Source organism: Xylocopa sonorina, chromosome 5 (assembly GCF_050948175.1).
Source record: "Xylocopa sonorina isolate GNS202 chromosome 5, iyXylSono1_principal, whole genome shotgun sequence".
NCBI classification, from domain to species: Eukaryota; Metazoa; Arthropoda; class Insecta; order Hymenoptera; family Apidae; genus Xylocopa; species Xylocopa sonorina.
In genome coordinates, this window is record NC_135197.1 from 11,651,270 (window position 1) to 11,933,145 (window position 281,876).

At 47.2% G+C, this 281,876-nt stretch overlaps 23 protein-coding genes, 1 long non-coding RNA gene and 1 other non-coding gene across 34 annotated transcripts in view; 9 read left to right on the top strand and 16 right to left on the bottom strand.

Moving 5' to 3' along the window:
- Positions 1–4,987: 4,987 nt before the first annotated feature.
- On the bottom strand, positions 4,988–8,605 carry Nup107 (nuclear pore complex protein Nup107). The gene is made up of 7 exons (XM_076894891.1): positions 8,016–8,605; positions 7,425–7,915; positions 7,137–7,344; positions 6,199–7,052; positions 5,800–6,117; positions 5,401–5,652; positions 4,988–5,314 (listed from the first exon to the last, which is right to left on the bottom strand). Exons 1-7 carry the CDS (start codon positions 8,536–8,538, stop codon positions 5,213–5,215), a joined length of 2,748 nt encoding a protein of 915 aa, XP_076751006.1. The 5' UTR covers positions 8,539–8,605; the 3' UTR covers positions 4,988–5,212.
- Positions 8,606–9,031: 426 nt separating this feature from the next.
- On the top strand, positions 9,032–11,611 carry Uqcr-c1 (Ubiquinol-cytochrome c reductase core protein 1). The gene is made up of 6 exons (XM_076896030.1): positions 9,032–9,182; positions 9,651–9,869; positions 9,942–10,327; positions 10,401–10,764; positions 10,839–11,093; positions 11,169–11,611. Exons 1-6 carry the CDS (start codon positions 9,114–9,116, stop codon positions 11,307–11,309), a joined length of 1,434 nt encoding a protein of 477 aa, XP_076752145.1. The 5' UTR covers positions 9,032–9,113; the 3' UTR covers positions 11,310–11,611.
- Positions 11,612–12,030: 419 nt separating this feature from the next.
- Positions 12,031–13,895, bottom strand: Mob3 (MOB kinase activator 3). Its single transcript, XM_076896031.1, has 6 exons — positions 13,668–13,895; positions 13,355–13,505; positions 13,052–13,279; positions 12,862–12,977; positions 12,314–12,545; positions 12,031–12,242 (listed from the first exon to the last, which is right to left on the bottom strand). Exons 1-5 carry the CDS (start codon positions 13,710–13,712, stop codon positions 12,381–12,383), a joined length of 705 nt encoding a protein of 234 aa, XP_076752146.1. The 5' UTR covers positions 13,713–13,895; the 3' UTR covers positions 12,031–12,242; positions 12,314–12,380.
- LOC143424133 (uncharacterized) lies at positions 12,607–13,360 on the top strand. The gene is made up of 2 exons (XR_013101888.1): positions 12,607–13,001; positions 13,110–13,360. It is a non-coding gene; the product is annotated as an uncharacterized LOC143424133 (long non-coding RNA).
- Positions 13,896–17,174: 3,279 nt separating the features above from the next.
- Positions 17,175–21,442, bottom strand: Letm1 (Leucine zipper and EF-hand containing transmembrane protein 1). The gene is made up of 7 exons (XM_076894816.1): positions 21,269–21,442; positions 20,339–20,790; positions 20,084–20,254; positions 19,693–20,007; positions 19,154–19,618; positions 18,633–19,067; positions 17,175–18,556 (listed from the first exon to the last, which is right to left on the bottom strand). Exons 1-7 carry the CDS (start codon positions 21,324–21,326, stop codon positions 18,140–18,142), a joined length of 2,313 nt encoding a protein of 770 aa, XP_076750931.1. The 5' UTR covers positions 21,327–21,442; the 3' UTR covers positions 17,175–18,139.
- A 600-nt stretch (positions 21,443–22,042) lies between these two features.
- LOC143423870 (uncharacterized) lies at positions 22,043–29,177 on the top strand. Of its 3 annotated transcripts, XR_013101858.1 has the most exons (8): positions 22,043–22,181; positions 23,684–24,022; positions 24,119–24,521; positions 24,729–25,106; positions 25,182–25,587; positions 25,971–26,616; positions 27,566–28,072; positions 28,122–29,177. XR_013101858.1 is itself a non-coding variant. In XM_076895490.1 (7 exons), the coding sequence occupies exons 3-7, from the start codon at positions 24,195–24,197 to the stop codon at positions 27,624–27,626; spliced, it is 1,818 nt and encodes a 605-aa protein (XP_076751605.1). In that variant the 5' UTR covers positions 22,043–22,181; positions 23,684–24,022; positions 24,119–24,194; the 3' UTR covers positions 27,627–28,074. The 3 variants fall into 3 exon arrangements, 1 of the variants encoding a protein (XP_076751605.1); XM_076895490.1 differs by lacking the exon at positions 28,122–29,177 and having other exon boundaries at positions 27,566–28,074; XR_013101859.1 differs by lacking the exon at positions 23,684–24,022 and having other exon boundaries at positions 22,047–22,181.
- An 86-nt stretch (positions 29,178–29,263) lies between these two features.
- On the bottom strand, positions 29,264–33,047 carry Ir25a (ionotropic receptor 25a). The gene is made up of 5 exons (XM_076895489.1): positions 32,978–33,047; positions 31,749–32,884; positions 30,128–30,966; positions 29,735–30,064; positions 29,264–29,645 (listed from the first exon to the last, which is right to left on the bottom strand). The coding sequence occupies exons 1-5, from the start codon at positions 33,045–33,047 to the stop codon at positions 29,303–29,305; spliced, it is 2,718 nt and encodes a 905-aa protein (XP_076751604.1). The 3' UTR covers positions 29,264–29,302.
- Positions 33,048–51,894: 18,847 nt separating this feature from the next.
- Positions 51,895–96,435, bottom strand: Oct-tyrr (Octopamine-Tyramine receptor). 3 transcript variants are annotated; one of them, XM_076895597.1, is made up of 3 exons: positions 96,371–96,435; positions 73,779–73,965; positions 51,895–53,507 (listed from the first exon to the last, which is right to left on the bottom strand). In XM_076895597.1, the coding sequence occupies exon 3, from the start codon at positions 53,488–53,490 to the stop codon at positions 52,282–52,284; it is 1,209 nt and encodes a 402-aa protein (XP_076751712.1). In that variant the 5' UTR covers positions 53,491–53,507; positions 73,779–73,965; positions 96,371–96,435; the 3' UTR covers positions 51,895–52,281. The 3 variants fall into 3 exon arrangements, with proteins under 3 accessions (XP_076751712.1, XP_076751714.1, XP_076751715.1); XM_076895599.1 differs by lacking the exons at positions 73,779–73,965; positions 96,371–96,435 and adding an exon at positions 55,103–55,271; XM_076895600.1 differs by lacking the exons at positions 73,779–73,965; positions 96,371–96,435 and adding an exon at positions 53,617–53,672.
- Positions 96,436–102,838: 6,403 nt separating this feature from the next.
- Positions 102,839–111,752, top strand: P5cs (Delta[1]-pyrroline-5-carboxylate synthase). Of its 2 annotated transcripts, none has more exons than XM_076895579.1 (6): positions 102,839–103,061; positions 105,635–105,968; positions 107,484–108,119; positions 109,172–109,989; positions 110,070–110,360; positions 110,444–111,752. In XM_076895579.1, the coding sequence occupies exons 1-6, from the start codon at positions 102,963–102,965 to the stop codon at positions 110,609–110,611; spliced, it is 2,346 nt and encodes a 781-aa protein (XP_076751694.1). In that variant the 5' UTR covers positions 102,839–102,962; the 3' UTR covers positions 110,612–111,752. The 2 variants fall into 2 exon arrangements, with proteins under 2 accessions (XP_076751694.1, XP_076751696.1); XM_076895581.1 differs by having other exon boundaries at positions 105,668–105,968.
- Positions 111,753–112,166: 414 nt separating this feature from the next.
- U4-u6-60k (U4-U6 small nuclear riboprotein factor 60K) lies at positions 112,167–114,165 on the bottom strand. The gene is made up of 4 exons (XM_076895589.1): positions 113,640–114,165; positions 113,195–113,572; positions 112,904–113,117; positions 112,167–112,762 (listed from the first exon to the last, which is right to left on the bottom strand). The coding sequence occupies exons 1-4, from the start codon at positions 114,163–114,165 to the stop codon at positions 112,303–112,305; spliced, it is 1,578 nt and encodes a 525-aa protein (XP_076751704.1). The 3' UTR covers positions 112,167–112,302.
- A 623-nt stretch (positions 114,166–114,788) lies between these two features.
- LOC143423503 (histone H2B) lies at positions 114,789–115,347 on the bottom strand. The gene has a single exon (XM_076894880.1). The coding sequence runs from the start codon at positions 115,273–115,275 to the stop codon at positions 114,904–114,906; it is 372 nt and encodes a 123-aa protein (XP_076750995.1). The 5' UTR covers positions 115,276–115,347; the 3' UTR covers positions 114,789–114,903.
- A 1,031-nt stretch (positions 115,348–116,378) lies between these two features.
- LOC143423469 (uncharacterized) lies at positions 116,379–117,817 on the bottom strand. 2 transcript variants are annotated; one of them, XM_076894830.1, is made up of 2 exons: positions 117,735–117,817; positions 116,379–117,344 (listed from the first exon to the last, which is right to left on the bottom strand). In XM_076894830.1, exon 2 carries the CDS (start codon positions 117,157–117,159, stop codon positions 116,485–116,487), a length of 675 nt encoding a protein of 224 aa, XP_076750945.1. In that variant the 5' UTR covers positions 117,160–117,344; positions 117,735–117,817; the 3' UTR covers positions 116,379–116,484. The 2 variants fall into 2 exon arrangements, with proteins under 2 accessions (XP_076750945.1, XP_076750946.1); XM_076894831.1 differs by lacking the exon at positions 117,735–117,817 and adding an exon at positions 117,591–117,646.
- Positions 117,818–118,358: 541 nt separating this feature from the next.
- On the bottom strand, positions 118,359–118,868 carry LOC143423462 (histone H3). The gene has a single exon (XM_076894819.1). It carries the CDS (start codon positions 118,838–118,840, stop codon positions 118,430–118,432), a length of 411 nt encoding a protein of 136 aa, XP_076750934.1. The 5' UTR covers positions 118,841–118,868; the 3' UTR covers positions 118,359–118,429.
- Positions 118,869–119,094: 226 nt separating this feature from the next.
- Positions 119,095–119,450, top strand: LOC143423587 (histone H4). The gene has a single exon (XM_076895023.1). The coding sequence runs from the start codon at positions 119,119–119,121 to the stop codon at positions 119,428–119,430; it is 312 nt and encodes a 103-aa protein (XP_076751138.1). The 5' UTR covers positions 119,095–119,118; the 3' UTR covers positions 119,431–119,450.
- A 1,138-nt stretch (positions 119,451–120,588) lies between these two features.
- Positions 120,589–121,087, top strand: LOC143423523 (histone H2A-like). The gene has a single exon (XM_076894905.1). It carries the CDS (start codon positions 120,641–120,643, stop codon positions 121,013–121,015), a length of 375 nt encoding a protein of 124 aa, XP_076751020.1. The 5' UTR covers positions 120,589–120,640; the 3' UTR covers positions 121,016–121,087.
- A 6,241-nt stretch (positions 121,088–127,328) lies between these two features.
- LOC143423940 (uncharacterized) lies at positions 127,329–129,158 on the top strand. Its single transcript, XM_076895609.1, has 2 exons — positions 127,329–127,696; positions 128,371–129,158. Exon 2 carries the CDS (start codon positions 128,371–128,373, stop codon positions 129,061–129,063), a length of 693 nt encoding a protein of 230 aa, XP_076751724.1. The 5' UTR covers positions 127,329–127,696; the 3' UTR covers positions 129,064–129,158.
- A 106-nt stretch (positions 129,159–129,264) lies between these two features.
- On the bottom strand, positions 129,265–131,297 carry LOC143424061 (uncharacterized). The gene is made up of 2 exons (XM_076895868.1): positions 130,076–131,297; positions 129,265–129,640 (listed from the first exon to the last, which is right to left on the bottom strand). The coding sequence occupies exons 1-2, from the start codon at positions 131,189–131,191 to the stop codon at positions 129,314–129,316; spliced, it is 1,443 nt and encodes a 480-aa protein (XP_076751983.1). The 5' UTR covers positions 131,192–131,297; the 3' UTR covers positions 129,265–129,313.
- A 233-nt stretch (positions 131,298–131,530) lies between these two features.
- Positions 131,531–133,069, bottom strand: LOC143424062 (uncharacterized). The gene is made up of 4 exons (XM_076895869.1): positions 132,853–133,069; positions 132,204–132,368; positions 131,993–132,115; positions 131,531–131,909 (listed from the first exon to the last, which is right to left on the bottom strand). Exons 1-4 carry the CDS (start codon positions 132,856–132,858, stop codon positions 131,637–131,639), a joined length of 567 nt encoding a protein of 188 aa, XP_076751984.1. The 5' UTR covers positions 132,859–133,069; the 3' UTR covers positions 131,531–131,636.
- Positions 133,070–133,839: 770 nt separating this feature from the next.
- On the top strand, positions 133,840–164,727 carry LOC143423924 (cytosolic carboxypeptidase 1). Of its 2 annotated transcripts, XM_076895577.1 has the most exons (19): positions 136,582–136,716; positions 138,437–138,582; positions 140,785–140,867; positions 141,368–141,479; positions 141,560–141,702; positions 141,772–141,916; positions 141,985–142,116; positions 142,223–142,366; positions 142,774–142,945; positions 143,324–143,390; positions 143,556–143,731; positions 143,818–144,433; positions 144,797–145,306; positions 145,499–145,677; positions 163,074–163,326; positions 163,742–163,866; positions 163,948–164,100; positions 164,162–164,298; positions 164,495–164,595. In XM_076895577.1, exons 1-18 carry the CDS (start codon positions 136,619–136,621, stop codon positions 164,271–164,273), a joined length of 3,366 nt encoding a protein of 1,121 aa, XP_076751692.1. In that variant the 5' UTR covers positions 136,582–136,618; the 3' UTR covers positions 164,274–164,298; positions 164,495–164,595. The 2 variants fall into 2 exon arrangements, with proteins under 2 accessions (XP_076751691.1, XP_076751692.1); XM_076895576.1 differs by lacking the exons at positions 136,582–136,716; positions 164,162–164,298 and adding an exon at positions 133,840–134,131 and having other exon boundaries at positions 164,495–164,727.
- Nw (narrow) lies at positions 146,635–151,937 on the bottom strand. 2 transcript variants are annotated; one of them, XM_076895611.1, is made up of 4 exons: positions 151,777–151,822; positions 149,404–149,761; positions 148,696–148,851; positions 146,635–147,630 (listed from the first exon to the last, which is right to left on the bottom strand). In XM_076895611.1, exons 1-4 carry the CDS (start codon positions 151,820–151,822, stop codon positions 146,913–146,915), a joined length of 1,278 nt encoding a protein of 425 aa, XP_076751726.1. In that variant the 3' UTR covers positions 146,635–146,912. The 2 variants fall into 2 exon arrangements, with proteins under 2 accessions (XP_076751726.1, XP_076751725.1); XM_076895610.1 differs by having other exon boundaries at positions 147,527–147,630; positions 148,689–148,851; positions 151,777–151,937.
- Positions 164,728–164,745: 18 nt separating the features above from the next.
- On the bottom strand, positions 164,746–176,275 carry LOC143423938 (dicarboxylate carrier UCP2). Its single transcript, XM_076895606.1, has 6 exons — positions 176,123–176,275; positions 172,452–173,025; positions 172,174–172,295; positions 170,545–170,654; positions 169,110–169,310; positions 164,746–168,567 (listed from the first exon to the last, which is right to left on the bottom strand). The coding sequence occupies exons 2-6, from the start codon at positions 172,569–172,571 to the stop codon at positions 168,182–168,184; spliced, it is 939 nt and encodes a 312-aa protein (XP_076751721.1). The 5' UTR covers positions 172,572–173,025; positions 176,123–176,275; the 3' UTR covers positions 164,746–168,181.
- A 760-nt stretch (positions 176,276–177,035) lies between these two features.
- Trnai-aau (transfer RNA isoleucine (anticodon AAU)) lies at positions 177,036–177,109 on the bottom strand. The gene has a single exon. It is a non-coding gene; the product is annotated as a tRNA-Ile (tRNA).
- Positions 177,110–178,482: 1,373 nt separating this feature from the next.
- Positions 178,483–185,806, bottom strand: LOC143423920 (NBAS subunit of NRZ tethering complex). The gene is made up of 14 exons (XM_076895568.1): positions 185,514–185,806; positions 185,199–185,433; positions 184,710–185,128; positions 184,265–184,648; positions 183,975–184,185; positions 183,674–183,894; positions 182,025–183,607; positions 181,640–181,939; positions 181,144–181,432; positions 180,759–181,070; positions 180,267–180,678; positions 179,268–180,187; positions 179,064–179,186; positions 178,483–178,986 (listed from the first exon to the last, which is right to left on the bottom strand). Exons 1-14 carry the CDS (start codon positions 185,598–185,600, stop codon positions 178,711–178,713), a joined length of 5,772 nt encoding a protein of 1,923 aa, XP_076751683.1. The 5' UTR covers positions 185,601–185,806; the 3' UTR covers positions 178,483–178,710.
- Positions 185,807–185,948: 142 nt separating this feature from the next.
- On the top strand, positions 185,949–188,425 carry Alien (COP9 signalosome complex subunit 2 alien). The gene is made up of 9 exons (XM_076895329.1): positions 185,949–186,123; positions 186,460–186,654; positions 186,717–186,842; positions 186,924–187,091; positions 187,167–187,341; positions 187,427–187,565; positions 187,660–187,876; positions 187,956–188,096; positions 188,167–188,425. Exons 1-9 carry the CDS (start codon positions 186,070–186,072, stop codon positions 188,284–188,286), a joined length of 1,335 nt encoding a protein of 444 aa, XP_076751444.1. The 5' UTR covers positions 185,949–186,069; the 3' UTR covers positions 188,287–188,425.
- A 40,867-nt stretch (positions 188,426–229,292) lies between these two features.
- LOC143423932 (lachesin) overlaps positions 229,293–281,876 on the bottom strand; it is a 198,372-nt gene continuing 145,788 nt past the window's right edge. For both annotated transcript variants that reach the window (XM_076895594.1, XM_076895595.1), the window contains 7 exons: positions 278,168–278,375; positions 277,789–277,950; positions 264,777–264,905; positions 260,269–260,553; positions 259,739–259,801; positions 252,641–252,796; positions 229,293–229,549 (listed from right to left, as the gene is read on the bottom strand). In XM_076895594.1, the coding sequence (XP_076751709.1) occupies positions 229,440–229,549; positions 252,641–252,796; positions 259,739–259,801; positions 260,269–260,553; positions 264,777–264,905; positions 277,789–277,950; positions 278,168–278,375 (1,113 nt within the window). In that variant the 3' untranslated portion in view covers positions 229,293–229,439. The remainder of the gene's footprint in view (positions 229,550–252,640; positions 252,797–259,738; positions 259,802–260,268; positions 260,554–264,776; positions 264,906–277,788; positions 277,951–278,167; positions 278,376–281,876) is intronic.

Below are 281,876 nucleotides of genomic sequence, written 5' to 3' on the forward strand. Positions count from 1 at the left end.
TTTCTCCTTCTCGTCCACCAGTGTTGCCCCTCCCACCATTTTTTTTTTTCCTAAGCGAGTCCTTCGAGAGAAAACGAGGCGGATTCTAGCATGTAAGCGGATATGAAACTCCTACTTCTGTGAACGACAATAAAAATGTGACACCGACTTGTCGGATCGAAATGTTCAGAGGGCTGCTCCGTGGAATCGAGCGATTGCCTGCTGTCCCACGTTCGTAGTGGCCTCGCTGAAAGAGTGGTCAGTCTATCGGTAGGTCGATCGTCTGTTCGTTGAACTTAATCTGACAATAAATGCGATCGGATCGCAGTCGAAGAGTTCTATATTTTATGGTGGCGATGGTAAAGCGTGTCCAAACGACGTACAATTGATGAGTTCGAGACGTTTCGGACTCTTGACAATAACCACGGACGCTTGCCTTTTTACCGTCGCCAATTTTGAAACAAATCCGGACAATAACCGTGCTCGATCCGTTCAGGTACAAACGTTGACGATCGGCCGTGTCTCTTCGGATCGGACGGATAAAATCGAACATTGCTCGCGTTGGTACTTTACCGCTGGGCAGCAGGTGCCATTGGTTATCGTTAGGAAAGAAATATCGTTCGGCCGATATGTAAAAAACTATCTGTACGGATCAATTATTCGAGATGTAAGTGTACAAAGAAGAAATTTAAACGGCGCCCAGTCTCGCCGGCGTTTAAGCTATTAATTATTAAAAAATGAGTGTACAGGACTAAACGGAAGTTGTTAGATAGAGATGTAAAGATCTGCACTTGTTAAAAATGTCGTCTCCCTTCTCTCTTTCTTCTCTCCGTCTCTTTCGTATCGTGCGTGCATTCTCTACGTAACACACTGCGTATATCTCTCCCTCTCTCTCCCTCTCTCTCTCTCTCTCTCTCTCTCTCTCTCTCTCTCTATTTGTCTCTCGTTTTTCACTTTACTCCCTTTAGGATTAGACGATAAGCTGTTTACGAACGTTCGAGCTTTCACGGAGCAGCCAGGCGATGTCCCTCAAGTTGTTAGCGGTTAAGGAGCAAAATAATAGCTTAGACGCTAAGTGAAAACCTTCCTTTTTCGCTGTATCGACGTGTGTGAGTTTCGAAAGGGAAGGATCGCGCCACCGATCGTACCAGTCGATTAGATCGAAACGATGGCCTCGTTTCGGTATCGCGAACAGCCCAAGCGTGGACTTCGAATCGTTAGCGATTACCTCGTAGCAGGTAAACGAGTTTGCGTTCTGCGTCGCTGGCATAGTAGTCCAGATAGCGTTTTACTCGTGTGAATTTTCTTCGGCACGCGTCGATCCTCCGCGCGAAGATCGACGGGCCCAAGGATAGATCACCTCGAGGAACACAGGCGAAGAGGAAAGACACAGGGAAGATCGATAGAACGCGATTCTATCTCATCAGCGCTCAATTCGGTCCAGCTGTCCAAATATTTCTAAGAACATTCGTTTTCGCGTAGTTTCCCATCAAACTCATAGTTTCGACGTGCTTTCGCATTCGTTACACCTGTGTTTCTTGTACCAACCATATCGGTTCACATATCCCTACGAACATATCCTTAACGTGTAAGGTTCGCAAGCTTTGAAAAGGGTCTATTAATGTTTTGTTTGGAAACGAAAACAGCGGACTCCCTTTTAGGTATTAATATAAGAAAATTACGATATTGGAAATACTTAGAGCGTCACTAGAACTTTAAATACTTTAACACTCGTGTCTCTTGTATCGTTAACGTTAGTCATTTTTAGCGATTTACTTTCTGTGGAGAATTCGATCACTCGGTCAGAATATGTTCATCACTAAACCGATCAACTACGTATGAAATTGCCATGGAAACTGTGTCCACAATGGAAATTGAGAAACGACGCGACAAATATTTCCTGTATCGTAGACAGATAGTCGAGCATCCTCGAGATCGGCGTCTGTGTCTCTGATTTTCCCCAAAAGCCGTCTGAGGAATATTTCGGAAAGTCTGATGAATAAAAAAAGACAGAAGAAAATAGAGATGTCGGGAACTGTTCGCAGCGAACGATATTTGCGCGAAGAATCGAGGTCGATCGAGAGATGAAAAGGGAAGAAACATTCGGCGAACGATGATTAATCGTATAGATATGTAACGAGGAAACATTCGAACTAACGATTTTAATGGTGTCGATTAACCGAACGGATGTATAACACTGTCAATATGTATGTAACGACAAAGGTCTTCTTGTCTCAACGATATATCGTAGACGTAACTCGAAGGCTTTTTAAAATTGGATATCTTCCTGAATCTTATTCTCATGGTAGAATATATTTTCACACTTTAAGAACACGGTCGTAGAGAGCGAGAGAAAACACAGGGAGAAACGGTGGTATCAGTGCTTCAGCTCTTTGCACTCTTCGAGCAAGGTTCTGGTTTCTTCCTCTGATTAACGGAACGCGTATACGCGAACGTACGCCTGTCGCTCGTAAGTACTTGATCCGTGATTATCGAAAAGAAGAGTAGCCACTTCCCCTTGGATTTTCGCGTGTTTGATTCAAATTTTGAAGGAGACGAAACGAAGTCGTGTAGACAACTACTTATGAGCAGTAGGGTACGCGTAACGAAGAAATGAAAGTATGTATCATATCGAGTTTAAGAAGCGGAACTCCGTGAAAGAGAATTGATTCGCGAGTGCAATACACGAAGAACGTACAAAGCGATACGATAAGCATTGATTTGTTACGATAGACCGTCCTGAGTTGTGTTTAACAAATTTTAAGGATCTATTTTTGAACGTACGAGCACCGTTGGGCGAGTGTTGTAATATTTTATCTCGTTAAGAGGGAGAGCGGACGTCTCGAGGAGCTGGGGGTTGCGAGTTCGATCGAGGGCAGTGGAATTTCGCGAGTGCGAAGAGTTGAAGGAGAGAAGTTGGTGAGAAATCCACAAGTGTATCCAAGTAGATAAGTCGTTTTCGAACATGCTGGCACGCACCCATTAGCAATTTAGAACGTCCCGTAGAAAATAATCTAGTGTTCGTGAACTTTAAACGAGGATATGATAAAAAAGAAAAAAAAGAATAAAAAGAGAAGAGGACGAAGTAAAATTGATCCAACCACTCTGTCGAGAGAAGGGAAGAAACTGCAGAACGAGACTAATTCTGGAAAGTATGCGAAACGTTTCGGCGACTTTATCGAAAGTAAAAGCTCTCGCGTAAAGAAAAGAAGAAAAAGTAAAAAAAAAAAAAAAATAAACGTAGCATTATCGAGAATGGTAAAACAATTGTCAACCGTTTTTTTCAACGTTTACGTGTTAGACTAGATTAACCAAACAAACTAACTATTAATCGTGTACTCGTATTACTGTAAAGTCGATTCAATTTGTTAAGATCCTCGTGTTTTTACGAGACACGTGCGAACACGATTTATCAAGACATATCGATCTTTCAATGATTTCACTGTTTATTCACCATGTATTATCCGTTGTGTTATTAAAAGAGGAAAGGGAAGAAAAAAAAAAACACATGAAAGTATTTAAATGGTTCAAATGCTAACAAACGAAACGTGGCAGACTAATTTTAAAGCAATTAAACGCTATCTAATTGCCGATATCCTATTTATCGAGCACCGAAATACTCGCACGTGTCTGAAGTTTATAGTCGTCGCGAATGCGAGGCTGAATCGCTCTGATCCCAAGGTATGTAAGCCTACTAACTGCATACAAAGATGTATACGAGATTTGAATTTCGATGTCGTTGCAGCATAGCGCCGTTTTCAAGCCATGTATATGTGTATAATTGTTGCACGTGTCACGACTTTCTTTTCCTCGCGCTTTTCGTTCTCTGTCAAATTGATTGCGCTCTAAAAAGATTTGCGTGCACCTGAACAAAAAGGCAAGCTCGTTTAAAATGCTCAGAAGACTTGTTTCACGAAGCTACAACTCGTTTATTTGACGCCGTTGCACGATTATTTCCCGTACGATTATTAATTCCATTCTGAACTCGAACGATCCAGTTTTTTAACTGCACATTGTAGCTTTCTGAAATAAGTTGGAATATCTGCGAAACATGGTATCTACCATCGAATTTATATCTTGTAGGGTTCTTAGATTTCATTTCAACGCAGCAAGCGTTTTCAAGAGCTGTCCGAATAAAACTGACTTCGACTAAGAGCCCTAAGACACGAAGCGAAAGTAGTTCAAACGAACATCGAGGAAACATCTAACAGAAGTATATTTTGGTCAATTATTCCGTGATACAGCCTTCTAGTTTCGATTCGTTAACGGATAGTCACACGGTATTCCTGTTTCATACAATGACGATTTGCTAACGTGTAATCGATTCAGTGATCGAGGGAGTATGCGAACGTCGTACGAGTTTTGTTGTTCGTTTTCGATAAGACGAGAGAATTTCCGCGCAGTAATTAGTTTTCCTTATACGTACGTCGTTGCGTTCCAACGCACAGTTGTATCAATCCGTTTTTCGTGTTTAAAACAAAGAGAAAAAAAAGAAAGCGAATAATATACGCAACAAGCCACGCATAGAGAGAAGAAACGCTCTCGAGAGAATAAAAGAGGATATGAAAAGACTGCTCTTGCCGGCATAAATACCTTATGGAAATAGATTTAGAAACTCTAATGTACGCCACGCATCAGAAACACGTTCGTTCTCTGTCGTGTTTCTTGTTTCTTCCGTTCGATGGGTAGATCCTTTTTGAGAGAACATTTCTTTCTTTTCCATCCGCGTACGAATAAATATATTTGTAACGTATTTGTCCCATTGTATGCAGATCCACGTCCGAAGGAAATGAACAATGCGTCTCGCGAGATCTTAAGAGCGGCTAAACTAATTGAGAAAGAATCGTGGAGTTTACGATGATTATTATTCGAATGGAAAATATATCTCAGGATAATGTATATCTCCTTCATTGTCCCTGAGTTTCTCCGCAATGTTTCACGCGTTAAATCTACAGCTTTGACAGCGCTACATTTATTAACGATTTGGGTAAAAGGAGCATCCAAGTAATCATGAGGTATATAATATATTATGATTATGAATTATTGAACATTGTATCAAATTTTATATTCACTTCTTGTGGTTGACAATAAACTGGTTTTATAAAAAAGATAAACGTTTTTGTACAGATTTGTACGAATCGCAATACCACAAGAGTATCGCGTTACATACAATAATATTAAATGTACACGTGTGTTCGTCGGCTTTTCATCTAATTCTGTTGTAGGTGGTTCTTCATTTTGGATAGCCCCAGGGATCTTTCTTTTGATCCATCAGGATAAGAGAAGACTCGCAGATTTTCTTAAATACTTCGCGCAGTCTTCCTTTCTGAAACACCTGGAATAGATAAAAATATGAATTTCTTTTTCCTTTAATTAAACAACAATTGTAATATGCGAACGAAATATGTAAAGAACACGTACCTTGTAAAGTTGATATTGTTCAGAGGCGAGAGTGTCCGCAAGTTGGATACATCCGGCGTGTTCGTTCATCTCGGACATCACAGAATGCAAAAGCAGCGTGATTTTCGGAATACAGAGCTGCCGTAACTTTTCCATTTGATGTTCACGCGACAACTCTTCCGGTGTGCTCGGTTCGTCATTATGATTATTCGAATCAACCAGCCAACCACCGTCCGGAAATAGTAACACGTTGAACAACAACTGTTTCACTGCCTACAAGAACATGAAAAAAATAATTGAATCAAATATAAAACTACTACCAACTAATCGTAATCAAGCCGATTACCAACGGTAGGCAATGTTTGCTCACCCTTGATAATTTCAAAGTTAACCATACGTATCAGATTTTATTCGACGGACCTTCGTGTGATGTTGCATGATGGACTTCCACCTTTCCATTTCTACATTGTACTGAGCCTGTTTATGCTCGTGTGCAACTTTTTCAGTGAACGTTGCGTACGTCGGTAATTCTTCCAAAGGCGTTGGTTTTCCGTGATGATAGTGGGAGAACCATTCAGTGAAACCTTCCTGGGCATCCAGGTAAGTTTTGTAACAAAGGTATTCCCGAATAGCAGACGACGCTCTTCTCGACAAGTTACTTGTTACCGACAGATTTGCCAGTGTACTTTCCAATGTTGGATATTCGGCCATAACGGACTCAATGGAATCTGGTGGGATCTAAAGAGGTAAAGAAACGCACTAAGGATTAAACACCATTAAAATGTATCGATACACCTTATTAATTATTTTCATGTATACCTTGTTAAAAGCCTTTTTAGCGACATCAATCTTTTCGTACGTCAAGAAATATCTTATGAGAGCATTAGTTTGCCACAGCGCTTCTTCCCGTTGACTCTGATAAAATATTAGCCAATCAAGCGCGTTAATCTTTTCCATATCCATATCAGTCGTCGTTCCTTTCAAATCTGTTAGATCGACATCCACGTTTTTGTTTCGTATACGTTCCACAACCAATTTCGTGATGGCCTCTACGTTTAAGTTGGCGTTTTCTGCAGCGGTCAAACATTTCTTACGCTGCTCGTACTCTTTCACACCCTCCAAGTAGCTCGCGTAGTTCGTCACTTGAAGCTCTTGAGGTAACATAGCCGTGTAAAAGGCGATCAACGTCGGGTCATCCATTTCGATTAGAACGCGAACGTACGCCAGCAAAACTTTATCACCGATTTTGTCTTTCGCATTCTTCCCGATTTGCCGGAAGAAGAATATTAAGTGAGCTAAAAATCTTAAGAAATGAGGATCGCAAGTCTTCGTCTCTATCATACTTTCTATCTCTTCCATCAATTTCGGTATTTGGTCTAATATTAAATACTTTTGAATCAGATGATCGGGTTCGTTCGATTGTGCTCGTATAATGGGATTTTTCGACGCGTGGAGTTCTTTGAACACATCCTTCAACGATATCTCATTCTTCCAATAATCATCAGGCATGTTTGTGAAATTCTTTATCACCAAATCTCTGACTTCCCTTTCCACCTTGATGTCTAACAATGTTTTCACATAGGCCCAGAGCGCGTCTTGCCAGGATGATGCTACTTGTAACATTTGTTGAACATTTCCGCAAAGACTAGCATAAATGGCGCGATAAAACTGACCTGAATAGAAAGGAAGATCAATTACAAAATAGATCTTGTTGTCGAGTTTTAATTAGTATTGCGCGAAACGAGAAACATTATTACCTACGCGTTTGTCTTGAGATAGATCCCAGGCACATAATTTCCATAGGCTTCTGTTAGGATTCCCTTCAATAGGTAATTTACAATCAGATGGTGGAGTTTCATAATTAGGATCATGATAAGGTATCCATCCTAATAAACAAGCGGCTCTCCAAGGCTGACCGCAATGTTCAGCTAATGCTTGAGCTTTTTGAAGACGGCCGCAACGAACCTGAATTGAACCCATCGTAAGATATATATCGCGAAATCTCATATACATAGCTAAAGAATTAAAACCAAACAATTTTTTACTTCTATGAACATTCTCTTCTCGAGTCTTGCATCATCTTCCCTATCCAGATCGTGTAAAGGTTTCCCTTCTCTGATTGGAGCATCTGGATCTAATGATGTCACTAATGGTCTGGATGAACGAAATGGAATTTGATCTTTTTCTTTATACATGAGTAACTGTCTGACAGTGTTTTCCCATGCAAGTGTCTTATCTGTGAATTGTTCAGTGGTTGGGCATTTGTCAGCTTGATCCAATGCATTCTTCTCCAACCAATCGATTATCAACTGGTATTCCCTGATGTAGCTTTCAGTTTTGAATAAATTATCTATTACAACTTTCTCCGATATGTAAGTATAACTATCTTCTGTGTCATCTTCCATCAAAGTAGGGAAATTAACGCTATTTATTCTATTTTGATACAAACAGTAAATAAGCCTCCACGTGTTCCTTTCATTCTCTAATGAAATTTCTTCTTCCGTTACCTCTGTAGTTTCTATTTTTGACTGCATACCTGAAAGATAAGAATTTTATGAGTATGTAGGATATTTGGCACAAAACTATCAAGTTAAAGGAAGATTGCTTTTGTCAGCAGACTTTAGCTCTCTGTGTACCTCTGATTATATCTAACGTATCTGTACAGTTTTGTATAAAATCTGCAATGGTATCGAATACTTGTGTTTGTGAAAGGTTTATTTGCATAGTATGTAAGAAGTCATAGTAGAGCTTAGAAGTAATCTCTTTCCAAGGATCGGTTGCTTTTAATATCATGCCAGTCGCGCTACTATCTTCCATCATTTCCCTCAAAGTAAGTTCACTTTTTTCCGAAGTAGCCATTATATCTCGAATCTCGTGAGGAGCAAGTGTCAACGAATTATCCATGTCCAATAGATCATGATTTTTGATCGGTCTCGAACTCGAATAAAGCTTGCCAAACATTCTGGAACCATTACTGTCATTCATCTGATGTGAGTCATCCAAGTCTTTTCGTAAATGATTTGTATTTTGCAATGATATCCTCCTGGGTGTCGTGCTTTTCGCACTTAACCTCAAAAATGATTTCCGTTTAGCATTTTCTTGATTGAACATCTGAACGGATCGCTCTAAATTTTCACTGCTATCGTTTATAGTCTCCATTCTTAAATAAAACCTTGGAGGCGCGACTACGTTTGGCCGAAACTAATTATTTAAAACGCGAATATTTACAAATGTGCGATACTTGGTAATCATACCGGTTTTCGAATTTCACAGTAGATACCAACAATAAAATTGAATATTCGTTGAACAAAAAAATTCTCTATATAAGCATCGAGTAAGTTCGTGATCGAATAAAAACCGTGTACTGCTAAATATTTATGCTATATTGCTTATTATTTATTATTCAATATCTATTACTGTTTAACAATAAATAAGCTTCTCGCTTTGATCTTTAAAATACAAGTTAAAAAGTAACCATATACACGTGCGAATAAAAATTTGTCTCGTCTTAATACATCATTTGTTAATTTCGTATTATTTCATGTTAAACTAGGAAAAATAGTATTCGATTTACATGCTTTTATTTTCATTACGTTTCTCTTATTAATGTTTACTTATAATGTACCTATACTTGGTAATATCAAAATGTATATCTACAGTATCTCGAACAACTAGTTCGAACTACACCATATTCTTGTCATAAGGTCGACCAGTTGTGAAGACGACTCGAAGCAATGGCGACTCGTCTCCTTAAAGTTAGTTCCGCTTTGCGGACTTATTCTAACAAAACCAGCCTCGTAAAGGTAACAAGATCAACGTTTTACGTTACGAATATCTTTACTAAATTAAAGCAAAATGATTTTTCAAGATTTGCTTTCAAATCGGTTGCAATTTTCCCAAGATGAATAGCTATTGACTCCATCTACTCCTTACGTAATATGTAAGAATAGATTTTCTGAAACTTTATGAAAACAAAAGAAACGAGATGGATTACTGTTAACCAACAATAAATAGAATTCAATAAATTAAGTTCTACGATATATACTTGAATGTACTTGCGTCAAGCTATCATAACCTCAATACGTGCAGATCATCTTGTACAGTTGTAATAATAGCCAGTGAATTAGAAATTTGACAGCTGTAGTGTTGTTTCTTAAATTATTAGAAAAATGATATTAATTAACTTAAAACTAGGCACAAGGTTAAAGTAATATGGTATAATTTCATTGTTTCATTTCTTTTTGTCACTCATTTGTTACATTTACTTTTAGGTACAAAAGAGATGGCGATCTACATCGGCACCGTTGAAACAATTATTAATGAATCAACCAGCGACCCATGTAACCACTTTAGATTGCGGCATGAAAGTTGCCACCGAAGACAGTGGAGCTCCGACAGCCACGGTGGGATTATGGATCGATGCTGGGAGTCGCTTTGAAGATGAAGGTGAAAATGGTGTTGCTCATTTCATGGAACACATGGCTTTTAAAGTAAATAATGCTGTTTAAACCCTCTGAAGGAAAATGGTACAAAATAATCATTAATCAAATATAAATTAACAGGGTACAACTAAACGTTCGCAAACCGATTTAGAGTTAGAAATTGAGAACATGGGTGCTCATTTAAATGCTTATACAAGTAGAGAGCAAACAGTATTTTATGCCAAGTGTTTGTCGGAAGACGTCCCTAAAGCTGTCGAAATTCTGAGTGATATCATTCAAAATTCAAAGCTCGGCGAAAGCGAAATCGAGAGGGAACGTGGTGTTATTTTAAGGGAAATGCAGGAGGTTGAAACAAATTTGCAGGAGGTAGTTTTCGATCATTTACATGCTAGTGCATATCAGGGTACACCATTGGGAAGAACAATTCTTGGCCCTACGGAAAATATAAAAAGGATCACAAGAAAGGATCTGCTTCAGTATGTTAGAACACACTATGGTCCACCTAGGTATGCAGTTATATTATTGCACAAAATGATAGTTGCATTCATGCATCTAAAAGTGAGTATACTGTCCTTTCAGATTCATTTTAGCTGGTGCAGGTGGTGTAAATCACAAGGCATTAGTAGATCTAGCAGAAACACATTTTGGTCAAATGAAAGGACCATTCTATGATGAAATTCCACCTGTGTTGCCACAGTGCCGTTACACCGGGTGCGAAATAAGAGTTCGCGACGATACTATTCCTCTTGCACATGTCGCTATTGCTATTGAAGGTGCTGGTTGGGTTGATCCAGATAACATTCCTCTTATGGTTGCAAATACCTTTATGGGAGCATGGGATCGTAGCCAAGGAGGAGGCACCAACAATATAAGTTACTTGGCTGAAGCCTCTGCTAGTGATGGATTATGCCACAGTTACCAAAGCTTCAATACTTGTTACAAAGTACTTGCTGTCGTACTTATTTACTCTGATCGCCACGTTTATTAATACGTTAGTAAGTTGTTTTTTTTTTGTAGGACACAGGTCTGTGGGGTGTATACTTTGTATGCGACCCAATGATGATTGAGGATTTCGTATACAATATACAGCGCGAATGGATGAGATGTTGTACGTCAATAACCGAGAAAGAGGTAGCGCGCGCGAAGAATATTCTTAAAACAAATATGCTCCTCCAGTTGGATGGAACAACTGCAATTTGCGAAGACATCGGTCGTCAAATACTTTGCTATAATCGACGTATACCACTTCACGAACTCGAGGCCAGGATAGATGTACGTATTCCTGTTTTGAATATATTTTATTATTTTAAATATTACAATTTCGAAGTATCGATACAATTTTTTCAGAGCGTAACTGCCAAAAATATTCACGATGTCGGAATGAAATATATTTACGATCAGTGTCCCGTAGTCGCAGCTGTTGGGCCAATCGAAAACTTGCCCGATTACAATGTTATTCGTTCTAGCATGTACCGTTTACGAGTGTAAACGACGCACTTTCATCGAAGAATTTAGGATGAGATGCAAGTAACATCATTTTTAGCAAACAAATATTAATTAAAATGAGACTATAAAAGAAAAACCAAACTATTCTTAATTATAAACCGTAATAGAAATCAACCGCAGTACCATTTACATTTTGTAGTCTTATTTTAATTCCGGTTAACAGATAGCTCGTTTAAAAACCATGTATTATCTGGCTTAAGTGCAACAATAAATTAAACCTGAAAAATTTATTTTTCGACTTGTAATTTATAGCAAGAAGAAAATTGTACAAGAAATCAACTAATTACCATTAGCTAGTTTTTTTTCAATTATTTATTTAATTATAAATATAACGAAGTCATTTTTATGATGGAAATATATGGTTTATTTCACTGTTTCGTAAATTTGTACTCTATTTTTTTATAATGTATGTTCTATTTCTTTTATTATTACAATATTATTAAATTTCATACAAAATGTTTTCAGCTTTGAATATAATATATATGTAAGAATATTACACACGCACAAGCATTCTTAACGGCGCAAAATTATATGTACAATTATATACTTTTGGAACATAATTTTATAAGTAATATTTTAAATTTTTGAGATAGAATTGCTCTAATGTAACTATAAATTCGTAAATTCAAACAAGGATTATAAAAACTAATTCAGATGCGAATATAATTTATTGTTTTAACTAATTGTTCATAAATTCGTAGATTTTAAAAATCTAATTGAATAATTTATTATCTACTTAATATGATTAACTAGAAAGAGATATACTTACATTAATAACTCATCTCAAAGTAGAGAAGTTATTTCTTGGTAAAAAGTAATGAAAGTATATATATGCACTATACATAATAAAGCTTTCAATGAAATTCTTCAGCTTTGTATGTAGCAATGAAAATGATACTAATACTCTGTGGTATCCTAGTAACATATACTTTTCAATACGATTTCGAAAAGACGAAGCGGAAGTTTTCTTAGTTTTTCTTACTTACGCTAAGTAAAAATTTTGGCTCATTCTAATTTGGTTATGAGAGAGATTTTACGTTATTAAGATAACGACTATCTAGTATTACTCGGTGGCGCTGTGGTTTGCGTTGGTGATACGGTATCTTTACAAACCTTAGAAGTCATTTCAGCCAATGGCTCTAACTCTTTCGTATTTATTAATTCAAATTCTGTTACAAAATAGTAAAAATGCTTGTAACATGTATTTACATGTGCTTCCTGGAATAAAAAAATTATAATATTATTTTAATTTACATTAAAGTAAATTGCATTACAGTACTTTAAAATTATTGTTTGCTCTAAACATCCTATTTTTTAGTCTCATAGTTTCATACAGGAAAATGTAATATATGATTTTTGTTCTAATTCTAGGGAAATTCACTATCATAGCCAAAACAAGTTGGGTTCCAATCAATGTATCAATCAAATTACTATGAAGATTGTGCATGCTATGTAAATTGGACATTGATGTAATAAATATTTCCAGTACTGTGTATACATATTATCAGGCATGAGCGGAGGTGATGATACTTACTGCTCCTATTGCTACAATACGATCGAAATGATGAATGTAAACATGTACAAAAACTCTGAACAAACGTGTCAGAATCTTTCTGCATAATGGCACAAATGTTTTTGGAAACGGCACGTCTGTGAACATATTTCTTTATTTAAGTAAGTAATTAACGAATGTAGTTGGGATTTAAATTTTCAAAGCTTCGCACCTGTAGACACAGGAAAAATGGTTTCATTATTAATTTGTGCCTCGATCCAATCCATAAGTAGACTGACATATTGAGGTGCTGGCAATGCAGTGGGTTTCTTATACTTTTCACCATCTGCCCATAAGTATTCGAAGCGGGCACCGCCACTCATTGTTGGACAAGAAGCAGAGTCGCAATATTCAGAGATAGTACCATATATCAGATTTATTCTATTAAAAAAGTCTACCACTGAAATTGTGTAATTATCATACGTATGGAATCATGTTGCACAATAGAAAATGATGTAATTAAAAGTTTAAATACCGTGAACTGCGATCCAATCATTCAGATCTTCACCAGGAGGTAATTTTACGACTGACCTTAAATTAATTCCAGAATTTAACGACGCCTGGGCTTGTTTGTGCAACGAATATCGCAATGTACCGTGAGCAAATTTCTTTTTCGGCCTAAACGTCTAAATTTGAATAATTTAAGATACATTATTAAACAATTTTTCAGATAAATACTTGAGGTACAAAATAGAAATAAATGTAAGACTAAATCGATAGTATTTTACATCAGGTTAGGATCTTTAGCACGATTCAAAGGAATTACATGACTGGTAATTTGTATTTACCTTCCCCTTTTGAAAAAATTCCATAAAACCGCCTAATGCAGTCATAATGATTAAATGTACAGATAAATTGAACTTGTACAAATAGTGGGGTAACCGGTAGTATAAGGTATTTCAGTTTATACCCGAGCATGTGCTACGAGCTGTGTTTGGGTATTATGCGTAAATCGTTACTACATATTTCTATGTTCCATTTACTCGCAAACTTTCGAATTCGAGTTAAACTGAATGAAATATATTACATGTACAATACTACTTATTTATCAAAAAACAAAATCCTCAAACTTAGTACACTCGGCTTGAATATACACACTATAACTTTGAACACCAGAAATTTAGGATATCTTTAGATGGTGTTAGTTATCGTGCTAATAAGGCAATTCCAATATCGCAGTTTACTTCACCGTCAATAACTGTGTGCGACCAGTTTCAGCACATTTTAAACAGATGGCGCCACGAGTCGCACAGTAGTTGACTTCGCTGTCGATAACGATGTGCGACCAGTTTGAGCACTTTTTAGAGAGATGACGCCACTGGTACAAATTAAAGAATTTGTACACCTAATGGCGCACAATTTAAATCTATCGTGCTATCACTCTAAAATTATAAAAGATAATCTACTGATCGTTTCTTTCTTCTGTTACAGGTAACAACAGTGGAGGGAGGGATTAATTTAACAGCGCTGATATCTCCCACATATTTAAAAGACAAGGAAGACGAGAAATGAAGAAAGAAATTGCAAGAGAAACGAAGACGAAAGAAAATCCTTTAATGTATCAATTATATTATATTACCATGAAGTATACAAGAAATACAAACATTGTAACCATGTAATATGATGTTTAATTGTAATTTGTTGTATATAACGTTACTTTAATTGAATAAACAAAATAATTTAAGTGAAATATAACAAGTCTTTTCATTTACCTAAAGTTCAGCCACATCCCCTCCATTCTCCTAACCATTTTAGTATATAAGACAAATTCCTGGAAAATGACGTCACTTCCAGGAATCGCCGAAATTCCAGGAATTCTCGATGACGTCATTTCCAAGAAGTGGCACTATTCGGATACCTCCTATGACGTCATGTTCTCCTGATACATTTCCGATTTTTCGACCAAAATCTTGAAAATCCGACTTTGTATCAGGAGAACATGACGTCATAGGAGGTATGCCTGCCACTTCTAGGAAAATGACGTCACTTCCAGGAATCGCTGAAATTCCTGGAATTTTCGATGACGTCATTTCCAAGAAGTGGCACTATTCGGATACCTCCTATGACGTTATGTTCTCCTGATACATTGCCGATTTTTCGACCAAAATCTTGAAAATCCGACTTTGTATCAGGAGAACATGACGTCATAGGAGGTATGCTTGCCACTTCTAGGAAAATGACGTCACTTCCAGGAATTGCCGAAATTCCAGGAATTCTCGATGACGTCATTTCCAAGAAATGGCAAAACTCGGATACCTCCTATGACGTCATGTTCTCCTGATACATTGCCGATTTTTCGAATAAAATCTTGAAAATCCGACTTTGTATCAGGAGAACATAACATATGAGGAGGTATCCGAATAGTGCCACTTCCAGGAAATGACGTCATCGAGAATTCCTGGAATTTCGGAGATTCTTGGAAGTGACGTCATTTTCCTAGAAGTGGCGCGCATACCTCCTCACTACTTATGTTCTCCTGATACAAAGTCGAATTTTCAAGATTTTGGTCGAAAAATCGGAAATGTATCAGGAGAACATAACATATGAGGAGGTATCCGAAAAGTGCCACTTCCAGGAAATGACGTCATCGAGAATTCCTGGAATTTTGGCGATTCCTGGAAGTGACGTCATTTTCCTAGAAGTGGCAGGCATACCTCCTATGACGTCATGTTCTCCTGATACAAAGTCAGATTTTCAAGATTTTGGTCGAAAAATCGCAAATGTATCAGGAGAATATAAGTAGTGAGGAGGTATGCGCGCCACTTCTAGGAAAATGACGTCATTTCCAGGAATCGCCAAAATTCCAGGAATTCTCGATGACGTCATTTCCTGGAAGTGGCACTATTCGGATACCTCCTCATATGTTATGTTCTCCTGATACAAAGTCGGATTTTCAAGATTTTATTCGAAAAATCGGCAATGTATCAGGAGAACATGACGTCATAGGAGGTATCCGAGTTTTGCCACTTCTTGGAAATGACGTCATCGAGAATTCCAGGAATTTCAGCGATTCCTGGAAGTGACGTCATTTTCCTAGAAGTGGCAGGCATACCTCCTATGACGTCATGTTCTCCTGATACAAAATCGGATTTTCAAGATTTTGGTCGAAAAATCGGAAATGTATCAGGAGAACATGACGTCATAGGAGGTATCCGAATAGTGCCACTTCTTGGAAATGACGTCATCGAGAATTCCTGGAATTTCGGCGATTCCCGGAAGTGACGTCATTTTCCAGGAATTTGTCTTATATACTAAAATGGTTAGGAGAATGGAGGGGATGTGGCTGAACTTTAGGTAAATGAGAAGACTTGTTATATGTCACTTAAATTATTTTGTTTATTCAATTAAAGTAACGTTATATACAACAAATTACTATTAAACATCATATTACATGGTTACAATGTTTGTATTTCTTATATACTTCATGGTAATATAAAATAATTGATACATTAAAGGATTTTCTTCCGTCTTCGTTTCTCTTGCAATTTCTTTCTTCATTTCTCGTCTTCCTTGTCTTTTAAATATGTGGGAGATATCAGCGCTGTTAAATTGATCCCTCCCTCCACTCTTGTTACCTGTAACAGAAGAAAGAAACGATCAGTAGATTATCTTTTATAATTTTAGTGATAGCACGATGGATTTAAATTGGGCGTCATTAGGTATACAAAATCTTTAATTCGTATCAGTGGCGCCATCTATCTAAGGAGTGCTCAAACTGGTCGCACATCGTTATCGGCAGCGAAGTAAACTACTGTGCGACTCGTGGCTCCATCTCTTTAAATGGTACTTTACCTGCTACGTCTCTATCGGTAGTGAAAGTATCTTTTTAATGCTAAAATCATTAAATCATATAAGATATATCGTGATCTATGCGAAATGTTCTAAATAGTTGTGAAATGCAGGTTTTAGAGCTCTTCAGCTGTAAAATAATATATACTTGTGTAACTGGTTGTTCCTTATGTAAAATTGCATCCTAACTTGTAGTGAAAAATATGTATAATAAAATAATGTGTAACAATGTAATTATTCCCTAAAACTGGGAAAAAATACTGTTAAATTTTGTACAGAAACATTTTATTGCATAAATGGGCAGTTTATTGCACAAAAATAAAAAGGGATAAGTGTTACCCTATATATCTTCACTATTGGCATTTTTGCTGAAATCAAATAATTTTTATTTGATAATATATACTGATTATATTGTTATTTTGTGCAAATGTACTTGTACTACCAAATAAACATATTATTAAAATTAGTCTTGTTATTCTGATTCAATAATTATTGCAACAGATATGTACCTTAACAATTTTTTGTATCAATTTTATTCCCAATAATGATAATTTCATTTACTTTCAATTATGATTAACATCCAGTGAACATTTAATTTAAGAATTTATATGTTTCTTTCAATGCAATGTATAGTACTTATCACTAAAAAATCGTACACATTATTACATAGTCATGGTCTTATGTAATCAGTGCATACGTGTAATCGCTAGCTCTCTGTTGTGTACACTTTGCTATTATTTTATTTATAAATATACATCTTGTTTCTTTAATTCTCAGTTGCACATTTTTTTCTGTTTGTAAATCAAAGCGGAAGTGTCAAATCTATAGTTTATGTATTACAGTTCTGTAATAACAATACATGAACAGATGGAATGATCCCTTGTGGTATTAAAATATTTTGGAATTAAGTTTCATTGTAACAAAAACTATGTACTCCTGCCATATTTCACTACTAACCATCAATATCAGCGGCGACGATATTGTCACGTAAAATTTAAAAGAGACATTTTTTTTATACTAATTAAAAATTTACAAGCAGAATATTACTTCTTTTTTGTGTCCAGCACATGTAATCTTGTAATTCATAGAACAAATAGTATATCGATGCCATTAAATGCATCACAGTCTTAAAAATTCAGAACCTGTTTTAATTATAAATACAAAAATTATATTAATGTTTCCTTTATCTGCAATCAAATGTTGATAAATGGTTAAAGTTATGTATATGCAACAGCAATATTTATCGTAGAGCGTCTTATTACGTACATGAAACTATTGTAATCGGTTCTCTTATATACCGCTTTCTACGTGAATTCAGTTACAAAAAAAAAAGAAGAAATTCACAATAATATCATAATATAGAGATAGAAATATAATCTATAGATGAAAACATAATATTTTTGTCTAAATCAGTACCCAGTAGAAAGATCGTATTTGTAATTACATATATTAATAACTTATTGTGCGGTAATTATAGTTGCTTAGAACCTTCCGCTTTTTTCGCCGGTGGTGGAACGCCAGGTGTTAACGGAGGGTTTCTAACTGGTTCAGAAGCAGAATTACTTTTCAGAACCGCGGCTGATTTTTCTCTTTCCTGTTCAGACGGGTGCGAAACAAAACTTTTTTTCGGCTTCCCGATATCCTCCTCCAATTCCTCTTTACCAAAACCCTTTTCACTTGTCACTGGCGTAGCAGGAATTGGTGACTTCGGCGATACGTATTTCGTTTCCGTGCAATTTCCATCTTTCAAGTCACTTGAATTTCTCTGTAACTTTTTCTGATTCTGTTCTTTCTCCTCCAAGACCTCTTCTTTGTCGAGCAAATCAAGTATTTCGTCTACTTGCTTTTTACTCAATTTGATGTCTTCCTTGCCGATTAGTTCCAAAACCTGCAAATTCGCCATGTAAAATTATTATATTATAGTCCGTTTATATTGTTTAATACCGTCGTACATTACACATTACCTTGAGAACATCCTCAATTTTTATAGAACCATCTCTATCATCGTCAATTTTTGCAAGAATTTCTTCTATGCGATGTAATCGATGTTGATCAGGTACACTTTGAAGTTTCTTAATCGCCAATATTAACTCGTCTATCTTAACTAGTTCTTCGACAGCTTTCGAGCTAGTGGTCTTCTCTTTATCATCCGTTTTCTGGGATTCTTTCTTTTGTTTCTCTGACTCAAGTTGCTCTAAGACTGCGTCCATTTTACTTATCATCTTGTTCACTTTGTTAAACAAATGTTTAGCACCTTTGGACACTTCAATACTTTCTATGTCCTTTTGACCTTTAGCTGCTGCTTTAATTTCGTCGAGTTCTTTAAGATCCTCTTGATAGTCAGCCATTTCTTCCTTAAGTTCTTTCAATTCTTCTTTCTCAACGGACATTTTGTTATCCTTTATAAAATTAGATACACGATTTATCTTCGAAATAACAACAAAAATTACTAGTTTCTCGCAAAAAGAAAAATAATTTTACAAACCTTCCCAAGAGAGTCTAAAGCCTGTTCTAACACTTTTACATCTGAATTCGTAATTTCGTCGGTTTTGTGACTCTGGAAGGAAACGGCGGGTTGCGGTTCCTTTTCTTGTCGTTCCTCTTCGATTTTACGTTCTTCCATCTTGATGATTTCAATATTCGTTTTATGATCCATTTTGCCTTCCTTTTCTCCTATTGCACCTTGAGTACGCGCAACGACAGTGTCAGGAAGCGCAGAGATGGTAGCCTTCAATTTGTCTGACATAGGTATCGTTTCAGGAACCATAAGTGCTCGCGAAAGGAGTAACAACGAGGGTGAAACTTTTTTATTCAAACTTAAATCTAGCCATTGGGACAGTTGTTCCTTCAATTTACTATCTGGTAATCCATACGCTCGCATTCCACGTGCTCTACAAGCTTGTTGTAGTTCACTTCTGGTAAGTGAATCTATACCTTCTTTTTCAATTAACTGTAAACATTAATTACATTAATTTACATGCAATTTATCGCTATCTATTCAAAGAATATGTTTATAGAAATTACTTTATCGTCTGCATTGAGACTTCTTAGTCTCATTCTAAGTAGAAATCGTAAAAAGTTGGATGTCCCAAGGGTTTGTACATCTAATACTCTGCACAACGCAACTAATTGTGGTCGAGTGAGAGAGTCTAGTGTGATTTCGTCTTCGAAAAGTTTACTAAATTGCATGACCTCTTCATTGGATGCTACTTCACCGGAAGATCGTATTTTATAGAAAAATTCGGAAAATTCTTTGGCTTTCTTCGATTTATAATCACCAGACTGTAGTGCCATGTCATCTAGCGTCTTTTGCAGGAATTTTGCCATTTCAATTTTAATCTGAAATCCAAAAATTTGGTGCAAACATACCACTTTAAAGTGACCACTTACAAAAGAAAATTATATGTATGTATACCTTTAATGCATGCTTTAATTTGTCCTCCTTCTCTGTTGCTGTTTGAAAGGTAGATGGTAGCAAGCCAGGGAAAATCTTAATAGCAATAGGAAGCAAGAACTCCATAAAGGGTACAATGATGAAAACAGAAAAGGGAATGAGTCTGAATAAATCTCCTGTTGTTTTAATAAGCTGAAAATGTCAGTTAAAGGAGTAATTAAAATAATTCGATAAGTTTATGCTTTTAATTGAACAGTATGAATATTCACAACTTACAAGTCTATGTTCTCTTCTACTGAGCTCTTTACCCTTCAAAATTCTCCACACCAACTTTGCCGAGATTTTAATATCGAGACCTAACAACCTAAATCCATGATAGTAATGTAGAACTTCCCCTTTGACTTTTTGCCATATCGACGTTTTTTCAACTAAAGCTTTCTGAGTACTTTGTGCAACCGATGCTGGTGTTTTAGCTTTGAGTTCTTTTTCTTCTTTTATATTTTTCACTGTGTCTTCCACTTTGGAAGATGAGTCTTGACCCTTCCATGTCGGTGTTACATAGAATGTACGAAACGGTACGTAAGATAAATTACTATTGCTATAGTTTTCTGTCACTGTAGATTGCAATAATAATCCGTTGCTCCTGGAGTATCTTTTATCCATACAGATAAATGCCAGGCTGCCATTTGTCTGATTCGTATTATGCCAAAATTTAAAGCAACAATACTCTGTAAGAAATGCGTTTCATTTAGATGGATAGATTTGTCTTCTTAATCGATACACAGTTAGAAATATTTTTATTTCATATTATGGAGCAATTTTTGATACAATATTGTATCAAAAAAATTAATTGGCAAGTGATAAGATAAAATGATTATGCACGAGAGATTAATGCTGTTTAAAATGTTACCAATATTTATAACTGACATGTCATACAAAAAAGAATATTTTATCGATGTAATACCGATGCAATACTTATTTCATAACATAACCTACGAACGACGTCTTTATACATGTAGATCATTGAAAATATAACAATACAAAGTGAAAAATTGATGTTAATTTGTCAGCGGTATTAATAGCGCTATTTCCGAAATTATATGTTATATAAATCTAACATGTCCAATACCTACAATCTATGTACTGAAAAAATAATGTTAAGATTATTATTCTTGTCTGTTATTGAATATAATTAATTATACGTACGGCGAATTACTGTCCTATGGCCAGATACCATCGTTTTAGTCTGAATTAAAAAGTTCATTTTATATTATAATATTTTTTTTCTAGTTTTAGTAATTTTCCGGAGCCGTTTTTATCTGCAATGTGGTAAAATACTTCACCATTACACATTTTCCGACTTGAACATGGTGGTGATAGAACAAAGATTAGCTAGTCGCTAAACCAAAATCATTATTATTCGTATGATTTAAGAATGATTTCTATGTTTCTTTCTTTCTTTTTTTCTTCTTTGGTAATTCGATTTTTCAGCGTACTTAGAATTAAAATTGTACTATAATTTTATCAGAAATTTTAACTTCAATTTTATAATCTATAACGCATACTTTAAGTGCAAAAATTTGTTAATACCATTTCCTACATTAAGGGTGTGGAATGTTCACCCTTACTGGGTTACAATTTTCTTCCTATCGTCCGTTATAAGTTCACTAGCTTCTCGCTAACACAGATTTATTCTTTAAAAGTGTCGGAAAGATTCAAATAAACAATTACAAGGATATAAAAATTGATCAATTCGTTGATTCGTGCGAGTTTGTTCGCCACGATGTCCCTAGCTTATACGTATCACTGATAAAAACGAACGCAATGTTCGCGTACATCGCGGAAATAATGTTTATAGTATTTATCAAATAAAATTAGTCGAACCACTAAAGATATGACTTTCCATGTTCCGCGTTCCACCAGCAACTGGTATTTATTTAATCCCCGTGTTCGTTGTACGACAAATTTTCGAACACGCCAGAGATCTTGTGCAAGAGCTGACTGGGTGCCAACGGTTCGAAGGGGGAGGGGCAGCGAAGCTTTTAGTAGCCGCCATGTTTTTCACCGAGTGGGGTGTGTAGAAGAGGCCGGGGTGAAAATCATCTCTCGGGGCATGCAGGTACGTGGAAATTTCAATAATTCCGTTAATCGTAATCGAAGCGAGTGCCATGCTTGTCACCATTTGATAGTGGGCCGTGTACGAAGATAGGCTCGTTGTTATTTCATAACGTCACGCACTCGTTCCCTCTTTCAACGAGAGAACTATGACTCAGGCGTAACGCATAGCGCAATTGGCAAGGTTATTCGCATTGCCCTAGCAGTGGGTTTGCCAACAATTCATATAGACAGCCGAGCTGCAACGTTATACGCTCGTATTTCGAGTTTGTTTTCGTACACCAGTACGAGAGACATCTATCAAGTGGACGGAGGCTGGTTGATAGTGCGTGAAAAACTCGGAAAACTCCCCGTAGTATTTATGTCCACGATTGGTTGTGCCCGCGTGTCCCAGCGATACGGACTTTTGACAATGTCGAGAACGATGCCAGTTCGCTGCGACGATCCCTGTAGCCCCGTTTTTATTTCCGTTCGCACGGTAGCAACTCGCGTTTCCTAGCCACGACGTGGAACATGTACCTTGGCTCCACGGCTCGTGCAACGTGACTTAATAGCCTCCAACACGAACGTACGCCTCTAATTGCGCCTTACGTTTCTAACTGCATTTCGCGTGAATACTGTCGCAACGCGCGCTTTCAAAAACCCAAAAGAATGCCTGTCAACTGTGACGTTTATAAATCCAGATTAGCCAGCAATCGTCTTGTTTCGTTCGTTACCGATACGAACGAAATTTCACGCATATTTCCGATACCCTTGTTTCCGTACATGGACTATACATTGTTTTCATTTGGACTCAGCACATTTGTTTCCTTTTTTTCTCAAAGTCTTTTTAGAGAGATCCAATGCGTGTGTAGTTGCAAGATTATTTTGTGTACGGTGGTTTTTCTGTGTGAAGTAATAATTAACAGCTGAGAGACGTTTGATACATTATCTGAAATTGACATTAGTCATTGGTCGATTTCTAAGTACTGTGTTTTAAATATCTATGATTCATTTGCTTCTCTGTTCCTCGTAATGTGCGATACGTGTATTGAATAGTAATCCTTGTTAACATAGGAGAGTAATATTAAGGTCAATTACAAATGTGATGCTCTAGGTTGATGTTACTTTAGTTCAATGTAAATGATGTTTTATATATTATTTTGTATATACATGGCATGCTGTTTTAAGCTACCGATGTGTGTATTTACTAACTCACATTTAGAACTTATGAAAGTGAAAGTTTTATACACTTACTAGTTACTTAGTGTTGCTTACATAAGAAGTGTGATAACAATTTTTTATAACCCAATTTAAAATCCTTTTATAAGCTTAAGTTTGCAACATATGATGCAATGTTGTATTGCAATATATGAATAATGTAAAATTTATTTATTTAATCCCTGTCGTACGAATAAACCAGAATAGTGGAAAGGAACACTGCCTACTTTTTTATTTATACGAAACATTTCTTTCATTACATTTAGAATGTCCAGGAGAAATAATTTGAAAATTATAAAATTTCAGTGTCAAAATGGGAAGGAGACTATATTTGTTATCCTTCGCTAAGACCTGCCAGCCTCATTTCCACAAGATATCCACCACCTGTGCACAAGAACTAAATAATTTTTAAATATATATATATATATATACATATATATATCACAACGTAACTGAAATCGGAAGAAGCACCACCATTGTGGGCGACGAAACTAAAAAATACAGAAAGAGAAAATTTAACAAGTAACAAAGAGAAAAAAAAACGAAAGAACATTTATCAAGCTAGTAAATGTCAAGGTGGTGGATTCGGTAAAATTGAAACATTAAAGGACAATAATATAATACCCGTAACTCTATTGTAAATAGGTAACTCGATTTGTCATTCGCCTTATTTTTCCATTAATCTTCAACCATTATAAATCTTGTACATACCAATGATGTGAAATGCATTTACTTTTAAAGGAGAGAAGATGATCACCCTGGAGGTAGTGGAATCCGTGAAAGTTCCTGGGTCTAGGAGGAGCTTAATTAAAAGGAAATGAGGAATCCAGCATTGCATCTGGTCGGGATAGCGACGTCCCCTGGAGGAGGTGAAGCATTTGGCACAAGGGCCGAGGAGGAGTTGCGCCAGTGGCTCGAAGCACGCTTGGACGCACTGGGAATCGACCCTGTTGCGTACTCGCGATTCGTGCTCAGCCTGCTGCGCTGCCCCGACTCGGCCCTAAGCCCTCCAGAAGAAGCAGTAGGTACTGGTCGAAACGGAGGACGTCGTATACGGGCCCGACCTAAAGCAAAACTGCCCACGCAAGGTGACAGAGAACAGAGACGTGCTGTTATGCAATGTTTGACGAGTGCTGCCGATAATGTTAGTATCGAAACCAACTACCGTTTGATCAACAACGGATAACCATTCGGAGTACTCTGGTTTCACCATGAGATCCTAATCAAATATTTCAGAAGTTGCTACGTATAATAACTCAAACCTCACGGTGAAGCCACTATGCGCTTCGCAGGGTTACCGTTTGTTCTTGACGAACGTCAATCGTTAAGCGTATATTGCTTTGTTATACAGAAATGTGGGGTGGAAACTTTGGTCGACGAATTATGCATGAAACTTCGGGACCTAGAAGGTGGCTGCTCGGATGAAAAAAAAGAGGAGTTTAAGAATTCCGATGGTGAGAGCAAAACGAATTTAGAGTCGCTCACACCACGCGACAGGGCTCTCAGATATTACGCGGCATTCCCTGCTTTGCAACCTACGACCCTCAAGAAGTTTTCTCAGAAAAAAGATAAGAACTTTGGATATAACAACAACAATAACAACAACAACAATAATAATAACAACAACAATAGCAACAATAATAATAATTACAATAAAGTCAATGGAGTGAATTACAACAACAATAAGAACACCAGTAAATCACGCAATAAGAAAACTAAAATGTCCATTGTAAGTATTTGAGAATTGAATAATACACTGTTTTATAGAGATAAATTTTTCACGAATCGCTCTCGTTTTTCTTAGAGTATCGACTCAAGGAGATCGGAGGATAAACAAAGCTACGGATTTGCCAAGTCGATGGAACGCGAAAGGGAAAAGGAACTGGAATTGGAATTGGATAAACTCCGGTTAGCACAGTTGCAAGCAAAGTTTGACGAGAGCTTAGAAGCGCTTTGGGATTCAGGGCCAGGCAATGCACAGGACACAGCTTCGATTTGGGCAGCACCTACACTTTCTATCCCCTCAGGACCCCTTTGGCCGACAGACACTACCGAGACAATCTTTACTTTATCCACCTCAGACAATGGCTATGCTACTGACACGCCGTACCAGGAATCTATCGTTGACGACTCACCGCCAATTCCATGGAACATCGATATAATCAGCATTGAAGACTATGCGGATGAATGTAGTAACAAGAATAAATCAGGTCAGTATCTCAGTTATAATACAATTTGCAAGTATGACGATATATAGTAATATTGACTTAAGTATATCTAACGGATAGGAGATCATTCTGACATGTAAGTAATTATACCAGAGTACACCAAGTTAGATGTAGATCGCCATTGTATTTGTGTCGTGCCGCGATATACGCTACCGCTGATAAATATCCGGTCAGAGGGATTAAGCGGAAAAAACTCTCTGCTGGAATCAGATCTCCGAAAAGTAGACGTCCGGATATCTTTCAGCGGCGGTGTATACATTTTATTCTAATTTTCTGTCTCATATATACATGTGCGAGAGTTAGTTTGCTAACTTGGTTACAGCAAAATCGAAAACGAGTAAATATTCCGATTTATACTATTTCAGAAAACAATGTTAACTGGTCTGACTCAGCTATGGACGGGTCATGGTGCTGGAAAGGACTTGGCAGTAACTTAGCTGCCTTGGGCCACAGTCCTCAGACAGGTAGCTGCTTCTTTCCAGTCGCACCGCGTAAGACTCCCATTGGGACACGCAAAGAATCTCGTTCAAATCTGAAGGTAAACAGCCTTCCAGAACCAGACGAGGATTTGCTTACTTCCGCTCGCACACACTTTCGTCCGATAAAGGATGACGGTCAGTGGGCCGACGGGACCACGTTTCCTGTAAACAATACTTTAGAGCGGGTCGCGTATCGAAGATCCGAGTCGGGAAACTTGTTGTATCTTCCTGGTGGTGAGAGCCCTTACATGGAGTATCGGGAGAACGACTCACCGCTACTACCGCCAGTATCTTCGAATTTAACGTTGAAATTCAGGGTGCGTCAATGTGACAAGTGCGTTCAAACTGAGCCCATTAGATCGTCTCCGGTCAAACGCAGAATTCTCTCCGAACAGGATTATTTTCATTATACTCCGGTCGGAGTGGAAGATACTGTTATACGCGGGGAGGAGAGAATCGAGAAAGATTGCTATGCATTGGGTCAACTGGGCTGGGTACGATCAAACGTACCTCTGCACAATGATAGGAAAAGGTAATGAAATGTCTCTCTAGAAAGAATCCAATACATTACGTGTCGACGCAGCTTTGTTCTTCTTTTTCTTTTTTTCTTTTCTTTTATTTTTCTTTTCTGTTTTGTTTCGCAACGCTGTGCGCCATCCTTTCCGTCAATTCCGTCATCCGTGTTGGAATATACGAAGGAAAAAGGAAATTGCGTACCCGTTATTTTATGTTAGTATAGCGAGGTAGATGTGCGCGTTGATAGAGTTTGCGATTTCGTGGAAAGTCTTTCTCGGTTGTTCGAAGATACACAATTGTACATACAATGAAACCAAAGATCATTGGCTGAACAATCGGGCTGAAATTTTTGTTATTCGTTACTCTGTTAGGTTACTCTACGTGCTACGAGCATCGAAGTGGTACTCTCTTTTTTCTCTTTTTTTTCTGTTACGTTTGTTGTTATGTAACTCGAAATTGATAGATGTGTATGTAAGATGGTATTATATGTACGTAATACGTACACCTCTGTTCAGAAATATTTGAACACTTTCGCGATATTTTTAATCAGCTACATAACAGTTATTCAGTTAACGCTCTCGGTGAGATACTAGCTGAATTATTCGAAACAATGTAACAATTAACGAAATTCATGATTGCACACTATAATTGATCCAAAACATTCATTACGATTGAGCAAGTGTCCTAATACTTTCGGACGAGGTTGTATATGCATACGCGTAATCGATCACATGATATGTAATAATACGTCACGAAATTAAAGAATTATCTTGAAGAAAAATTGAATCGAGCAAACACCTCTTGAGAGAGTTTGGTCACGATACATGCTATTACATCGATCGTCGCTTTTGATTCGAAGCGCGAGATTCGGCATATAGCAATAGGATGTATGTGGTCTGAGTGCTTGTAGTCGAATTGTTGCAGTTACAATTAACGTTACATATTTAATATGTTTTTTCCGATAGAAGGCACAGTAGCAGCTTCGGATGCCAGCCTCTGACGACTTTGCGTCCGTTGACCTTATGAACTGGATAAATAATGAGCTGCTAAAAAAAAAAAAAAAATGCGATATGACTGGAGAGTTTGTGGTTTAGCTATACTTTTTTTCAACACGCGAAGGCGCAAACTGTTAACGATGATAAAAAAAAATGATAAATAAGAAATATGACACTGGGGGGCCTCTTGGCATGTGGAATTTGTTATGCATGTATCCAAGATGGTGCCGTTAAATGAACATAAAATGTATCCCCCGTTGTCGTTAAACGAAGAGTAAAAAAGGAAAATAATAAATAACGGTTGCAACGCGAGCAAAGCGAGACAAGAAGGAATATTAAACGTTCATTTAGATAATTATTATTAATCCTTTGACAAATAAAAAGAAAAAAAGAAACGGAGCGAACTAGAGAGGAAGAAAGATGTATATGTTAACGCAGCGTTTAACAATGGGAGCGCGCGCGAGAGAGGGGGAGAGAGTGGGAGAGAGAGAGAGAGAGAGAGAGAAAGAGAGAGAGAGAAAGAGAGAGCGAGAGAGGAAAAAAAAAGTATCGAGAACGTAGTCCACGATATTTCGTTTGTAGCTTGTTGATAATTTTATGTGAAACTTTTTCGAGAGAAAGAGAAAGAAACGAAAATGAAAAAAATATATATATACAATTAGTGCGCTGATTTTTTCTAGAAATTGTAGCGTGCAGTTTTCCTTTTTTGTTTCTCATCCAATGTGCAGGCGTTCCATTGTATGTGTTTGCATTGGATGCATTGCTGGAACGAGAGAAAGAAGTGAAAATAAAATGTAATTAAGAAAAAAAATGCCAAAAAAAAGAATGACGTTAATTTAAAAGAAAAAGATAAAAAAAAGGAAAGAGTAAGTCGAAAGAGTAAAATTTGAGGACGGAGTACTTATATAAGTATAAATAAAAAAAAAGGATGAAAAAAGTGCCGCACGACATTAAATCGAGATCCATCGAAGTACTACTCTATTTTCTTGTTGTTTTTTCGTAATTATTAATGGATTATCTTAATTATATCCCTGTAATTATAATTTAACATCCTAGAAGATTAATACCTTGTCCCCAATCCCGTGAGCCATCAGATCCCATGTTTTAAACGAAACCCAGAGTATCCAATGCTTTTCCTATGCTCCCTCAGAGGAAATATCGAAAAATATTATTGAGAACGTACATGTGAGAAAAAATAAGCGAAACAAAAAAAAAAAAAAATAAAAAAAAAGTTTAAAAGAGATGTATAACTTGAGAAAACGCTACCTTTACCTAGGCGAAGGTAAACGGAGAGAAACGCGAGAAAAGAAGTTATTAGAGGAAGAATGAAAATGCCTTTTAAATCGAAAGAAAGAGAGCGAGTAAAATGTTGTTAAAAAACGTGGTGATAATGTTAACCCAAGGCGAGGAAGGTTATTCGAAACGACGAACGATGTTGTACGTGAATTTGCGATGCGATGAAAACGAACAGAACGAAGGAAGAGAAGATAAATACGAACATCCGAATATGTATTCTCTGCGCGAAATAATGTACGCAAAGGGAGTAACCAAATAAAGGCATTGCAAACGCTGAAAGAGCAAATCATTTACCGTCTCTGTCCAGGTCTTTTATTTTTCTTTTCATCGAACAAGAACAGACATCAGCGTCGCGGCAAGGTTTGCCGCGTGTCATCCTTTTATCCTTTTTCTGTTCTCCAGATCAGGTATTCAGAACCTCGATCTGAAGTGGCTACTTTGAAAGGCGTGCGTGGGAGCCGGTTGTAATTCGAATCTGAGTGGCTTTACTTTTGTCAATTTACCCTTAATCGGATTGCTTGGACTGATCTTTGTTCCTCTCACATGGTGCCGATAATACCAATACTCGAAGGCCAAGGTGAGACAAGCGAATATAATACCTAGAAATATAACCACGAATACACCACCGATATTGTGGATGCTTATACCATCGCTTTGATTATTTTCCGCGTCGCAATTCTTTCTATCCGGGTTTTTCTTCCACCATTTGTCCTTCAATTTCTCCAGTTCCCTCTTATTTAGTAATATCAAAATGCTACGATAAAATGAAATAAAAGAAGGAAGTGTAGCAGAGAATTGGTAATTAATTATGTTAGTTAAAGCAGGTAAGAGACTGGTACCCACGCATTGTTAAACTGATCCTTCAAAGACGATCCCTGTTGAACGGCGATCGCGTACGGCTTCCTCGAGAAGTCTTCCCCTACTTGAACAAGGTCGCAGTTCGTCAGGGTAAGATACTTGATGGTCGTCGAGTCTTCTATATAAGCGAACTCATTGTTCGAGTCGAGGCGACGAACTCTTCGTAACGCTTCTTCCGTCGAGTTTGGGAAGCCTGCTTCTTCCATGGCTTGCAGCATTTTCGTGTACTTGTCGCTGACGGGGTAGTCCCATACCGCCAGCTCGGCCCTCTCCACTTCCGTCAGACTATCATTAAGGCTCATCTCTTTCCAAATGCTAAAATATTCAATGACCGTGCAAATTTAGCCAATCGCGAAATACGAGATGTCGAACACTCACTTGTAAAACTTCCACTCGATAGCGGCCATTCTCTTGAAGTAAGTGTACGCTGGAGAATTGTACACCGGGGCGTACTGAATTTTATACTGTTTGCTAAGGTCTTCCAGCGTTTCGATCGGAATCTCCAGCCTGGACACCGTCAGGAACGCAGCCAGATTCGCGGTGTACGAGGCGATGATGATAAATCCGAACAGCCACCAGGTAGCAGCGACGAGCCGCCCGGAAAGATTCTTCGGTGCTTCTCCGCCACCCTGCGGCGTCAACGAGGTCATGCAGAACCAGAAGCATTCCCTTAAATTGAATTCTCGTTTCTCTTCATCATCCTTGTACTTCTCCCTGTTGTTCTGATAGCTGTACGGTGACCAACGATCGAAGATCCAGAGGAGGACGCTGGTGAAGAAATAGGCGGCCAGGATGCAGAACCAGACTTCGTTCTCCAGTACTGTCAGGAATTTAAATAACGATGTAAAGGTCTTAGTCTTCAGCATCATAATGGACAGACCGACCAAGTCGTAGTAGGGCACCGTGAAGTCTACCAGCCTCTCCCTCTCAGCTGTCACCCAGAGCGAGCCCAAGGCGATATCGGCACGTTTCTCGATTAATTCCTTGATCATCCCATTCCAGGTACCGTTCGGGTTCAGATTTCCGTACTGCTTGTCCTCGACTTCTCGTATCTCGTATTGGAAGCCAATCGTGTTCTTGATTTCGTTCAGCAAATCGATGCAGAAACCGTAGTATTCATTCTTCTCCGCGTTGTACATGACGAACGGCGGATGGATCACGGTTACCACCCTGTAGCTCTTCAACGCTGTGTTGTTCATCACGTTGTTGTTCGTTACCTTCGCACAGAACGCAGTTAAACGGTTTGATTTGATCAGACAGATTGATATCGAGAGATGGATCGATCGCTTGGTTAATACTTCAGGGTAAAAGCAATTCGTCTGGTGATAAGATTCTACTGTGTTAATAAATCTTCGTTGGGGCGCGCGTTGCTTCGTTGGAGTGACTTGCGATGATATCCGCACGAGGTGCTCGACGCGGAACTCGTGAATGCCAGGATATCATTACGTAGTTGAAGGGTTTCGCGGAAACAAATATAGTTGCATGCGATATCTTCATCAGAGGTTTTTGTTATCAGCGATAAACGCAAATAAACGTAACGATCGTCTGTCAAGAATACAGGATAGATGAACATTCTTCAGGACTATAGACGCTCATGGTGGAAATTTTCTTTGGACCGATGATCATTTTTCCCCTTAGTCCTTTAATTGAGGAAAGAAGATAGGAAGTTTGTGTTCTTTGAGAAAGAAACTTAAGGAGATTAAATTTTCATTTAAGCGCAACGATACCGTAATTTATACCGATTATCTAAGAGGAATATTACACCACGGCCGTGACATTCGACTATCGAACAGTCTCATCCTTGCGTGACTCAAAAGCGCTATCATTTTTTCACTGATCAATAGACCGACCTAATTTCGTTCGGTAATGTGACGTGCACGATCTTATCAATTTGCACGGTTTATTTCGCGTGTAATCAATTTTAAATTAGGATCGTTTCTGTTATAAATAACGGATCTCAAAAATAAACCTGATGGATAATATTACCACTGATAATTACCTGCAAGGGCTCGGATAAACTCGCGTTCCAAGATCCACTGTCGATCGTGTTCGAAATCATCCCGTTCTGTATGCTCACCAAGTGAATAGACATTTGAAATTGAGCCTGGTGCTCTCCATTCTTCGAGCCCCACTTAATCCCAGCGTAGGTTGGCGTCATGTTATTATAAGCTTCCTTTAACTTGCCAAGGAAATCCAATTTCCTTTCCGGAGTATTCGTATTGTTATACTCGTCGCAGGTGATTTGCCTCGGCTCCATTGGCCACTCTCCGCTATCCAGGGCCGATTTCATCGCCAGAACGCCTAACTGAAGTATATCGTAATAAAAGGCAGATGAAATAATCGGTTTTGCTAAACTGTTATCCACCGACGGTTTCCTTGGTTCGAGTTTTGGTTTCACAAAGAGAACGCTCATGTTTCTACATTCGCATTTCGGCCAAATGCTGGCCTCCGGTGTCAGTAAAAACCAACCGTACTTCCTCCCGGTGAAATGTAAAGCCTCAGCCGCCTCCAGGGCTATGTTGATGGTGCTCTCGTCGCCGAGGACGAAGTAGTTGACTATGTCCAGGTCCCGTAGTTTCAACAATTGTCTTCTCATTTCCATCACCTGCTGGGACGCCTCGTTGATCACGTGTCTGGTCGGCACGTTCAGTAAAAGGCTTTTGTACTTGTGGTCCATGATGAAATTGCGGTCGTAGAGGATCGCCGCGTTCGTAATGTTCAATTGGATGGATAATTGTCTGATCGCTTCCGGTATTAAATCCCCTGGGGGCATCACCTGGATTAGGTAGCTTTGTTGGTCCTCGTTTAGGTTCCTCCAGTAGAGAAGATCTCCTGCTTGACCGTATTGCGCGGATAACGTGGGGATGCCCAGCGCGGCGGTGAACGAATTGGATATTTTCGACCCTAATCCAACGGTTGTTACGTCCACCACTAAATCGGGGACTCTGATGCCGCCTCCTTTTACGGCGGAGTTCCACGTGTTGCAGATGTGATCCAGCGTGTCGTTTAAATCGGAATCTTTTATCCGAACGTTCCACACTTTGCCTAAATAATGCGGGTAGTGCTCCTTGATTCTCTTAAGGCCGGCTGTTATGCTGCTGTTCGCCACTTTGTTCGCCTCGTTGCTGATGACGACTGACGAGGAGAGAAGCGAAATGGGAGATTGAAAATTGACAAAATTGAAAACCTGTTATTTTCAATCGCAATCCGAACGATATAATTACTCACAGAGATTGACAGGCCTCGTGTTCGCCGTGATTTCTCGATCCTCCGCAACGTTCCCCCGCCCGTGAACCATAGATCCATCGTAAAATCGAAGGAGCGCGCACAGGGTAACCATAAATCTCGCGAATCTCATTCCGAGCACGCAAAAAGGAATTCCAACGACCAGAGCAATTTTTCACTTCGATTCCCAGAAAATCCGCGTGCCTCGTGCTTAGCGAACCTGCCCGTTCCTGTGTTCGTTCGACAGGAAAGCACGTTCGACTCGTACAGATTACAGCTAATTTCCCAACAGTAAATAATTGGTCGGCAGTGATGCGTTTGAATCGCGCAGGAGTAGGCGTCGCGCCCTCGAGGCTGGATTATCGCGTACGGAGATCGTCCGAGCAACTGAGGGCGGTTTCGAAGCGCTGAAACGGTCCCCTTTCATTCGTGTTTGTCCATCGGTTGCCGCGGGGATGACCCAATCAATTTCCCGTATCAACGCGGCATGCTCGCTTCTTTCGTTGTCGTTTTGCTTTTTCGTGAAACGTTCCCACTCGTCGAGCCACTCCTTATTGAAATCGAAAGTGCGATTGCCGCCGCGTACGACGGCCAACGCCGCGGTGAACCGCGACGGTTCGTCGCGAATTTACATGTCGCTCGTCGCGTGTCGCGAGATCAGGTTATCTCGTAATTGGACTGGTAGTCGATCGTTACCTTTTCCGTGTCACACGCGTACGTTTAGGTGTTACTTAAAAGTTCGACGCGACATCGATATTTTCGTGACTGGCGATCGTGAACGTCCGCGACGTACGCATCCTTTCGGCGAAAATGATTATCCTTCCTTCTGGAAGTCGAGCGAACGATTCACGGCAATTACTTTGATCTTTGGTTTGCGGTTCTCGCACGTCTGGGGCGTGTTTGGGGGTTGCTTTCCTGTTCCTGAGAAAAAGCACTCCGCCAGCAGGATTGATTTATCCAATGGGGAAGCACCTTTCTCTTAATGGAATTGTGTTTCCCGAAACGCTGGGTCAGAAAAAGGGGTAACACTGTGGACCGGCTAATTGTCGGCGATGCCAATCGGAAAGCCCGGGGATTTATGGTTCGCCCTCGGGCTCTGTAACGGTGTGATACACGTAGTCGATGAATAAACCGAAACGCCGAAGGAAAACAACGGTGTGCTTTGATTAATGTTTGCTTTCCGCCGTTGGCTTTTTCCGTGGTTTACATACTTCCGGCAAACATTTACAAATACATACCGAGTTAAAAACGTGAAAATGTTTAGCATTATCCAAGCAGGAATTGCTGTTCAACCATTTTTTTTTAGGTTTTTTAATTTATATTCTCCTATTTTTGATCAAGAGAGAGAGAGCCAATTCTGTTTTTATAAAAAGACCTGTTTGTTTAGTTTTCTGCTTTAGCTGATAAAACAGCATCGATAATACCGGGAGCAGAGTATTTGAATGGCGAACAATACGTCAACAAGGATCAGCAGGAATATGACTACCGAATTGTCGAGGTCAAAGCCCGCGTTGAGGCAATTTGCTCTTATAGGATTTTCATCCCACCGTTTCTTCTGCGGGCCATTTAATCTTCGCTCAACCGCCAGATGCGTAATCCTTTAATTAAACATTAATCGTGACACGTTGAATCGTGCTATAACACGTTTTTCGACTATTACGAGATTAATGGAGGCCAATTTATTGGAGGCCAAAAGTAAGAAGATTAAGAAACCGGTACCGAATCTGTCCGGCAGCATTAAATCTGGATCGATTTCTGTACTCGAGCTTTCGCAAAAGATCGATAAACACCGATTCAAGGAAGATAAGCAACTTCTTTATTGGATTTATGTGACGTCCAGTTCCCCCTTTAACGAGGATCTTCTCTTTACAGTGCGAAACCGAATGGTTGCTGCGAATGGTCCGTTGGACTGCTCTACGATCTGTCTAATGTCGCAGTTCGTCAGCGGCGGGCATTTTATGGTCACGGCTTCCGCTATAAAGGAGAGCTCGTAAGTGCGGTTCACTTCCCGGGCCATCTTCACCACTTGCTCCAGGCCCGGGACAAATCCCGCGTCCTCCATAGCCAAATACACCTTTGCAAACTCGTCTTCCAGCGGATAATCTCGCGCGACGTACTCCGATCTGTTCCTCTCCGACGCGTTCCTCATCCGACCACATTCCGTTGCATGTTCCCGTACGAAAAATTTCCTATTCACGTCACCCCCGCGCGAGGACGTATCGATCGATCGATCGAGTCGACGTTCGGAACTTTCTATCGCTGACTACTTTAATCCAGAAGCTTTTCTTTCAATGTTTCAAGAAAGTAAATCCTGCGATCGAAGGGTTACTCTTATGGAAAGGGTAAATAATGGAGCTTGCAAAGGGTTAAAAGAAAAAAGATCCACTTAGCCTCTGAATAACTTATTCAAATTCCTCACAGGTAAAAAGGTACTCCTCTGTCCTCTTCGCTCCTGAAAAGTATCCAAGGAATTGGCCAGAGCGGAATATTGAACGCGATGCCGCTTCCTAACGTCGTTAATGGTCTCGATTTTTCTCCTTAATCGCCTCAGCGCCCTCCCGTAGGCTTCGAGGCCGGCCGAATAAACGACGGCCATGGCGGACGGAAGTCGTGGAAATGGTCACCAAATCGCAGCCACTATCGTCCCTGACAAACTCTTAAGGGCACCACCCTCGCCTATCTACAAGGAATGATCGTAGACGCGGGTCAGAAGCACGTCTTCAGCGTGCTGAATCGATCGGTTGCCTCGTCCCGATACTTTGACCAATTGTTCCGGTAGCTAAAGGGCGAGTACCTCTCGAGAATATATAATAGAAATATCGTCGAGAGGGTAGCGGACGCGAAACCAATCCAGACGTCGAAGATCATTAGGAGACCGAGGGATAGGGACTGGCTCTTTTCCTTCGGCATCATTATCGTGAAATCGCTTGGTCCCCGCTGCGGGATCGCCAAGTCCATCGCCTCGAGATGTTGTGCAATTATTCGTAGAATAATAAGATAATTAGAATTTAGAAATTTGCTGTACAGCAGAAACGGCAATAGATAAAGTTTTAGTGGTGCTGGTAGTGTTGCGTGAAAATGATCAGACAAGATTACTGAATGTGGTTTCTTGTCTCGGATAAGGAAGGGTTAAGATATGTTATTGTTCGCAAATCGAATCGTGGCTGAATCATTCGTCCTTTTACCTCAAGAGAAAATAAAAAGAAACGGGCCATACTTTCTCTTTGCGACACAGTTAAGTTGGATACCTGGACTCCGTTGGACATGATCCACATTGGCGCACAGCCATGTCTGACACGATCTTCGTTAATTCGTAGGTGATACCGTTCTAGCGGCTGGTTCCATCGTCCAGTGGTCGCAACGCCCATCGAACGGTCCTCCGGTGTGTAATCGAAACCCGGCAACGGTCCAATATCGTTTCGAAGATCGACGCAATATCCGTAAAAAGTGCCACCGCCGCTGTTGTACCATGACGTACGACAACGCGATCCCCGTTACCAGCCGATATACGGGTCTGCTTCCGTGGCTCATTTCTTACTTTTATCTTGGCTCAGCCGACGCTTTATGACCGCGAGATATAGAGAGCTATCCAATTTTGGAGAAAGACCAAAAACCGTTCACGGTACCCGCCCTGTAACGTCCCGCGAAAAAACCTTCCGCGCGGTTACTGCCATACTTTGTCATTTATTGGCGGAACGCTGTTTTCGATCATTAATGAAACGGCGGGGAAACTTTACTCGGTGCTAAACGATTCATCGATTTACGATATTCGGGGGAACGAAGTAGAAATGGTGAAATACCGTTTTGTCAATAATGCTTTCCATGCGATTTCATTTTCTCTCTCTTTCTCTCTCTCTCTTTCTATCTCTATCAAAATAAACTCGATGTCCTCTATTGGAAACGTAGAAAATATCAGGTGCGTGAAAAAAAAAACAGGATGGGAACGAGAGGAGGAGCGAAAGTACGCGCACCCGAAGCGGTATAAACTCCGGACGCCTGACCACAGACGGAGTTATACTACTGCCAGGCGACGCCTTCGCGAACTTCCTAGTACGAAGTGATTAACCCACTCTGTGAGGAACACTCGATTCCACGGTATGAGAGCCTAGTCAGCAGAATCGTCAGACACGGTTCGAATTGTTACATTCAATTTGCAAAGTGCACCGTGGTATTTACGACGGAAACATAAATAACAATATCCCGAGAAGTGGCTTCGAGTGTCTGTTTCCGGGTCTGAAACGGGAAGCCGCGCGAACCTCTCCGTCCTGTTAAGGAGGACGCCTTTGAACGTCAAATTCTGCAGCCAAAGTGTTATTAATCTTCGGAACCGCAGGCTCTGAATTATATTATACTACGATCGCACTCGCGAACGACAGGCGACGCTATAAATTTCGCGGGTAAAGCCGCTGTGCCACGGTTTTCGGGAATTAATGCGTGCAACGATGGACACCGACAGAAATCTGTCGCTGGAAGAAATTTTATCTGCGCGTGTAGAATATCGCTGAATGTTTCTACATGTTTATGCGTACCCAAATTGACATTAACGATCATACTTTACGCGTTTCGAATGTCCTTAAACTAAATGTAGAAAAAGAAATTCAATTTAAACTCGAACGAAATAGTCGGTCAGGGGTTGCGTAATAGCCGGTAGAATTAAAGTCGATTTATTCATAAAAATAATTGAAAAGAGAGTGTATCTCGAGTGGCAAAATCGCGATAAATCGAATAGTGAATCTCGATTGGAATAAGGGAGCAAAAGTCGCGTAACATCCAATATAATTACGAGTCTCATCGAGCCGCAAGCCAAGCCAGATATCTACGGGCCGATCGGTTATTAATTCGTCGGTAACCTTTTAGCAGGACCGATATCGGAATCGTGAATTTATTGCCGGTGGCAGCGTGCCGCAACAAAGGCAGACCAATTCGACTTTGCCCGGAGAATTAACGACGTAAATTTATCGTCGCTGCCGACCGCGACTAGTCTCGCCTCTTGCTGCCTTTTTTTTTCCCCTCTCGTTCCGAAATATCGTCGCGTTTTGCTCGTGGACCGCGTGTTCGCGATTAATAACCTGAAAAACCATCGCGATCCTCGAAAATTGGATTATGAATTCTATCCCAGAGCAGAGAACAAGGACGACGGAAACGCGGCAACAAAAATGGGAACAGAAATGAAAAAAACAAAAAAGGGGAAATGCAGAAAACCTGGCTGCGTTCTCGCGTCGAAGCAGATTGTAATTGCCGCGAGCCAGTGAATTCTGATAGAATAAAAGGGAGACCGCGGCAGGATCTAAAGGATTCGGTTGTTCGGAGTAATTCGCCGGAAATTAACGCCTATATTGCGGTAGAATTAAATCGGAAACACTGGTGAACCGTATTTCTTCAGTCGCTTGCGGAAAACTGTAAAATTGCAATTCTTTCCTATCCCTGAATTTCCTTTCTCTTACCTTTTAAGAAAATGGAACGTAGCTCTCGGATTGTGTACCAAAGACGCGGTCGTTTAGTTTCGAAAACGGAGTACATTACCAGAGGACCTAATACCCTAAAATGACGCGAGTATATCGTATCGCAAATTTTGTGGAGCCTCGGTGAAATGCAGCTGCGTCGACCGGAAACTTTGACCGACCCGGGGAAGTCGTCCGTTTCGAGGGTAGGTGAACTGACTGTAAATCTTCGACAGGGCTGATCCTGAGGCTCGTTTATGTTCCTATACCGGTTGTCGCGAGGATGACGTAGTGAAAGCTTACCCGTTACTTTTCCAACGCCTCTTTCCTACCACTACTCCACTTTTTCCGTCTCTTGCTCGCCCTGGCCCCTCTTCTTGTCTCTCAGTCCCGCTCGCTCTTTTTATTTTCTACACAAAGTATTTCCTCCCCAACAATGCCGGGCACTATAGTTAGGCGCCGTATTGTAAATCACCGGCGAGCTTTTTCCACGTATTCGCACGCAAATTGGGGCACCTTGACATGTACGTGCACACGTACATAGATACGTTTGTTGTTTCCCACTCTTCCATTTTCCCCCGACATATGATATTGTCTCCGTGGCTGTGCGTCTATTCGGAGCTGGTTCCGCCAGGAGGAAACGAGGAGAAGAGATGTCGCTGACGAAAATGAAGGGAGAAAGAGTCCCTGGCGGAATCATCCCAACCTCGTCGAATGGATCTTAATTATCAAATGATATTACTTTGGCGAAAGCAAGGAGGGATGCAATTAGTAATTAAGAATATTCTATCGCGTTTTGCGTCGAGGAGCCTCCCTTTAAATGAACCACCTCCGTTGATTAAATTCATTTTTATCTTTTAAAATATTATGCAAAAGCTTGCAGATGATATCAGAAGTGTTATGCGTTCTTTTTCCACGTTGATAAGTACTATCGTTTTAATGGTACGAGGTTCGTGCGTGAATCAAACGCTAGTCCATCTGCACTGCCGTTAAGGGTGTAAATAAGCCTGAAAATTCTAGAAATGAACGGTACTACAAATTTAATCTATTACCAAGCGTTATGTAATGCATTTTCATCTCACAGTACGGAAGAGTTTCTATCTCTTCGCTCGAGTACTCTTATCTGAATGATTTGTGAAAATTACATAATTCCAGCGGAAACCACGGCTGAACGGTGAATCTGATTTCCATGCGAATATCAAGCACCCCCGTGGCATGCGTATTCCCAGTAACAATTATGGAAATAAAGACTATCATTATCGCCAATTTATTTCTGAATATCTATACGTACGTGGACAGGTTGCCACTCTGGTCAAGATGGTTGATTCCACGCGCACGCAACGAGCTAGCGAGTAGCCTGCCGGACAAATTAAACGGGAAATCACACTTTGAGGTTTGACGGAGGAGTTTTGAGTCTCGCGTAATCAGCAGGTCCATTGGAATTGATTAATCGGCTGGTCGGTGAGAATCCCTCGAACGAGCCATTTGGTGCCAGCGCAGACAATAAGCGATTGAAACGCAAACTACCGTTTGATTAGGTGTGCGCCCTGCCCGTTACTTAAACGGGGCGGCAGCATAATTTTCGATCGAACATTCTTGGTTCACCGCTGTACCCGTACGCTCAAAGTATTTAGCAATAGCTAGGCGACAGCAATTCAATTCGAACCGCGTGTTCGGTAGTTTCCAGCAATCAATTTCTACCGCGTATGCAGCGCACGGTCTGCTCGTTGTTCCGCTTGCACCTCAAGGAACAATCCGTGGCAAGTTTCCGCCGCTATGAACCGATCTCTATGTAAATCGGAAATCAAACATTCGAACTCGACACGCTCGCTCGTGGAAATATCGCGTTGATTGTCCACGTACACGTGTGTCACTAAAACGATATTACTCAATAATCGCAGTTTTTATAAGAATTATCGTTGTTATCAATATCGAGGAAGGTACGATCGACGATAACCGACCACCAACTGCGTGTGCACGTGCATCGAAGAATTTAATAAACTGGTATCGTTGGTCGATCGAGTTTTTCTCACATTAGGCGAGACAGCTCTCTTAGAGGGCCATCGAAATCGTGGCCATCGTCGCAGCGCCTTTGACGGGGGTGCTAAAGCAACGGTGTGGGCGAAAATGAACGAGCAGCCACGCACCTATCTAGATCTCGGGGTAAAGTTTCATTACGGAAACCGTAGCGCGAGTAAGCGGTGGCAGAAAAGTGCGCGGCCGTTTCCCTATCGCGATTTGCACGTTCACCCTCCGGTGGGGGTTGCGTGGCGTCCAACAGCCGATGTCTAATGCCTGCATTCACGATCCGGCCGATCGCGCGAGCCGTGATTGCACGTGCACTCCCACGGAACGATGACTCGGCGCCTCCAAAATTTCCAGATACGGACCCTCTTATGCAGCGGCCATAAATATGCAAATCAACTTTTTAGATAACCGCGCGCACTGAATAAATAGATCTTTTTTCTCCACCGTCTGAATTTAAGTTCAAAATGAGCGCTGGTATCTTGGCGGATTTTTTTGTACCCGAGAGAATTAGATATGCGATCGCATTTCCCATTCAATTGCGAATTTCCATAATTTATCGAATCGTATAATCGTGGTTTGTTATAGAGAGAGAGAGTGAGGCGAGCATCAAGATCAAAGTCCCGCGTCGGGGAACTCTTACCTGCACGGGAGTTGCGTCGATTTCAAGCCACTTCGTGAAAGTGGCTTTTAAGCGAGCCGTTACGTTCTTTCTTGTTTTCTTTTTTTTGCATGACTTCTTCGTTTGTGCACGTGCTACTTCAACCGACGCAGAGGCACGTAAGGTGCTGCATGCCCGACGTTCTCGCAAGAACTATTAGGGAAGGAGGCTACAAATAACAGCACTGTAAGGTCTTTGTGGCCCCTTTGTGAGAAACAGGATCGCCTTGGCGAGGAGCAGACTGGCTTCTACAATTATCTTCCGGAATAGCAAGGGTCCGCGTGCTCTTCAGAGCCTCGACTACGATCCATCGCGTACATGCTTCGTATGACATTATGCGCCAACGAGTGTGCCTGGATATTTCGATTATGAGAATCAAGTGGCACTCGATTTCATTGATTTATGAAAACCAATTTAACGTCCTCCTGATTAACGAATTGTCACGGAATATTATAATGATTTATGGAGGGACCGTAAATCGAGCCGTTTCTCGATCGCCCAACGGTCGAGAGTAGTTCTCGACCGAGGAGCTTAGCAGAAAAAGCGACAATGCGATGCATAAAACATAAATCACAGGTATTAGTGGACACTCGACTCGCGTGGACTTTACAACTTACCTCGATAACGAAGTTCACCCGGAGGGTACTCATGTATTTTTCATCGAACCCAGCTGTGGTCATCTCTATGCATATTTCCGACTGCCTTTTTTCCTCTTTCCTCCACTCTCCCCTTCTTCTCCTCCTGCCATCGCCCCGTTTCAACTTCCATTTCCTATAAGCGTTTTCGACGCCGTATTTCGGACGCGAGCGCACTTCGACGTTGCACGTAAAAAATAGATTTTAAGAAACGAACCCGCAGAGGGCAAGGAGCGGCGGAGTTCGTCCGGGGAGTAATGCGAAGAATAAACAGAACGTACCAACTCGGAGCCACTCGACCGGACTTGTTTGAACTGGCCGCAAATATTGGCGTTGGCGTTAAAAAATTCCCCTGCCACGTTAATCTTGTCCCCTCGTTGACCGTTTTCAAACGAAAAGTAGACGAAGTGAAGTCCCAACGAGCTTAACGGCCTACGAGCCAAGCGAGCCAAGCGAAACCTGGCGACCGATGGAATCGATAAACTTTGCCTGCGCGAATGCGATACTGATTGGAGAGGTTCGATTATTCGGATGTTCTTTAACCGAGCTGTTCAATTGCCAGCAAACAGAGTCATTTGCCAAAGGGAAATAAACGGTGGCCTGGGGGTTTGTCGGCTTTGGGCTACTCAACAAGTTGGGTGGATCGAGGGGGTTGATTTATGGGTGTACGTGGGCGAACACTTTTTTCAGCCATGGAACCGTAAACGATTTAATAAGCAAAAGTATTTAACCTTTCGATTGCGATCTTCCTTTTCACAGCCCACGGATTTATAACCGATCACGACTCGCACCGATTAATCGAACGCGTATATAAATTATTCCAAAGTTTTCCATATGAATATTGGTTAATCGAAGGCGATTTGGTTTAACTGTTGGTCGTTAAATTATTGTAAAATTCAACACCGCGAGAAAATTCTATTTAACGGCAATTAGCGTCGAGGGAGGTGGGCAAGAGTTACTGAACTGCAGAGCGCATCATTTCGAGGAATATTATCCTTTAATTAAAATTCCACCGGCAAGTACGGATTTTCCACGGATTTATAAGCTACCGCCGACCGCGAGTTCGACACGCGGAACAATCTCGGGCGCCTTTTATTTCCGGTACAAAAGAAAATTCCGTCCGCCCAACCCGTTCGACACGCGAACGATTGTGAACCACCCCCGCGCGCGCGCGTGCACGCCGTAGTAACCGAAGGGCCCTGTAATTCCGACGGACGATTTGTCGCCGATTCAGAGAGCGTTGCGTGCGATCTGCTAAAGCGCGGCACTCGAGCACGAATAAAATTGCCGGCGAAAAGTGTCGGTTGCGCTTGTAAAATCTCTCCACCGACGGATTAGACACGTCAAGTGAGTAATGGGTATATCGATCATCCTCTGTCACGTATGTGCGAACGAACGAACGAACGCTCGAGGACGTGAATTCCTCCGCTCAAAAGACTTACGACCGTGGCAATTCAATGGAGAAATGATGAGCGATCGCGTCGATGAAAAACAGAAATACGCGGATAAATACATAAATAATTCCATTTATCCGAGCTCGATTCTTTCTCCAGCGATATTTTCGCGAAAGAGCGGTTGTTCGAGCTATTGTCGACCTCTACTACTTGCTGTGCTGCGAGCCATCGTCTCTGCAAAAGCGATCGCAACTGTGGCACAGAGAAATGATCGATTCTCAACGAGATGATGTTACTTTACACGTTTTAATTACTGGTCCAGTTTTCGAGAACTACGAATTATAACTCCTCGCAATCGCATGTGTAGGGTGGGAGCCTGTATCGAACACCATTTTGGCCAGGCTCTCAAATATTGTTTTTTCCGCGATGGAATGCCATTGTTGGAATCAGATCATTGTTAATGGCCCAGTCGAATAACCGTGTTGTGTTCGTATCGGCGGGGATTGCAGCCTATTGTTTCGTTCCACGATTATTACGTGCGCGCGGATTTTCAAACGGCACGGGCGTTGCATTAAAACGCGGCCGGACGAGCAATTCGCACTCCTCGATGTTCGATGAAATCGTCGTTAATACGCCGAGCGTACACAGAAATAAACCCACGCATGGTTGGTAGAAAATATAATTTCCCCGTAATCCCTAATGGGTATTAGAGTGAAAAGTTGCAACGGATTCGTCGGTCGTGCGTTTTAGCCGGTGGTATCCCCGTATATCGTGCATCACCGCTGTGAAAATCGGCAACTTTTAAGCGGGCCAGCCGCGTGCTGATGCGCGATCGAAAGCTTCGACGCAACTGGAAAAATAGCCGGGTTCAGGCCTCATTTTTCGAATGGCTATTCACCTGTTTACGTAGGCGAGCTCGCGCTCGAAAGAATAGGGTGCTTTCAGGAGATTAATCACATTCCAAAAGGGTTTCCACATTTTACTGGTACATACTGTTATGTGTGTCTGTGCATATATATACATATAGTTTTCTCTGTTGTTTTCACGTTTTTTATTTCTTCTTTTGTTTTCACTTTTGCGCGGCGGAGACACGAAATTTCGAAAAGGAGCCGCACCGGCGGACGATGATAACGAACGCGTCTCTCTACTCCCGTCTCCCTTTAATCGTTTGGTTTTTCAAAGAAATTCCTGCGCGCCCCACTATAATTAAACTCGCCGCGGAACGAAGTAATTAAAAGTATCGTTACCTCGCATGGAAGTGTATCACGTTTATTCTCGGAATAATCGTGACACGAGTCTCTCGAATCCGGCTAAAATCTCGTAATACCGAGAGGAAAGTTCGTCGGACTCGCGAGCCAAGAAATCTTTAATTAGAACTATTCTCTTCTTCGAAGATGAAAAATTACGTACGTGTACACGTGATACACCTTTAATTTTCGTATTCTTTAATTTCCACTGTCAGATAAGAACGGAATTGCGCGGAGGAGAAGAATAGTGAAAGAACGAACTACCAGTCGCAATCACGTGAAGTGAACAGGAAAGGAAAGAAAAATCGAACTATCTGATCGGAAAGGAGCGCAACATTCCCACAAATACTTGATGGGTACGTCGAGTACTCTTCGGACTAGTGCTTTGAGAGGACGATATTTCAGACGCTACCTGTTTCTACAAATACATATAACTAAAAGAAAATTCCAGCTAGAATCATTTTTCACCGATTCGTAAATTTTCTTGCTAAACGTGGTATAATGGGACGTAATTTCTGTTACTGACAACCATTCCTTCTGGCCAGAGATACAAAGTTCCACGCGTATAAATAAGACAGCGTTATTGTGCCATGGAATAGAGGCTGGTAGAGCGTAATTAAGTTAGTCATTAATCGTCGAACCAAGGCGCAGAAGAAAGGGGTGGCGGATTAAGCTTCTACCTAACCCGGCCGGATTCGTCGCGCTTCTCTCGTGTTTGTTTAAGGATTGTGCGCCCAAACGAAGCTTAAAGGTCGTGAAATTGGACGAGGACCGTACAGGTGGTTCACCTGCTGGTGGTTAATCCACGTGAAACGTGAAATACGAAATATGGAGATCAGAGAAGCGTGATTTTCGGCTCGAAAATAATTAAAGCGGTTCACCGCGGAGGGCACTTGGCGATATTGGAGCTGCGTGAACACGTGGGAGACAGAGATTTTTCGATCGAAATGAAACGAATTCTGCGAGAACATGGAAATCCACTGCGGCTGTTTCCTCTTCCTCTTCAATTTATTTTTCCACGGTGGTTTTTTTTTTCAATTAAAAACAAACACATAACGACAATCGAGAGGATGTTTAAACGGTTCCGCGTGGAAACTTCGTGCATCCTCCGACGGATCGACAGAGTTGTTTTCTCGCTTCCGGTTTAACAAGGTTCCCCGCGCGACGGAGAAGACAATCGCTTCGACAGATTTACCATTCACACTATACTCCACCACACGCGAACTCGTACATACACGTACACGGATGCATTTTTGGTTTCCGGTTCATTAATTTTATTTTAATATTTACACACTCAAGCGGCAGGCTCACATGAACACTCGATGCGCCGTGCTCCCGTCACGCGACCGGAGCGTCTCCTCTCCAGTTTTCAGATAAAATTACGTTATGTCCGTCGAGTGCAGTCGGAATTCGTTTACCTTCGTAAATAAATCGTTGAATTCGCGAGTAGCTCGCGAAAGCTTCATTAACACATTTTCTACTGCTGGCAATTCTTCACGGTAGCCTATGCTGTTTCCGGTACACGGTACGTCGCGCGTTCTCACAGTTGCGCATCAGAAATGTACGAAATAGGCATGTAGACCATGCTGCAGTCAACTATGGGAATTAATAAATTACGCATTCGCAGTCACGCCTCGTACACGTGTGTAATACTCAGCTTCAAGAGTCACCCATACGTGACAATGGTAGGAAACGCGTTGAACAAAGACGGTTCTTTGATCGATTAAATATATTCGAGCTCGTACGCCAACGAAAGGAAATACGTTTTCTTCTCTCCATTTTATTCGACCATTAACGAACAACATCGTAATGAACGAACCCGCGAGGATCAACTGAAATTTTCGGACGAACTACCGCGGAAGGGTCATCGAGAGGCACGCGGTGCGCTCGTCCCGTGGCAATTTCCAAAAATTTTTATATCATACCTAAACCACGTTTCAAACACACGGGTAACGTCGTTAACGATTTATTTTAGCGGCGTGTCCTCGCGTGAATTTAATTAACATCGCGAAAAGCCGAACGAAAGTATATTCCCGTCGATTTATAGAACGCGTCGCGATGTTTTCGAGCTGTAATTTTGTCACGGAATAACGAACGCCGCGCACTTTATCACGAATATTTTTTTAACGAATTTACGGCCATAACGAACGCATAGAATAAACACCGGTAGAAATGGCCACGGTTGAACAACGGGGGTGGTGTCGTTAGATGACTTTCAGTGGTTTATTGCCGACTTTTAACCGGTACCGCGGGGATAAATTAGAAGATTGATCTTTCAAATTAACCCGGACGTTAAATGTGAACCGAAAAATTCGGCGCTGCGTGGATATGTGCTTAATCTGGTAATTCGTTCGAGAGGGAACTGCTCCGTGACGCGATTTAGGTCGCGGGACTCGAGCTCCTGTATTGCTATACTTGTAAATCACAACCAATGGAGTATTAGTTTAATAACTAGATGTGTATATGTATATATATATATAATATATTTGTGTATATCGTTCGTGTTCGATCAAAGTTTTCCAATTAACATTTGCGCTAGTCTGAGAAATTGATCACCAAACAGAACTGTTCAGTGCACGACTTTTAATTACCATTAACGATGACGCTAAAATTTTGACTCGCGTTACTTCAGAGAAAACTGCAGTCAGCTGGCTTTGGTTGAACGCGAACGATGCGTTAGACGTTATCTAACGTAGTGTTTCTCTCGATCGGGCGACCAGGCCCAATTACATAATTATTCTCATACGTATATGTAAGATCGTCGCAGCGTCTCGCGGATCGATCCGCGACGGTGGTTCGATGGCGAACGTATGTACAAAAAACGGCGGCGGAAAGCCTGCGACCCGAGCAGGATTTTTGAAAAATATACCCCGATGAAAAGACAGTTGATTTAGCGTGGGAAAAATTCGAACCGAAAGGAAAAATGGATGAAGCGACAGCCCCGCCGCGCATCGATCCGCGGCACGTTCCTCGTAAATCAACCAGCTGATACGGATGTGTAAGTAAATGTGATGCTTTAATGTAAGTATATCATGTAGTACAATAATATATCTACGCACTGTCGAACTTCCCATCCAAGAAACGATCGAGAGACTTTCGACGTTCAAGCGCGACCTCGATACGACGTGCGTCCACGATACGAAACGCCACCCTCCATCTCGTAAGATACACATCGTCTACCGACTCCTACAAAATAATCGAAACTTGCTAAAAGCGGTAGTCGTAGAAAAATAATCTACGGAGTGGAGGGAGAATTTTAATTTGTACTGCTCGACGAAAGAAACACACCGTTTCTGGTCGAATTGGTCGAGGACAAGTGAAACAGGGCTAGAATGAATTCTGTTTTCTTTCAGTCGCGAGTTCGCGATCAGAAAATATGCGAAGAAAAACAACGGGTGAAGAGAATTACGCGAGCGAACAACTCGAGGTCCCAATTTATACTGGCGCGGCTCGATTGCTCGTCGGCAGTAGTGCGAGCGTACGAATTGTCGGGCATATCCGGCAATCGGTGAAACAAGGTAACCGAAATAAGCGAAGGAAAGGTGAGCCGTCAGAAATTGTTAGGTCAGCTGGTAACCAATGGAAATTGGCGAAACGAGTCGACTGATACGAACGGATAACTTTCTAAGGACTTTCTAATTGCTTGGCGAGCGGTGGTTACATTAAATTCGACTGTTCGTAGGTTTTCTGACACGCACATCCCGCGGACGAATGTACGAGCCACCGGGGAAACAGCTGTGAAAAGCGTTCTCACGTGAAAAACAAAACGCGATTTGTTCGCATCGGTTAACCAGAGAGCGTGGTTTCCCTGGACGAACGTTGTCCGAATTATTCTGTGTTTTATTCCTTTTTTCTTCATTCTTCCTCTCCTGTCTCTCGTTTGGCACATTTCTTCCGTCCTTCTTCGACGGAAAAACGACCGACACGAAAATCGTACGGTTTTTTTCGATGCGGGTGTCGAGCATTGATTGACGATCTTTATTTACACGTGGATACTACGAAACACGCGTTGCTGAGCTTTCAAATGTGTGTCAGAAAAAAACAGGAAGACAGAGGGATTAAAAGCGAAAAATTTCGTTCGAGAAAGAGGGTGGATAAATAAAACCGTGCGCTGGACTCATAGGAAAGGGTAAAATATTCGAAACGATGAAGTGGGATGAAATTGGCTCGAAAGAGTTGATTAGGCGGATCGCAATAATAACGCTCCAATCAGCGATTATTGGTTACGGGTGTGGGCGTGCGCTTCGCTCTTTGGTTAGCCGGATCTAAATGCAATCGACGCGGAAAGTGTAATGGAGAAAATTTGCGATAACCAACCCTCCGTTGACCTCTCGTCTGCAAGCTTAACAGAGTCGAAGGACGAGGGTGATGCAGTTCGCGTTTTACGAGCACTTCAGAAGAATGTAAAGTCCAGGTTGAAATCCAGCCAGCCCTCGCGTAATACTCCCTGCCGCGTTAACTGAGTTTGCAATCGTAAAAAATTAGGGATATGTATGAAAAGAGTATGTACATGCAAATAGAGGGGGGGGGGGGGGGCGAAATACGAGGAAAAGTTAGTCGTTTTTAAAGTGGACGCGAACAGGTCTGGCGGTGACAGAAACCTTGACGACGGAGTGATAACTGGTAGCGGGGGTAGATAGGGGAAACGAGCTGCTGAATTCTCGCAAAGGATTAAAGAAACGCAGGCTCGAGGTCGGCTTTAACGTTCAATTAAAACTATTCAAGCGTCGCGTTTAATTCACTCTTGGACAGGAACTGGTGCCGCGGTTTGGACAGTGCCACGAATAAAGTAACGTTCATTTCTCTATCCTAATAATTAAAAATCTTGTGGTGTCCGTAGCACGGCTACGAACGTGTTCTCACAACCTTATCACAACCTTATTATAGAGTGCCCTGGTGACGAGGTCGAGTTTTTGAATTAACCAGCCTTTCGCGCGATCCCCTTTCACACGATACACCCCCGATTAATGTATCTCGCGCACGTCTTCCTTCCTTCCATCTTCCCTCGTACTTTCTCATCCTCTTCCTTCGTTTTTCACCGCATCCTCTTTTTTACACATTCCCGTGCTCCTTTATTTGATTTGGCGCGGCACTCGAGGGGACGGCAAACGTGTCACCTATTCCCTCGTTAATCGGTAAACGTGGACTCGTTCGTTTTAATTTAACTCCTCGCGCTTCAATCATTCGTCGATACGATACGACACAAAAAGGGAGGCGGGTCCCGATCATCGACGGATGCGTCATATTGTATATACGCGTTCAGCGATACGCATTGTCCTCGATTTCCCATTAACCAACTGATTCGCAAGCCGTTCTATTATTACCATTACACAACGTTATATTAAACTATACGGCGTTTCGTGCACGATCGCGCATTGTTATTAACGATTTCAATCTGCTCTATGTACATACCGTGAGTACCTTTTAACGAGTATCGAACAGGAGGGTTTATCGGGGCTTGTACGTCGACGAACATCGAGGCACGAAGAGTCAGTCACTCGTTCTCCAGTTCCATTCTATGCGCTATTTGCGCGCGCGTGCGCTGCCATGGCCGCGTGTCGATGGGGAACAAGACCGGAGGCGACTTCTCCTTTCGTGTCCCTTGTTCTTCCGCCCTGCCTGGGCGTCATCGGAACGTCGACGTCTTTGCCACTGGCGAACGATGCTACACGTCTCTCACTTTTTTCTTCTTTCTCTCAATTTTCTATATATTGACGGTGCTCTCTTTTTTTTTGCGCTTCGACTACTTTGTTATCGATATCCACAACCATAATACTTGCGATTGATAATGAACGGGGTAGGTTACGTCCTACCCACACTTAAGGATACGCGAGACATTTCGCTCGTAATCGTTGCTAAGAAAAGACTGGACCGTTCTCGTCTCTTGTTTCGCTTTGACCAACCCCCTGCGGAACCAGCGTTCCCTCGAAGAGAATTTTTCCTTGAAACCGACTGCGTTCACCCGGAGAAATTGACGACGATCGATCACGACGATCTCGTTACCCTTGCTTCGCTCTTCTTTCGTCCGCGATCGTTAATAAACGATTATAATATTGTTTTCGATTCGATGTGCATGGAATTAAGTAGAAAATTGGCCAGACAATCGCGGCAAATTAGAAACTTGAAAAGGACTGGCTCGACAAAGGGCGTTCCGCCTAAAAGAAGCTGCCTTTACTCGGTTACAGCTAACGAATCTCGAAGGATTTCCAATCGGCTGTCTCTGTGGCCATGAATTCAGACGTTTCAGCGACACTTTGGCTACAGAAGATTCTTTGAAGAAAGGAAGGCAGGTTGAACATCGGAGAAGCAAGCAGTCGACTTCAAACAAAACGTTCTTTTCACGAGGGCTACTCGAGAGAACGATCATCGGCCATCAGGAGGAGGGTAATCGTTTCTATTGTTCCACGAATAAATCCCCGTTCGTTTCGTGCCATTAAAGGACCGGTGGTCGTACGATGTTGAACGGGTTCACGGTGTATCCGCCTTGACGCGTCGCGATCCTCCTCGTTAGACGCGATACGTTGCGCGTACCGTTCTAGGGTACGTAAATTCTATTCTCTAAACGTCTTAACTGGAGTCTTTGGTCGATTTCGTAGAAAATTTCCTATCCGTAGACGTTGAATCGCTCCGCTTTGTGTTTCGTGATTGGCGCCGGTGAAGCGATCCAGGATCGTTTCGTCTTGCGACACGTCGTTCGAGCCGATCGTTCCAACCCTCTGTGTTCCTCGAATCGTAAAAAGGATCCAAACGCATTTACGATTCCACCCTCATTCAAGGTGGGTGCGAGCGGAACAACTTGGACGCTTCACGGGGGAAAATTTGAAAGAGTCGCTCTATTCAGTGTTTCCGTCGGATTCATCAGGAATGCTCGGATCCTCCTATCCCCGTGGGGCCAATATTTTACGAGCCTCCTTCGAAAATGGAACGATCGCGTCGACTTCGCCGGAATCGAATCTTTTCGCAAGCTTTCGGAACGCCCCGCCACAATTCAATGCACAGGGTGCATCCGGATCGAGGGTGTCTGTCGCGTTATCCGATCGAACGAGCCGATCTGGTGTCTGGTCGATCGAAATTTACCAGCGGCGAAGCGCGTGCGAGTCGCCGCGAGCTGAATCCGGAACCAACCCGAACGTCCATCGCGGACGAAACGAACGAGTGCTCGCGTGGCGGTCCACAGCCGGCGATTTCATTTCCTCGAGATCTGTTATCGGTGCGCGAGCGCATGGCCTGCTTGTTTTCTCGCCCACTTTGCAGGATTAATGGAACAACTTTAATGGAACGACCTTTCGCGGGAGCACCACTGCGAAATTAGACTATCAAACTCGTCGTTTCCGCCGCTTAATCTTTCCAGTCGCGATTCCGTCTCGCAGCTGCTACCCTCGTTATCTCGCCCCGTAGCAGGATCGACGACTCAGCCATCGGGATTCCTCTAAAGTCCGTTAATTATGCACGATCGTCGCGATTCCACTGGCAGCTGTACACACGTGTCTACGTGTACACACAATTTCCCCGCGAGAAGTAAACGCGAATCTCGTCTGCTTCGTATTCTCTCGATGATTCCGTTTCCGCCTCGACGAGCCATAAAAGCTCGAGACTTCCCGATCGTTTCGCGGCGCGGTACACGGAGACTGGAGCCATGACCAACCAGCAGCACCCGCCTCGACCAATTTCGTCGAGTCTCGTTCCCCGAAAACCCGTCGAATTATAATCTTCCGCCTCCTCTGCTCCTTCTTCTTCGTCTTCCTCGTCTTCTTCGAGACGTCCTCGTTTCCTTCGACGACCAATCCCAAATGGATCGAAGCACCGCGGCCGTTTCCGTTGTCTTGGCTGGTGGAACGGCAACGAGAACGGGGACCATTGTATTCCACGACTATCGAAAGAGAGCTAATGAGTCGGCTCGCGTTTCAGCGAATACGTAGCAGCCTTCTGAACGCTCTCCTGTAGTCCAGATTGAAGATCGTGTAGATGAGCGGGTTCAAGGCGCTGTTCACGTAGCCGAGCCACGTGATGAAGTAGACCATACGATCCGAGGGGCAACAAGCAGGGCAGAACGGCACGATCACGTACATAAGGAAAAATGGTAGCCAGCAGACGACGAACACGCCCATGATCACGCCTAACGTTCTCGCGGCCCGTCTCTCCTTCGACAACGAGATCCTCTGTCGCTCCTCGATGAACTGGTAGACCGTGGTGGTCGTCGCGGCGGTACCACCACCCCCTGCTAATCGTCTCGAGGACGTGGTCACGGTGCCACCGCCGCCTATCGTCACCTCCGTCGGCTCGTCGTCGATCAACGAGGGCTTCGCGTGCAATCGAGGCGTCGATCTCTCGTTATGGTTCGTCTCGGAGCTAACAGACTCCTCCGCGTCGTCCGTCTCTCGATGTCTGGTCGACTGGACAGCGTCTAATCTACTTTGCCTGGCGCGTTCCCTGAGTCTTCTCCTGGTCGCCAGGAAGATCTCCAAATAAACCAGGCTCATCAGCAACAGAGGGATGAAGAACGAGCCCAGCGAGGAGTAAATCACGTATCCCTGCCTTCTGGTCAGCTGGCAAGGTGTTCCTGGCTCCAATTCCTCCGGCCAGTCGTTCCAGCCGGCTAACGGCGGCGAGCTGATCGCGCCTGACAGGATCCAGACGCCGGCTATGGTCGCCAGGACCCTCTTCAGGGTCCGTTTCTGCGCGTAGTTTATCGGGTCCGTGATCGCCCAGTAACGATCCAACGCGATAGCGCAGAGATTGAGAATGCTCGCGGTGCAGCAGAGCACGTCGCAGGTGAGCCACAGTTTGCAGAGGTGTATGCCGAAGATCCACTTGCCCAGCAGGAGGTAGGCGACGTTGAACGGCATCACCAGTATGGCCACAGCCAAATCCGCAACTGCCAGCGAGACGATGAAGAAGTTCTGTACGATCCGCAGCGGTCGGTAGGTGAACACGCTGAGTATCACCAGGGCGTTCCCCAACACCGTCGCCAGGACGAGGAAGCCCAGTGTCAGAGAAGCGGCTGCGGCTTCCCAAACCGGCAAGTTTGAACCTGTTTCCTCCTCCTGCGGACCGCAGCCAGTTACCTCGTAGTCCTCGGTCATGGTGCCGCCAGACTCCCCGCTCGAGTTCATGTTGTCGTGCCCGCTACCTGGAACAATGGGTGCTCGTTAGCGCACGAGTAACGGATCGATTAACCGATCTGATTAAAACGGGGACGAGCTCTGATTTCTTCCGATTACGGGGCAAATCCGTGGTACCTGTTTGTACATTGTTTGACGGCTCGACGTAAGAGGATACCTCAAAGGGTTGAGATAACATCTCGTTCCCCCCTTTGCGACGAAGCCACGAACGCGCAGGTTCTTTCACAGTTCGATTAACCTCCGCGATATTCCGCTCGACGCGCAGATAAAGCAGCAACCCCCCACGTAATTCTCGTTTTATAATTTATCCTTTCGAGGAGCGCAAACATTTGTAGTTCCTGCGCGTGGAATGCGTCTCGAGAAGCGATCTTTCAAGATCGCCGAGGAGGATCGTTAAAACTCACCCCTGCGCCTTTTGTCGATCACGGTGCACGCGCTGAGCGCGGCACTCGGTGTAGCGTTTCAAAGTAATCGCTCAGTTTGAAAGGCCATATAGAAAATACATAATGGGGGAGAGAGAGCCGCGGCTGGGGTTTTAAGTGCCACGGTAAATCCTGACGGCATCGGCTGCTGCGGCGATAACACCGTATTTTGCCTTTCAGGGAGTCACCTCGCCCACATCCGTCTGTTTTCTCTCGCCCACCCCTCGCACGGTGCGGGATTTTACACACGATCGGTCAAAAGGAGCCCCTGGCACGAGACGAAGATAATCGTTGATCGGTGACATCAGAATCTCGCTGTTAATCCCGCTAATACTCGAGCCGATTTTGCGTCACGAACGCCCCGGTTGGTACATTTTTGCCACGGAAGAAGATCGTTCGAGCAACGCACCGAAACCCCAGTTCTTCTCCATTGGGCGAAGAGATGAAGTTTCGAGAAAGTTTCCGCGTAAAGGTAACGAGATTTAACGCGCGCACCGCTGGCTGGCGATGTTTCTTCTTTAAACGAGGCAGCGTACGTTAACGGGAGGAAATAATCCGGGGGAAAACAATTAACCGGAAAAACCGAACCGTTGATTCCGCGAAACAACGCCGATGCGGCGAACGAAGGAGGAGGAAGAAGGGGTCGATGGACGGGAGGACGAGGGCGGGATGAAAAAAAGCTCGCGTCGAGGTGCTCGATGGTATTTTCTCCGGGAATTGTTCGCCAGAGATGCGCGTAGCTCGGAATAATCTGGTTGAAAAACGGAAGATTCGAAAGCCGGTAGCGCGCGGGGCTGTTTAAGAGGCGGATTAAACGAATCCGGGGCTGGTTTTAACGCGCCGCCATTCTCCGCGGTTTGCGCGGGTGAACACGTGCAAGCAGCCAGTGGACATTACAAACTGCGGTTGCTATGAAATTCGCAACTGCCTTATCTGGTGACTCGCTTTCCGTTTATAGCGGCCGGGCAAATTCCGCGGACGTTCAACGGCGAGCGTCGAGCGCGGAGCTCGGCAAACTATTTCCATCGTACACCCTCTTTCGGCTTAGTATGCAATCTCTCGTAGTACAGCACGATATTCGACCAGCGGTCATTAGAAATTTAAATTAACAACGGTGTATAGGAACGATAGGAATTTTTAAATAAAATCTAGGATACAAGCGGGCAGCTTGTTCTACTAACCCCGCGTGGTTGTATCTTCACGCGAACGAGTGCAGAACGGTTCTCAAAGCATCCTGGTTTCTCGCGTTGGACGTCGCTCGTGCACTTTAAATCATCCCGCATCTGGCTTCGAATCTCTTAAAGCTGCCGACGTTCTCCTCGACGGTAGATGCATGTCCAGATTTCACGTAGAACCGGCTGTATCGCCGTTCGTTCGGCGGTAGCTGGCGTTTTGAAAAAAATTACAACTTCTCGAAATCGTTCTTGCCAGAGCCACTAATTCCGTGTAACACATCCATTAAAAAAACGAAGCTTTCCGTGTTGCGGGTAATCTACCTGCTCAAGGGGACCTAGTTCCTCGAAGGAACTGCCTCTGCATATTCCGCGCTGTTAATCGATAAAACCGCCAAAGCTTAACGGTGCTCGGTGATTTTTTATTTCCGCGCTAGCTCGTATCCAATTTTCTCTTTCGAGCCATCTGTCCCCCGTGTATTCGAACGGAAGTGTTTACGCTGGCGAACGCAGTTTTTCGTGCCGCAATTTTCCAGCCGCTTCGATCCCGCCCCGTATCACGCTCGACCTGTTCTTATCTGTTCCAACGAACACCCGCGTACAATATCGAAAGTGGAATCAACGAAATGCGCCACGGACTCGGTAACATTTGTCGCGTCCGCGATTTCTCGACGTCTGAACGCGCGGCGACCGCGACTACTGACGAGGAGGCCACTCGACTTGCCAAATTATTTCCTCCGCTCCCTAAAATAACGCGTCCGACCTCCGCAATGTCGCGACAGAAATCTCTCGCATGCCGTTGCGTAAAATCCGCTGTTGATCGCAAAAAAAGTCGAGCGCGAGTCGTTCCACTGTATCGCCATCGAGAATTCTGCTTACTATGCAAATTGGGGGATGGCGCGATAAATTTCACTCCACATTACCGTGGATTCCCTTCGATCTCGCGTTCCAATCCTCTCTTGTTTCGCCCCGCGAAAGCCACGGGGATAATTATTGGCAATGATTCGCGGGAAAGCGCGGATATATGGCCCACTTGTTCAGACGCGCAGAATTCAATCTGCGCTTCTAAGATCGAGAATACGATACTGGGGCAGGGATGGGAGGAGTGGCGCGAGGGGTTGTTAATGGATCTGGGGCCGTGTTACATTTCGATCGATATTTCGAACGGTCAGATACCACCGGATATTCATTCCAGCGCGCGTCTTGTCCCTCTCGTTCGAACGCACCCGCTGACAGAGCCCCGGTGTAATGAATAAAAATAGCAGCATCCCGGAAGGGAGGCGCGTGTGCGTGCGTTTACGCGCACTTATCAACTCTGCCCATTGGCCGTTCGATATCTGTCGACGCCAGGCCGGATATCTGGAATTTTCGATATTTATACGTCGCCCCAGTAAATTTCGCGCGGTGTTCGTTACGCGTTCGCCACCTGTGCGCGCGATCGCTCGTACAGCCTGGAAATGAAACACGTAACTCGTTATCGATCACGTTTTCGACCGGCTCCACGTCCAGCGAACGGAAGCGTCCCCTCGTCGAGGGATTCCGGGCGAGAAAACGACAGACGGCTCGAGGCGGGAACGGAAATTCGCGAACAGTGTCCGTTATCAACGTTTCTCCTACGAGTATCTTCGAGAAGCGGTACGATTCCTTGCATATCCTCTTACTCTCTTGAAAAGTTCTCCGTTAAGTTCTTTCCCCCGTGTATTTAAGCTACTAACACCGTCCGTTACAGCGCGAACGTTTCAGCCTCGATAAAGGCAGACAACGGGGGAAGAGGGCGAGAAGCAATTCAGACGTGGCGCAAGGATCGAACCGGTGTGTTAGCTGGGTAGGGAAGCGCGAACCAGCAACCGGGGATAAAGAAATTCGTTCTTCCCGCTTTCGAGGATCGTTGGGATCCTCGTCGCGAGTCGAGCGGATAATACAAAACGGATAGAACGAAACAGCAGTTCCTACTTCCCCGGAATCAATGATGCCACCCTTCGCTCTCGCGAGGGTACGCGCACACAGAACCGGAAAGAACGGAACAGACGTACGAGACATTGGAAATTCAACGAGCTCTTTATCCGGGACGTTTGCCACCGGAGTGGAAGGGTTGCGCGAAACGATGCCATTATCAGGGCGAAGTCGTGCCCGATCGGTAAAATACAAGCTCGCGTTTGAGGACCTTCGAGCCGCGGGACACCATTAGCAGGTGTGCTCCACCCCTGTTCTCGCACGGAAATGTCAATCGATTCAAGACGCTCCATTGACCTTCCATTTTCGTAACGATGGAATTGAGAGACACAGGGGATGATCGCGCTACAGGTGAATCGAAATCAAAAGGGTGATTCTAGAGGCTGAAACAAGGGGAAAAATATCCTTCGAAATCTACCAAGTACACGTGCACCAATGGCGAAAGCATCCGGATCTCTGCAAAGGGGTATGATACCGTGGCCTGTTGCCTCATCATCCATTACAAGCACCGCCATCTTTCAAAACAGTTTCAGGATTCATATGCATATTGGACTTTTAACTCGCCTCTTCTAAAGATCAATGTACCGTGTAGGCACATACGTACGATGCTCACAGCTAGAGCTTTAAGGAATGTTCGCGAGAGCTAACTCGTATCCTCTAAAATGTAGTGGGTACTCGTCGTTGCCCATTCGGATGACGTAACCGATTTATTCTCAAAGATGACGATGTACAGGGATCAGTACTAAAAGGCTGCAAGTTGCTTCTCTTTCTTCGAAAACGAAGCTTCGCGGCACAATTTTCTCGCCCGTGATTTCCGTTAATCCTTCTTAGTGGAACCCTTTTGGAAGCACCCCTTCCAGGTTTATTGTAGGCGAGACATCCGCTGCACGACACCAAAGGCGAAGCAATCGAAAATGTTCAGCCGAGTATATTGCATCAGGCACCGTTTTTCGTCATTAAACGCCTCTGTTTCTCCGCTCGAAGGGGAAGGGAGAGATGTCTGGTGCCGTATCCGTCGGCGAGAAATGAACTTCGCGGAGAGATCCAAGTGCCGTGCAAACAAGACGGCCGCGCCGCTTCGTTGTCTTCGCAATTTTTAATACCCTCCGCCGTCTCTTCTGTCTTACCCTCGTTTTCAAAGAGCAAAGATCGATCCCCCGGCCTCGACTCCCCGCCAGCCGAGGAATGGGACTCGATTCCAGCGCGGAGAGACGAATCGAATCGTCTTACTATTTGATTAAATTCGGTCGGACGTCTGACGAGGATTAATTCGATTAGACATTTCGGTGGATCCGGGCTGATTTAATCGATGGATAAGTAACGTCGAGTTTCTATATTAAATTGTTGACTGCTCGTTTTATTTTCATCGCGATTCGGCTCGCTTTCGATAACCATTAAGATCATCAAAGAGAGCCATTAAGATATCAGAAACGAAGGGGGACTCGAAGATAAAAGATCAAACCGTGTAACGCTGGTTTTTTATCCCGCGACAGTTCTCGCGTGGTATGCACAGTCAAACAACGTCGAACGCTTTAAAGGGATGCACTCGAGGAAGCACTTAAAACTGTAATGAGCGGAAGAACGAGCGCGTCGTATCGACCGAACGAAAATGTGTGTCAGAGGGATGTGATGTGACAGCTGAAATGACTGATAGGCTGGCTGATCCGCGAAGTACGTGTGTACGTATTCGCTTCGAGTGCCAGGGGGTGTACGACAGAGAGGTAGAAACGAATTTAACCAGAGTGAGAGAGCGAGAGGAAGGAGGTATTACAATAATTGAAATACGAATGCGAAAGATGAAGATATAAAGAGAGGACGAGATAAGGAAAAAGTAATGAAGGAGGGTGAATTACGCGGAGCGAGAGACGCGCAGGAATTCGAGTTAAGGAGGACTCTGAGTCGCGGCGAATAATAAGCGTCTCTAAGTGCATTTCGTACGCGTTACAATTCGCGAGTGATAAATCGCGCGAATTATCGACGACCAAAGCAATCTCCATTACGGAGAACGACAGTTATTATTTTAGAGTTAACCCACTTGTACGTGTATGAAAAATGGGTCCGCAGGACCGCGGGTGCTTTTGTGATTTCCACGGTAATTGTCGGACTGTCTGTCAGTGATGCTAATTAGCATTACGAGCGACTATGCTCTGATGAATTGCTACTCCGTATTTCTAAGAAAGGCGAGCTCGAGCAAAGAAAATATTCTTTGACTCGGCCCCGGTACAATCCGTGGCTGCTTAAGAAATTACTTCTCCGCTCTTCTTTTCCCGGGGGTTCTAAAACATCCCTCCACGTACATTTTTCAAAATTATTATTGCACATTCACGGACAAGTTTTCATCCTCCTTAACAGCTTTAAATCCTCCGACTGATATTACCCGCTAAAGTTTATTAATATTTCACCGGCGTCGTAACCCTCTTACCACAATCTTAGTCCACGTTAAGTGCTCGTAAAAGTGTTAGCCTGCCGCTATCTACCCTCTGGAACCACCGCCGAAATCCTTACGTGGCGGTTCCTGTTCTACCCCGTGGCAGCAGCGACGGCGACCCGTCGACGATAAAATCGACTAAGGGCCCGCGAATCTAGATGGACGATCTATGGAACGGCCCCGGTTATCCGAACACGCGGGATTGCGAACCACGCGAGCGTTCGGGAACGAATCAGCTTTGCGGGACCCGAGCCGTAATTCACCTTGAGCAGGGCGCCTGCGAAGTTTCGATGGGGCGGGTTGGATTAACAGTGCCCTCACGTTTCCCCGTGTAATCCGCTCGTCAGCCAATACCGCGCGATTTCGGATTTGCCGCTAATTTACCGTCTAGCCTGCTACACTTCCGTCGCAAATGGCACCGATGGCGGCATAACCGCCGCGACAACGGGCTGGATGGGACATCGACGCGAAACATTCACCGTGTTACAGTTGATTTGGATCGTCGCGTAACGATCGTCGCGATTAGGACGCAAACTCATTACCCTCGGGTGGAAGCTCCGGCGTACGTGAAAAGCGTCGATCCGGCTGATCGATTTGGCGACCAGGAAATTGGTTTCCCCTCTAATTTACTCGGTCGCCAAGATTCAAAGGAAATAAGATTTTTGATAAACAGGGATAATTAGCCAGATTGCGGGTACGGGTGTATAGATCGTCGTAATTTAATCTGCGAAGGATTACGATTAGGTAGAGGGTATGCGAAGGATGATATCGCGATTTAGTTGTTCCTCGCATGTTCAACGTTGATCACCAAAATCGAGAGAGAAAGAGAATAACAAAGTGATTGGTTGCAAATTAATGAGAACTCCCATTTCGAGCAGTGATTGCGAATCAACATTAATTATTAGGCCGCGATATATATGAAACGTTTGTTTCGCAGAGTTTCATGCACTTTCGTTTCTAATTAATATATATTAATTGAGAGACGTAACGTTCGTATCGAGGTGTATTTATGAACGAATGACGATATTTCCACCCCCGTTTAAATAAAATACTCGTCCCCTGAATTTCATATGAACGTTACGATCCAAGGCATAAGAACAGCGGATAGATATTCCATCGAACTTCCATCGAACGATATTCTCTCCCTTTGTCACGCAGTAAAGCATAAAACGTAATTTTGCGCCAGGAAATAAAACAGCTGATAAAGTTCACCCCGCCGTCTCGCGCGTTATACCAGCTGCGAGCTGAGATTCAGAGAGGATTCGCTTGGAACCATGCATAATCATTTGCACGGTAGAAATGATTACCTTTTATAACGGTAATAAGGTTAAATTATTTAGAAGCCCGGAAACATTGAATAAAGATGTAACGGAAAGTACTTCCCCTCTATCTGCCTTTTCACCTCCTCGTTTCCACCCTTTCTCCACTTGGCGAGAGAGAGAGAGAGAGAGAATAATTCTCGCGAGCGCATTTTCGTAAAGGCACTCGCCTTTTTTTTCCTTCCATTACCCGGAATAGTTGAAGTTTCCTGGGAGAAAGCCGCGCAAGAAAGGAACAAGCATCCGCGGCTTTTAATAATTTCCTTCTTGACCGCGGTGAAAGGTGCCACTGTGTGTGCCGCGCTTTTGAAACTGGGTGAAAATGGCCCCCTCGGTGCGATACCCCCGTTTCCTCGCGGATATTACCTTGAATCAACGCTCGAGCGAAGCCACAAACGAGACGAGGCACAGACGCGGTGTCCTCTATGCAGATTCTGAATTTCGCGTAGCTATGATACTCGGTGGCATTCGAGGCACGTGTGTCAGTCTAAAAACCGAAACTCGCTAGTCCAAGAGCGGCGTGGTTCGCCATATGCGCGGCTCGTTTGTACTTTACAATTAGATGTTATCTTATCGATTGTTTCGCGGTTCGAACGCTCGATCAGACATGAACGTGGCGGATGTAAAGGGCGCTCGGGTCCCCCCCTCGAGTTACTTGTTTGCCAATCTGGTAAACGCGATCCCGAGTATGGTAATCGAAGCGTTAATAGATATCAGATTATCAAGCACGATACCGTTGCAAACTTTCCATGCGTGTGATTGCGTTTAATTCCTGATTTCCCGTGAGTAATTAAGCCAGCCGTACTCCAAGCTCTGTCCAAAGTTATTTAATCGAGAGCTGTTTGATCCTACTTGCTGGCCACGCTCATGGTCGTTGGGCAGCGTCCTGGGATCGTGTCGCGCGATCTGCAGAAGACGATACGTCAAGTCCATTAGTACGGGGAGAATTAACAGCGTGCAATAGGGGTAAGATTGCTTCGTCCCGATAATCGTGCTGGCCATTGTTTCCCAACGGATGATGCGGAGGTGAACCCCGTGCGCAGGACGCTCGCGAAAGATGTCATCGTTCTCTGTCCATTTCGGTCCAGTCGACTTAGTCATAATAAAATAATCGTCGCTCCCTCTGCTCTTTAATCAGCTTAATTGTCTCCAGCAAAGTTGAACGGTCCCGAATCCCTAAATTAACCCTTCCTTTGATCCACTTTAGGAGCGTCCCGCTATCGTAATACAGGATAATTGCGCGACGAACGACGCGTCGCAGCGGCTCTATTATTATATTTCAATATTTGACGAGCCGTCAGACTGTTCGTGCCGCAAGCAATTTCACTCGAATTAAACAGCGACAATATGACGATTCACCGTCGATCGTCCCGCGATAAATTGATTCCGTTTATGCATCTTCTCCCTCTCGATCGCATTAAAAATATTAAGAACGATCGAGTTAAGCAGACGACGATATCGTTTCGTTTTAACAGGTAGACTGACTGTTTCGAGACCGCGTAGCTAAAAGCACCGATTTAAAAACAATTTGAAGACGCACTCATCCGACTCCTACCACGGCGTTCCGCTCCACGCGAGTTTCCATGCGGAAACAAGCTTAGAATTTAAAGTAGGATCCGAGGTAGTTTAAGAGTACTCGTTTTCCATCCGATCAAAAGGATCAGAGAAAAAATCCTAGGGTATCGAGGAACCGTTTATGCCGCCAAAAATCCGGCGGATATCGACAGACTGCGGACCTACTTCAGATCGGATCTCCACGTTCACCTCCGATGGGGATGTTAATTAAGTCGATGAGGAGGGACGCGTTTTTTGGCCAAGCGATTTCGCGGGAACGCGGAACGATTAGTGGGCCAGATAAGCTGGCTTGAGATAGTGAAAACGACTCTGGGAGTAGGTGAAAGGATCGATCGCTTCGTACACGCAAGACACGCGTCGCGTCCCGAGCAATTACACGGCTCCTCGTCTGGGGAGCGTCGCCGCGAGCGATACGCGCGTCCTACGCGATTCCACAGTCGCACCCTCCGGAGAATTCGGATTATGGTTGGGTGGTAAGATCTGGCGGATTAAAATCGCATCGTTCATAGGGAGGAAATCTCGGGGTCCCGAGGGAGCTCGCGCGCGGAGAAGACGCCAGCCTCCGTTATTCTTTCCACGCCACGTCGTGGGCTGCTTTTTAAGGGGCGAAGATGGAATTACCTAATTGAAAGGTGATCTCGCCCGCGACGATCGTTGAATGGCAATGTGCTCGCGTCGATTTTAGGGTATGGTATCTGGAGAGCTGACGCTATTGGTATGAAAGTAACTGTGAAATCGGATTTTTTTTTTCTACAATACCCTGTACGTATAAGCATCGATGCTTTTGAAACACAAATATTGAGCATCCGTTTTCAATGAAATTTATAGCTTTTATATTCTGAAAACAGGATGCTCTTGACTGTTTCATTATCCTGCAGAGATCCATATATTTGTTCCGTGCATTTGTTGCAACGATTGCATTTGTTTATCGCGCGTACCCGGATGCATTGTACGTTTCCATTATTTCTCAAGTGCAATTGAACCGTTCAATTTGCATCTTGCACCGTAAATCGTTCGTTGTAAAACCATTGGGAGAGCGTTGCGAAGGAATTACGTAAATAGAAAAATCCTACGATCCCTTTCATGCAATCTCTCCGCAAGAACGAGGAAGAGAAAGAAAATTTTTCAAACTCCTGAAAGAATTTCATTCCATTGTAAATTCCTCCATTTAATATCCAGGACCCGTTTCACCTGTCTCTTGGATTCCGTGGGATTAGTACGGAGATAACCCTGAGCAATGCAATTTCAATACAGCTGGTCGCGCTAAGAACTGCTCCAGGAAGTGCTCCACGCATCCGTCGTCGACGAGGCGTCGGGGAAAGCGCGCCGGAAAGCGTAATTATCTCAGCATTATGAGGGGGCGCTTTGTCAACTGAAAGTTTCACGCGATTCGTTCTCCGTCCGCTGGGCGCTGTGGATCCGTCTCATTTCCGGCCCCACGAATCGCGGCCAATTTTTCTCGTTTCTTCAACGACGTCGTTCAGCTCCCGAGTATCTTTCCCTCGCTCTCGCCTAATGAATTTTCACCCCTCGTCCGATAACAGAGTCATTTCACAGAAAAACGTTTGGCGGTTGATAGAATGCACAGCGAACGTTTATGCCAGCCACGATGGCGCATTCTACTTGAACCATTCCACTCTCGAACAACCTCCAAAACCGCTTTCCATCCAGGATTCAGCCCCTTCGACGACGATTCCTCGAGGATCGATCGTTGTACCGAACGAGAAATCCGTTGAGTCAATTCAACTCGTCTAGATTCCTGTTCCCCTCGCAAATTTCCTGGTGCTCGGGCAACTGGAGAACCGGGTCAATAGCATTCTGTGGAACGTGGCGATCGTTCGGATAAAAATGCGAGCCGATTTGTCGCAGAATTTCGCGACGTCGACGATAAATAGCTCGCAGGAAGGAGCGTAAATAATGAGAACACGGGGTGGAACAGGTAGACGGTACCGACTCGTTTCGCCTGGCGAAACCTGGCGTCGTGATTCATGACCGCCAGAGATCATGATCAAGGATAATCGCGAGCAGCAGAAAATAGGCTCTGGCGTCGGTACCGTATAGACGCGGCGGAATATATTGACGCTATTTTCCACGGGGGCGGTGCACGGTAAACAGGGTGAATAATATAACGCGAAATTGATGAAATTAGCATAGAAATGCGCCGGGTGAAATAGAAGCTTGAAACATTTTAAGCCTCTAAGGCAGCTGAATTTTTGATGCATGGCGCAAACATAGGCCCGTGTAATGGGCGAATCGATTCGCGGGCACCTATTGAATTTGACGCCCGTTAACGATCGCTGTCCGGGGACTTTTTAAGGATAAGGCGGAATAATAAAGAACGCGATGAATAATGCAGTCGGTTATCTGAATGTCTTCCAAACTCCAAGTATCCGAGCTTCAGATGAATCTCCTTACGGTACAACGAATCATCCATTCCCCTGCTACGAATACGAAACCCAGAGCTTATACTTGCGATCACATTCTTCCAATTACTCTTAATATTCTCTTAATAATCGCTACGTGGAATCGCATCGTTCAGAGCGAGGAGTGCGTCAATAATTCCAGGTCACGCGGACCTGGTGGAGCGTTATAACTTTTTACGGGACCGTTCTCCAATTAGCCAAGCTAAATGGCCAAAAAATCACCTCATAACTAAAAACAGGCCAGTTGCGTCCATTACTGGTTCCATTCCAACCGCTATCATCGTCGCGAAATATAAACCGGTGCAAGGATGACCGAGCACGATCCCAATATGGATAACAATAACAAACTCGCGAGCAGCGCGGGCCATCCGAAAAATCACTATCGCGAAAATAGGGGTGAAACGCGCGTAAAAAAAGAGCGGGTGGATCGCGCGCGAGCTTTCAGGGCGCGGCTATGAATACGCGATATCGTTGGAAACGGAATGTTTGCCGTGCACACACACATACACACACACACTCATCGCGTTCCTCGTAATACGTAATTGTAAAGGCAAATGAAACGTTATGGTGGCGAAGTTCGCGCCCCCGGCACCGGTTTTTGGTTAAATCGAACGTGAAACGCGGAGACGAAGGCGGGACCCTCCGTGTCCCTGCAGCTGTTTACAAATTACGATGGGGCCGTAGTCAATTAAACACTGCGGCCGTTGCGATGCGTTGGCTGCGTTGATTTATCGTCCTGGCGCACGTTATGAATCAATCGTTGCGCTTGCCACGGGGTTTGAGAGGCAGTGAATGGAAATCGTGAAAGCGCGAGAGAGCAACAGAGAAGAAAGAGAGAGAGAGAAGGAGAAATCCAGCCAGCCGTTTGCAACCGCGTATTCTAACAGGATAAACGTTGTTCCTAACAAGTTGCTTTGACGTAACGGGTTCAAATCACGAACTCTGGGACCGCCTTTATGCTCGCGTCGGTTATCGACTCGATAATGGGTATTCGCTCGAATAAATAACGAGGAAACTGCGGGGGAGGAAACGAATTTCAAGTAGTCGCGTCTAAGCTCGTCTCCTCGTTTGTCTGATTCCTTTGAAACGCGCCGCGGTTGTCTTTGAAACGTTTGCTATTCATTTCTCGGAAATTCTCCGCGAAGAGGGAACTGCGCTCGAGATGTTCCTCTCTGCAGCCGATTTTTCCGCGCATCGGTCGGGGGATGAAAGATGCGTGAACTGCGTGACAGGAAATACGATCGAGGAAATGCAGATTCGCTGGTGGACCGCATCGCGTTACCATTCCGGATGTGTTACCCACCGAAAATAATAATAATTCGTCTTTATTGCGACGCTGGTACGAGCACAGCATCCGAACGTATAAACAGCTCTCGCCACGAGATACGTGCGAGCGCGTAGAAAAGATTTATTCAACGAAATACCGTTTCGCGTGCTTCTTTAACTCTTTTCCAGCATTTCGGAACTTCCAAAAACGAACTAACCGCAGTTTCAGTGTCGCTGTATTTTCAACATAATCCTCTCTCTCTCTTTAAAAGGTTTCCCCCATTTAAACGGAACGTCCGAAAACAAAACTAGATATCGCGACTGATATTTGCGCACTATATTTGGGCGCGGATTTGACATACAACTCAGTCCACGCCACGTGGCTATTGTCGTGTATTTTAAATATATTTGCACCAGCAAATAAAGTGTTTTTATTTGTCAAATAATCACGATCCGCGTATATCTGTACCGATCTGTGGACATTATTTTCTGTCGCGAATTTCTCTCCGCCCAGAGGAGGAACAGGAAAAGGGGTGGTCCCCGGAATAGAAGCGGAAAAATGTTCGCGTTCGGGATTACACGCTGAATGCAGGTTAAAAGTACGATAAATCAGATGACCAACAGCTGCGTGCAAGAATTTCCGTAACTCCCGACGATTCCCAGTCGCGAGACACAGATGTTCGAACGTCCCAGGGAAACCCGTGCTGGTCCGCGGCCCGAAAATGCAGTCTCTCGCCGCGCCAGTGCACACACGATCTGCACTCCGCTCTGGACCCTTCAGCGAGCGGAAATCCAGCGAATCAATCTCTCCGCGCGTCGCGAGGAACAGGATGATAAACGAGGGAGGAGAAGACGAAGCGTCGAAGACGTGATTCGAGGTGCGGAGATCAATCGTTCGCGCGTAAACGGACAAGATCTTTCGGCTGGCGACGACGATCGAACGTGTTCGCGTTAATTGTGGAACGATAATACAAAGTTGCGTAGCCTTTAGCGGCGGGGAAGGCCCGCGGAGCGTGAGATAAGTCCGCTTAATCAATGCAGCTCCGTTTCACGTGGGCTGGCGTGATATGGCATGGCATGGCGTGACGCGGCCAAGTATGTTTCTGCATTCGTGCACTTTCGAACGTGCGCTCCACCCCGTTCGTTCGAGGGTCACCACTGCCGGCGCAAGCTTCGGGGGCTGCGAATTTTCAAGGACTGCTCGAAACTTTCTGAATCCCGGACGGTTTCTCGCTGGCAATAAACGTCCCATTAAAGAGTTAACCCGGCGAACCACCACCACCACCACCACCCGTGGACTCCCTTTAATCATAACACCACCCACCGTTTATACCGGAAACGGTTGAATAAAAGAGAAATTCGTTTGACTATTGATCTGGTTAACGCGGCGTTTTATATGGCTTCGTTTATATCGAGCTCGTTTGCTCGGTGGGAATATTATTAATGGCCGAGATCGACGATGAAAAGGGAGTGGTTGATCTTAAGAAATATTTTCTTTCGTTCCGTTCTTCTTCTTGCTTCTTTACTCTTTCGAGCCCCGGGAAGATTTCACTTTGCGCGAGTTCGCGAAATCTTTAGATTGAGAAATAACATTACGTGAATTAATTAAGCCCTCGGGGTGTCCGAGAACGTTTCCAAGTCGAGCAAGAGGTACTTCGTGAAAGTAGTCGATTATTAGGATAAGCTTGATATTATCGTCGAGTTGTACACGGTGATTTAAAATAGAAAAATCTTTTTCAACGCTGTTAACGAATTTTCAGAGAAATAAGAGCATTTCATCTCGCGAAATGGTTGCCACGAATAATCGTCCGCGATTGACGAGACTATTTAGCGTAATTTCAGATAGGCAGCGTTTACATGATCTATCGCCGTGGCTTGCACGCTCGCATGAAATAAACCGTGCCTAACTCGGCTGGTTCGTTAATTATCGCGTAATCTCGTCCGGGTGACTCGCGTGCAGAAAAACTGGCTTAATGGGCCCCCTAAGAAGGTAGAAAAGAATCAAGGACGATCGTTTCGATTCGACTGGCGACGTCGCTCTGACATTTTGGTCGCTCGCAAGGAAAATCCCTGTCTTAACTTCGTCGATTTTTCCTTCGTCCCGTTCCTGCTTAATCTTTCGTAAAAACCGCAAGATCGATTAAACGAAAAAGCACGATCCGATGCGAGCCGTGGAGGGGGCCAGTCGAAGGAAACGAAGAAGAAGAAGTTCGGAAATAACGCTGAGAAAGTCAATTTTACGTTATTGCGATTTGATTTCGTCCTCGGTTGCTCGAGTCGCAAGCTCCGAGCTTCCGACAGACACCGATTCCCAGCTCGAGTGGTCCATTTGTTCCGCGGTGGTAAAGTTTTCGCAAATCTCCCGAGGAATCACCAGGTCAGACTCGCTTTCCTCGACTCTCGACCACCACGCACCTGGGATAAATTTCGTTATCAGAAATGTACAGAAACTTCACCAGAAATTATCATTGTTACTTCTAGCAATCGATGATCCGCTGGAAACGACTCGATTCTTCGACGAACGATCGAATAATCAGGACAAAGGGCGTGGTTCGCTGCTTGCAGATGAACCGCGAGGCTAACAGCTACAAACGATATTCATCGAAATGGTTACAGGTCTCGAACATCATTTCCCAGAGTTACATCCGTCGAGACAGAGCTCCGCGACTTCCGTTCCCGAGGGGAAGCCCTACGAAACAGTTGCATAATGGCGAATCGTCCACAGCTCTCGCGAACGAGAGGTGCAGCACGCGCTTTTTGAACGTCTCCGCGACACGAGTTTTATGAAAATTTCACCTTTCGAAGGATACGCGGCGAAGCGTTAAGACACCGCGACGCTGGCTATAATCCCTCCTTTTCTTCTCCTTCGCGAGCCTAGTTTCCACTTTTGAAATAACGTGGACGCTGGAATAGACGACCCCACCGGTACTCCTCGTATTCCTTCGCCCGTAAAAAAAACACTCGTAGGCGTTGCTCGCGAATTACGTACCCAGCTGGACGCAGCCAAGTCAACGGTTTTTATGGCGCCTCGAGAGGAACAGGAACGTGGGACCGCGTATTTCGAGAAGAACGCGACCACTCTGTGGTCCCCTGTTTTTTTTATTATCGCAGTCGCGTTACACTCGCCAGCGTTTTTACTTTCGTATTTCAGGGGACAAGGATTCAACCCCTTGGATGACCCGAGTCGAGACGTTCGAAGTCAGATGGCTACATTAAGCGATAAAACGCGTACCGATCCTCGACGCGGCGAAGGAATGGAGAATTATTTCTAAAAGGGGATGGAAGTAAGAGAATTCAGCGCGTTTCATTGATCACCGTAGATGCGATTGTGGAAGTAATCACGTCGGATGGAAGAGTCCGCGGGAATAGTGGAGCTCACCGAGTTGCGCTACATCGATTTAGCGTTGCGATTTTTCAATGAGCGGCTTTTCCGCCGCGCTGTTTCAACTACGGGGATCTTACTTTCTTGCCCCGTGAAATCGTGATAAAAAGAGGTAAGGAGAAAAGTAGCAGCAACGGCCAAGACCCCCCCCCGACTCGGTTAAGATCGTTGAATAGCGGTGGCATGGAAAAATGATACCGCCCGGTTCCCTCCGTGAACGGGAACGAACTTTCTTATCGACGATTCAATTTCTAAGAGAATTGATACGATACATCGATTTTATTGAAAAATAATACCACTCGAACGGAGCGTATTGCGGGAGAACCTTAGGCGGAAGTGATTCCTCGTCACTTCCTTCGGCCGACCGACCCGCGGACCTACCCTCCCGACCCTAAATACACATTTTCTTGAAAAACTCAATTTATCTCCCCCCACCGTGGCAGCTTTTCGTCTTTCCCGGCTCTACGATCCGCCGCCCTCTCCCCCGCTCTCTCGACTCCTCTTTTCAAGCTACGGCCCCGCGAATGGAATATTAAATCAGATAAGCAGCGCTCGCGACGAAAATGAAAAATCGACGAATCAAAAATGCAAGTACGTATATCGCGGGGATTAGAATGGCATCCGCCGGGAGAACTGGGGCAAGGCTTCCGGGTGTGCGTGCAGCTTCCCTCGACCTCTCGAATTACGGGGTGGCTCGAGCCAGAGGCGGAAAGAAGAAGGGTGGCGGCGAATACGCGTTGACCCGTTCGCGGTCTCCCTGTTGCTTTCAGTGATGGAGCTCGCGCTAAGGGCCGACCTTAAAGCGATTCGTCGTCGCGCGGCCGGACAAATTACGAGCGGACACGGCCGCATTTGTCACCGGCGATGGGATCAATTTCGATGCTACGTATCTCGAGCCCTGGCAAATGTTTCACTTCGTACGGTTCTATTAGCCACTCGCCAACTTCTCCAATTGTACCACGTAATTCCCTGCTACTTCTTAAACGCACCGCCAACTATTCTAACCGCAGTGTGTACCTCATAGAAGCTTCGAGTTTACTTGGTCGATCGATCGATTACATTTGGAAATACCTATCAAAGTATTTACGGAGAATTCGAGGCTATCTCGTCGAGTGTACTCGAAAACAACGGATTCCTTCTGCAAAGTGCTCATTAACGATTTGAAACTATCCAATCGAATCGCGTCCCCACTCGTCACTATCGAACAGAAAGGAGACATTTTTTTTTTTCCAAGTTTTCTGGAATTGCAACGCCTCAATGCAACGATCGCGAGATCTACCTCAGCGATACGTTAATTTCGCGTTCGTTCGACGCCACTGTAACTCAAGACGCAAATCCTTCCGGTGCTCTCAGCTCCTCTGACCCCATTTCCCTATTCTGACGGCTAATTAATACGGTTCCCATTTGTCACGGTCGCGATAAACCATTTTGCGAATCGCCATTGTTTCGACGTAGTCGCATCCTGGCGATCATTAAAGCAGACGTCCGTTATTCGGTACGATCCAATCAAATCTCCCATAAACTATACGAGCGTTTTACGAACGTCGATGTCTTTAGGGGAGAATCGAGCACGGAAGGGTGCGCTATCCGCGTGGCGATATCGTAATTCGACGTCGATCGGGCCATTAATAAAGTAACAATATACGTCGAGCTTGGACCACGGAAACACCAGCGGCGTTCGAGCAGTCCAGGGTTTGTCTTTGTCGCCGAGGCAATCGATAGAGCTTAATTGACTCGAACATGAGAGAGCATTCGTACGTTCGCCGTTACATCGACTTCGTCGGTGAACCAGGTCACGGTTTCGAGCTGTTCCGAAATTTTCGAGGGCCGTTAGTCGAGCCGCGTTAAGAGAAACTCGATCGCGCGGGTTTCCGCTACCGTTTCCTACGAGCCTTTTGTGCCGCGGTCGAAGAAGAGAGAGAGAGAAAAAAAAACAGAAAAAAGGAAAATAATACAAAGTTTCACGCGAAATTCATCAGTTACAGTTCAAGAAAACTGAAAGCTGTCGAGAAACTTTCGAACAGCCGCGCTGCTCACCGATTACCTTATTGTTCCCCTGTAAATAATTCCTATAAATTTAATTAGCCAATCGAAATTTTATTAGGTCGTCTCGCACAGAGCGCCCGTTTCAATGTTTATCGTCCACTTGAAAAAGGTATACATTGTCGTTTCCTGCGTAGTGTGCTTTGCGAAAAATGAGATATCGATTAGACTCTACTTTTATTTCGTGCCTCTTCAGTTTGAAATGATATTGGAAATTCCTCAGAATTTTCCCTATAATGATATTGGAAATTTGTCGATATTTCCCCCTGTGATGAACGCATGTTTCACAAATAACATCGAAGATATTGCGCCGACTAAAATATGAGGTATTACCTCATCTAAAGTAAAATACTTCTCAGGCAAAGGGTAACAGAGGATGCACCCCTTATTTTTGCGAAACGCAACAATTAGTAGTAATTATAAAATCTGTGCGATAAGAACGTTCGAAAATCCACCACGTTAGAGATGAAACTGCGCGATGCCAAAAAACAGAACAGAAACGAAGAGAACAGCGCTAAAGACGAAGCGTTACGCGAAGCTGCGGGTGGTTCACGTGCAGAGGGTTGAATAAAAGGGTTGCCGTGACGAGTGCCTCGCGTTTTAAATCGTCGAATATGTTCTGCTCCCATTACACGCGTCCCAAATGACGGATAATGTCCCCAATTACGGCTTCGATTAATGACCACAGCCACGACAGGACAACAGGCGGATTTTTCACACGGGACACCGCGCGACAAACGATTCCTCTGTTTTAAACTCTCCACGCTGGGTTACCATGCAGTCGCGTTACCGCTGTAACGAGACGAAACAACTCGCGGCGATTGATCATCTCGTTAAAAAACTTTGAACGCGACCCGACGTTGAACAGGCGCCAGGGACAAATATGGAGCATCCCTCTACATCCATCGCGGCGCATTGAAAATTATTCGGTTGGAACGTACGGAATATTCGTTTGGACGCTCTCCATTTTATAAGTGCATTATTCTGACGTCTTTTTGATTAATAACCGCACGGAGACTGTGATTTTAGTGAGTCCAGTATTCTACGAAGAAAGGATTAGAATCGAGGTTGGCGAAGTTAGAAAGGAAAATTGCCGCAGCTCGAGTCGAGAACGCCTCGATCTGGATAATGCATATTTCGATTAATAAATCGTCCCTGTTAGAGAAGTAGAAGTTTGCTTATTTAAACCGCGCGGTAAATGGCGGCGATGTAACGTCTCGAGCTACTGTCGCGTGTCAGGAACTTTGTACGAGCCATCTTGCGTAGTATAATTGTTTTAAGCGATCCGTTGGAATAATTTAACAATTAGATGAGATTACAGTTTGGAAACTGCTCGAGGGCCGACGAAAATTTTCCCCGTCTCGTGTTTCCCTTCTTCGGATAGAAGAACCTTTTCCGAACCGTGATCACGCAATTTCTGACATACCCCGCCAGCTTGATGGAGAGTTACGAAGACGTTCACGATGTTTTATGAGCTCAGAGACACCGTGACCGATAAATAAATTATGCAGTCTATCAGGCCGTTATTCGCAGTGAAAGCCAGACGCTAGTAAACCATACTTCCTGCTCCGGAAGTCGCCTCAAAGACGAAACGCGAACGCGTCGGGATATCGCGGAATTGCTCGACCATTGTGGAACTTAAAATCGAACAACGCGCATCCAATTGTCATAGTTTACGCAAATCTAACGTGACACCGTTGCTAATCTTTCTCTAAGCGAGTTTTCCTATTCTAAAGACAGAAAGAAATAAACAAGTCGAGGAACGTTCGCTGAAATTATGCAGAACCAACCAGTAGGAGTTAATGTAATTAAATAAACTGGTTAAAAGGCAAAAAGAGCGACTCGCTCACTGGTTTGCCCACTCGAAGCGGCAGTTTCATACGCGGCATCCTGGAATATTCATTTGCGGTGTATAAATACGCTCTTTGGCTCGGATGTATACCGCGGCAAGCTCGAATAAAGATTCAAACGAAAGTCGATGGAACCGCCCAAAAATATCCGCCGCGAGCCGGTTACCGTGTACCCGTTAATTTCAGAAAATTCCGCTCGATCGCGATACCAGAGCGATACCGATGCGAGGAATATAAAATAAATATCGACGTGTCGATAAAAAGGGAGAAAAAATTGTACACGGCCCATGAAATATCGGCTGATACGTTTTTACGTTCACGAAGGTACACGTGAAAAATGAAGACGGGACGGTGGCCAGTGGTTTTGGGAAGGACCGATCGACGATTTAACGAAACGTCTCTCGCCCTTTCTCGGACGAACGATAACTGCTGACGATAATGCTCACCGTCAATCCAGCGTCACGCTCTCCAGCAGTCGTCCAGTCTTCTCTGTTCGAGCCCTCGAACCGTCGAGTATCCGCTGCGCGTCACATTTTTGGCCGTCTGTTTCCGGTAATCGACCGTTCGATCGGTCAATTTCGTCAGCCACTCGAGCCGTAGCGGGTCATCAATTCCTATCGTGGATTATAGTACCTGGGCAGATGAAGAATAACGAGAGGTTAGACAGAATCTTTCGCCGTGTCGATTGATAGTGACGATCGAAATTCTGACCGTGGGGGCGATGGGGATACGGCGGCACGTGACAGCCAGTTGAATTTATACGCCACTGTCGGAGTGGCGGAACAACGGGGGTGGAAAAACTGGACCCGATAAAACCGTAAATGAGTCGGTGCGATTTATCCCCGCGTCAATCCAGCGACGGCTGCTAATTCGAAAGGCCAGGCTTCGATTCTATTTTGTCCGAGCCGGCATCGATCCCTACGCGACCGTTCGGGTCACCATCTCGAAATTGAAATGCGCGGGTAGGATAATGGAAGTAATTTATCCCATTATAACCGAGATTTGATTTCCCCGGTAGGAGAAAAAGTTATAATTGATTCCAGTTTCTGAAAACTGAGAACTTTGATCTGAAAACTGGGAGCCAACGGCTGTCACAAACAGGCTGCTCGCGCCACCAGGTCAATGGTATGTATATAAGTGTGTACAGGGACATGGAATTGAATAGGAGCGTGGTGAGTGAACGAGGAATAGGATCGAAAAAAAGTGTACGAGGGATGTACGGGTGAGTGACTCGTAAGTATTTACAGAGGATTAAATAGATCGTTAGGTTGTTTAGGGGCTTAACGAACCCTCCTTAGATCGATTAATCTCGCTTGATCATCAACCGACTAACACCACTCTCTGAATAGCACCTGATTACCAAGTACAGGCTAACTGATTGCTCCTAACTCTGATTACTAACCGAATCCCGAATGCTGATTTCAACCCTTAACATCGATCCTCGTTGCTAGATCGTGATATTTAACGCGCGTTTCCATTCGAATCGCAAAAAATATGCTTCTCATGGTCAATAATAACGGTGAGCCGATGAATAGACAGTACTTGTGTACACATGCGTGTATAGAATTTGAGAATGGCTGAAAATCAATTTTTCTAAGTGCGCGCTCCACTCGATTCTATCGAGTGCGCACGCGATTGGTTAAGATGGAACTATCGCGACGCAAGGAAGCATTCTCTGTCGTTACTTTCCACGGGAGAACATCGATTACAATGTCGTATCCCGTCGCGTTCAGGACGGGGTCAAGTTTGGCAGTGGTGGCCGAATTAACAACGCCATTTTCGCCCGCAGGAAGCCGTTCCTCCGCTTCGTAGCCGAAAGAGGGATGGGACCAGGGCGTTGTTTCTACGCCAGCGGCTCGGAAATTTCGTTTCACCTTCGGCCTCGATGAAAACGAACAGGATTTCGCGGCGGCCAAGCTGGCCCGCTGCAGGCAAATTTAATTCGAGTCTTAACCCAATTCCGGAAGAATGCGCACCCGGCAGGATCGACGAAACGAGCCCCGATACGCTTTCGCAACGGCCTCGAGGACGTGTCGAAGTGGCCTGTATCAACAAATCGAACGCACACCGTTCAGGACCCAGAGGAGATCGTTCGATCCCCAGTGAGACGAGTGACCATCGTGTTCTTTCCGTGGAAACGAATAGGGAATGGAGTCGAGCTCGGGAAAATTCTCGAGCAACGTCCAAGGAATTAACATCGTCCCCTTGGGTGACCCTCCGCGTTGCTGCGGAAGATGTTACCGTACAATTAACCCTCCAAGACCACGCTCTGCCATCCGCTCGGTGATTTCATCACCATACACGAACCAGTTTAACCCAGGATTTTCGTTTCGTTGCACTATGGAATCCACTCGTTGTAAATATTCGTTCAAATCGATGTAGCGGATAATAAGAAAGAAAAATAGTTAAATATCCGTAGTATGACTTATAGAGAGAAGTGGAGATAGGAATATAATATCTCGAGTGATGAGCGAGAACAAATTTTACGGATAGACGCGCGTTGTTGGAACAAACTGATTAGCGTAACCCAGGATGTACCTTGTTTGAGGGTTAATATCATTGTGTCAACCTTTTGTTTGGCTTGAGGAATCCGTAATTATTTTCAGGGTTGCAGAAGCCATGCAAACTGAGACCGTGGTCGAAACTCTGCGCTCGCTTGTCTCGAGAACAGTGACGCGCACGGAAATGGAGATCCCAGCGTTAAGTTTGTAGTAGGACGGTGGAGGATAGATCGAGCGGCTGTTTGAGATAGGAGATTGATTCCTAGCGCACCGTGTGTCTAACCGAAAGCCGCATATGCATATGGTACGGTGGTATGCGCGCGTTTCGATGCCACGCGAGCCACGGATTTTTCCAAATAAACTTTGTCAGAGCTTTCTTTGGAACTTCGAAGTGTCTATACCCGCGCAACAATCCCCGCCTTATTTGTATTCATAGAACGTACCGACAGCGTTACGAAGAAATTGGGACACCCTGCATATTGGAGCTAAAGGTTCTGCTTCAGTGGCGAAGCCAATGGAGTGGGAATTTAAGAGACACGCGAGGTCCCTTCGTACCTTCGGTAACGCTGTCCTCGCAATCCTGAGGTATCCCACGATCGTAAATTTAAATCTTCCCAATTGTTTTCCCGAGTGCGCCTGTGCGGGTCTTCGGTTTTGAACTATCGAACGTCCGTTCGAATCGTCGTAAAGCGTTTCCCGTTCGAACGGACATAGAATCGCGTGAATTCGCGGGGTCAGTACGGTGTGCCTGGATGTTACATCGTCGTTACATTAAAGTCGATCGAGGAGGACTCTTTTCCCCTTTAAAACGACGGATATCTGCGACCACCCGCTACAATCGCATCGCTCGAAATTCGCTAATTAATACCGATCGTCCATTATACAGGCAATATGGACGAGATGAACGGTAATACAATCATCGTTCTATCGAGCGAGCCTGGCATATCCGATTTACATGTCCACTTATTAATGCAGAAATTGGAAAACGAAACGCGCATTATTCAGAGTGGAAAAATGAATGCTGTAACGACAGGTCGGCTCGACAAATTGCCGGGCATCGGTTCGTGCGCTTACGATTTATTGGCTCTGTTCGGAAACACCGGTCGTTCATTAACGCAATTTATCCGTTACTTTAATTGAATCGATTAAATCGAAGTTCATCGACGGCGGCGTAGCTAAAAGGGCGAAACGGCGGGCATAAATAAAATTTGTCGGCCGTGTCGAACAACAGCCGGCAGTCGTTTGTCTCTGTTTGGGTATCGACCGATCGGCGAGCGTTGCACCGACGTTTTTTGAATAACGGTAAACACTTTGTTGGTTTCGAATTCGTCGCGCGTGCAGAATACGCGGGATTGCAACATTTTCAGGATCGGCGCCCGTCACGGTGTCGATAGCCGCGAATCGAGCGCCCGATACGAACGCGCTCGCCCCTTGTAAATTTCAATCGCCCCCGTTTTATACCCGCGCTCGTTCGTTTCTTTCACCCGCGTAGCGAGTTTCGCGTTAACGAACGACGTTCCCCCGCTCACGCGTCATAAACGCAACAATTCCGCGGTGCCTCGACGTCGGGAACAATTTCCCGGCGCCGAGTTCTCCTCAACCGCGTTAGAGCTTTATTAACTCGCGAAATGAAAATCAAAAGCTACTTCCGCCGCCGACGGATATTAAACTGGACCCCTGTTCCTTTTATTCGAGTGGTATAAAACAATATTCCACTCTTATTATTTCCGGCTAGCTGGCTCGTGGAAACGTTCACCGCGGCGATCCACGCTGGCAAAGCGAGCCGACTGTTGAAGATCAAAAGCGTCCACGCTAGTTTTCCAAATCCTCCCTGAGCGCCGCTGTCATCCCTGCTCGGGAACGCATCGTGGCTCCTTCCGTAAGACGCTCTGCTTACTTCGAAATTCCCTTTGGTATTTCGAAATGTCAGCGCATCGTGAACATAATGGACCGTAGCGGCCGCAGCGCTGATCAAAACCGCGGCGCACCCTTACCAGAGGGTGGCCCGGCTCTGTCCTTGGGGCTTGGCTCGAGCCTCGTCAACGGTGCAACTCGAATTACCTGTCGAGCGTCGCTACTGAAAAAAGAGCCGAACAGACACGTTCGAATTCAGTAGAACGAGCAAACGACCAGGCAAACTCGGGAATTAAATTAACTTTCTGTCCGGGGGTGGAAACTCCGTTAAACGTCCCCCTCGCTCTGTCTGTCTGTCTGTCTGCTTCTCTCTCTCTCTCTCTCTCTCTCTCTCTCTCTTTTTCCCCCCATACTCTCTCGCGGATTAACGTGTACGGTGTAAACGTTTTCATTGGCACCGGAAAGGTTGACTGCAGAGAAACGCTGGCAGCGACACGATAAAGCTATTAGGCGACGCGATGTCACTCTTACAAACCGTCTCTGATCCATTTAAACCGGCCCATATTTGTCGCGAGATGCAAAACGCAGCAGCCGCACCGCTTCCTTCCGGAATTCAATGGAGCATCGCGACGAGTGCCCCGCGATAACGCCGGGTTAATACGCTGGAAGCGACGACGAGCTGAGCGGGGACGAACCAGGACAAATTCGAGTGTAGACTGGGGCCGAGCATTCACGGGGGCGAAACACGGATCGCAATCGCGCCTGCGAGGCACTCCGGAGCCTCCTCAAGGCGCGGATATTGGAGCCAGCCGAGCGAACCACGGTCGAGAAATCCATTTGACGATTTTAAAGCCGGAGGGGTTCGCGTGCGAGCATCTAACTCGCGCCGATACCCTGTGTAATTCCCCGTGAACGGGTTACAATAACGATTACAATAGCGACTCTTGGAACGACACGTCTCAACGCCTCTAAAAACGGTCCTTCTCTCTCTCTTTCTCTCTGTCGAACGTGTATCTCTCTATATTCTCGAATCTTTTCACGCGGACCAATTTCGCGTCGACAAGTACGGTAATTAACGATTCCCCGCTATTCCTGTATCAGTGATAGTTCCCAAGGTATTCGATTAGCACGCGCTCAACTAGAAGTGCAGTGAACTCTGGTCTCCCGTATAATTACCTCGAATAATCACAATTTTCGCGTCGGGTACGTACGGGTTGGTAACAATGCGATTGTAGTTCCGTTTTCAGCGCTGGGTACGATAACTCTCGACTCGAGCTATGCCAGGGGAAATCGCAAACAACAGCAACGATAAATTCGCCTGGAAAAGCAGCAAATTGACGCCTGGTTTATGTTCGCACTGGTCAAGAACTGGTGAAAGGGATCGTAATGCAGAATTTAATTGATGGTTCGAGCTATGCGGTAATTTCTGGCTGGATAATCGAGGGTTCAACGTTTTCTGACTCTTTGGAATCGACCATCGAAGCATCAGAGCCACGATTTCAGGCATGTTGATCACGATTCGCGAAGAAGAGGGTGGACAGAGGGTAGCCAAAGGAGACCATGTGCAGGATGTATTTAAGCCATACCGGCCATTGGTTGCTGGTGTGTTACTGGCAAACTTCCACCGGAAAATGAAATTCTCGTCTCAGGAGCCGTCGATATTGGGCGCGAACTGGCTTTAATGGGAAGCAGTGGACGCTGAAAACGAGTGTTGCAGCTGCCACTTGTTCGACCCGTCTCCAGGCAATTCGATCAAACATGCCTTGACTTTCGCGTGGCAACTGGCTGACTTCCACGTTAATGATTCTATTCATTTCCGATTCGATGCACACGTACGTGCGATCCACATTCGACGCGTTTAAATAACTCGAAAGGCTGAATCGATCACTTCCGTCGGGCACGTAGATACTCTACCCCCGTGTAGGTTAAAATTCGCGGAGCGGGGCGTGTTCGGTTCAGTGGAAGAGGATCGAACAGAAATCTGAAATTCTATAACGTTCGAGAGGAGAGGGAAGAAACGCGTCGCCGTGGTAAATGAAAACGCGACGAAGGCGACGTCGGAGGAAGGCAGACGGAGCGTCGCCTCGGAAATAAGAGCGGGGTAACGGCGGGGGCGAACACCGCATTTATTATTTACACGGTAAAACGGGTGAACGCAGAAACTAGCTAAGACGTCCATTTACGATTCCACCAGGCACGACCCCTCCCTTTTTTTCTGCTCCCCTTCTAACGGGACGAGTTTCCATCGTGCAGAGCGAAAGCTCGAAGTCACCATCGACAGACCGGGTCGCGGGGAGATAGAAAGCAGTGCTGGGAGAAAAGATTGTCGAGGGATAGGAGAATGAAACTTCCAACTACGAAGGGAATTCCGTCGCGGGATTTCGTTAAAGGAGTTTACACGTGGAAACCACTGCAAACAAGGAGACCACTTGCTCTGTTCCTCACTCTACATGAACGTCCTCGCACGTGTGCCCCTCGACACGTATGACGTACAATTTGGTATTACAATTTAATTTCATTTAATTCAACCGTTCACCCCTTCGTCGAAGGAGCGACGTAACACGCGAGGAGGGGATACACGATGTTCGCGTGACTTTTAAGAGGGTACCGTGTATCGTTGGAAAGATGGGAACGGAAAATGATTGATCAGACAGTGTAAAGAAGATACTGTCATTGTACAAGATAGATATTGCCATCGAAGAGCTCTGCCGCTACCTTAGCCGGGCTAAGTACAGCCGGTGTTTGCCATTCAAAGTCCCAGAAGCGCGCAATCGTCCCTCGCGGGGGCGCAGCCCGCGACTCTCTCGGGTCTCGTTCCTCGAGCATATATTTACTCGCGACTGTATAGACGCGCGTCAGATATCGGCGGATACCGATGCACTTTTACCGAGAGCACCGCCAAAATCCGGCTCGACACGAGCAGGCGAGCGTGTCCTCAAATATTTTCATTGAAAAATAACGTCGAAAGTACAGCGAGCTCGGTCTGTGTACAGGAACCCGAAACGCGACCATTTCTTCCCCGGTCGATCAATTTATTTGCCTCGATGATACGGGGAATCAATCTTGCTGCATACGATATTTCATAGAGATTTATTTCGTTGTTTTTCCCCCAACGAAACGGCCAGCAGGTCCCGATCGTTGGAAATGTAAATAAGGAACGTGATTTATGGAAGACTGTAGACAGCGAGTAACGCGCATCCGTTCGAATGGGTGTATCGAACGGATTAACGTGATTGTTCAGAACTCCTGATCGTTTAGACAATGAAATATTAACTCAGAAAGAGAGAGAGAGAGGAAGAAACGTTCTCCCCTACGAACGCTTCGAAACGCTCTCGTCAGAATTGCTATTCGTTGCCATTTTATATCAATGAACCGTCAAGATCTAATGCGGTCATATTTTCACCTCGCAACCCTTTCTATTCTTCCCCACGCGTATGATGAATAAACGAAGGGACGAACGAACGAGGGGAAAGCAGAGTGGATCGTCGTTGACTCCACGGCAGATTCTTTTCCATTCTGCTCCTCGGCTGTCGAAGCTCGCGGAGGGAGCCCCGGATACGCCGCGAAGCTGTCGATACAATTTCTCAGTCTAACAGCGCAATTTTTCGTACGATCGAGCATACACCTAAAGAAAACAGACGGCACCCGGGCGACTATACTCGTATTCCTTCGATGGGGCCCGGACAAACGGTCTCGAGACTGAATATTGCAAGTATATGAATTTCCCCATCGTGTTTCCGTATGACGTAGACTCGTTTAAAGTGGCAAGTGATCCTAATGCTCCTGGACGAAGATACATGTGGTTGTGTATACTTTGCGCGTGGCTCGTATTCATGAAATGAGGCAGCAGTGTATGTTTCTCGCAAAGAGGCATCATTATCGTCGTTACGAAACGCCGTTTACGAGCCACCGGGGAGAATGAAAAATTACTTTTTAAAAGGCAACGAGGAAGTGCATGTATCCGCGGGAAGGAAACAAAAATTAATACTTTTATCAGACGCACGGCTTAATTAATTATACACACGTACGATCCGACCACTTACGGTGTGTACATTTGAAAAATACTCCCGCGTAATACGTATCTTTCACCAGCAGTAGCGTGCTTCGGAAAAAAGGTATCGTGTTGTCTGGTAAAATTTCGAGGATCGAATAAATTGTTGATAAACGAACCGCTGAGGGGAGTAATACTGCCAAGTCGGACCTGAAAATAGGTCGAAAGGTAGAGGATGAATATTCTCCGACGAGATGGAAAGCTTTGTGTTTAAAAAATTGCGAGAACTCGCAAAAGCGAGCCACATCAAAGTAGCCTTTTAATGGAATTAAGGTTCGCTTAGTCTCATCGGATGATAATTTGAACAACCGAACGCGAGGTTGCGATGTACTTGCCTGTTGACCATTAACCTTTGGCTAAACGCTTGCTGCTACTTACGACGACGAGCTACCGTCAGTGGCGTGCAACCCAATGGGAATTTTCGATAGGCTATCATAGAAGTATCCATTTGCAGTATAAACGAACGGTAACTCGAAACGACAGACTCGAAATACGGTACTATTCGTCATCCGACAGACCGCGGCGCTGCGCCTTCGGTACGGCTGACATTGACGATCCATTACTACTTGCGGCTGACAAATCCTCCGCGCCGCAGCGTGACTACTTAACGTCCGATACGCGTCCCGTTCCTCCGTAATTGACTGTAATTACTCAATTTCAACTGCTAAACCAATCGATCAACGATGCTGTCGGAGCGCCGCGCACCATTTCCAGTGATTATACGCACGATGGAAAATAAAACGAGGCGTCCGACTGTGTTTCCACGGCTAAACGATATCTAACGCAAATAGAAATTGAAAAGGAACGTTTACCAAAACACTTAGCGGTGCTGTTCCCGCTGGAATGCTCGTAATACACGTATTATCGGTCGCCACTTATCGCGCGAACCGCCATGTCACGACAGCGCCATTGATAGGAGCCACTTGGTTATCTGATAATGGATCCAGATAAAACCAGCGCTCTATTGTCTTAAAAATGTATGCTCGTCGCCTGGTTTACATGTTGCTACGCGATTTCTTCTCGATCGAGCGACTATAGATCGCGAAACGAGAGGGTGGAGTCGATCGAGGTGAACGGGGAACGTAGTCGATCAATCTCTTCCACATAGAAAACACGTGTCGCGTGTACGATTGTAGGTAATTCATCGGTTTCCTGACGGAAGAAAGAACTCCTCGATGGTGTGTATTCCGGCATATGCGAATTAATCGTCGATCGAGTGAGATCAATTCGCACCCCTCACGATTTCGAACGTTCGATTCGTCGAACAACTTTTCCCATTCACTCGCACACCAGGTGTAAATTGGATATTTAATCGCGCTCGACTGAAGTGCATTTAACGTAAGAAACTACCAACTCTGTTCCTGCGAGCGAAACGTGGTAACCCGCGTTTCCGCCATTCCACCGTGGATTATATATTACCGCTGCCATTTAACATCCGGCCCAACAGTACCATTGAAAAATGGCTCGCGAATGAACCGCCAAAGACTCCAAGCAAATCCGCAACGCACCCCTCCGACTCCGCCGGAAGTTAATCTTTCGCGAGGCGCTGCGCACTTTCCATTCGCGAACTTCCAAAGCCATTTCGTACCATCTTCGTCGATCGACTCGATTCAACTGTGATTTAAACAATAACCTCGTTTCGTGACGAAGGTAACTCTCGTAAATTAATATATTTCCAAGAGGCATGGGAAGAACGAACGCGAGACCGGAAACGCAATCACGCGGCGCTTTGAAACGTATCCGTTCCGACGCGATGCATTTCAGTAATTGAAATAATAATTTCAGTAATGAGCCGCATTCTTGAGAGGCGTCCCATCGGTTACGCCGTTCGTTATCCGTGAATTTTTCCGATGCCCTCGTTAGCGCGTAATTTGCAGGAATAAAATTCCGTTTTTACATCCTCGAACCTCTTTTGTCCGGCAGGATTCGTCTTAAAATTCCTCGAACCTCTTCTCCTTGTGAATTTCTCGGTCTCGAAGCTCGATTCCGTAAACGGTCGCTAATTCGACGAACGGAGAGGAAGAAAGTTAGGCAAAACGACGATAGAACGGGCACGGAAACAAAGGGGGTGGCCGTTTCGAAAAACGAGGACGCAATCGACGAAACGGTCGCGGATCCTCGTTTCGATACAAGTCGCGCAGTTACACGGCGTTTCGACTTTATCGCTTTTATGGAGAGCGCTGGTACCAGGCGAAGCCAGCGTCGACTGAAACCGCACTCTTCTCTACCTCTGTCCGCGCGTATCATCCATTTTTACAGCCGCTGGAAAATGGACACGGTCGTTCTACTCTCTCTCCCTTGCATGGCCATAAAGCGGGACGCACTTCGACGAATGAGCAACGCACCGCGCAAAGATAAAAGTTCATAATTTCGCAGATAAAACGAAGCTGTTTTATCTTGTAAACAAACTTCTCGGTCCCCCGGCTAATTGACCACGTTCAGCGCCACGGCGGAGTAGAAAAGTTCCGTCGGGCAAATGGACACGTTCTTTGTATAAATGATAAAGTAAAGCGGGCAAAAGGCGGAAGTGAAGGGAATTCGAGAGACTGGTTGGCAACTTTATACTTTCCCAACGGAGAGGATACGTTCCAGTGTTACTGGAATAATTTTCCTGAATCTTCCAGAATCCGATTTAAAATATCAAATTGTTACGTTAAAAGTCTGTGTCGCGAAAGAAGGTCAATGCATGCAGTGACTTCAATATCGAACATTTTTGAAAAATTCTCTCGACGGACTTGAGGAATCGCTACTGGCAGAGGGAACGAAAAAAATGCAATTTTGTACGTCCAATTCGGACGAGTGTCCTCTTGGCGCGTATCGAAATCATTCCGACTCGATATCGTTTTAGTCACGGAGGGCTTCGTCCAAATAATTGAACCTTTTTACGAGCACGAGCCCCGCTCTTGCTGGCGCGCAATAAGCCCGCGCGGTGGTACCACGAAGAAAAAGTAAAAGTTTCCGGCCCTTTGTAGGGCAAACAATGTTGCGCGAAGACAATTTAATTTACAGCCAAGGAACAGAAGCCGACGAATTCCCGGCCATTCCCATTTCAACGAGAACTCGACTCGCCGGTCCCGTCGTAGAGCGCAACTGGCGAGCAGGATGATATTTAGGGAAAGAAAACGTGCAAAAGAAAGAAAGGCCAGGGGCAGTGTTCGGGGGTTCTCGTTTAAAACGACGCCTACTCGACGGAACTCGGCGTTTATCACCGTTTCACCGAGACGAGCGGAATAATTAATTTCTGCACCATTAATTTTACAAAGTATCCGCGTAATCTCACGCGCACGCGAGCTATTTCGTATTCCATAATTCTACGCGGCGGAAAGTATTTCATAATAGCTGGCGTGGAAGTGCGCCGTGAAAATCAGCTGTTCAACGGCGCGCCAACGCGCGTTTAATATTATCCATGATTACTCAACAGGATTGCAACAACCAATCAGAGCTGTCGATAAAGGAATAAACGATAGAAACGATGCCAGTAGAGATTCGAATAGATGCTTGGTGACGATTGTCTGTTAACGCATTCTATATGGAGTCGAAGGTGGATCGCTCGGTACCATTCAACCCTGGCAAGATTTATGATTGATCTTATTGCTCGAACGATAGAGACAGCGAGCAATAACGCACACTGTATTACTCTAAAGGCAAGAATACTGACGCTACAGAATTTTGTCCATCGTCTCAGAATAATTGATTGCAAATGAAAATATCTGATTAAGTTTTCTACGTTCGTTTCTGAGGCGCGAACGGCAAAGAAAGCCACTTCGAAATAAGGTTAAACTGATAACCGTGGAAACGTGGCGGGGTTGTCTGCGAGAACGTCTTCGAACGGGAGGAGGCGATCTCAAAAGGACTCGTGTCACGGATACGCGAGCAAGCGTTCCTCGTTCCCCGACGCTCTCTAATTACATAAAAGGCCTTTGGACATCGTCGAGCTACCGACGTCTCCAGGCTCAAGTTCAAAGCGACGATTTACAAACAACCGTTGCTGGAGGGGTTGTGCAGGCGTGATTTAACTTTGACTCGCCAGGTGTAAGGAAAGGGTGGTGCCGGCTCGCGTGTTCCGGGTGTTTCGAAAATAAGAACGCCCGCGGTGCTCGAACGGCTCGAGTGTATTTCAAAGTTGAAACGAGTCGCGGATGCTCCTTCCTCGTCTCCGTAATGAAACGGCGAGATTCCCCGCGACACGGTTACGAAACGAGCTATTCAAATTCGAGGCGCGCGCTCACGCTACGTTCCGTGGCTTTTCTGAACGAAGATCATTCGCTCGAACGCTGACTAAATACTCGCGCAAGTGTTTCAAATATTTTACGTTCAGAGATGGCTCCCACCCTGACTCGGCGATTCACGTCTACAAGCGTCCACCTTTGCACGCGATTCAATTATACCTGAACAGCGAACAATCGTGCATCCGTTCTCCACTGTTCGAGGCACGAAAGTAGCTGGCGAACACGGAATCGCGGTTAATTCGAACTCGATAAGTACGCGTGGGAACGCGTTGCGTGAACCTCGAAGGCGAAACGTGGGAGAAAATGAAGGTGAAAGGGCTGGTCCCAGGGCTAGCAAGTGTTTGGCCGTCGTGAACTCAGCTCCGACTTCGCGTCTAATGAATGAAATTCACGTAGGCGCACAAACGAACCGGTAAAGCGAAAGTTAAACAACGAGGACACGCGGACACATGGCCGCGTGCACGTGCGCTGATCGGATTAGAGCGGCGAGTTATTATAGGGAAAGTTCGATATTTAAGTTAACGGCGAGTTCGCCCGTCTAATGGTATCGAGGAATTTCTCGGAGAATTCAGCGAGCGATGTCGTTCTAATCTCGCGAACGGATCCCCGCTTAATCTCGAACCGTCGCGGCGTTGAGGTTCGAGGGTGCGTTGCCAAGAAAGTAAGGGGATGCCGCGCGATTTCCTCGCGAGGTAACCCGCGCGAACGACAGGCGGATCAAGCCGGGACAGCCGCGATGCGCGTGACAGTTAACCGTGCTCGACAACTCGGATACAATGCGGAAAACCGTTGCGACGCGAACTTTCCCGGGCAAATTAATGTTTCCTTAACACACGCCAAGTAAACTCCGCCTGGCCGCTGTTAGACAAACATCGCGAACGCTGCCAGCTACCACGACGGGACCAACTTTTTCTGGGACTCTCGCTTCAACGGGTACATTGTCGAAGGTTGTCGCGTCGACGTATCAACTCGCGGATTAAACTTTCGAATCTCCAAATTCGAGTCTGAAACGTTTCGAGGTACGGATTGAGATTCGTTCCATTCTGTTCCGTTTCGCGAGCTAATTGGTTGGACTGATCGACAGAATACGTGGAAGAGGTCTATGAAATTACTAATAATCGATAGGCGGTCGTTCGTCTTCGAATCGTCGTGGAAATCTGAGGTGCACGAGGCGCTCGTGAGGATCAGTTTCAGCGTCTTTCCATTATCGCGGGCATCGGCAAAGTATACTTTGGGCATATTTGGGGGATTCGATATCTCGATACAGATTGAATATCGCGATTCATTTCCGACCGATTAAGCACTTACGGAAATGGAACGCGATTGGTATTCGGCTCCCGGCCTCCCCTACAGGCTAAATTCGCGATTAAGAACGGCTTTCGCGTCAATAACGAGAGCACCGAGCGTGACATTTTCTCCCACCGTGTCCCGAGATAATGCCAAATCGAGTGTGTGTCCGCAACATTTTCGGTCCAGCCTCTGCAGCCTTTTCTTCGCCTGGTACCATCGATTTTTCACCGGATTTTACGCGATACCCGCGCGACCAATTTTCCCTGGTATTAGCATAACCCCGTGCGTAAACTGCGTGGCTTCCTCTTATGAAACGCGGCTGCCTCGCAAAAGGAGCATGTCCGAGAATAGCTAATTCTAGACTTTACTAGTTGGCGTAAAATTTTCGCAAATCCGGGAATTTAAAAAAAGCTGTAAAACGTACCCGTAAAATGTAATTCAATTAACGCGTTTCGTCGCTTCCTCGTTCTTCGGATTACGATCCGTTTTCGCGTAGTAATTATTCAAAATACCAGCGGAAATTCATTACCAATTTCATGTAAAGCAAAATCAGAGAATTATACATGTTTCGCTACATAATTCAGGTCGAAATCCCCGTTGGGAATCGACGATGGTAAATACAGATTGCATAATGCAGGACGATATAAGAAAACGCAAGAAAAGATGATAGTAAACTCGCGAGTACAGTGTGCAGTTAAACGCAGCCCGGTAAGCTTCGGAAAATCCTTCTAACCCAGATATTTACGGTGCACAAAAATTGTATTCCGCTGCGTCCGAAACTGGTTGTTCTCCGGCATGCACATTTCACCGGAAACGTCTCGCGGGACCGCGAATCCCACGACTTTAAAACGCGTCTCACGAGCACAAAGAACGCTGTCACGTTTTCGTGAAAGTTATCAAATGATACCGTGCTCGAACCTGTCCCTGTTTGGTACACGCGATACGTGTGTCCCGGTTGTAATACCGATGTCACCAACAATTTATGGGGCGGTGCCACGAAAATTTCTACCTCCCAGAAGAGTTCGCGTTACGTGGATACACACGCGTCCGTATTCCTCGAGGTTGCGGGACGTGCGCGACCGTACTCGCTGAACATCTGGTCGTGTGAGAGAGGGTCGAAGGGTTCGCGTGATCGCGGGGGTGGTAGGCCAGGGTGCGGCTGAGGCGAAGCTTCTTCTTGGCTTGGATCGAAAGGGTAAAAAATGTTTCGAGGCTAGCGGTCACGGTGAGACAGCTGTCGCGACGCAAGCGATTTTTCACGCGTCGTGTGATTACAATGGGCGACATGCTTCCAGCCAATCGACCGACATCGGTGCGCGCCGGAAGCCTGGTGCCTGGCAAGGCCGAGAAGCGCGTTCGGTGCAGCTGAGCACATGTTCCGCTCCCGTTTGCATAAATTCCACGGGAAATATCCCTTGCTCGCTGGCTGAGTGGAAAAAGTGTTTAATGAAAATTCGACCGGCACTCCGCACGATCTCGTCCAAGGAAAAATGAAGGAGAACGTGCACGAGCGGGAAGTATGACGCTGCACGATCGTCGATCGTGCCCAGATCTCTGCCACCCACATCGAGGACCAACTCGGTCAACTCCATGAAAGTTAATCGTTTAGTCTCTTTAAAGTTAAACGCTGATCTCGCGCTGAGCTTCAGCGGGAGATTTACAGCGGGTGGAGTTGAAAGAAGAGAACGTTGCCACGTGAAATTGGGAGGACCGTCTGCGGGTACGATTATAAAAAATGCGCACGGAGAAACTGAGACAGAAGGGAACCGAGCAACCGCAGCAGAGCGCGCGTACGCGTTTAAATTAAAAGAAACCAACCTCGAAACGAGACACGAGCGGCTTTCCCTGCGCCTCGTCCACAATGCGCTCGCACTCTAATTAATCATTTCACGTGCGCTTTCGTCACGCTCGATTGAAACTGCAAAGCGTCTGGATTATCGTCGCAGAACGAGTGGTGGAATCTCGCGTGCGGGGGCGGCGTTTCATTTACGATCGTTTTATCGAGAGAGAGAAAAAGCGCACGGGAGCTAAGAAGGAGGAAAATCAAGAGAGGAAAACGAAGGGAACATCCGGTGAACGGCCGCTTTCGATCGAGCTTCAACATCATGGAGATTCATCAATGTCGAAATCCACTCGGTGAAAATTAAGATCAATCTGAAAGCGTGAAACCCTCTCTGAGACGGTTTCCAACACTTTCCTCAGCCACGGCCTTTCATAAGAAAGTTTCAAGAATGAACTCGCTCCTCGTCGGATAGCGGAACGAATTCAAATATCATTGTCATTAATTAGGAATGCGAATAGACACAAAATGGTACTTTAATAATTGCGTCCGAGTTTCATTTCGCACAAATGATTTTTCTGCAGCTATGGTTGCTTGACTCTAATGAAAAGCATTCATTCGGAAGCTTCGCTTCACCGGGATCATAAACAATCGGCCAACAAACTGGCTGCGAACCACGCTCAAACAATGCATAATCATCATAACAGAAAATGCACAAAAGCTCAGCTTATGAATACCTAAAAACCATATTCATAACGAACCGCGTGGACCCAGCGGACAATATGTTCACCTAATTATCTTGTTAAATTCGTAAATATTGAGACAACAACACGGGTGACATTTATTAACCATTGACATTTTACGCGTTCGTGCTCGTCCACTGTGCGCAGCAAGTAAAACTTTTCAATGAATGAATCGTTTAGTCGACTAGCGAATAATAGCGGCTGTGTACAGTGCTGTTAATTAGCTAGCCAAGCATTTACTTAGTTGCAGATTTGTCCGAGTCAAAAGCTCGGAGGGAGTTTAAAAATTCGTCTGACGAACGTTTATTTCGCGGGTTAAAAACAAACGAGAGGAGCCAAAACGCCGGTCGCAGCGCTTTTTTCTCCGCCAAAGGAAGGGCTGTAAATCGTCGGAGCGCGCGCGAAAAAAAAAAGAAATTAATGCACCGTTTCGTTTTCGGGAGTAAATTTTTCCCCTTAACCGTGTAATCACGCGTTTCACTTTTATGGCTTGTCCACCGCGGAGAGCATTAGGCGTGAACGCACTATTAACTCTGTAATTGCCTGCCATTACGTGAAATTTATGCGACCGCTTGTTGAATTAGGGGGTGGGCAACGGGGGTACGGTTGGACAGGTTGCGTCGACCGCCATTTGCATATCCGACACGACCAATCGGAAAGAATACCGCGGCTACCTTCCACGGCTTCGACGTTACAAAGACGAGACAGGAACGAAACCTCGACCATTAATCTGTCTTTACAAACAGCGGTATCGGAAATGCTGTCGTTGTTGAAAAGGAACTCGCGAGGGTGGTTTCATCAGGGCGCTTGGAAGTACAAATTGTCGGCTAGTCCTTTTCATTTATAAACCGGGAAAATGTCAGCCGAATTTATATACATGTACACGCTGCCATCGATAGTTTGGTAAATCATTGCCATTCTGCTTATACCTTTGACTTTTCGGTACGGATCCGCAACGAATTCAAGAGGCTATTAAAAGTCAAGACTCGCCAATCACTGGCGAGACGGAACGAAGATCGTTACTAAATCGACGGTAGGCACGTGCAAACGCAAACCGCGCGTAAATCGAGAATTCCGATTTTATTCGAATAAACACCAGCAATTAATCGCCGAGTTTGTTCACGTTTCACGCTGCATTAACCGCAGATCTTGGTGCCCTATCGTATACTATAAATACGATAATCATTTTCTTGTTAATTCCCTCGAGTCTCCCTTTGAGCCATTTTATATGCTTCATTAAGTGAACTTTGCGACAATTCAAATAATACAAAGCGGCTTTAAAAGTAAGTCGGGACAAGAGGGAAAATCGCGTTGCCTGCTCTTGGACAAGCGATACAATTTAACTGCGCTGACGGATAAAAGCAGAGCAAGTGATGGGCGAATGGATGAACATACCGACTCCATTCATCGGCAAATATTTACGTTAGCTTTGCCTCAATAAACTAGACGATTGCTGCGTAACGAGGGAAAGATGTTAATTCCGATTCGTCCGTTGAAACTTCTCCACCCTCTAACGACGTTCGTACCCCGTGATGCGCTTTTGTCCGCGGAACAACGCGGTAATTTCGCGATGCTTACAGCTTCTGTAATTCGTGTTTATTTGACACTATTTGCATGGTATGCAGGGGAGGGGGGTCGGCTGAATGAAAATCAATGATACGGAAGTGGTTGACGCTCAAGTACAATCGACGATCTAACAACGGCCGATGAGACACTCGAGTTGCCACTTACCTTATTAAAGCTATTTTAACTGGCGCAAAACACGACACTATTTACGTCGTTATTTCTCGGCAAGTTTAACAGAGCGCGACTCGTTACGTAAATAAGGGCGGATACCCGTGCGACAAACGCTCGCGACTCTCACGACCCCGTTAATTGATAAAAATTTTATATTCACTCGCGATTAAGTTAGAGTTTAACCGCTCGCTTTGCTGCGCCTACAGGGGAGGGGAAGAAACGAGCTTCGCATTTAACTAAATCTCTCGACACCGTTTATGCACTTACGGTGAATACGACCTCGCGATGAAGGGAGAAACGACAAACGAAAAAAAAAAGAAAAAAAAGGAAAAGAAAAGAATCATCGCCGTAGAAAAATTTAATATCGCGGCCAGGCCAGTCGAGGGTGCGTCTTCGCTTGAACATTTCCCCCGGATGAGCTGGGTTAAACGAACTAAACACCCGAACAGTGAGCACGATGAGCAGAGTGCGTGCCAGGCTACTCTGTTCACCCCTGTTCGCCGTCTGTGCGTCAAAGCAAACGTACGATCGACGGTTCGCGCTCGATGTGGTTGTCTTTTAGTTGCCCATTTATCTAATGGTACGAACGAAAAGTAACCCATGCGGTAAGGTAATTGTACTGCAGTCGATACCGTCTTTTTTCCACGCTATTCGTATCGAAGCTTAACGTTTCTCTGAGAATTATTTCACGAATTCAAGTCCGACAAGTAGTAACACAGACGACACGCATATCACTGGCCATTGCAGTAGAATATTATCTAGATGGAAAATGAATTTTTGCCCGACGTTTTAAACCGCAAGCTGGTCAACTTAACCATCTATAATTTCCATGCAATTTCCGTTAACATATCCAACCCCTCGTACCGCACGAACAAATCGGGGCGCACTCGATGCTCATTCGAAGCGAATGCTCGAGTAGAACCTAACTCGAAGAGAGGGGTCGAGCTTAAAGAACGGTCGAGCAAAAACTGAGCCGCGTGGAGGACAGAATTTTTACCCGGTTCGCGTGTCGTCCGCGACGTTGCGCAAGCACGCCGATATAAACCAAGATTTAGTGCTCGTTCCTGCCGTGCCTCGTAACGGACCCGTCCGACGTGTTTATCTCTAGCTCGACTGTCCACGAATAATAGAAGCAAAATGAGAATTCGAGGCGAATTACGATGGTATCGATCAAAACGCACAGAGTCCCCGGTATTCATCTCGCGCGCCGCTAGCCCTCTTTTCCATGGAGGCGCGCGGCGATTTTTAAAGAATCGCCCCGGCTCGAGCGATATTTACGCGTCGTCCAGGCGGGCTGCTCCTACACGATCGGTTATTTATAAAGCCATTCACGATAATCAATAACCTATGCCGTTCTATCCCCCTGCACGGCGAAAATTCACCAACACCTCGGAACACTTGTGCGAAACCTTCCCTCGGACGAGAGGCGAGGGGACGCGCACGACGGGAAAGAGAGAACAGACCTTTTCGGAGTAACGAATATTTATCGAGGCCTGACGACGCGCGCGATCCGTGAACGCGATATAAAACGCGAGGAATTCATCCTGTGGATCTATTGAAAATTTCACGTCACTGCGAAATACGCTCGCCATCGGTCCGTTTAAATAACGCCAGGGGATATGTTTATTGAATAACCTCAAGGATAACCGGGGCCGCGGTGATTTAAAGGTGGCCGCGCTGATTGCGAGCCACCGTTCGAACCGATTTAATCCTCGACGCGTTATAGTCTGGGAAACAATCAAGGAGCGGTAATATTTCCGAGGTGTTGAATCGGCGATGAACGCCGCTCGTCCAACGCAACGACGTTCAAACGAGCAGTATGAGAGACGCGATGTCTTGCGTTTCATCGAACATCTTCCGCTACAGTAGTTTTTCCACCGATACAGCGGCCTTCTTCTGGCTCGCGTGGCGAAATTCAGAGTACGTGCAAGCGCGCAAACCAGCCAGGAAAAGTTTCGTATCGGTTGAAAACTCTATTTTCCTCTCCCTCTCTCCATCTCTCTCACTCTCTCCTTTCCTCGTTCCCTTTTACTCCCTTTTCACTAACGATGCAACGCCGCGACGCGAAGTGCTGAACTTTGTTTCATACGCGCGGCCGGAATACAACCCCCCCGCGACCGGCCAACCGAAAAGTACCTCCTCTTTCTGTGCCATTAATCCGGCCGCGTGGCATAAAGGCCGTGCACGAGTGACACGCAAGAATAGCTACAAGAATCCTCCTAACGAGACAAGACGGGACGAGCATTATTTCCTGTCAGCGAAAAATATTCCAGCCCGTAACAATGAAATATCTATACCGTGCCGCGCCGCGTCCGAGATACCCGCGCGCGTCTATATCACACCGGTAAAGCGTAACGAAGCGAAAAAGGAACACGGCAAGATGTTACTCCTTTATCCCTACCAGCTTCCACCAGTTCTTTTTTTCACCGATTTCATTCTTTCCACGACGTGTTCGTTTGTTCTTCTTCCTCTCTCTCTCTCTCTCTCCCGTTCCTATCGTGGCCCTGTGAAAAGATCGTCGCCTGAAAACGACCACCCGTCGCGATAATGGAATTTGATAGTTTGACGCTCAAGTGTCGAGCGACTTGGCGCAAACTCGCGACTCGAAATCGCTCTTCGCGATGCTGCGTAAAGAAAAAAAAACGAGCAACTCGAACGAGCGTCGCGGTCGTTCGTTCCCTTCCTGTAACGCCGAGTCATCCTCCTCGACAATGATGACCTCTCAAACTGCACCCCAACGTCGCCCCGTTATTCTATATATCCTTTTTTATCGCGACGTTACTTTCGCCGGGATGCTCCTCCATTACTATTTTTCCACGCGCTCTGTTTACGCGGCTGAATCGCGAGGGGACACGGAAGGAACGGGTGTTTCATCGCGTCGATACTTGCTGAATATGGAGTAGCACGAGAGTCCCGCGGAATTAAATCGTGCCTGGCTAAGGAACTTTTTGAGCACTTCGCGACGATCCGATTGATCGGCTCCGAGGGAACCGTACCGTGAAAGCCTACCAACGGCTGGTCCATGCTTAACTACATTAACTACCCGAATTAATTTCGTTCGCTTCTTTTCGACGACCCTTCTGATCTATAAGAATAAAGAGCGTTCGCTCGGTAGAAAAGTTACGCGGTCAATCGAAGGAAAAAAAGCCAATACTTTTAATCGATCGGGTAAATACTTCAACTTCTCGACGGTGAGTTCTGTTCTGTTCCCCTCGTTTTCTACTAATTTAACTTTCCACCTGAGTCGAGAGCGTCGAACATAAACCGCTGGAACGCAAACTGGCTCCATTGGGGACAGCAACATTTTCCGTCAATAATTGCGGCTATTCTCAGGGAAACTCGAGGGAAATATTTCGGTGAAACGGTATGCGTGTTACACCTGAACGTATGCACGTAATACACGTGCACGGTGTACACTTAAGTTTCGTTCGCATGGTTAGGCGATCGTTAATTAGCACGGCTCCTTTCGAAACAGGACCGATAGCCGTGTAGCGTACATTCAAGGAAGGAAACCTTTAAGCCAGGGAAAAAAGATAGGTCCCCACAGGGAAGGCAACGAGCTAAGCCGTCTCTGGCTGAAGCAACACCTTTATCAAAAGCATCCCCCGTACCTCTGAATCCGCTGGAAATCCGTTATACAATCGTTTCGCGCTTCTTTGAACTTGGACGCCTCGTACGCGTACACGTAACACGGCTAGAGGAAACTGTTGCACACAAGACGGTTTTAATCATTTCGCACGTCGTCTCGCGTACATACATAAAATGTCTCTAACGAGACGATGATAAGCAGAGACCGTAAACTGCCTAAGGGTCCACTTCATACTCTCCACCGAAAAGTATCTCACCCCCCTTTGGCGACGACGCGAAAGTCCTCCAAAGACAAATAACACTTCCGTCCACAATGTGGTGTGTGTGCTCCGCCAGAAGCTCTCTCTCTCTCTCTCCATCTATTTCTCTCTCCCTCACCCCGTCGCTGTTTATTTTAATTAAAGATTTAGATATCACGTTTCCAGATCTCGCTGAATCTTGCGTAACGATAAGATGGAAATGCGATAGAAATAGTTGGAAGCGCATTCGATAGGAAATGATGGAATTGCATTACGATCGTCGAAAGTCGGGCAAGAAGAATACAAAAGGACGCTCCTCTTTGAAAAAGGAGGACACCGACTGGAGACGCATCTGGTTCCTACGATAATAATTTCCACCCTCGAGTTCCCTTTCCTTCCCCTTCTTTTTTTATAATTAATCGATAACTGGTCGATGATTGGCTGTAACCCCGTGAAAAATTCCACGGAGTTACGAAGAAGAGGGAGGTGTAGTCACGTTTGAATCGTACTTTCGACGCGCGCTTTCGATCGGTTCGCCAGACAGGGGTAGTAAAAAGGGTATGCACGACAGAGAGAGAGTCGGTAAGCAACAATTCTCACCCAATAAACTTAGCGCTACTCCGATCTCGCGTGCCTCCATTTCGTAGCCACAGGACCGCACCAGATCATAACAAGAAAGTGCAATGAAACTGCGAACAACAAAGGACGGTGGCGAACAACCGACACTCGTAACCACGATGACCGAGCGCGGTTCTGCCTCGAACAGATACACGGAACCGCACGAATCATTAGCGGGCGAACAACTAGGTAGCGGCGGTTCCCACGCGAAACAGATTCATCTCACTCCCATGGGACGTGATCTATCTTGGCCGACGGGCACGTTTCCTCTTCAAGCGAGAGAGAGAGAGCACAACAAGGGCCGCGGCGAAGTCGACGGAACCGTGTAGACCGTGCGGTGGTGCGATGACACGCGGAAAGGAAATGTACCGATGTATATCACGGGAATTATAATGAGTTCTCGCGTACCTGTGATCGGTTGATCGGTGGTGCAGGGCGCGGCGGCATGGTCCCGTCGCAACAAAGCGCCGTTCGACGAGCACTGAGCAGCTATTCTGCGCCAACGGGGTTGCGTCGACGTCGAAAAGACGTGAACGGTCGCCTCTCGCCCCCTCGCGCTTCCCTCCTCCCACCACCCGTACTACCGACGCCACTCTTCAGGGTACTCTCACACGTATCACCCCTTCCCTCCGCCACCCTCCTTGTGTCCCGCGCGCGCACCCCTTCCTCCAGTTCGCTCCTTCTTACTCGCACCGGCCTGCATCCCGTTTCCACTCTTTCCTGCTTCCTCTCGTTGTCTCTCCGGCTCGCTGTTACGTCCTCGAGGCTGCCACCCCCGTGGCACATGCGCGGATTCCTCTGTCCAACAAAATTCTCCTTGTAGAGCTGCCAGAATTGGGAAAAACGGGCCGTGGGAAAAGGAAGAGGCCACAGGGGAGGAGAGAGAAGATCTGGAGGGCGGTGTTTTCTCAAAAACGTATGTTCGCATCCCCCCCCCCCTTCCCCTCCCTCTTTCTCTCTTTCTCTCCCTCTCTCTCTGTACCGTTCCCTCACTCCCATCTTCTTACTTTCTTCCCTGCTTCCTATTCCGCGTCTTCTACTACCCCTTCTTCATTTTCTCTCCTCTCTACCTTTACCATATCGTCGTTCCTCTTTTTTTTTCCTACCGGTCGTTCTCACCGGCACGCGCTTGGTCCACTTCTCTGATCCTCTGTCTCTGTTGTTTCGCGTTTCCACCAAGTATTGTCCGTCTCTCCGTTTTCCAGACGGACGTTTTTTGCCGGCTCGTGTCACGCTCCCGCCGAAGTGCACCTCTCTGAAACGCGTGGTTAAACCACCCTCCTCTGTTCAACTTTAATTCGATGAGTCCTCTGTTTGCTTGCGCTTCTGGCCCCGGCAGGGATTTCCGGAGGCTTTTGTTGGCTGCCGGGGGGTCGCTGAGACCAGAATGCCCCGACGATTCGCTGCGGTCTCGCTGTTTCTCTTTTCTTGTACCCTACCCTCTTTCTTCCTCCTTTTTTTCCCCTCTCCTTCGCCTCTTTGCCTCGCTCGTGCCCACCCCGGTTTAGCCCTTCAACCCCCTTCGCGGTTATACGCGAGCGCGCGCGCTCTCACAGTGGTTATGAAATGTAACTTTCGGCGTGGTTTTCGGCTCACTTCGGAAATCCTAAATAGCGGCGCCCCGTTTCTCTCAGGAACGATCGCGTTCAGGTTTTATCGCTTTGCAAGCGTGTCGCGTTTCGGTAGCATTCGCCGGAACGAACGACGGCACAACGAGGAAACGGCGGAGCCCGTAAGGGAAACGCTTAAATATTCCCTGGGATACCAACGGAATCGTAACGATCTACATTTTTCCGCATCGCATCCCTTTGCTTCAACATATCCCCTCCCGATATCTGCGGTCTCCTTTATCTTGGCCCGTTCCCCGTTGTCCAATTTCCTGTAGCTGATAATAATCCTCCGGCAAGACCCGATTCTAAAAGAAGGAATACATAATTAGAGGGATAGACAACAGCGAACCAGAAGCGTCTGAATGTTAAATGGAACGATATAAAGAAGGGACAGGGAAACCCGGGAGGACGCGCTGTTCACGTTGTTCTTTATTTATCCACTTTCCTTAACGCCATCTTATGAAAATGTTATTATAATCTCCGGCACGCATTTATTTCTGCTATTTCTCTGTTGCAACCGGGAATATTCCGTCCCCCTGGCAATAAATAGTACGTCGCGTAGCGACGTTTGCGCGAATTAACGGCGCGGGCACGATGAATAGCACGCGGCCGGGGAAAATACAGGGAATAGAAAATGAAAAGGTTCTTATTTGAAGAGTCCAGGCCGGGCGTACTTTTTTGTCCGTAATCACTCGGCCTGTTCTTCGCGTTCCGGAATTTCGTCTAAATAAACGCCACCGCCTCCCGGCTATCCCCAGTTAACTAGGTTACAGATAAGGAACAATGCGATCCAGATAGGATTTACCATGGCATTCAGCCCCTCTGCCGCTTCTGTTTCGACGAACGTTCGATGGGTACGCGAGAACTTTCGACCAGACCCGCGAACCTCCGACACGAAAAGAGGAGAACGCCGAGACGGCCGGCCGATATCATTACCAGGAACGTTTCCCCGATTTTTAAGTGAATCCTCCTCTGACGGTGAATGGAACAACGAACTGGCCACGGTAACTTTAAATAGCTTCCAAAACTCCCCGTCCCGGTGAATTACTCTGTTTTAAATGGCGAACAAAAGGGATCCTTGCCCGCGCCTTCATTCCGTATTCGTTTCGGGTTTTTTCGCCTTTTGTCACGGCTTGTACGCCTCTCCATCTCGACGTTCTTGCGCGATGAGATCCGATGGAACGTTTGATGGAGTACACCTGGAGAATATCGTCTCGTTGGAATAATGTTAGGGAACCGTTCTCCGTGGCGATCCGCAATTCTTATCCGTGTCCCCCCAGCTTCCGCTCGCTACGGTTAAACGCAGAAGTTCGACGAGATGTTTCCAGCGGCCATGTATTTCCGTCAACGATCGCTTGCTTCCTTCCTCCGCTTTCCTATTTCTCCACAGATTCCTCCCCTTTCTTATTATTCATGCGTTTGTACGTTGCCGAACCGAACTTTCGACGTAACATCTCTGACGCGTTATAAATCACAGCGAAAGGGAACGACGAAGAAGCATCGCCACTCTTCTCCTTCGCAGGAAAAAGAAAGATTAAATGCAAAAACGATCGATTCATTTCGTTTATCCTGGAGCTGTTGCGCGGTGCTCGGAATACCGCCAAAGAGTTTTGCCCTTTAAATGTTCCATAGAAAATGCCAGGGAACGAACGTGTGAATCCGCGTTTAAACGATGTCGAACGACGTTAATTATTTTTATCGGCAATTACGGTCGCGCGCAACACGCGTTCAGCGACTGTTTACGTAAATACTTAACTCGGCCTGTTTACCGTTGTATCGTTCAGATAAAATCGGCCAATTAAATCCGTTTTTTCACCCGCTTTTCCGTCACCCTACCAGGGGGGTTGGAGGGAGGGTACGGGCGCGCGAATAAATCTCGTCTGGCACGAAATGCACGGGCAATCAATCGAGTCGAATCGTTGCCCACAATGACGAATAAGTAGTCCGCCAGGAACAATGGATTTGACAGTGGGGATGATAAACAGCGTTTATCGTGGCTGCGAATCAGCCGATATTGTGCGCTGATATGATTTAGGACCGGCGACGATTCTTATGGCGATGGTCGAAACAGAGCGGACGCGCAGCAACGCGAACATGTTCCATTACTATGTACCACGCGTGTACTTACGCGACACGGTAGTATTATTTCATATTTCGACGTAAAACGTGAAAATCTTGCGGCTCATTTCCATATCTGGATGATTGCGTTCATTTTGAAACGTTTCACTAAATTTAACTTCTCGAATAACAGTGTCAGAGTATAAATACAAAATCAACCAACACGGAAATTTAATCTGCACGGTGATGCACGCGCGTATAGACGATTGTATCCGATCATTTTGATATTTAACGCGGAAACGTGTATACCGTTTTCACGGCTCGATGATTTTGTTCATTTTGCGGATCCTTCATTGACTTCGACTCGTTGGATATCAGCGTCGAATCGAACGACAATGGCCACGACGCGAAAGCTAACCCTATGCAGGACGCTGTCAAACTTTTCCCGTTTTATTTCGACCGATGCGATTGATATTTCGAGCGAGTAACGCGATGAATATTCAATACGTCGACGCTTCGATTTCGAGTTCTATTTAAAATTGAAAGCACGTGTACAGACGAGCTGAACGTATTTAAAAAGCTTAGGATAAAAGGTACGTGAAGGGGAGGAGCACGTAAAATATCTATCTCTCACCGCAGAAACATCTTCCGAGTGGAAGTTCGCCGGTAACCACGACGAACGCGGACAGCTTCCCGTAGCCGCGCGGAAACGAAACTTTATAATCGGAATTTCATCTGTTTGCAAGGAAAAAGAGTTACGACTGACTGAACTTTTCGTACTCGATTCGAAAACTAAAATCTTATGCGGTAGAAGAACCTCGCATATCGAACTAATCTACTGGGCAAACGCCATTCAACGCAGCTGTGATTGCCATCGCATGAACTGATCGAGCTACACGCACCCCTTCGCGTCCCAATCGATTGTAATTTATTCAGTGGTAACACCGCAGAACAATAGTAAAATGGAATAACGCAAAGACAAGCAAGTGAAACAAGAACGAAAAAAGGTGGAAACGAGCGATGCGCAATTTTGTTTAAGTCACGTAACGCTGTATGGGATTTACCCTGGCGACGGATTGCTGGAGTGTATACATATTTCTCGACGGCACGGCGGTACCCAGCGACATCCCTCGTCTTCCCATCGCGACCCTTTTCTATGGCCCACAGCCCCACTTCATCGCTGTCCGGAGATTTCTTTCAGGGACGCGCTTTTCATGAAAGGATTTCCCCGCCTCGACTGCTAACGAATAACACTATTCCGCGGTCGCCTGGCTGACTACGGCGGATCTTGTTCTCGCGTGGAAATCTTCGTATTCCAAAGCAACAACGGCGCGTACGCCATGAATATCGATAAACCATTCTATCACTTCCTACACGCTGGAAATCTACGAACGAATTCTGCGTTAAAACGAAACAAATAAAAAAAAAAAAATGGGAAAAACCCCGAGGAAAAACTGCCATGAACCACCGACTGGATACGGATTGGAAAGCTTCGATGAATTTTTTATTTTTCATAAAATACTCTCTATCAGCCTTTCGTCTATTCACTGTTTCTCTTTTGAAAAGCCCGAGTTTCGGTCGGAGCGAAAGAAAAAGGGAAGAGGCGAAACCGAGAAACTCCGTAATGGAATCGTACTCTCGAATTTCAATCTCGTACTCTGATTCTTTCCCGGTAACAGCGACAGAAATTGAAGATTAGCTGGTTCCGTTTCACACCAGCGGCAGCTCCAAGTTTCCCTTACCCACGACGGTCACGTTGGGTCTCTAAACAACTAGAAATGCAGGGAGCGCGATTGCCTCCCGGCGAAACGTCCAAGCTGTTTGCACGAATTTTAATTATGCCTCGGACAAACTACTGGAACTGTACACCCTCGCGCGGTCGACGACAGAATATTTTATACACCACCGCCACGCGACCGATATTCGCTGCCGATTTTCGTAATTACGCCGCCCAGGGTATTTGACTTGTCCGTCGTTTCCCGTCCGTCGTCGAGAAGAATGTGCCTACGAGTTTTGCATTTACAAGAGGAAACTATGCGACACTTTTCGTTCGTGTCTTCACCGCGTGCAGACCGATGTTCCATCCACTACCTGACGGTACTGCGAAGAGTACTTGAGAAGTATCTTCTTATCGAACGCATTTCCACTATGCGTCTACACTTCGAGTACGTTTCCAAACATTCCGAGCAAAGTTGAAATGTTCGACGTACAATCTGTCGGACTTTTTCTATGAAATGTTCGATACCTTGGTCCAGAGAATTATTAAAATAAACAGAAGGTTGGATTTCACGATACATATGAAAGTGGACCGCGTCAGAAGGAAAGAGGCTGCGATCCTATGTAGACACGCGATCCCATCGCTGACAGGGTGCATCCAGCAACGAGCCGGCGATTCCCTATCAAATAGCGAATGCAAACAGACTATTTACGAAGGCCACGTACACAGGTCGCAATCGGTCTTCCTCGTTTGCGCTCACACGGACTCGTGGCCCGTACGTATGTGGAATTATCGTAACACGAATCAATCGCATGTACACAGGCGCGAAACAAGTTTCGACGAGCGATTGAAAAGAATGAGTCGGACGCAAGTTAGATAGCGGCTCTGTTTGCTCGATTCCCGGTTCAAAGGTCGACGATTCCCGCCGCGTCGACCGCCGCCGCGGTGCACACGCTGCGAGTTCGTGTGAATTCTTTGCATAAAGGGCGCACAAAGAGACGGACTTTGCCTCGTGGCCTTGGCTCACCACCGCGGTGAGATTTCTCTTTCTCAACGCGTCATCGCGTGAAACGTCAACTTTTCCCCGGAGAGAAGAATCTTCTCCTTCCACTCGCGTCACGGTTGCTCCAAGATAGGAGGCCAATCTGTGCTAACGATAACGCCCGCGTCGTTTTCTGCCAAGATTTCGTCGACCACCGACTAGTAGTGTGTCGTTGTTAACGGTGGCGACCGCTCCACCTCGTTAACGAGGGTCCACCGCTCGAAATCTAGTCCTTTTCTCGCGCGCATATCCTACTCTCATCCCCCGTTTCATCCCCCAACCACTCGCACGGAAGGAGGCATTCCCATTCGAAGCGTGGAGAGATATTTCCATCGCGCGACGTTACCAAATTCTGCGTTTATTCCCGAGAGTGTTCTCCGTTTCGATCCATCCGATCGAACCGCTTTTGGTGTTTTGCTACCAGCAGCCAGCCCACCATCCTCCCCACGGTTTTCCGTCGGAGAAAAGGGGACCGCCTGTCGAGTGATCGGTCGGCGTTCGTTCAATTAGGAAAATCGTAATTGTGCCGCGCGTTGTGTGAACGTGATCAGGAAAACGGTTCAAGGGGCAATCATGTACGCGAGGCTGTTACTATTGAGGTCCGCTAAACTTGGATGTTTTCCAAGGAGATTGGCTTCGTCCTCTACGGGGCTGAAGATTCCCGAGCAAGCAGTACGTGCATTTTTCTTATTTTTCGCCCTTTTCATTTCTTCCACCGGCGGCCGGCGAGTCGACAGGGGGGAATCGATCGATCCACCCCTCGGTGCCGCGGCCGCCCGATTCAATTTTTCACGCGCTCGACCGTCCGCGTTTTTAATCGAACGTTGCCACTCGAGGAACGCCTTCCTGTCGTCAGGCGGTGAAATTAATAAAACGATCGATCCTGATCGTTGCCCGGCTCCCCCGTGACGCTGGGTTTTGTTTCGCGTAATCGTTGGAAAGAACCGGGGGTTGAAAAAAAAAGTGGCCATAGATTGAAAAATAGTATATATCGGTGCAGCACTGAAAATAGCTCCGTTCTGCGTGCATCTCTCTCTTGTCAAACTAACCACGGCATCGCGTAACGAAAGATTCCACTACGTTATATCACCATGTACGCATTTTCACGACGACGAGATAATACCGAATGTTATTTACCGCGTGCGGAATCGAAACGTTTGCAATAAATAATACGCAGCGTAACGTATCGCATAATTCTCTCTGTTATATCGTTCGAACGGCGATCCGATAGTTTTCCAGCAACAAACAACATCGAACACGCGGAACGTGCTTTTCTATGCAGAACGCATCGTACGATTTCGAAGATTGCCCGTTTAATTGGCTGCACCGTAATAAATGTGACGTCAACGTTATCACAGACACATTACGCGGCTGATATCGTCGTACATACACACGTACACCATGAATATCGTTCACTTTTGCGCTCGTTATTTTCGTCCGATCTTCCGTCTACCGTTAGTGTATCGAATCGTACGAACATGGAATATTTTCTTATCCTCGAACCCAACCGGGACATTGACAGAAGTACATAAACTGATTGGCCATTGCTGTCGTTACTTTGGGAATTTACCGTGGAATGTTTGCTCGCGTTTGAAGTAAAATAGAAAAGAGTTTTCGTTTTCAGGCAATCGTACCATTTTTCCCGTTCGAGGAACACCTAGACGGCGATAAGCAACGTGTATTATCAATCGTACACAGCTGATGTACGATCTACGATAGCAACTATCGGAAGGCATTCGTTAATTGGGTAATTTCGCTTATCGCGCGGAACAGCCGATTGTTTATTCTTTGGACCAAAACAGAAGAGATAGGGAACGGCGTCTAGCTCGATGCTGGAACTTTCTTGGCATTCGTTTCTTCTCTTCCTCGCGAAAAGAAACCATGCACCCAGATAAGAACCGTGCTTTATCAATCGCGAGTGATTTACGCACGATTTTACTCAAAGCTTCCTCAAACGTTGCGAATCTTACTTGGAATTACGTTCGATTAAAGAAGGGGCAGCGTAGCAACGAGGAACGTTTGCCTACGATTCGTACGCGTTTTTTTCAGCGGCTCCAGGGGAGGCACCCTCGACAACCCTGAAGAGAATCGATATTTCCAGCGGTCTGTTTAAAATCAACAGGTCGAGGCGGATGACGGGCACGTCGAAATCCGATTCTATCAACCGAAATCCTCGCTCGTAGATTCCAATAATTCCAACCGATCGCGCGGCCACGCAGACGTTTCTGATTTACGTTGAAATTAGGAATTGATCAGAAACGGAAATAAACTGCGCCTTGGGAAGACTAGATAAGAGAGACGCACCACTATTGGCAAACTTTCGCTTTGCGACACAATCAGAATCTGCCTAGAACCGGAGCTACAGTCGGAGGTGCATCGCTAAGAGACAGTTCCTCTCGAGATTTGAAAGGAATATAGATTCGCTTAACCCCCGGGCAGGAAAATACTGATCGATCTGTGCATAATTTTTACGTAACCAATTAATTGGCTCGCGAAGAAGTTTCACGTGTACGCGTGAAAACGGCGATCAAGTAAAAATTCGTAGCCATTCGCGACTGAAGTGTTGCATAAAGCGAGGGAGAATAGAAAGAGATATCATCCGAGAACTTGAACGGGCGTAGATTACGCGGAGAGTTTAAAGAAACATCTCGTAGATCGTTGAGTAATCGCAGGGACGTCGCAGAAACACGTGTAGGTATCTAAGTAACGAATTCCGCTTTTAATTACTGATAAAATGCGACAAACAAAATTCCTTCGATGCAACGTAACGTTAGATAAAGTTGTATGCGGAAATTAACCCACCCCGACGTTAAAAGACGCAATGCGAGGCATCTCCATCGGTCTTTCCCACCAACGGTGGATAAAGTATAAAAATCATTCAAGGTTTCTCATTTGCAAATGGAAAGGTTCGCGCTTTAGATCTGAATGACTTTCCTTGATGAAGAACGCGTCTCGCAACGCGCCAACACTTGTTACAAAAATATTGGCGCGCCATTTTCGCTTGCGTTAGCATTCACATGCTGATTAATTCGGTCCAAGAGTGTCAAACTTCCTATCGTTTATCTATTTACGCATTTTCATCCGACTACGCATGTATCTGATATCATGAACGTTAAGTTTACAAACCGGATAAAAGACGCGCGATATTTTTCTGATATTCGAATCGTTTCTACGCATAAGATTACTCGAGTGGTATCCACGCATTTCGCGCGTATAATCGGTATATAATTAATTAATTTTCTAAGGGAAACAGAGTAGACTCACGTGGAGTGTTGCAGACCCCGGTGACGGCTCCTCGAAAAGCGGCGATATTCAGCGATCGTAGCCAGCTGTCGTACACGAGACGTCTGGTTGTGAAATTGGGCAGCGCTGTTATCACGAGGGAGGACGAACACGGACTGGCACTGGGACGTATGGCGTCCATCGTCGAACAGGTAGCCGAATGTCAAAACGGAGGTCGGGAATGTATTATGGTTACTAGCGGAGCGATCGCGTTCGGCAAACAGAAGCTCGCGCAGGAACTGTTGATGTCCTTATCGATGAGGGAAACGCTCAGTCCTGGCGGCCACGTGCGCAAAGGTATGATTCTGCAAGCGTACCACACGTTGTTTGTATCCATTCGTAAATACGAGGCAGGCTTCCTGCCTTGTATCCGCTCGGTCGTCCCGTAATTAATGCGAGTATTCCAAGAAGTCCAGACAAATACTACAAATTACATTTCATTCTTTTCGTAACGGGAAATATATTCGCATTACTTTGGGGATATAACTGGATGTATGAAATAAGAAAAATACAGACGTTCAAATGAATGTGAAATTAAACTTTGACGTCGCGCGGAATTTAGCTTTATATAGATAAAATAAAAAACGCGTTCATATTTTAGCATCATTATAAGCTACCCTGGTTTCAGGTTCGCAGTTCCTCGCGTACCCATTCTGCTCTCTATTAATTAATCACGATCGCACTGAGCGCGAGTGGTCGCGCGAAACGCGCGAAGAATAATGTCCACTCGTATTTTAATTGTCGGCGGTGAATCGATCGGCCGAATTATACCGGCGAGTTATGACGATTAAATTGCCCGAATATAAATCCTCGCCTACGAGTGAAACTGTACGATCCGTTCCGCTGGTGAGAGTCGTGAAAGGAGCACGATGCGCCGATTAATCCGGAGATAGTCGCACGAATGTCATATGCACTCGTGGCTCGTACGAAACGCGTTGGAGAAAAATTTAAAAAACATCTCAGCTAATTATCCTTATCCCAACGTTTAAGCTCGCTGTATCGTCCTGAACCTCGTGATTTCCTAACCAATAGAAGACTTTTCATCCTTTGAGGACGAGCGACTGATTTGTCATGCACATTGGCGAGTAGCAATCCGCTCGTTGTTCGCTTATGTTAACAAGCTTGCAAAGATGTTCTTTCCTTTTCACGAGCTTTCACGTTGCGGTCGCATGAAACAGATCGATACGATGGCTGGTAAATTTCAAAGCGGGTAATACGAACGGCAGGCGGTTTGCAAGGGAGGGACGCGACGGGACGTCCTCGAGGTACTTCCGGATATCCAGGGAGTTCACGGCAACTTGACAATGTCCGATTCTACCATATAGGTTAAACCAACAACCGCGAGCCGCCCAATTCTTTCAGCCGGCAATTCCTTCGTGACTCTATTTGCCCGGGAAAACATTCGCGGTAATTCGTCCTTTCGAGCGAAGAAACGATCGAACGCGACAGAATTGTTGGGAAAATACGCTCGACTTGTTTCTTATTATTGCCGCGGACGTCGAATTCTTTTTTCTCTTAGCTCCCCTAACACGTTCCAACGATAAAAGGAATGTTTCGCGAGGATCGTAAACTATAACGAATCGCCGGAGTGTGTATCGTTCGTATTGCTACCTGCCAAACATAAAAAACACTCCACTCGAACCGTGTTATCGATGTTATCGAGGATGAATTGGTATTGGACAGCTACCAGAAAGTTGTAACAAAACAAGCAGAAACCATTCGAGTAACCACTTATAGCACCATATACGATCCGACCTTACGTTCAGTCCCATCAGCCAATAGAACGATAATTTCAATCTGATATTCGTACAGGCACTCCATTGGAATCTAGAGCAGCGGCTGCGGTGGGTCAATCAGGCCTCATGTCGCTCTACGACGCCATGTTCGCTCAATATGGCATAAAACTGGCTCAAGTATTGGTCACCAAGCCGGATTTCTACAACGAGGAGACTCGTAACAACCTGTTCAGCACCCTGAGCGAGTTGCTCAGCCTGAACATCATCCCCATAATCAACACGAACGACGCGGTCTCGCTTCCGCCGCAGATCGACGAGGACGTCGGCAGACGCGGTATTTCCATCAAGGACAACGACTCGTTGGCCGCCATGTTAGCCGCTGAGATCCAGGCGGACTTGTTAATCTTGATGAGCGACGTCGATGGCATTTACAACCTACCACCGTGGCAGGACGGCGCCAAGATGTTACATACGTTCAGCACGGACCTTAGGGACACCATCAAGTTTGGTCAGAAGTCGAAGGTCGGCACCGGCGGCATGGACTCGAAAGTTCACGCGGCGCTCTGGGCTCTGGATCGAGGGGTCTCTGTGGTGATATGCAACGGTACCCAAGACAAGGCTATAAAGAATATTCTGTCCGGAAGAAAGATCGGTACATTCTTCACGCAGACGAGCGAAACATCCACGTCTGTGGAAGTGATCGCTGAAAATGGTAAATACCGTTTTTTTCTACCCCCCTGATATATTTCGATCTGTTTCAAATACTTTGTAAATGTTTAATCTCGAAATGAGGTCCTCCACTTATAAGCGTTCCTATGAATACTATTCCAGCTACGGAAATAAGTACAATGGATGTGTAGGAGGTTCAAATGGTTGAAAAACTAAATGACCAGAGAATGCAACATTTAATCCGCGAGGAGATAGATTAGATCTAAAAAAAGAGGATCGTTGCATTCATACGCGATAGTTTTTTCGTAAAGAAATCGGTCAGCCGTGTCATTTTGTTCTACCGACTTATAGCTATATAGGTCATCGATTATCGAAGGTAGAAATGAAACGGCTTACCGTCGCTGTATCGTGGCCATTGTTCAATTACTCGCGACACGTACCGCGCAATACCCTAAGAAATAGAAAAATATCCTATTATTCGGAGAGGAGTGTATTTAATTCAGACAACCCTCGGCCAACGCAGTCGTCCATTAAAAAAGTAAGTGAAAAGAAAAGTAGTTGAATATTCCTGGTAACTCGAGAACTTCTTCGAGGGAAAATACCCTCCTCAATTCTCGTTCCTACTTCCGGGAATTTTTATCGGTGTCGGATTCCATTAAAACTTATTTAATATATATTCTTCGCGGTCGTTCGATTGTATAGCCGACGGGTTGCCAACCCCGTATTTTTTATATTCTTTTTTAAAAATAATCAACCTTATTGACTCAATGGACAACCCTCTATTTTTTCGCTTTCTCGATATTATATTGCGAGGAAGGACTTGATTAAAAGCGAGCCAGGGTGCAAAGGGTCTTTAGAATAAAATCTCGAAAGAGGAAGCGAGGCCTGGGACGCTTTATTCACACCGTCCGCCTCGCTCTCGAGAAAGAAAAGCCTATCGAACCGCGTCGAGGACTTAACGCCCGGTTTGCGACGCCTGGACTCGCTAAAGACAAAACTGCGTCTAAACAATATCCAGGATTAAGGCCGCCCACAATATCATCCCACTTGGAAGGGAAAAGGAATTCTTTCAAACCTAGAAATAATGACTTCCAGCTCGAATTGGCAGCCGAACACTTCAAGCTCTTCGACCAGAGGAGCGTGCGAGCTGCATCAGTACGCTAGCCGATCTTCTTGAGTCCCGGGAACCGGAAATTCTGGAGGCAAACAGAAGAGACCTCGAGGCAGCGGAGAAAGACGGTCTGGCGAAACCTCTGCTCTCTCGTCTCTCGTTGTCGCCCTCTAAACTCAAGTCTCTCAGCTCTGGCTTGCGGCAAATTGCCAACGACTCTTTGAAGAACGTGGGTCGCGTGCTGAAGAGGACCAAACTGGCCGACGGTCTGGAATTGAAACAAATCACCGTTCCTATCGGAGTGTTGCTGGTGATCTTTGAGTCGAGACCCGACAGTCTACCTCAGGTGGCCGCGTTGGCGATGGCCAGCGCCAATGGCCTCCTCCTGAAGGGTGGCAAGGAGGCCGCCAACAGCAATCGCTACTTAATGGACTTGGTAAAGGAGGCGTTGAGCACTGTTCGTGCCGAGAACGCGATATCCCTCATCTCTACGAGGGAAGACGTCGGTGATCTACTGTCGATGGGCAAACACATAGACCTGGTGATACCTCGAGGCAGTTCCGACCTCGTTCGTACAATCCAAGAGCAATCGAAGCACATCCCAGTGTTAGGACACGCGGAGGGTATCTGTCACGTGTACGTGGACAAGGATGCGGATCTTGTCAAGGCTATGAAGATCATCAGGGACTCGAAATGTGATTATCCTGCCGCTTGCAACGCTATGGAGACTTTGCTCATTCATGAGAATCATATAAAGGGCAGCTTCTTCACGGACGTATGCAGCATGCTGCAAAAGGAGGGGGTAAGTGGATTAGTTAATTGTTTATCTGGGATGAAGGTATTATTTTCTTTTTACTGTGTTTAATTACTTGATGTTTTCAGGTGAAAGTGAACTCAGGACCGAAACTGCGAAAGATGTTGACGTTCGGGCCACCAGCGGCGAAAAGTATGAAGATCGAGTACGGAGCCCTCGAGTGCTCGATCGAAGTCGTGTCGGACGTCGACGACGCGATAAATCACATTCATAAGTATGGCAGTGGGCATACGGATGCCATCGTTACCGAGAACAGCCAGAAGGCCACCCATTTCCAGAGAGAGGTCGACAGTGCCTGCGTTTTCCACAATGCCAGCACACGATTCGCCGACGGGTACCGATTCGGTCTTGGCGCTGAGGTAACCCATTAATATCGATTCGTTATTGGCTTTATAGAATTAAGAGAATTCTATTAACTGTAATTTCTTGCTACTTTCGAAAGGTCGGAATCTCTACTGCGCGCATCCACGCGCGTGGTCCAGTAGGGGTGGATGGCTTGTTGACCACGAAATGGGTATTGCAAGGAGATGGCCACGCGGCAGCCGATTTCGCAGAGGGTGGCGACAAAGTATGGGTTCACCAATCTTTACCAATCGACGAGTCTGCATGAATCGAAACGGGACGCTTCGATGACATCGAAAGAGTCACCGTCGCGACGCAGAGGACTTTACATCAAGAGGAATCGTTGCGGGGAAATCGTCACGTCGCCATTTCAGATTCGTTCGCGCAACGATCGAGATCGCCTACTTTTGTCTCTATCTTTCGGTCCCTTGTCGTTAAATGTTCAAAAATCAGTAAACTATGGACCACGCGTAAGTAATTCTTTCAGATGAATCGTACTATCCAATATACGAATCATTATTGTTAAATATACTGTTAATGTTAATGATACGCGCTGCCATACTAGTTCAAATAAAAAAAAATGTTAATTATTCGTAGAATAATGCGTCTGTTTTAGAGTAAGTATTACTCGTAAGAGCTACTGCCGTGAACGAAGTTTCTCTGAATACGTTGTACATAGGAACGCATCCTTGTTTTATCCTTCGATGATTTGAACCAAAGAATATTAAAAATTTTAGCGGAAATTACAGCACTATATGTGTAACGTACGATTAATGTAAAATTACATAAATAAATGGTCGTCAATTTGTATCCACGATTGTAATTTAGTTACGCTATGCAATACCCTATATCGTGAAACAATGTTTAGAAATTTGTCGTAACTATAAAACCAATTCTTATCGGAGGAAGTTATCTACCTGGCTGCTCTAGAAACTTATCATGAACTTTCGTTAATGAAGTAAAAGCGTAGGGAAGAGCTGCTCTTGTTCACAGTTATTTCGTTGAGAAAGTTAAGTCGTCCGATTATATTCAGTTGTTCTCGCTAAGCCATCGACTCGAAAGCTTGCGCTTGTCCCTTCAACCGGTCTCAATCTTAAACAACTAAGGCATCAATTAGAAAGTTATCTATCTATCTACGAAGTTCCAAAGTTTAAAGCAAGTTTCAACGATGCCACGGACATTTACAGATTGTTGAAACAGAAATCGATCGAGACACAATTTGAAGTAAACTTTCGTAGTAACATTCGATGCGAACAAGGGTAGATATTTTGTTTCCTCCAATTGTATCTAATTATCTTTATCGGGAATAATGCGAAACTGTAATCGAATAGTAAAGCTCGAAGTACGGAGTCCGATTTCGATAATCGCACGAACAATGCGTAGGTAGATTCCCGCGAATAATTCAGAAAGGCCCACAAATCTCTGTCACTAGCTATCGATACCAAATATTTCTTATCGGAAACGACGGAGCGCTTCGATTGTTACGCGAGTTATCGCAGCGTGTATTGTTCACCGATCTTTTCTATACTTTTATTCATGCTATACCGGGGTAAAGCTGCGACTACTCCGATAACAGTTTTAAATTCGTACAGTGAAGTCTAGGAAACAAAACGTAATCCTACAATGATATCACTTTATCGCGTACATTCTTGCTTTCATTCGCTAAAAATTTTCTTAAAACATTTTTGTAAACCCCTACATTTTTTCCCCCTTTTTCACTATTTTCCTATATGTTCCTTGCTTTTATACATGTCCATATAAAACTTAATTTCAATATTCACGCTGGTTTTTTTTATTGTTATTATTGTATTCGAAGGAATAAGTAATAAAGAATACATATTTATTACCTCTCCTATATGGTACAAAAATGAATCCCTCCTAAGTGCGACGTCGAGGTAGGCTTCTTACGGGTTCCGCCTTAAATTACGCTTTATTCGATCTAATTACTGTCTTACGCTTTTACATGTTTTCGGGAGCCCACAATTTAAACGTTCGATCGTAAGAACTGGTCCCGATAAATTTGTGATCGGGCGAAATATCGACGGACATTACCTTGCCGTCGTGGCCTGGTAACGTTTTAAGCGGTTGCCAGGTCTTGTTCGACCATATTTTAGCAGTACTGTCATACGATGCTGTAACCAAGTACTGTCCTTCTATCCTTTGGTATTTTACGTCCGATAATAAGTTCGTGTGAGAGGGTATCGTGTACACGCAAGATCTCTTTCGCAAATCCCATATTTTACAAGTATTGTCTTCGCTAGCCGTTGCTATATGGAATCCGTTCGGGGAAAAATCAATGCCAAAGATAGATTTCAAGTGGCCCTCCATAAACATAATGCACCGCCCCGTACGAAGATCCCACACGCGACCGAAGGAGTCGTGGCCACCCGTGGCGCTTACGCTACCGTCACATTGGAAACTGTAAATCAACACCGAGCTAAGAACATCGCTCTTGGTCGCATAAAACGCGTTTATGATTTCAAGAGGGAAAGGTCCATTTATTTTAAGGGAAAAATTGATCTATCTTGTAGTTCAAATACTTGTAGATTATCCTACGTACCTAATACAATGCACAGCTTTAGCATGACCTTCTTGATGTAGTACCTCCGCTTGCTGTTCCAAATCCCAAAGTCTCCAGGATGCATCGTAACAACATGTTCCGAGGAATCTACCAGACGGATGAAAAGCTAATCTCGAGACTCTGTGTGGCTCGTGACCTTCGACCTCAGCTAAGGGTTCCTCACCAGATCCACCACCCCATAATTTAACCGTTCCTGTACATACAGTAAAAATATTTTACTACACGCTGTTGTAACTGTTCGATATAATAAAAAAAACAAGACTCGCGTACCATCATAAGCGCAGGATGCCAGCACGCACGTCTGCTCAGCCCTTTCGCCTACAACCTCTTCGGTAATAGTAGCTTTTGGATGAAAAACAATGCAGCCAACATTACAAGTATGTCCTTTAAGTGTTCTTAACAAAGTACAGTCAGGTACAGACCATAGTTTGCACAAGCCTGACCATGACGCTGTCGCGAGCATTTTGGAGTTTGGACTGAATTGGCAATAAGAAATTGGCCTTGTGTCTCCGATCTGAGAACAATAAATTGTCAGCGCTTGCAATTTTTTCAGTAGCTCCTGGCGACGCGCTGTACGGGTAGCCGTCGACAGTTCCAAATCTTGCCTTGCTTTCTCCAATCTAGCTTTCGCTCTTGGCAATGAATATGCTGTAAAATAAATCACATGAAACATGCGCTCTATGTTAAACAAGCATCTATTTTATTCTATACTTACTAGCAATCCAGAAACGAGCTATCTGAAGAGATTCCGGTCCTTCGTGATACCATGTTGTCTCTGTGTCCCTTTCAATCGGATGAGAAGGTTTCTCCTCTTCGTCGTGCTTTTTCTTAATCGCATCTTCGCCCAAATTCGCCAATAATTCTCTTAACCTTGTTCTCCTATCCGCTGGTCCCTCTCCGAACAGGCAAATAGGTTCCCCCAATTGCCTCAAATTTTTTTTTACTTCAAAATCATCAGTCGATACATTAATTTGACGAGCTTTCTTTCTACGTTCAAATTCTTCTAAGAGAGCTTGTCTATCCTTGGACATCTCATCTTCCAGTTCCATATATTCATTAGATATATGTACGTTTGCCAAGGTAGTAGTAGCGCTGACATTTTCTCCCAAATTTGTTGAATCTTTTTCTTCCTCTGAAGATTCCGTAGCAGCAGCCAACCTGGCACGCTCCACTTCCTCGAGCGATCCATAGTGGACAGTTTTCAACTTCTTGACATAAACCAGATCCTCGTCGTCTGACATTGTACTGCAGGAGTACGCTGTAAATGTTAATACAGTACTATATTAGTAAAATATAGTTTTGTAACTTTGTATGAAATATAACCTATGTACGAACATAACCTACAAAATATTAAATGTACGTATATCTATGACTTTGTAAAATAAATACTTACGTAAACCAAGAAGAAGCCACACACGCGAATAAACACAACGACTGCTCAAACTTATTCGATAACTTTAATTTACAAAAATATTTCGTTACAATAACACAACCTACGATCGTTAACTGTCAACTACGAGACGCCGTGTACTACTGAAATATCCAAGATGGCGGACAGTAATCGATAATGTCTCTTGACTCAAATCGACTTTTATCGAGACATTATTCAAACGATTAAAATTTTTCCTGATTTGTATTTATTATAAAACGTGTACAAATTCACTTAATATATATTAAATTATGTAATTTCGTCATTAACATACGCCTTCTAACATATCTGAAAACATTCGAGCAATTCGTAGATTCGAGGTAAAAATATATTCCGATTATTTAGAAATATAATTCGGAGCTCGGCGTTCGTGAAATACCCGATTTAAGAGAACTACCGTACGGGTACATTTTTCACATTTCGAAGTAATAAATTGGTATTAAATATCTCGTATCAGTTTTCCGTAGGAAGGTGGAAAGTTTAAATGAGAACATTCTACGTTTGAAGATGATTGTTGGCCCTAAAAAGGGCCGATTTTGAATGAGGACGTTCACTTGGAGCTGGTGTACTTGGTGACAGCTTTAGTACCCTCAGAGACGGCGTGCTTCGCCAATTCACCAGGCAAAAGAAGCCTGACGGCAGTCTGGATTTCCCGGGACGTGATGGTAGATCTCTTGTTGTAATGAGCTAAACGCGAAGCTTCAGCGGCGATACGCTCGAAGACATCGTTAACGAAACTGTTCATGATGCTCATGGCTTTGCTGGAAATTCCAGTGTCGGGATGGACTTGCTTCAGCACTTTGTAGATGTAGATAGCATAGCTCTCCTTCCTCTTCCTCTTCTTCTTCTTATCAGACTTGCTGATATTCTTCTGAGCTTTACCAGCTTTCTTCACAGCTTTTCCACTTGCTTTGGGTGGCATTCTTGCAATATCACTGAATCGACTACGTGAACTCAACGAAGACCGCAGAATGAATGTGCCGAGCAGCGGCCAGCGCGTCCATTTTATAGCAGAAGGGAGTTCACCCGTCGGACCAATCGCGTCTCTCCCTGGCGGTTCGACGGCCATATGGCGACATTCACTGTTCCCAGCACAATTTCCAGGGCACATTCAGACATTTTTTTACCACTGAATAATGAATGATGCGATGCATTGAAATTCAAAAGCATTCATCGTAAAAACATAAATTAATTTTCGACTTCATCTGTTTATTGTACGCGTGAAAGACGTGCTATTCTTGTTATCTAAAGAACGAATGCGTTACAGGAAAAGTAACGAGAAATAGAATTTGCATTTTAGACTATGTAACAAACGTTAGCCAAGATATTAATCTATTTATATCATTAATAAACGATGATTTTTAAAAACGCGTACAATCATCGGCTTTAATCAATACCGTTCTTAATGTGCATCCAATTAAAATGTAATTGTGTTAAGACGTAGAAAAGAAAATGAGCTTGATCAAGGTTTTTTCATTAGCTAACTTTTCATACATATGTAGGTATTCATTAGATCTATCTATATACAGTTTAACTGCTTTCTGCTATATCGAAAATGAAATTGGTTCCAACATTTAGTGGTGCCGCGACTGCATTCGGAAAGTCTGCAATTTTTCTAACGTTGAACATCGTACAGTGTAAAGTAGCTGAAAAAGAAGCATGTTTGGAGCACGAGTGAATTTTATTCATTCGTCACCCTCGATGTGCTTATCGAATACAAGCCGTTTCGTGGATCTAGTGTTTCGTGCGACACTAACACACAAATACAGCTGAACCAATAAGAAATAATACTACTAGACAAAGTTATTTCCTATTGGACGATCCTCGGCTATTTGTTAGTATTGTACAGTGCTACACACCCGTGAACGTATCGTAATGCTATCTTCTCCGTTAAATTCCCTAGCAATACCTATTCGGGTGTAAAAGATGTAGCAATGGCTAGACATAACCATTTTTGGACATTTCCCATTTTAAATGAAGGATTCGAAAGAGTCGGGACTGATGTTTGGATGTAATAATAATGAATTGCATTCGTAGTTGCTAGTAAATGAAAGCGAGTTCCTTGTATAAAAAAGTTGGTGGCCCTGAAAAGGGCCATTTATAGATTTTAATGAACGATATCGTCGATGAATTATTTTTTCGCCGTAGATTTGACCGCCTTCGACGCAGCAGCTTTTTTCGGTTTAGGTGTCTTCGTTTTGGCGGCTGGTGCTTTGGCGCTCTTCTTGGTCTTGAGCATGTTCTTGGCCTCGGTAGCGACTTTAGCTTTCGCAACGGCCGCCTTTGCCGCGCTCTTTTTCGCCACTACTGCCTTCTTCTCGACGGCTGCTGGTTTCTTCTTTGCTGGCGGCTTCTTGGCAGGAGCGGTCTTCTTCGACACGGTCTTTTTCTCGACGGACGGTGCCCTCTTCTGCGCAGCTTTTTTCGCCGGGGCTTTCTTGGCCTTGGAGGCACCTTCCGGGGCCTTTCCAGTGGAAAGTTTAAACGAACCAGATGCTCCCTTGCCCTTCGTCTGGACGACGGCGCCAGATGTCACGGCGGACTTCAAGTACTTCTTTATGAACGGAGCGAATTTCTCTCCGTCGACTTTGTAAGTGGAGGCGATATATTTTTTTATGGCCTGCAGAGACGATCCCTTGCGATCCTTCAACTCCTTAATGGCAGTGTTGACCATCTCGGAAGTCGGTGGGTGCGTCGCCTTCTCACGTTGCACTTTCAACTTGCTCTTCGCAGCCTTCTTCGTCGCGGCAGTCGAGTTTTCGGATGCCTCGGCGGCTGTGTTGCCCGTGTTCGCTTTGTCGTCCATGTTCGTCCAATTGACAACAGCGGATGAGAAAGTTCAAATATCAAAGTTGCTTCGAGGTAGCTAGTCCAACACTGTTGAGCTCCGAGCGGAACTTTTTTCTTTTATAGTCTGACTACACGATACGCCGTACCTGAGAGCACTCCAGCGCCCTCTGGCCAGCCGGCAGGAACGCTAGATGGTATTACCTACAAAAAGTAAAAGAAACGTCACACGGAATAAATGTTAGAGGAAATTTGTCGACCAATTCTACGCTTCAACGATCATCACGGCACGAGTTAATAATTTATAAACATTTAATACGCGATTATACGGCCTAGTCAAGATCTCGATGTCGAGACAGGATTGGCGTGCACGGGAAACAGATGAAAACTGGGTCCCAGCAACGAAGATGACGAAGTTATCAACTATTTTCGTATCGAAAACTAACGTACTTTTTCAGATTCCTTGAGAACTAATTACACGAAGATGGTTCTACTCGGAGCAATTTTTTACGCGCGTTCTGCGACGACGACTTTTTCTAACTTCTAACTATCGAGAGAGCGTAGTAATGGCGGTCATACGTCGAATTGCCTTACTACGTTTGCTGTAGTCGTTGGAGTATTGTCGGCATAAGGTTTCTTGCCCTGTTGCCAGGCGTTGTTCAGTTATCACTGCACGTTATGTGTGCGTGCGTAGTTCATTGGCAGTACTTATGATGCACATGCGCTTTGCAATTCTCTGATCGGCAGCGTACGTATCATAGAAGCATACGCGATGTAAGCAAACCTATCTACCACGAGCTACAGCGTTACGATGACCGTTACGAGACGAACTTGCGCTTAGAGCGATTTGAAAACGAATTGCGACGCGCGTAGCGTGGCTTCCGTTAGGCTGACACAAAATGGTGGCCCAGAAGCGGCTCAATATCAACGCATGCCATAGAAGGCTTTCCTAAAGAGTCCATTAAATATTCTAACAGAATAAGTACAAGTTCGTATTGAAAGCTTTTCCTACAACTAAGTCGATACTGTAAATCCCTTAATAATAAACTATATCCCTGTTCGTATATATCTAACAGATTCTAAGCTCTCGTTTGGAGTTGGCATTATACTTCTCGCAGCTTTGAAGGTTGAAAAGCGATTAACTAAATATAGCTGAGTAGCGTAACGATATTTTTGGTGCGTTCTAATTCGAAGGTATAGCAAGAATTGCTTAGCGTGAATAGCGTTGTTCGTTGAAAGAAATTTTGGCCCTGAAAAGGGCCGATTTAAGAAGGCTGAAGACCTAATAATTAAGCTCTCTCCCCACGGATACGACGAGCGAGTTGGATGTCCTTAGGCATGATCGTGACGCGCTTCGCATGGATAGCGCACAAGTTGGTATCTTCGAAGAGACCAACCAGGTACGCCTCGCTCGCCTCCTGCAGAGCCATAACGGCGGAACTCTGGAATCTCAGGTCGGTCTTGAAGTCCTGAGCGATCTCACGAACCAGACGTTGGAACGGCAACTTTCTGATAAGCAGTTCCGTGCTCTTTTGGTATCGTCGGATCTCACGGAGGGCCACGGTTCCAGGCCTGTAACGATGAGGCTTCTTCACACCGCCGGTAGCCGGGGCACTCTTGCGAGCTGCCTTCGTCGCCAGTTGCTTGCGCGGAGCTTTTCCACCGGTCGATTTGCGCGCTGTCTGCTTCGTACGAGCCATGTCGTTCGATAGATGCGTGGTTTCGTGCCAACAATAAGCGAATATTCTACCGCGGAGGAATAAGCCTCTTTATATCTGTAACCAACGCCAGTATCCGTTCTCCGATTGGCCAGCGCCCAGAGGGGGGGATAGAAATCGACGTCGCGCATTGGCTCGAAAGATTGGGGGGGAGAACCTTTCATCCGCCGAGTATATAACGCACGGCTGTCCCTTAAAAATCACATTCACCAGTTTCCGACTATCTGGCACTCGAGTTGAACACATCTTGTTAATCGAAAATGACTGGCCGTGGAAAAGGTGGAAAGGGTTTGGGAAAAGGAGGAGCGAAGCGGCACAGGAAGGTTTTGCGTGATAACATCCAAGGTATCACGAAACCAGCCATCCGTCGGCTTGCTCGTCGCGGTGGCGTCAAGCGTATTTCCGGCTTGATCTACGAGGAGACCCGTGGCGTCCTCAAGGTCTTCCTTGAGAACGTTATCCGCGATGCTGTTACCTACACCGAGCACGCAAAGAGGAAAACCGTCACGGCTATGGACGTTGTGTACGCCCTGAAGAGACAGGGTAGAACCCTCTACGGTTTCGGCGGTTAATTTTGTTAGTTCTTGCGACCAATACAAACGGCCCTTTTCAGGGCCATCAAATATTTTTAACAAGGAAACTCGCTATTTCGACTACCAGAACTCATTCCTAAGTGTTATCAATTCCCTTTTACATTGTATTAATCTATGTTATAAAATGAAATTCACTTTACAAGAAATATATTTCATATCTTCGAAGTATTCACTCTGCGTCGTTGCACAGAGATAACGAAATAAGATAGAAGTAGGGGAATAAACATACAATTATTTATTAAATATAACAAAAATTGTTATTGTTACTTTAAAAAATATAGTTGTTAAAAATTCTGTCCTATTTTCGTTCATCCAGCATAGTACACGTCACTCGTTTCATTCGATCGTTCTATGTAACGTTACAAGTATGCACCATTTCTATCAGTGACGTGGTCGTTTTAGAGCCTCTTCAAACGTGAGAGCAAGAATGTGTGAAACGAGTTTCCCGTACCTCCAACACGACGGTTGAAACTGAAACGCCTTCCATCGTTGTGGAAGTTTTGTCTTATGCCTAGGACCGAGTAAAAGCCTCTTGCAAGTCACTCTTAGCGAATGAAATTTGCACCTAAACGCGATGCATTTCGTTTTCCAAGTACTCGATGAGGTACGTCATGGAAAAGTAATCTCTAACGCTGAATAAGATCCATACATCTGTACACGATTAGTCATATTTTCTTTAGTATATATCGTCGCAGATAAGAGTTATACGATAAAATAGATAAAAGTTACAACGATACGCTCAATTTCTCAAGTTGAATGTGTGAAACGACGCATTTTCGGAGCAAGTATATCGTCAAGCTGAAAAGAAGCGATTCATTAAATAAATCCAACCGTACCCAACCTCGATTGCTGGTTGCCAAAAAATAATAAACCAAAAGGATTTTATAAACGCAATTAAACATTCGATGGATCGTATTATTATTTATTTATACGCGTAAATTCTTTCCCTATTATAGTATAAGAATACGGCAGATGGCAAACAGACCACATGGCCGCAGCAGATGTAGACTGGAGCGCGCCAATCGGAAGCCGCGAAGCGTAACGCGCTCTCTGATTGGTCGAGCGCTTGGTACCGCTGGCGGGTATAAAAATGGTGCACGGCCGCCATCGAGCATCACTCTACGTTCGGTAGTGAACGTGGATTCGTCGTTGTTTACTTTGCACGAGTAATTCGAACAGCTGAGGGACGATGTCTGGACGTGGCAAAGGTGGCAAAATAAAGGGGAAGGCAAAGTCCCGCTCGAACAGAGCAGGCCTGCAGTTTCCCGTTGGTCGTATCCATAGACTGCTTCGCAAAGGTAACTACGCAGAGCGCGTTGGTGCTGGCGCGCCTGTTTACCTGGCAGCTGTTATGGAATACCTGGCCGCTGAGGTGTTGGAGTTGGCTGGCAACGCGGCCCGTGACAACAAGAAGACCAGGATCATCCCGCGGCACTTGCAATTGGCCATCAGGAACGACGAGGAGTTGAACAAGCTTCTATCCGGTGTGACCATCGCGCAAGGCGGCGTTCTGCCTAACATTCAGGCGGTTCTGCTGCCCAAGAAGACCGAGAAGAAGGCATAAAATGGTTTCCAGCCTTTTCAACGATAAATCGGCCCTTTTTAGGGCCAACAATCTCTTTTAACGAAGAACAATTTCGAATTTAACTGAATGATATATTTTTAAACATTGGCTAGTAGACGATATAACAGAAATGGGGGTATAGAAGAATTTAGATAGTCGTGTTACGTGTCTTGATATCTTTTATAGAAAATTAACGTTCAGAATTTAGAGGATAATTATAACAATTTTACTAAATGAAAATCGAGGGTGCTGTGACTTCACAGTGTCTGTATGTGAGCCATTCTTGTCGCTCAAGAGACCCAATATACCCTGCACCCTGGCCCAGGTCAGAGATTTCCTTACCCCTGTAGGGTTCTCTCGAGTGCCAGGTATGGTTTCTTAAGTGTAATAATTGTGACCATGGTCATTCCTCTAGCTTGCTAAAATTGGTGGAAAACCCGTTTTTCTTTTGTCAGATTATGGACTTCCCAGTTCTAGCTTCGTACTGTTTCGCTCCAATATGCATGTCTACAAGAAGTTACATCAAAGACTCCACTTTTCACCTCTGTACGGTTCAAATAAAAATTCTCTGCCATTTTTACAGATCGAACCTGGGTTTATGTGAACTTTTTTATTGCTTTTGAGATCTACTATCAGCTGTAAAAATTTGTCACACGCATAATGAATCACCATGTATATTTCATATCTATTGTCTTCCTGACTTCGTTTCCGCTTCTCTGTCTCATATTAATTACAGAATTTTAGAGTACCGCTGATTAAATAAAGAAATTCCTTAATTGTGATTGCATAAAAGGAGTAAGGTAAATTATATCTGCCGCTTTAGAGGTAAGAGAGAGAACGATATGTATGAAAGCTATAGGAAAGAGTGAGACAGATGGTACCGACCCTACTGTGGAACTCGTGGCGCCATCTCTGTAAAAAGTGCTCAAACTGGTCGGGAATTAGTTTCACTATTTTTCGCAGAGATGGCACTAGTAGTTTTTGAGAGTTCACTTCGCTGTCGGTACTTGTGAGCGACCAGTTTGAGCACTTTTTACAGAGATGGCGCCAAGGGTTCTTCAGTAGGGTAGGTAACATCTGTCTCACTCTTTCCTATAGCTTTTCGTATATCTTTCTCTCTCTTACCTCTAAAGCGGCAGATATAATTTAAATTACTCCTTCTACGCAATCACAAGTAAGGAATTTCTTCATTTAATCAGCAGTACTTTAAAATTCTGTAATTAGGATGAGAAAGAGAGCAGCAGAGAGAAGGAAAAGGAAAGCTTAATAAAGAAGTTTATATGAAATTTGTCTAAAATAATTAGTTAAATAGGAGATCAAAGTTTTCGTAATTTACAAATTTTGCTTCCTGAGATAAGTTTAATCTTCTATTACTCCACCTGTTTTCGAGTTTCAGAGTAAAATGGGGCTATTATAATAGCAAATTAATTGCTCTTTTCAATATCGTTTGTCAATTTCTCGTAGGACTTACGATTTGAAAGATACGATCAATAATATGAGTGAAACTACTGTTTCTCTGAAGAAAACAAAAATCCCAATTTTCTCTGCTATTCTTGCAAATCAGAGCTAGGTTTACACGACCTTTTTTGTTACTTTTGAGATGTGGCATCAGCTGTAAAAATTTGCCGCGCGAGTAGCGAACTACCTCGCGTATCATCGATCGAATGCCAAACTTCGTTCGTGCATCAAAATTCGAAGTTAGAAACCAGCTATCCCACCCGGGGCAAAGTGCGAGCACGAGAAACGAGATTCGAAGGTCGCTCGATTGAAGCCCTGCCCTCTTTCTTTATCCACTGACCCGACGCAACGTTCCTCTCGGTTTACGAAACGAAGGAGGCGAGGTCGAAGCCTGGGGCCAGTCAATGCCATCGCCGGTTCGAACGCGTCGAACGTGGATGATCCAGCCGGTCCTCGGAGGCGGTGGGGCCTGCGGCGCCATAATAATCGCGACCATCCGGCGAAGCGCTACCAGGTGACTCAACCGAGTCCGTGCATGCATGTAACTCGGTCTCAAAGCGCCGAAAGAAAGGGAAAGTGTGCCCGGGACATCGAGGCATGGGAGTCTAGCGTGCTCTCAGTCCACGGGAAGCGATTGAACGCACGCGAGAAACGATCCGCCGCGGCGACCTCTCGCGGATCCGCGAAAATTAGCGAGCCCTCGAGCATCCGCGGTGTCCACGTCCGCGTCAACGAGGATACATCGTCCTCGAGTACCTCGCGCGCGTTTATTCTGTGATGTGGATCGTGCCCAATCGCGAAAAGGTAGGGATCGACTGGTTGCCTCGTGTCGTTGTCGACGGTCTTGCTAGGCTGCGGTACACTTATTTCGTCTTTTTCTCGAGTTCCACAGATTTAGAAAGTTATTTGTGATCCTTTCATTGTCAGTTTGCGATGATCAGGTACGATTGGGACCAGACGAAGTCGAATTCGATCGACTGTTCTTCGCGCGCTTGCCAACGCTCGTTTCATTTTTCCATTCGATCCTCGCGTCAGAACGCATTGTTCAACGAAGAATTCAACAGGGGACGGGTTCGTTTCCGCAGCTGCGATCTAAACAAAAGACGAGAGCCACGAGGAACGTTGAAGCCACGAATGGGCAGCCGCGCTCGATTGTACGTGAACTCCAGGTATCTTTTTTCCAGGGCAAGGACACCGGCGATATCGGAGAAGGGATCGAAAATCTGGAAGTCCTTCGTCAGCTGTGTCCACTCTTGTTCACTGGCGTAGAGACTGGCCCGAATTAACCGTGGATTATTCTTTCTCGTCGACGATCGATGATCGACGTTGACTCTCGACGAGTAGCTTTTCAAAATTCGAGTCAATTTGGCGGCAATGATCTCTGTAGGTTCTTCGTGGTGGTTGTATCGTGAAAGGGTTAGCTATAGCTTGGTTAAAATACTACGTACGCTTCGCGATCGCGTAAGCTACGATCTACGACGGATAACTCTATTATGCCAGCATTACGCAATAGCGAAAATTTCACTTTCCGCGGTGCGATCGCGCGCCGCTCAAGATAGTACGGTCGTTTGCGCGCGCGCTAGCTTTGAATATGGACGCAGTTACTCTTTTCTTTACATCGCAGACTCGCGATGTTCGTTTCCTTTTTTTCCACACATTTTATTTTGTTCGATTCCGGATCGTCCAGGCTTGGCCAACCGGTCCTTCGACCACAACGCGCTCTCATACTCGGCCGTACAAGGACGAGCGTATCGGCACGCGTGCTCTCTCGACGCTGTACACGAAATATTTCGAATTCTCTCGCGATACGCATCGATTAAGATTCTTGCTTATTATCTGACGGAAGACTCTATAAAATACGTTGAACATCTCGAGGCCTCGTTTAATTACTTTTATACGTTATTATTTCAATTATTTCAACTCGTAAAGGAGAAATTGAGAATTAAAAGTAAATGAATACTCATTTCAAATTGACTATAATTCATTCCGGAGAAACTGTAATGTCTAGATAAGCAAATGGAAAAGGAACGAGTGTCTCGAGTGAAGTAACGTTAAAGAGCGGCGGAACAGGCTATAAATCCTCTAAACGGTCAGCTTAAACGCTCGATTCTCCGGTCGTTTGACTAGGCTCGCATGTACGAAATTCGAGGCTGCGAGAACAACGATTGGATTGTGCAATGATTACGAACGGAAGCCAGGATTGCGTAACACGTTCAGTTAGATCGCATGGCGGGCCCCGCGAGCGTAGTCCGTGGATCCCGGCTGGTCCGTTTCACCGCGTCGCGTTCACGATCGCCGATCACAACCCTTTATCGTCCGCGGTTCGTTGCGCAATCCGGCGACCATTATTCCGTAGATCGCACGGAAGACTGGCTCACCTTTCTCGCTAGAACCTATCCTCGCGATGATGCAACGGGCGGGGAACCGTAATCCTTGAAAGCACCGCTTCAGGGAGAATTAGAATGTTGCCAGGCGAATCTATTAACAGAGGCTCCATTGTTTATTTAAATATCTTCTTCGTGCGTTTCGAACAAAACGATGTTCTAAATCGACCCTCTTCTTCCTCGCCTCTTTCTCGTGCACACGAATAAATCGAAGGAACTCGAGAGTTGTCAGAGGGTTGAAATACTTGCCACGACGATCAATCGAACTCCAGTGACTAACAATTTCTCATATTTTCAGGAATTCATCGACTGATCGATCGTATACGCCACGCAGCATCGAACGACCATGACCCTGTACGCGCATTGGCTTCGTGGCACGAGATCGTTCGAACGCTGCACGGATGCTCCGGAATTCCTCCATGCCTGACGTCTTCGAGGAACCGGGACACACGATGCTGGACCCAGTCCTCGGAATTTCGACGGTATGGTGGCTGGTGGTGTACGCGAGCGTTCTGCTGCTGCTCTCGCCCCTGGTGCTGCTCTTCATCGTCTTCCTGCCGAACTTCCCGATACTCTTGCTCAGACGGATGTGCTACATCCCGATAGAGTCCATATGACGTCCGCTAGAACCGTTCAATTTATTTTCCGTAGACCGTACCTCGCAGCTAATCAGGGAACATTGTAATGAAATTCTCGAGTGCTTCGAATAGGAGGGTCCTGGCTTTGTATTTCGTTCCGCGTGAACGAAGCCAGGTGTCTCGTTCTATTCGAAAGCGTAAGAGAGAGAGTTGTTTGTCGTACTTTTCGAGGATCATTGTCGAAAAGTACCGAATTAGCTTTACGACTCGGCCTGCCAGTGTTTAGCGCGAGATTATCGTTTGGGAAAATGTTGCCTTAACGAGTACCTGCGCGGAAATACACAGTGCCGAACAATGAAGGTAGATTGAACGTACCTGCGTTTATGACACCTCGAGGCAATCAAAAGTAATCGTACCTAATGTCCGCGCTTTTCAATTTACCTAGGTTATATTAATTATCCGTAATGTACGTTCAATTTAGGTATTAGACACCGTTACTCGTATGGGATTCACTACGTTTCCTCTCTTTGTGTTAGAATCTTAATTATAATGTATCTTGGAACTATTAACTGTACACGTTGTTACATGATCGAAGTTGAATTCGATTCGATCGCGAGGGAAAGATATCGCGTGTACAACGATGTGCGCTAAGAGCGTTACCGTCTCCATTTATTTAGGTGTCGGATACCAGAATTCCGGGTACATCGTAATTTCAGCACACGATTCGTTCTTCGCGGCCGGCTCTTCTCTCGCCACGGTTCTTTTCATTGTCGTTGCCAAGATTTCATCGCGTGGCTGTCGCTCGCGAGAAACCAGCGCGACCTGTAAAACCGATATAACGGGAACGGGTGGTTTCGCAAAACGCGAGGAAATTTCGTGCGACCGTTCTCCGTCGCGAGGCCTCTTTGGTACCCGCGTCAGAGGAGCTGGTTTATTTGCTCGCGTCGTACTCGCAACGAACAGTTCTGTACGTGGATAACTGGTCCACGTAGACGTCTAACGGATGCAAGAGACGCGAGGACGATCGTCCAGCGAATTCAGCGTCAGCGTATTATTCTTTCGAGCGTTGCGCAAGAAGCTAGACCGTGCGTCATTGAACGTTCACCGGCGATCTAGCTGATAATTACTCGACTTTTTCTCGCATCGATCGCGGAAGAACGGGTTTTTTTCTTTTCTTTTATTTATTCGCCGTAAACCGTAGTTGCGATCGAGAAGAGATTGCACGATCAATGCCTGTCGGTTCGACTTGGATTCGAACTTTGGTGACACGCGAACGCGGCCTGTCACCGTCGCGGATCGATATTCAGCATGTGTCCAGCGAACGACGTCGTAACTCAACGAAATCTAGATCGCGTCGCCTTATTTTTTTCCTTTCCTCGAAATATTCTAATTCACGCCTATTTTATGTACCGCTCGTTCCGTGACTGGTGCACACGCCAAGCAATGCCTCGAACTGTCGTGTTCGTCGAGAGAAAAATATGTTGTAACCGCGTGGAAGGAAGGATGTTTGTAGCTACTGGTATCCGCACGAACGCCATTAATCAACCTGTTGGCAAATGCGTCGACTGGAGATATTAACCGTGTATATTCTCTATGTATGAAACCCGTGTCGTTCTTTTAACGTACAGCTGATAATCGCTTCTCCGTTGTCCGTCGCCATGGGAAAGTCGAATCGTCTCGTGGTCCAACGATCAGGACATCGTCGAGCGCAATCTTTTCAGTAACGTCAGTTCTAAAATCACTCATTTTTAAAGGATTAAACGTATTAACCGTAGCACTGCTGTTATACTTATTTATCAATTTTTCAATCTTCGGTTATTTAAATTCGAAATTCTCGAATTGTACAGGCGGTATCCTTGGCCGTGGACAGTCGAAAAGGTAATTGGGATTCATTTTCACGTTTTCGGTCGTTCCATCGTCGACGCACGTTCGACTATACAGGTGATTTATCAATGGTGCACGGTGCATCGCGATTCTGTGCACGGTAAATACCTCTCTGCTGCAGTCCACCAGCTGATATAGGCGGGCCTGACGTTGAACGTTACAATACCGATCGCGGAGTACTTTCGCCAAGCGTTGTTCGTAGTGGGGGAGGTAAGACTTGAACCCTGAGACCCCATGGGCCATATATACTACGGTCCCATGCAGCTCTCTGGCTACTTAGTGGCAGCTTCTCGGCCATCCTTGCTGCTCTATACGGAAGGTACACAAAGAGAGATAAAGAGAGAAACAAGGAGAGACAGGGATCGACCAAGTAAAAGGTAAGCGTTCTTCTTTCACCTATTAACAGCCACGTATCATCCCTCGCTTAATTTACGATACATTTAACGATTTAATCGTCAATCGCACCTTTGGTTAACGAATAACGGAAAACCATATCGTTCGAGGACGATGTTAGAAGAGTCGCGTATGCTAATGAGATGAATCATTGAGAATGTACGCCTCGCGTCGTACACCTCTACAGGTACAGCGACGCCTCTCGTTAGACGGGATCTATCTTCCCTGGAAACAGCAATTTTCCACCAAGCTGTGATTTATCAAAGCATTCGTGTTCTCCGCGTTCCCTCCATTGTCTCGACTTAACGCACGCAAGTATTTCGCTAGGCGCGACAACTCGATCGCGGGTACGCGCACACCCACGGGGAGAACAGACGAGATTTTATTCCGTGCACGCGTACCTCGCCTCCTTTGTATGCGGTACTTCGAACAAGCACACGCGAGATCGTTATCCGCTGGTCGCGGTTACCTTACCAGAAACAATGATTTGGCCTACCTGGGTTGACACGTGGCTGAACCGACCGCGTCGCATATCGAGCTCTTGGATAAATCCCGAGAGACGTTCTCTGTCCTCCGTCAGATTTCTTTCATTAAGTTGTATCACTTTTAATCGTCGCGATTTATAACGAATATTTATCTATACGAAACGATCTTCCAGATGAATCTCCGCATCGTTCTCGCCCTCAGCGTCGCCGTAACCCTCGCCACGGGGAGTCCAGGACTGCTCAGAGTCCCCAAGGTGTACAACGCGGTCATCACGAGCAATCAGAACCTATCCCCGTCCAGAGCGTTCCCAGTGATTCAACCAGTGGTCCATCGAACAGCGGTCGGTTACGTGCCACCGGTTTACTACTCGCAAGTGGCGCCTCATCTCGCTGGACCGGAAGTGGTGCACATACCGCAAGCAGCTCTGAAGCTGAACAGCCAATACGACGTACGAGCCGAGCCGTCTGTCGCGGTCGAACAATCGAAGCCAACCGACGACAAGTCAGAACGAGCGAATCCTGACGCGAAGGGGAACGGGGACGCCACGAAGCCGGAGTCGAAGGGCAGAAACGAGGAGCGAGAACCGCTCAGCTTTTACCCCAACTACCAGTCATTGTATTACGACCCCTACTTCTACGCGTACAACGGGTTCAACCCTCACCTGGTCCCAGGCACGTACTACGTGGACTATCAACCGTACGGCACCCTCGAGCCGATCCCAGCATCCACGCCGAGGAACGCGGCCACCTCGCATCTGCTCCCAGCCTACCACGAGGAGAAGAGGCTGGCGGCGAGCGAGCAGAAGCAGAAAATACCGGATGTACCGCCGCCACCGTTACCAACGGCTGTCTCGAAGAGTTCCTGAGGTGGATGCCGGTTCGGCTTGACCCACGAGTTACTCTCGAACGCTGCGATCAGACTGATTATCTCATTGCGTTCCCGGGAACGTGTCCTCGACTGGTACGACGCGCTACTTTTCAAGGAGGACCAACGAATCTGACGATGCACGCGAGGTTATTGCAGGCACGTGTCGGAATCTTGTTCTTTTTTCTTTTTTTTTTTTCTTTTCTTTGACGATAAATTTATGGTACAAGGCGGGCGGCGGTGATCCTCGCTCAGACGTTCTCACAGCGATCGCTGTATTTACCAACGGCCCAGATCTTCACGACGTACGACAGCTTGACGTCCGCGACGCCACGGAAACCCAGCTTCAGCACGTTGAGGCTGCCATCCTGACCGTGGCGCACCTCGGCGTATATGACGGCGTTGACGAGGTTCAGCGGTATCACTCTGATGCAGGTGACGCAGATCGATCCCTCCAGCATGGCCAATAAATCGACGTAGACTGACGAGGACCGGCGTATGCTGACGTTTAGATTGTGCTGGTACATCTGCACGCCCGTACAGTTGCCCCATGTCAAGGGCTCGTCCGTACCTAGTTGCTGAACACATTTCCCATTGTTTAATTAAGAGAACGTGCTCCGGGAGTTCATTGGATTCGTACTACTAAAAATATTTATTGCATTAATCGAATATTAAACGCGTTATCTCTTTCTCTTTCTCGTTATCTCCGTTCCTTATTATTAATACCAAGAAACCGTTATTACGTGACTTTTATTAGAATCGCGAGGGTACTTGTTATCTCGGTTAGGCGTAACAGTCATTTAATCGTATTTTAATCGCACAGCTATCGAAATGCCGCGTAACCTGTAAACTGGACAATGATACATTACTCTGCTACCTATTCTAGTTACTCGAAATATTTTACTCTTCTATATTATCCGTGTACGTAGGACGATACATGTACAAGATCAAACTGTTGCGTCATTGTAGAGTAATATATTTGCCGGAAATGTGATAATGGTTGTATTACTTACCTGAAAATTAAATTGCTCAGTACTAAATTCTATAGTGTCGGAAGTTGGTTTGAGCTGGATGTCGATCGTATTGTTCGAAGTTTTGCCGGACTTGTCGTCAACCGCGTTGTAAGGAGCTTCGTTGGATTTATCGCTAGTCGCGTCGTCGGTAGTTTGATTGGACGCATCCTCGTACGAATCGTAGTAGTCACCGGATCCGTATTCATCGCCATTATTCTCTGGCAAATTTCCTGTTTCACCGTTGCTCGACCTGTGACCGCGTCTCAAATTCGTGATCATTCTTCTCCTGACTTGTTGATTCGTCTTCGCTCTTTTCGAGGCGACGATCGTGGGTGCAGTCGTTTTCGAAACTCTAGTGCCTGCGTTCTTCTTATCGTTGATATTATGCGACATGGTATTCTTGCTCGTACCGTTGTGTAATATCGTAACTTGGATGCGATTAGGGGTGCCGGTTAATCTATTCGCCACTGAGCCGTACTTCGTCTCTATCTCCTTTTCTCGAGCGTAATATTTATCCATAACTGCTTTCCTCTGCGCGTAATAGTCATCGTTTTTAATATTCGTGGTTATCGCGTTGCGCCTCGTTCTGCGTATTCGAGCTTCGTCGTGACGTCGAGTGATGTTCGCCTTGCTCGAGTATTTGTCATCGTTGAAATTATTCGAGCACTCTCTTCTCTTCCAGTCCTCGTGCATTACCCGAATCTGATCCAGCCTCATCTTCTCCTCGCTTCTCGACTCGTTCAGCGGGCTCGCGTTCCTTTTAAACCTCCCTTCGTAAGGACGTTGAATCCCTTGATCGGCCGCTTCGTCCCCTTTACGCGCAACAGGGCGAGCTTCAATTTCATTCGAGATTTTCGGCTCCACTCGCGTTCGATAGAGTACGAGTCTCTTCAGACTCGGTTTAACGTTCATTTGAAGATCGTTGGTGGTGTCGATTTCATCCGGAGACTCGGATCTTCTCACCTTTAGCTTCCTCCCTTTAACAGTTACATCGAACGCTTTCCACTCCTCGTCATCCTTGCTGGGTTTAATTTCGTTCGAGTCGGACGCTACGATTATTACGAACAGCGACAGTGTCACAAGAACAGCAACGAACCGGTGGCCTTTAACGGTCATTTTCGCGATAGATACGACCGATTTGAGCGCGGACGAAGCGAATGCAGAGATTCGAGGAGCGCGCTGCGTTTCGCTTCGGTTTATCTATCGATTGCGCGTGGTGAGCGACCTCTCTTCGTTATTAAACGAGTCGTTGTTTAGCTCGTTTCGACGTGGTAACTAATTATAGCCAAGCATATCTATCTATGAAAGTAGTATCTAACTTATTGTCTTCAACTGGAATTGCTAGCATCTCTGTAATTATGGCGCCAATCATTCGATACGTTACTCCTTATCGTACCTCCCGATAAAAACGAGCAAGCGGCTGCGAGATGTTTTGCTAATGTTAAACGTAAGCCGTTTGAATGCTTTCCAGTTAATAAACGTTTAATACATGGATATAAAGACGTGACAGGGAACGGTAAAGATGCTTTATTCGGTTCACACGACGCGTAATGTGGTCAATTCATGTCGACTCGACGACAACGCTGTCATCGTCGGTGTTTTCCGAGCTCTCGGTCGTGTTCTGCGTTTCCATTTCCGGCTCAGCCATCGTGTCCAGCATCTCGACACCACCCTCGTTGTCCTCGGTCGGGTTCGCGGTGGTCGATGGTTCTGGGCTCGGTGCCGCGGTGGTCGATGGTTGTGGGCTCGTTGTCGCGCTGGTCGATGGTTCCGGGCTCGGTCTTGGTTGTACTCCTGGTTGAGCAGGCTTCAACCCGGGATACAACTGTGGAAACTTGGAAATCGTTTCGCGCGACGAGTTAGAATCGTTGGTGAAATTAATTTCAACGCTTCGAACAGAGCAGAAAGATTTCTTACCGGATTCAGTCGGAAATCGTAGACTGGATTCCCATAGTAGAAGTTATAAGCAGGCACATGGGGGACTGAAGGCTTCGCGTTGGCAATTATGGTCGTGGGGACCGTATTTACGTTCGAGTGTACCTAGAAGAAAAAGCAGGTGTCAGTCGAAAACGCGAATAGACGATGGAGAACGTGTAAGCTCTTCTCGCGGATCGGGACGATACGTTACATTGTAAAGATAGTACGGAGAGCTCTGGTAGTGGACGAGTTGCGATTGCAATCCAAAGGCATCCGAAGGGTATCGGTAATCGCTGACGTACAAGCTCGGATGGCTCGGTTTCGCCTCTATAGACGCGACCAGGAGCACACAGAAGGCGAGCAGAGTAACGTGAACCTGAAAAGGGTAAGCAGCTTTATGCTACGAAAAGAGAAGAGTTTCTTTCGTGAAACGTTCGCGAGAGATGATCGATAACGTGGTTGGAGGTAGCAACGGAATATTTAAATTCCGTGTGTCACGGGAAACAATGCGGCAGTTAGCCAGAGATTGATCGCTCCCTGCGTCGAATAAAGAAGCAGCGCGATGGACGCTTTCGATGATACGAGCTTTTGGCTCGATGCGCAGCGGCGACGCGATCAGCGTGTAAACGCATCCTGGTTCGCGAGCAACGCGGAAACAGATTTCGTCTCGAATTGTTTGTGAAAACAATCGCGATCGATCTTCGTCTTCGAAGCAACAACGTTCCCCGGCTTCTCGAGTACCAGCAAGCTTATTGCTCGAGCAACGGAGCGGACGTCGTATTTTAACCGTGAAATTTATGCGTGGAACGCGTAAAGAATATTTGTAATCGAGGCAATATGGAAGGCACGAGCGTACTCACCTGCATGGCGTGTGATCACAGCTTCGCGATAGGCTCGGAAACTGTCTGCACTAAACTGAATTTCAGCCCTACCAGCGATTTATATATCCCTCGCGGAGAGCAAAACCTCCCCACCCTCTCGAATATCATCGGTAATTGTTTTTCTTTCCTTCGCTCCTACGCAGAACTGTCCTGTCGCTTCCTCTCGATCCTCTTCACGACGATCAACGGGATACCTACTCGTGATTCTTTTTTTTCGTCGACGTAATCATCGAACGATTTCGGTAGGGGCAATCTTACAGTGCTACGAGGCCAGTACAGCGTTACTACAATCTTCGACGTAAGCCTGACGCGATTTAACGCTCGGCGGAGCTCGTTTCAGCGAAACGATTCCAGTAAACCGATCGTAGACGCGTGTAGTTCGCGAGTTTATCGGGACGATGGATTTACGGAGGTAACCAAGGTTCCTATGGAATGGACGAGGTTGCGAATAATTTGTACAAGATAATTACTTGATAAGTTTTTTTGTAACGCGTTTATAAGGTTTGCACGTCGTATCGAGTCGAGAGGGTAATGTATGTAAGACCGGGCAAGGACAGACGTACCGGTTAACGCTGACAAATTGTCGTTTGGAATATGAATGAAGGGCGTGCCACTGCTCTGACACCCGAATCTACATTTCTAATGTCCTCCGGCAACCGTGCCTCTCGCTGTTCCCGTTTCGTCGATTTCAATCGATGATTGCACGAAATCCGAACGTATTTTTAACCGAGGCCTGGACTATCGCTCGTTTCACCTCGGGGCTACAGCTGTACGCGAGTTCTGCGTGTCCTACGTTCCAATTAAACGCGGAGGATCTCCTTTTAAAGAAAGGATCGCGCTGTTTCACGAAGGTAAGAGAAAGAGAGAGGCAAAGAGAGAGAGAGAGAGAGAAAGCGCTAATTACACACGTGTCGAGGGAGCACGAAATTCGAGCAGTTGACTTCAAGGTGTCAACCGTGTCAAAAGTGTCTCTGACGTTCCACTGAAAGTTTTCAAGTAACCTAGTCTCAGAAATCGTGGAGTCGGTCGTTATTTATCCGGTGAGACATGGTTGCTCAAGGGAACGGGCGCGATCGGAGGTACTCGTCGCCGTGACGCGGTCCGTTATGGCACCCGAAGGATGGCTCTCGAGGTTGGTTAGACGGAAATGCAAAAGACAACTTCCGACCGTGAGGCTTCGGCTTAAGATCGCGAGATGCAGCGTCGACAATCAAGGGAGGAGAAACGATACGGACGGATGTCACGCTGACGTTTCGAGGTACGCAAGCGGTCGCGAAGAAATTTCCCTTCGATTAGGTTATATCGCGCGGCCGTATCAAGCATCGTCGCGCTGTTTCGCATTTCTCGAACCTGACAGCCACTAAAAGTGCAATTACAATTGATGAAAATATATTTCGAAACAGACGTTTTTGTTGAATCAATTTTTTTATCGGAAGGGAGCACATCTGAGGCTTCCATAATGGAACGAAAACGTCCGATAAACGCCCCAGAATTCCCTCCAAAACCTATCGTCCTGTCCCATTTAACCGTTCACCGAGGAGATCAACGTGAACATAGCGACGCTGGGGAAACGCGTCCGAAAAACCCGCGCGAGCCACGGGGAGGCAGCCAGTGGACCAGTTTGAACGAATAGCGCCCTTTCGCGAATCGATAGGGTGAAGCTCGTGAGGCGTCGACTACGCTCGTGGAAGTTCGCACGGGCACTAATCAATCCGCGGGAGCTTTCGCCTTTATCAACAAGTGCCGCATACACCTGCGTCCGCGTCAGCTTCCGTGACAGCGGTCGTTCTTTCGCGTGGCAACGCGAGCGGTGTGCCAACCCTTACTGTCGTCTGTGATCGGGGACGAGTCGGGGACGAATCGTGTACGAGGACGAGGTTGAAAACGCCACGGGGTGCCCCTGCGCGGTCACCACCTGGCTGCGTGGCGAATCGTGCGTGTTTCCTCCGGCTGGTTCGTAATCGAAGGTTACCTACGTCGGCTCCCTTACCGTCTTTCCCCATCCGTGCCTGTTTTTCTCGTTTTCCGTCTCGATTTTCTTGCTTTTCTCGGTCAACCACGAGTCCACCGGTATCGTACGAGCACTATTAATAACGCCACGGTGTCGTTGCACGCTGGTGCATTCGACCAGCGTTGTTTTTCGAAGGACTCTACGGTCGAAGGACTGGTATTGGTGTTCTGTGGGGAATTCACGTGCCTCTTGACGCTGGGCTCCTCGTGGCTTTGTGGGCTAGGGATCGTGGGGAGCACTGTGATCGCAGAAAAGTATTGGCACTCCATTCTATTTATTTCTCGTCGCGTTTCAGTCGTCTGTGGAACAAAATTGTGAATTATCCGGTTGGCACTCCTCTGACAGCAGATTTCGAGCGAAACTGGACAGGCTTTCCAACGAAATCCCGAAAATCATGTTCATCATTATTTTCGGTGTCTTTGTCTCGCCTCGTGCGGATTTATTTAAAGACCTCTGATCGCGTTTGGGATTTTCCCTGTATCATTATTACATGTTTACACAGTAAACAGAGCCCGTCCAGTGGAACTTACACGCCTGGCATAATTCAAGCGATACGTCCCGATGAAACTAACGAGTCTCTCGCGCCGCACTCCGCGATGGAATGTTGCGCGTATATTTTCCACGTTTTGGCAACCGAATCCCGCTTCCGCCATCTCCCGAGCGACGCGTCCCACGAACGACCCTTGCGCGTGTTACGCGCGCGCCGAGACTCGCGTAATTTCGAAACAAAAACCGGCGTCCCCGCCTCGAGATGATTTAGAGCGCGCTGTAAAACGAATATCCCGACGTCGTCCCCGATCCCGCGCAAGAAAGTGGCCGGTGAAATTTTTGATTCATAAATTTCTCGTGGTTCGCAGTGCAAGTATGAAAGTGAGGTGAACCGCGGAATCCCAAATGAACCAGTGGAAAAGAGAGAACAACGCGAGTATAAATAATTTTACGTAACGGAAGTCGTTTATCGAATCGATCGAGCCTCGATGACGGGGTTCGAGGGGTTTGCCGCGTCGACCAGGCGGATTTTTTCAACGCGGTGCGGGAGGAGGAGCGGTTCAGCAACGATGCGCCGATTAATGATCGAGGGTCGCGATCGAGGAGGGTGGCATCGAAATGATGGGAAAAGGGGCGCGGTTTTCGGAAAGCGGCCGTCACTATAAATAGAGGCGCCTCGTGTGCGTGCGTGCTATGCTTTTAAACATAGTTTTGGCAGCGCGAAACGTCAAACCGCCTCGGAGTGGCAAAGCGCGTGGATCGTTCCGCGAATCGCACGGAAAACATTGGCCGGAATCCTTGCCTCATTCCATATAGCACTCGCCTCGATTCGGATCGCCTCTACCTGGGAATGAAACGTGACTCTGCTAAGTTAGTGCCGTCGTTCGTCACGAGAGGAAAATAAAGAAAGGTTTGTCGTATAACAACATCGAGGACAACGTGAAACGTATCCGGAGTTCGCGTTCTAAGCTCCTCTTACAAATATCAGTAATGAATTCCATTCGGTCGCGCGTCTGTTCGTCCGTTTACTCGTAAACGCGTGCGTAAGTGTCGCCGGACTCTCGTCGAATGGATACATTAGAGATACTTGTAAATGGACTTTAAAAAGCAGGAATAATCGATTGAAACAAACCAGCTGGTTCGCGCGTCGCGGTTCGACGACCGTTCCTTCTCCTCTTTTCGAGGCAGAGGGTGGACGCGGAGAACGCGTTGAACCTTGACGCGAGAGGACACACAGGGGAAGAAATGAAAAGTGCGTCGGAGAAGTACGACAAGGAGAACCAACGGCCGATGGAGGCGAGCGACGAGGTCGACGAAAACGCGGACAATGCCCAGGACGAAGAGTAAAAATCGCCAGAACGCTAGCAAAAACGCTCGTCCCCGCGTTTCGTGCGTGTGCTCGTCGCTCTGTGTCAGGTTTCCGGTCCCCGTTCTGAACGCACATTTGTAGACGCTACGACGCCCGCACGCTTCCTCTACGTTTCGTACGCAAACACGTTTGTTTAAGCTTCTCTATTTCACGAGTACGCTAGCATTTGCCGAACGAAAACTGTTACTGGTAACAAACTCGATAAAAGACAGGCACGCGACTGCGTAACGTGGGACGAATCTGTCAGCGATCTGTTCGTCGTAACATTGAATTTCTCTGGCAACGCGGTTTATTTTCAACACGGAATTGGTTGGATATTTTTTCGACGTAATGTCGAAACGTTCCGGCAGAGTACAGTTAGTCATTGTTGCTTGGCTGGACTCGCGAGGGTAATTGCAAAATTTGCATTGGCACGGGCAGCGATATAATTCCGGCCAAATAAATAATCGCGTCGCCGCGTCTGCCCTGGGGAAATGGCTGTTATTATATACAGCCGGTAAATCCCGAGTTAATTGCTCTCTACAATGTGCTTCTCGAACGTGGACGGGTAGTTGCATGAAAAACTGCAGGCGACCGAGGAGCTCTTTCGCAATCGCAATCAATTATTCGGTCGTAATATCGCTAAGACCCGCGGCGCGTTTATCGCCTGCATTTTGTTGCTTTGGATGTCGCGGCTTGAGCAAAAATTATTTCAATTTTCCATTAGCCACCTCAAGGAATGCCCGCCCCTCTAATGTATGGCGTACGCTTTCGGGCTGTAGACAGTTGATTAAACAAATTGCAACGTCCGTTCTCCAGAGCGATATTTAAACAACACGGAGGAGTACAAGTTGGCCGTGAAATTTATCGCGGAGCCTCGACAGGCAAGCGTAATTAGCCGGCGTCGTTAATTGTCGATCGCAAAGGCGAACGCCTTCGAGCGGTTTTCACCGCGATCGACGCGGTTTATTTTCGCCCGCCGCCTCATTATTCGGCCGCGCTAATTAACCTTGGATCCGAGGCGACCGCTTTCCAACGTTCGATTTTCATTTCTGCGACATTGGCCAGCCCCGTCGCGGCCAGCTGATCGTGAAAGGAGATTTAATGCGCATTACACTCGGGAAATTGGCGTGCCGCCAATGGACAGTCGATTGATGGTACCGCGGATGACACCGCGCTTCTCGTCTGCCACCCTTTTGTTTCTACCTCGATATAAGGAAGCAGAAGTGCGATTCTCGGCTTTTTCTATCGGCGGATACAGAAAGGAGCGAATAGCTGGACCGATCGTAGCGCGAGCTGGTACGCTCGTTCAGTTAAGTACATAAAGAGTTGGCAATGACTCCTGTTCTCTTTCATTGACACGCAATCGCGAGAGATGTGCGTTCTCTTGTTTTCGTTCTGCGTGGTTTGCAAAAAAGAAGTGATCGATCGAGTACGCGCGACAACAAAGGTTGCTCAAACATTAATTTCTTTCTGTTCTTCGCTTCTTTATGCGACGCAACGTTATCAACTCGCATCTGCATCGTTCTGCTTGCACCGCGATCCCCCTCTTTCGTTTCGCCAAGCTTTTAGGTAGCTCTCGAGGAGATTGCACGCTCGACGCCGGTTTGCCAAGATAAAGCGCGCTTGTTTGACTCGCAATCATTCCACGCTCGTAACCCCTCTCCCCGTTTCTGCTAAATAATTAATCACTGATTGTCGGGTTTGCGGTTCAGTGTGATGTCACCGAGCAGCAAAAGCGCGGACGAGGCTATAAACGATGCGCTGTTGGAGAAGCTACGCACTTGCGTGTCCAAGCCGCAGGAGGCAGACGCGTTCAGGCACATCGCTGCTAAGATTCATGCTCGTGTCACGTCCTCAGGTAACCACGCTCAATATTATCTTCCCTTTCGCGTTCATCCCCCTCGCTTTCACGATTGTTCAACGTCCACGCTATCGCGCAAACCTCTCCGGAACGCTCGCTTATCGTTTACAGGTGCGCCGTGTAATTAATAGTTCCTATTAATTCGCGCGACTCGGTACCATTCGCGCGCTATTAGCGCGAATCGATGCAAGCGTCCGTGTGGCAATCGGCGATAGCATGGACTGAAAAAACGCGAGCGGGGAAACTCTATTTCGAGGCGCGTTCGTTCCTCCGCGCGGAGCCAGTTTCCCGTTCCGTTCGCCGTTTGTCTCGGAAACGTAAACGAGGCGAACGAGGCGAACGACGAAACGGGTCTCTGAAATGCGGCAGCAAAAGTTTTAAACGAGTCGAAGGAGATTGGACAGGTCGAGACGTGGCTCGTGCCGCTAAAACGCTATTTTTACCGCGAACGTTGGCTTCTATTTCATCGGGCTAATCACCAGAAACTTGCACGATTTATTATTCGTACCGGTGTCAGGGTGCGCTAGCGAAGGGTGGCCGTTCGCGTCACCGGTCGTTCGACACTCGACACGTTCCACGGTACCGCGAATTCTCGCCCCCGATTCCGTTTCGCGTCGCGAACGGGACCGGCCAACCCCCTCCGTTAATTCCCGTTTGCACGAACCCCACCGTTAGAAACGACCACGAGCTTTCGCGTCGAACGAGCGAGCCAAGAAAAAAAGACCGAGACTAGAGCGCATAAAGAACACAGTCACGCTCTTGACTGTAAAGAAAAGGAGCAGAATTTGAATTCAGGTCGCTTTCGAACGTGTCTCTCGTTTTACGTCCTCGCGTAGATCGGATCGCTCGTTGGAAGGGACGAAAGAAGAGAAACGGAGTCACCAGGAATGACCATGCACGTCGTTATCGATACAATCGGAGTCACTTGTCTTCCCAAAACTCGTACATATTTCTGGACTCCGTTCTATTTGTCCGAGCTACGGTCACGCGCGACAAGCATATGCCATTTCGACGCGAATGACTGATCGTGATACGGATGAGGATGCGCAAACAGGTGTTACAGGCTAACAGTGGAACAGACTGGGCGTCACTCGTTATTTTCGAAAAGCCGGCTATCCCGTCGGTCGATTACATAAGGGCTTTCGGTAACGCTGATAGATCGTTTGGACGTGGTCCAAGGGAGACCGTACGATACAACGTCGGATAGTCGTCGAAGTGAATCGCGGTCGTGCCAACTTGATAAGGACTCTTCGTCTCGTTGGTCGATACTTGTGCGTATTCGGAAGTCCACGGACGCAGTGTCGTTGCACCGAGTCATCGTTTGGCGGGCGATAACGACCCTGCCCCGTGGTAAAAGAGTTCGAGTGTTATTGCTGCGTTCAGCCTCGTCATCGTACGACAGCCTTTCGATACGTCGCGTCGACGATGAATCGCGGTGGCGGTCTTCCCTCACGTGGGAAGGTAAATACCAGGGAGTGTCGGGCTTTTCTGTCTTGCGCGATTGCAAGTCACTTTGTTCGGACTCTCTTTGCTGGCTCGCGTTCAACTGACCTTTTTTTCCGAACCCCGCGCTGATGCTGGTGCTTCTCTGACGAGGCTTCAACGGATCGTGAATAGTCCTTTGCAAACACTTTGCGACGAAGGCGTGTCTGAACAATAGTTTTAACTGCAACGGATGTTAAAAGTACTGCGGGCAGAAGAGCCGTGCGCTGTCCTTCTTAACCGAGCTTAGGGGTTAAGAACGATAGAGGTAGGGATTGAAAATACACGTACATTGCGGAGGATGTTGCCGTAGCGGCTGAACGCTACCCCTACTCAGCCGGTTGGCATGAAATATCATTGTCCAGTTTTTTGTGGACGGTGTTCATGGCATTGGACGCGATTGGCCTTGCGTCAAGTCTGAAACGGGAGCCACGCATTGTGCCAATGGCCAGCGGTAGCATTGCCTGGTATCGCATGGAGGACGTTGTTACCACCACTTGTGCGTGCCCGATTATTCATTGTGGCAGAGACGTATAGCGTTTGGCGTCGCGATGCTACATTGATTCCCTCGGGATTTACATCGTACTTTGCTGTCGCATTAACGCGGAACCGATTAATGGTTACACGCATCCCCGCCGATTTCTCCTCGATCCCATTCAAACGCCAGAGATTTAATTGCCGCCATTATACACCGGGCGTAACGCGTGTATTTTTCAGATCGCAGAGTACGCGAGCGTACGCTGGAGAAATTATGGCGCAAGAATTCCGGGGCGATGCAAATATTTATCTCAACTCTGGAGGTGGGTGGATTTCCGATCGAGCCGGTATTTAAATCGCGTCAGAGGCCGCATTGTCAACCCCTCCGATCCGCTTAGCTCGCGCGCGGGGTTAGCGTTAATCGCTGCTCGTTCGTGATTTTCTGAAGAGGCGTGACTGTAAAGTCCGCGGTTTTTGCGAGCCCCCGACATTTAATCGACACTTGGTGGATCCAATTAAGGCGTGCGGATAACCATGTCACGATTAACATTCTGCACGAGATGCCGTGGTTAGGTCGCATCAATCCGCCAGGTCCCCCATCGTCTGTCTTGTCGACGGTGGTTCCCGCGGCATGCAAATCTGGAAATCCGTTCGTTCCATTTTCCGTTTAAGCCGTTGCACGCACGCAGCGACCCGGAATAATTATCCCCCGTGGCCTTTGGCGCGCGTCGAGCGCATCTCTCGATCGTTCGCGGACGCCCTCCGCCGCGGCGTTAATCGCGAAACGTACGAGGATCCATTTCGTGTGGACTGTTTGTTGCAGAACTGCAAGGATCACGTGATAAACTGCAGCGTGGCCAGCATATTGCACGAATGCATATCGCTCCGCGTCGCCAAGGGGAGGACCAAAGGGAACAAGAACAAAAGTGCCACAAGTAATAACAATTGCAAGGCACACACACACGGTGCATCGATTGCCCGGTTAATTGGAACGATAATTGGCTGTCTTTTACAGGGTCCAGCAGCCGAATGGCAGTGATGCAGCTGATCAATTTAGGCATCACGCAAGTCCTAGTTAAGCTTTTAGTTAACCTGCAACACGCGGACACCATATCGAGCGAAGTCCTCACGCAGGAGGTGCTTTGGCTTTTGGGCCAGGTAAGATAATCGCTGTTCCTCTTCTGGCTTCGTTCGATGCTCTGAGAACGTTCTCGACGTACGTTCCAGATAGCCCAGAGGGACCAGAAGTTCGTGTCGAAGATGAAGATGCTTAACACCATTAAAGTGTTCCACACGCTCCTGAAGCAACATTACAACAACAGCAAGACGCTGCTGCCTTTGCTGTTGATCATCAAGTGTCTCGCGAGAAATTGTGAGTAAACGTCCGAGAACTGTTGCGTGAATAACTGCTTCGTGGCTATTAATCCGGCGCGTTTTCAGCGTTCTCCCTTCAAGTGCTGGTGAAGGATGGTATCGCCGGCACGCTGGAGAAAACGTTCGTCTGCATCGGTTACATGCCGCACCTGAAACTCAGATCGCTGTTAGAATGCTTCAAATACTTCACAACGAGCAGTACGTACGGTATTTCCGATGGTATCGGCGCCACGAAACCTCGGGCAATTAGTTGTATCCGAGCGGGTATCGACGGACAATCAGCACGCGCCTGTTTCGTTCGCAGAACTTTGTTGCACGAAATTCGTGAAGGTCGGCCTGGTGCATCTGTTGATGAGGATCTTCGAGAGATGGGAACGATTCGACGGCCCGTTGAGATTGAAGATCTGCAACTGTGCCTTGATCACGCTGCAGCACTTATGCGTCATAAGTGAGTTTATTCGTGTCGACCTCTTTGCCTTGCAAATTACGATAATATCCGGCCGGATGTTGATTCTGCAGGGTATAAAACGTATGGTAATATAGACGATGGCTCGAGGTGATGCGTTTCTGCGCATCAGTAATGCGCTATTCCACCCTACCCCTCGAGTAGAAGAACAAAATTCAATACCATTAAACCCATTTTTCCGTCGTCCTAATTATTCTTTAACCATTTCATTGTCCCGTCATTGGCCAGGATCGCCGATGACCTCGACGCGTAATCTCTCCTTTTTTCCCGGCTCCCGACTATTTCTCGCGGGGCGAACGTCACCTATGTAAATTTATGAAGATGTTACGTCCACTGTCGGTGGTTTTATGCCGCCATTACACGTCGGTGGTTCTTTTTGCCTGTTTCAGAAGCCGGCAGGAAGGCTATCAAGGCGAACAATGGCCTGCAACTACTGTACCGGTTCTGCAGCAACTGTCCGGAGGATAAAGCGTACGATTCGCTGTTGTCGCGTATATGCGGGATAATCAATCAATGCCTGGAGAAGAAGGAGTTGCCAGTGCCCGAAATGTCCCCGGCAAGGTGAACGAAACATCCAAGGTTGCTCCAAATCGTATCGTTGCCTAATCGACGCTCGAATCGGTTCTCTCGAACGGTAGTTTATCATCGATCTGGAGTAACGGTTCGCCCATCTGTAAAACGGTACATAAAGGGAATCTCCATTAGCTCAAATTTACAAATGTCAATCAATCTGGAATGAAAATTACCTACCTAGAAGGTACAGCGTCCGTGACACGTTTGTACGCCCCGTGTCACATCTGAACGCAAGGGTTACAACCCTTTATCGTTTCAAAGGGATCCTGCGATACCCCAGACGATGTAAACGTAGATGACGATAATGATTAAGAACTGTTCTCACCAGCAAACGATTAGGTGAATCTCGATCTAACTCTTCCGCAGATTCGTGCTACCCGAAGTGAACGTTAGACCGAACAGCGCTGAGAGTGGCAGCGACATCGACAGTCAGGTGTGTACTTTTGTCGGCTAGAATTATGTAACTGGTTAAACCGCAAGACATTACACAGAGTCGTAAGAGATTGTGCAATTATGCCGTAGCTCGCGAGAACGTTTTAGAATGTTCGTTTAACGATCGTTCGTCACTTTTTCGACCAGTAAGATCGTTTTTTCGCAGGCCTGCAGCGTGGCTTCGCTAGGAAGGTTGTACAGCGACCTTGATTCCGGAGACGAGGACGAAAGTCAGATCTCGAGGACGAACGTGAAAACTATGAACGCGGCCGACGAAGTGGACGAGAGCAAGTTCTTTGCTGGCGTGTTCACGTCTCAGCGATCGGAGGAGGACCTGACCGAGTACGTCAGCGATATCTCTGATAATCAACCGGCTCGCGAATTAAGCGTTACCTCGATCAATCGCGCGTGATGTCTGATCTCTCTAGGTACAACACGTTTTTCAAAGAATTGGACGGTCTGCAGTCCCCAGTCTGCGGCGCGAAGTCCTCAGCGGAGAAGCTAACCGATCCAACAATCGACGCTACAGAGGAAGACAAATTGAACTCGCGAGGGACAAAAGGCGGCAACAAAACGAGAACGTTCACAAAGGACTCGACGAAAGAGGGAGCGTCGTCGAAAAGCCAGACGTCGATCAAAATTTTCAATGACACGTCCTCGTCCCTGACGGATCAGCAGGCTTATTGCGTGGTGGCGAGCAGAGTGAAAAGCGTCATTGGTTTCGTGAAGGTTGCTTACCCGGATCTAGTCGGCGGCGACGGTCTCGGAAAAGAGGAGCCGCTGAACAACAAGGACAGAAAGGTCTGTCGGTCGAAGCTTCTCACATGCGTGGAACGGGGCCTCCACGGTGGGACGTTGGTGCAAGAAGTCGTCTACGACCTTGACGCTGTGACCAACAGCGCCGGTAGCGAGGAACAGGCTCCGGTTGCCAACCATTTGTGCAACTGGGATGAGAATAGAATAGGTAAACGTTGCCCCGAGCAGACCAAACAGTTGCGCTTCGAGTCCAGATTCGAGAGCGGGAACCTGAGGAAAGTTATTCAGGTACTACTCTATGAATATTTCGCGTTACTCGTAGTCGAGCCGTGGACGTTTGTGCGAAACGGAGCCATACGATGGTTCGGACCTTCTTCCTCTTCTCCGCGTTGCAATGTTGGAGTTATCGCTCGTTTATTACCCTCTAATTCATGACAAATGAACGTTGTACATTCAAACAATGTCGGAGTAAAATGAAAGACGTATGTTCGTAAGTTGTTCTTGATTTGTGATTCGATTACAATTAAATTCGCACAAACGTCCACAGCCCGACCATCGTCTCGCCAGTTTACCAACCAGGAACCAATGCTTCCGCGAGCTTCCGTTTCGCGGCAAGTCCGCATCATTTCTTTCCAATCCGCTTGCTTGCAGATAGGCCCGAGAGAGTACGATCTGATCCTGACGCCGGACGTGAACAGCGGCTCCAGACACCAATGGTTCTACTTCGAGGTGTCGAACATGGAGGCGAGCCTGGCGTACACGTTCAACATCGTCAACTGCGAGAAAGCGAACTCGCAGTTCAACTTTGGCATGAAGCCGATACTGTTCAGCGTGACGGAAGCGCAGCTGGGTAGACCAGGCTGGGTGAGGACCGGCGCGGACATCTGTTACTATCGAAATTGTTATCAGAGGCCAGGGAAAGGGAGGAATTATCTGACCACCTCGTTCACGGTCACGTTCCCTCACGCGTACGACGTCTGTTATCTGGCGTACCATTTCCCTTACACGTACAGTAAGTTGATGACCAATATTTGGAAATGGAGCAGGAGGGTGCCCTCGAACACGTACTTCAGAGCGGAGACTCTGTGTGAGACGCTGAACGGCAACGAGAACCCTCTGTTGACCATCACGTCTTTGGACTCGAAGAACAATCCTATGCAGGTGAGCACTAGTCGACGAAGAAAACGTACGATTTTGCGTTAACGTGGTCTTTCGACGAGGGGTTGATTCCATCTGGTGTCACTTGAGGCCATTGATAAGAGACATATCTCTTGGTTTTATTACCGTACGAGGGAGTGTCAAGAACGAGAGATAGGATTTCATGGGATGATGGATCGTTTCTCCGTTTCACAGAACCGTAAGATCGTATTTCTCACGTCGAGGGTTCATCCAGGGGAGAGCAACGCCTCGTGGGTGATGCACGGCACTTTGGAGGCTCTGTTGGGGAACACTCCGTACGCGGCTGGCCTACGGGACGACTACGTGTTCAAAATCGTGCCCATGTTGAACATCGAGGGTGTGGTGAACGGTTGGTAAGTAATGATTCGTGAATCGCAGATCGCTTTGATGGGTGGCGCAGGTCATATTGTAAGAGTGTATTTCGTACCTTTATTAATATTCAATTACACAAGTTGCATATTCGCGGCGTGTTTACGCAATGATATTCATGATCCATGTGTCGGTGACTTATCATAGCAGTTAGAGAATCATTTCGCGATGTTGAACTACGCGTATGCCGATTGTCATACGTCTGGATGACCGAAACGTTGCGGTTCTCATCGTCGTTCGCTCGAGGGAACCCCTTACCACTTGGCGTTCCTCGAGACCCTGAACTCTCCGGTCCCGTTCGAGCCCGAAGGCGATCGAGGGGTCGAGCAGATCGGCTACCAAACGTTTCATCTTGCAGACGTACGCGATTACGTAAACTAAGATGATTACATCGATATGCATGAAGATTCCGTGGCACTGGCGTACTCCCAACCCTACACCGATGATGATTCAGTTAGTTCATATGAAAACAATGATAATGCGGATCACCGTTCGTTTCCACCTGTACTAGCTTAATGCCTGAGATCCCACGCAGACGAGTCCTTACGTTCGTGTTACTATCACCTACCATCTACGAGTGAATAGCGTTAAATGATACGTGCTGTCTGGTAAGAGAGACAGAGAGAAACAGAAATAGAGAGGGAGAAGGAAAGAGGAAAAAGTACGGAATCTGGTAAACGCGGATGCGATATTAATGTCCGCCAGTGCCATTGGCGTGCGATTAAGGGTTGAAATCGAATGATAGAGTGAATGCCCATGCGAGAACGACGTCGGCCATCGTCGGCGATCGAGGGCAGAAGGTAAAGGACCCGCGATTCTAAGTTTACGCGTTGAGCAAATGTTTTCGGTACAATTTCTATACGGTTCAACGGTTCGAGACGAGGTTGAAACGAGGTCGAAACGATGCCTGATCCACGCGGTGTCCCCTTTCTGTCGATCGAGACTGCCCCGACGATCCTGAACGGCGTGAAAGAATCTGACGAGCACTACCGGTTTGCATTCCATTTAGAATCGAGAACGTATGAATATGAGCGATGAATGGGCGGCGAACGGCCCCATCTCCCTCGCGATGGGGCCGCTCGGCTAGTCTGATGATATCGCGGTATACACATTTAAGATAACGTACGTTACAATACATCTAGCTCCTCGAGAATATCTCCCCATATTGCTCCCTTCACTTATCAACGAATAACGCGACGATGCCTAAACTGTAAAGCGTTTACTTGGACGGAGGATCTAATACTTTGCCGTTGGTGCGCACTTTGATGTTGTACCTGTAGGCCGGTTCCGCCTCTGGCAGGATCGTGCTGCTGTCGTCGTCCTGGTCCTTCATCATGGACGACTCGCCCGCCTCCGGCTGGTCGTTCACGTAGTAATCTTGGGCGCTGTCGTACGGCCCGACCGTGTGCGCGTCTTCCAATCCATTGTTAGGCGACTCGGTTTCACCGTGGGCCTCGAGGTAGTCCGGCGACTCTCGATGCTCGACCTTCATGTCGGAGGTCGAGCGTAGAGAGGAACGATGAACCTCGCGAGTCTGCAGGCCCTCGAACACGCTGTCCTTTCGCGCCTGGGGGCCCGGGCTGTCGGTGAAGAGGCTCGCGATGTCCGGCAGATGGTCCGGTCTTGCGCTATCCAGTTCGCCGTTAGTGGGCTCCTCGTGCTCTTCCGTGACGACTGGCGACGACGTGGACGGAGCCAGGGCGGGCTGCTGTTGCGGCTGCTGCTGCTTGTCAGACGCGGGAACGGCCGTGGTAATCAGCCTGCTGACGACCGGGTCTTCGGGTTTGTTCTCGTCGACGGAGACCTCCTCGTCCGGTGTTACTTTCTCGTAGATCTGATCCTGCTCGTCGTTCTTGCTGGCGTTGCTCTCCTCGTGTTCCTCGACCTGGTCGTCGCTGGCTGGCGCCGTGGTTGTTGTTATGTAGGGTCTGCGATTTCTGGAAATCGCGCGACCGGTTTCAGGTGAACTTTGCCGCCTCGTCTTCCGAGGGCAAAGCGATAGACTCGGAGAGGGTTTGTTATTCGGAGTGAAAGATCGAGTGACGTGAGTGGTGTGTGTGATTTGTCCTCGTTATTTGCCCTGTGTCGTGTCTGTGTCGGTGGTGTTAGTTGTGGTGTTAGAAGCATCGGAAGGAAAAAAGCCTGGAACCACTACTAGCTTGGTGGGACCACTACTAGTTTAGGGCTACGTCTACTTGAAATGTTTCGATTAATCGCATCGATTTCTGTTGCGTCCAGTAGTGTCCACGCTTTTTCACACTTGCGTGTGTATATTACACGTGTTGCGGTGCGTGCGCGTGTGCCTGTGTGCGTGTGTCTTACGTTTGCGAGAAGCGAGAGAATGCGTTATTATTAATTGTAAGCCGTATCCAGTTTACGTCCGGACGGCATCGAAGGATGCCGTACAGTTTCCCAATTACCATCTACTTTACTCTCTTACTTTACTCTCTTATATATCCAGTCAACTGTTATTCATCAGTTCGTTTCGATTCAGTCGTACAACTGCACGGAGAAAAAAAACTTGCCACCGTCAGTCTGCCTACGCTTCGTGCTCGGTGGCTGCGAAAATCATCGTTCTAATTACCGTGACGAAGAAAGCAAACGTTATCCCGCAATTAACTCCGCGAGACGATCGTATCCGAGCGTTCATCGGTTCAATTTCCACGCGTCGGCGTTTCGTGAGATAAAATTTACATCGCTCGATGGATCGTCGTCGTTAGAAGCTCGTTTGCGTACACAGCGGTGGCAAGAATCGCGTGGTAATTCCGACCGTGTCGCTAAATTACCGTCTCCTCCACCCCGTCTGTCTTATCATCCCCCGACTGTGCTCGTATTTTTTTGTCCGTGCGCCATCGAGTTTCACCTTTTTGTACACACACTGATGAAATCTTCCGATAGCATATATATATATATCCCCATTCCCGTTTTCTTTCTCACTTAATCTCTCTCTTACTCTCGACGGTTTCGTGTACTTTTGTGACAATTATTATCTCACCTCTTACCCCTGAGTCGCAGAGACTGGAATGCTGCCGTAGTTGTAGTAGTAGCATCTCGTTTGCTCGCAGATGAAGTCCTTGACCAGGGTGCAGTCCTGGGCCTCCCAGGCCAACGTGGGCGCGACCATCGCTACGCATCCGTCCGCGCTGCCGCTGTCCCCGCTGGAAGCGTGCAAGTTCCGGATTAGAATTTACAATCACCTGTACGGGGCCCGTTTACCGATTCGACGCACGCGTTTCCGGGTGGAGACGCACACGCCGCGGAAGGGACCGAGCCGATAATTATCGTTCGTGACAAAGTCCCGATTGTCCTCTTCGTTAACGTCGAACACGCTCGAGTACGTATCCCTAGCATTTCTAGCCGCCTACGTGCCGCCCGCTTCTTACTGCGCGCGAGCCTTTTGTCTAGCCTGTTTCCGGTTATGACGAGGTTTTTTTAATTAGAGGGGTTGCTCGATCGCAGGGATTGTTCGTTTCGATCTGATAAACCATCGCCTCTGGTGTTACAGCATGGGTTCCTTGATTACAGAGACAGCTGGGTATCGGTCTTTCGTATCTTTGACAATAAGCGTCGCGGTGAGTGGGGAACTCTGTAACGTTTGGCTACTGCTCGGCCACCTGTGCTTTCAAGAGTGCAGCAGGGAACACGGGACTCGTCTTAGTCGCTATATCTCGTCGTCTCTACGATATGTACTCTGGATGCAAATCATTTACCTTTCGCGTGCGACTCGTTGGGGTTCGGTGCCTGGTGGTACGTCGGCAGGTCTGTTGCCAGGTCGCCTCAGCATGTAGTCGAAGGTGGCGTTGAAGGGGAGGCCCGTGCTCATCCAAAGGAACATGTCCGTTCCCAGCTTGTTGCCGGATGTCCAGAAATCGTACTTGACGTAGCCAGCGTTTTTCAAGTATTGCGTCATCGTGTCAGCCTTTTCCTTTGTCTCGAAAGAGGCCAATTGAAGACCAAGGGAGCGACAGTACTGATAGGCTAGGAAGTAGTTCAGCTCGGGACTGTACGGGTTCATCCTTGACACGAAGTATTGCACTCCGTCCAGCTGAATCGTTGTGATCCTTTGGGCTGTAAATTGATTGTAAATTAATTCCTAATTATTCATGGAGGGGGGTCTGACAACATTTGACCGTAGCTGAGAACGGTAGACCAGCAGAGTCAAGAGGCAGGTGTTCCATCGATTCGAATGCCGAGGACTCGTCAACCGAGCCAGCTGACGAATAAAAAAAAAAAGAAATTCCTTTCTCGCTCCCGTATTATCTCATCGAGGCACGTCTCTGCCATTGACTTCCGACCAGACCACAAATGGCAGCCCCAGACGCGGGAAAAATCATCCTGTGAATTCTAATCTACTCCGTGTCCCATTTCAGTGGCGTCGCGCGGGACCGTTATGTCTGGTCGCAACAGTGAATATTATGTATTCGTTAATTCTCGGATGCACACCCGCGGAACAGAAGGAATAATGTATCCGTCTTGCGGAACGAACGTTATTCTCATCCATATGGATTTCCACGGTCTATCAACATTTTAAACGAACCTGTTTCCATCGACCCCGTCCCTCTCCCTGGCCGCACCACGTTAATTGAGCGTTATGGAGTTCGTTACAGCGAAGAATCGCGCTAAAAATGTCAGTGTCGTTTACAATGTCACGCTGGACGAGGCTCGATTCTGTACAGCTCGTTCTACACGCCTCCCTGAGTCGTCTCTCTAACGCGATTTTAATTTACTACCTCTGGATGTGTACACATCACCGACGCCGTTCGTTTTTACGCCAGCTTCGCAGTGACTCTGTACTTTGCGAGAAGCGCCGTGTTCACACGATACACACCGTCCGAGTTCATCGAACTTCTACGGCTATTTGGTTAACTGTACTTATAAATTATGACCTCCGTTTAGGCTCCCGAATAGCCTCCAGACGGCTAGCCTGTCTCTATTAAGTCTCGCGTCTCGAAATTTCGCGCGTATTTCATCCTCAGGATTTTGCTCGCTTCGTGGGAAAACGAACACGAGATCCCATCGAAACCTGGGAATAGATCGTATTAATTCTTCTCGTACGTTTTCATTGGAATAATGAATTTTTTGCTACAACTCGTTGCGAGATCAATGCAGACGGTTTTTACGATGCTTGAACGAGGTGGAAGAAAAAAGAGGCTCTGAAAGGGAGGTCAAATATTACGAAATATGTAAACAAAAGGCTCGAAGTGGCTCGAGGAAGGCACGAGCTGGTTTCGCAGGGTGCGTTCCGCGCAAAAATGTTCCGGATCGCGAAGCCGCCGGCGCAGGTGGTGGTAAACGACCTGAAGACCTTGAGACGTCTGCCGCCAGTGTTCTCGCGAAAGAAGACGCCTTCTAGACGCTTTCAGCGACAATTTCATTCACGAATTACGCCAGTCGCATCTTAATTGAGGCGACCTCGATGCCAGTAAATTGATGGCATCTACGCTAGCTAAATATTTTATGTCTAATGCAAGTCGCGACTGAGAATAAAAAAAAAAAAAAAAACTGAAGTTATCACAGAGTAGAGGAAATAGAGAATATTTCCATTTACTAACTGGAAAAAAAGAGTGTCCTTCGGTGAAGATGAAATAAATCGAGCGAATGATGAAGGAACGATCGAGAACGTCGAACGAGTGATCTTGAAATCGCGTGCGTGATCAGCAACCGCGAGTTTCCCCTTCAGCTATTGAATGCGCCGGATGTCAAAGCCGGCATTTCCATCGTGAAAACAAGAATGCCTGAACGAAACGTCGTCGAACAAAGGGGATTTGAAGAATCATGGAGGAAGAACGAATCAACGAGAATCAATGTGTCTTCGAAAGAAAAAAAAAAGCTCTTATTGCAGTCGCTCCAACGACACTATCCAACCATCTTCGTTAACTTAACCATCGAAAAAACGCCGAAATTCCAAGTTCGGATAAGCCAACTAGTCGAGGTTCTACCAGGGCAGACAGCGCGACGAACCAATCCCAAACGAATTCCACTTAGTCGAGACTACACCCTAGCTAATTTCTACAATCGACGATCGACGATCGAGCGGGACCGATAAATGTTAGTGCTAGTGGGAATTGAACGAAAGTACCAACCTGAGGCGAAGGCCGCGGCGAGCAGCAGTAACAGGGCGATCTTCATGGCGGTGGCGTGGTGTCGATTAATCGATCAAGCAGCCGTTTCCGTTTCCGACTCTCTCGGAATACACCGGATGTTAGTGTTAGGGTCGCGTTCTCGGACTGGCCTCGCGCTGCGCTGTGGGCCCCCTTAAGAGTCTTCTGCCCGGATCCCAGAGGAGGGGGTCGTTGAAGATGATTCACTGGCTAACCTAGAGCAGGACGAGCGTGGCCCACGAAGGGACACGAGGCGGCGCGGCGGCGCGGGTGAACGCGGGTACGTGGCTCCAGATGGGGGAGACATACGGGAGAGCCGCGATCCGAAATGTAATCGACTTTGCCCGCGCAAAAAACCGAGCCGAGGTGACAAGGTCGCGACGAGGAAAAAGATAGGTGCCACGATAGACGCCGCTATCGGAGGGTTAGAGAGGACGATGATGCGATGCGTTCGTTGACACGGCTCCGCGCCCTCCGCCGCTCGAACCCGCGTATACCCGTTGCTCCCCCCGCAGCGAACTTTGCTGTCTTGGCGAACTTTTCAGTTACGCGCTCTTTCTCCCCCCTCCCCCCCGTCTTCTCGCTTTTTTTCCGTCGCTCGTCCTCGAGGCGGAGATCCATCGGTGACTCGACGGCCCGTGGAGTCGTCGATGGTTCGTTTGAACAAGAATGAAATAAACGCTCGAGGAATTCGACGTCGATCGCGAGTCGCGTACGATGATTGTTCGTTCCTCCTTTTGGTTCCTTTGGCCGCTCGTCCACCGTGCAAATGAAACGCGGGTAGATGGGAATATTTTATCGGTTAGGAGAGCCAAGGATCGAGGAGAGGAGTTCGATCGCACGAAGGCAACGGGGAACGTGGCGTGAGGCTGTCTACCAGACGGCGGGAAGATCGTTTATGCTGAACTCCGGCGCTTCAATCTATTTGGAGTGCCGGTGCACGCTATTAATAACGTTGTCCTATCGTTTAGTTTGTTTTACGCCGGAGGTCGGAGCGGATGGAATTTCACTTCGGCGTCCCTTCACGGTTTTCATCGTCCTGAATGGAATTGTATCGACGGGCCCGCGCAAAAAGACACCTACCTCAAGGCAGACTTCATTTCTGAGCGGTGCGCGCCCGGTGAGGCCGCGCGGCGACACCGGCTACCCTAAAAAAATCCCCGTTTTCCCTCGTCGACGACGAATCGGTGTCGACGATCGGTGGTCCCGTCCGGGAGCATCCTGTCGGTGACGGACACCGAGCGTGGGCTTTAAAAGCCCACCGCGGTTCGAAATCAATTGCGAACATTTCCTCGTTGCGAATATTTTCTCGCTCGGTTTCCTCGTGTTTCGATCCCCTTCAGGAAGTTGTATGTCAGCGGCATCGGTGTGACGCGGGGCGTTAATTGCTCGAAGGAGCTGGAGCGCGCGCGGCTCGCTCGCCAGTCTAGCAGGTATTACGGGAATCATACGCGCGTTCAATATATTGCGGACGGTGGTACCAAGTGACTCGGTGGATTCTCCATGAAAGTCGGTACACCGGCGCAGGAGGTTTTGAACCGGTTCCCCTTGTTAAGCCTTTGGCGCCGTCTATTCTTATTCCTCGCTCTTTCCGCGCTTAGTTTTTTCCGCGCCCGGATCCACCGGCCATCCCCATTAAGGGGGGCATCTCTTCGACGTCTGAAAAACGTGTAATCGCTTTACAATCGTTTAAATACATCCAGCCAGATTCTTATCGGGCTTAATGTCTACCTATAGCCACGAGTACGGGACGGTCGCTTCGCTCAGATTTCGCGAACGTAACATCACGTTAATTATTACGATCTGTACGCTCGGTTAGCGATGAGTCCGGACCGTTACGATACGGGGGACCTGATAGGTAGACGGGTATCGAAACTCGAGGCGATCCTTACCGGAACGATTCGCGTCGAGATGCGCGGTCGGTACCGGAATTCGATTGACCGTGTTAAGGGGCGAAAGATGTATCTTCTCCGGACTGCAGAGATTCCACCGTTGGCGTGTTCGTTGTGGGTCCCAGTGCTCGTGGGACGACGGTATCGACGGTGGGCACGGCGCGGCAAAAAGCCTCCTGGCTCAAGGTAGGCTTCATTTCTGACCGCGTCTTGTCTCGCACGAGGGATCACCTGCTTCTGGAATACGTGATGCGGTTCGGTTTTCTCGCGCTCGAAACGGCCGTGCACCACTACGGGCGCCAGTTATGTATACTTTGGTTACGACGCGCAACCGGTACCAGGAGAAAGGCCCCGCAGAACTCCAGAAAGAGGATCTCCTTTTTCTTCCCCTTGCTCGATCTTCGCGCTGGTTCCACAGTCGTCTGCTCTGTCCCAGGGCTGTGCCCGACGGAGTCGATATCCTGTAACGTTGCTGGATCGACGATCATCGGCCGCGACGTGTTATTTCTGTTACGCGGTGTACGAGAGCGGCTCGACAAAAAGCAGCTCGCGTGACATCCGAGACCCACGGAGTTCCCTCGCGATCGCTGTCCTCTCGTTTCGTCCTCCCTTCGACGAATCGAGAAGTTCGAACGACGCGATCGGGCCCACTTGTAACGAGCTGCGCGCGATCTATTTAAAGGCAGGCGGTCCGTAAGGTACCCGGAGAGTACCAGGGATCGAATTTGCCGAAGACACGCTTTGTTAACGGAGGCCAATGTCGAGAGGATCGTAAATCGGAAGGAGTGATCGCGCGAGGGGCCGGCAATAATTATAAACGGCCTTTAAAGCGCTCGTTCTTCGTTCGCTCGTACTAGTTATTTTCCAATTAAACGCGTCCTTGCATTTAGGAGGATCTTATTACATCCCCGTTCGCTATTTTAAAACGTCGTTAGATTTTACGTAACCCGGCTGGCCGGGCCGTTTACGGTGGGTACCCCCATTACAGATTTATTATGACGAGGCGCGCCGCCCCGTCGCGGGTATCGCGCTCTCGAATCTTCCGAGGGGTTGCTTTCACGTGGCAAGCCACGGGCCGCGAATTTACTACAACGGCGTGGTTCGTTAACAAACAAGCCTCGCTTATCTGTACCCGAGGCAGGCGAAAGAGAGGAAAAAGAGGGAAGAGAAACGGATGGTCGTCCATAGGGTGGATGGTGTGTGGTAGGGGAGGTAACAGGCGGCGGCACTCTCGAATCTAGTATGTTCGAGCACCGTGGGTTGGTGGTTGCGCGGGTCACGTTTCGCCAGTGTACACGTTGGCGCAGGTCAGTTTAGCAGGTCGGACTCTCCAGCGACGCTTATTCCCATGGGAATGCTGCTCCGTGGCGGCGGTGTAGCGCACTTTAGGTCCGGCAATGCCTACGGGGGTCTGCTCCGTTCGTGGCCATATATCGGTGGGTGAAACGAAAGCAGAAGCTCGATCCTGGATAAACAGAACCGATCCTCCACCACCTTGTTCGTCTTCGCCGGTCTCCGTTTCTCCATCGCGTACGGTCTATCCGCGCGAACGAGACGCTAGGAACAACTTCTCACAGCCCGAGAGCCGGAGGGACTTGGTCCTTTTTTGCGGGAAACAAAAGCAAAGAAAAGGGAGCCACTCGAGAGAGCTGCGAGCAACGCTTGTTGCTGGACGAAGAAGAAGAGGTAGAAGAAGAAGAAGAAGAAGAAGAAGAAGCGGCGATCGAGGTGGTGGTGGTGGTGGTGATGGTGGTAGTAGTAGTAGTAGTAGTAGAGGACGAGGTGGATAAGAAGGAGGTGCCGGTGGTGGTGGCGGAGGAGGCGAAGGAAGAGCGGCGAGGATGCTACAGGGGGATTCTCGAGGTCTATTTCAGGCCCTGCCAGCAATCGCTATGTAAGGCCCCTGGTTCTTTCTATCCTTTTCCCTACTCCCAAAGGAACACTCGTCTCTTCTCCTTCGCTCGATCCTCGTTCCGTTTCCTCCGAGGTCTTCTCTCTCCTTCGTACGTACGCTCGTACGTTCCACAGGCATCGAGCGTACGCTCGGTTTTAGCCCGCGAATAGCCTCGGTGTTCGAGACGATCGGAGAGGAGCCATACTGCCCCGAAGGCTTCGACGGCGTCGGCTCTTCCATTTTGATACTTCTAGGACAGTGATCCTCATCGTCCTGCCTCTCTTCTGCGATACATATACAGAACCGTCCGTCTATACCAGGTGTATCGTAACCAAACACTCGTCCGACTTAAGACATCGTTCCCTCGTGTTACGTCTTGTCTATCGACGATGTTGCTACTGGTGTAGTTCTCGGCTAAAGTCACGGCTCGTTGCGTTCTTTCCCGCGATTTACAGCCGCATCTCCTATCTGATCCTGGAATACGATCCTACGATTATTTCCAGGACATTCAGGATCCTCGATCCAGGATACTCGTTTTCCGCGGGCTCCAATTAAATCCGTGCAAAAAACGATCGAGCGACATCGCGCGATAGGAAAGTGTGGCAAGAACGGCCTTGCTCACTTTTTTTCTTCTTCTCGATTCGCTGTTCGGAAACATAACTCAGTCAGCACTCGGGACAGCCGATCGACTCGCGTTCCACATTTAGATATCGTTCGCAGCAATGATTCTCGCGCCCATACATTACTAATATCCCCTAGCGAACCGAAACGGAACGGAGAACCGTAGGTAAAGACCAATACCGTCGATACCACTTAAAACTATAAAGTCCCGTAACGCGCGACGATTTTACTCGCCCGAGAAATCGAATCCGAGTCGCAGTCGAGTACGTATTCCACGAGCGAGCGAATGCCATCGGACTCGATCATCGTACGGATGGAAAAGAGGGTTGAGAACGCGGCCCAAGCCGAGTTATCGAGCATACCTTCGGTCCGCGGCTCATCGATTACGTACCCACGCCTTGTTATGCGCGCACTGTCCGTCCTGTATATATTTAGACAGTGGTGTACTCCGGGGGATTTAATGCGATTACACGGTCCCGTGGCTAGCCGTAGGTGAGAGCGAAACTGGTCGCCAGGGGACACGTAATCCTGGTTGCATTCCCTAAATCATCGCCGGGACGGTAACGTCCGCTGTCCGTTTCTCCCTCGCGCTTCCCTCTCGCTGTCCCCACGGTGGTGGCTCCTCGACGAGAGTGGCCTCACCGGTGCGTCTGATCGCCGATAGAACGTAGAAATGGATGATAATAACAGCCGCGGCGGCGTACGATCGTTAAACGCGCCTCGTGCTGCCCACCGTTTCACTTGGGCCCCTGTTCTTGCCGCTGTTACGTGCCCAGGGCTCGATGGGCTGACCTAGAACCTGAAACCGTGAACCTCCGCTTCTGCTCCTGCGGTTACATGCTCGCGAAACAAGCCACGCTTACGTCGCTTTGATATTTAATCGTTCGCGCTAGTTTGCGGCCAAATTTACGACCCTGACGATGCTTCGAACGATTTTTTCGACGATCGCGCGAGCTGTCGGCGGTTGAACATTCCCGAAGGCGCGCCTGTCTGCACGACCGCACGTTTGGGCCCCCGAACAATTAGGTGACGCCTGGAATCATCAGGTTCATCGTGAATTCACCGCAGAGGATGCTTGCTTTTACATTCCTTCTTCATTACGACGGATTCATTTATATTCGTCGACTACGACGCGGTGGTTCACGTTGTTTAAACGAGCGTGGCACCAGCGTCCGTGGACGTCGAATATTATTCGGAGGAAAAAATCGTCTAGGATAGAAGCGCATCGCTCTCGTCACCGATTCGACTATACGTTACTGGTTTTACGAGTGCCTAATTAGGAAGGAATCGTTTCGGAGTCGTTGCGATATCGTTGAAGAGAAAACGATTTACTCGCCGGATCAGTCGACAACAATGGCTCGTCTGGTTCCGAGTATTAGAAGCAATCAATTCGACCCATCCTAGAACGAGCCGTCAAAAATTCGCTTCATTAGCGGCACGTTACACCCGCTCCGCCATTCTAGCCTATTTCGACACTCAATTCCGTCTGCGGCCGGTCGTTTTATACAGTTTCTCGGTATTCCTGCGAGTTACCGAGAAGGATTCCAGGGAACCGTACCCGTGGACCAGCCGGCCAGACCTCTAAATTAAATCTCGATTCGGATAGGCGAGAAATCTATTCCCCGCCCGCGCGCGCGGACATTCGTTCAGCATACGGAATCGCGAAATTAAATCTCGGGATTTATCGCGTCTCGCTGCGGGCTGGCGCGGACGACGAATATTTCGCATTGTATCATCGAGCCAGCTGCCGGGGCCGTTGGGTATCGAATAAATCGGTATTCGATGACGGGACACGGATGACGTAGGCATGAAATCGGTGTCCGGGTGTCAAACAATTTCCTGATCGCATGTCCTTGATGGTTAACATTTTAAATTAATAAATACCGTTAGTGCCGGCTCGTTTTTTACCTGTCGTGCCCCTTCGCTTATCGAGGCGAAATGTATAACCGGTATGACGAATGGAGGAGGCCGGAGAATCTTTGCGTTATACTGGGCGCGCTCGAAACCGCGATGGAACCGGGGAACCGTACTGGAAACGTGCAAATGCATCTTCTGTAAACGTTTAGAGAGCAATTAAAATTGTTCTCCAGTAGAAAGTGACACTGCAGAGACAATTGGGAACAATGGCGAACCGTTTTATTCTTATACAGAATACGCTGGCATCGTTCGCGTAAGAGAGTGGACTAGTTTGCTAACTGGATTAGCTAAAAACAAATACCGGAACGGAATTGTTTCTCTCGCGAGCGAATTTCGTCGTTGGCATCCAATTTACTTTCACCTGACCTCCTTTCCGCTCGCGTCGCGATTTGAGAAACACCCTGTATCTAACCAGCTTCGCTAGTGGTTCTTGTAATACGAGGTGCATCGAACTCGAAGAACAAGTCGCGCGAATCGCGCGTTTTTTTACACGATTTCCTACTCGTCCGGTGCATCCCCTCCCCGATCGATGATGCCAATAACCGAACCCAGAATTGATTTACCAGCCGGCGTTTTATTAATCGTCGTTTCCACTTTGCTCGCAGCTCGCTGTGAAACGCGAATTTTACGAGGCCCGACGCTCGGTCCCGAAGAGTTTCACCGCGACGAATCGCGTTATGGTAAAAAAGCTCCACGGGGCATTCCTACGTTTCGTTCTCGATGGGTACGCGAGGCCGTGCGGGCCGCCTCGCCGCGTAAGGGCTGCTTTTGCCGCATCAGCTTCGAAGAAACGATCGGTCAGGGGCGCAGAAGAAACGTCAAGCCGTGCCAAGGGAATTCATCAGCGAGTGCTCGCCCTTTTCTCGACCGTCCCTCGACGCGGCAGAAACGAGAGTGAGCAAGAGAGAGAGAGGGAGGGAGGAAAAAAAAGGAGCGCGGAAAAGAATGAGGGAGAAGAAGAAAAAATGGAGTGGAGATTCAGAAGGTGGAGAACGAGAAAGGAGAGAAGGAGAAAGAGAGAAAGGGGGAGAGAGAGAGTGAAAGATGTATATGTATATGTAGAGACCTTGGTTTCACGATGGAATGCAAATCGGGGACTGGTCACGAGTATTCTAATGCGCGAACGCTTTAGCCCTTTAGCCGGGCACGATCCTGAAAGGGACGTCACTTTCGCGTCCCTTTCCTATCGGTGACGCTATAAAGATACCTACTCGGGTCCCCCCTTGTTCGCTTTGCACGGGCGTTTCTGAGCGGGCAGAACGGGGCCCTGGAACGACGTATGGTAGCCGAAGTCGGCCCTCGATGCCGCACGACCGCGACGACATCCGAGATAACCGCCTCTCGGCAGCTACAACAAGGTGCGCAGCGGTAATTTGCACGTTTAAAAGACGATACACCGCGACAAATTTAGCACCTCGCCGCGGATATGTAGATTACCGTGTTCACCCTGGTATCGGTCGGTCGCGAACGAAATCTTGCGTCAATGGGACACGTCTTGGACGCACTTCGTCTTCGCGTTCCCGCTGATAATTCACCGGAGGGATTATCTTAGGGCATTTTCAATCGATCGTTCGATCGTTCCAGAATCTGGAACGCGAGATGCATGCACCCTTCGGTGTTAGATAGGCGAACGTTGAATGGGACCAGTTTCGAGACCGCGTTCGATCGCGTTCCAGCTCGCGCTTCTAGTTACGGTCGTATCTCAACGGCGCAGGAAATAGATTTCTTGCTCGCGGGGTTATGGGGGAAGCCGCGCGAGCCGAGCACCAAGGAAAAAGGAGTTCACAAGCGCGGTTACACGATCGAACCCGGGGATAACCTCGAAGGAAATGCCGCGAGGCGAGAAGAGATGAAACGAAGATAAGAGGGGCACAACGGGCACCTCGGTAGTAAAGTTCACGGAAGAAACGCGTGATACGTGGAAGACTGCCACGAAAAAATGACCGTTCCCAAGGTGCGCGAGATTTCGCTTTACCCTCGGCAAAGAACGATCCGCGAATTTTTCATCCCGTCCACCCTCCCCTCCGCGTCTTGTCGCGGATGCTGCCTCGTTCCACGTAGTGTCGTGACTTCTGGCCGTATTTTCTTTCGAACGGCGTAATCCAGCGGCACGGCTGTCGAGATCAACGAGATCGAGGGACTCGCGCGGCGATAGATCGGTGAGAATTACAGGTAACGGGATTAACCATCGATTCTTGGCCTTTGGACCTGTTATCTACCTCTATACCTCTGAGCACTCAGACCGTGAATAATGTTGACGTCACGTTAACAGTTGGCCGAGTCACCGATCTTTCGATAAAACGTACGCACAGAGAGGAAAGCGACTCGTTGAAATTTCGAGTGCTAATTTTTCGCGGATCTTCCGGATTCGAAAGGAGAACGCTTGGAACACGATTCTCTACGATCGAGTAACTCCGATTCGCGCGCTTTTCGTATCCCTTCGGGGCACGATAATCGGCCTCGCCTCTGACGAGAGTGAAACCAAAGGGAACGCGTAAAACCACTTTCGATGTAATCCACCGCAGCTCCCCGATGCCGCATCGGTAATGCTGTTCGGTAGCGTCGTACCCTGTGGTACACATCTCGCGATGTCTGCCTCCAGATTTGCCAGCGGGCGGACAATGCGCGATAGATCGGATGCGAAATGACAATGAGGCTGGGAACGGCGATGATTCTCCCGTTGATTTACGATCGATTAAATTATGACGATAAATCGCGGGATCGGGGCTCGTTAATCGTGGCCCAACGAGCGGGTAATTCACCGGGGGTTTTTACGGTTCCCCGGTGTTCGAGGGGCGGCGCGCGGTACCTTTGAAAATCTCACGCGCGCGGAGCCAGTCCGAGACAAGCGGTCGGTTAAGTGTAATTTGTACAGGATCTCCCGCAGGAGGTGAGAGAAGTTCGCGGTCAAGGCTCCTCCGTTCAAGTCATTGACATCGACTCGCTGCCACGAACAGACTGATGTTGCCCATTACATCGGCTGGCCAATAAAACTGCGAACGAGTATACACGTACGCGAGGTACTTGTGTACGGTCTACAATAATTGCTTCATTGTCGCTCGCGCGTATTTGCATCGGCGGCCATTACGGTTCCGTTCTACCGTGCAATTGTTCGAGCGTTTATTGCTCCGCCAAATGTTTTCTTGCGCCGACTGAATAAATTATAATCACGCCAAGTTTCTGCTGCCATCCTCGACAAAGAAACGGAGGTGTTTGTAATTATTATTATGTATCGCGAGCGGAGAAAAAAATTTAATCGACGGTAAGGATTCTCGAGGTAATCGTCGCGTTCCTTCTTCTTCTTCTTCAGCCTCGATTCACCGAAGGTTCTTCAAATAAAAATCAGCGTTCGTTTATTTTCGTATCGGCTGTTTTGTTACCGTGACCGAACAAATTGCAGCCGCAGGAAACGGCTGTTCCCGTGGAACGTTTACGCGATCGGCCTATCCTCGAGAAAGAAACAAAGGTGTTTATAATCATTAGTACCGCTATTAGAAAGGAATTAACCGAAGAGAAGAAGTCCTCGATAATGACCGTGTTCCGCCTTCATCTTCTTCTTCTTCAGGTCCATCACGGGCATCCCGAGATAGAGGCGAGGATAACGGAATCGCAGTTTTGAGAAGCGTCGGGGTATCGTCGCGCTTAATGGCGTCGCGGAGGCAGCAGTGGCAGACTTCGTCAGCGATGATTTCATTTTAATACGCGTCCGGGAGCAGTTCCCGCCGGCTTTTTCGTCTGGACGTGCTTCTTTTTCTCCGTACCCTTTCCCCCTCTCTCTCGTTCCGCGCCGGACGAAATCTATTATCGCCGATGACTGTTGTTTTTCGACGATTTCTGCGAATGTCCACTGGTGAACGTCCTCGACGCGGCAAACGATGACGACGACGACGACGACGACGACGACGACGACGACAGAGCGTTTCCTCGCGTATATCATCCGCAGGTGCATCGTCACCGCGTGTCCATTACTCTTACTATTCCTCGCCATCTGTCCGACACGAGATATCGATCGTTACGTTGCTATCTTGGGCCCGTGTCACGTGCATCTGTACTACCTTAAAGACCGGAAGCGATTACGAGACGTCAAATTGCTAATGTTTGTATTACGTGGCCGATCATCGGAAGAGCCGATCGGCGATTCCTGTCCATGGTTACGCGTGTAACGATTGTTAATACCGCGGTGAGCGACTTCTTGTACCCGTGACCGGTACCCGATAATTATTTCTATCGCCAGCCGATGTTCACCATCGCCGGTATTACGCTTCTTATGGAACCACTGGTTCTTGGAAGCGGTTGGCTGGTTAACCTCGGCTTCGTAAATAATCGGCAACTATTCGAAAGAGCCTTGTACATTGATCGTGTTACGTAACCGACCGTCCAGAGTCCGAGCGTTAAATATTTAAGTTTCCCGCGCGATGGGGCGCTCGAGTGTTTGTTGTTCCGATGGAAGAATTCGTGGTTTCGGGCAAAATCGCCGCGTGTATTTAGTATTCCAGGTATCGCGCATCGTGTACATCTTGAAATAATGTCAAGACGACAGGCAGAGACGAGGCGGCGGTGCCGGGGCCGGTGGTTCACCATTCCCCACCATTAGCTATGCGCGACGCGGAGGCGTCACTTCCTCTGGCCCGACTTCCGCTCGCCGGAAACGTCCTTCTAACCGCGGTTGAATCCTTAAATGAAGACGATCTCTGACAAGGCCCTTCTCATTCCCGGTTGCGAGCCTCGCCTAAACGTGCACCATCGACGTGCAAACTGACAGGAAATTCTAAAACCGTGCTTCGCAGAAGCTCGTTCACCGATATAAATACGCTTCGATTAATTAACCGCCGTTCATTAACGAGCAGCGTACCTAGAAAGTACGATGCGATTGATAGCACTCGCTAGCAACTAATCTGGTAACGCGTGGACCTTCGAAACTATCGACTATAGCCGAACCGTACTTTTGATCGTAGCAATCGGTACGGGCTGACGAACGAGGACCTGAACAGACGATGGAGCAATCCGAACCAGGTGCTCCACCCGGTGATCTATCACACGAAGGGACTGCTGGAGTACTGCACGAGGGTGGCGCAGAGGCCTCCCTACGTTTTCGTCGACTATCACGGCCATTCACGGAGGAAGAACGTGTTTCTGTTCGGTTGCTCAAGGTCGGGTTCCTGGAGCGCCGCGGACAGGGCGAAACCGGACCAGCCGGCGCAGTATTTGGTAAGGGATACGCGAAAGAGGAGGAACGTGCGGGTATTATTTTTAGATGCGCGATCGTGCGGTATCATTGCCGAGGAACGGTAATCTAGCGCGATCTATCGAAGCGAATTAACGAGCAACGCGAGAGGCTCGAACGAGGTAAACGAGGGTGAGGCGTCCGCGCGAGGGAACGGGTTCCCGCCCCGATGTAATTTACGGTGGACAGGATCACCGTGTCGAATCCTGGTGCTCCAATTTTAGACGCCCCTCGTGGGAAATACGGTTCGCGCCTCGAACCAGTTCGCGAACGCGTTACGACACGTTCCCCTGTCAAAGAGTTCGTAAAACATCGACTTTATTCGGAATTGCAAGATCAGCGCCAGTGTGCAATTTTCGCGCGTGAAACTTTCACGATTGCCGCGACACGCGGTTTCAGATGTTGCCGCACCTCATGCAGAGGATATCACCGGCGTTCGCGTTGCCACTGTGCTCGTTCAAGGTCGAGAGGAACAAGGAGTCCACGGCTAGAGTGGCCATTTGGAGGCAGCTGGGTGTTTCAAGGTATACGTCCGCGTAGCTGACGATCTTCTTTCATTCTTACCACGTCTGATGCACGACATTAACTCTCGCGATCTTCCACAGAAGCTACACGATGGAGAGCAGCTTCTGTGGCTGCGACCAAGGACCGTTGGCCGGCCTGCATCTCGACACGAAGGACCTGAAGGCGATCGGTCAGGATTTCTGCCAGGCTCTGTCGCTGATGAAGGACTGCGGCGAGGATTGGAGCGTCGACAAGTGAGTTGGGAAATTAGATCGATGAGGGACAAAGGATAACGTGATGGATTTATGAACGCAGGTCGTTGGTGGAGGAGTGTTGTCCGCTGAAATGCATTATGCGGAAAACGAGAAAAGTTCCCAAATGCATTCAGGACAAGTTGGCCGTGCACCACATCTCCGCGATTCCTTAACGAACCACCGAGTAGACGATTCGAGGCAAGATTTGATTGTCTACCAGAGCTCTCTTTTTCTGTTGTCCGTGTTACTAACATACCTGATTAACAAACTAAATCTTGCCCGATCGATTTACTAACGATAGTTAGTAATACGTTAATAAACAGTCGCTCGAAGATTGTTCGAAATTATCACTTCGATGTGTTTCATATTCATGTAAGTGTATCATCTTCTCTAGGATCCCGATGGGAGAAGGCACTCCTGAGGAGTCTGCTTGCATGGAGGATGACATCTCGTCCAGCTGCGAGTCGGACGAGTCCGACTTCGAAACCTAGGTGGGACAAATCGTCGAGACGTTCGTTTAATTTCAGGATTTCGAGGGGATAATCACCGTCGACGATTAATTGTTTTTTTTGTACATCGATCGGGAGGTTGTACAGTGGTTCCGACCGCCGAATAAAAAGAGAACGAGAGAACAACGCGTGCGAGTATTTTTTCTGTACACTTCGAAGAATTTTATTTAAAACCCGTAACAAATGTCAAGCTAGACCTACGAAGATCCTACCCTAGAAACTGAAGCCGCGATCCATTCTAATAAGACTTCGAGAGACGAACGCGCCGCTTGCCATTTTTGTGCGCGAAATTAAAATTGGACTTCTATTAAATTTGAGCATCTCGGATGTGCGAGAGATTTCATTGACACAGAGGGTGCGCCTCGTCAACCAGAATTCGAGAACTTCGTTCGTGAAAGCAAGGGAAGGAGTTTGTTCGAGACGAAACGCAACGGCATGAACAACCAAAGCAGTAGAAGACTCCAATTACATTAACGAAAGCAAACGAAGCAACCTTAAACAATTTTAAGAAACACTACGAGAAGCTCTTTCGCTGAAAAACTGAAACGTAAACTGATTCGGTTAAGCAGAAGCAGAATTGAACGGTACGTTTTGGACAAGCAAAATCGATGTTCCTTTTACGCTGTTAACGCATTACTGTAACCTACGGTGGCGTTTTTAGGAACGCGTTCATAGAAAATAAAGCTTATTCATACGCCAAACGCTAAGAATATTCACTCAGGATCATAAGACTCAAGCATCTGAAATTCTCTCATTCCTCCACGCATAGTTTAACAGTAATCCTTAATTAATTGATTCAGTCTTCTACAAAGGTCGTTAATGCATCCTGCTCGCTACGTATCCTCGCACGAAGTTGGCCAAATTCGGGCCGTTGAAAGTCGCGTTGCTCATTTTTAATACAAGCTGTTCACAAGCTGTATACAAGCTGTAACTCTACAGTGATTAGTGCGCTCTAGAACGATGCAACAATTCCAACGTGGAATATTTAAAGGTCACGTGAAAAGCAGAAAAAGAAAAAGGATCTCAATTTTCTTTTTTTCAACGCGACAAAACAGATATTGCGATCGACGTGGCGTGCGTGCAATGGCTCGAATCGAAAAAGTACATTCTGTAACAAAGAAGGGGAACCGCGCGAAGCTGAGGGCCGTTTTTGCTGTGCCGCGAAGGGGTGGATAAAAAGAGGGTGCAGGAAATCGTAGTTGAATAGTCGTAAAAGCGGTAGGTTCTTCTGGCACTAGATACGTGTAAAATCCAAGCGTCTGGTAAAAAGATTCAGCCGATCTAATCGAATTTCGCAAATATTCGCGCGGGCGTAATAAAAGATAGCTCGACCTGCGATCTACCGTGTTGTAAACGAATGCGTAAAACCGTGTCAATTCACATTAATTGGGCGTCCTAGCGCTAAACTCTATAACACGCATATTTCAATCTATATCCCAATCTATTTTTTGTACGTCCATCTTCTTTCGAGCTAAACTATAATACGTATACGATTCGTAACGAAGATCTACGATCGATGATCCGCGCGGATCGACATCCACCGTAAAACTCTGCTACGTTGGAATTAAAGACACTCGTAGAGTCAATAAAGTACGTAAGTTAAAGACAATTGCACTGTTGTCTTTCTTCTTGAAATCGGTAAACGCACGTTCTCGGTTGGAAACTTTTCCTCTTGCTCTGCAGCTTCTGTTAACACGCAATGGAGGCAGTAACATTTTCTCGATACACAGTCGGGAAGAGAAATTCGTCTACTAGATAATCGTAGTCACAACGAATTAGTCTAATCGATATCGATTTACGCTTAATGTTATAGCTAATACTGTGCGGTACTCGAACTACAGATAGTTACGGATTTCACGAAGATCGAACTGCCGCTAAGGGATCGTGCACCCTTTTAGATATGAGACAGCGAGGGATAACGTAAGCTGTCGTAATCCGAAGCATCGTTTGCTAACACCTATGCGAATTGAATATCGAACAAGAAACGAAATGAAAAAGAAAAAAAAAAAGAACTATAGACGAACGACACTGTCGGAATTATTAGCGAGATAAGAATTGCTCTTTAATATGAACCGTACATCAATAGATGGTAACATAGCCTTAAAAATGGACTACAAGTCGACGATCGTAATTCGTTAAAAATTGTGCCCTGTATAATATTAATTGACCCGAAATGAGATTGTGTAAACATCCGCCCGTGTTCATTCCCGGTTGTTAATTACCAACGATTACAATTGATCGTCCCGCGTAACGTAATTTGTTAGAAGAAAGAATAGAGATTAGTACATGCATAGTTATAGCGAAGGATCTTTGTTTAGCTCGTGGCTACGGTATCTCGAAGAATTAACCGGAGTCTAGAAACGCAAATTATTCGAACAATACAGTGTCAAGTAAATGTAAGTGTGTATGTGTGTGTATGTGCGTGTAATTCTTGTCAACAGACGCAAACACGTTGAAATTAATTTTGGAACCTTATTGTCTGCCTGGCGTATCGGAATGCGCGATTTTAGTTATTCGTCGGGGGGAGAAATACCATTTTCCTTCTACTGCCCTACTAAATAATATCGCTAAGTTACGTAGCGCCGAAAATGTTTAAATATGGATTATTGAGAGACTTCTAAGATCACCTCGATCGTACGTGCACTCCGTGGTACGACGAAATGCTTTCGTCGATGGTCCAATTGTATCTACGCAAAGCGTTCCAATCGTGCATCGAATAATTTTGGACGGACAATTTTTTTTGGTATTTCATTTCTCTTTTCGACGAATCTCCAGGTTCGATTTGAATTTGATTAGCTTGAGATCGAGTGCACGCGCGGTCGTGTCTACGGAAAGAAAAAGAAAATCACAACGATAGATGGGAGAATTGGCTGCCGTCGTTTGCAACGAAATCTATCTCCGTTAGACCAAAGGAATCATCGTGCGGTGAAATTCTGTTCTAAAGTATCGGAATCGTTTGGCGATGTGAAAGAAAGTCTATCGTCTATCCTCGTGCGAACAATTATACCCTACGAAGCAGCAACGTTACAGCCTTTCCATTCTAAACCGTATATACCCTCTACGTATGCATAGGCAAGAATCGAACTAGTAATTATTACATACGGATACGTATTAGGTAGAAAAGCTAGGATACATTATATATACGTATATATGTTATGTAGATAAATAGCTGCCCCCTACGATATACATCCTTAAATGCTATCAAATCCATCGAGTACCCGGCCTACTCCAATAATACAAAAGTAATCGTAACGTTCAATGAATCGTCAACATGCACTATCTAATCAAGGAAAGAAACTGGTACACATATACACGTAGTACACGTACATGTACACGTAGGTGTATAGACAATATCGGTGAACAGCGAACGACGGCAGGCAAGTGGTTCTATGTATTCGAAACGACGAGATCTAAACCCGATACACGATTATACATCCTCCCGTACCTAAGCTACACGATCGAAATACAGATAATGAAGCTGCAGTTGATTAAAACACGGTTCGTGCGTTTTATATGCTCCGTCGGATTGACCGACGTCGAACGACGACAGGATCCTGGGATGGCGCGCGCGTTCACTGGCCGCCGTTCAGCTTCTTCGCGTAGATCTTGAACTGCTCGTAGGTGATCCAGAGAACGATGTTCCAGGACACCAGCCGCGTGAAGCTCGGCACGAAGCCCTTGTAAAACGCGGACGGGCCCTCCTTCATCATCATACGAACGGCGCAATCCTTCACGCCTTTGTACTCGCCGGGGGCGGCGTTCATGTAACGCGTCTTCACCACGTCCACAGGGCTGGCCGCCAGGGTCGTGCAGAGCCCCGCCGCCACGGCGGCCGTTATGTGACAAGGGATGCCATCGCGCAGGTACCCGGCCTCAAGGATGAAATCCTTGATGATGTCGTAGCAAACGATCTCTGCAACGTTCACGATCCCGTTCCGCGTGATGTTCGGGACGGTTCCTGGGGATGAGACAGCATTCTTTAAAAGTCCTTCCAAATTATTACTACGGACAGTCGAAGAATCGTTTGATATCGAGTTAAGTAGCGAGGGATCTACACGGATCAGACGTTAAGCCAAAGATCGTGGTATAACGTGGTAAGATAAAAGAACGCTTCGAGCGTTGAACCTCTGCTTAATGGAGCCAAGTGGCGCAGGATCTCACACGGATCAGACGCGAAGTCGGAGATACCGAGATTAAATATGGCGGGACAAAGGACGATTCAAACGTAGAATTCTGCATGAATCGAGGCTACGGACACCGCGTAAGTAGAGTTACGGACTTAAGTAGCGTAGGATCTACACGGATCAGACACCGAGTCCAAGAGGGGTCGAAGAGTAATGTGGCAGGACAAAGAACGATTCGAACGTTGGATCGCGAATGTTGAACAGTGCCCTGCGGGGGCCCCGGCAATTTGCGACGCGTCTTTAATCCCGCCTGGAGCGAAAGCCTCGTGTCGTTTGTATGGATGTAAATGGCAATGGAGTTCCAACGCGTATATACCTTTCCAGAGGCCTCGCGTCCCTTCCTCGGCAGCGATATTCTTGTACGCCTGCAGGGTCGAGCTGTATCTGACCGAACCTCCGGCTTGTAGGCGGACCTTGACGACATCGGTCGGTTGAGCAAAGAGCACCGCCATGGCGCCCGTCGTGATGCCAGCGGCGATTCGTACGGAGATACTCTTCGATCCGCTCCTGTTATTACCTGCCAAGACAAAAGGGCACGGTGAAAAAAACCGCACGGTTCTGTGTTCGTGTTTAGGTTGCTTCGAATTTTGTTCTCTCTTTCTCGAATGTTTGTTTTTTTTTTTTTCTTTCGATTGAACGATTTTTTCGATCGAACAAAGAGGGATGCGGGGCGGGACGGATCGCGCTCAGCGCGCGCTTCGCCGGATTTATTGTTCAGTTTCTTGGATCAATTCTTAACTCGCGTTTACAGTCAATACCTCGTTTTAATGATTACTCGACGAGTGTCGCGATCTTTTCGCTCTCTACGAAAGTAGAAGGAGTTGAGTTGCGATCAGAACTGGATCGAGCGTTTCATAGGTAGATACGAGATGTTCGAGGCTGGAGATTGGCGACTAATTTGCATTCTTCTACAATGTTATGCTATCTCGTGGTTTTCTGATCATTTTCTGCAACTGTGAAGTACCTGGTAAGGTAGCAATGTGGAAATTTGTCGTCGATCTCGAACACCTCGCGTCGTACGTTTGCGCGAGTTCGGTAAACGTCTTGATGCAAGTGAATGGAAAGGTTCGGTTATAAATCGCGGCCGACAAATTGCGAAAGGAAACTTTTACCGCTAACTAAGATGTTAGTTACATAAATAATCGATAGAAAGATCACAGTCACGATTAGAATTATTTTATATCCACGTAAAAAGTATTGGAAACAGTATCATGCTTCTTCTCTTATCAATACATATTATACAAGTGTGTTCATTCATTTTCGATTAGACAAGTACACAAAGTTAGAGCGATCTGACGATCCAATTAACACTAGGAGGTTAACGCTATTCCTTCCTCTTACTTCTTTTCGACAGTCAACTCTCGATCGTGGAAACGACGATGATCGGCGAGAACCGAGACTTGATTTTCAATCGATAGAAAAAAAAAATGAAAAAAAAAAGGTGAAGATACCAGTTTCGTTTCGCGGTCGAATGTACCTCGATGGTGTGGCTCGCGGATGCTTTCTTCTCGTCTCATCGATATCGACGGTTCTTTTTTTCAAATCGTTTAGCTCGTCGAAAAAAGCACGCGACAGCCGATGGTGGTTGATGGTCAACCAACCAGCCATTACTTACGCGTGTATTACTCAATCATGTAACAGAGAGGATGGAGCACGTGCGAGGCGTTCGCACGCTCGCGCCCGCGTGTCTACTCGGTTATATCGTGTAGGAGGTTTACGTAATCAAAAAGTTAGGAGTTTGTTGGATGTACCGTCGATGATTCCAGCGTAGCGTGACTTCACCCCGTCGTAGAGGCCCAACCGTATGCTGGCGAAACACATCTGTCTCTGGAGTCCCGCGGACAGACCTCCGTACAGGCTCCTGTAACCACCCTCGCTCAAGCTCACCGCCCTCACAATTTACCCTCAAACGTAGCCCAGGGTAATATTTTTTTTTTTATTTTTTTTTGCACTGCTTTTACATTTTCTTTTTAACATTTTCGATTTCTTTTTTCTCTCTCTCTCTCTCGCTCTCTCTTTCTCTAATTCGCTCCCCTTCCATAGAATTTCACTCAGGTCATCGCGCTTGATTCGTCTCTCTCCTTCTCTCTCCCTTTTTTACTCGAATTGTAACATGGACTTTTAGTTGAAATCGATCGAAAATTTCTGTCCTCGCGAAAAGGGCAGCAAGTGCGAAGGGAAGCCAATAGAGTATTCGAAACAACTGTGAGGAGGAGCACGAGAGAAAATCAGCTAAAAGAAACGGGAGAGAGCTTGCGCTGAGAGAGCTGGACACGGTTATGACAAATCGTATTCGCGGTGGAAGCGCAACCAAGCAAGGCGCCGCTATTACTTTTCTTTTATTTTTTTCTCTCTTTTTTCAAAACAGCGGCTGAGCAAAGGCAAAATAAATAGAAGCAGAGAAAAATAAGAATCGAAATCAGAAATAAGAAAAGAAAAATGTTTGCACGGACGGGGAGTTAGGGGTGAGCACGCGATGCTCTTCTACGTGCTTGCGCAAGCTTCGCATGGACGAATAAAAATCGTAATGTTTATCGCACAAAAATTGGAAAGGCACCGCGTGCTCCAGAGAGAGAAAGTAAATTAGTCAGAACAGAAGGGAGTGCCATAGACATTCGTTCGCTTATCAAGCAGGCAGCATTGTCGAGCGATTAATCGTTGCGCGATTGCGCAACCGCGTGTCAGACGAGTAAACGGTCGATGGCACTCGACGAGATCGCGGTTCAAACTATATAGAAAAGAACAAAAAAAGGGTGGCCCAATTACCGATTGGATACAAGTAAGAGTAACCGAAACAAAATGCCAATGCGTCAGCGATCTATCGAATCTTGTATAACCGCGAGTTCGTTACAGCACTTTGTTCGTCGTTGTCGACGCACTTTGGAATTTGCCAATCGATTTTAATCAACGTAACCGACGAATTACACGTTCGTCCGAACGTGAAGTTCGTCTCGAGTCTAATTATACGTACAAGGGTGCATAGTTCGCGACGCGCGACAACGACGACGGCGTCGACAGGCCCCGATAGTTAGAGAACAACGAGATGCAGAGAATCGGAGCACGTTCTCTCACGGGCTGCGTACCAAGAAGCTACTTCAGAGTGAGTTAATGTGCGATACTTGAAGTTACTCGTACGAACAGCCCTACGATCAGCCAGTAGTACGGAAAATTTCTTTTCTTTTTTCTCTCGTTTAAATGTATATATATATATCAATTCGAGCGGGCGTGAAATATCCCGCCCAAACATTGATCCAAATCGGAAGAATCGTATATACGCAAACGATATCTATATACGTGTATATACAATATCGTAATCGTAATTCGGTTTTACCTACCCCAAGTTCGTCTTAAATTTACGGGTAGGATCGTGAATAACGTACCTTGCTCCTTCGAGTCTGATGATGTTCCCTACTGTCCTCAACAATCCTGGCTGCGAGTTTCGAACAGCGAGCACCGAGCCGTCCGCAGAGGCCATCAGGAGGGGACGACTTTCTCCGGCAATCTAAAAATCGTCGAAACATCGTTCGCATCACGTACAATCCATTAAACGCACATGCACGTTGGCTCGAGTCTCGCGTCAAATTGGAGAGATTCGCAGGTAGCGAAGTTTCAATCGTAGACTCGAGCCATTCTGTTAGTTTTCAGAGCTGGTACGTACCTGCATTCTGACTTTGGCGGTGTCCAGCGGGAACGTTGCTAAATCAGCGATGCAGGCTGCTGTGCCTGCAGAGAGGAACTTCACCCACAAAGGGGAGTCGTCCGACGCTTGTTGCTTCATCGTGCTCGTCTCTCTTTCTCTGTCTTTCTTTCTCTCCGACACTTTTGTATTCGTCGCGTTTTAAGCTATTTGCCTGATTCGGTGCTTTCTAGGTGGTTGCGTGCGTCGGATGTATGGGGTTGGAATAGTGCGAACAATCGAATTCTCTCGACTCCCTTCTTATTTCTTTTTCTTTTTTTTTTTCTTTTGCTTTTTATCCCCGCGTGACTGTACGATCCTCCGAGCTTGCTCGGTTTATCTGAGCGAGATCCTTTGTTAGAAAAGCGATATGTACACTATATACAGAGTCCTACCAGAGGACAGGAACCTTTAGATGATCATTTAGCAGCTGGCTGGTTTAGAGGTGGAGTTTTTTAGGTTCCCTGAAGTGATCAGGATACGCATGCAGTCCCCCTGACCGCGAACACTCGTGTTTTATGTCTTGATTGTGAAGTACTTTATACATACTATTCTTCTGTAAAAGAAACGTAAGAATCTGTCTGTTGAATCTGTTGCGAAAGCACATCTGCGTAAATACATGTACGTGTGTCGATACGAGAACCAAATGGAACGAAAACAAAAATTTCTATCACCTTCTCTAGCCTTCTGTGTTATGTTTATTCTCTAATATCGAAGTCTAATACCACGTTCACCGCCAAACCGTAGCTTCAAAGCGTCTATAAGCGAGTCTCAGTGAGCGCGTTAACAGGTTTAGCGAGAAGATCGCGGCGAACGAAGGTTCAACGACCGACTGGCACGAGCAAAAGCGTCCGATACTCGACGCGTTCGCGAAAACTACGTATCAGTCGCCACGAGTGCTGCTACGCTGTTATCAGAACGAGAGTACGATCGTCTAGCGGCGAAACACGGCCAGGTCGCGTGTGCGTCTACGGTTAACTTATCGTTAATGTCCGCTATGTAGTAATCGCTCGTCTCGCTCGTACGACTTCGGCTGGTTCCCACGCCTCGATTTTATATAATCACACCACGCTGAATACGCGTACCGATAACAACCTTCTCGCACGTGTTGCCCGGTCACACTTTGGCACGCTTCGAATGACACGAAAATAAACCGCGTAGAGACTCATTGGAGAACGGCCAACGCGTGGACGTCACCCAGACGTCACCATTATCTATCGTCCGCTTACAATTAGTCGATTGATTCGAGTGCGCGAGGCTCCAGTTAAGTGATTCGCTTATCGAGGACGTTACCTCAATGTCAGAGGTGTCACTTTATACTTAATCAACGTACTTTATTCTTTCATTCGAACAACTCGTTACAACTTGGAAATTACACGTGTATCTACTCGTTACTTTCGATTTTGCGTTATCTGTTTATCATTGGACCGTAATCCTATATCTCTCGGTATATTGTTCTACTGATAAGCTACTTCTGGCGATAATTGACCTTCGACGTTTCGGAATCGATCTTTGTTTTTTTCAGGGGAAAACGGATTCTGGTTGGAGAGATGGTGAACCTCGCTCGATCACGGCTGGCAGTGTCGAAACCAGTCGTATATTTATAACGCGCTATTGCGGCCGTGAGGTTATTTCTGCTATAGCGAAATGCTGTCGAGAGCAGATGACGCTTCCACGCGATCGAAGCAGCGTGCTCGGTCTCGTGATCGAGGAACAATGCAAAGCGACACGCTTCGCTTCCAGAGGAGCGAAATGAAAGGAGTACCGTTTGGCATCGAGCCACTGGGACCAAAGTCCGATTCGCGGATTTAACGAGAACCCGGTTCCGTTCGCCTTTCGATTGTTCGTGTCAAAAGGAACTCCCGACGCGCGTCGTCTTTGTGCTCGACGCGGAGAAGTTCAGCTCGACGCGACTCCATTTTGTCGAGCGCTCGCGTTTTATTTCACCGGCCCCTTTCGAACCGCGAATGAAACGTTCGTCTGTTTCGAGATGCAAATATCAATTTGAAATGGTAGAATTACCAGGAATTATTTAACGAGAATTATTCGCGAGTCGAAGTCGAGAATATTGAGAACCGCTTGCCATAACTTTCGGGCCACTGATTTCTATTATGAAGTTCGATTCTTTGCATACGGTGCTCGACGATTTCTCCGACGATAGTGTACAGTGTTTCTTTGTGTCAGTGGAGAGACCATGAAAGTCGCTTGCAAACAATGCGATCGATAGTAAACTTCGGCCATGCGCCTGCACCCATTGCTGCACCCGTATCCTTCGTATACCATTCCTCGCGTACATGCGTACGAATATCCTTCGATTATCGACAGTATCTCCGTGAACAGTTGTTCAATGTATATAATAGAACACGATTTGAATACGATCTAAAAGTAAAATGACTTCGCGATGAATTTTATTTAAGGTACAATGTCTAACAGTTAAATATTGGCCATGGCAGGAATTTCTCTTATTAGCATGTCCGTAATTAATGGCTGAAGCGAAAGAGTCGAGGATAGGCAGAACAGGAATGTAAACAGGATATCTTGAGTATGTTGTCCCCCTTTCTATCATCTCCGAGCGTCGAACAGAGGCGATGTCCTGCGATATCCTTGTGCGCAAGGATAAAGCCGCTGGAAAGGCTTCGCTATATTGATTATCCTCGACGCGAACGCGATGGCGACACGGCGAACGTTGCCAATACAATGAACCGATCGCGATCGCCCTGTTATTTCGATGTTGCGAAACTTGGTATCGTTTAATCAACGCGTTGCACAGAGAAAACGTACATCTGGCGACCACGGATGTACGTAGCTAGTTTCCCAGAGTTTTATGTTTCGCCGTTGCTACGCAATTCGTTAACGATCGTGTAGTTTCCATTTCGAGAGTTATTTTTAAACAAGCCTGGCTAACTTTTCGTGGAAGCGCGTTAATTCGTGCCAGGTGGCCGGCGTGGGTGTTTTATAGATCGATGTAACCGACTCTACCATTTATTCGCGCATATGCATTGCCGCAGAGGACTGCAGACACGCGTATCCGGCCGTAGCCACCGCGGCGACATGTTGAAAATTTTCATTTTAATCCGTATCGATCGCATCGCTGCCGTTCGTTCGACGCTTGGGCGTGCAAAGCGTATCCGGAAAGGCTATTCTTCGAACGGATGAATCGTTGCATTATGTAAACGGAGCATAGCACCCGGCAGTTGAAACTGCAGTTTAGAATTATTGGCTTAGGCGGAGGTAAGCACCTTGAACGAGGACTAGCGTTTGGCGAACATCGATTCCTCGCTATGGAATATTCATGAATGACAGGTGGATGACATTGCCGTGTCAATATTGCCGCGATCGTCTTGTCGTCGCGAATAATTTAAACATCGATGACTGTTGAATTATCGGATCAAAACGCGAACGCCTCTGCCCTAGGAAATTGTTCGATAGTCTTTCGCGATGGAATTTCGTATCGATTTTCGGTGGTAATAAACGGTGACAAACGATCGCGTAATCTGACAGCCCGTAATCGCTGTCTATTATTTAAACAAATGAAGGGAATTATCGAAAAAGTCGATCGAGCGTATTAAAAATTGATCGACCGTTTCGCGCGAATGGGACGAAACGAACAATGTAATGGGAAAACAACGATAATTCGAGAGGAACGTACTTACCAAGTGTACAGTGAGTGGATAACAACACAACTGGAACAGGTTACCGTGAAAGCACCGTTTATACCGGCTCGCCGACCAATAGGAACTGTCCACAGTTCAATTCTACCTATCAGCTGCCGGCCGTGACGTCAGCTTTGGCCAAAGAAAGCTCAGCTTGCGGGCAGATCGATAAGTTCCAGGAACGTGCTGGTATAATGCCCCCTTAGAGCTGCATACACAACTACGTACGCATCCGTGCATCGGCCATGGGCAGGCGCAATGCGCCTGCCACCCTTTCGATTGGGGTGGGTTACGAACCGAGGCGTGCACAGCCCTGAAACACGGGAAATTGGCATTGCTCATCGTGGAAATTTATTTTGCCGCATATGCTGCAATTCTTTGCATCAATCGGCAGCCACGCGGTGCTGGTAACCGCATTCAGTCTAATTGATCGAACCTCCATTTAATCAAGGGACTTGAGCGAAGAGAAAGGAAAATGTTCTCGTTTATGTGCGATCGATCCGTTTTGATGCCTTCACGCCCAGGATGTTGACGAGTTTTAGCATCAATTGTCTTTGGTCTTTCCAGCCACTAATAGTCTCGATAGTGAAGGTACTTAAAGATTACACGGATGGCTGTCCTTATCATTCTAATAACGATTATGTAATGGTTACTTATTCGATGGCCTTCGCAAGTGGCTTTAATTTGACTGATAACGATCGTTAGCTACTGGGCTGAAAACCAAATTCCTGTTGTATTAGGTGCGCGATATTAGGTGTACGTACGTCATGAAATAGTCACATGCGTAACTCCAGTTAACGTGGAATATAACAAGTACGTCACGTTTTCTGGGGGAAATAACAATATCCTTGCATGTACAATGCTTTTTGTCCGTTGAATGATGAATTATGCACTGGTTTACAAAAAAGAATCATGGTCCATGAGGGGATCGAACCCGCGACCTTCGCGTTATTAGCACGACGCTCTAACCAACTGAGCTAATGGACCAGTTGCAACCCGTTTTTCGAGAAGCAAATTTTTCGCGGATTTCTGAGCAATTTTTGAACAAACAGAGTATTTTCCTTCTAAAATGTATAACACGATCTGACACGTAGGAATGAACAAGTACCGATGCTGTTAAATGTGTTTTATCCATCTTGGTAGAAAGGAACTTGCGTGATTGCAGTGAAGTAGTTTTCACTTTACGGTTGTTTTTCGTGGTCTTTATAATAAATATTAATTACGGTGTTTGTCAAGTCATTACATTAGGAATAATCGACCAACACAGCATCTACATACGTCATTTCCAGTTACAAAGATAATAAATATGAACTTTGTCTGCAGTTTGGACTCTGCGCATAAGAAGTCAAATGGAGTTAATGCTCACATCTGCATTAATACATATATTATCAAGGATAATCTATCATAGTAGTAGTAATAGATGCCTTGTAGTGCCCCACTTTCGTTTATTGCGAACGTTATCTGACAATAATGTCAATCAGTACTTACGAGGTACCAGAATAGGATCTTCTTAATTTTTACACAAGACTCCACTCCTCACCCTTGTAGGGCTTCAATGAAGATTCTCTGTCATTTCTGCAAATTGGACCTAGGTTTATGTGAACTTCTTTGCTGCTTTTGAGGTCTAGCATCAGCTGTAAAAATTTGTCATACGATTAATAAATCATCATGTATATTACACATCTATTGCTTTCCTGACTTCCTTTTCGCTTCTCTTTCCTTCTCTCTGCTCCTCTGTCTCATCTTAATTGCAGAATTTTAGAGTACTGCTGATTAAATGAAGAAATTCCTTACGTGCGATTGTGTAAAAGGAGTAATTTAAATTATATCTGCCGCTTTAGAGATAAGAGAGAGAAAGATATATAAGAAAGCTATAGGAAAGAGTGAGACAGATGTTACCTACCCTACTGTAGAACCCATGGCGCCATCTCTGTAAAAAGTGCTCAAACTGGTCGCTCAGCATTATCGACAGCGAAGTGAACTCTCAAGAACTACTAGCGTCATCTTTGCAAAAAGTACTGAAGTAATTACTGACTAGTTTCAGCACTCCTTCAAGAGATGGCACCAGTTTCTCAGCAGTTTACTTCACTGTCGACAATTATGTGCGACCAGTTTGAGCGCGGTTCGAAAATGGCGCCACGGGTAGAAATTGTAGTGCGTGTAAAAATTGTATTTGTTTCGTAAAATATTAGTTTGTTTTTAATTAAGTGAGTGATAAGTTAGTGCGTGTTAAGTGGCTTCACAGGGAACTAAATTGGATTACCAGAAACGACTTCGCTGAGGGCCCTGAACAGTCGGACAGAAGCCGCACACAGCAATGGTGAGTGCTAAAAATCCTGCAACACCTTTGTGTCTATATTTTTATATCACATTTATATTTACAAATAAGACATTTCGTAACAAATATTCATAATATATACATATCGGTTTAAAAGTGTTTAATATACACGCGAGTCTAACAGTTTCCAGCTAGCTTCGATCGAGTTGAAAATCTCGATCGATTTCCCTTAGAAAGATTCATTTATACCTCGTGAATGAAACGCACGATAAATTACAGTCTTGCGTGTATTTTAAAGGAATGAATAAAATTATTTTCTCATTAGAAGTTCGTAACAAGTATCAAACGTGCATAAAGACGGCGGTATATCTTCCATTAGTCGAATTATGCATAAGGCATGGGCTATTTCTTTCCTTTTCTTTAATTCCTTTACGAGAATTTCTGCATTCTCCCTCACGTTCGTAAGAGATCGATTCACAAGAACGTGTTCAATAATTCGACCGTACACTTCATGATTTGGGTGGAAGGATGCTGTTAAGTTTTTCAAAAACAACATTTCTAATATTGGTGCTGATAATGTTAATTCCTGTAACACAGACATTATTTAAATAATAGTATAATAATTGTATATAAATACTTGCTAAGGTACATTCTTGTACGTACTTTATGTCTTTCTTTGAGAATATTTATTGCTTCTTCGTGTAATTCCGCGCAATCTGTATTTAATCTAATAGAAATTGCATGCTCAAGCGGAATTTCTTCCGCGTTCAAGAATTCTTTGAGCATCTATAACAAATAGTTTAAATCATTGATAATATTCGACAGGGTCATTATAATTTAATTGTATACTCGTACACTCGAACTTACGCTTGTCGAAGATAATGCCTCTATTAAATCTTTATATTCCTGAAGAACTAGTTTATTTTGCTTGTTTTTGTCCTCCTCCGCTATATAAACGTTAACTATCTTCATCATTTTTAAAATTGGATGTTTGTTCACTTTCATATATTCAGGATCTTCGAATTTCGGCCATTGCAACAGCAGCTTCTTCACCTCGTAAAAATGATCAACACTTCGTATTTTATTAAACAAGTCTTCGAAAGCCTCGAAACGATCTTTCTCTGTCGCGCATTCCCCGATATCTTTTAACAAAGAGACATTTTCCATGTACAATTGTTGGTCCAGAAGATTCGTTTTACTCCCGACATTCTCTATTATATCTTCGTCTGAGAAGTTACCCCAGTCATCGGTCCATTCCAAGTCATTTTTATCGTCGAACTCAGCCAAATTCTGCTTCAGTTTACTTTTTCTACCATGGTGTAAATTCCCTTCATCCTCTAATTCATCGATAGGTACACTTGCACTCTGAATAAGTTCTGCATCAAGAACATCCGTGCTTTTATAACTTTTAATATCGCTATCTTTAATTTCTTCATTTGCTTTAAAGCTCTCTGCGTCTTTTATACCATAACTATGGAATAAACGTATTTGCCAATATTTAAAGTGTTTATAAATGGTAGGATCTCTACATTTGTGTGCTATACTCGAAGCTTTCCAGATAAGGCTTAACGGATTGAATAAATATAAGTTTTTGAAATCTGTATATAAGCTCTTATATAATTCCAAGCTATAATAATACATTGCAGTTTCAATGTATAATTTCGTTCGCGGTAATTCTGTAAAAAGCTTATGCACCTCTCCTATACATGTTTTTTGAGTACTAAACAAGTATGCCATCCCCAGTAACCAGTCTTGCTGTATAGTGTACTTTGCACATTCTAAAAATACTGAAATATAAGAAGGAAATGGTCACTGGACGGGCATTTGGGTTTTACGCTTACGCTTAAATTAACGTAGAATACTTACAATGATTGATATCGCTCACTTCTAATCCATAACACAAAGATTCGTTTAACATAGTTATTCTTAAAAAAGCACGACAGCATTTTAGCTGTGTATTCTGCACATCTGGCATAGAATAATTCACATATTTTGTATCGAGATCGCTAAGCCTACAATTTTTATGCGAATCTTTATAAAAGCATGGAAAACTTTGGACGTTATCATCTTCCACAGGTTGCTCTTCACCGTCGTACCCCGCATCGCTATCTCGTCCATTTGTGAAATTAAACTTTAATCTAGATTTCCAAAAATTCGTGTCGCTCACATTTTTTATTAAACCAAACGTTGAATTCTTCATTATGTTTGCGGACGATTTAACTATGTCGGTAGAAGCTTCTAATACTTTTGGTATGAATTCTTTAGTTTCTACCTGTGGCTATAAATCGAGAATAAATCAGTGTGATTAGATTGTTCGCGTTGTTGATGATATTCTCTTATTTTTGTTAGATTTCTTACGGTAGTTAACGCGTCTATAAACTCCTCTTCACTATCCGCGTCGTTCAAGTCATCAGATGGTGTTTCGGCTGGTATCCACAGCTCTAAATTTTTATGCAACATTCGTATTTCTATTAGATGTATCTGATCTAGCGCTTTGCTTAATATATCGCTAGGTCCATTGTTTATTGCGAACCAGAAACATTTCTGTCTGATTTTTAGGTCTTTGTAAGATTCACAAAATCCTAACTCTAACGCTACTGTCCAGGCAGGAATGTAATTATTTTGCATCAGTTGCTGGCAAGTGGCAGCGCAGACAGTAAAATCCTTTATCTATAAAATCACATTACAGTTCGATTACAGTTAGTATCAAATAATAAGTAGTAAGTTCGAAACAGAATTCTACCTCGAGCGCTTTCTTTGCAATTAATTCCAGAACTTTTCCTTCTCGTGCTCTGCTGTTATTCATTTCTATTCGCAAGTAACTTGCCAATGTTAACAATCTCTGACGACTTTTATGGGCGTCTTCCCGTTTGTTCAAACAGTCTTCTATCAATTTCAACCTGTCTTGCATTAATCGCACTTGAAGCGGTAATATATCGATATTAAATTCGTTTAAAATTTGAAGCGAGTTAATAAGATCGTATTCTTCTTTTATCTGTGCATTGTCATCAGCAATAAGATGAAGACAAGCTCTGAAAAAATAACATAAATTGCAGAAATTACGAAATACAACGTGAAGATCGGTACGTATCTTTGTCGAGCCGGAAGACACGGTTTGGAAAGAAGTCGTGGAAGAAAGTATAATTTTTATATCGACGCTGTTGTTGAGGTCCGACAGTGTGATAAAGATATTGCTGATTTCGATTTTTTATCCAACCCGATCATCATAAAATACTCACCTAGCTAACTCCATGTTAGAGTCGGTCAAGGATTTGGAGCTATTAAAATACTCTTTACTGGCATCTAAGATTAAATTCACCGCTTTTTCGTAAGACACTTTCAACAAAGATTGTTCGCTTTTTTTAGTCTCGATTAAAGCTGCGCAACTTTGTATATTAGATTTAACGCCCGACACCAGCCGTGCCGATACACAGATTTCGAAACATTTTTCTATATCGACACAAGTAAAAATCAGGCCATGAATTTCCAACATTTCATTCAACAGTTGAGCCCATTGTTTCTCATCTGGAGGTGGAATTCTTAAAAGAAACATGCAAAACTGTAAGCATAAGACACCTCTAGAAAGAGTATTAAAAAAACGAAACAAAAAGTTTAACTGCTTACATTTTATTTAAACTTCTAGCCATTTGGATCAGTAGCTCTTTAGCAGCTTCAGGATTACTCTTATTCTTCCGCAATTCGTTTAACGTAGTCTTAACACCGTATTTATTTAAGATTTTTGTACATTCTAGTTCTCTATCGAGCTCTTCAAGTAAAGTGGATACACCACTCGTTCTCCTTCCACCGCGATCTTTAGCAATTGAATCAATAATGAACACTGCCTTTTCGTATATGTCAGGATCATTGCAAGCGTATATACAGTCTAACGCCAAAGTAGCAACATCTTCTATCATTTGAAGAATCTCATTATCGTGAGATTGCTTCAAGTATTCGAAAAGTTTGACCGGCAATTTTAGGTCTTCTGTACTAATGGATACTAAATAATCACTAAGCAAATGTTTTTGTAATTCACCGGCCAGATATTGATGTCTCCTTTTTATAAATGGCAATAGAAAATTTTTTATATCTTCGACAAAACTTTTTTCGGTAGTCATGCTCATTAATAGTTTAATTTTTTCCAAATTAGATAACTTTTGCAATTCATCTAAAGACACATCTTCTAGGTAAACCCTGTAAATAAGGTCGTCTAGGGTTTCCAAGTCCAATAATAAGTTCTCAAGACCACTGATATTGTGGGATTTAGCAATTTTTATTAGCTGCAAAGCATTGTCAACCATACAACTATTTCTTTCGATTTGATAAGCTCGCGACTCGTACCATTTCTGTAGTAACTCTGACGTAAGGAAAGTGTTTCTATATATAGATAAAGATGGATCATATTCATAAAGTAGTTGTGACTTATCGTCATTTTCAAAATTAATTATCTCATTGAATTGAGCATTCTCGGACCAATCTTTTGGTCGCAGTTCACGTTGGTCGAGTAGAAACAATAGCCCATCTGTGTCACATTCTGGTAAAAGTTTTTTATACTTCAGTGGGTCTAGCGTTTCTGGGAAGAAACTAATAATTGCCAACCAATGAGGTAGCAAACTTTCACCATGATATGTGAACATGATTTCAACCCCCCGACAATCTCCATTTTTCGCGAATCTAATCGCATTTTCAACAGTTGAGAGCTGTCGGAATTCTTCGTAAAACTTTTTATCATACTTTGACAAAGAATCCAAAATAATTTCGTACGTGAGTAATTTATCCAAATGATCTAGAAGTTTTCTTCTATACTTAATTAAGTCCTTCTGTGCTTCCGATAAATTATTGATATCAATTTTTGCAAACACCTGATTTATTTTTTGTACCTGTCTTAAACTGGCACTAGCTTCATCCACTTCATTCCAATCGTCATCACTGCTGTCTGTTACAAATTTCCCGTTATCACAAGTATTAATCGCTACTAATGTTGCTAAGTTAGCACCTTTTAATCCAAAATTTAACAATTCTCTCGCAGCTTCAATAGTATCTGGAACTCGCGTAATGCATTCATGTAAGACCCATGATCTTTTTGTAACTTTACTCAAGTGTTCTTGAATGGCGTTTAAAGATAATTCCGACTTTCGCCATTGCGTTTGATAAACCAGATCTGTATCTAAATTATACATATTAGCTAAAGCTAATGCTTCTTCATATTCCTGTAATATAATTTTTCGTTCAATTTAATTGAATATATATTCGATTTCGTAAGTACTTTATAATACCTCTATATCGATTTTTCTTGAATAAAGCTCTTCCGGTGTTGTACTTTTAAGTCCGAGGATTCTATACGTTCTAAATAGTACTCTCGACTTCTTCCTTTTAGGTTGAAATCTTTCAATGTCTGTGATAGAATACAATGTACTTTGCACTAAATTTGTGGTATAATTTAATATACTGGTTGGTTCTGATTCATCATCTTCATCTTCACTTTCTGATGAAGCTTCTTAAAAATTCAAAAAATATATTTTATTGCGATACACACGATGTCTATACCGTTAATCAATCGAAAGCTGAGAAACGAACCTGTTACTTGATTTTCTGCAGTAGATTCTCTGTTTCGTTTTTTACTTGTTATATACGTTTCGCAATCTAGACATAAAAAGCCTCGATCAGGGCCAAGCTCACATATTTGTGGCTGTCCAGCTAAAAATTCAGGGCTTGATCCTAAAAGATTCTTCAAGTTGTTTGTAGAACACACAGATGTAGATCCCGAACATCTTGCGATTATAATTGCCTTTTAGAATATCAATATGTTAGAGCTAATGTCCTTACACGTTTGTACATAAATATATACCAGAAAAAGTAAAAGCTACCTCTTCGGACCACCAGCCAATATCTATTGGATGGAATTCGGTAACACCTGGTGGAAATTTTTTTGGTTTTGCGTGCCCTAAAGGATTAGGTATATTAAAATCTGGTTGCTCTGATAATTTCCATCTTTTTTGTATCAATAGAGTAGGTAATCTCCACAAAGATATTGAACCATCCGTATGTAAACACGTTAAAAATTTATTATTTGGGGAAATTTTTATCTTAAATATTAATGATTCTGGCAGTAAGCTCAATGTTGGAATAATGTTCCATATGGAAAATCTTGATTTGGGTTTTGAATCGTCATCGAAACTAAATGATAGCTTGCAATATGGATGTTCATTTAGAGGTCTCCACGATGTCAATCCGCTATCTGAAGCTGATGACTGTAAAGTTATATATAATTAAAAATGTTACATTCTGTGCATTGATATGAAAATTAATTACCATTAATTTTTGAGTTAGCGTATTTCCAGCAACATAGAATAAATGGTGTTTTTCATCATAAATAACTGCATTTATTCCATTCTTGTAGAAAGTGCCAAAAGAGAATTCATAGTTGGCTTCAAATCCATTAATAACTGAGATGTGGTATGATCTGACTAAACCACTGTACGTGATTAGCAGAAACTCATAAGACCATTTCTCAGGTTTTGTTCTTGGTTTAAGAAATATCATAGATGCTATTGCATCGCCGGCTTCTAGAATGTGGGGATTCTGGGACACTGTCTTTGGATTAATATTAAAAATATTATTTCCTAAGGCATTGAAAAATGAGGTATAACCATTGCTGGATGCTAATACTAAAAGCGTCCCATCTGGGCTCCAAGCCAATTTCCGCCACTGTGGGAAAGCATCTTTTGGTACTGGAAAGATAAATACATTAGAAACGATGAATCCTTAAAGATTAAAATTACATATCGAAGAAACAGTCACCAGAAGCTTTCCCAACAATTGAGGAATATTCATCTTTCGCTTTCCGAATTTCTATTACGTTCTCTTGTAGAACAGCAAGCAAACGTCCACAGTCTCTAATTGCAAACTTCCATGGTAGAGTAAGACTAATTTGTTGCGATATACTTTCTGGTATAGAGTATCTGTTGTTGAGATATCTAAGTGCATTTTTAATCGTCCCGGTCGTAGGTAGTATTACAACGTCGTTTTTGCATCTCTAAAATGATTTTGTAAATGCGTTTATATGTAGGCAGATGTAAGGTAATTATCTTTCTGAGCGTGTAGATGGACACTTACTATTAATTCTGGTTCTTGCTTTCGAACGAAATATTCTAGTAGCTCATAAAGTATCGGTTTATCTGATAATTCGTTTGAATTAACCATATTGTAATCAGAAACATAACCTATTGAGGTGACAAAAACATAGACTACGAAGTGAAATTAGTGAGAATTTGACAGGTCACTAGTATAATGCCGTAAGCATTTTTTCTTCTATCATTAAAACTGTTGCTTTAAATAAATGGAAATAAAATTTATACGATCATTTCTATACATCTTAGTGGAAAACATCGACCATCGAATAAATATGTGCGTAAACTTTGTTAAAAATTATATGGGATTATAGGGGTACCCGAATCAGTTCGAAAGTCCCTACATTCTGCCAACCTTTTTGCAACACTGAACACTATATTGGCATGGTATCACCGCAGTCTACAAATTGCATAAAGCACACGTGTAGGGTGTGTGCATAGATGTGAATTTCAAAATACAAACTTGTCTGTGCTTGCAGTTGTCAACAGGGTAGTAAGAACATTTTATTTTTACAATTGAAACTGTTTAAGTATTACCAAAAATGTCAGACGGCGAGGATGATTTTATGTGCGAGGAGGAAGAAGATTATGGTCTTGTGAGTATTTGTATCCTTAGAAGAGAAGCACAGGTGCATTAAGGAACGTTTCGGTTAATAGATAGGTTAGGATTTTCATTTTGACGTATATGAAGTTTAAAAATAGTTTCCAAGGTATCTCGTAACGTTTGTGCAGTAAAAAGTAATAATTCTTTAGATTTTTTTGTCAATAATGATGAGAATATCGATGTTGTATCACAGTTTATACTCTTTTAGGTTATACTGATGTCTTAAGGATGATCTTTTTTTACTTTTCTCCTCGTTTCACGCGTCAATAACAAATCGTTTTAGAGAGGGTATAATTTCGAGGTGATGTTATTCTCGTAATATTTTTAGGAATATTCAGAAGACTCAAATTCAGAGCCGGATGTTGATTTAGAAAATCAATATTACAATAGTAAGGCTCTGAAGGAGGATGATCCGAAAGCAGCTCTACAAAGTTTTCAGAAAGTTTTGGATTTGGAAGGAGGGGAGAAGGGTGAATGGGGTTTTAAAGCTTTGAAACAAATGATAAAAATTAATTTTAAATTGGTATGTTCTTAGATTAATGTCGTGCAAAATATACTTATGGCTATAGAGTTTCATTATTTTAGGGTAATTATAAGGAAATGATGGCAAGGTATAAGCAATTATTAACTTATATTAAAAGTGCAGTTACCAGAAATCACTCAGAAAAATCTATAAATTCCATCTTAGATTATATTAGTACCTCGAAAAATGTGAGTAACCATAAAACCTAAATTGTGGGTTAGTCGAGTTTATGGGTATGTTCGTCTACTTGCTTGTCATATATTTTACAGATGGAATTATTACAAGATTTTTATGAAACTACATTAGATGCATTAAAGGATGCTAAAAATGATAGGTTATGGTTTAAGACTAATACAAAGTTGGGAAAACTGTACTTTGATCGATCAGATTTTAACAAATTAGCCAAAATATTGAAACAACTTCATCAGAGTTGCCAGGTGCGTTTTTTAGATCGCATGTTAATGCATTGAATATAATATGTTCTGACATAAACATGTGTAATGTCTTATTAGACCGATGATGGGGAGGATGATCTGAAGAAAGGAACACAACTCTTAGAGATTTATGCATTAGAAATACAAATGTATACTGCACAAAAAAATAACAAAAAACTAAAGACCTTATATGAACAAAGCTTACACATTAAAAGTGCAATACCTCATCCATTGATAATGGGAGTAATTAGAGGTACAGTAGTATACTTTCAAGTATTGGAAACTACTTACTATCCTGTCTAATAATTTGAATTAAAATTCTTTTCCATTTACAAAAGAATGCGGTGGCAAAATGCATTTAAGAGAAGGTGAATTTGAAAGAGCACACACTGATTTTTTTGAGGCTTTTAAGAATTATGATGAGTCTGGGTCGCCAAGACGTACTACATGTTTGAAATACTTAGTACTAGCAAACATGTAAGTACAAATGAGCCAAGTGAAGCTATAATTTAGCAAGTAGTTATGATGTTAATAAAATAGATTATTAACATTTGAATTCACTTGAAAACAGGCTGATGAAATCTGGTATCAATCCATTTGATTCTCAAGAGGCAAAGCCATATAAAAATGATCCAGAGATCTTAGCAATGACAAATTTAGTGGTCAGCTATCAAAATAATGATATTAATCAGTTTGAATTAATTCTAAAGCAAAACAGAAATAACATAATGGATGATCCCTTTATAAGAGAACATATCGAAGATTTACTACGTAATATAAGAACACAGGTATATGTAGTGAATATATACCACTCTTTACAGAGTTCTTCAAAAATCTGTAATAATGTATATTTACATAATTTTATAGGTTTTGATCAAATTAATTAAACCATACACAAGGATTTATATCCCGTTCATAAGTAAAGAACTAAATATCGATGTATCGGAGGTTGAAAGTCTCTTAGTATCTTGTATTTTGGATAGTACTATTCGTGGTCGTATTGATCAGGTAATGCGATAAATTTTTGTATTAATCAGGGGTATTTGATTTTCTTGATTCTACGCCAAATTGTATGCAGGTAAACCAAGTGCTTGAATTGGATAAAAAATCTGTATGTGCAGCGCGTTATAACGCTCTCGATAAGTGGACAAGTCAGCTGCACTCTTTGCATTTAGCTATAGTGAACAAAATGTCGTAAAAAAAGTATGGTGCGCGTGAATCCGAAATAAAAATCGACCTTTAAATATTACATTGTATAGTATATCATAAATGCCTATTTCCGATTATATGAAAAATAAAATCTGTTGTGATATAATAAAGTTAGGATTTTAATACGATTCGGTTATTTATACCTTCTTATATCGTGACACTTTTTTCCCATTACCTCTTACGTTTCTTTACGTTATTTTACATTAAACGATCTCACGTTTCGATAAGCTATTTTACAAACGTGACTATACCTAGAACATGGGACTCATTGCCAAGAATTTGTCCTCTTGAATCGTGGTTCGATCAATGAAACGTAGAACTTGCTATTTTCGGGACCACTATTCCTTGGTTGGTCCATGAAGGGTCCATTTGCTTTTAAATCATTTGCGACGGATGATGGTACGTGAAACCTATACCGATCGACTTTACGGATGGAATCGATTTGGGTCTATTCATTGATCCATATTTCTTTAATCCATTCACTCGTCATCCCTCAGCATAAATTAACCGAATAAGTTTTATTCACCTGTCCTAATTTCTATGCAAGTTCGATACACATACGGTGCAATTGAACACCCTGAAGCCAGTATGCGTTCTAACAGAAGGATGATGAACGTGCCCGTCTTGGTGCAGCGGTACGGCTGGTTTTAGCTCCGTTTCAAGCATTGTTATTCAGTCTACGTTCGCGCCTATGTAAATGTTGGTTAACCCCGGGCAGGATGGGCGGCGGAGTCCCTAGGCTCGTCCTACATCCTCACCCGTTACGGGACGGTATAATCCGCTCGTCCTCGAACAGGTTCATCCTTATCCTCGCCACGTTTAAGGTAGCGGCTCGCGAAGCTACGGAAAACCAGCTTCGCTAGGAAATCAATTTCAAAAGTAAAATCACCCCTTAGATAACACTTATCGTTGCTTCTCGCATTATATCTTAAGCTGTTTACTCGCACTTTCTACTTTACACTTTGGCCCTTTCTCGACTATCGATGCTCTTCGCTAAAGCTGGAGGAGATCCGAAAGATCGCGCACTTCCGGTGTTTAGAGAATTTTTTGAACATTTAGGAGCTTAGAAATAACGGATGGAAAGGCCTTGCTGCATTTTTATACGCTTCGGCATTAAGGGTCCACGAGTCGCGGTTTCATGCTGCAGTCGGCGTGATTAGCGGGCACGCGAGTACACGCGTGAAACGACGTCGGCGATAACGACTATGACGACGGTGCAACCTCAACGTTAATTGGCACTTGCAATCAAAGCAGAGCTCGAAATACCTGCCGGTATTCACGCGGCACCTTCGTAGACTTTGAAATGAAATTTTCCCCGAAATTCCTGCGTGCACGAACGGATGCACACTACATAACGATCGAGCCAATTTATCGTTCGGATCGATGGCACTAATTTTCAATTATGCTGATCCATAATGTTGGCATTTGCTTAGTTCAAGTAGAAAGCAAATAAAGGATGTTTTATTGAACCGTTGAAAATCAATGAGAAATCATGGACCTAAGCGAACAATCAAGGATCCGACATCGTCCCAGAGTTTTTTCTCTTTTGCTCTCTAATTCAAGCATCACGTCCGGGGGTGGTTCACCTTGCAACGTACACGAGGGACGAACCTCGCGCTGCTGCGAGTAGATTCTACCCTTTGAGGAGAGTTAATTTAAGTGAAAACTCCATTTTCAGTGTCTCTCCTGTTGGAGGATGCTCCGCGGGTCTGCGTCGCACGACGAGAAAAAAGAAATCGCGAAGTTTTATATCTCTTTTGCTCTGTGTATAACTACGTCAGGGGAGGCAGCAGGATCTCCCGGAATCCCGAAACTTTTTCGAACGTATTTCGAGAGTTTTCAACTCTTTTTGGGCTGATGAATCTCCGGACGCAAATTTTGTTACCTAATTGGTTAAAAAAAAAAAATGTTCCTTCGATTCTTTCGTTTCGTATCGGAATAAGAAAGTTCATCGGGACTTTAGTTGTCCCGCACTTTCAATCTCCGTCAAGTGCTCGGCTTAAATTGAAAACCAGAAACAGACTATCCGAGTATGAATCGACTCGAAGGACGGTTACTCCGTCTCAGATGGTTATTTTTCAGCCGCTGGGTTAAGACCGGGTATTAAGGGTAGCGGTCGAGGAAAACCTGAAACGATTCCAGTTAATTTTCACGTGGTGACTATTCCTCTCTTACTTCTCGACGCGACCGAATACCATCTCGTTCTGGCGAAAAACTTAACAGCACTTCAGACTTTTATATACGTATTTTTATATCGGTTATGAAGAAAAACAAGAATTACGGGACGTTCAAAGTTATTCCAAAGGAAAGAAAAGAAAAAAAGTCAGGGAAACGCGGGCGAACGAAAGCACTCGATTGCTGTCGAGCACTCGGAGGACTCGTCGCGAGGGAGGGTGGTGTATTTTTTCGAACGATCCTCGAAGAAACAAACCGCGGCAAGAACGATCGCGCGAGCGACAACTCGCGAGGGACCATAGATCACGGGAACAAGGAATACGGAGTTTTTCGAGGCGACGATGATGCGCGTCCGACGAGCGTATAATCTCTCAAGTATTGTTCGGGTCTCGCGTCGATTTATCCGGTAGCTAAGACGGGAAATGTAGGTGGGAACCAAGCGAACGAAGGGTGTTGGCGAGGGGTGGAAGCCCACCTGCCAGTTTTTAGCGGCGTCGCCATATATCATAAGTGCGAGTGAAACGTTCGGGACGAGGGTGGGCCGTTTGGCTGGACCATCTATCTTACACGGCTTAACTCTCCTGTGTATCCCGTGTATACACATCCTGGTTCGCGTGCGGACAGTTCGGATGCAACCGTCCGTGTGTTTCGATCCTCGCGTGTGGGACCGGTGGGATGCGTCGTCGCGAGTTTCGATGGCAAGACGTTAACGTAACGCAATAGTCGAGGGCGTCGCGAGAACAGTTTTTCCCGGTTTACGTCGACAAAGTCGTTTTCCAGACGACGCGTAACTTTTGCCGACGGAACTCTCTCAAGTAGCGCCCGTTGGAATTGGAGCGAAACGAATTGCACAATCGAATCGATTACGCGGAAAACTTGCCGCGTGTTCTCCGTAGCGCTGGACAATCCGTTTACCTACCCTAAACGTTTGAATAGCGTCCCGCGTGAAACGTGCGAAACTATTTACGTACATACGTACCACGTCCACCGTTCGCGACTCGTTCCATCGAACCGCTCCCGTTTTTTCGTCCGTAGTCGCAGTCCGAGAGAAAAGTTTCCTTAATTGAAACGGTGGAAATAGGACGAACAAAATTTAGGCCCTTTCGTTCGCCAGATAGATGACCTTTCCGGACTAGTTTTGACGAGGTTCGCAGAGGAACGATTCGATCCGGACAAAAGTTTGTTCCCCGATGGGATGAGGGCGCGTCGCGTTTAAACGTACCGACGTCCTACTCCTTTCCCTCCCCTGATGGTGGCGGGCGTTGCATGTAAAATGTAGGAGAGCATCGGGATCAGAAATTTTAATCTCAGAGCCCGCGACGGCGGCGGACGTACGCGAGCGTGGAACTAATCGAGGCGTGAACGAGCGTAAGCTGGATAAAAGGGCTCCGATGTATTGGTAAATTGAGAAGTTCTCCCCGGGGGATCATGGCGAATCCGCGACATTTACATTTTACGATATTTCCCGCACCTTTCGACCCTTGTTGCCGCACGGCATAGACATTCCTTAAGCCGCGCCATCTTTTCGTTCTCACACAAATATCTCAGCCAAGGACGTTTCCGCCGGGTTTTCTTTTTTCACCTCTTTCCACGGCCACTGTGTTGTGTATTACTGGCATGATATATATCGCGGTGAAGAAAAAAGGAGCAAGCGCCGGGAACAACCACTCATTACCGAGATAAAGGAAGGAACGTTACGTATAGCTTCGAAATCCGCTTTCGAGACGTTTTGCTCCATTTTTCGTTTCCCGCCACCCCCCTCGGGTTCCTCGTTCAACCACGACAAATTTTATTTATTGTCTCCGCGAGGTGGCGTATTTCTTCCGTTTCCTCTTTTTTTTTTTTTCTCCTCTTTTCGGGAACAGCGGGAGGAACGCCTATTATCTCGAGACATTTGTTTCTTCCTCCTGCGCGTAAGAATCGTTAAAGTTAACCGCAAGATAGTCGCGTTTGTATAACTAACGAACATCTTTCCCATTGAATGCTGTAACGAAGTATGCGTACGTACGTACGTTCGTACGTACACTCGTGCCATTCAATTGGACAGCGTGTACCGATGAAAAGGATAGAATAACGCGGGACAAAAGCGTGTCGTTCGACGTCGACATCGAACGAATCAGTTGAATTCATGTTTTCAAATCGAGGTTTCTTCTTTTAATTTACGCGGCAATTAACAGGACGTACCCGATAGAAAAGCGAACAAATCTGTTCTCCTTGCCCCCAGCTCTCTCCGCTGTTCCCCGTATTTTTTACTCACCCCCTTCTTTTTTCACTCCTTTTCCATCGATCCTGGCGAACAGTATTTCAGCAATGAGCGCGCATCCCCATTAATTCCAAAATAATTACGCGCACGCGTTTACGTACGATACCGTGGCGGTCGTTATTGTTCCGCTGATATCTGGATCGCATAAATACCGGTATCCGTTGCATTCATTCGGCCCGTTATCGTTGTAACGGCGAGCATTTATTACGCAGCTGACCGAAAGGGCCGAACGTTCACGTTGTTAATTCCATAATTGAACGGCAACGATACGATCCCGATAAAGCAACTGGTCTCCCCTGAAAAATCCTCCGCGACGCTCTCCTTGAGGCGACCAAACTTTTTCGAGTCTGCGACGCGTCGTTGCACCCCTATCCGGACTACGAATTACCAGAGGGGATCGTTACCAAGATTCATGGCCAAGATACGCTGCAGTTTTGTCTTCCAACGTGGTCCTCCTCGACGATCCTTGCAGAAACGCGTAACGTGGCTATCCGGACGGATCGATGGTAGGCTGTAAAATTCCTTGGATTTTTCATCGACGAGGGACGTTGGCCACGAATTATTTCAGACCGTCGTTTCTTTCGAGCCCAGCTGAGGGAAGTGCTCGATCGCGAATGTATATCTCTCGGGTCCGCGTTGAGCAAACTGCTTCGGAAACGAGTTTTCCATTTGCCGCGGCCGCGATTGATCCGCGCGGGCTGCCCGCGTACCGATAACTATCCGGTGGACTCATTTAAGATAAACTTAGTCGGGGATCAGCGGATACGTGATTTCCATAGGGTTTCCTCGCCACGGCTTGAAATGTACACGAGGGGATTATTACGAAATTATATAGGATCAATGGAACCCCTACGTGCCGTTCACCTCGTGTGTGACGAGTTCGAAAAGCGTACTCGTTATTTCGCGCCGGATAATCGGACCCGGTTTCCTTTCGATCCTCCCCGATAATTAACTCGGTTATTAACGATCGATCCATTCGATAGACGAATTTTAAGATGACCCCTCTCGCCTCGCTCGTTGCGAGGAAGATTCACATCGCGATTAGAGCGCTTGAAATTTTCCGTTTCTCGCGTTGAACTTATCGGTTTATTCGAAAATTATTCAGAGGGGGAGCGTTTCTTTCTCCACCTGCTGTGGCGAGTTTCTGATTTTAGATTGGCTAATCATACGGGTGAAGTTAGAGCGGAAGCATCTCCCTGTCTCAATATCATTCTCTTCCTGTTCCTCTCGAAATGCTGCATCATGACTTCCGGAATTTACATCGAGTCCTACCACCCCTCCAACATCAATACGTATATAGGCGTTTATATACCCTCCGGGGCGAAAACAAGCGCCTTAACGTATAACGTTGTCAGATTAGGCGGAGTTTCGTGCGCGGCAGGTGTTAATTAGGCTATGCAAAGATTCCACTCCGCTTGGGCGTACCTGCTCCGCGGGAACGACGATGTAGCGCGCGACGACCGGCTGTTAATCAATTATGTTGATTAGCTATGCCGGGAAATTCGGAAAAAGTCGTTCCGCGCTTTCGCGTTTGGAATACTGATTTTGGACGGCGAGTTCGAAACGGAACGACGATGCTACTCGGAGGCGAGTAAATAATAATTGTTTAAATGCAATCGAATAAATTCGATTGTATACGTTATTGTTCGTTTATAGCATTTCCGGATCGGTTTACACTTGTTCGTTTCATTATTTACGCTCACAGTTTGCGCAGCGTGAACAGTGCACGCGACGCGGAGCGTGTTAATTACATTTCGCGCAAAGCCAGCTACAAACTGCCATTATAGACCCTTTTCGTTCGCGGTTTTGAATGCGCAGCCATCTTACGCTGCTGGCACATAATTAGCTTCGTTAATTAGACTACGTTAACTGTCCCGCTGATGTTTCGCGCGCCACTACTGTTCTCCGCTCCGTTTTCTCTTCAATTTGATCGCCTCGCGGCTTGACCTTGATTCGCAACCCATCAACGAGGGCCAGCGAATATTAATTTCAACTATACGACTTCGTTCCAGGCGTTAATTACCTGGTAATAGGTTTATAACGGATCGTTTGTTGCACTACCCTGTAATGAATCACGTTGTTCAGCGGCAATCAGATCGTTATTCCGTTGTGTTCGAACATTTTTATAGTTTCGCGCAATTCTACCGTCGATGTGTACCGCGTTCATGGCGATGCTTAAACGTTGCTGCTGGACCCGAGGAGAATTCGCTCGACAGAAGCACGTCCCATCGATCGGCGTGCACTTACCGCGAAACATCTGTACCGCGTAATTCCTTGTATTTCATCAATTGTCGAGTTAGCTCGATGGCCCTCGAACCATCGACAGGCTCCTGATAGTCAGTTTTGTACCGGCGCAACGGCAATTTTAATCGTTTCGATCGCTAAACCGATAATTCTGCTCGGTACTCGTTCGCATTACCGCGTTCCATTGATAAGTGTATCGTAGCGCGCGTAACGAACGATAACGTCGTAATTTCCCGTCCCCCTCGCCCGACCATTTTCGACACGCGCGTACGTATACACACGCACATAACCCAGGATCCGCTAATTTGTCTGCAACTGGTAAACTGAATTCACTCGAACTGCTTCGAAACGCGGGGAACGCCCGCCACCCTCCACCCGGTTCCTACATTTAAGCGCGATCGAATTATCCCCGTGTACGTGACAAAATACACGGCCTCGATGGTCGCGCGTCCATGATTTTGACGAAACGCCGTCTTTCACCGTCGCGCGGGTCGTTTTCTCTGACTCGATTAACCGCGCCCAATTAGACTGGCGGTGGTCGATTATGCGATTGCCCCGTCAATAATTTACAGCACCTATTGCGCGCCGCAAAATTTTACGCCCGATCGCTCGACAAAATTTACCACTTCGAACGATAATTTATTGGCCGCAGTATGTCGATGCGAGATAAATTCGCGCGGTCGACGAGCGGATAATTCCGCTAGCAACGCGAGTAATTTAAGTACGCGGGACGCGCCAGACGCAATAAGAATAAAGGGGCGGCGGAGCGGAAGAACACGGTGGCGGTTTTTAAAAAAGATTTTCGTGCTTCCCCGCGGGGATTACACTATACCGCGTTGATCCCGGGGCTAAGGATTTTTCAAGACGGTACCGCTGAATCGAGCGATTTACGACAATTTCTGCGGCTCGCCTTTAGCGCCGGCGATAAAATCCTCCCGGTTTTGGAGTTTACACGGACGACAATGCCGGGAGATCCAGCCGCGTTTACGTTCAATTAAACCCTTTCACATCTGTCGGCGGTATTATAACGGCGCAGAGGGGGAGAAAAATCGTGTCAGCTACTGTGAACAAATACTCGATTGTCCCCGATTCCCCCGTCGCGGCGCGAGCTTTTTCGAATTTATCAAGGAACGAATAAAGTTTGCGTCTCGTTGCGTGTTATACTCGCAACGCAATCGAACAACGAGGCGAGTCGCGCGTGTGTCGCATCTACATGGAACTGTATACGCGCGTATAACAGATATAAGTCGTGTGGGTCGCACATGTCTGGCATACACGTTGCCACCCCCGACGTTCTCACCCTCTACGTTTGCCACGCGTGTAGCCGCGCTGTATCTTCATACATCTCCACGTCTATACATCCACGAGAATGACGTGACTGACACCTAATCACAACACCTCCGGCGATACGAAATACTCATCGTGTCTGATTGCCCGTTTATGTTCTGCAACGTGAGTTCTGATGTTACTTAATAGACATTCTTTAGATACGAAGATGACAAAGTTAAGTTATATCTTAAATTTAACTTAATAGCGAGCCTATTCGCAGTCGCGTCAGCTCCGCGAGCAGCAGTTTAAAACACCACAGTAGAGTAGAACGCGTCTAGTCAGACGCAACGCTACTTAAGACAGGCTAGATCGTTTTCTCGCAATCAGTTCTCGTAATAACTTCACTGCCAAATTTCTCGACTCGTCCGTTTGTTAAGGCTTCGTTACTCGATGTACGCCATTCTATCGAGTTCAGAAAGCAAGGATTTCGGGTCGAAGAGGGATGTACCACGATATCACGTTCACGATCTCGTTACCCGCGACTCAGCTCGCCAAAAAATGCACCGTCAGTTATATATTTATAACCTTACGTTCCACGGGAAGGTGTTATGTCTGCGATCCACGCTGGGAGATACTCTCCCGTAACAGATATAAGTCGTGCGGGTCGCACATGTCTGGCATACACGTTGCCTTAGTACGGGTCTTAGCCCAAACCTCCGCCCTCACCCTTTCCCATCCCGCCCCCCCCCCCCCACGGCTTGCTTTCCGACTCCCTTTTCCGGAGGCCGGAGTTCCAACGGGAACTCTACTTAATATTGCAGCGTATTACTCCCCTTCTACGGCCGCCCTGTCCCGCGGCTGAAATCATACACCGGGTGTCGAGTTGTCGGCGTAAATCTGCGCCGGCGAGAGGGTGCCGTACGTGATGAAGGGGGTGAGAGCTGATTAGAGACACCGGACTAACCGGCTGGGTTCTGTGCTCGCGCGAAACATCGAAGGGGTTGCGAATAGCCGAGGGTTCGAGTGACCCGTTCGCGTTACGAACAAGAAAGCAAACGCGGTTAAACGGGGGAGAAAAAAAGTGGAGCGACGACTTTCGAGGAAAGTAGAATATACAACGCGTAGTAGATTAGCTTGTTCCGTGGGGTGGCGCGGCTCAGTATGTGCTTTAGTCACATGTTTCGCGCGAAATGTCGTGTTACGCGAGAGGATGTTGCAAAAAGGAGAATAAGGAACGGTTCGAAGGCAATATTTCGCTCCCCTTTCTGGCTGTTCTCTCTCTCTCTCTGTTTCTCCTTCTCTTTGGCTAGGTCGAGAAAATACCACGGGAAAGCGGCCCCGCGATTAGGCTACTCTATTTCCTGGGTACGGCCCCTCGTCGAAAGTAACGGCTAAATCCTCCGGAGACTTTCATCGATCGGTCGAATCGTAGCGCAGGAACGGACAGCGCCGACCGGCGAGTATTTGCTCGGATAAAAATGATTACGACCGACTCACGCTACATCGGGCTAAACGTTGACGGCACAATATTGCGACGTGCACGTGCACAATCGATGGGGCGGGGTAGGAAAAGGGGTGGGTGGGCTATCGATGAAATATCGTCGAGCGTGCAATATCTCGTGCCGCGACGGGACGCGACGCGCCCTTCGATTATCGGTGACCGAATTTCTTCGCGATTCAGCGAATTCGCCCCGTTGTAAATTTCGATATCGCGCCTACTTCGCTCATAGCCGCGTCGCTCCACCGCGCGAGCGTTGTTAGGCGCGCCGCGACGCGTTAATAAACGCTCGCCGTTGATAATGTCGGCCGGCTGTAAACGCGCGATATCATCGAGCGCCGTCGAGCTGTGGCTCGCGATTCTTTATCGTTCGACGGTTGATTTCCACCTCAACTCGGGGGCGAGTTCATAAATTTCCACGGTTAAAAAACTTTCGACGAGGGGGTGCGCGGCGCGACGTCGTTGAAACGCGGATGGATTTAAAATTCAAATGTCCGCGTCGAGCCGCGTCACGCGTGCGATCATTATCGATGCTTCCGGATGCAACGTGTATCCGGATTGACATATTCTCTCGCTAGAGATGGCGAATACGCGTCGCTTCCTTTGGACACGATATTGGTCGCTCCTGCGGACGTCTCTTCTCTAGTGGAACGTTCGGTTACCCCGGACGGACGTAGAGAGCGACGCGTATTTGGCAAGATCTTACCATCCTTCCCTTTTACGGATATGACGTAAGTCTGTACGTCTGTTTGCAACCATCTGCGAACCGCGCAGCGGGTATTCCGCCCCGGAATATTCAAAATATCGGCTGAAATATCGGACGCTGCATTTTATTAACGGTGCGAAACTTTCCACCTTTTAGCAACGCGTGCGAACTGTTCCGAAAATTCACCAGACGCTTTTTGAATTAAATATACCGGGCGCGAATACGTTTAGAGTAACGTGTAATGTGTCGCGGTAGAAAGTGAGAGAGGACCAGGGAGAAGAGAGAGGGAAAGGGGTAAACCGAGGGTGGTCTGTAGTTTACGGAAGTGCAGGCGAGCCGTGAACCGTGTGTTTGCCTTGGCCTGGTGTCGCGCCGCGACACACAACGTCGAGTTATTACTCCATAACCCGTTGCTTTTACAGGCTCGACGAGCTGGCTGATACGCGCCGCGCCGCGTAAGCAACAACACGTAGGTGTCGCATGATAAACGTCGATCGTCTCATTGAATAGCTATCTCAACCAGCTAGCTCCCTGCGCGCAGCTTTTTCACCTTCATCGTATCATAATCACGTTCGATTGACAAACAATACAGCAAGAGCTTCCACGGATTTTTACAAATCCGATGTCTCAATGTTTCACGGCTCGGTTTGCCAAGCGAACCTAGGGTGGTACTAAATAATATCAAGCCACTCTTGTTCGTAGCGTGCGCAGGATCTCGATGAGCATCCGAGATGGACAGTCGGGTCGTATACAGGGGATACAATAAAATAGTGGCAGCCCTCTCCGATGATGTTCCATCGCGGATCGAAATATCTCCGGGAGTCATATCGTCGGGGTACATTTCGGCCGCTCCTTTCGCTCTCTCCGCACGAGCACCCTCGTTAAGCGCCTACGTGTTCGCGATTCCCAATCGGGCCACCCCCTGGCCTCCGTCATGGCGTTACTTTCTGATCGCTTGATCGACCACGCGCTTCTCCCTTCGGGCAACGCCTCTAATCTCTCCGGTTTCGGGTTCCATCCGGAATTAAGGACCGTTGTTGCCTCGTAACCGAAGATTTGCTTCGGATTTGCCACGGAAAAATTGAAATAAGCCACGTAACACCCCGACCACGCACCCTGTTCCGCGACAATGCTCGGCTGATCGGAGCCAAATCCATCGCGTGTCGCTGGACACGGTGTAGCGATACGTATGACGCATCGTGTACGCGTTGCTCGCAATATCGGCGTACCCGTGGCAAGAGTCCGTAGAGATGAGGGCACGCAGAAGAAGGGACGAAGGCGAGCGTCCTAGGCAGCTATGTACGTCACGTCTGGCTTCTGGATTACATTTATACCCCCGCACCAGCTATACGGGGGCGGATAGGGTGAGCCCAGGGGGCCGATGCGCCAATACGTGCCTATAATCTTCCGCCTCGTCCTCTTTCGCTCTCTCGCCACCCTTTTTTTACTCTTTCTCGATTGTAGACCTTCGCGTCTGTGAACTGGCGTCCTTCTCCTGCCATCCACACCTTTCGCTCGAGTTAACGCGTGGGTCCTCGCGTGCTTATATTCAGTGCGTGTGTACCACGGGTCCCTTTTCCGCCTTTATCATTTCTCGCCTTACATCCCGCACCCTTTTTTCAACGTTTCTCCGCCGTATCCCCTTCGTCTCGGCTTTTTTCCTCGACTCTACCCAAGACAACTTTTCTCCCCTTACTTTTCCCTCCATCTTCGAGCTTCTTTTTACTTCAACCTGCAGCCCTACCTCCCTCCGTGCACCTTGTACCATTTCACTGCGCCACGCTTTGTTTCGCTTCCGGTTTGCAGCGTGCCCTCGTTTTTCAATTTCGTTGAAACGCGCGCGTGCGTCCCATTTTCTTCTATTCCCTTTTCGTTCGCGCCCGCCGCGCTCGCCTCCACCGTTCCCACCGTGCTCTTATCTCCGCTTCTTTATTCCGGGTGCACGCGTGTACTCGTAAGTAGAAGCAACTGTCCCCGACGAGAGTAACTCTCGGCGAAGATGACTCCGCGCGCGCCGTCGTAGATCTACCTGGGCAGACGCTATTACTCCTGCGGGACGTTTTATTTCTGAACGATGCCTCGGTCATGACTCGAAAGTCTTTATCGAGCGATTTCGCTGCTACGTATTCCAAATGCCTCCGGAAGAATCGACGTACCTTCTCTTCTACCGATAAAAGTGTCCTCCTCGATCGTTTCGAATTTTCGAATCCACAATTCGTTGACGTAAAAAATTCCACCCGAGTTTCAGGTGAATTTCACGAGGAAAAATGCAGCGGCAGGCACGGAGGAATCTTGATTTTGGTTCCCGTCTCCTGTTTCAAAAAGTTGCCCCGTAAATTTACAACCCGCACAAACCTCCGCCACCTCGACCGGCTCTCGTGATTTACGAGGAAGGCTTAATGCGGACCCTCTGGTTTGTTTTTATCAATAGTTAATTCGCAATTTACATCCGTTTAAATATTCATACCGGCACTGCCGTCGCGGAAACCCGGGGCTTTTGGTCCTCCGCATACTTATTCCGTGTTCACCTCTCTCTCTCTCTCTCTCTCTCTCCTTTCCAGTTTTCCCTGGCTCACTTTCGCGCACTCCGTTCTTCCATCCCCTTTCTCCCGTTGCCTCTTTCCTTTTCGTCTACCCTATAAAGAGCCGGGGAACGCTGAGTGTGCGAGAGAGCGGCGACAAAACCCGGTGGGATACGTTCGAATACCTTTGCACCCGAAACCTCTCACGCATTAAATTCTAAAGCCGCTTTCTAGTTTCGGGCTGCACGGCGCGCCTCCTCTTCTCATCTCTTGCTCTTACCAGGGCGGTGCTCCGCGTTACCCTCGTCCTTCGATGACTGAACGCGAAAGAGAGACAGAGCGGGAAGAGAGCTTACGCCGCGAAACTTTGTCCCCGAAAACGGTGCGGCTGCTGGTTACAGGGGGATGTAACGCTCACCTTTCCAGTGTTTATGGTCGGATAACCGTGCATCAAGGATCACGGATTTCGCTGCGCCGCCCGGTTGATTAATTAACGATTAATTAATGCGCCAGCGCGCGCGCCCCTAATGGAAAGTGAAAATTTTATTATCGCCACGGACGATGACGAATTCCCGGCCGTGTACCCTGCCATCAGCTGGGGCTAATGGAGAGATCAGTGTCGCGATGTCGGATTAAAATCACGGCTAATGAAAAACGAAATTACGCGGCACACCGTAAGGGCCGGCGGAAATCCATGTAAAACGAACGTTTTAAACGTGTCAACCGACAGGGGGCCATAAATTAATTAATTAAAACCGGCCGCGACGCGCCCGCCAGAAGAGTGCGTTTATCAAACAATTTTCCGTTCGCCTTGTCGTCCGCCCGCGACACACAACGCGGTGTAACCACAATTAATTAAATTTAATGACCAAACGACAATGGCTTTATTAATTAGGAAAATTAACCGCGTAACGCGCCGATACGCGTTCAGGCGCGTCGAAGGGTGAACTGCAGGGCATAGATGACCGCGAACCGTAACCCACTTTACTTTGTCACCGCAACTTTGCACGTAATACCACTTTTCCTCCTTTGGTACGATTCATTTTGTAATGGCAGAATCGACAGAATTCGTCGACTGCTTAAGCGTTTAACCACGACGTTCTCCAATGTTTTCTCTTATTTCGAGCATGTAAGCTCGCCGCCTCACGCTTCACCAGGACGCGTTGGTCCTGGTTACCAGCGGCTTGTCAGCTCGTAAGTACATTTGGGTGTTTTATTCATGCAATACGTAGCTGTCTATCGTATTTCAGGATAAGATTCAGAGGACGCAGACGCGGTGTATCGCCCGGCGGATCCGCCGTTTCGCAATCCGGAACCTTCGCAACAAAAATAACGCGACACGAACGCAACCTTACCGCCGGATGCTCTTTATGCCCGTTCCAGATTACTTTTATTCCGCCTCAGGATTTATCGACGCGTCTCTCGCGAACTGGAACGAATATCGGCGGGTATTATTAGAGCTTGGCGCACCGAGAGGAGTCTAAAATCGTAAAATCGTCGATTCTGTAGCTAGCAAACACATGCCGCTCTGGTTTATTCCCTTTATTCCCTTCGCGGGTGTAAAGTTAAATGTGCACGGCTCTGTTCGGGCTTGGTTTACGGAATTTGCACTTGAATATCGATGCTCTGTCGTTGGGGCAACGTCCGACCGAAACTCAGCCGATTCGTACGGACAGTTGCTACGGAAGTGCATACAAGAACAGGCGAGTTCAACTGTACGCGCGATCGCGTTTTATTCGCTGTTGCGTGTCGCTTCGGATCACTTCCCGCTGAATGAGCAGTTCGATTCAAATCGGCGAGGTGAAGTTCGAGAAACGAAATCTCTCGAAAAGTTCAGAGAAATCGTTCAAATGTTACGCGAATCCTATCTTCCTTAAAAGGTTGAGGTATCGCCTCTGCACGTGGTGGGACACGCGTTCGAGTCTCTTCCGTTTAGAGATTTACACAGCGAAGACTCGTCAGCCGTGGTTGCGTCCACTTTACAATCTAATTATTAGTTAACGGTTTATAGACGCAGACCGTTGGGATACTGAAACGTTATTATTGGCGAAACGACTGAAATCCAGTTAGTAATCGAGCATTTATCGCTTCTTGGGCCCCGGCGAGTTTAGTGGTTAAGCGTCATTATTGCGCCTCGGGTCTGACCATAAACCGTCCTTTACTACTTACTCCTCTCCAATTCACAGCCTCGTTCCATAGTCGCCGTGCACTCTGCAATCTTATTAAAAATACGATAACCCGTTAAGCGTAGAAACTGATCTATCGTTTTAACCGCAGGCTAGAAACGAGGAGCATCCCTCGAAAGACGATTAGAATCTTGACCCGCGCGTTTCGAAAAACGTTCAACGCAAAATAAGGCCGGGCAGCTGGCCGAGCGGATTAAAGCCGAATTCTCTGTAAAGCAGAGCCCTGTAAAGCGTATCCCTCGGGCTGATATATCTCCAGTTTGTAGACCGGCTACTAAAAATCCTTTATTTCTAGCCTGCAAACGGAGGGCTGGCGAAAGGAGGGTAAGAGAGAGGGTTACTGGTTGCGCACCATCTGCGCCCTTCTCACGCCTTTAGCCAGTAGTGCCAGCTAGACCGACAATAAGCTGATAATTGAGCTTTTGAATAATTCCAGCTATTTAATCCTGGTTTAATAAAGCTTCCCGTTTCAAAACGCTCGTGAATTTCATTAGAGGGACTCTTGACTGGAGAATCGCGGGGGCGACATTAATGCGCGCAATTTAGTCTTTCTTTCTTTTTCGCCACCCCCTTCTGCCACCCTCTCTCCCGTTGGCAACCCTACTACGGGCACTGTGTCTCTTCCCTCGATTCTTTTTTCCCTTTCACCTCTCTCTCTCTCTCTCTCTCTCTCCGCGCTTTTTTTCGGTCACCGTGGAAAAGCAGACGTAATTTACAAAACGAAAAGGGAAAATGGGGTTGAAAGAGGGAGAGAGAATAAAGTTCGAGGGACGCGGAGCACAATGGCAGCAGTTACGCCGTAAAAATTTGGAGGTCGGTTCGCTTTTATTATCCCGTGAATCGTGCCACTCGTTTAACGCGATTGTCGTAAACCAAAGAGCCCACCCGCTGCGCCCTTTTTTCCCTGTTCAAGAAATTCGAAATCACGTTCCGTACCCATGGAACGTCCGCTCCCTCTCGACTATTTGTTAATTATCATCGACGAAAAACAGTGTTCTTTTCCCCCCATTGAATCGCTGGTAAAAAGTGTTCCCCGCAAAAAACGCTTACAATGTGGCTGCTGTCGAAAGGTATTCAAACGTCGAAACCCGTTCGAGCGGATGCGCTTTAATAAATGATTAACCGGTTCGATATCCGTTCGTGTTCCGGTTCGAATGAATTGTCTCTTTCGGGTCGTTCGAGATTCCGCTCTCCCAGTATAACAATGAATGGCCAGAGTCCGATCTTGCTACAATCAACTTTCCATCGACGCAGTCCGCTGCATTCTCCGCGGATGTGCCACGGGGACACGGGGGGATATCAAAAGGCCGGTATCTCTCTCTCGAACAACGATACGAGTTTATGCAGCGGAGCGTTTAGTGGCGTGGGTTCTTTCATCGGTAGATTAGTTAATTTCGGTCCAGCTATACCTAGTCCCCGGATCCCTGATGTAATTAGCCGCACAATAGGAAGCAGCTGGCCCCCTATCGCATGGCCGATGTAACGTCTAAACCAATCTCCGGCAACAGACAATTATTACACCTGTATTTCATACGTCCACCACTTTGCCCACGAGATTCTCATTGTCAGACACGCCGGAAGTGCTCGCCCTCGATCGAGGAACTTCTTCCTCTCTATTTCCATTTAAACAACCCGCGTTATCTATCGACGGCCATTTCGGTCTCATCGGGGACCGAGGCTCGTATTCGCCATTTGTGAACATCGATACGATTCATATTTCGTGGGTTAGAAAATATCTGGTTGAAAGTACAAAATATTGCAACGTTTTAGACATTCGCAATTCGCTTGAACGAACGCGGTATAGAATTTCTTTTACGATGGTATCCGTCCAACAGTGCCTGGGCGTTGCAGTCCACCTTGATCCTGAAAAAGTTTGGCGCGTCGGGAGAAACTTTCCATCGGGAACGTTCCGCGTTCCTTGAAATTTCGCTAGGCTTTATCGGAATCCGTTGATCAGATAATGGCTAATTGATTCACGCAGAGGCAGAGCCGATTCTCACCAGCACGCCGACGCGGGTCGCACGCGAAATTAAGCGTGCCGTTCGCGGCGCGATACGATACTAATTAATCGGCTGGCTCACGGTTATCCGCGTTGCGATTCTGCGGACGTCGCATCCTACCGAATTCCGCTTACTTTAACTGAAACGATCAGTTTGCGGCCCGATAATCGACCGATCCTCTCTCCGAGCCATTAAGAAAACGAAAATCGATCGCTCCGTTCTTCCGCCACTCTCGCTTGCAACCCCTCGCTTCGGTTCTCTCCCTCTCTCTCTCTTTTTCTCACGCCCCTCAGCCCCGATCAAAAGAAGCATTCCTCTCCGTAAGAAAGTTCCTGCGCGTTTGTTCTCCCCGCGTTCGCCCACGAAACTCGTTTCCTCCAATTAACAACAGTTAGCAGACACCCTGGTATCAATTTCCACGGCGTTACTTCACGCTCGAGCGTTGCTAGTTAAGTGGACACCCTCTAAGCATTGTACGCGAGCAATTCAAACTACTCGCGGAGTAGTTAGCGGTCAGTTTATGTAGAGTTCATGAGGTTCGGGAGGAATACGGACAGGCGGTGCGCGAGTATCGTCGAGCGCACACCGATTCCACGCCCGTGGCGAGTACGTGTAGGGTGCACTCGACTAGGTAATCGGTTCACAGGATGGGGCCTAATACCCACCTACATCGGACTATCAAAGGGAATTCCAAGTTTGTGACATATTGATGGCCGTTGCAGACCCCTCGACTGTTGGCATAGTTAAAATGTCATCGCGTTCAGCCCACATCTTGCTCGCGTTCGATCGCTAGGCTCTTCTACGGTGCGAACCTACGTGTACGAAATATATCCCTAGTAATTCCAGGAATCGAAGTAGGATAAGTAACGAAAGAATCAGTGCTTTTCCCTCGTCAATGTCCGTTGTATCGAGCTCTCCTCGGCCTCGATAGAGAAAAGAATTTCGAGAGCGTGCCACTTGGTGGATTTCACCGGGCGGCATCTTGTCGGAATGGAACATTCATGAGAGGCTCCCTCTGTTCGGCTATGCAACTTTTATGGGGGCAAGACTCGGGTCGGGTCATCGCATTTATACTGACGTGCTCTCTTTCGAACTCACGTATCCCGTAATCGCGTGTTCCACCGCAAATAATTGATGCGCGCGGGGGCGGCCACGCGCGGGGCGTTCGCGCGCGGCTGCCGCGTGATGTACCGTCTGATCGAAGATTGAACCCGCCCGGCGAATTACGATCCCTGCCGAGGAAAATCGAATTTCTTCTGATTTATCTGCCCCCGGCACGAATCCAAAATTATTTCCTCATCGAATATTAAAACCTTGCTAACCTCCCCTAACTTTCGCTCCTCGAGGGTGGGGGACTATGTTTTCACGAGGCTGGGGACCAGACTTTGTGGTCCAGACTGGCTGGAGGAGTCTTGGCTGGTACACTCGTTAACTACTGAATCTCTATTTTACGATATGTAAAATCTGCATAGATACTCTGCACTTCCTTCTGAAGTATCGATCCCGATCAAGCGCGTATCCTAATGCATCCGAACGAGACCGCGCGGTGCGCGTGTGCAATTACTTTTCCGCATGGCTCCTGCTATAGATTCGTCGATGCGGAAAACGGTAAGTTCTTCTTGTTCTGGTAATTCTCAGCAGTGGCTGCCGGCAGTCCTTTCCCGTTCCTCCTGGCATCGAATCCCGAGGGTTTGCAGAATGTGAATAACTTAACCTCGTGAAACTTCGCGCCAACCGCGAAGCATTAAACCCGGTTTATATTACGGCTCTCGCATATATATATACATATCGGTGTGTATTACTTAGTTAGTTAGCATACGGTTCTAGCCGTGCTCGCGTGTGTCGCGTACCCTGCACGAAAGTCACACATTCGGGGGTGTATCGGAGCCGGGAATTTCAATGTTCCCGGTATTCGATTAATCAGAAGCACTCCCTACGCAGCCGTGGGAGCGGCGGTGTTCCGAGGGTGATACAGGATGGAAATAGTAGATGGATGATTATCAATTTCATAAAATATTAGCGAGCCGGGCTCGTAGCGATGCTCGATGCGGCTCTATCGGGAATTAGAGCCGATTACCCTCGAATTCGAATCGATAGCGCCTCGATAATTGCCGGTGAAAATCTATCGCTGCTGTTAATTTGGCTCACCGCGGCATTGCGATCGTTCCCCTGACCTCTTCACGGTGAAGGAGAGGAGCCGCGCGCTTCACGTACGTTCGTTTCTGCCTTTGCGGCCCGGCCCGGATCAACGGGACGACAATGGTGTTTCAGATTCTTTTACATCGCTGATGGAACGCGCTTCTTTTCAATAGAACGATTCCACCGGAAGAAAACGCGCTTGGACGTGCGCCAGTGAAAACGAATAAGCTACCCTGTTCGTATACCTCGGCCCTCCTCTCTTTCCCTTGGTAATTGCTTCGCTGTGTGCGGCCGCGTAATTGAATTTAATTTAATCACAAATGTATTCCTGAGCAGGAGAAAATACGAGGAGGAGAGACAAAGGGGATGGAATTAAAAGTACATTAAAACAGGAAGGGGAGAGGGAAAAAATGAATGAACGGAAAATAAAATATGGAGCATTATATTGAAATTATTGGGAGGACGGGCTGCGCATGAAGTTTGCACGGTGTGCAATTTTCCAAGTATCTACCCACGTTTTATTTGCGTTTTATACCTCGGGTGAATTAAAAATTTTGCATCGTCCTGCTCGCCCGCAGCGATCCCCCGTCGCACGTTGCGATATGATTATTGAAATTACTTTATTGAATCGAAGGGGTTGAGGCGTGTACGTTTACAAACAGCGCGCCATCCCCCTTAATCCTTCCTTTAAGGAGCGGCGCATTAAAAATAAATGCCCGCTAAGATGTAGAAAGTGGATTGAGACTTCGAGTCGACCCGAAGAGGATCGATAGGAGGCTCCGTTATGAATATGTTATCAGGATGCCTTTAACAGTTTCCATCGCCGCTGCTCACGCGAGTAACAAACTTTTCATCGATGTTCACTTTATCTGTACGAAGGTTGAGGGATATTCCGGTGTAAAAAACACGCGTTACAGTCGAGCCACGTAGTAGGTATCTCGGAAAGTTTAATGCATCGTGGATTCTATTACGTTTCACCTCTTCGTCTTTATTTATCTCGATTTCGTAACCTCTCCATTTTTCGCACGCTAAAAGAACCAGCGACGATCGAACGAAAAATACGTGTTTCTCGTGGTTTCAAATATTTTTGCGATCAAGTACATCGCGCGAGCGATTTCCGCGGAGGAAAGATCGCGACGAAAACAACGCAAGTACGGGCGAAGCTTGATTACAATTAAAACCGCGGCGGTTGGCTTCATTGAAATTGAAATTCGCTCGCGACGCAGCTTGTTCGCAATTAGGTTGGTCCGTAGCCTGGTATCGGTTCGTCGACCGGATGGAGAATGTTATTTTCCATCGAACGTATTTTCATCGACTGGAATTTGACGCGCATCGAGGAGTTACGCACGAGCGTCGCGCCACAGCGGAACGATACCTTCGACGTCCAGCGAGGGTGCAATTTCGCACCCCGTAATTCGCTGACGGTTCACGGAGACGCGTCGAAAAACGAACGAAGTATTCGCGGTATGAATAATATGGATAGTTTGCCTCGGGTGTCATCTACAAATACCGACACTTTACACGGGTAACCGACCGCAACTCAGGCGCACATATTAGTTCTACGAAAGTACCGCGAGCTGCGGTCGGAGCAATGTGTTTAGCGGTAGGAAATCCGAATCGTTGCATTTGACACTCTTGTCCGGAATCGGAGATTTTCGCGTGCCCCTCGGACAGCAAATTCGGTACTTTTTCACCCTCGTAATATCGAATCGATGCCATTTCCTACCCCTATTCCGTACGTCACCGATTTACCTCGCGCTACAATCGAACCACCGAATAGAGACAGCTGGTACAGCATCCGTCTCGTTCTCCAACGTCTATGGTATTTCTCGTTTGTATCATGGACGTAGAAATCGTTCTTGGTATCCTTGCAAAACTCGCTCGAAACGATCGCGGCAAGTCGAGAGATGCGGTGACAATAATTGAAGAAACTCGACGTCGAGGACTTCGTTCTTCCCCAGATCTCGCGGTTCGTCTCGAACGAGAGAGAATCGGGATCAGGAGAATCTGAAACGCGACGGAGTGCGAATCGTGGGTGGGGAATCGTTCGTCGTGAATTCGCTCGAGTTCGACGGGGAGCAGGTTCGAAACAGCGTCGCGTTACAGGGGCATTCGAGCCGCGAGTCAAACGCATTCGCAGGCGGGCAAAATGCGGTCCAAGCGGTGTGTTTAGCGGCGGTAAAACTAGAGCCGTGCAGTTGACACGCACGGGTCACGGGATTTCGGGATTTCCTTTTTCCGCGCTTTGATTCCGGCGAGGCGAAAGGGCGAATGGAGTGGAGAGGAAAGAGAGCGGCGAGGGAGCGCGAGGTCGAGGGGGATGAAGAGAACCGGCTGCCCCTCTGGAAAATTACCTACGGCCAGGCTCGCGCTGAGGTTTTGCGGTATCGCGATACGCGAGCGGACACGGACACTCGCGATGGGCGCACGTGTGCGTGTTCGGCCCAATTTTACATGCAATTTCGCGGTGGAAGGCGCTCCCCGCAGGATGGCGAGGTTTTTAATTATATCTAGCTGCTCCCGGCCCCGGTACAATATTAACCGGAAATAATTCCGGCTATGGAAACTCTGCTATCGACATGGCACGTTGCTGGAAGGCGGTCGATGTGTCTACCCGTACGAAACAAAAATAGAACTTTCTACTTTTCGCCCCAGCGACTTCGTCGGTCCTCCCGCGCGGCCTCGAACTACCCCTGGCGAGTGCATCGAGCGCGCGCGCCAAGAGATGGAAATGCACCGGGAGTAATGTCGTTCGCGAAAATACGCTGCTCGGTTCGCATGCAAACTCTGCGATCGGTATCAACCTCGGGGAAGATGATCAATCTATCGAGTCTGCGAGAGTGTCCGTTAGTGTACGCTGCTCAATCGTACGGTATCGAGTGTCGCCGGCTGAAAGAGTTTTCGATCGAATTTGCATTCAATTTCTACCGCTTTGATTAAAACATAACAATAACACACCGTTCAACGAAATTACTTTCCACGGTCCTTACGTTTCGGTGGTTCGTTGTTCATTACGGATCGTACAAGTATCGGAACGGGACTGGGGCAATTAATCGAGCACGGTGTATCGCGTCAATTTTGTCTCTCTCCCTCTCACTCTTTCGTTAATTGCGATCGTCGCGGAGTTCGTATCGCCTATGATTTTTGCGTAAAATCATTTCTACCCTCGCGCATTGAACACCTTTCCATCGCTCGCTGCGTTGTAATTGCGAGCGATGTTATTCGTTCACCGAGGAGCCAGCGGAAGAGAAAGTAGACGTAAAAACATGGAGAAGTTTCGATCGTTCGATGTAATATTATCGTAGCCGCGAATTTTTCAGCGCAAGTGCGCCGAGTTACGAAACTTCCGCGGCTGACTGTTTCTCTACCTGCTCCACTTATTCGTCGATCATGTGTACCGATACTTTGGCCTGGAATATCGACCGTTCGCACGGTTGTTGGTCGTTGGTGTCGTCGGTAGATTCGTGCCTGTGCCTAGTCCGGGGGATGTTTTTAGCCGAACTTGCGATTTGATTTCGAGGCTATCAGGGTGGATAACTCGACGAGAGCCAGAATTAAACTAATAATCTACCCGTAAATCGGACAAACAAATCGGTAAACCCGGTATTACCGAAACAATCGTGCCTCGAATAGCGTTACCGTCAATTCACTCCCGTTTATCCGGTGTAACGAAATAATTAATCCGTTCGATGATTTGCGATATTGTTATTGGGGGTGGTTCGCCGGATCAAAGAAACATCCTGTTACCGTTCCAGCCACCGCTTTCTCGCTTTGCCCGTCGCGTATCGATTCTACGAATGTGTTCGCACGCGAACGTCCGACCGACAGTTCGCGCATTGGGCAGTTTAAAAAATTGTTCTCGCGTCAAGCAAGTACGCGCGCGCGTCCGAATCCGAGCGACAAGGGAGAAGGGGATAGGAAATTAAAAAATTCAAAGGCGAGAGATACGTTCCGCGCACGACGATAGAGGCATCAGCGAGATGACCTCTTTGCAGCCGTTGCTTCCCTCGGTGTTGATTTATGGTCGCATCCGTCGAGCGCATATCTACTCCCGCGAAGGTGATTACGCGAACTGCATCGAGTGGGAGCGAGCCAGCCATCGTTTTTACCCCGCTGCAACGTTTCCATTAGACGCGACGCTCGATTGAGTCGGTGACACATGGAAAAGTCTCCGCGACCATAACGAATTTTACTCTCGAGGGATGTTCCGTCGATTCGTTCGATTCGCGGTTCCCTTCTAAACGCACCCAAAAATCGTTAACAAGCAATCGATCGTCGAGCTTCGAACGCGATTAAATCCGTCGAACTTTCTTCGAGTTTTGATCGTGGACACGTTCATGCAGTGTCGCGTGGTCGGTCTCGAACGCAAAGTGAATTAGCAGAGGTCGAATCGAGAGGACACGCGGAACGGAAACGCGTATTCCGCTCGGGGGTGCGCTACGCGCGTTCTCGTAATACTAAGCAGATGCAGTTGCGACTAAGTTTACGGCCGCTTTGCGTTACCGGGAACTTTAAACACGGTTTGTTTCCACGTGGAACGCAAGAATTTTCGAAACGTTGCAGACCGTTCGTACTCACCCCCTGGGCTCGCTCGGGTGTAAACGCGATCAACTTTTCTACCGTGGATCGTACGGGTATGAAATCGAGGGTACGCTGCTCTCGCAACTAGACTCTCGCGATTCATCGCATGGCGGAAGTAATGGACGAGTAACGAACGGAATATTATCACCGTGTTTCCTCGAAGCTTTCCCATTATCTCAGTGACGGCTCGCTGTCGTCGTTACGAGGCGGTCGTTTACGGGGGCGGTATGCAAATACACGCAACAGAGTGAAAACCACGCACTCAAGCTGTCACGGGTCGATTTAACCGAGTCTTCATAGATCTCGTCGGTGTCGGGGGCCGCGCCTCGGTTCTCGAAACCCTCCCGCACTCGAATACGTCTGTTATCGACAGCCGCGGGCCGTTGGTGTTGGTCGAAGAAAAAATATTTCTCCCAGACGCGTATCTCGGCTCGCGCGAGAGGCGGCGCAGCCCCTCAGCCAGCCGTATCCGCGCGAGAACTTTCTCGGCTACGTTCTTCAAGCCCCCGCATACACACAGACACGGGCACATTTACGTACGGTGACACATCAAACGCAGAGACCCTTTTCCCGTGCATTCCGCCACACGGGCGAACCAGAGTGTACTCCTGAATGTGATTTGTTGCCGCATTCCGCGGGGGCCGCCGCGTTTCTCCAACAGCCGCGACGAACGGAACCGCGCGGTCGTTAAACTCGAGTGTATCGTTTCGCCGCGGAAAAAGCCAGGCGACCGTTAATGCGTAATTTATGTCGATTCTCTCGCGACGCTCCTCGATCCGGCTCGCGATCGCTCTGGCGAACCTCGTTCGAAAATCGATCGAGGGCAACGTTCAACGTCGCGTACCTATTAAACCGACTTCACCCTTAGGTGTATCGATATCCGCAGAATAACACGTCCGTGTCGCGTGTTAAACGACCAACTCTCCCTTCAAGTAGTAACAGTCAATAATTCTATTTCTCCGAAGTAAAACTGTCTAAATAAACGCATTTTTATTAAGTAAAACGTGGCTGTAATGGAGGGTTCCTCGAACGCGTCAGGGACCGTGTCGAGGAAAAGATCGTCGACAGCTGGTGCCGATTTCTGTTGGGTTTCTACGGGAGTTTAAAGGTATCGTTAGAAACGGTCCGTCGCGTCGTACTCCGCAGGCAAGCAGACGGTCTCTCGCGGTGAATATAGCTCGTTTCAATTACGGGGTAGCGGTGTAATTGTCTCGTGGCAGGGAACACAGACGAGGCGGAAGGGTGTTCCCTTGTACGGAGCCATTCGATACGATGCGAGCAACGTATGGCCTACATTTTGAATCATTACGTCTAGCCCCGGGAGCCACCGGGAAAGTACTATCCGTTTCCATTAAATCCGCTCGGGTATGATCGCCTCCCGGGAATCGTCCGCTTGGTTTCCCCCGGTATATGCCGCGAATTAAGTCGTTATATTGCCAAGTGGGTGGGAAACGGTGTTGTCGCGCAGCCATGCTTGTCTGCCAAAATTTAGGCGAATTACAAACTTTGGTTACACACACGTGAAACGTGGCTCTGGAAGGGAGCATTGGATGGCTCGAGATCCGGCTGGATTCCTTTACGCGTACAGCGCTGGTAATTGGATTTAACGCGAGATTTCTGCACGTTTTAAACATTCTTCTCCGCGCGAGGCGCGTAACCATCGTACCATCCGTCGAGATTTTCACTGCCTTTGCATTACAACTGAACCGGAGGGCGTCGGGGTATTTCGTGTATTATGAGAATACACGGATTACATCGTTGTTGCGTGTGGTCGTTATTAAGCTAAAATTCAAGCTCGAACTGGTGGTGGAACGCGACGGGGCGGTCGGTGGTCCCATTTTCGCCCCGCGAACGAGACTAAAGAAGGTCAAAGGGAGCGAAGGTTTACCCGACAATATCAGGGATATCGGGGCTGAAGATGGGGCGAGGACTTGGTTCCAGTATATTTTTAAATGTATTTTTCATGCGACCAATTTTGGCCCCGGACGAAATTTGTAATTCCTTTGAGGCTGGCCTGCCGGCAGCCAGAGACGGAAGGAGCTACCGGGAACATTATCATTTATATGAAATCCTTTGCACGTCCTTATGCATAGTCATTATTCGGTCGCTTTTTCCTGCCTGCAGCGAAGGTAACAAGGCCAGTTCAATACAACCTTCTGTGTGGACGAAGGTGACAATCTTAATTAAGGAGATCCCCTCCCCGCCCATCGTCCATCGCAGCCGCTTTTACTTTTCCCCACTTTAACTTCATTCAGCGGTGACTCTGCTGGATTTCATTTACGTTCCACTTTGCGAAGTACTCGTCGAAGTATGGCTGTTACGGGGGCGCTAGGATTTAATGAAAATTCTCGGCCAATCGGAGAGGGAATCGTGCCGATCGATGGACGATCAAAACAGGCCCGGATTTTGGCGATGGCGGCGTCGGATCGTGCCGGAAGTTGGCCTCGATTTTCATATACGAGTTCTTACGAGCCATAACCTCTTTGGTACCGTTTCCGCGCGATTATTCGGACGCTCGTCCGTTCGCAAACGGATCGAGCCGCTTCCCCAGGCCCTAATCGCGACGCCTTAGGGAACGTCCGCTCGGCAGAGAAATCTAGATCGACTACGAGCAGAAAGTAATTCGCCTTTGACCGTTTTCCAGTCAGACACGTCTTTCCAAGCTCCAGTTCGTCGTACCTGGATCGCTCCAGATAATCGGAGCTAGGTGAAATCAATTGGCAGCGTCCGTGCAGGGAAATCTTGGAGGGTACGTGCAGGAAACCGGAGCGCGGCTAACGGGGGCGCGAAAAAGACAGCGGCAGAAGGAAAAAGGGGCAGAGAGCGAGAGAGGGAGAATTATTCAAATCCTCGATAGAAGAGTCCTTAGGGGATACCGCGTGCCACTTTGAAGGCAGCGGTTCCTTTAAGGCTCCCACCTCTTGTCTTACTCGGGATTCTTACGGAGTCAAAGGGGAGCTCGCGTTGAAAATAAGAAAACGGAGAGAGAGGGAGAGCAGAGAGCGGGTATCGAATAGACGAAGCTTGCGGCCGATATCGGAACTCGGGTAAATATTAAATCTGCAACTGCCAACGGAGTTTATGCATTTCCTTCCAATTATTGAACCGCCGAGTCTGTTTGACGTAGCTAAATGAAATGAAAACGTAATTGGGTCGGGTTAGAAATTGTTGGGGGCAAATTCTTCACCGTAAATAGGTAATTTCATCCTCTGTCTGTAAAAATCCATCGTGCATAAACATCCGTAGCTTATTAATAACCGTAGAGCGATGAACGTTGGCAGGAAGTTTATTAATAGCTTTCGCCAGGATACCTTTCACCGACGCTAATCTTACGAAGGGTGAACCTATCGTTTCGAGAACCTATAAAAACGAGAAAGGGTGGCTGTATTCAAAATAAAATTACCCGCCCCCGTCCCGGTCATATTTTTATTAACGTCGATCCCGTGGAGGATAAAATTACCTTGGAGCTGTTGCGAGTGAAAAAAAGGAAACGGAGGAAGAAGGAATCGTACGGAATAAAATCACCCTCTCTATTAACCGTCTCGCAACCGACGACCTGAAAATAAGTTCCTCCGGCTCTTTTATAACGCGCTGTAAAATAAACTCGCCTTCATCCCCCGGCGAGCCGGATTCTCGAATAAAGTGGCCATTAACCACGTTAAGAAGGGCAACTTCCTTCTCTCCGTTTGACGTTGCTCGTTTTCGAAAGCGAACCAAGAGATACGGATGCCCGCCATCGACTCGCGTCATTTTAAACCAACGAACCAGCCCTCCTTTTCGCCTTTTCCCTTTCTCTCTCTCTCTCTCTCTATCTCTCACCTCTTCTCCCGCTGGGCTGACTTCTCGGCTCGAGGCAGGATCCCGTCGTGATCAATGAACTCTGCCGAGGGTTCAAACGGATGCTTTTAGCGGACCCTGGGCTTCTTCCGCGGATGCACAGCCAGAAATCCTCGAATCCGCGAGGACAGACGCGAGAGGCAGCAGCGGAAGTCGCGGTGTTTTACATCAACCGCGCTACCGCCAGGACCTGATATGCTTACTCGCGCGAGGGCGGCTTAAGGATAAAGTCGATAATCCTTTGGAAGGGTCGATGCATCCGCGTCACTGTCCCTGACACTTTTTACACCCCTCGCGGATACTTCGTATCCGCTCTGTTCGCGCTCGCGTCGCTCTACACCCTCCAGTTTCTTCGTCGATTCGCGATCGAATTCGAACCGGACTCGAGCGAGTTTACTTTTCTAAATTGAACATTTCTACGCGCATTTTGCGTTCGCTTTATAGCGACCGAGCCGGATTCGGTGATGAAATTCTGTTTGGCGACCATCCATTGGGAACTCAATTTCGGGAAATACCGTGCGGCGCGTCGTAAAGCGCTCGCGGATCCAATACTTTATATTTTTAGTCAGCCACTAAATTGTCGACGAATTTGCATAGCCCACCGACAGTAATCGCACCGAATGCGAGCAGGCGCGACGTAAATATCTGGAATTCAATGAGGTACAGTTCGTACGCGATTCGATGGGATATACCTATCATAATGTACACGGGTCCAATAACTTTCGGTGGCTTTTAAACAGTTCGATTCGATTTCTCTTTTGAATTTACGCGATCCGCATACGCGCCCACGAGCCGCGACATTATGTTGCGTAATAACGAGCCGAACGTTTACCGGATTCTTTTTCCACCGTTTCGAAACAGAGGTGGAATTTATATTTCTGACGATGGACGTGGATCGCTGGTTAACCTGACGCAAGAAACGGACGTATTTCGGTCGCGAGAAAATGCTCCAACTTGTTAATGCTCGTCAAAAGTGTACTACTCGGATCGTACATTATCCGTCTGGTTTTTCCGTGCACCTTTAATTCGAAGTATCGCATATTTTTATGCAAATGTAGAGCGTGTACATAGCCGAATGAGATATCGCGGTGGCGCGATACGCTTTGAGCCGTTTTCCACCGGTATATCCGGCCGGTGCAATTAGACCGAATGGCACGCGCGGTTAATTAGATGTAATTCGAATACTCTATCATTTTCTAGCACTCGCATTCGTTTCACTTTGCATGAATTAAAATAATAACGAGGACAAGCGCAGGATGGAAGATTTCGGTCAATTACTCGGAAGTTTCTCCGGCTACGTGGGAGGCGATGCCGGCGAATGAATACAGTCGTCGTCTGGTTTCTGATTTTCGTTTATTCGTACAGACCTAGATAAATTTATCACAATAAGGGAATCATGAAAAATGTACAATATAACGCGGACAGAAAACACATTCCCGTGGATAACCGAAAGAAAGGACCAGCCGTCGGTAACAATTTTCATCGCTGGACTGCTTTACACCCGTTAATTGACACAATGTCCCCCGCCCACCCTCCCCCCCGTGTTTCAACTGACGAAATGAACGATGATCCGCCGATTTTCCTTTCTTTACACGTTTAAAACACAATCTATACTTACATATTAAATGTAGCAACATTTAGAGTAACACTACGCAGCGAGTTTATGATGCACATTAAAAGCGATTTCCGGCGCTTTATTTTTTCTCGTTTTTTCCTTTATTTCTGTTTTTTTTTTTTTTAACTTTTCGTCACGGCGTTCGGCTGTACCTTCCGCTACGAGATTTCCCATCGACAGATCTACGGTCAACAGACCTGCTCGCTCTCGTTCCATTATTTCCTTCGCCTTTTTTCCACGCACGGTGACTCGCAACGATCCTCTCGAGTAGATCCGTCCAACTCGTCGAAATCTCTTTTCCTCGTGAAGCGTAAAAATAACTCCTTAGCACTTTCGCTGGAACCGATATCATTCATCCGAACCGTGAACAATTTCCAACGTAACGCTGGTTAGATCTTTTTAACCGCGGCGAATTCACACGAGACGAACTCGACAGCGAAAGTGTTAAGTACTTCTGGATATATTTCCGACGGGAGTCGTTTTAATAAAATACTTTCTCGCGGCGACACGCGCCGTCTCGCGTATAAAATAAGGCTCGTACGAAATTTGAAAAGCAATATAGTTAGAACTCGTTTTCGCATGGACGTGATGGAAGATGGAGAAGCGGATGCGTGGGGTTTGGAGAAGAAGAAGAAGAACGGTTTAGGCTGCTTGCTCGATCGCGCGGTTTCGCTCCCGTCTTTCAGACGGTCTTTTTCCTCTCTTCTCTCGTCTATAATTATTTACGCCGTTCGTTATTTCTGTTTCTTTTCTTTTTCTTCGTTTTTAATCTAAGCAGGTTACACCTTCGTTTATGTATATTTATTTACAGGAACACAGTGAACGTTGCCGGCCACAAAATCAACCTTGTCGTCGCCGCGACGATCCACTAATCTCCTTCCACCGTCTCTCGGTTTCAACAGTAATAATTAACAATAATAATCGCGTAGACGCGGGTAGGATCGGTTTTGTGGCGAGCATCCGGCGGGATTGCCTATGAGATACGAGACTTACGACGATATAATTAATTATTGTTAACCTCCTTACGACTACGATCTCTTTTTCACGCCTGCACGATCCGTGTCGCTTTCGTAATTCCGTTTCAATTGCTGCCTGCTTCTTTTTTTTTTTCTCTTCTTTTTTATTGACTAGAGCCGAGAAACGACGCGCGAGCGCGCCTGGCAAATAAAAAAAAAAGCACACTGATTCGTCTAGCTCGCTCGTCGATAATTATTACGCCCGGCAATTAATCTAGGTCGTGGAATTTCCGTGCTCGCTACCACTCTCTCGAACCTCCAAAGAAACGTGGAAAGGAACGCAACGCCCTTTCAGTTGCTTCTCTCGTTTTTTTTTTTCTCCTCGTTTCTCTTTTTCTCACGCACACGCAATAACTTGGAGGGGTATTGGTTTGAAAACGCGGACTACGATCGAATGTCTCTCCCTTGCGGCAAAATCGTGGCTGCGCGGACGAGGATTCGGGCAACTTTACTTTCGCTCGACGACGATCGAATCTCGGTTACGCTATTATGATTATCGGCTAGCCGCGCGTTCGAGATGCTGACGCAAGGGAATCGTAACAGAATCGGGGGGTAAAACAAGTACGGTTCGAGGAGTACGCGATAAGTTTCGCGAGAGATGTGTTCGCGAATCCTTCTATGTTCGACTACAGGGTGACGGCAACCAGCAGGCCATTCATTATTCAAATAGCCGGTTAACACAGCCGGGTATCCGCTATTCTATCACGCTCATCCTCCTCTGATGCCGAAAGTTACGGTATCGGCTGAGGGATCGTCTCGGTTCGCTTGTTATTGCAGGAAACGAGCGCTATTCTCGATTCGTATGCACCGTGTACGTGCGTGTATTTACGTGTTACGCGTATGTACGTATTAATACGTGTAATATGTATCTGTGCGCGCGCGCGCACATGTGAATATCGAAGTATGTTACGTACGTATCGGATGTGTGAGTCACGTATTTGGCACTTCTTATGTTGAGATCGACTATTTACAGAGATTCGCAGCGTCAAGCTCGCGTCGTGAACGCTTGACGCGGGTCGGGAATCGATTAGAACTTCGATACGAAATTCGATGCCAACGATCCACACGGATTCACGCCCCCTACCGTGTATTTATAATGTTTATACAATGAACCTGGAACTGAAATTTATACACTGAGCTATTTACAATTCTCCTTATAGCTTACGTCACGTTTCATATTCGCGGACGAACAGAGTGACATATGGAAGTGTACGTTCGTTTCTTCTTTACTCATATTTCTTCCCGTTTTATTTTATATTCGTTTTCGTATTATCTGGCAGCGATCGTTTTGTGTTCCTCGCCGAGGTTCACCTCGTCTCGGTCTCGATTAACGTTAGAACTCGTTCGTCATCCGTTGAGCACCGAATAATTACTTACCTCGAGCCTCGCGCGCGGTCCTTACGTAAAACATTCGATACGATATAATGATACATTAAAGTATAAGCAATAATACTTTCAACTTGTTTCGCAATTCGCCTATCGGTGGATCGATGCGATTACGCTCGCAATTTCGGTCTGGATCGCGTACCTTTGCCTGGGGGAGCCGCGTTACGTTCGCGTCCTGAGGAACCAGAGTTCCCTCGACTCCTTCGAGCCTCTCGTGAAACGAAATTCGAACGGAAACCGCATTATTCCTAACGAAGAGTACGATTCGCGTTAAGTGGCGTGCAACTTTCTCCTCTCGTATCGTTTGTACCTTTTCTTAACCTAAGGTCTTCAACAAAAACGTTCTCGCGACCTTTGAACCAGTTTCCCGTAATTTCGATAATTCCGCAGAGCAGAAGTCTCCGTGGGACCCATAAAAAAGCAACGACAAAAGATAGCGGGCTTCGATACGATCTCTCCAGCGGCTGAGCGGACCTTTTTACCCAGCAATTGATAAAACGAAATTCTCTCCCGAGTTTACTGCGAAACGCGAACGACGTTAAGGGATCTCGACGTTTTAACGATCGAACGATTGCTCCTCTGTTCCCAGTTTCAGACCCGGTTCGTTGAACGGGAGTTCTGCCCCGGCCTAGAGAAACACCGGAAACTCGAAACATTCCGGCGGAAGTCGGTCGATGGGAATCTGCGAGATCCCTTCCTCTCTCTCCCTCCCTCCCTCTCTCTCTTTCTCTCTTTCGCGAAAGCTCCCTGGGATCAGCAGTGGCTGATACGGCCGTGAAATAAATTCGCCCAAGTTCGCGGGAAAGTTGGCCTGGCGCTCGATGAACTTCCGTAAGTCCCCGGTCTTTTGGGTGCCGCGGCGTGCCACCCTTAAATCGACAGGAAGACGGAGCGGCTGATCCTTCGCGTTTAAATCAAACTTTCCGATTAGGCGAGCCGGCTGTCGCGCGGGAACTTAAATACGAACACGCATCTCGCTGGATTTTTATCATCGCGATACAATGGACGTTGACAAACGCCCGCTACGCGTGCTTCGTCTCGATGTCTGGACTTCCACTTCGACGAGGATCAACAGAGAGAGAGAGAGCGGCGGAGTGTTTCAACCCTGTAAGACACCGCGCGATACAAAAGTTACATGGCCACTCTGTCCGTACTCCTGAGAACTTATTTTCTTTATCAGTTACCGTGTTATTTTATTTATTATTACGCCATTGTGCACACTGGTATCGAGCGACTGATCAGTACGGAGGGGACCAGTTTGGATACGAGCGTACCACTCGTCCCTGTTATCGCGACGAAATTTGCTGAACTCGAGGAAAGAAGTGGGTCAAGGAATCGCGTAACCGATGGCTACCTGTGAAGGAAACTCTTGCCTCGTCGATAGAATTCTTAGCCAGATTCGATGTTTAATATCGACGACGGTGTAGGCGAGCGCGAGCGAGTGGGCGGCGGTGGCGAGATTTATCGCGTTATTTCGCGATAGCCGCGCAGAGGTGTGCGGCGTGGAGGTTAGCTAGTTTTGTCGTAGCAATCTGGCAATTATGAGGCGCGCCAGGGGCGGCCGTAAAAGTGTCGGCCCGCGGGACGGCGGCCACGGTGGCATCGTAACTCAGGACAATAGGTGTCCCACCGTGGCTGCCAGGGATGGTAAATCGGAGGTCGGACAATGTTTGGCCAGCCACGGTCTACGCTGGCCGCGATAACCGGCAATACTTTCGCGGCCGTCACCCCATTATGAATGGGCCGTGTTAAACGAGGCGGGAAAAGCTCGCAAGTACATCGCAAAGTGATGATACAGACTGTGTATAACAGGATCTCTCCACCCACGTTGCTCTCTCTCTCTTTCTTTCCCTCTTTCACCCTTGCGCGCCGCGTCTCTGTTCATCCCTCTTTGCCGTGCGCTCCGCGCATTTCTAGCAGGACCGTCGTGATTCTCGCTGCAACGAGCACACTTTTATGGCGCTCGGCTACAATCCCGCGTATAAGTCCGATAGGGATCGGCGGAGATCAGTTTCGAGGCGCACTCCTGATTTAAATATCCGCAACATGCCTCCGTTTCTTTTCTCTGGCGTAGAAATGCCTGCGACTCGCGTAGGGGGTTTTTAAAAGTTTATACAGCCGCAGAGACAACCAGATGAGTTTCCATCGAAGCGTTTTTTGTTTTTTTTTTTTTATCGCGATGTTCATCCGTGCCTTTTTGTACTTTGCAAGTAAGCGCAATTAATAATCGAAGTTTTGTGTAATCGGAATCGGTGATGTTTTTGCGCGATTCCCTCCTCCCTCTGTTTGATCCCCGATATCCCGTTCCGCACGGTAAATATGGAATAACGAAACACGGACAACAGGTTCGTTCTGTTTCAATATATATGGAGTTAGTTTTATTGGTATTGCCGGCAGCGGGGTGATTAAAACTCCGGATGGATTTTAAAGATATTCCCCGGTGAAACTTTTTCGTATCAATCCAGCGGGCCGCGGTTCCGCCGGAAATGCCCGTGCCATACCGTTTTTCCTGAAAATAAACGCGACTCGACGCTCGCGAGCGACGCAATTGCTCTTTCAAAAATTCCCCAACACGCCGATGTTTTTTTTTCTAATTAGACCGCGAGTGTCTGCGCGAGCTCGTATTTTTCTGTCCCGAACCGAAGGAATGGAATCAAAGCGGAGACTCGTTTCGTCCCTCTGAAAATATCGTGCGTTTAGATCTCCCATAAATCTGCTGACAACAGCGACGAATATCGCGGAGCAATTTTCTAATTCGCATTTCGTCGGCACTGAGTTTCACGCGGAATCGAAATCGAATCGACGTTCATAGGTGCGAATAACGAAAAAACAAAAAAGAGAGACGCGGCCAACCAATTTCATCGGGACGGCGGCGAAAGAAATCAAAGGAGGAAGCAACAGATTGGACGCGTTTCGCGGACAACAGTTTCGCGGCAGTAAATTCCGCCGCGAACGGGACGCGTTTAAACTGGACGAGAAAAGCACGCGGACCGTAGCACGCAGATTATGTATAACAGGATCCGATTCTGGCAGCCCCGCGCCATTATTCCGCCTCTAATCTTTGACTTCATATTATATATACAGCCCCACGTCGGATTCCGGTCTGTTACGCTTCTCAGAAGTATTATCATGCTGATTACGCGTACACAGTCGCGGAAATCATGCAAATACGTTTACGCTGGCCGAACAATTTATATCGATCCTTTTGTTTCACCCCCGGCTTTCGGGTAGCTGGCAAATCCCAGGAAAATTCAGCTCTCTTGTTTTCGCGAAAACGAGCGAGAGGATCGAATCGGATCTTTTTTTAGCCGCGGTGAACAGTCACGAATCGATTCGCGTCGATTTTCTACGAAAGTTAACCTCAGCTCTTCCGCTTTTAGCTTTTCGCTCCCCGCGTCGATATTTTTGATCGAAGATAGACGCCGGGCAATTTTCGTCAGCTAGCCGAGATTTTACTAGCCCTCTTCTCATAAAAGTTTCTGCAACTCCCGAGGATACTGCAGAGAAAAATCTCTGCCTGGTATTCCCGCGGTAAGGGTGGTAAATACTTGAAACTTTCGCCTGTACAGGTCACAGCTGAGGGAGATAAATTTTTAGGGAAACGTAAACCCTCGATCACTGTTCGTTCGGTCAGAATCTCTTCACTTTTGTCTCGGTATCCCGCTAGAAATGGATCCGCTGCCGGTGTCTCGAATATATTCCCTTGCCTTTGAAAGCGTCCGGGGCGCGCGTTTATTTCGCGGATGCCGAACGAATGCTAAATACCAAAGGATAACGATCGTTCGAGGACGTTATTGCGAACGCGGAACAGAGGAATAAGTTAATTGTATGCTCGGAATCGAGTTAACGCGGACGTTTGTGCTTTAAAATTCAAACGACCCCGGCCGCCTGTCGTTGTATTAATATATTTTTGTTTTTAACGAGGGCGGCGGTATAAAACGGCCGCCCCGATGAAAATATACACGGCGTAACATCTGCGCAAATTTATAAAACGGAATATAATTGCTGGTTGAAGGCCCGTGATAAATTTCGCCTAGCGCGTACCTCGTGATTTATGCCTGGCCATGTCCGACCTATACTACTTGACGCGTTTAAATGCGAATGATCGAGTGGCCGAATAAATTTGTCGCTCGACCTCGACTTTGACGAGTGGAAAAACAGGCTGCGAACACGGAACCGAGGTGGGCATAATTCGAGCCGTGATGCTTTATTGAAATAATAATAAATTTTGCATCGAGAGTGAACAGTGAAAAAAAAAAAAAGAAATCGCCGCGCAAAGCTGCCGCGGCGGCCGCGGGTGAATCGGGCCGTGGCAAATGTAGCGGTCATTCGAGTTCATCGGTGGCGTAATGGCAAATTTCCACGTCGAATAAAACCGTCCCGCCGCTGCGTTAATTTTTACGAAACGAGAATTACAATGAATGCAACGTTAAACGCCTCCCCTCCCTGTTTTTTTCGCGCTCGAATGCAGCGGGGAGAATGATCCACGAGCGGCCATCAGTCTCTCGCACCGTTGTTGTTCGCACTGTCGCTATTTTCTGCTTATTAATCGCAACGCGTGTCACGGTGAACGCGCGTGACGTCTGCGTTCGGACGTGCAGGGATAAACGCGCCTCGGCGATCGTGTGCAAACGCGATTCTGGTTTATTTTAACGTCGTGGAATGCACGCTCGAACGGTTATCTCGTCGAGCTCGTGCATCGAACGGATGCCGTTGCGTCTGGTTAAATAACAGGGAAACGCACAGTGCTCGTGGCTACGATGAGACGATACCGATCAGGATCGAGACAAAAACGCGAGAACCGAGTGGCTTAACTATGCTCGAGATCTGGGTTAAGTTTAAGTTATCTGAAACATCCAGGGTGACTCAACATCGCCCACTTAAGGGGTAATCTACGTAACCTCGATTTTTGCCCTCTCGAGGGGATGATTCTTACCGAACCAACGCAAACTAGTGCCAATCTAAAACAAGTTTAAGGTAAATGCTACGTGATTTTAGAAAACCTTCTGCTGATAAGCCAACAAGTATCTCGTGAACGGAAATCTATCGATTAATCCTCTGTAGAGCGGAAGTAAATCGCGAGCGTTCGATGTCGAAAATAAGGGAAACTCGGGAGCGATCGACGTATTAATTTCGCGCAACGGGCTCGAAGTAGAATGGAACGGGGGGCGGGCGTAGCTGTGAATAAAATTCATGTCGCGCGTGCACCAGGCGTTACGCGACCCCTATCCGTGCGTGTATCTAAATAGGGAGGCGTGTATTCTATGGGCGCGCGTGCACGCGGCGCGGACGCCGGAATACACCCGTGGCGTGTAACGACGTCACCGTGCAGTATCTCTGTTACGCCTGGCTTGCCGTGGACTGTGGCCGCTCACGCATCGCTTAACATAATCCCCCATCCGACCAGGACTACATAGATTACGGAATGATACCTCTGAAACGCGTACAATTATATTGGCGCGAGATATTTCGGCCGTGCGCTCTTGTTTCGTGGTCTGAATCTGAATGGCGCGCGCACCCCGGTTCCGTTGCACGCCCGGTTACGCGCGGGTGTTCGCGCGCGAGTCGAAACGGAAAAAGCGCCGCGGTGCTCCGCGTGTCGCCTTCGATCGGACGTTTCTTACCCTCGTCGACACGCTTCGAAACGAGCGGAAAAATGTTAGGTCCGAGCTGGTGCTCGGAGGAGTTCCGGTTCACCTTGGCGCACGTCGAACTTTCGAATGTATTCTAATAAGCATGTAAATAGAGATATCTTGATTAAATCGTTGGAAACCCGGGCAATTACGCGAGGGCTGCGGGGAGAATTATAATGTAACCGTTCGGCTGCGGTTCGTGGGTCGAATTTGAATTAGTTTATCGTTCGGCTGCGTCGAAGTTCCGCGCGGCGCCCCGTCGACGCCGCCCGCCCCGCGAAAGATAAATCTAAAACCGGCGGTCTAATTCGCGATTTCATTTAAATGCTAATCTGAGAACAGAGATCGCGGCCCATTGAACGTTACTCGGTGCTCGAACAAGCCGCGACAGTTACCCGCCGTGGGATCTCTTCGAGTATCTCGTACGAGTTCCCGGTCGGGCTTTATCTTTTCGTTCTCGTACATTAAACAGAGCAGTCACGTTTCCCAGTCCCCTCGATTTTTCCCCCCATTCTTTCCCTCTCGTTCCTCTCGTTTTCCTTCCTTTATCCTCCCTCCCTCCTCTGCTCTCTCCTCGTTTTTTACATCGATGTTTTCGAAGAATCTTTATTCGAGGATCCGGTATTCCTGGAAGATACCACCGGCTGCCGGTTTCACCGATAAAAGAGGAACTTTTCAATCTCGAAGCGAGCCAACTTTCCAGCTGCAAGACTTTCCGTCCGAATGATACTTTATCGAAGCCCTTTTCGCGCGATCGAAACTTTTCACACCGGCTTCCCTGAGCCGCTCGCGTGACCGACGAACGGAGTCATCCGGACCAGACACACAAATGGTTTCCACCTATTCGAACCGCGGCGGTATTATGCCGTTGACCAGTGCCGTACACCGTTAATTCCATCGGCGTGCCCCTCGTCGTGGCCACCGTTCCCAACCTCGTTTCGACCCCGGCTGAAATTGAACCGCGTCCCCCGCTCGATGGGGGTTGTAATTTTTTACGACGCGACACGAATTCCGGGAGCCAACAGGCGGCTGCGAACGGGCGCGCAAACACGTCTGGAAACGTGGCTCCGTGGTCGATGACGAGAACTGGGCGAGTACGAGCGAGAGGGTCTCGCGGCCGCGTTAAAATTGTTGTAATTTTAATCATCGAGCGGCGCCGTTTAATTATCGAGGCCCCCCGGCGAAATTGAATTACAGATATAAAATACGACCGGTTATTAATGTTTGCGTTTCGTTCCGGAAGGATTACGGGACGTTAATTCGAATTTTAATTCGCGGCCATTCTTGCGAGCCTTCGAACCGAACTGCTTTTCGATTAACGGCCGACCGCCCGGGCGAGGGTTGCAACCGACGCGATGGCTCGTCCGCGCCCTGGAATTGGATTCCCCGTGCCGTTTGATGTCTTTGTGTCTTCTTTCGGTAATTAATTCGAGCTGCGAGCGTATTTTAATTTAGCCGCCTTCCCGCTCGCGTCGACTCTTTGTTTCGCCCGTTCCCAGGGTATCGCGGAAACGCAATTACACGTTCCGCGGCCGATTACACGATCGGTAATGGAAAGTTTCCCAACTACAGCCTGATCAGCGATGATTAACGCGTTCACGCTGGGAATCTTCGTCCGCGGGCACGTTAATGTTTCATCAGGCTCTCGCAATGACAGCTTTATGAAGTTGGAGTTTAAAAACAGACCCGGGTCTCGTTTCAATCTACCCATTCCGTTTACCCTCTCACCAGCAGTTGCGAACAACCGTTTTTGTATCTTTTGCAGCCGCTGTTTCGGTCGGAAAACGATTTAATTCTGATTATTAAAAATATAACTCTCTGACCCAGATGGAACCGTAAATGATATTAATTTAACGAGGCCTGGTATTTAAAAGTTGATTCTACGAGTGCTCCTCGACGGTACGTTTAACTGGCATTAAATTAGTAACGCGGCTGGCTCTATACTTTCGCGTCAGTGCTGTGTGTTAATAAATCAAGCTGGCGACCGGTACCAGTCTTTCGGATCAAACGGCACCGTCCGTAACGTCGAGTGCCATTCAGAGAATATTGGAGCCCGCGTTTCAATCGATATCCGGCGAAGAAATTAATTCGAAACGATGTTACGCGTTAATATTCTCGCGACGTTAACGTCAAACGGGCGGATCGCGAAAAAAAAAAGGAGACGTGGAACGGAAAAAAGGGAAAAAACGAAAGAGACGGAAAACAGCGTTTGAACCCGGCGCGAGCGCAAAATGAACGAGCCGCCGGTTCGAGGTTCGCGAACCTCGCGGAAAACGAGAACGAACTTTTTTATCGGCGAGCAACGATCCGAACGCATCGTTTCGATAATTGGATCCGCCAGCAGATGACCGTTTTAAAAGTATCGCGGACACCGTCGTCGCATTCCTAGCAGCGATTCCCGTGATTACGCGAGGTGGCGGATCGCCATTTCTCACGTGTCGAAGCATTAATCAAATTCTCCGGCCCCCCTCCCCGGAGGGTTGTCTACTTGAATGCCACTTCCTGGCTCGCGCTTGAAAAGTCCCCAGCCACGAGATTTCATTCAGCGTTGACTTTTCCACGTAAGCTGCGCGTGTATCGCGCGCCTTCGGGGACCAGCCGTACCAATTCCACTCGCAACCCCCGATACGTTTCCCCTCCGCGCGGCTTTTCTCCTTTTTTCTTCTCCCCCTCGCCCTCGTCTCTCCACCTGTGATCGCGTAATTTGCTAGATTCGTCGAATAACACGAACGGATACGTATATATTGTACATGTATATATATATATACGTCTCCGATCGGTGTCGAGGCATCGCGCGTTCCGCGCAATTCCGCGCGATATTGTATATTACGAGAGCGGAACGGAGAATGCTCGAGCGTCGAGGAGAATCCAGAGAGCGGTCCGTTTTGTTCGCTGACTCCAAGCATGTAGTCTCGCAGGACAGATTTATCATTTTGAGCGGCGCGCGGAGAAAAATGTGCGAGCAGCCCCGACGAGTTTGATTGTTTTCGGAATTTATCGCGCACTGGTGTTAACTTGGATATCTGTCTCTCGATGAAAACATCGAGAGATGCTCTCTTCGTGTACCTGAACCACTTGCTCCGACGCGTCTGCCCATTCTTCTCCCCGTCGATCTACTCTGTTGCGTTTATCATCGTTATCGCACGCCAGATCCGCGTTCGAATTCAAAAATCCAGATCTCGATTGTATCGCCTCATTTACTTTTTCTTTTCGTTTTTTTTCTTATAGATAGTGGAAGAAGGACGAGAGGCTGGGTCGCGTGGGCTACTTTTGATCGAGACTGGGATACCAAAATGGTGAGTGCTATTAACGTTCCATTCATCCCCTATGAACGATACGAAATGCGAAGTTGCACGCCGATCGACGTACATTGCCAGGATGTATCCCCCTTCGAATTAATATCGGAAAGACATAGACGAGCACCATTAATTTCCCCTCTAATTACGTCGATTAGCCGCAGGATCGTGGTGCAATGTCATAACGGTAATATGGTTCTTGGAACAGTGCATTCCCACCGTTCATACATCATTACTAGCCACAAATAATTCACCAAAGATAATTCGCTTCACAATAAATATCTGATGCTAATTAAGCCCGTAATCCACCGGCGGTCGATACATAATTCAATTAACCTAATTAATATTCGATTGCGATTAACAATCCAATTAAAGGTATACAACCGGTTGACAAATAATTTCGTCTGCTTCCGTTAATGCGTCCCGCGAACCGTCACGCTAATCTCGAACATTAGCCGAGCATATCGTCCGATCTTCTCGCGTGGCGGACAACTAATCTTAAGCATCTTTGAATACCTTTCTCGCTCCCCCTCTAGCAAGAATAAAGTCACTCAAAACGCGAACGTGGAATAAAAAAAAAAAGGACGCGTAAGCCCCAACGTTCAGTCGTCTCGTTGCGTTTTTAATAACATATCGTTAACGCGTTCTGATGGCTCGTCGCATATTCGCACGCGGCTCCCCAGGTGAGAGCGGATCGAGATGCAAAAAGGTAGACAGACAGGGCGCGACAGAACGCCCTGGACGTAACACGGGCCACGTTCCTCGTGGTCCATCGCTTAATTCGCCGTCTGGGGTACGTACGGGGGCATGTAGGGCCCCGTGAGGATGTACTGGACCGCCACCACCATCAGCTGCGGGGCGCTCCATCTTATGATGTACGCGCTTCCTGAAACAGAAATGCATTTTCCTCGTTACTCTCTGCCGTCTTCCGCACTCGCAACCGGCTAAGTGCCGTGCTCTAGTCGGGGATAAAAAGATCCGCGATGGAGTGAATTCGCCTGTTGGCGCGTCCCTCGCGTCTTCCGGTTATGCAGCATATGCGAAACGTGCAGGGTTGCGCGTCACACGTACACCAAGGCCGCGTTTCGGGGGTGAAATTGCGCGATGCATCGAGGGTTGTATCGTCGTAATGCACGCGTCATGCGTCGTAAATTCTTTGCTATTTCGTTTATAATGGACAGGTTTTAATAAATAAATCTCTACGCGTTATTGAAAAATATATGCGTTATAATGCATGCGAGAAAATAATTTCGTTGGAGCCGAGGTGTATACCCGTCGGTAGCAGAACAAAGTGAGAGGAATTATAATTTCCCGGGATACGCGAATCGCGTCCCGTAGATTACAGTTTGTCATTGGCTTACGCGTAAATCTGGCCGCGCGTTAATCATGCCCCGTAGGTCGCGCGACCGTCCGGTGTTCCTAATTTCCAAAGCTTATTATCGCGGTAATTAGGTGTCAAAATGGAATTCTATTCGACGCGGTGCGCCGTTTAAAATTTCGCCCAGCCGCGGTGATGAATTACGGAACCCGCGGCCAGGGTGGCATTCCGGGCATTACTCGTTCCTCCTCGCCATCCCCTGCCGCAAATCGTTCGACTTACGCGCTATCCCGCGGCGAAGAACACGCGCCCCTTAGAGAGCGTTTCCGCCGCCATTGGCCAAAGTTCCGCCGCTTAGAATTTAGACCGACGTTCGAGGCAGCACGTTTTCGAAATACTCGCCACGCATCACTCGACGTACGCTAGATGTACCGGGTAAAACTTGTGGAAGGTGAACTCTGCGCGAGGAGAGGCATCTCGAGCGGAACTTTTCATCCGGAATCCCGCGGGTGTTCCTTTCGCGTTATCCCTGATCCGAGCTAGTTCGAGCAACGGCCAAGATCTCGTTGGTTTTCCAATAAATACACTTCTCCGCTCTGTATCGAAGGGAACGTTCCGCCTATCGCGTATGCAACTACTAAATTCCTGTTCGAGACGAAGATGCTTAAGGGTAGAATAAATTTGATTTCGTTTCCAGTCGAGGAATGAATACATAACTCCTTTATTAAAAAAGAAAAAGAGCAGCTTTACAATTGAAAAAATGCTTCGAGTTCCTCCGCGTCGCGCGAATAACGGGCACGAAATTAAACTGGAAAGGGAGGAAAAGAATAGAGGGCGGCTCGAGCCGGTTTGTCACGGGCCTGACACTCGGCGAGTTCCCTCTCGAACCCGCGGCAGTCTCGTCGAAGGGTCACGAAATCAAAGTTAACTGGAGAAGAGCCCCTGCCTTCTGCCGCCGTGAATTACCTGTCAGCCTGACAGCGAGTCCCTCGCGTTTCTGTTTATATGCGGCATCAGGCGCGCGCGCGCGCTCCACGCTTCTTCGTTTCGCGCTGCTGAGCCGTGGGGTGAAAGAGGAAACGCGCTCGATTTCCGCCCCGGGACGCGGCTCTTTTTGCCTCGCGGGGCTTTGCGCTCGGTGTTTCGCGTACAATTTTTCATGTTTAATCCGATGGCGTCGGGATTTCGGTATTCAAAGTGTCTCGTAACGCGCCGCCCCTTAATGCGAGGGTGCGCCCGTTGGTTTTGCAGACTTGGTTTTCAGATATTTTGCGCGCGCCATTCCGCGTATGTTAATTATCCGCCAATCAAACGGGTCGTATATCGCGTTTGAGAAGCAGGAATCACGCGAATAAATTCGGACAATCCGTATTCAAATCGATACTCCTAGATTCTCGCAAAGAGCCTCGAATCAAACAAGCTTCCTGTGGAAACGAATTAACTGCCAGGGAAGTCGCAAAACGTAATTTATCGCATCTCCGCTATTTATCTCGCGTTCAATCGAACGAAGCAAATAGAGTTATAAATAATCCCGAGATTTCGTGTATAGCGGGTGGACGGGAAAATACATCGGGGTAAATAACGTTGGACCGTTGGATCCATCGTATGCTCCGGATACGGCGGTCCCCGGGCTCCTTGGTCGCCGCCGAAATTACAAATCGAGCCGCGTATCGGTTATCGGCCGATGAAAAATTTCAAATTGGATACCGCTCCGAATGACAGCGTGGCACCCATTCGCACAAAGAGCCCTCCCATTCCTCTGTAAGATTTTTATTTACATCTCCTGTCTGATTTATCGCCGATCTGCATCACGTTCGCCCGCGCGCGGCGCCACTTCATTCCCACCGCCAAAGCGAATCTAGCTGGAAGTTTCGCGTCTGGAAATATATTGGTCGTTCCATCGTGGCTCATGGTAGATCGTTGGAAAGAAGGCGAACAGGGGACGGCGGGTGGAAGAGAGAGAGAGAGAGAGCGAAGAGACACATACGTGGAAAGAGACGCTGGAAAGGAACAAAGAAACGGGACAAATAGACGAAACGGAGAGCACAAAGAGACGAAATGAGAAAGGTATCGAGTTCAGGCAGAGTTAAACAAAAAAAAAGAGAATAAAAAAAGGACGAAATAGGAGAGATGGAAGGGGACAGGGGGAGGAGAAGCGCAACGGGAAAGACGGATGGAAAAGGTGGAAGAGTATAAAGAGACAAGTAAACAGGGAAGAAAATGGCGACTGGAGAAAGTAAAGTGGTAGGAGGAGAAGGGAATAAAGGGAAAGAGGAGGCCACGTGGCGTTCTTATCGTGGATACGGACTGACGTAACGGATTACTCGCTATCGCGACCAATATGTCAGCCTGTAAGAAGGACGAGGAGTCAAGCATTATATCGCTGAATAAAATGGCCCGTGGCGGGTGTCCATGGCCCCGTGCGCGCTTTGAAATATCTTCGACCACTGGTCCAGAACGCACATACACAGCTATATTATTGGCATTCTGCTTCCGGCGGAATTATGTATTTTTCATGGCGCACGTCAGAGGGGGGTAGGCGTCGTTCGCGAATGCAAAACAACGAGCTCGCAGGCGGACGAGCGACGGGACCGCCATGCCGACGGCCACGACGACAACGCGAGAACGACGCGAATCCAGCCAGGTGAGACAGAGAGAAGCGACGGAAGTCTCGAAAGTTCACGGTGGATCGGAAAAACGCCACCGTGAATTTTAATGCCCGGTTGGGGATATCGACAGGCGTCGATACGAGGGGCGAGCGTTCCATGATCGAGCCACCGCGCTGTGTGTTTATTGCCGCGATTATTGCCCTTTGATTTGTTCGACCACTTTCTACCTGTTAACGAGCTATTAATCGATGGCCCCTGTTCTACCTATCCCGCTCTTTTGTTTGATACCAAATATTGGTTCAGCGCTTTATACGCTCCTTTGACAGAGAGTCATATTTTCTCTTCAGTTTCGTATTACTTTGTACACAGAGCCGGCGAACGAGCACGTTCCGTATCTTCTTGTAGTAGAGTAACAACTTCTTCTTCTTCTTCTTACTTCCAGCTTGAACGTATCTTAATCCAACTTTCGTCCCCGGATTGTTAATCTTTTCAGCCTCGTTCTCTGCTGCGTACGTCACTACCAATGTACTACTTTATTTTCTTGCGCGTCAAGGTACTCGAAGCTGTTTTAAAAGGATTCTAATACTTTCCTCCGCTACGCGCAGACCCGTTCCAATATTTATATTCCACACGCGTTATTCTTCATTCAGTTTCACAGCGACGATCGAAGACTCGCGATGGAATTATTCATGGCGGGGGTAAAAAAAAACCAGCAAATTGGCCGCCGTGTGGGTTGATGCGATTTCGCGGCACTTTTTCGAAGCCACTGGAAGTTACGCCGCGCCGCGAAGAATCTCGGTTAATCCGGATGCATGCCGGTGAATTTTAATGTAACGTCTCGATATCGACAGGTGTCGACGCCTGGTGCAGGCGTGAAATTTCTCGATGACGCCTGGCGCGGATTTGTTATCATCGTCCCCGATCCGTCTACTTGCCGCGCGAAAATTTGCCAATTTCAGGGAATCCGAATCGAGACTCGACGTCGTATAAACATTCTATGTATCCACGATACGTCGCTCGTCTCTGACGACCATCGCCCGTTTTTAAGCGTTGCTTAACATCGCGTTATCCGCCTTCCACCCCCGCGACGTATTTCACGTCGCGCTGCGCGAGAAGAACCGAAGGCGCTCGAATTCTATTTTCCTTCGATTTAACCATCGTCCACACGCGTTCGCGAGGACGTGTCGTAATCGACGGGACTTTATTCGTCGATTCGTTCAACGTTCCAATTCCAGGCGTCAAAAGGAACGACGCCGGGGCCGTTGGAAAAAGTGGATTAGTCGAGTCATCGATTTTCGTAACGTCCGCTCTTATCTCGCGGACCGTTTCTGTGATCCATTAAAACGGCGCTCGAACTTCCTTATCGCTAATTTAATCAACGATAAGGGAAACTTCGTTCGCGCGCCGTAACGCCGGTGGCAAACATTTTTATCAGCCGACACCGGTTCGCTTTTTCGCCCAACTTTTTCCTCCTCTCTCCGCCATTTCTCCTAACGGAAACTTACAGCTCCCCGCACTGACGTGGCGAACTTTCCATCGTTTTATTTTATTCGCGTTACGCTCCTGAATTCCGCTTCGCCCCTCGTCTCGATGACCCCCTCACCGCCCTTTCTAATTCAGCGGGTATCGTTCTCCATAAATTCGATTAATCACTCGGTGGAATAATACGCGATCGATTCGACGGATCCGCCGTTCCTTTCTCTCTCTCTCTCTCTCTCTCTCTCTCTCTCTCTGCTTTTTTAATGAAATATTTGGACGAGCGTTGTCAAGTATCACGGTACACGTTCATCGGCTATCACGGTGGAGAAAAATGAGATGAAAGGTGATTCTTCTCCCTCCCGAACACGTCGAGAAGGGAGAGATCGCGCGATGAGCTTATACCGGTGATCGTATCGAGACATAAGCCGACCTGATTTACGAGCCACGTACCCGGGAAATTTACGTCGCATACCCTCCGGTTGCAATTTATATTTACTGCAACGCCTGCTATACCACTGTGCCGTATGCATGCCAAACGTAACTCGCGCGAAGGAACTGAAAATCAAACCTGCGAACGCTAATGGAAATCCAGCAAGTCCACGGATTTTTTACTTCTTTTCCTTCTTTCTTTTTGATTTTTTTTTTTTTTTTTCGTTTACTCCTCGACGAAGATGGCATGGCCGCGCATCCCCAAAGCCGTCAGCTTTAAGAGGGTAGAAGACGAGGCCAGTTATAACGTTATAAGTCGACGGGGCTGGGGAAACGGGGTCGAAGGGAATAAGAAGGTTATCGAGTTATCGGCTATATATCGGCGGCGGATAGATAGAGAGACAAGTGGCAGGGGGTTGGCGCGAGACCGAGAAACGGGGCCGTGGGTGGCAGCGCGCGCGCCGACGGGGGTGGCCTGGGGATCTCTCCAAAGTGCTCAGGCACTTGTGGCACGTGCAATTTGCGACGTCTAAAGTTACTTCTAACGTGCTGTTGTTTTAATGGCCGCAGACGCTATCGGCGGCGGCTGAGTCAGCGGAATTTTCCGGTGACTCGTCGCGATGCGCTGAGAATTCATCCGGCGGACCTGCCTTGACAGTTAGACGCGCGAATAATTTTCGGACGACCCGTTTGCCGTCCATTATTCAACGCGAGAATTAGAGAAGACAGCAGCCGAGAGTTCGTCACGGGGGTCTCGCGAAAATATTATTCCGTTCCTCGACAGCGAGGTAGCCGAGCCGAGAGTGTAAGCACGACGAGGCATGCGATGTCTCGAATTCCTCGCGTAGCTGCGGTGTATAGGCACGCGTGATTCGACCTGGACCCACGCCACCCCTGTACACTTATAATTAGCGTCGAGATACAAAGTGGACCGCCCCGGCTACCCTAACGCACCTCGAGTAACATGTAAATTAAGTTGCTCGTTTTCAAGCAGCACATTAGACGATACACTTTTTGTTGCGCAGCCCAATTTTTCATCGCAATGCATAATTTAGACGCTGTTTAGTATGCGCGCGTTACTTACTCGTACACACGATCTACCCTTGTACATAACGGTCCCCCTTCGCGGTGCTCGTTTCTTCGTCGCCTCACCCGGTCGACGGACCCCCAAAGGTGTCTTTAGTCTTTCAGCCAGGGAAAGAACGAGAGCAGGATCTAGCGTTCTTTCTCACGTATTGCCCACGCATTCATTTATCACCCCCGCCCCTTTTCTTGCCGCAACGCCGTGTGTATACGTCCGGGGCTAACCGTGGCATTTGTACAGGGGTCGCTTCAGCCCCGTGTATTACGTGTGCGAAGGGCAACGTAGATCCTGGTGGCTCAGGAGACCCGGCACCCTTCGTTGACCCTTTTATTCCTCGCGTGGAAATTACCAGCGAACGAAGCGGTTCCTCGATCTTGTTTCTTTCACAACCCCGAACGTCGCCCCCCTCGCACGGCCTATTTACCGTGTTTCCTCCCACGTCGTACGTCGGACGTCCCTTTTATATTTATGGGCAGAGTTCGCGCCCACTTTTTCCCTCCGTGGATGGAAGGAATCCAAATGAAACCGGGGACCACGGGGCCCTTTCGTGTTCCACGCACGGGGAAAATATGACTCGCAAATTACGTCCCTGAGAAACGAGATTTTATTATCCGCGACGTGGATTCGGTCTCCGGAGTTCATTCGAGCCGGACATTTTTCTCCATTCCTGCGGATCCATTTCTGTCTACGCGAATTTAGAGGGGAAAAAAGGACGACTCGCCCTCTCTCTCTCTCACTCTTCCTCTTGTTTCTTTCTCTCCTCTTCCTATGGAGATGAAGTTGGCGGGGAAAAAAATGTACCCTTCGACTCGATGACGGAGACGTTCCGTGGATATTTCCGGCGCACTTCGGGGACCACCCGTTCCGGTAGACAACGCGTACGCCTGCCTACTACTTCTGCAGAATTTTGTCCACCATAATTCGCGACAACGAAGACTAATAGCCGTGTCGTTCACCGCGGCTCATTTATCACTCGTGTACACGTGACTTAATGCACCGTTTGGACAGCGTGAACACGGATGACAGATTTCGGTAAGACCGATAGCTGGCAACTTCGAAGGCGTCTTCCCTTAAAAAAAAAACGACGCGTTCTTCTTCTTACGTCTAACCCTCTGAATTCCCAAGCAGCAGTAACCGAGTGCAATCCTTTAAAAATACCATATAGCGTTGCAGCCATTCGAATCGACGTTACCAAAAGGAACCAGAGAGGAAACACAGAGGAGCAGATAGATCAAAGGCGTAGGGTTTCGAAAACGAACCGCAAGGAGCATCGTTCCCCGGTACGGAACGTTGTTGCTTCCGTTCGATGGAACTCGATTGCCTAAACTCGAATGCGACGAAAGGAAGCTTCCAGTCGATAGGAATACGGCTTTTCCACGTCTATCCGCTCGACGATCTCGGGCAGGGAAGCTCGCGAGGCATATCGAGAAAGCGGAAGCCGTAAAAATCGGCCGGAAACGTCGCTGGTCTTGATCGCCACTTCGCGGCGCTAAGTAACAGAGGGCTCGTGGAGGGGATCTCGAAGCGGGGAAGAACGTTTTACCACGGCGTTGTCGGGGATAAACGAACGGGATCCAAAGCGACGACGACGGAGTCGCGCGAGCGTCCCGACGCTCGTTTCACGCCGCGACTGCTCCCAGAGTGCACTCCTCGTGCGACGAACGGACACGAAACCCACTCGAGCTTCTTCGTACCCTTCTGGCAAAAGTTGAACGCGCCCTCGCGTCCAAGAACATCGAGGCTCGTCTTCACCGCGGGCTGGTGTCGACCGTTTTTTCGGCAGCCTCGCGCTGGAAACGCAGCCGAGCGTATTTCTCTGCCTGCCGCGCCTCGTTGGACGAAGGGTTACCGCGATCCTCCACGACGAAGGTTTCAAACTCGTCTGAAGCTGAACGAAATTACTCTGTGCCGCGTTTTTCGAGTGTCTCGAGGCTCGTGGAAGCGGTTCAACCCTTTGAACGATTCGAACCATCGTGAACGTATGCATCGCTCAGGAATCATCAGCAAAATTTAGAACACCGTCCGTTCATAGGAAAAGGTAGTGGGTTGGAATAGCGCGGAGTCGTTTCAGAAACACTCGCGGATGGTGGATCCATCGAGGGTCGGTCGACGGTTTTGTATCCTCGATTTTTCGGTGAAACGTTTGCCGATTTTCTCCGCTGGCTGGCTCCGCAAACAGCCTCGTTTGCCCATCGTTACGCCCTCATTGGTGTAACATAATTCCCGTTTGATGCGAAAAGAGGGGCCTCCAACGGGAGTGAGCCGCTTAATATCGCTCCGTTGCGTTATATATTGCACGCGCTGCGCAAATATGCACGCGCATTATGGCCGCTACCTGCCGGCGATGAAACTCGCGCGAATCCTTCTTCTAATCCTCCCCCTTCGCGTTTCGAGCCCTATCCCGTTGCAACGCGATCGCTTCTCTTTTTATTATCACGGCAAATTTCGTCATTTCCACGCACAAACGGATACAATTTTCAAGCGCTGCCAGCACGAACGATTAACAGCCCTTTCCACTCGTACAGAAATACCATCAATTACTGAAACGTCAAGGTGACCGGAAGTAGCGTCCTGGGGTTAAAAATTTCATTCCACGCGAACGAAGAGGGTTGAAACTTCGCTCGCTAGAGTTAAACGAACAAAACTCTCCGGTCGATCCCGTTTCTTCGATTATCCCGAGGAACGAAGGCGCGGCATCCACAGTCTCGCGACACTCGCAGAGTCGTATCGGCCGTTACATCCGCAACGTAGCCGGAGTCACGTAAACGAGGCGTTTCCGCCCCCTTTCAACCCCGTAAACAGGACCGTCTCGAGAACTTTCCGCGCCCTGGGACCCGGTTCGTAAGTAAAGACATTAGCATAGCGCTGGCTGGCTGGCAATTCACTGCATTAAGCGCACGCTGGAGAACGGACAGAAGCGTAACGCGCGCGAACAACCGAGGGGCGGTATAGGGTGGGCCTGGAGACGACTGAACGGGGACAGAGAGCGAAAGGAAGGCATGGAAGGAGAGCTGACTCGAAAAACCCGCAACTGGAAAGCCGCGGGGGACGCGGGCGAAAAAGCGGAAGCGACCGACCGAGAGGGACCCCGGCCGGGGTTGGAGGCACGAGAAAGATGGCGGCTAATGAAAGGTAGAGACTGCGGGCTGCAGGAAGAGGCGGCGGGAATCAAAGAGTATATTAAAGCAATATTTTGTCAGCGCCGCTTTGTTTCCGTGAAGTTGCCGCGTTTTAGGGGAAACCTGGTTAAAGATCGGGGCGAGATATTGCGTTGGTATAAGGCGGACGCCGTGACTCCATCGAAATATTAGACGCGAAAAGTCTTCCGGTTCTCCCCTCACCTTGCAATTAAAGTTCGTATCGCGGCGCGAAATTTCTGTAGAAAAAAAAATAGCGAGCGCGAATATTGTCGAGCGTTACCGGACGCGTGGCAGACGAGATTAAAACGCCAGCAGTGGTATCGTATCGTTTGGAAAACAGGGAGGAGCGGGCGAGGCGAAGAACACGGTGTAGCGTCGGACGGTGAATCGGATCGTTAATATTTCATGAACGGTTGGGCGTGACCCTGTGTAATTCCCCATAATTCAGAATCGAACAGTGTTGCGTTGCCCTTCCCCCCGGCGTCGATTGTAGGTCGGCGGACAAAAGCAGGCGAGAGCGCGGCCTGCCCCGCCGATAATCGATCCTCGAAATATTGAAATTCCGATTGCACGGCGATCAGCGAAGTTTGTTAGCGTTATCTCGGTTTCCTTTTTGCCGTACGCTAATGGGATTCCGAGCAATAACACGGCTGCCCCGTCCATTACCTGGCCGAAAATTGTTTATTTATCGGGGACCACCGGGCCGCGGAGCTGATCGACTCTGCCAGCGACACGTAAACTCCTCTACCGGAATGCCGCGAAACTTTAATTAATTCCCCTTTTAATTAATGCGCTGCTGCCTCTGATTTTCGGCTTTATTATGCATTATACGCCCGTCTCCGGTCATCTCCACCGATCGGCAAACTTTACAGACGTCCGCGCGGACGGAAAAAATATTTGCTCGACGGTAATTAGGACGATAAAACCGTGTATCATTCGCGCGTTAGTCGCCTGCATCGTTCGAAATCGATTCGCGCGCGTTCCAACTACGACGGCCCGCTGGAATTCCCTCGATACGCTGCTAAATTCATTCCACGATTTTTCTGCGGCGATAAAGAAGTGAATTTCAGAGAAAAAACGGGGTCCCAGACCGAAGGCGAGGCGAAGTGCGAAGGGAACGACGTTTAAGCTTTTCACGGCTCGAAACGTCGTTATCAAGCCCCGTGACACGGAACTCGGGAAAGGTATCGTTTTCTCGCCGGGGGCGGCGTCGCGACGCGCCTCGCTTCGCCGCGGGCCGTCCCGCCGTCGAGCGAAACTTTTTCATCAAATTTATCGAGGAACGCCTTGGGCCGCGCGAACCTGTTCGGCGGTCAAAGTCCCTCTTGGAACCGGTTCCTGAAACCGGGCTGCCCGCTGCCCCCAGCTATTAAACCGTCACGCGGCAACCTTCGTCTGTCCCTGCTGCTCTGCTTTTTACCATCGCGTCGGATCCCAACCGAATTAATCTTTGTTTCTTAACAAATTATTCTTCTATTCCCCTTTCACGAGATTCGTGCTGTTTTCGAGAGGTATATTTAAAGCTATTTCGTATAGCGAATGCCACGGTGGTGGCTCGAATCTACCATTTTCCCGGATCTCTTTTATAATCTCCAAGGAAAGCATAGAAACGTCCGGGCTAGAAAAATGCTGGCGATTGTTTGGGAATTCATGAATTCCTTCCTTGAAGATACCGCATGCGAGGTTAGAAGCCAAAATCGTTGTCGTTATCATAAACAGAGATTTGCTGGCGGAATCGACTCGAGCGTGCAGCCACGCGCTGGTTGGTACCTTTAAAGGTACCAACCAGTCGGGTGTACTATAAAGTAGACCGACAAATCGACCGAGTTATTCCCGGGGAATTTTTACACCGCCATTTCGTCCTGTCAATTAAATAATTCCGTTTACGAAGCGGTTGCAACTCGGCGAAACAAATCCAGTTTCCAAGGCGCAAACAGTGCCTGTCTGAGAGTACCTCGAAAAGGAACGAACGGTACGTGCTCGAGCGCGCATTCACCGCCGGCGAAACACCATCGCGAACGTTCAATTTCCCCTGTCGGAAAACAACGTTTCCTCCGCGCGGCGCGTCACCTCCTCAAAGGAGAAATTTTTCGAAACAACAAAAGGGAGCCTGGAGTTTCACGGGCGAGGCATCGCGGAACGATTTCGCGCGAGACGCAACGTCCACCGCCGTTAGTCCGCGCCGCGAGAAATCGACCTGTCGATACTCTCGCGGTTCCTTTGACGAGCCGCCCTTTGATCGATCCAAGGTCCGTTGTTTCAAGAATCGTGGAAACAGACCGCCTTTTCCACATCCTCATTCTCCCTCGCGATTTTCCTTAGATATTTCCATTCCGTTGGCGAGTCTCAATGGAGAGCCAATCGTGGCGGTCGAGATTTCGAAAGAACCGAGCGATCAAGATCTACTCTGGCCTTCATCCGCGCTCGCGACGCTGGCAAAGAGATCGAGAGCGAAACGCGGTGGGAAACGCGACGCGTACCAAGGTGGAAAAGAAAATGCAGGCACGACGGGGATGATGAAGTCGTCGTTTATACTTTATATCGTATGCATGAAAATTTCGGATCCCGAGAGTTACCGTTATTGCGCCAAGGGGAGGAATACGCCGTCGAGTCTCCGTTGGAAGCTTACATTCTTTATGGGCACGGATAGGGACGAGCCGCGGATACCGCGATATATCCGCGTGCCGCGCGCGGCTTACACCGTGTTAAGCTCTGCCGCGGCGCTGCGCCGCGGGGACGAGCCCCGGAAACGTTCTCCGTCCGTGTTTTCCGGCCCAAGACGAATCGACCCCGCCGCAAGACGAATAACCGCGGCGCGGCTGACTCGCGCCCGCGAAACCGCTACCTACCCGCCGCGGTTACCGCGCGACGAGCCGCTTTATTCGCGGTTTTCTTTCGTCTACATCGCGTCCCAGCTACCAACGATGGGTTTTACGGGGAACGAGCGTCAAAGCACCCATTCTGCCCTATTTAGCTGAAATATGTTGCCCCGCCGCGAGGCACCTCGTAGAACGATCCACTTTGCATGAGACGCGGAAATATGCGAGGCTTCAGACGTTTCCAAGTGTAATGAAAAACAGTGGTAAGCGATGGGGGTCCGATGCTGTTACTCGGTAAGGATGCTGTCAGACTTCGCGAGCCGTCTGAAAGACGGAACTCGTCCGATGGAGAAAAGTCTCGATATCGAAAGTCTCAACTTCGCTGGTTCAAGGTGAGAAACTTCCGCAATCAAATCTTGCGTCGAAGCGTTTCGAAGTAAAAAGAATCCCACGGTCCGTTTACCTCTCGTCGATTACCTCGTTGGAAAGGATAATTCGTTCCCTTAATTTCTGTTTGCATCGTCGCGCTGAAAAACCATCGTCAATGGAAAAACGAGATCAACATTCCGTCTGCGAGGGTGCTGCGTCGCTTACAGTTATTGGCCACTCTCAGGCGCGCGCAAAAATGAACCAGTTCCGAGCATAATTGTCGCGGCACTCTTTCGCGCTCTTCTCGTTCTCTCCTCGTTCGCGACAGCTGTTTTTCCGCGCGCGACCCGTTTCGCGAAACGAACTTCCCCGCTTGCCAGCGACACGTTTTGTCGCGCGAGAAACGAAGACGGAGGGCAAGACCGCGCGACGCTTCGTCCTCTCTTTTTTTCACCCTCCCTACGCTGTTCAACATAATTGCATAGAAAGCTGACTTGTAACGCGGGACGTTGCAACCGGGATAACAGGAAGCATTTGCGTCGCCGTTTTTGCCGTTTCGAGCGGTACTGGGTACCATTTTCGCGCGAACAAATGACGCGAGCATAGTTAAGGGGAAAAATGCAAGGGTGACGCTCGTCGCGGCACCCTTAGCCCTCTGGTCCTCCCCCTTCGACTCTTCTCGTTCGAGGGTTAAAGAGGCGAACAGGTCGAACGATCGTCGATTCGTTCCGCTTAATTCGTCCGAGCGAACACGCTCGTTTAGCGAAACCAGAGAAATTTCGATCGTTACGGATTGTTCTCGATCCACCGGAGTCCTCGAGTCTTCTAAAAAAAAACCCCTCGATAGGTCTATCGATGGCCGCGTGCAACAGGTGTATTCTCCGCTTCTTGCGCGTCATAGCGTGACAGACAGCGGTAAAAAAATTCCTGATAATCCCTGGCGTGCTTGGCGTAACCAATTTCTGGGGTGTAATCGCGCGGCACATTGCTGGAAGGGTTAAATACGGTCGTACGTAAGGGGATAATCGGGGCGATTATTCCCACTAATGAACGAACCAAGGGGGTACTGCTTCTTATACCAACCCCTGGTGAGTCCACGGAACATTGTTCGTACCTACATCTAGCCTCACCAAAAATTAATATCGCGATGGTATCTCCACACCTTCCTCATTTATCGTAAAAAATTTGTCCTTCGATCGTACCTTGAAGCGTTCTCAATCCTTTTTACGACGCGCCACGAGGGGACCTGTCGATAAGTAAACGAAAGTCTGTAACGTTTAATTCGAAGCGATTTTCCAGCAGGAAATATCCATCCTCGGGTTAGCCGGGTAACCCTATCGCGCAACAGGTAACAGGTTTTTCTCCTTTTCCCGTTCGAATCTTGTTTCCCGTTCGCCATCACGATGATTGATGATCCATATCGAATAACTTGGAAATTTAATATCAACATTATGCCGGTGAAAAAGCGGCCGGGGCCAGGGGATTCCTCGATTGAACGGTGATCGGAGGGGGGATGATAAGCGATTCAATTTCGCGGCGAACGCAGCCGCGGCGCGGGCGCTGGTGTCGTTTATTTTTGAGCCGCGTCAGCTTAGAGGAGATTCCAGGAGGAACGTGGCTGGCTGCGCTCGGGACGGGAGATCGACGCCCGGGAAATTCGTTCGCCGTTCGAGGAGGGACAAACGACGAAACGTATCAATTTGACGCGCGCTGGTTGCGACGTCCAACGATTTAATCTGCGCGTAGGTTCGCTCGTACATCAGAGATCGTTTTCGTCCCGATTTCGTGGGAAAATACGCCAGGTCGACGCGTGTACGCGTGTATCTCGCGATCCGCTCGAAGGCTACGCGTGTTTGCTCCGCAAATTTCCCGTCAGCGTATTGTTGATCGACGCGATTGTCGCGCGAGAGCGTCCTCTGCGAAAGGAACTTTGAATCCCCTCTGTTTTTCTTTCCGTACTTTACGAGCTGCGCTCTGTACGAACTCTCTATCAACGTTTCGATCGTTATATCGCGCTTTTTGATATTTGCCATCGAGACAGGATCGCGCATCGAATCGATGGAACGACAGGTGGGGAAGCTTCGAAGAAATTTCTAATAAAAATCTCGAGCAAGTTAATTACTTTAACTGCTTTGGGACAAACACGGCGGCAGGCTTTCAGCTAATGCGCATTAGTCGCTCGCTAAGTCTCCCTGATTACCTCCACGACGGCAACGAGTTTATAAGCAGACTCCTGTCCCCGGGGACGCTCGAGGATTAACAACTGTGTACTCTGGTCAGTCGACTGCGTCGATCGGAAATCGTTTAAAGTATCCCAAACTGTGTCGCCTTTGAGCGAAAGAACTTCGTCCAACAACTTCTCGACGTTCGATCGATCCGCTTATTACCCACATAAATTGCAGTGGAACCAACCAGCTTCTGCGCGCACTCTGAATTCCAGCTGATTGAACACCCCGTGCAACGATACCGGCTCCACCGTGTCCGATCGAAAAAGCGAAAGCTACGATGCTACGAAACTGCTTCTTCCATCGTCAAACCCAGATGAGAAGGGAACGTGGATGCGCGCGTACACGCAACAACGTGGCAGATTAATAAGAAAATACAAAGAGCGTTGCGCGGGTAGTTTAGAAGCTGGAATATATCCACCGTTGGAAGAAGATTCAGGGAGCGCAGCCTCGAGCTGAGAGAAAGTCGTCTCGAGGATGGTGCCGGCGGAAAATAGAGCGGAAACGTGGTCCGCTTAACCAACACGGCTCACCTGCGCGCCTCCTTATCCGACCTCGTCGACCGATCCTTTCTTCCCGTCTTATCCGCGGCGCACCACCCAGCGCGAAAGAAGAAGAGCCGCGGGTGGGACGAGGGTGGGACGAGGGTGAAACAGACTGACAACGAGGATGCATCTGCTCGCTGGTACGCCGGCGAGTCAGCTATTTACTGCTCGTCAGCCGGCGCGCCTTGGAACACCGAGCCCCGGAAATTGAGATTAAACGGAGCCAGCTACCCGGGGGGCGGATATACACGGACAGACGGCGCGCAGTGTATCTTGTTAACGCCGCCACCCCCGTCGAACGGTGGAAATTCGAGCGGACTCCGACCGCAGTCAGCCACGGATTTTCGCCGGGGACGTGACTCAAGATTGCGCAAAGGTGAACGGGTGAAACTTTTTCTGGGGCGGAGGGTTCGAACGCGTTTCATCTCCCTCGTGATTAACGTTCTCGTCCGCCTCTTACGATTACCTCGTAGGCGTGGAATTAGTCTGGAATGTATATTTGTTTCGCGCGAGATTTGGGAATCGACAGCTTCCTTTTTTTTTTGGTAGCTCACGTTCGACACTCGAGTCTTAGAGACGTCAGGTGCTGTTTCAATTTTAGCGCGGATAAGAGCAGAGAAACGTTCGCGCCGGTTGAGCCGCGAGCCGGGAAACAATTATATCTGCAACGCGAGCGAGAAACCGCGCGGTGATGTACAGCCGTTTGTAAAATTCTCAAATAAAAACCGCGGCTGTCTGAATGGAGCCACGGGTCCACGAAATCTGTTTGCGAACAAAGAGAACCGCATCAGCGATCGCTATTTTTTTTTTGCCCTGTCTTTTTCCCGCGGATGTTCTTTTTTTTTTCGTTACGCGACGAAACGCGCGATGGTTCGTACGATGGGTATGAAAAGAGCCGCGGATTGGGCCATTCTCTACGGCTAATGGGATGTGCTAGCCCTACGCTTGCTCGTGGGAACGAAATATGAAATATAGAACTTTGTGCACCGTACCAGATCTTGACGTTTTCATTTGCATTTGACATCGTTCATTTTCGAAGCAATTCCGTTTCAGCCCCCTCCCCAGAAAAGCGTTCCATTGAACACGTTTGAGCTCGACCATCTTCCCGAAAAATCGAGCGAATAAAAATTGATCGCTCCCAAAACGTGGACGTTCAGCGCGGCTAGGCGGGGCCAAGGTATCCAGGTACCCGGAATATCCGCGAGAATCGTGGGGAACACGTTGCGATCGTGTTTGTCGGAGGCATTAGCTGGTTATCGAGGTAGCTGCGAAATGGCGGCGGGAGCATGCTCGAGGCCAGCCACCGACCGAGGGAAACGAGAGTCGAGTGCATGTGAAGAAGCACGAGGATCTTTATGGGGAGGAGAACGATGTCTGGTGGAGATAGCGGCGGCGGCGGTGAGCCCCGGGAAATGCAATCGCGAGGAAAACTGCGAACAAAACGAGAGTTACGCGTTTCAGGGCACCGTGGAAGCGCTCGAGATCCAACTAACGCGACCCTTACGAGCTCGACAGAATTCCTCGATGCTTTATCCAAAGTCGGATCAAAATTTCGCCCAAGTATCACCAGAAGCCAAGATAGAGACATCGACGATCCTGTTTTCGCGAGACTTTTTTTTTCTAAATACAGCTCCAGCTGCGTTCCACCCCTTCTGATGGTAATTGGATACACCGTTTGGTAATTCTCGTTGGTAACCGTTATGGGCCAGGAATGGTCCGCGCAACGATGTCGGTAGCGAGAACTCGTCGTTTGCACGTTCTCCCGGTGGTGTACTACGGTAACAGGGAATTTTCTTAGGTGGAACTCCGAAGCAAGAAGATAGAATGGAAGTTTATCGTAGGTCGACCGATGTTAATGCTCAAGTGCGCGCGGGAAAATTGAGATTAGACTGCATTTCCGGGTGGCAGCGTGGCCAGGGACCAGGCGGGTTTCTTGCAACCGGGGCCTCGTACTGTCGAGTGTCCAGGAAATTTCAAGGAATCGAGGATGCCCGGCACGGCGGCCATTAGCAGCATCAACCGCTCGTGAGATTACATTGCGTTCATAGATTAGACGCGGCAGTATGCAGAACCGCTAATGCTTTTTGCCCGCCGCCCCGATACCGGCTACGGGGTAGGAATTTTCGAGTTGCTGATGGAAATTGCTGGCAACCGTTCGCGTCGCCGTGGACAGCCCACTCTGCGGCACGAATGGACTTTTTGCCTCCAACCATCGGTAGTGTAGCTTTCGCGAAAAATTCTTAATCGGTTAATCAATTTCTGAACGGACTCTAACAGCGGTTTCGAGTCTCCACCCTTTGGTCGAGATGAAAAAATCGTCGACGATCTCAAGTCTCGAGGGAGCAGAAATACTCCGGTTACGAAGGGGTTTAAACTGGTTATGAATTTTTCTGCAGTACTTATTTCCAAACGGAGGTGAAAATTGTGCCGCGAGACAGGCGTCCGAGCCGGGACAATGGCGGTATATTTGAATAAGCCTTTATCGGCGCCGTCTAAAGCGGCCATCTTTTCGCGCGTTGTTTCCGAACCATTGACTTCCAAGGGCCGTCGTTTCGCGATACTTAGACTCGTTTTACGCCAGAGACGTTCTCACCGTCGATTTGTCCAATCAGCAACAAGTTATTTAAAGACCGTCCGCACGGAACGCCGTAATTAAATCTTCGTTACGGCTTACTTCGCTCGACGCGCCAACAGTATTAATGACGGAACCAGGGATGTAGCGATGTCTTTTTCGATTCCCACAGATTATCAGAGATTTTCCCAGCGCATGCACGATCGACGACAACCTCGAAGTTCGATCCACCGGCAGGTGGCGATGCAGCTCGTTGCAGCTACCCTTAGGATAATGCTCGATAGGGGTGTAGTTAATATTAACGGCACGCTATAGAGGCGGCGCGTGTTGCACCTACGTAATTTCCTACTAAACGTACTAAGGGATACCTATGCATATTTCAGGACGCTGGCAACCGCGTCTTAGACTTGTATTCCTCTTGTGGCGCGGTCGCGTCTTTGACGCGGAGCAAATTTCGTGACGCGTCCGTGGCGCTCAAAAACGGATAAGTGGCTGCGGGCGGAGTGTGTTCCGGTGTTGAAGGTAAATTCGCGGGGGGTTTAGTCGCGCGGTTATTCGTTCGACAAATATCGATCGCGGTTGCGGGGGTGGTGATAAATCGCGGGAATCGTTTGTTTAGTTTGGATAACAGAATTTACGACGGGATAAATGCGCAAGTGGAATCCAAAATGGTCGCAATCATTCAGCTCGACGGTTGCGGGCACGCGATATCGATGTCAATCTCGATTCTAACGAGCCTACTGATCCCAGCATTTATTTAGACAGGGATTACGGCCAGGTTCTTCGAGCTTCGAGACGCCATCGCGGTTGATCGATTCGAGCGATTAACCGTGCTCACGGTTTATTATTAATCGACGCTGCGTCTAAGTTTACGCGTTACCCGCAACTGTAAGATGCTACCGTTCATATTTCGCTGACCACTGGAACAATATAAGGTTTCCTTGAACCACGATCAATTATTTCCTCGTTAAAAATCGATTCATTTTTCCCGACGACTTTTAAGAGTTCACCTCAATGGCGCAGCGCGGTGGAAATACCAGCCCCGGAGCGATGCAGCGTCCGCAATTGCAGCCAGTCGTAAGAAAGCTGGCGAAATCGCACGTGCTGCCCCTTAATAGCCGACCCAGCACGGACTTATTTCACTATTTTATTAGATTAGACGTTCCACGGTGTAACAACTGTCGACCGAAGGAAACGCATTAAACTGCAACGAGCTCGCCATCTTGGGGCACGTAAAGAGGGCAGCATCGCCCCGCGTTTCACCGTTAAACAATTAATAATCCTGCGAATTATTCCCATCGACTGGTACGGTTCGACTGTCCCCAGGGGTTCCCTTCGAAGGAACTCTAATTTCTAGACCATCTATACTCCCTCCAACGTTCTCGCGGCACTCTATCCGTTTCGCCCCCGCGACGACGACCATTTTCATGGTCCGAGCCGATACCACCGTTACGCCCGATTCTACCGCACTTACCCGGAGAAATATCCCCGAGTTTACACCCCTTTATCGAACTTTGTCCCAGCGAACGTCGGACTTTCGCACGTCGCTGGCGAACGTTAGATACGTCCGACAATCCTGCCCACACCCTGGCCGCGTACGTGCCCGGTGACTTTCGCCCGAGCTTTCGGCGCGTGCTCGCCGCTTTTCAAGCCGCTACGTCGGCCCGTCGTCGCGCGGGGCTTCGTTCCATCGGGCGCGCCGCGTAAAATTCCGGAACCGTAGTCTAAACGGCGTACAATTGGTCACGTCCGGTCGCGGCGATTGGGTTCCGGCGCTCGCAGTGGAACGGGACCGCCGCAGCCAGACCGTAGTTTACATAATGACGCGCAGGACCAGCCTGCGAATTGTTTGCTTCGGCGTTAACGATGTTTCGAGGGCTGTCGGGCAAACTGTTTCCACGGAACCATGCGAAAGTAACGGGGTTACAATACTCTCTGGCGATTGTTAGACTGCGCGCGGATCGATAAAGATCGTCCCTTCCTCCGTTATGGAAGTAGGAGAAAATAATGTTGGAGTAATTACTGATGACGATGTAATAAATGATGTCAGACAGTGTAATAATTGCAGACGAAGGATATTAAACAGCCGATGAGTAAAGGATCGCTGAAACGATTTCACGAGGATACACCCAGCCCGCAATCGGTTTACAACAGATCAGTCCACCTCTGTTCTGACCCGATTCCGGTCTAAAATTAATCATTGTCATTTACGTGTCAAACTGTTTCGCCGCCACGGATCGGATCGATGGTATCGTTTCAATAAACTACGAGGGGGCGATTGGGGCGCACGCGCGCGCGTTCGATCGCGGCCTAAAATATCGCGCGAGGAGGCGAGCGACCCGGCCGCGGCGACGTTTTGACGCGGCCACGAGGAATCTCCTCGCTGGTTTTAATTGACAGATCCCCGGACAGGGGCAGGCGTTGATTTTTCTCGGTATCGGGCGAAATATCACGGCGGCTAACGACGGCCGTTAATGAATGAAAATGAATGGGACGCGGTCGGTGCTATGCTTCACCGGTGACGTGGATCGCCACGTGATAACACCCTGGAGGATACTTTATGGACGGGTTGCGCGGGGCCCATTTGTATCGCGGCAACGAAACGGTAAATGCTTCGCCAGGAAAATGTCGTTCGACCTTATGTGCGCCACGCTGTTTCGAACATCCGGTTCGACGGCTCTAGGATTCCCCCTTCGACGTACACGAGTGGTCCCCGAGCAGACTGTCGTAGTTATTGATAGTTGGTTTTCTGTAATGGCGGCGGCGTGCCCTGAATAGCCGCGATACGTGTCACAGAAGCTGTCGGGTCGAGCGGGATGTCCACGGGCAAGAATAGAACGCTATCGTTCGAGCGACGCGAAATTGCTAATTGACAAATCGCGGACAGCAAACCCGTGTTCTTGATGAAATTACATAGCCCAGTTCCGGAAAGTCTGTAATTCCATCCGTAAAGGTAAATTTAACCGCGTTGGGTCAAAGGCTGGCAAGCGCATCGATTGGGACGTGTATGGAATGGTACAGCGGCAGATACTCGCTAGCAAAGATACGAATAGCTAATGATAGAATCCCCGTAATGGCGGTCTGTTGCCACAACGTCAATTAGGAGGATTGCCGTCTTTGAGAATAAACTGTGCGAGGACTAGGATTCTACGTTTAAATGCATACGAATTTTTGGCACAGTCGGCCTTCAGAGTCTCCCTTTCAAAGGATCAGTCCGCAGAGTCTCTGAAGAACTCGCAGGGTGGTTTGTAGAATGTTTCTGAAAGCAGCAGTCATTACCTTTCACCGTGATAAGTAGTGGAAGAAAAAAAAAAAATGGATTTTCAAACTGACGAACAGTTAATCCGAGGAAGCGAAATTGCAACGGGAATCGTCGCGTGGCGAAGATTTCATTCGAGTGTCGTTGCGAGACGAACGCGTCGTCCCATTCAGCGACGTTCTATTAAGATAAATACCGCGCGTTACTGATTGCTCATTAAGGACCGAACGTCTTATTAAAGGTCGCATTTGACTGGTACACGGTCCCGTTCTGAAGTTAATGGCCTCGCCGCGGAATGGATTCCCGGGTGATTTCAGCAAAGCTCGTTATCTCGTTAACTATCCGAGTGGCCATTCATCCATTCCGCCCTTCATCAAAACGATCTGATCGCGTATACCACCGGTTGTCCAAAATTAGCCGGCGCGCGTAACACATAAGCATCTAATCGAACGCAGTTTCCCTTCACCGTGGCCAATCAATAATTTATAGGCGCCACAGCGGAAATCAGAGTCCCCCGCGATTTTCCATCCGCGATTCGCGCTCGATTTAGTGATAATATTGCCCGGACGACCTGCTCGCAGCCAGCCTCGAAGGAACTCGAGACGAGAATACGACGTCTCCGCGGAATTTATCGACTCGACCGCGATAAACGTCGTCGAAGAACGCGAGGGCGAATGTAAAATTTGAAATATTTTGCGCGACTAAATATCCGTGAAATGTCCAAGCAAAGTACACATTTTTCGTTCCAACTCTGTTCAACGAGACGTTCGCAAACCTTTTGTTCGTTACACGTGTGCGTACGGTTTATCGTTTGGTACTCGTATTTAACTGGAAATTACACCAGCGAAATTGCCAGGGAAACTTCTCGGACAGCGTCTATTGTAGTTGAAACAAAGGGTTTAACCTCCGCGGTAACGAGGGAAAATATTTGTTACGAAATTCTTTCGTCCGAATTACCACGCGGGTGATTACGTGCCGTCGGCATTTTAAAAACCGTAAAGAAGCCTGGGCGCGATCTAATTTGCATGAATGAGAAGGAGGAGGAAGGCGAGAGGGGCGCGCGACGGTGGCACGGCTGGCCCGGGGCTGTTTTCCTCTCGTTTCGCGCGGGACCGACGATACGCGCGCCCCTTAACGCTTTAAATTCTTGTCTACGCAAGGATTCCTGTAAACACGCGATGCATTATGCAACGCGAACCGGGTTACCATTAAATTTCTGGCGCGACGACGAGTTTACGCGGGGCTGCGTTCCTACTAAGACGCCCTGGTTCCACTTAAGCGGACATCCTGCCGCGAACGAGAACGAGGGCAACGCGATTCGACGAGAGCCCGTCCGCGGCACCAGCGAGAGCGCAGGATTATTAAACGCGGCGATTCTTAAATCCTGACCGTGAAATTTAAACGAACGTCCCTTTAAATCTTCCACTTTCCGTAGAAAGACTGCGTCGAACGCGAGGCAGTCGCGTTTCTTTTCAGTCGCGCGGAACGGTTCAAGGTTATCGCCTACGCGGAATTAAATGGCGAGGTACGCTTAGTCATGGGTTCTACGTTCTGGACTTACGATTAGCCGTGAATCGAGAGAGGTGCATCGACGATTCCATCGCAGCGCGTAGACGGGTGGCGAGCTTAAAAGCACAGATAAGTCTGCACACGATTGCTTTCGACAACGTTCTCTACTCATACGCGAGACGCGCGACAGATATTCCGCGCGAAGTTTGCTTATTTTTCGAGCTAGCGAAGTCGAGGGACACGTATTTTCTTTCAGCCGCCACTGGCTCGAGTCTTAACACACTCTGCATCGTTTACGCGGGACTATTGTAAAAAACGAACGTCTCACGAGCGTCTGTCGCGAAACAGCGTTCCCTGCAGCGTCTATGAACCTCTGCCCTCCCTCGTTTCACGGCCGTCGCGATCGATCTGGCTCGTGCACGGGGGATGATGCATGGTGCGGAGTAGCGCGATACAAGGGGTTTTGGGCGTGCGTTTTGCTTGCGTTTTGGTGGTGTGCATTGCGTTTGGAGTAAAATCGGTGAGGGGGTGGATGGAGACAACACACAGAGAGGCGACACACGCGAAACGAAAGAAAGAGCGGGAGAGGGAGGGCCAGATGAGAGAGATGCAAGCCTCACCTGTGCTCTGGCCACCACGTAGCTTCTGCTCTGGCCTCTCGACCCTCTCCTCGCTCGGGGGAGGCGGCCTCTCTGTCCTTTTCGTATTGTACGGGTTGTACGAGGATGGCCAAACGGTGGACGGCCTTTTTGCTGGTGACGGTGTGCTCGGTCGTCCTGAAAATAGATTAGGACCTTTCTCATCTAACCCAGCCAATTTTCTCCCTCTCCCTCTCCTTTGCTCCCGTTATTTCCCTCTCCTTCAGACTCGCAGACCGATTGCTATCCTCTCCGCAAACACGTACATCCGTTCCCATTTATTTACTCTCGCCATATTTTCTTTTCTTTTTTTCTTTTTTTTTTCTTTCACGCTCCCACTTTATTGTTTACGTTCCTCTGCTTCGTCTCTCGATCCTCGTCGTATGCATTCGTCGTTACGTGCAACCATTCCGCACCACACAAGACACAACTGCGCCGATCCCCTTCCATTTCTTAATTGAATCTCGATCGCAGCTGCGCTAGATCGTTACGCGATTACGTGGATACTTAATTCGATGCGCCCCTAAGGAACTCGTTCGTCTCGCTCCTTCTATTCTACCTGTCGATATCGTATGGATACATCATCGCGTATTTCTCTATACGAAGAAGAGAAAGAAGATAGACAGAGAGAGATAGGATAAAGATCGAGAATTACGAAACTACGGACGTCACTCAATTGGCAGCGTGTCTTCGATCGCCTCGAAAACGGAACGGCGTTTCGAGTGGACGCGGCGGAAACGGGCGGGCGCCACCGCGTGCGGTTTGATGAATTCCGGTAGCTTCTTTGAAAGACAGCCAAGTTCAACTTGTTGCGTTCGATGGCGGCGGACGTTCCATTGAATCGCGCGCGCGGCCGACAGAGAGGGAACGGCGCACAAAGAGCTGCGACGAAGGCGGAATAAAAAAAAAAACGGAAAGAGAAAAAAAAGAAGAGGAACCAGAGGATTCTCGACGACGACTCACGCTCGCTCCTCTCGCCGGTTTAATCGTCCGCGACGGATCGCGGACGATGAAATCGTTCCGCGGGGGCTGTTCGCCCCACCCGGAACGGCCGGTGAAAGAGGAATATCGGACGAGCTGGGATTAAATGGCCCGCGGAATCGAAAGTATTATTATGTTGGGAAGCTGCGGCTTGGGCTACGGACGAATTCGAAATTCCACGGATCGAACGCGGTCAGGGATCCGCTGGAGCTTGCTCGAGGATTTGAAAGTTCGTCCACGTGAAACGCGCCCCTCGACCCCCAGCCCCCGGGTCTCACGAAAAGCGCTCGAAACTGGAATTTCTTTAAGGACGCGAGCACGCCACCCGTTCGGAAACTTCGCCGGAATTCACCCGTTTCGATACTCCCTAACCTTTTTTACCAACCCCCTCGTCTCGCCACCCCCGGCCCCGGAGGAATCGAGTCCCCTCTTAATTCTCAAACTCGACCCGTAGTTCCCTCAACTTTGCAACTACGGCTCGAAGCTGCTCTCCGATTCGAGGATGTTACGCAAATATGTCTATTACCCTCGTCGTTACGCTCACGTGAATCCGGTCTCCGTGGTAGTTCATTTCTGGCAACAGAAATCGGTACGTCGAACGATCCGAGGCAACTTTTCGTTTCGATTGTTCAACGAACGAAACAAGCGATACACCGTTGAAACGTGGAGGCGTGGAACGTGCCTCGACGTGTAAAATTGATTCCCAGGGGGCGAGCAAGTACTGTGCTGGTCTAAGTAACCGTGAAGTCGTTACGTGTGTACACGGTGAAAGCAAAACAGAGCGGTCAAACTGGAGTCTAAGGTCCACAACCGCCGTCGTAGCTGGGTGATCTTAGCGCGGAGCAGATCGAAACTTTGTTCGGATGGTAATTTTGCGTGGCGCGTATCAACCGAGGGTGTAATTCGAATTCATATCCGACGCGGGACTCGTATATCATTACACGTGTCATTACTCGGTACAAAGTGCAGTTGCAAGACGGTCCGTTGCATCGTCCCGCGTGTGCCGTACGATCGCGCGACCGTCTCCTCGAGCTGGAGACACCTGCTGTTCTTCACTTGAAATCGTTTACCGGAAAACTTGGAGCCTTCCGCAGCCCGTGTCTCGCAAAAACGCTCATCGCAGGAAGAACGGCAGGAATTTCGCGAAAATTTCCATCGGCTCGTTAACAATTTCCCAAAAGCATGCGAGATTAGACGCCAGTCCAAGGGATAAGAAATAATTAATTTCGCAACGCGAGGGTGGGAAAGTTCGTCGCAGCGAATAAGTTGCCCTCCTTCGTCGAGGCGGCTGAACCTCGTCCAAAAATAAACAGATGAGCACACGAAGGGTGGGTCGGGGGTGAATTTCGAGACCGGCATCCACTCAATTAATTCCCTTCTCGGGTCTCTGGCCCGAATACCTCCGAATCTCGACTACCACCCTCTCAGTCCTCCATCCGGTTCCCTTCAACCCCGTCAAATATTTCGTTATTCGCGATGCCCTTATCCCTCGATTTTCCGACTGGCGAACAAGCGCCAACCCCTTAAACGGTGCACACCGGGCGCGACGACAGCGACGAACGGTGGCGCTAAAAAGTTTTCGAATAAAAGTTTAAATACGCCCGGGCGAAGTTTGCCTCGCAGCGTTTGCGCGGCCAACTCCTCGCTTTTCCCTCGGCCACGGGGGTAACAATATGGCGTCCTCGCCGTGCTAAGAACAACGGAGCCCCCGCGCGCGTCCAGAGACGCTCGCTCACAAAGACCCTCTTCTGTTCCTTGCGCGAAGGACGCGGCGAATTCAACCCTTTCAACCTGCCAGCCGAGCAATCGCGACCAGCTACTCGTATCTCATCCGTTTCTCCTCCGCCACACCTTCCGCCTGTCTCGTTTCCCTTTTCTTATATCCCCTGCCAACGGTCGCTCGGTCCACCTTGTTTCAGTCCTGGTTGCCCGCGCGTCCTGCGGAACTTTCGGTATAACTCGTTGAAAATTTAAGGGCTCCGGGTGCACCACCGTCGCGGAAGGCATCCCACCGTGAAACCGGGATATTCGTAGCCCGGGATATTGCGGGGTAATCGTGAATTCCTCCGGTTTATCCGGTGGGAACGCTGGGGAGGGGTCCTACCCTCTGCTACCCGGGCTTCTAAATGGAAAAGTTCGGCCAAGCGGCTTGGGAAATAGACGCAAGGTTCCGTCGGTTTCTTCTTCTTACGGTTGGGCACGCGACCCTTCGCGCGGCATTACGCGGTTATTAAACGATCGCGCGGTCGAATTAAGAGATCGTCCGCTCGGAGCCGTGAAATTAATCCTGTTTCCTGTGTTCCGCGGTTCAAGGACGAGGGTACCACCCCTGCGTCAGGTCGCGGACGTGTTCTGCGAGATCGCGCGAAGGTAATTCGATTGACAGAGAGAGGCGACTCGAAACGGACTTCGATACGCGTGTAGGAGCCTTTGAACTGGTTGAATTAGGTATTAAACGGATCGACGTGTCGCGAGAGTTAACTGTGATTGTTATTAGCAACCCCTGTTCTCGACAATGCTTAACTAGCTGTGCAAACGCGAGGAGATCATTGGTTTAATTTCCATTTATCGCGTCGATGCTTTAACGCGACAAAAAACAGGAAAAATCTGGAAATTTCAAATCGTGGAAGATGAGCGTTCGCGAAAACGCGACGCGGATCGAGTGGCTGATTCTCTGGCGAAACACGAGGACGAAGTCGCCTGGAAGCAGCCTCTGTCAACGCACGAGCTCGTCACCCGCGTTGTTAAAAAGGCGAGGGAAACACGTGGGCAAAGTTTCTGCACCGGATGCAGGCCCTTTCGCGCTTCGCAGCGAAGATCAATATCCCAGGAGAGTCGAGGCACCGTTTCGAAGGGAAGATCGATCGGTGGACGGGCGTCTGGAGTCGATGGTTCGACGAAGGATCTTTCTGGCAAAGCAGGAGGGCAGACGCGCGGCTAGAGGGACCTCGTCTCCGTAGCCCAGAGGCTAATGCCAGGAATAATTCCGTCCTCCTTGCTCGGTGATAATTAATTACGGCTGCTGGATCGATGGGTGTCCCGAGAGGCGACTAGTGTGTCGGAGCATTATTAAATATCGTATATTCTCATGGGGCTAATCCCAACCCTTCAACGTTGGAGAGGTAGAAAGAGAAGAAGAAGAAGAAGGAAGGGTGAGACGTAGCAGGAAAAGGTTGGCGAAGGAGAATCTCGAACGATCGCGTAGAGCTCGTTCCGCGAAAGGGAGATTTAGGAACGACGTGTAAACTGAAATTTCTAACAACGATGTATCGATTCTCCGTGCAACGACCAGCACGAACTCTCGCGATACAAGCGTTCATTCTTCGCTAGATTGGCCATCGTTTCGCGCGGCAAGTTGGTAATTAGACTAACACAGACTACGTTTACACTAGGCTAAACGGTAATCTAGATGTTATATAATTTCTAAGATACTGTTTGGAATTATGCTCGCGCAACACACTCGCACACAGACTACACTAAGGACACTCTCTACCAGCGACGCGTCTAAGAGGAGGAACAGTCTCGTCAATTTAAAGCTATTGTTACTGCGACACTACACGAGCCATAAACCAGGCAGCATGTTCGCTAACCTGAATGCAATCTGAATATTTGCCCCTCCGGCGTTGGATTGGGGCAATTTTTACGACTCTTTTACGAGTCAATACCGATTCCGCCGGATATCTGTTCACAACAATGCAATCTGGCCGAGCGTGACCTCGCCTCCTCCCGCCAGGGCCAGCGGTAATTGAATTTTAAATGCGCTTAATTAGGTCACCGGCCGAGCCGCCAATGTAATGTCCCGATATAAAATTAAAATCTTCACCGCGTTTCCTGGACGCTGACGCTCGAATGAGCGCGGCATCGATTTCTCCGTTGTGTCGCAAAAAAAAAAGAACGAAATTCAAATATCCATGCATTTAAAAAAATGAGATCTGTCTCTTGCCAAAATTGTTGGCCCGTCTCGCGTCTCAGTTTTCACTTTCTTATCGCAGTGGTTCAGTCTCGCGCTGTCTCTTCTCTCTCTCTCTCTCAGCCAGGTGGTAAGGCAGTCGCCAACAGTTGCAGCGGGTAATTAAGGGTTGAAAGGGTAATTCATTAATTATCTCGATTCGAACTCGAACAAAACGATCGCGCAATCGTCGGCGAATGAAAGGAAACGAGCGGTTACGAGGGTGTCGGTCGATACGTCAAACTCGCGGGGTCCCGCTTCCAGTTCGAGCCTTATCCGGCCAGATAAGGCGCGACCCGACCTCAATGGAAACTGTTCGGTGCCGCTTAACGTCCCGTTCGGTGAATTATCGCCGGCCGCGGTCGGGTCATTAATAATTCGCTAATATTAAGATTGATTTCGAGCCGGGGAAGGCGACGAACACGAGCCATCGGCCGATCTCGCGAAACTTTCCCGTGCGCCGCAGTCAATCATCCCCAGCGTGCATTACGATAAAACAGCGCGCGACAGCCGCCTCGAAGCGCGCCGGAAATCCCCGCTCGAGAGCGTCGTTACGTTTCGTTTCCGTTCTCTGCGGCGACTCGAACCCACCGTCGACTCGCGTGTACGCCGCGCTGCTGCTGGGCAAATATAGAACACTTCCAAGGAATCTTTCGCGTTCCTATTTCGCTCGACCTTTGAGTACCCGCAACGAGGTCAGTTTTAGATTGAAGTTAATTTCGATGTAGGTCGTACAATTTCTCTTTTCGACGGCTGCACTGGAAAAGCAACGATCCTCCTAGCTAATTACATATTCAGCCGGAAATCACGTGCGTTCTCGCGGTGGTCGAATATCCCTCGTACACACTTCTAGCGACCGTTTCTTTTCCCGTTTCGATACAAGTTCAACGGGCGAACAATGAACCGGGATCCGGGGTAAAAGTGGGTGGCTTTAAAATTGCATTCGAGCCGATCGAACTCGTTCCTCTGGTATGGAGAGGTCGTAACCGGTGGGTAGCCAAAAATGGCGGAACAAAGATCACCGGTCCCAAGTGAAATTCCACGAGGCTCGACGATATCCGCGGGCGAGAACGCGGATAGGCGGGGTGTGGCGTTCGGGGCCAGCCGCGATCTAACAATAATCCACGGGTTTCCAGCGGCAGGTAAGGTTACGAGGTAAAATCGCGAAGCTTAATGGCGGTAATACCGTCGTGGCCGAGCCTTGTACGGCGTTAATAATGCAGCATATTGAGATTGGTTTCGCTGCGAGAACACCGGGGCCGGAGCCGCAGGGACCTGACCTAGGCATCCGCCCAAGTTGTTCGCGCCGCTTTAATAATACACCCGCCAATGTGCACACACCGCGCCGGCCCGGCTAATGCAAAGATTACATTCGAGAGAGCCGTTGCTCTCGTCGAGAATCGTGTTCGTACGTAATTGCCCGTTCATGGACGCCTCTGCTCTCCTTGGGAATCGTTGGTCGCTGGAATTCGGCTGCGCACATTTATTTCCCCTGGATCCGTCCATCGAGTAGCTCTCGTCGCGCGGTCAAACGTACGTAACGTAATGAAATTTCAAAACTCCGATTCTTAAATATGGAACACCAGAGGCTGATGGCTCCGTGGTGGAAATAGATCAAAGGCTAACAGGTATTCTACGAGTCCAGAGCGAAGGTTCTACCCGGGATCGTTCGGAATAAGAGTCTCGAACGGAAGGATCGAGCCCGTGAATCGGAAAGAGATTTAGCCGGGACGCGAAACGGATGTCGTTAGCGTATCGAGAACGTCCGTGTCCCGAAGGAGACGGGGACAGCGTTCCCGTTGTGTTCCGACGAAGCGTGAAGCAATCGATACGGACTCTCTCCTCTAAACTGTTTGGACTAGCTACGCAAACCCCTTGATCTCTCGCCAAATTCGATGCTCGAATATCACCGCGAGGATACGTTCGAGCGAGCCGCGCGTTCAGCTCGTTCGCCGTTCTGCCCTTCTTTTTTTTTTTTCACGATCGTGGCCGCCAGCCGTAAGGGCGGACCTATCCTCGGTGGTGAGATTCGAAAATAAATCGGCGATGGATGAACGAGTTCGACGAAGAGGGAGGCGTCGGAGAGGACCTCTACGTGATATCGATCTCGGGGCTCGATGTGCGATATATTCAATGAGAAGCTCTCTCACCTTCTTTGTTGGCGCTGCTCTTGATCTCCGTGGCCTTTGGCGCCGCGGACGGCTTTGGAATTTCTGAAACACAAAATCACCCAAGTTTAACCTCTTCGCGAACTCGGGTGCTCGATGAATTTTACCATTCGAACGAATTTTACCGCGCGACCGAGGAACGAATTTCATCCCCGATAGGGGGTTGCTTTAGACTCGAGGGTCTTTCATCGCTCGTTTCAATGCTTATTCTCGAAACAGGTTGATGGATGGATTTCTTTTTTCACGCTCAAAATTGGAACGATAGATCGTACAAGCTTTAGGACGATGAAATCGCTCGTCGACATTTCGAAAATTAGCCGAAGGTAATGAAAATATCGATACGGTTATATTTGCGCGACCAATGTTTCCAATATACACACGATGCTAATGGAATCGCGTAATGGTATTTTGGTATCATTCCTCTCGTATCTCTCGAGCACGGGTGACACGAAATTCTAGTCTCGTAATGGTAACGAAAATTCCATGGGCTCCTCGGCTATTCATCGTCTTACCGTACAACCTAATCGATCCCTCGGTCTCGCCCAGCGAGTTCTTGCTGATGCAACGGTAATTGCCGAAGTCACCAGCCTGCAGGTTCCTTATGGTCAGCTTCATGGACGCCCTGTAGCTGTTCTCCATGATGCTGGTGGTGTACTTCTCGTTCGACAGTATCATCTCATCCCCCAGGAACCAGTAGCTCATCGCTCGCGGATAAGCCTCCGTTTGGCAGTCGATCGTTACGTTTGTCCCGGCTGGCGCACCGACCAGCTGATTCGGCACGAAGATCATCGGCGAGACTTAAACAATAAGACGCAAACCTGGTGAGAAAGCCATGTTTCGTCTGGTCACAGCGATCGATAGAGGGTTGAATGGCTCGCGCGTTTAATCAATTCGCCCCCCATTTGCTTAACAATTTACGACCGCATGGGAATCGAGAATTATATACCCATCTATCAATTATTAGGTTCCTCGATCCTTCGACATCAGTTGGTTCGAGAGCCACTTAAGAAACTTGCTTCTCTACCATGTAAAAAGAAGAGCGTCGAGTTCCCTAGTGACGGTAGATTCGATTCAAAGTTCGATCAACGGAGGGGGTGGTAATACCAGCAGAAGGTGTTCAGTACGAAACGAGACGCTTCAGTCGACAACAATAACGCGGTGTCGTTTAACATAATCGCAGCACCTTTCCGTTTCCAACCTGCCTCTCTGCCTAAGGAAATGGAGTTGCTCTGGAACAATTTCCCTGAGACTGGTGAGCCAGGCCAGTTCTCGCAGAGTCGCGTCGTCGCGTCGCCTCGTGGCGAACGGGGTTGCGGGTGAAAAAACTTTCCCTACCGTAGTCGAGTTTTCTTTTTAACCATCGCAGGGGTTCGAGCGAGGCAGAGATAGCGGCGAGAGAGAAGGGGAACTCGTAATATCCTCCGACTCTCTCCTCCAGTCGTACTTCCGGAATTGATCAAATGTAAATACCACCCCTCCGACAGCCGGTGTACTGCGCGGAAAATAATCGCTGGTCGTCCGTAGTTTAATTCGACCGGCATAAACACGGAACTCCGTGGGGAAAGTTCCATTGCTGGCGCACACGGATTAGGAGGAAGCATAGAGGCCAATCAACGGCGGTAAAGTCGAATTGGATGATCCGTGCGAGCAGGGCCCGGCGCCAAAGGGTTGCCGTTGGCCAAGAATTTTTCCCAGCCCGGCTTAATCCGCCCGATCGGGGATTCTACGCGGCAGTTTGGACAAGTTATTCGGACGAGCGTCGACGAAAACTTGATTAGAACCGGCGGGAAGCTAGTTTAGAGATTAATCTCGGGGATGCAGGTCGCGTAATTCGGTCGGGCGCCCGTGTCATCGGCGAGTCTCTAAGCAAATTCGACGTCGACCCTCTGACGAGCGCTCGTTCGTCGCGCCGCAGACTACGGGGTGATTTAACGAGTACTGCGAATCGCTGCCAATTAACGCATTGACGCCGTGACGCACGTTCCGCGACACTTCGACGCGAGGTAACCTGGCGTTCTTATTATGTGAACGCTTCTACCACTGTTGCGTCCAGTTTCACCGTAAACGAAAACCAGTTACAAGTAACACTTTCACTAAACTCCTTTTCGCGATGATTGCAACTTTACCCGCTTCAGGACTTGCCATCGCTTCCCGTTCAACTCCGCAAGGGTTGGAATTAAGAAACAGCGCGTGGAATGAACGACGACGTACGCGTTTAAGCATGAGAAACGGCTAAGCGCGATGTACGAATGCGTAGGCCAGCAAGACGAGAAGAAAAGCAGCGGCAAACGAGCGGGTTAACCGTAGACGAATAACATCGAGAGCACGCAGTGCGGCGACTATCTCTCGAGGCTCGCCATCGGCGGTATGCGTCAGGCTCGCCACAAATCCACAAATTGCCAGCGCTGACCCTAATTAACGCATACTTCTCTCGATTTACCACCCTCGACTCTATCCACGTCCCGCGGACCTGGTCCACTCTTTTTTCCCTTCCGTCTTCCAACTATTTCACGATTTGTCTTAATCATCGCTACGTTACCACCGCCGCAGCCAACCGTATCTCTCATATATTTCACTTGCGCGATCGTTACGCGCGCTCTTCCTTGCCTCGCGATTCTTCAAAGGTCTCGAAGGAGGCGAAACGAAATAGACAGACGCCGGTGCGCCCCTCCGGTGGAAGAAACTTGCTCGTTTTTAAAGCTGCCTCCCGCTCGAACGGCTTCTTAATTACACGGGTCGAGGCGTTTCCCCGGTTATCGCGTAATCGAGCAACAAAAGTAATCGGACTCTTCCAGTTTACCCTGGCTTCGGTTTCTTTGCACTCGGATGGGATTAAGTGTCGACTGGAAACTTGTCAAGTCAACTGGCCACCATCTTTGATGAATTATGGCGCGCGGTAATTACCGTCTAATTACTTCCCTCTCGTTTCTTCGTTTTATAACGAACGAGCCAGTAAAACCGAGTGGCGAACGAAATGAGAATAAAGTGGGGGTGAGAAAGTGAAACGACGGCGAGGATCGTTCGTTTATTCTGTCACTTTGGCCTGTCCGAGGCTGGTTAGAATTTGTGTAATGCCTCCCAGGGAGCTTCGAAGAGCGTTAACCGGGACGATCGCGGGACTCCTGTAATCCGTCGGGGACACCCCCGATCCCCGCGTTGATCGAATATCTTTTTCCGCCGCCCCCAACCCCCGCTAATCCCAGATAACCGTTTCACCCCTCATTTTTCACTCGCAGCAAAAAAAGGGCCACCCCATCGGAACGATCATTTCCACCGTTTCGCGCGTCACTCGGGGGGATGATTTCGATTTCGCCTGACGTCGCGAACCGGAAGACCGAATCGTTACTCGAGTAACGTCGCGGTATTCAGAATTTATTCAGAGCAATCTGGATAGGTTAGCCGCGAGAACGCGAACGGTGAGAATCAAACGTGGAGACCGGTGACATTTTTTGGCGGCAAGATGGATATCCAAGGTACGCAAAAAGCTGCCTCAACCGCGATCGGGGAGTCGAGATTATCTCGTTCGGTTGAATGAAATACGTCTCTCCCTTCCGAGCGTTCAAAGGGGCCCCAGACACTCTGCCCCGCGGTGACGTTTCCCTTTTGCGAGAGGAGCGGTTCGACAAAAGCGCGCGCGCAAGTGCCGCGGCTGGAATACTTGGAACGTATCCTCTTCGGTATGACTGCGATTAAGAACGCGAAAGAAGCGTACACCACGGTAGACGAGGATGGATCCGTGATCTGGATTTAAAAATAGCTACGAAATTTTCTTGTATTCTCTGAGCCCTTCCTGAAACGAATCATCATTAACTATAATTGAACCAGGACACGCTCATCGACTCCAATCTCCACGACCTTCCAGACGCTAATTCGACTGGTAATACCCCTGGCGGACGTAACGCAGCAAGGATCGAGGTGGGGCAGGGTAGAAAACGGTTAAAAATTATTCAAACGGGTCGCGACGAGCTAGGGGTGGGAAGGGGTGGAGAAAACAAAAGTGCTCGAGCGGGAGTTCCGTGAGCGGGGTCTGGTAGCCGGTTGTTTTCTCGCCAGTCTAAATAAAATATGTCCGCGCCCTTCTAAATATTCAAAGTACAGCGCGGAGCTGTCCCGTGACCTCTCTCACTCGGTGTCGTTCCATCCCTCTGTTTCCCCCCCACAACCCCACGGTTGTTGTTCGCCGCGCGTACGCTCGCCGTGGCAGCGGCAAGCGACGCGAACGAATGGAACGCGTAAAAGGGAAAAATGACCAGAAACGAGGGGGGCAGCTTCCGTCGACGGCGACGACCCCCTCGGTATTTCCCTCGGGCTCCGCCCGCCCGACCTTTCCCTTCCGCCATGTCCGGATCGTCGACGTCGACGCGCGACGCTCCAATTCGTGAAATGAAATTTAAACGATACCACGTCTGGCCACGTTTGTACCTCGCTCGTGGGACACCTGGTTGCGGAATATCAGGGTGTCGTTGGCGGTTAACTGCTCTCCGTTTTACTGGACTTTAGCGCGGACCCGTTTCCATCCCCTTTCGTCCATCTCGTTTGAGAGAAAGTTGTTCGTATGGATTTATAGGAAATTGCTATCCACAAAAGGCGCGGAGGATTAAATATATCCGATACGAAACGGATACCCGCTATCTGATTATAAACGAGGAATATTCCGTGGGTCAACAAGGGATATGTTGAAATTAATGGGTGGAAAATGAAATTTCCTTTGGGAGTAGAGCGGCAGTCGAAGTAGTTGAACGGTAGCTAGGCAAACGCAACGAGAAACGCGCGGAGCACAACCGCGGAAGTGAAACTCGACGGTCGCCTGTCCCTCCATTTCCCTCTCCTCATTAATAATAAGCTAGCCTCCATTTTTCCTAGGCTGTCTGTATACCTTCGACGAAGAGATACCCCCTCGCGTTCTAACCCCGCCCGCCCGTCGCCGTTAAAATAAATATCAGCTGAAGGGAAGATTAAAAACCGGCTGGAGGGGCGAGCACGCGGGGATGGCGACACGCGTATCTTGAAATCCACTCACATTCGACGTCCACGGTGATCCTCTTGCTGACTGTGGGCGGCACGCCGTTGGTCGCGATGCAGAGGTACGCGCCCATTTCATTGCGCGTGATCCTCGTCAGGTTTAATTGCTCGCCGTCGTACAGGGACACTGAAACCAAAAGCAGAAATTGATTCAGCCAGCTCGGCCGTGCAAATATAGTGTAGCGCCCGGAACAAACAGTCGCGTTCGACATAAACGTATAAACAGAATCCTCCTCCACGAAGAGGAGACCCGGCGCCCGGTTTCATCGGCGAAACTTTCTCGGTTAAATGAAACCCTTTTTCCGGGAGCGTTTGTAAAAGAGAGAAAAAAAAATAAAAAAAACAGTGGCGTAGATAGAGACAGAGAAGCCGGGGAGTCGAACGAGAAAAAAGGAGGGCGCAGATAGTGGAAAAAACGGATAGCTGAAACACGCATCAATCTATCGCTCGAATTCGCCTGTCCTTTTTATTATTCCTGACATCATCGTTTGTCTTTTCTCTATCGATCTCCCTGGCGGTACGAAATAACGGCAGACGTTGGAATTTTACTAAACGCGATCCGTGGGAATATTTAGACATCGTCGACGTTCCTTGTTTGGCTAATTCGATTTGTAGAAACGACAAATGCGAGCGTCGCAATTTCTGTCGTAGTGACGTCTGTCAAGAATGTATCATCGAGAATCTTCGACGCTCATAAAGTATCGATCGTCCCTCTCGACTGGAGAATCGTGAAGAATGAAAGTTCTAATTGAACCGAAAAATCTTTGGAACTTAAATCCACGCTGAAACGTCCTCGGAAGGCGGCTTGGAAATAATCCACGGTTAACAAAGTGGCCGAGTCGCGATCTTCCCCGTCGCTCGAATTATTTTTAAGCCACCGCGCGGCGTCGCGTAAAAAGTTGCCGCGGCGTAAAAGTTCGCGAGCGGTGAAAGGCCGCGGAAGGGACGAAAAAATTAAGGCGACCCTTACGGGGCGAGCGTCAAAAAACTGTCGTTCGCACGGCTCGCGAGTCCGTGCCTCGGATCCCGAAATCGTCGCCGCGATGAAAGACGAAAGGGGACGCTTTGTGAAGTCGTACCCGTGGAGGCGAACCCGCAAACGAGCCGTGCGCGAGTTCGATTTCAAAGGCATTAACGCGGGGTCGAATCGGGTCCCCGGGTTACCGAGTTCCTTCAACGATTTACGACCACCCCTCGCGCTGTCTTCTTGCGATACGACGAATAAAAAATATGGCCAAAGGGGGTTGAAAAGAAGGAAGGAGAGAAAGAGGGTGGGTAGGAAGAAACGTGGCATGAAAACGGGACGAAAGGAGAGAGAGAGAGAGAGAGAGAGAGAGAGAGAGAGAGAGAGAGAGAGCGATGGTAGCGGGTCACGAGAAACTACCGCGGTAAAAGGGCTCGTAATTATTATTATTATCATTATCATCGCAGCTGGGAGAAAATGGATCGTCCTTTTTCTCCGCGCGACTTCGCGGAGGACGAAACGAGGTCTCGTTTTGTTCTCCTCTCGCCTCGTTCATTAGCCCGACGCCGGACGAGTCGTTAGGTTAACGCTGTTATTTGGCCAGCGTCGTATCGCGCAAAAATTGCTGTATCGATGATAAAATTTAATTGCGTTCGAGCTACGGAAATTAGCTTCCTTTTATAAATATGTATTTGCGCCGGAGAAGTGGTACTAATTAATGAGCACTCTGTTTGGACGGAAGCGCGTTCATTAAAGCGAGAGGAACCGGTGGGAGAGCGAGGATGCGGGTGTTCTATTGGCTTTTTTCCTTTTGAACCGGCTTGCTGATCACGTTCGATGAAATTGTTGTATCACTTATAAGTATCTGGTTAAAATTCGCCGAAAATTGGTTAACGAGGTGCAGGCGTGGTCGATTCTATTATGAGAAAAACGTGGAGATGGATCTTTTTTAATTATTCCATTGTAATTGGAATATATTTATTTTAAAAAATAATGCGATCGAGAGAAGCGCACCAGTTTGATTGCCAGTCTCCTCGGCATTAATCCGTGAAAATAATTAAGGAGAGCCGTGTGACGGAAGACGATAAATCGAGAAAGAGGACGTCTGTCTACATCCGATCCAGCTTCTTCGGTGCGACTCGTTAACGATCATAAATTATGCGCCTGTTTCCAATTTTATACAAACTCCATTCACCCGCGTTTAAAAATATTTTCAACGTCCTCGAACATGGAATTCCTCCTAAGCCCGCGTCTGGATATCGTAAATAACCGAAAGCGTCAGGTGGCGGACACGCTAACGCTTTCCAGCGGGTCGCATAATCGCGCGCGGTTGTTTCAACCCCCGTCGAACGTCCGTTTCACCGCCGTCCCGTCCAATCGTCGCCGTTTCTCGGAAACAATCGCCAGCCAGACGAATCCCCGAGCGGACAGACGAAATCGCGCGGTGACCCCGCGTACGAATCAGCAATCTCCTCTTTTCACGTCGCGTTCATAAATCTTTGCGCGGGTTTACGCCGGCTTTACTCGCCTCCTAGTCGCGATTAACCCCGCGCGGCCATTAGACCCGTCGCCTGGAGGGCCGATGTTTCTTTCACGAGACACATGCCCTGCCAAACTGCTTTACCCCGTGTACGACACCGGCGACACGTCCGCCAAGGTGCTCGATGCCTACGAATAATTGAGAGGCCACTCTGAATTTCTCCGTCTCCGACTCTGGCATCCTCGCAAAGCAACGATGCAACCCCTCGATCGTTCCTCCTCTCCGTTACATTACCGTGCTTTCGACAAGGAAAAAGACCTCGCTTTGCCGAGTTTATACGCGCAGGTCTTTTGGTTTCGCGAACAAGTTCATAAATGTTTGCAAGGGTTACCCCAGTAAGGGTGCACTTCAATCGCCATCTAATAAAATTGTTCAACATCTGTTTGGTAACTGTACCATGGTAAAGGGGACACGCAGCGACTATCGTTATTCTTTCGTCTCGTAGAACGATATCGACTACCGATACAAGTTTATTTCGCTATCGCTTCATCCCCTATTAATGTATTCGTCTATTGGCGGCTGGAGAGTGTTTAGAGAGAAAAAGTCGGGCGAGATGCAAATCGATACATCGTCCCGGGGCCGTTGCTAACAGCCATTTCGAAAGGAGAGTTTTATTGAAATTTTTATGCTGCATAACGGCCGGCGACAGACAGAAACTTCATTATCGCCGGGCCGGTGTGTCGCGCGAAAGAATATCGTTGCCGCTTGTCCCAGGGTTCGTTTTAACATCGTTTTTGCAAAGTAATGCAATTTCTGCCCGATGGAATGCGATACCAGTGACGAACGAGCGCGAAACGGGAACAAAAATTGCTGATGAACAGCAATTTTTGCTCCCTTTGCATTTTCCGTTTTCCCTTATTTCACCCCTATCCTCTTCTATTTTTACAAATTACCATCCATGGCCGTATTTGTCAGCCATAATCCGTTGAATTTCAAAACCTCGCTGGCTCGATGTTATTCCGATCCCCAGAGTTTGTTTCCTCGAAAAATTCCTGCTCCACCCAGTGTCCGTCTACGCACCACCCTTCCACCATATTTTAATCAAGCGTCTCAATCGCCTACGTTCTCACCCTTTTAATTTCGCTTCGCCGCCACGGCACGACGAGAAGGTAGGGTCGCCAGGTTTTATCCCTTATTTTTTCGTCGGTTGGTACGCGCAGAAACGAGTGTAATCGCGAGTAAAGCTCACGGTTTAAGAGTGTCGCTGGTTCCTGGCGAACAAATGGCCCGGACGGGCTGGTACAGCGGTACCAGTCGCTTGCACGCGAACGCGTATTAAGCTCAGACGGACACAGGCTCGCGCATCGCCATCGAAAACTTGGAGGGAGGAAAATTGTTAGGCCAGCCGGTCATGAATTTGTATGAAGCTTTAGGGTGGGCGGGGCTCGCCCTGGAGCGCGGCTTCGCGGATGTTTCACCGGAAATTCCCGCCTTTTGCACGTTCGAGCGAGTAAGAATCAACGTGCAGCGGATCAGAATTCGCGTGGAAACAACTACGAAACGGACAGTAACCTGGAATATCTATGTTCTCTGTTCGTACTTTGTAACCTCGTATACGCGTCTAAATAGCTTGCAACGACCACCAACGTACGGATCTCGAATTAAAAAATAAAGCAATCGATACGTGTCGCGAGCGAAGGAAATTTTGGTTACAAAAGTACGCAGCCACCGTGCGCGACGAGGAACAAAAGAGCAAACCGAGTGTCCCGGGTAGAAAATTATAGGCCGATTAAATAAACAGCAAACGAAAGAGCAATCGAATATCCACGCGGCTTATTTGCCTGGCAATATCGTATATACTAAATCAACATCATAACCGTCTAGCGGAGCTCGGTGAATTTCGGTCGTATCGGCAAATATTGATTATTCTGCCTGTTAACGTTCACGCAAACGATAACAATTCAGATTCCTCTGGCGTCGTGGCCACGCGGACACAGCCTCGGTCAAGAGACAATATTAACTGTCATCCACGCAACTGGTCGTTTTTCCTCCTTCTCCGTCTCATCCCCATTCCTCGTGATCGAAACCCGGACAGTTGCAGTCCAAGCATTGGGAGGTGCAGCCCTTTTTTTTTTTTAAAAAAAACTCCACTGTATAATTCAAACGTCAGCATTTTCTGTAACCTTCCATTTTTACTCTTCCTCTATCGGTCTTCTCCTTCCGTTTCTTCAGACACTTTATATATCCTTTCGTGTTCCATTGGAAATACAATTTTTTATTCAATATATTTAGATTTTATTCGTGGCATTAAAGAGACAGAATCTCCTATGAATAAATTAATTAATTAATAACGATAATCTCTATCGCTAGTCGCGCACAGCGCGGCCAGATCTTCCGTTATGCAGCTCGATTAATCGATGATGATACTTCGATAGGCGTCCGTACGAAGGGACCCTGCAACATTCATGCCCGAAATGGCTGGCCGGCTTAATTGGACGTGAAACTGTCCGCGCGGCGTAAACAAATTAGCCTCCTTTCACCGCGGCTCGCTTAATTCGTCTGGACGTTCGATGAAAGACGATTTCCCCAATTTCAAGCCCCCTGCCCCCGGTTCCCACTCCGTTTATTCGAGTCCACAGCCACGTTTTTTTCCCTTCCCTCGTATCGCCGCTCAGTTCCAGCGGCCACTTTAAAATAGCAAACTGCGAGTGCATCGGTTCGTCAATCATTACTCGACATTTAATTACACCGGATGGACGCCGCGGCGGGGCGATATTGCGACGCGCGGCGCGCGCCGCGACGCCGGTGGCCCGCTATCGGTGCAATATTGACACGATTGCGATCGACACCGAAACGTCGGTATTTATGTGTAAATACTCGCCAGGCGTAATAAATAGAATGAAGTATAAATATTGCGTGAGCGCCGGTTAATCCTGCGTCGAAACGAACGGCGGAACGTGTGTATTTACACGGAGGCGCGCCAGCCGGCCCCGATGTGTTGTAACTCTTCATTTTTCAAATGGATCGCATTCGCGTGGATCGGCGCTTGATCAACACCGGATTCGAATCGGTCGAAAAAATGGATAAAACCTTTTCGTTTAGTTTCGCTTTGTTTTTCTTTCTTTTTTATTCTCTTTTCATCCCCCTTTTTTATTCGACGTCGATGCTCGCGCCTGGCGCTATTCCTCTTCGAGCCGCTTCGTCGAAACGCGTTCCAGCAGCGGATCGACGCGAACGCGGCTGTCGAGTTTCCAACGAGAGATCCGCCGAGCACGCGCTGTCGCCCGTTTCTAAGGATTTTGTCAAGCGCCTGGGCGAATAAATAAACGGCGTCGGAGAGGGGCGCGTTTAATTTCCCCCCGTTTAAGTGTAGAAAATGAAACTTCATTTGCATCAGGATTCCCAGCGTCATCCAAACGTTAGATAAGATTGCGTTTCACGGGCTGGCTACGCTCATTTTTCCACGGCGCCGGGGTAACGCGTCGTTTACCTCTCCCCCGGTCCCATTAAATGCGAGCAAACAAAAGTTCTTTCATTCCCTTAATTCACTGTGCCGTGGAGGCAAGTTTCGAGAGCGAGGGAGAGATGTAAGATAGCCGTGCAATTACTCACACGGCCAGAGGTGGATCCTTCGCGTTGCACCGGCTGCGGCAACACCCGGCCGCATTAGGACAACCGGGATAGTCAAAGGACGATTAGCCTGGACGCGGTTATAAACCGGCCTGCGGAGTCGTTCGACGAACCTGTCCCTTCCCCGTTCGAGTCGTACGAATATGGCGTACAGTAATACTTCCGTGTTACGATCGATGATATCGCTGTGAATGGATCCAGCCAATTATTAGTAGCGACCACTCGATCCTCCCTCAGGAGGGATGGTACGATGGCAGAGCAGTCTTTCTCTTCGTTTCTAATGCGAATCGTGCTCGATTGTGTGCTCCCGTACAATCCTCTGTTCCTTCGTCAATCAGCGTTATTCGATTGAAATGATTCAGACACCGGGACAAAGAAAATTTCCTTTCAAGTCCGTCTTTGGATCGACATCCGCTGATCTCTGCCCTCGACATTGTTTTCCAGAGCCCAATCGAATCGGCCGCCACTTTGCATTGTACAGGAGTACCAAAGTCGTTGTAACGCGAGCTACGGGCAACGATAGGTCGTCTGCGAGTCTTCCCTTCCGAAAATCGTTGCCATTCAATGGGAAAGAATCGGAGGATCCGGGGACTAAGTAGAATTCCCGTCTTCCAACCCCTGCGCGTCACCCTCCTCCGCGTCAGGATGTTCCGCTCTCTGTTCGCTGCGCTGTCTCGGAGTCTATTTCACCGCTGCTTTGCATTGTGCGAGCGCGCTCCAATGGCTCCTGAGGACTGGTCAATCAAGAGCTATCGATCCGGGGAAAAAACCCAGGAAAAAGTCGAATTCGTGTGGCTGTGGGGGACGATCGAGCGCTCTATAATCTCGCGTATTCGTACAAGGATGATTCTATGGACGTTGGTAGTTTTTAAACGAAATTTCGCAGTCGATACGAGGATATCGTTAAGCGTCCGTCGAATTTCGAAAACGATGGTTCAGACAGAGGGAGCATCGTCGAGTATCGTGGCCGAGGTTACACTTTGTACGGCCCGCGGGTCCGTAGAAGTTTCCGCCGCAGTGGAACGCTGTTAATTGCTTTGGTAAGTTTGGGATTTGGTAACAGCACTTCCCGCTGTTCTTGTCTTTTGGTATTTGATGTGGTGAATTAGTCGGTTTTCGTTTCGGAGAATAATGCGCTGCGCGAGCAGCGGTTGAAGCTGCGGCAGTGGATCGCGACGAGTTTCGTCAGACGCGAAGCGTTATTCGAGAACGGCATTCCTCGCAATCGACAAGAGACGCGGAGAATGCTGCTAACGAATTGATAAACGTTAAAAATGAGAAATGCACCCGCACGACTAACGACTTCTTAACCTCTGTTCCGGGTCCACGGTTTCAAACTGTACTCACGATGCATCGTGTTTCCAGGTAAAAAAGCTTCGCGAGCGTGTAATTAGCCTCTAGCGGATTTCATTAAACGAGCATGAGGCAAGCTTTTGAGCCAGGTTTTAAGTAAATCTGTTGACAGCGACGACCGAAGCTTCCAAAGGCGGGTTTAACGGACAAAGTCGGTAAGTAGAAGCGTAGTATGGTTGTCATTCGATGGATAGAGGGATTTAGCGTGAAGTAGAAAAAGAATGTCGCTCGAGGGTGTCTTTATTCATCGTCTCGACTAGCTTTGACACTCGAAGCTGAAAAATCCAGCCAGCAGCGAGAGAGCGTGGACGACGATTTAAAATTTCTTCCGCGGCGCACCCGTGTTTCTTTTTCCCTCCGTCCACCGGTCTCTCCCTCTTTTACTTTACGTATTTATGACTTTACTTGCTACAGCGCGGCCGCCGCGCGCTTTGGTAGAGGCGAACCGCTTTAATTAGCAGAAATTAGAGTGGCGGTTGAGAAGAATCCGCAGCCAGAAGAAGTGGAAAGGGAAAAAAGACGAGCGGCGGCTTTCTTATTTGGTAGCTACGTTCGAGCGCTTCATCCTAACCGGGGAACTCGTGGAAGCTCTCGTGCTACTTTCCGGTCCTGGCTGTTGGTTAATCACGGAACAACAAAACGTTGACGCGGCTTAACGAACGGTGCTACCGCTCCCAGCCGCAGAGTGCACCGATTCCATCGCTAATTATTTCGTCTACCCCGAACTTCGCCCAACTCTAATCTTCGAATTAGCTATCGTTAACGTTGCACGTGGTATCGCCGTCGAAAAACTTTCTCGTCTCTTTCGTGTGTTCGACTTCCATCGCGCTTCCATCTCGCTGCTGGGACGAGCAAACCAATCTCCAGTGCATACTTTTTTATTTTTCTTCGAACGCTCGCCAAACTTTCGGCTTTATTTTTGCCCCTCCTAAGAGAGCCTAATAAACACTCTCGGTATCGACGCTTACCAGCGACTAACCATAAAGTTCCAGCTGCTCTTCCTGTTTATGGATCGTTCGAAAATCCACCGAGGCGGCTGCCGCGCGAACCGATTCTATTCATTTCGCGAGACACTCGTAGCCGCGCGTATGAGCTCCTTCCCTCGCGGAAATACGGCTTCCTGTATTATCCAGGGGCTGGGTTACGGGGGATGGAGTCGCGCGTCCGAGATATTCGGACCCGGGGACAGGGGTTCGATCCGTGCTACGATCGGATCCGGTCCCAGGTAATCTTCCAGATGGACGATTCGGTTTAACGGTGTTTACTTGCACGAAACAGGATGACGTCGAGTTCCCGATAATCCAAACCGGGCCAACGCTCGCTCCGTGGCGCTGCTGCCAAAGTTACGAGCCGCCCCTCCTATCGCCGCGATACGCGAGGGGATTCTTTTTCATCAGGACGCGCTACCTTCTCCCGTCGCAGTTTACTCCGATGATCGTTACGTAGCCTACCTTATCGACGTCAATCGTCTCGTCCCAAGACTCTGTAAATATTTCGTATCGTTTCGCTCTGTTTATCGCGACGTGTGTCGCGATGTGTCGATTCGACGTTTTTTGGTAAACGTTTCATTTCTCTAAAAATAGAGGGTCTCAAATCGAAGGCGACAAATTTATAAATTGAAACTGAATCGAGAAGAAAGTTCCTGTAAACGTTGGTCTCGTCGTTCGCGAGCAAGCGGAACAGTTCGATCTCCGATTAGACGGTTTCAGCCAGACGTTCGTTGGTCTGTGGATCGTTAGCAAGCCGTTCGAAGCACCTTTTCGGAGCGTATCGGGAGCGTTGCAGCCAGCCGAGGCAACGGTGCCACGTAAAACGTCAGCAGGCTTTTAGATGCATACAAGTGCATCCGATGGAAGGACGTTCGACCCGCAGAGCCAAACCGCAGCTGCTCCGTCAGCCTAACACGGCGGTTGGTTCACGGGCACGTTACCCGTGAGCTAATGTCTGCGCCACCTGGGACATCCTGACATTCGGATGCCTCGGTGTCCAGACGGCAGGATGCACGGTTCTTCCCGGAGGACTTTGCGGATCCGTGGGGCTGACTGGTTTTAATCTATCTAGGTTTACGATGACAGAGAGTCCGCCAGGGCCGACGGAAGTCGGTCAACTTGCCCGCAGAATTATTTTACCCGTGGAGACGTCGGCCACTGCGCGGTATTAAACTTCCAAGTGCTCGGTGTTACGAGTTTTGGGCGTTTGTAAAAAGTGGGGAGGAACAAGTTTTCGTTTTCGTCCGCGCCGTTTATCAGGCGGATTTCTTACGCGAAATTAAACAACGCGAGTTCAGCGAGCATCGCCAACTGTTGACGGAGACTCGCCGATTTAATTTCCACCGAAAACAGCTCCGGAGGAGACCACCGTGCATCTTCAGCGTCCAGTGAATATTTCATAGACGCGCCATGTGCGCGCATAATTTTCACACCGCCGCCACTGCTTTCTCCTAGTCCACGCCCCCGGATTACCCCCGCTGGCAATAGTCGCGCCACTGACGACCGGCCACGTTGCACTACTGGCGTAGCATTGCGCTCGAGAGTTGATTAATCTGTACAATATTTAAGAACTAGCCATCCGGGGGAAAAAGCGTTGCGTCAGAGGTTCGCCTCGCTGCAGTTTCTCGTGCAAATCCTGCCTCGCTTATCCGTCGCTCGAGACCAGACGCTTTTTCCTTGCCAAGTCGCACGTTTCGTGGACACGTGATTGCGTTATCGCTCGTTAGAAACGGGTCGAGTTCGAGGGAAGCTGATGCTCATCGATTCGACGAGCATCGAGCGTCTTGAATTTCATGAAACATCAACATGCTTTCCCCTTTACTGCTGCACGTGTACTGGTGCATTCGCTCCCCTTTTTGCCGCTTTACATCGAGCGAAGTATCTCGTAATTCATCAGCGGGACTGAACAGTTTCGATTACTCGGATTCGTTATCAGTGGCCGTGTATACACGAAGAAAGCGGTTGTCGGGGAAATTCCTGGGCGCGCCTCTCTCGTTTGCTCGCTATTTGCACGAACGTATCCGCGAGAGCTGGCGAGCACGCGGGTAACAGTCACGTCCGTGCAAACACGCAACTGCATTATTAATACGTTCAGAAAGAGCGAGGGAGAAAGGGACGACGCGCAGCCGATCGCAGTCCATCGCGTCAAGTTGTACGCGGCGAGCCCGTCCGACGTTTTCGAATAATTCCAAACGACGAGCATCGTTACAACCCCCTGGGGCGCAGAATCGATCGCGAAGGGGTTCAAGGAATGAAACGAGCGCCGATACATTTCTGGCTCTCTAATTAAGATTTTACGAGCACGTTTCAACGGAGCTGAACTACGAAATCTTTCCGCCAGTGTATTTCTGTCTTCGTCTCGTATTCCTGCCAGTTGAAGAACACCCGTGGCGGTTCCAAAAATACAGACTCGTTCGAGATTCAGAAAGGAAATTGTTCGTTTTTCAATAGCAGACGCGACGAGTAATTTCGAGGTAGAGGCGGGAATGAAATTGACGAGAAAGTTTCGTTCGAACCGCTCCCATCATCGGGAGGGTTATTTGCAGAGGGACTAAGAGACAGGGAAACGGGCGACTGAATGAAATTCCCGCGAAATGGTAATGGCTGGAATTGCGCGAACGGCTAATTGCATTTGTAATAATGCGCCGTTGACGTAGGACTTGTGCAGTTTATCATACTTTATCACGGTGCCAACCGGAGCCGTGGGGAATTTTCCTGCAGGTCCTCCGCAGTTCGCGCGTTGTCCTCGAGCGTAACGATCGAAGTTCATCGTAAAGTCGATAGGGCTGTAACCGTCGGACGTAACACGGGCGAGAGCGTGGTCGCGTTTCGAGCTTTACGACGGCTCGCTACCCGACTGTTCGCTGAAATTTTTTATGGATTTAATCTCGACGGAGAGAAATTCAAAAATGTATAAACACTTTCGTTTCACCGCGAAATCTTATTGGCAGCCTCTCATAGGATTCTTTGCTCGTCGCCAGCGAGTGTCCGCGTATCACTTCCAGCCTTGAAGCACCTTTTATCGCGTTCGATGGAAGGGCTCGACGATAGACTTGTCATTGGTTCGCGGGCTCGATTGATAAATGGGCTCGAGTGGTCGCGGTCATCGAACGTGCTTTTACACCGGTCGCGGGCGCAATTTCCCGTGAATCTCATCGACAAAAATTCCCTCGAATTCATACTCGATTCCGCCCTTCCATTGTGCGTCCGTCGTCCGCTGCGAATAATCGCGCTCCCCCCCTTCGATTGTCTTCGTGCAAACGGGTCGAACGGGTACGCGATACGGACCAGCAGTCGCGTGTGAATAAAGAACAGCGCAAATAACGAATGAAATTTTCGTGGATCGATGTGAAAAAACGGTGAACGGGATCTTGATAACAAATTTATACGGCGGACCCGGTGTGGCGGTGGAATCTGGCGGGGTAACCGCGTGCCGTTTTAAAAATGAACGCGTCGCACGCGAGATCGTGAAAATCGCGACAGAAATACATCAGAGATCGGTTTGCAGCCTGTACCGGCTCGTGTCGTCTGAAAAACCGTCGAAACGCGGGGATCACTTCGATTTTATCGATCGATTCTCGTCTCTCTCGATTTTTTAAAAAATAGCACAACTCGACGCAATTGGATGATATTGCGTTGGGGAGAAAAGCGTGTTGATAATTACGTAACGACGTACAAGGATGGAATTAACAAACGGAGACTTCTGTTACGGTGGACGGCCGGGTCGATCGGTAGGAAGAGTTCGAGGGCGTCGGGCATGCAAACGAGTAATTACCGCATCGCTAATAATACGTCGGCGACAATGGATTTACGTGTCCGATTGCATTAGGGAAATTACCGGAAACGCCGCCGCGGGGCACGTTGTTTGACGCGTAAAATCGATGACGAACGCGGCGGATGCGACGGGATGCGCGCAGCTTCCGATACTGTCCCGCGGCGTTATTTTCCTTTGCTTTCTCTTTCGTTCGAATTGATTACACTGCTACGTACGCGCATACACTCGTCGCGTTCGACTCGGAGGTTTAATCACCGGAAATCGAACATCTGTCCGCCGTTACTGGCTTTAACGTTTATTAGTAGAGCCGAGCTAGGACGCTGATTGTGCCGATTTCCAGCGGCACGGGCTTAGCGAGCGTGGCCCTTTCATTTGCGCCATCGCGCGATCGAACGGTTCTTCCGCGATTGCTCGCGAATTATTTCCACTGATATCTCTTCAACCGAACAGACGAAATTCGTAGTTCGCACAGCTTACGTGTCGTAGCTTTCGATCGAACGTACAGCGATCTCGACGCGAAGACGCCAAAAATTCACCGTAAGAGCTGGCAATTCGTTTAATCCTCGCTAATTGGAACGATACGACGCGGCACGGGAATATTTCGTCGAATCACGCCCGAATAAATCCAGTGTTCCGCCGGATTTCGTGTTCCCCGGCGATTTTCGCTAATTGGAAAAATTAAACAGCCGATCAACGAGCGGAAACCGGAGAATTGTTTTCATCGTCCGTAAAACTATCGTTTCGCGTAATTTCAAAGCGAATAATTAGCCGCTCGACACGCGACGGATGGACGCGCTCGCGAGAAAATTCCACGCTTACCTTTGTAATGGCGATTGATGCTTATGCTCTGCCCGTCTTCGCGCTTCCACATCAGCTTTGGCGTCGGGTAACCCTCCGCTTTGCACGTTAGCGTGATGTTCTGGTTCTCACGGACCGCCACCGTGCTCTCCGTCGAGTACGAGTCCAAAATATTCGGTGGCACTTGAAAAAGAAAGTGAAGAGAAGTGGTGCGTCGATTACTCGTCGATCGAAACTTAAATGTTCGCTATCTAATTTGAAAAATCCGCTTTCGTAAAGCGCGTTCGCTACGATCGTTCGATAGCGAGCGCGCGTTAAGACGCTCAACGGACTTTGCGTTTAATAATTGGATGCACTGTTGGACGTTCTCTGCCAACGAAAGAAGATTAAATATGCTTACCGACCACTTGAAGGTAGCCGACCTGACTCATCATCGGGTTCGTGTTCAGTTGGCACATGTAGTAGCCTCGGTCGTCTTCGTGGACGTTGTTGATGTGAAGCAGCCAGGTCTTCTGGTTGTCGTGGGACACCGAGAACCTTGGTATCTTCACTACCACGTGCTTATGGATGGTTAATAACATCTGACGGCCAACGTGGATCCACGCCACCTGCGAATCAGGTTTGCCTCGGTTAGCTGCGTTCCCGGCTACTCCGTCGAGCCAACAATTATAGAGGAAAAGTTGCGAGTCATCGTTGGGAACCATCATTACCAGAGAAGACTGTTTCCTTGAAATTTCTCTGGGCACGCAGTCGTGCCATAGAAAAATGGAAACCGTACACGGAAATTCCTCTGCACTCTCGTCTTTTTGCAATTCTCAGAACGCACAACAGTTACGTCTATCGATCGTTACCTCGTCGCTAGCTGAAATAAGTCTGTTCCCGAGCTAACGGACAAACCCTTGAAAAGTCCGACTACCACTGTTCTCGAAAACCAATTAGACACGCTTAAATCTGGCGTACAATACCGCGCAGAGCGCGGAACCTTTGAAATTTCCGTGAACCAGAGCCAATAGTCATTGAACGCTCCACAAGTGGCGGAGCGGGATGGTGAACGGGAGAAGATGGTCGCAGGGGGGTGAAAGAAGACGGGCGAGGCAACAACGCGCTGCGCAACCCCCGTCCGCATCAGAAATGCTATGAACAAACATTATTACGACCGTATTTTACGCTCGGCTGGGCTAACGTCCCCCTAACTAAGCTCATTCCACGACAAAGCTTATGCACTCTCGAGGATTTCTGGGTTAAACCGGGCTGCCCTCGCCGTGGCCTCGCTCGCCGCGGCACTTCTTCTTTTCCATTTCCTTGGCAACGCTCGAGAACGCTCGGTTACGCGAAAACGCCACTTTTCCTCATCGTCTCTCATTTCCCAACCGCGTCCCTCTTCGAATACCCTCGTACCCGTCCATTGGATCCTCGTAACAACGTTTGCTCATTCGTCGTCCACGCGACAAGTTGTTCGTTTCGTTATCTTAGTATTTAATTATCCTCCACGATTAAAGGATATCTAAGAAAGGTTCGAAGAGGAATCGTAGCGAGGCACGGTCGATCGTTCGAGTAACGAGACGTTGAAATTCACGCGGCGAGGCAGCTAGTTTTCGGCAACCAGTTTCCGCGGGCTCTCCTCTGTTCCCAGTTTCTTTTCAGCTCGTTATCGTCGCTTGGAAGTGTCTGAATGCTCAAAGGCGCCTCCAACCCCTGCCCCTCGCCGCAACCCCTGTCCGCGTTGCTCGCGGAAACTGCTCGGAAGACATTGGCCAAGTTGCTTGGATTACTCGCCGGTCCAGTCGTTTCTTTTACCTCTCCCAGGGCGCGCTTGCTCGCATAATTACGTAACAAGCGGAGGACGGAAACGCGCGGTCGTCGGTGTGCTTGGGAAATTAAGGAACTCGACGAGAACCGGATCGTTCCGCGATTTAAACTGTTTGGATAGGACTCGAGCGCGTCGCTCGATTTTTAAGTAGAATCGTTCTTTATCCGATCAGACGTCAACCGTGCGTCGAGGTTCCTTCCGGTTCTCGCTGTTTTCTCGTCGAATCAACCCCTTAAGCGAGCAAATATTAATCGCGCGTTGCGGTTCCAACGCTTCGTCAACCCTCTCGACTGTACCTTAAGCAGAATCCCCTTCTTGGTATTCAGAAATCGATTTTCAGCGACTCTTCGAGTTGCGCGATCCATTCGTCGGTCAGACGCCGATTAATGCCAATAATCGACCGATTCGAAACGTTCTCGATCGACGAAACGAGACGCTTCCGCGGTGACTCTCAACGGAGAAAGTCGATTTAAAGCGATTGATGATGTTAAATCGCGCGGAGATTGTTTCGAAGCGCGGTATCGATCGAGGCGGATGACCTAATTCGTTGATTTAATTTATCGAAAGGCTCAAAGGAACACGGACGAAGCAGAGCTGGCAGCCGTTCGAAGGAACGTCATACCAGGGGGAAGATTAAAGCGTAACTGAACTCGGTTAATCCTTGGTTTCGTATACATCCAAGGCGTTCTCCTCGGGCATACGGCGTGCTTCGCGCACAAACTGCTTTGTATCGGCAACGCTCGTCTTGGAAATTTCCTTAATCTCACCTGTTACATTAATCGCGTTCATCGTCCAAAGGGAGTCTTCAAGTCTTTAACCCCGCCGATCGGTCGAGACCGATAAAACCGTATCGCGCGGCGGGGAATCGCTCGCGATGCCAGACGAGTCGTGGAAAACGTCTCGCGGACGATATCGCGCGCGAGAGGGTGGACAAACGGCGGGTGTAACGCGCCAAGATTGCTACCGGGCGTTATATTGGCCTTTAAACGGTCTCGCGGAAAAGCTCGCGCCGCTCGCAGGCCTCGATTGAAATCCCTGGCACTGGTTCAAAGTCCTGGCTGAGCCGTAGCCGCGACTCAGGTCGAACCAGCCTTTTATATCGCGTGGAAAAAAGCGCCGTTTCGATGGCGTCGCGATTCCGCCGCTGCCAACTTGCCTCGCGATCCCTCGCCAAAGTCCGCCGGTACCCTCTTTGGCGAACTTCAACGCGGAACGGCGAATGAAATTATTCGAAACGTCAACGGGCGACGTATTTCGAGAATGAACGATTTTTCCGACAGATAGCGGTATCGTGTTTTCATTCTCGAAACGTTTTCACCGGCTTTATCACTCGCTTACGTGTAACCAACTTAGTTCGCAGTGTGCGCGCGTATGTACGTACGTCCGGTGTGTGTTTTTTTTTGTTTTGTTTTAATAAAAATCATTTTTAAAAAGTTACTTCCCTTTTACGTTTGACGTTTTGTGAATGAACGACCGGCCCGAGAGCGGGGTTCGACGCTTTCATCTTGTACACAGAGATGAACGCGCACGCTGTTACGCGCGCGTAGCTATCCATCGACGGTAACGCGGATGATTCAGTGCAATCTAGATCGGGCCGCGTTCATCGACCGTGCCGGATCACTTTTGCGCTCGTGCGCCCGCGGCTGTCAACCGAAATCCAGTTTTTATATTTTCCTCCTTTCTTTTTTTTCATTTCATTTACCTCTCTCTCTTTTTTTTTTTTTACTCCCCTCTGTTTCGAAATGGCCAGCCGGCGCGTGCATCTAACCGAACGTCGAGATATTACGTGCGTTACGACAGGATACGGAGAACGCGCGAAGAGGGTGGATTAAAGTTCTCGAGGGGGAAGTAAACGAGAAATAATTTCTTCAATTCGACGGGGGGGCAACACTTTTTAAATCGAGTCGAGAGTCGTTCACCGATCTCGATCTAATTTCCCGGCACTCGAGCGCCGCTGGAAGCGTGTCTGATGACATCAGACCGGTGGCTGAACGCAATTAACGCAATTAGACCGGCGAGTGCCGGTTCCGTTCCGCGTTAAGAACACTTTCAACGTTTTACCGCGAGCTGATTTCCGTGACGTTAATAAGACGAACGCCTGAACGTTCAGCGTCGCCGATCGCCTCTAAATCCGTCCTGAACACGAATCCTGCGATATCCGGTCGCGAATGACAGCAATTATTCCCGGAACGGTCCTCCGCTGGTGGCTCCGAGTCACGCGCCATCTTAGCGCCGCAAACTCGCTGCAGAATTCGCGCTGCTCCCGCTTTAAATACGTGCCCCGCGAACTGCCCCGCGA

Bases quoted from the DNA above. Each gene is read 5' to 3' on its own strand.
- Nup107 (XM_076894891.1), bottom strand. From the start codon at position 8,538: ATGGAGACTATAAACGATAGCAGTGAAAATTTAGAGCGATCCGTTCAG. The intron at 7,916-8,015 runs GTACACAGAGAG...CTTATCTTTCAG, and splicing joins TACGTTAGATATAATCAGAG to GTATGCAGTCAAAAATAGAA. The intron at 5,653-5,799 runs GTCCGTCGAATA...ATGTTCTTGTAG, and splicing joins TCATGCAACATCACACGAAG to GCAGTGAAACAGTTGTTGTT.
- LOC143423870 (XM_076895490.1), top strand. From the start codon at position 24,195: ATGAGGAATCCAGCATTGCATCTGGTCGGGATAGCGACGTCCCCTGGA. The intron at 25,588-25,970 runs GTCAGTATCTCA...ATACTATTTCAG, and splicing joins TAGTAACAAGAATAAATCAG to AAAACAATGTTAACTGGTCT. The intron at 26,617-27,565 runs GTAATGAAATGT...TTTTTCCGATAG, and splicing joins CTGCACAATGATAGGAAAAG to AAGGCACAGTAGCAGCTTCG.
- LOC143423462 (XM_076894819.1), bottom strand. From the start codon at position 118,840: ATGGCTCGTACGAAGCAGACAGCGCGCAAATCGACCGGTGGAAAAGCT.
- LOC143423938 (XM_076895606.1), bottom strand. From the start codon at position 172,571: ATGAAGCAACAAGCGTCGGACGACTCCCCTTTGTGGGTGAAGTTCCTC. The intron at 170,655-172,173 runs GTACGTTATTCA...GGGTGGTTACAG, and splicing joins ATCAGACTCGAAGGAGCAAG to GAGCCTGTACGGAGGTCTGT. The intron at 168,568-169,109 runs GTATATACGCGT...TCTCATCCCCAG, and splicing joins GACGCGAGGCCTCTGGAAAG to GAACCGTCCCGAACATCACG.
- LOC143423920 (XM_076895568.1), bottom strand. From the start codon at position 185,600: ATGGTTAATTCAAACGAATTATCAGATAAACCGATACTTTATGAGCTA. The intron at 183,895-183,974 runs GTTCGTTTCTCA...TGAATTTTTAAG, and splicing joins TGCAGAAAATCAAGTAACAG to AAGCTTCATCAGAAAGTGAA. The intron at 181,940-182,024 runs GTAAGCAGTTAA...GTTTCTTTTAAG, and splicing joins GCTAGAAGTTTAAATAAAAT to AATTCCACCTCCAGATGAGA.
- U4-u6-60k (XM_076895589.1), bottom strand. From the start codon at position 114,165: ATGTCAGACGACGAGGATCTGGTTTATGTCAAGAAGTTGAAAACTGTC. The intron at 113,573-113,639 runs GTAAGTATAGAA...TTTATTTTACAG, and splicing joins AGCTCGTTTCTGGATTGCTA to CATATTCATTGCCAAGAGCG. The intron at 112,763-112,903 runs GTACGTAGGATA...GTTGATTTACAG, and splicing joins AAAGCTGTGCATTGTATTAG to TTTCCAATGTGACGGTAGCG.
- Uqcr-c1 (XM_076896030.1), top strand. From the start codon at position 9,114: ATGGCGACTCGTCTCCTTAAAGTTAGTTCCGCTTTGCGGACTTATTCT. The intron at 9,183-9,650 runs GTAACAAGATCA...ATTTACTTTTAG, and splicing joins ACAAAACCAGCCTCGTAAAG to GTACAAAAGAGATGGCGATC. The intron at 10,328-10,400 runs GTATGCAGTTAT...CTGTCCTTTCAG, and splicing joins ACACACTATGGTCCACCTAG to ATTCATTTTAGCTGGTGCAG.
- LOC143423503 (XM_076894880.1), bottom strand. From the start codon at position 115,275: ATGCCACCCAAAGCAAGTGGAAAAGCTGTGAAGAAAGCTGGTAAAGCT.
- LOC143423469 (XM_076894830.1), bottom strand. From the start codon at position 117,159: ATGGACGACAAAGCGAACACGGGCAACACAGCCGCCGAGGCATCCGAA.
- P5cs (XM_076895579.1), top strand. From the start codon at position 102,963: ATGTACGCGAGGCTGTTACTATTGAGGTCCGCTAAACTTGGATGTTTT. The intron at 103,062-105,634 runs GTACGTGCATTT...TAATTTTCTAAG, and splicing joins TGAAGATTCCCGAGCAAGCA to GGAAACAGAGTAGACTCACG. The intron at 110,361-110,443 runs GTAACCCATTAA...TACTTTCGAAAG, and splicing joins GATTCGGTCTTGGCGCTGAG to GTCGGAATCTCTACTGCGCG.
- Nw (XM_076895611.1), bottom strand. From the start codon at position 151,822: ATGAAGATCGCCCTGTTACTGCTGCTCGCCGCGGCCTTCGCCTCAG. The intron at 148,852-149,403 runs GTAAATGATTTG...GCACGCTTCCAG, and splicing joins CAACGAGTCGCACGCGAAAG to CGGGGACAGCGGCAGCGCGG. The intron at 147,631-148,695 runs GTAAGAGGTGAG...CGCGATTTCCAG, and splicing joins CCAGTCTCTGCGACTCAGGG to AAATCGCAGACCCTACATAA.
- LOC143423940 (XM_076895609.1), top strand. From the start codon at position 128,371: ATGAATCTCCGCATCGTTCTCGCCCTCAGCGTCGCCGTAACCCTCGCC.
- Letm1 (XM_076894816.1), bottom strand. From the start codon at position 21,326: ATGAACTTTTTAATTCAGACTAAAACGATGGTATCTGGCCATAGGACA. The intron at 20,791-21,268 runs GTACGTATAATT...CATTTCTTACAG, and splicing joins CCATAGGACAGTAATTCGCC to AGTATTGTTGCTTTAAATTT. The intron at 20,008-20,083 runs GTATACATACAT...TTTGGATTTCAG, and splicing joins AATTAAAGCATGCATTAAAG to ATTAAAATTGAAATGGCAAA.
- LOC143423523 (XM_076894905.1), top strand. From the start codon at position 120,641: ATGTCTGGACGTGGCAAAGGTGGCAAAATAAAGGGGAAGGCAAAGTCC.
- LOC143424061 (XM_076895868.1), bottom strand. From the start codon at position 131,191: ATGACCGTTAAAGGCCACCGGTTCGTTGCTGTTCTTGTGACACTGTCG. The intron at 129,641-130,075 runs GTAAGTAATACA...AAATGTGTTCAG, and splicing joins CTGAGCAATTTAATTTTCAG to CAACTAGGTACGGACGAGCC.
- LOC143423587 (XM_076895023.1), top strand. From the start codon at position 119,119: ATGACTGGCCGTGGAAAAGGTGGAAAGGGTTTGGGAAAAGGAGGAGCG.
- Mob3 (XM_076896031.1), bottom strand. From the start codon at position 13,712: ATGACTGCATTAGGCGGTTTTATGGAATTTTTTCAAAAGGGGAAG. The intron at 13,280-13,354 runs GTATTTAAACTT...ACACAATTTCAG, and splicing joins TGATTGGATCGCAGTTCACG to TGGTAGACTTTTTTAATAGA. The intron at 12,546-12,861 runs GTAAGTATCATC...TTTTTATTCCAG, and splicing joins GTATTGTAGCAATAGGAGCA to GAAGCACATGTAAATACATG.
- Alien (XM_076895329.1), top strand. From the start codon at position 186,070: ATGTCAGACGGCGAGGATGATTTTATGTGCGAGGAGGAAGAAGATTAT. The intron at 186,655-186,716 runs GTATGTTCTTAG...TCATTATTTTAG, and splicing joins TAAAAATTAATTTTAAATTG to GGTAATTATAAGGAAATGAT. The intron at 187,877-187,955 runs GTATATGTAGTG...ATAATTTTATAG, and splicing joins TACGTAATATAAGAACACAG to GTTTTGATCAAATTAATTAA.
- LOC143423924 (XM_076895576.1), top strand. From the start codon at position 133,980: ATGGCACCCGAAGGATGGCTCTCGAGGTTGGTTAGACGGAAATGCAAA. The intron at 145,678-163,073 runs GTAAGTAATGAT...TTTTGATCGTAG, and splicing joins GAGGGTGTGGTGAACGGTTG to CAATCGGTACGGGCTGACGA. The intron at 163,867-163,947 runs GTATACGTCCGC...GATCTTCCACAG, and splicing joins AGGCAGCTGGGTGTTTCAAG to AAGCTACACGATGGAGAGCA.
- Ir25a (XM_076895489.1), bottom strand. From the start codon at position 33,047: ATGGTTCACGGGCGGGGGAACGTTGCGGAGGATCGAGAAATCACGGCG. The intron at 32,885-32,977 runs GTGAGTAATTAT...TCTCCTCGTCAG, and splicing joins CACGAGGCCTGTCAATCTCT to TCGTCATCAGCAACGAGGCG. The intron at 30,065-30,127 runs GTGAGTGTTCGA...TGAATATTTTAG, and splicing joins ATCGAGTGGAAGTTTTACAA to CATTTGGAAAGAGATGAGCC.
- LOC143424062 (XM_076895869.1), bottom strand. The intron at 132,116-132,203 runs GTAACGTATCGT...TTTTTCTTCTAG, and splicing joins CTCCGTACTATCTTTACAAT to GTACACTCGAACGTAAATAC. The intron at 131,910-131,992 runs GTAAGAAATCTT...ACGATTTCCAAG, and splicing joins ACGATTTCCGACTGAATCCG to TTTCCACAGTTGTATCCCGG.
- Oct-tyrr (XM_076895597.1), bottom strand. From the start codon at position 53,490: ATGAACTCGAGCGGGGAGTCTGGCGGCACCATGACCGAGGACTACGAG.